General features: G+C 36.3%; 2 protein-coding genes and 1 pseudogene across 5 annotated transcripts; 1 reads left to right on the top strand and 2 right to left on the bottom strand.

Annotated features, from left to right (window-relative positions):
* Positions 1 to 68,613: 68,613 nt before the first annotated feature.
* LOC149540718 (pyruvate kinase, cytosolic isozyme pseudogene) lies at positions 68,614 to 69,363 on the bottom strand (annotated as a pseudogene).
* Positions 69,364 to 81,837: 12,474 nt separating this feature from the next.
* Positions 81,838 to 253,391, top strand: LOC149540716 (S-adenosyl-L-methionine-dependent methyltransferases superfamily protein). Of its 4 annotated transcripts, none has more exons than XR_016356431.1 (13): positions 81,838 to 82,496; positions 107,375 to 107,519; positions 138,759 to 138,856; positions 160,380 to 160,484; positions 182,939 to 183,001; positions 183,262 to 183,335; positions 184,240 to 184,783; positions 185,090 to 185,152; positions 185,376 to 185,534; positions 207,182 to 207,288; positions 231,155 to 231,229; positions 233,612 to 233,780; positions 251,473 to 251,514. XR_016356431.1 is itself a non-coding variant. In XM_089801811.1 (13 exons), the coding sequence occupies exons 1-13, from the start codon at positions 82,298 to 82,300 to the stop codon at positions 252,974 to 252,976; spliced, it is 1,806 nt and encodes a 601-aa protein (XP_089657937.1). In that variant the 5' UTR covers positions 81,838 to 82,297; the 3' UTR covers positions 252,977 to 253,391. The 4 variants fall into 4 exon arrangements, 3 of the variants coding, with proteins under 3 accessions (XP_089657937.1, XP_089657936.1, XP_089657938.1); XM_089801811.1 differs by lacking the exon at positions 233,612 to 233,780 and adding an exon at positions 252,972 to 253,391 and having other exon boundaries at positions 185,385 to 185,534; positions 251,473 to 251,650; XM_089801810.1 differs by lacking the exon at positions 233,612 to 233,780 and adding an exon at positions 252,972 to 253,391 and having other exon boundaries at positions 251,473 to 251,650.
* Positions 215,538 to 218,237, bottom strand: LOC149540717 (uncharacterized). The gene is made up of 6 exons (XM_089801809.1): positions 218,055 to 218,237; positions 217,700 to 217,932; positions 217,430 to 217,582; positions 216,944 to 217,344; positions 216,434 to 216,839; positions 215,538 to 216,298 (listed from the first exon to the last, which is right to left on the bottom strand). Exons 1-6 carry the CDS (start codon positions 218,198 to 218,200, stop codon positions 216,090 to 216,092), a joined length of 1,548 nt encoding a protein of 515 aa, XP_089657935.1. The 5' UTR covers positions 218,201 to 218,237; the 3' UTR covers positions 215,538 to 216,089.
* Positions 253,392 to 288,358: the final 34,967 nt, after the last annotated feature.

Below are 288,358 nucleotides of genomic sequence, written 5' to 3'. Positions count from 1 at the left end.
TTGCTTGGGGTTACAAAGATTTGAATGAATTCATGAATGGAAAATTTAAACATCAGATTCATTTGAAACTTGTTTCAACTCCCTTCTGGAAAAAACAAAGACAATTCAATCTGAAGGTCGCTAATGTTATATTCAATGAAGTTGATAAAATGCTTAAAGCAAAGATTATCTACCCTATCCACCATTTAATGTGGGTAGCCAATATCGTCCAATTAGGAAGAAGAATGGTGAGATAAGAATATGTGTCAACTTCCAAAATTTTAATCAGGCATCACTTAAAGATAATTATAGGCTTCCCATCATGGATCATATTTTGCAACTGGTATCTGGTTCTAAACTCATGTCAATGTTAGATGGTTTCTCTAGTTATAATCAGATTAGTGTTGCACCGAAAGATCAACATAAAAAAAATTTTAACACTCCATGGGGTAGGTTTTCCTATAATCGTCTGCCTTTTGGTTTGATAAATACTGGAGCCACCTTTCAACGAGAAATGGATCATTCATTTGCAGATCTCAAGAATAAGATCATTGTCATGTATCTTGATGATCTTACAATGTTTTCTACACATAGAAGAGATCATGTGCATCATCTAGAATCTATATTGCATTGATGTCGAACCCATGGTATCTCCCTGAATCCTAAGAAGTCTATATTTGGAATTATAGAAGGAAAACTACTTGGACACATCTTTTCCAAGGAGGCTATTTGGATAGACCCTGAGAGGGTGAAAGCTATCCAACAATTATCACTTCCCATGAGTAAACTAGGGGTCAGGTCTTTCTTTGAATAGATAAACTTCATAAGGAGGTTTGTACTAGACTTCTTTGAAATTACAAAGTCATTGTGGATATGATGAAGGGGAATACAAATTTTAAATGGACAAAGGAAGGTAGGGCTTCTTTTGAAGAAATCAAGACTATGATTACTAATGCCCCTACCCTTTCTTACGTAAAATTTTCCAAAATAATTTATTTGTATTGCTATGCATCTAAAAACACTTTATCTACTATACTCACTTAACCTGACAAAGACAATGTTGAGGCCCCGATAGCAATTATGAGTGTCCCTCTTAAGACACATGAATTGAAATATTCATTGATCGAAAAGAATACATATTCTACAGTCAAAGTAGTAAAACAATTTAGGTTTTACATCCTAAACTCTCACTCCAAGGTATTTGTTCTTGATTTGGCAGCGAAGACTATTTTAATACAACATGAGATCGATTTGAACAAAGGAGCTTCTTGGATAGCTAAAGTACAAGAATATGATCTTGATATCAAATCGACAATGCTCGTTAGTAGAAAAGGTTTGTGTGGAGCTATCACAAAAGGATCTCCCAAGAATGAAGAAGAGATAGAAAAAGAAATTCCATTAGTTCTATTCATTAGTAATGTCGATAATTGGTTTTCTAATATTGCCTATTTTCTGACATATGGAGAATGCCCAACTCATCTATCACCCAAAGAGAAGAGGACCCAAAAATTGAAATCCATGAAGTACATTATCTAGGGTGACACTTTGTATAAGAAGGGAATAGATGGTACCTTTCTGAGATGTGTAGATTTTGAGCAAAGCAAGGAGTTGCTTCAATTGTTTCATAATGAAGCATGTGGAGATCATTACTTAGCATCGATAACAACCTATAAAATTTTGAGAAGCTATTTTTATTGGCCCAGAATGTTCAAAGATGCAAAAGAATGGGTCAAGAAGTGTGAATCTTGTCAATATTTCAAAGGAAGAGTCCAATTAGCAACATTACCCTTGAAAGCAGTAGTGATTGAAGAACCCTTTCAACAAAGAGCGAAGAAAGAGAAAATATCCAAGGAGCAACTCAAAGAGAAAGCTCAGATGCTAGTGTCTTACATCAATTTGATTAGTGATTCCTCTAATGTAAAGGTAGTAGTTACTTCACCAGCCTTACCGAACCCTGATGGTATTCTTGATCATGTTGTTGTTGAAAGAGTAAACAAACACAAGTCACATAGTATGATGATCGAAGCTTGGATAAAAAGAATGATAGAAGATGCTTCAAAACTCATAATTGGAGTGAAGGAAATATATGGAAAAGCCATTAAACAGATTCAAGAAATGTCTAAAGAGTTAGAGAGCAACAAAGAGTAGTAAGTCACCTGGCAAAAAGTAGCTAATGAATTACAAGAAATGACCAAGTTAGATACAAACACCCTAGTTCTTGAGAAAATTATTGTTGATCCAAGTGAGAATCAAACATGTACCTAGAGTAAAAGTATTAATTGGAAGATGATAAATATCAGTAAAGGGATCATAGAATTTGAAAAACTAATAGCCTCATGGGAACAGTTGAAAACGAAAGTTTCAGATGAGCTAGTCTTTACTATCACAGGTGGGGTGGCAGTAAATGATATTCAACATATTAATTGCCAATTTATTCTTGATTCCTCCAGTATCCAAATTCATTCATAAATGGAGAATCGAATATCAGATGCCAAAACTATGATGAAGCACAATTTGGTCGCAGTTACTCTGGAAGATTGCAACATTTTAGCCTATCAACAAGAGTCAAAAGAGATCCAGGATAAATAATTTACAACTAAACTCAAGATGGAGAACATGTTCATTCCCAATTATGATTCAATGATGATCATCCTCGATGCTTATAGGGTTTTCTGGGATAAGTCAATCATGTCCACATAGATAGAGTTCATAGCTAGAAGACCAGTGATTGGATATGTATGCATTCTTAGTAATTCTAGCTAAAGTTTTTTTCTTTTGGAGTTTTCTTGCAGAGTTTAATTTTAGTGAGGTTAATTAACCTCTCCAAAATTACATATTTTGGAGGTAGTTATTAACCACAAGAGGGTAGTTCTTACCTTTGTGTCTATATAAGGAGTCATTTTTGGCTTTGTGAGGGACTTTTTGGATTTGAAAATAAGGGGACACTATGTTAAAGTTTTGGTAGCAAGATAATTTTTGGAAAGTGTGTATAGATCTTGTTCTTTTGATCAAAAATTTCTTTTATGTTCTCGATTCAAGGAAATAGAAAGGAAACACATTTTGAGTTCTCTTTCTACATATCTAAAAGTTGAAATGTTGATCCTTTCTTTGTAATGGGTGTTTTCATGGTATTGTGCAAATGCTCATGAATTATTGAATCAATATTGGGCTAATAGTAGCCTTCAAGTGTATATCTTGATTGTTGTAATTAGCCAATTTAAGTTAGTCCAAGAAAGCTGTGAAGTCATGTGATGCATTTGTCATCAATGGCTTTCTATTGATCTTTAAAATTTTTAATTATTTATTTCAAAACCTTTAAAATTACACCACACAAGGGAGTTGCCCCTCTAAATACAAAGGAAGGCCACATACCAAGGGCCTATACAATTGTCATGAATGGTTTGCACATACACTTCATTGGGCCATTTTTACAATGACAAATTTGTTTACCAATAGATTGTATGAATAATGGATCTATCAAATGAGAAAGGAAGGCTTCCTTATATAGTGATCTGGGGCACAAACTTCTAGAGAGGTTGACATTGGAGAATTAAATCCCAATTAACCTTAACCCCTAGAAATGGACCTAGATTAAATGCAATTTAAGAGTTTACCATTCTAAAATCTGAAACAACCGACACAGAAGTGGGAAAATGAAACTTTTTGAAGCTTGATATCTTGAAACCTCCAGAACTTGAAATTTGGACCTGGGGTCAAGGTCGAGGTTGACTCTACCCTAGGTCAAAGTTGAGATCATCTTTGACTTAGGTCAAGGTCAAGGTTGACCTTGACCCATCAGGTTGTCATTGACCCAGAAAGTCAAAGTCTTTAGTTTCTCAAAGAGTTGTCAGAAAGAGGCTAGAAATAGGGGGGAGAAGAAGAACAGGGGGGAGACAACAATATCCATACAAAGACCAATTCAAGGTGCTTGACATGACCCCAAAGTACTTACTCAAAGGGCTAAATGCTCTTATCATGGAAGTGCTTCCATTTTAAGATGATACATTATGCCCCCACTTTAGCAAGAGTATGGACTCAATGTAAACTCAATCATAATGCAAATATAATCTTATTAAAATCAAAGGGACAAATGGATCCCCAAGCCCCCAGGGACTCAAGTCTTTATCAACTCTGAGATCACAATAAGAGATACATCTCTAGAAAAAAAAAAAAAAAGAGAGAAATAGTGTGATTATCTTGCCCATGAGAACTTATGTCCTATTGTGAACCATACAAGGAAATGATGCAATTGGAAAGATGGAATTGAACCACCTAGTGAAAGTGGCTACTCACTAGTCAACCCATCCAGGATTCACCTTCAAGAATATTCTATTCCATAAGAGTAAAACCAAAAACAAAAGAGATCTGATCTTAAGGACACCTTTGACCTTAAGGGATCAAAAATTTTGAAGATAGAGGGATCAAGAGATCCTAGAATATAAATCCATGCTTTAAGGATTAGTCACTAATCCAAAAAGGGAGAAAAGGTATCTTGAAAAAATAATATATGTGTATCAAAAAGTGTGTGTACAATAGGTGAGAAGAGTGTATGCCCCCACGTTAAAGTCATTGCTAACACTTTAACATGAGCAATGACTTTAGTGGAAACATAAAAAACTCATTGATTATATTTCCACTATGAAATGCCCCCAAATGAAGACAAATGAAGGGAATTACTTTCTTTGGGGAATTTTGTTGTTCAATTTCACTGGTAAAATGTGAATATCTCTTTTTTGTATAGTTTGTACTAACTTCTAAGGTTATAAACATCATCATAAACATGTATACAATCTCCATCTAACTTTTCTAATCATAATATGATGTTAGTAAAAAGTTACATACAAAATAATACGCTGTTGTAAACCATTTTCATACTTAGACAATTTTTAGAGCACCAAAAGCTAAAAATCTTTATTTTCAAGGTTTCCTACAAGCATGTACATCATGTGTTGCCATAAATGACAACAATAACATATCTTCATTAGCCAATTGTCAACAATCTCCCCCTTTGGCATTGATGGCAACAAAATAGGGAAAATTGGCTTAGTATCAAAAACTTGTCCTAAATAGTAATACATCTTTTACAACTTATCTATCTTACATATGCTCCCTCTTTCAATATGATTTCATATTATCTTATCCCCTTTAACTTATTTACAATTTTCTTATGCATCTTCTCCCCCTTTGACATCAATGACAAATGTATGTCAAAAAACTATCCATCTGCTATCAAAAATTGTAATCGTCTATGTTAAACTGATAGTATCTTTATGCAATCATCAAAACTTGTCTTATGACTATTAAATTTTTTTCCATGTATCTTTCATTGTTTCAACAGAGGTGAGAATTACACATAGGGCATATGATGTAATCTCAACTGCATTAAGGTCGGAGTATAAAAGTTTTGAGTAAGTGCCCTTGGCTTTGACACACTCTTCCAACTGTTTCTCAACAATAGATATCCTCAGAGCAATAGAATCTCTGAATTCTGATACTCTCTTCAAAAAAACATTATTTCTAAAGTTCTAGTCTCTTGATATCATTATGAACTTTTGCCACTTGTCCTTCAAAGTCATCAACTTTTTTAGCAGGTTGTTGTATCTGGTTTGATAGAGCTTCTAGCTCACTCAACTTTCCTTTGATCTTTCTATCAAAATCCTTGGTCAACTTGTGAGATAAGGTACACTTAATGTACAATAGCTTTCCATCTTTCTGACATTTCTAAAGTTCCTTGATACAAGTATCAAGACTTAGTAAGTCATTCTTGATGTTCTAACAAATGGTGCTAAATAAATTAGCATCATGTGAAATTTTTTCCTTTGACTCTACAACATTCAACAAATTTGTAAATTCTTTATCAAAATATTTCAACACTACTTGTGCCTTCTATCTAGGATCTACCTCTGTATGCTTGACTTCCAAAGTACTATGTAATATGTCAGTAACCTCCATTAAGGTTCTTTGTAGGCTCTTCACTTTCCTATTTTTCTCAATAATTTTTATGAAAGATGAGATCAATTCAGTTTGATCATCATCATTACTTTTCAGGATAGCAATCGAAAGTGGAGTAGATGAACTAGAAGGTTTAGATTCATCTTCCCTTTGCTTCTTCTCTGCTACCTCTTTGACTCTTCTCTCTTCTTTCTCTTTCTCATTTTTTTCTTTTTTCTTTCTTTCTCTTTCTTTTCTTCCTCCTCTATTCTCTTCTTCCTTTCTTCCTCTATTTTCTTTTCCTTTTCTTCTTCAATTCTTCTTATTTCTACTTTAAGCAATTTCTGCTTGGCTTCTTCTATTTTTCTCTTTTCTTCTTCTAATAGCCTCTTCTCCTCTTTAATTTGTTTTAGTTGATCTTCAATAACATTGGCATTAGATTTGGGTTGTTCAGAACTCTCAAAAGGGCTATTATCATTGATGTTAATAGTAACATTGGTTTGATAAATCTGCATTGTGTCACCACCTACTAACACTTCCAAGGTTCTAGGTGTTGGTAAAGGTGTTGCCTTAGATTCTATCATCATTTCACTTATAGTTGTAGTTGTTTCACTTTTCATTTTGTCCTTCTCACCCACCATTAATAGAAATGGTCTCACCTTGTTTCTTAAGTAAGGTGCCAAACTGCTCAACAAATTCTTTACTTCTTCTTCATCATCAGTCTTGCATATTGTCCTTATCACAGTCTTCTAAAATTCTATGTCTTCTTCTCGAGTTGGTGCCTTCTTCTCTATGAGTCTATCATAGACCTTCTAATTTACTGTGCCTTCAATATCCTTAAGTTTGAGATTGTTAGCTATTATATATCTCATAGTAGAGATATCAATTTGATCTTTCTTGATATCATTATACAAATCATAAAAATTGTTCATCTAAACAAAGTTTCCTTCATTAGAAATGGCTGAATTTATCTTCTCAATCTTTGGCTTCTACAGTTTCCTTGCTTTACCTATTGTCAATTTAGAAATGGTAACTCTCTCTGCCTATTTTTCTTCTTCTTCTTCTTCTTCACTGGATTCAACAATGTCTTTTGTCTCTTTCTTGTTCCAGTAGCTTGTTGTTTGATTCCTTTTGTCTTTGTAGTCACAACTTCTACTAATCTATCTGATTTCCTCTTTGGTTCACTTGGTTGTACATTTGACACTATAGCATGTGGAATGCTCTATTCTGAAGATGTCTCTACAATAGGCACTGATAAAGGTTGCACATTCATTATACCTTGTTTCATGGTTTGCCTAATTGCCTATGACTCGCTTTCTATCATAACGGCCTCTGTTAAAGCTTTCTTCATTATTATCTCAATCTTCTTGTGAGATGCTTTCTCTAAAGATGCTTGATGGGCTAATTGGGTAATCTCTTCATAAGTCCCAAATCTATACTTATCCTGGTCCTTAGAGTTCAACTATAGATTTATATATCCAATTGCTATATCATCACTCAATTCATAACCTAAGGGATCAAGGAATGTTTCTCGAGGTTCTACTGCTTCAATATGAGTAAAATATGCGTCAACCATAACACATATATCTTCTTTGAATCTTTCTATAATTGCAGGTGCAATTCTAAATCTTTGTCTCATCTCATTCTGAAATGTTTTCATTATCAAATTTTTGCTATCCAAAATTTTATCTGTTGGATGTCTTCTACATACATTTGTAATCTTCTCCATGGTACATCTCACACTACTCATAATTTCAGTAACTAATAAATATGGAAATCTCATAAGTACATGAAAGGATATATGATTGATCAATGATTGCAATCTAAACACACCATTCTTAGTCCTCTTGATTTTCTCCAAGTTTTCAAGAAGTTGCATTCTTAGAATTTCACTAAGGTTAACTTGTTCCTTCTTAATAAAAATCTTATAGGTTGCATAGATGAATCTTGTTGACAATTCATCAATCTTTGAACTTGCACATATAGAGTAGGCAATGATTCTACTAAGAAATCTTATATCATATTGTAAATAATGGTGTTGATCACCATGGCCTTCCCATTATAAACTGCTTTTTTGTAGGTCTCAATCTTCTTCTTAACTAGTTTCTCAACTATAGGTACACTGCCTTGTTTGCTAACACTAGTTAAGTCATGATTAAGGTTGGGTAAAATATCAACTACATTGTCTTCCATCCATAGTTTTCCATCATGAATTCTACTTAGTATGGTCTGAGTCCATTCATCGATGTCTAGTTCTTAGTAGAAATGATATTTGAAAAGGTCTAGTTCTTTCAAATGTTCAAATCGAGGCTTTACAATCATTTCATGGTTAAAGACTAATTCCATATCTTTGTTTATATACTCACTCCCAATAGATTCAAACTTGTTGTTAAGATAAATTCCTACATCTTCTAAATACACTACATTGTTTGGAGTAATGGATAATGTTGAAGTAGGGTTTCCTTCTATGGGTTTGATGGAAACAATATTCAATTTTGGTCTCTCTTCATTCTCAACATTATGAATTACTAACATATCCATGATTCTATCAAATATAAACTTTATCAAATAAATTATGTGGATAAATAATAAAATACCTCTTTCCAAAAAATGGTTTACTTTGAAATCACCCAGTCAAGTCGCTTCTAAGTGTTCTATGCTTCTAATGTAATTGCAAATAAATGATAATCAAGTTTGTACTCCATTTTATTCATACAATTCGCACTTGCATTAATTGTGTACTTTGCAAACACAAAAAAGCTATCAATTACATTCTGAAATCAAATGTTTTCTTGATACTATTTGCTCAATCTTCAAATGCTACTAAAGTTTACTATAGCTTCCTAGCATCATAAAAATGCTCCAAGAATCTTTGCTCCACAAAATTCTTTGTAAAAACATAGTTTCCATCTTCTGCTACAGAACTAACTTTCTCGATAATAACAACAACTCTTAATTATTTTGTAACTAGTTATGATAAGCTACAAATTTCAAGTGAGCTTAGATACCATCTAAACTTATCTTGATACACCTTTTCCCAACTTTTCTACCTCTAGTTTGATCTCTAGATGAAGTTACAATTTTTGGTGATGTGAACAAGCTTAATTCAACTTAATTGAATCAAACTCGATTACTAACTTTGATCTTCCTATCTCACCATCTTCTAAATTTTCTTTTGAAATATCTAATTCTTTTACAAATGCCTTATGGAGTTCTTCTCGAAGTTTACTGACTATATTTCTTTGTTCCTCATTGTCTTTCTTACTTTCAGAGTTCCTTTCATGGTTCCTTCTATCATTTCCAACATTTCTCCCATCATTCTTTTTGTTTATGAAGTTTCTTCCATTGTTCCTTCTATCTCCAAAGTTTTTGTCCATTCAACAATACTTTGTTGTATGTCTAAAGTTGTTACATAACTGACATACTAGAGTTTTGCTTCTAGAATTCTGTTGATCAGCTGGTGCATGACAATTCTGAGTTATGTGTCCAAAGTTGTTACACTTATAACACATGATCTATCTTCTTTCTTTATAAGGTCTTCCTTCTCTCGATGTCCTCTTATTAGATCTTCTTTTATTTGCAGGGTTAGTACATTCTATTATTTCTTCTATCATTATCATATTTAGGTTTCCTACAATTAATAGCTTTATGACTCATACCATGATAATAATGACAACAAAAATCCTTAACATGATTAAATGAATTATTTGTACAATCTCTTTTCATATGACCTATTTCATTACATGAAAAACACTTACCTCTAAATTCATACGTGGTTTCCTTAGGAGATTCCAATTGCTTTGGTTCATCCAATTTTGCAATTTTCTTGTCTTGTTCAACTTCTTTAGGTTTATCAGAAGTTTGACTAGATTCAATTTTATCATCAGATTTATCTTTTTCTTTTGGATCTGATATATTTTCAGGTTTCTTTGTAGACATGTTAAATAGATAACCAAGACCAATCTTATCATAAGCATGTCTTTGTATTGAAATTGAATTATCAAACTTTTCTCTACTAGAATAAAGCTTCTCAAGTTGTTGCTTGCACTGAGTTATTTCACCTTTCACAATAGTGTTCTACTTATGAAGTTCTTTATGATCTTCTTTCAATGTTTCAAATTCAAATGTCTTCTTTGCTAGACTTGCTCTAAGATCTGTATTCTTAGTCTTCAAATCATATTCAACTTTGCTAGGATCACTCTTCAAAGTCAAATTTAGATTGGTAATCTTCAATTAATGCTTCAAGGTCTTGTACTTTGTCTTTAACTTTGAATAATCATTATCACTAGTTTTAGATTCAGTAGATCCAAGCTTGGATTTGAGATGTTCAATCTGATCCTTCAATTGTCCAATGTATACTTTGGAGTTTTCATATCTATCCTTCAGCTTATCTCTTTCTTCAGTAAGGAGATCAATTTGGTCAAGTGTCTCTTCAAGGTTCTTCATCAATTGTTCCATACCTATAGGGATCTTACTCAAGTTGTTAAACCTCTTTTGAGTAACTATACTCTGATACCAATTGTTAGAAATAAGAATTACTTAGCGGGGGGTGGGGGGGTGGTTGAATTAGTAATTTACAAATTTAGTCACCAACTAAATATTATTTATTACTTTGAACCATACATAACAAACTAAATAAGTAATGATGAATAGTAACAATAACCATGCACAAAGATAACTAATAACACCATATTTTGTTAACTAGGGAAACCTTGGCCAAGGGAAAATCCTAGTGGGGATAATATACTGATATATATGTTGCTTGTTAGAAGATGGACCCTGTTAGGAGTTAATCGGTAAATTTAGTATAGAAAGTCCTTGTTAGAAGACTTTGAATCTCTATTAGGAGATTCTAATCCTGTTAGGAGTTGTAGTACAATAGATGCAAGATGAGCCCACTACCCAAACATGCACTTCCAATTACAAGAAGAGCTCACTACCCAAACAAGTAATTAGTCTTTTGGTATATAAGTGTTGTAACTTCTTTCTTGATTGATCTCTAATCTATAGCTCAATCTTGGATCATAATAAAAGCTTCTCAAAAATTTGCATATATCGCTTCACAAAAGTTCACATACAATTGTTCGATATAACATATCACAACTTTCACTTATACTTCCACATTTGAATTCACAAGATTTCCTTTGCATAAATACCATGTCTTTTCACAAATTGTTGCTAGGTTAGCTAAGACCATAATATACTTTTCCAACTTAGAGTAAACATCTAGAATGTCGGCCCTAATTGGTCAAGTAATTATTTTGTAAATAAAATAATTCCTTTACCTTTAATTATGTTGTTCTGTTTCACTAGTAAAACGTAAATATCTATTTTTTGTATAGTCCATACTAACTTGCAAGGTTATACACATCATCATAAACATGTATAAAATCTCCATCTAACTTTTCTAATCATTATATGATGTCAGTAACAAGTTACATACAAAATAATACATTGTTGTAAACCAAATTCATACTTAGACAATATTCTGAGTACCAAAAGCTAAGTATCTTTATTTCTGAGGTTTCCTACAAGCATGTACATCATGTGTTGCCATAAATGACTAACAATTACTTATCTTCATTAGGCTATTTTCAACAACAAAATATGGAAGAATAGAAATGCATTTAGAGGAATAGTACAACAAGTTTGATTTTGTTATCACCTTGCACCAATAGAGCAAAAAGGGTTGTATAAAAGAATCTAACAACATTTAGAAAACACATCACGAGAGAATCAATGTACAACATACAAACACACAAAAGGCTACCATAAAGGACAAGCCAATGAAGCATGTTTCCTACTCTCCCTATCTTATTCTATATCATTTAGGGAAGGTGGGTAACTCACAAGAGGGACTATATCCAACACAATAGGAATGATAGTTAGTTCCAAACAAGGATCCTCTTGAGAATCACTGTTGAGATAATGGGTGTTGCACACATTGCATAATATTGTTATTTTATTATTTTATTTTATTATTATGTAATGTTGTGCCTAGATGGACGTGCAACATGTAAAGATTCCTATGGAATATTCTTGATGAGTTGTATTGTAACATTGTGAAATATTTTTTGTAATTATTTAATATTGGGGGAAAAGAATTAAATGCCCAATATTAAATGTGGGGTCAGTAAGTTAGGTAGCACATGGTTTTAGCACATGGTTTATGTAATACCACTTAGTGGTTTTGTGGGACTTGCTACTATATAAGCAGCCACAAGGGTAGTTGTTGTAGAGAGAAAGAGTGACAAGGAGAAGACAAAAGGTAAGAGTCGAGCGGGACAAGGCTTGACAGGTTAGCCAAGGGAGCATTTGTGAGGTTGAAAGCATGGCATGGGATGTGTGGATTCATGCTTGTTCACATAGTTTGCTCGGTTGTGGCTATGGCCATGAAGGCTTCCATGGTTGTATGGCAATGGTATTTTTTGCTGAATAATACATGATGATGGATGCTTTTGGAGGCTGGGTTTTTCTCCTCAATGAGGGTTTCCCAGGGTATATCTTGTGTCACAATTTTGTGGGTATGTTGTCCATTCTCTTGCATGTGGATTTTAATTTCGTGTTTATTTTAGATCTATTATGGGTTATGTGGAAACGGTTATATTCTTTGTTGCCAAGTTTCTTTACAAGTGGTATCAGAGCTATGGTTTTATTATTGTAACCCTAGATTGAATCCATCGGAATGCATGAGAGGATAAAAGAAAGGGCAAGATATATGAATGATTTATTGCAGATTTGAGGGTTTTGGGTTTGCTGTTATGATGGGATGTTAAAAGATTTGGGCATATGAAATTGTTGGACAAAAAGATTTTTTCGGATGTTTCATTTAAATGAGGGTTTTGGGGGGTAGCTTGCAAAAATGACCTCCTGGGTAAAAACATACCTCACCATTGGATCCAGGTCGACATTTTCATAAAATTTGATATATAATATGCCCTAGTTTGGCCATGTTAAGAGGAAATGAAAGAATTTTTTAGTTTCAGCCCATGATGGCCGTCAAATTTAATCCCATCGGAATTTTCGTCACTGAAAAAATTAAAAATGAAAAATCGTACTGAAAATGGTAAAAAGACTGTCTTAGTAAAATGGCCATAACTTTCTCTCAGAATATCGGATTTCAGAGTTCTTACAGGCGTTGGAAAGCTAATTTAGAGCACTACAAGATGGTGTAGGTTTGGTTCTGTGATTTTGAAATTTTGTCAAATTTTAAGAGCCTTAAAGTTAGATGTTATTTATTTTGAGCACGGATTAGGGCATAACTTGGGCATACGGAGTCAAAATTTGGACTTCGAGTAGTCAACAGAAAGCTCTTGGAGGGCTCTACACATTGGTTCAGATTTGGTGCAGGTTTGGAATGATTTATTTCTTGATATATTGATCTAAACAGTTTATATGGTAACATTGTGAGTTTATGGCATTGGAAATTTAAGATTTGATGTCATTGTATACTCAGTTCATATTTTAGATTGGTCTCATGATGATATGGTTATTAGTGTTTGGTTTGGATATGCATGATGACTTGTTGGGTCTACAAGTTGTGCAGTGTTGTAAGCAGTCTATACTTACAGGTTGCATTTATAGCTTGGTTATGGGTTGTCTTTGCCCATTGATCTTTCATTATTGATGCATATTTAGATTGGTGGCTTGGATTTGGGTTGTCTATGCCCTAAGTCACATGATTTTATGATTTTATCTTCATGTAGAAGGGATGAGATGTTGTTACCAGGTATAGTCATGGTGGAGGATTGTGGTTGACTATTTTATGCTGACAGGTTGGACACTTTGAGAGCCAAATGCTCGGTTCATAGATGTGATCATGGTGTCATGGATTTTGGCATGACATGATTGGTTATACAGGTACATCCTTGATGTTCATTAGCTTGGATTCTTCTGATTTGGTTATGGTGGTATATCTTCTTGGTTGAGGATCATAGTTATTTAGTTTCTTTTGAGGAGCTCATCATGTGCACTTTGAGTTTTTTAATGGTTTGATGCCTTGGTTGATTCTCATGGTTAGAGGATGGTTTTTTCATCATGATGTCATGGATAGCTTGGATACATAGTTTAGTGGGAGCTTGTGACAATGATGGGGTGACAGTGCAGGATTAGTTCCTAGCTTGGTTTATATCTTCTTGGTTTGGAGAGGATGGATTTTATGATGCCATAGGTGACTTGGTACCATAGTTGAGTGGGAGTTGTTGGCATTAATATATTTATTGAGTGTTTGCAGATGTTGGAGGTTTGTCTTAGATCTTGTTGCTGCAGAAGCATCTTGACATTTGCATGGTGCACTTGTTATCTTCATGGTGTATGAAGATGGTTAGATCTTGAGGACTCATGGAGTTCTTGGTTATCTTCATGGTATGTGGAGATGGTTCTTCCTGGTATGTGGAGATGGTTTTCTTCATGGTGTGTGGAGATGGTTGCATCTTGAAGACTCACAGGGTTCTTGGCAAAGGTGTGATTTATGCTTTTATTTAGCATGTTATCCTTGGTGTGAGGATGGTTTCATTATTATGTCATGGTATACTCTTGATACACGTTTAGAGTTGTGACATGTTATGGTGTGTTCATATGGAGCATGTTATCTCTTTAGTTGAGATGGTAAGATCATGTTGTCATGTTTATGTTCCTGAGGCCATGGTTGGAACTTTGACATTGATCTTGGTTTAGTTTCTTGGTATTGAGTACACTGATCATAAGCTAGATACTTCATGATATTTCTATGTTGCATTTGGAGTTGGCATGGATTGATTGGTTACAGGTGCTCATGGATACTTAGAGACGGTGGTGATGTTGATTTCTCTTGGATTAGAGAAGTATTTGTTGGGATGGTTGATGGTTTCAACAGGAAGTCTGAGGGGCAGTCACCTGATATGGACTTGAGAGGAGATTATTCTTAGATGAGTCTTGGTTGGAGACTTGGGTATCTTGATAAGCATTCTCATTCCCCACTCTTGGTCTACTCGGTGGTTTGCTACTTGAGAGGTATAGCCCATTGTTTCTCTCAGTTGCATTATATTTATGCTTGTCTTTCATGGATATGGATCTTGAGCTATGGTACATGAGTTAGTTCTGGAGGGTTCATTTGAGAGATGGTTTAGCATTGGTTATCTCCATGTGCATATGTTGTTATGCTGGTTGAGTTTGGGAGATGGTTTTATATTGGGCATTTTCCTTGGATTAGGAATGGTTATTCCTTGGTTTAGGAATGGTTTTATTGAGTTTGATCTTCTTGTGAGAGGCTTACATCCATGATTAGCTATATGGTATGGTTTGGGTGTTGTTGAGGCTTCTTGTTGGGGTTTTATGGAGGAGATCATACTTGCACAGTTTACATCTAGAGGTGTGTGTAGAAGGACATGATACAAGTTATGATTTGCATGGTTTCTCTGGTCTTGGTTATCTTCTTGGATGTTTAGTTTTGCCTACATTGGATTTGAGATTGGTTGAAGATTTTGATCACTGGTTTGTGCTCATGTATGTCATGTGAGAGATGACATGGTTATTCTTTTATCTCTTTCCTTTGTTGGTTGTGGAGAATTTGGGAGACTATTGGAGAATTGTTATGAGAGTTGTTCTTGCAGGATATCAGTTGATGTATTGTGGATGTCCTTGATACTACATGGATTCACTTCTTTGAGATGTGTTGAGTGGATTGGTTATAGATTTGACATTATCTTTTGCAGTGGGAGCTTCTTGGTATATATGTGGCAGGTATTGCTCTTGAGGCTTGTGATTGCAGGTTATAGATTGGATATGTCGGTGATATGAGATTCACTTGTTATACCTTTGAGGTATGGATAGTTGGATGGGTTTGGCACTTGTTGTGGGTGCTATTTCAGCTATGGATATTTTTTGACAACTACGGAGACATGTGATTACCTTTGGATCAGGTTATTTGTGCTTGGAATTTTAGTTGGTACAGAATTTTATGATCTTCTAATGCGACAGGTTGGGTGGCTTTCTCTTTGGATGGCTTCTATGTATGTCCAGTGGGAGTGGCATAATAGGAGGTGAGATCATTCATGTTTGAGATGTTGGATACTTTGATTTTGTTTCGGGTACCAGGATGGAGCACTTGGTGTATTTTGATCCATGATGGTGGATGTGCTGGGAGGGATTGTTTCCTTGTTCATTTATGTGGCTACGGATTGACCCTATGCAATGTATACAACAAGTGGGAGATTGTTGAGATAATGGGTGTTGCACACATTGCATAATATTGTTATTTTATTATTTTATTTTATTATTATGTAATGTTGTGCCTAGATGGACGTGCAACATGTAAAGATTCCCATGGAATATTCTTGATGAGTTGTATTGTAACATTGTGAAAATATTTTATGTAATTATTTAATATTGGGGGAAAAGAATTAAATGCCCAATATTAAATGTGGGGTCAGTGGGTTAGGTAGCACATGGTTTATGTAATACCACTTAGTGGTTTTGTGGGACTTGCTACTATATAAGCAGCCACAAGGGTAGTTGTTGTAGAGAGAAAGAGTGACAAGGAGAAGACAAAAGGCAAGAGTCGAGCGGGACAAGGCTTGACAGGTTAGCCAAGGGAGCATTTATGAAGGTTGAAAGCATGGCATGGGATGTGTGGATTCATGCTTGTTCACATAGTTTGCTCGGTTGTGGCTATGGCCATGAAGACTTCCATGGTTGTATGGCAATGGTATTTTTTGCTGAATAATACATGATGATGGATGCTTTTGGAGGCTGGGTTTTTCCCCTCAATGAGGGTTTCCCAGGGTATATCTTGTGTCACAATTTTGTGGGTATGTTGTCTATTCTCTTGCATGTGGATTTTAATTTCGTGTTTATTTCAGATCTATTATGGGTTATGTGGAAACGGTTATATTCTTTGTTGCCAAATTTCTTTACAATCACAATGTTCGATACTGGGTGTAAGTGTTAATTGTGAGGAAAGCATATCGGGTAAATCAATATCAATGTCAATAGTTTCATATTCATCATTAACATCATCAGTATCATCAAGAGTATCTTCTTCATCTAGATTAATCAAAATAGGATCTAAGATACAAATGGAATCATTATAATCATGCATCTTAACATCATTATTAACAACAACTTCTTCTAAAAAATCATGCATTTTTTTATCCGAAGAATGTAAAGAGTTTTGAAGAACATTATTATGAGATTTAACTTGAGCATAATGCTTCTTAAAATGTTCATTGGAAGATCAATTAAATTTTTTCTTGTTTGAAATGTGTTGAAAACTAGGAGGAGCAATTATTGGATCCTCCACAGGTTCTATAGGAGGATTAATAGGATTACCAACAAATAAACAAGCAATAGTAGGAGCTTGATTAACAAATGTAGAAGCCATAGATAAAGAAGGTATTGAAGGTGTAGGTAAAAGACCATGATTGAGATCCATATGATGTAATCTTAACACAAGAATATTATGATGCTTATAGGCTTGATATGAGCAGAAAAGATGATCAAGTCTAGAAGGACATGAATTAGTTAATAAAGGCCAAAAGAAGTCAAGGGTAGTACAATCTCTGGGCCTAAAAGGTTAATAAAAGCTATGACTAACCATCTTCACTTCTTCATCATGAAAAAATTTAAGAAATTTATGGATAGGTGAAGCAACAACTTGCATGGAATTTAACCATGGCAAACCTTAACTTGAAACTGGTTAAAAGTAGGAACAACAACAAAGGTAGTGTTCACAATTTTACCAGAAAGTTCAACTAGTAAATTAATAGAGCCAAATGATGGATACAAAAAACCATTACAAGTTTGAATTTACACATTAGATGTATCATAAGAATCATGTTGCAAATTTTTCATAAAAATATTTTCTTGAGTAATAACATTTTCTTGAGTAATAACATTGACTAAGGATGTAGGATCAACAAGACAACCATTAGTAGGTATGTGAGAAATCCTAATATAAATATAAAGGAGACCATCCTGAGCTTTAATAGTCTTAGAATCATCAAAGGTAATTAAAATTTCTTGAGGTATTTTATTATTAGGTTTTTCTCGATGTTTAGGTTGAGTCTTCAACTTAGGCTTAGGTTTTAGTTGAGGTTGAGATGGAACTAGAGATTGAAGTTGAGGTTGAGGCTGAAGTGGAGATACAGATTAAACAACATGCTCTACTTGGTTAACAATGTGATTAATATCATCCCTATTTGAATCATACACAATATCCATAGAAGATAATTGAGCAATGGTATTAGTATCATGTTGAGATAAAGGATTCATATAGATCTGAAGATTTTGATTAAGAGGAGAAACTAATTTATTCCCACTACCATCAAGATTATTGACTGATAAGGCATTAGAGTCAATTAATTCTTGAACTTTAGGTTTTAAAGAATAACATTTCTCAGTATCATGACCATCCTGACGATGATATTGAAAAAAAGCTTTAGGATAAACGTATTTAGATGCAATCATAGCAGGCAAACGAGGTCAAATCGGAGGTAAATTATTCATATTAGTATTTAACAACCTATTCATAATAGAATGTAAAGATTCAAAAAGAGGAGTAAACATATGATTTATTCAAAAAGAAATGGATTCAAAAGTGGCATTGTGAGATGCAACAACAACTTGATCAACAACTACATTTTTTTATTTGTTTATCTTGATATAGTTATTAAATTTTTGAAATTTATTTAGGTTAGAAGCAGCACCACTTTTATCAACAAGAATAGGAGCCATTGGAGTGTTGCTCTCAAATTGACTCACTTGTAATTGATAATGATAAAGCACTGCACAAAGTTGTTGAAAATAGGTAAATTCAGCAAGAAAAATCTTATATCTAATATCCTTTTGCAAATTTAAAATAAACATATTTTGAATATAAATGTCAACAATAAGATAGGAAATCTGTGCATGTAAATGCTTAAATCTACCAATAAATATAGTCATTTTTTCCTTAGCACTTTGTTTAAAATGCATCAAATCAATCAAAAACACTTGTGGGCCAATGTTGTTTTGAAATTGTTGAATAAAAGCATTAGAAAGTTGTGGAAATGAATCAATAGAATAAGGAGGTAAGGAACAAAACCACTGTAAGGCCTTGTCATGAAAGGTTCTAGCAAACAACTTGGATAAAATCTTATGGTCATGAAATCACTACAAAGGATTTGAAATATTTTAACATGATGAACATGGTCTCCCTTACCATTGTAATTCTCAAGATGAGGCATATTAGCTTGTTGAGGAATAAGAGTATGAATGATATCGTGGGAAAAAGGACTTCCTATGTCATACATAGGAATACTAAACTTGTTTTGAGTCAAGGATGCAAATTATTGTAAAGATGACACAGTTTGAGACAAACTGATAATTGTTGGATCATTAGAGGAAATAGGAGGAATAACAACATCATAAACACTAGGTAAAGTGTATGAAGTTGCAGGAATAGAAGGTACAACTGGAGAAATACTTGGAACTACAGTAGGCAGAGGATAAGTAAAAGGAACATTATGATAAGAAGGTTGTGATGTAGGAAGGGGCACATGAGGAACACTTATAGGAATAAAAGGAACTGTCACAGTCACCAAAGAAGGGGTATCCATAGGCATACTAGGTAAACGAACAAAAGAAGGTTCTACACTAGTGATAGGAAGAATCAACCCAAAATCTTGAGCTTCTTGAGCTAAAGGTTTAACATTTGAATGCAAGATTGCAAAAGGACGTGTAGGAGTTGTTGTAAAGGTATGAAGGCATAATAAGTGATGGAAAAGCATCAACCCTACTCCCTAAGAGATTTTTTAGTTGTCAAATTGATTTTATCCCAGGACCTACCCTTCCTAACAAGGAAGCCTATAAGATGACCCCTCAACAAAATGAGGAAATTGCTAAATAAATACAAGAACTCCTAAGACAAGAACTCATTAGGAAAAGCATTAGCCCTTATGTTGTTCCCACTATCTTAGCACCAAAAAAGGGAGGAATTTGGAGGCTATGTACTGAATCAGGAGCTATAAACATGATAGCCATTAGGTATAGGTTCCTTATCCCTACGATAGAAGACCTAATGGACTATCTAGGATAAGCCAAATACTTTACTAAGATTGACCTAAAGAGTGAATACCACCAAATTAGGACCAATGAGGGAAATGAATGGAATACATCATTCAAAACCAAAGAAGGTCTGTATGAATGGCTTGTAATGTCATTTTGTCTATCCAATGCCCCATATACGTTCATAAGACTTATGAATGAAGTCCTAAAAGACTACATAGGCAAATTTGTGGTAGTATATCTAGATGATATACTCATCTTTAGCAAAGCTAAAGAAGAACATCTTAGTCATTTGTAGGTTGTTTTCAAGAAGCTACAAGATGAGAAACTAATGATAAACTTGGAGAAGTGTAAGTTCATGAAGATAGAGCTAGTGTATCTTGGGTTTGTGTTATCCCAAGACAATCTAAAGATGGATCCAAGAAAAGTGGAAGCCATTCTCAACTGGTCTACCTGAAGGACCACAACATATGTAAGAAGCTTTCATGGTTTAGCCTAATATTATAGGAAGTTCATTAATTAGTTTAGTGCTATTTGTGCTCTTATGCTTGATACTATAAAAGGAGGAATGAAGACTAAGTTTGTTTGGAATGAGCAAGCTAACCATGGATTTGATTTCTTGAAGAAGAATATTTTCACTCAACCAATCTTGGTTTTACCAAGCTTTGAGAAGTTTTTTGCAATTGAGTGTGATTCTAGTAATGTGGCCATTGGTGTTGTTTCAAGACAAGAGGGAAGACCAGTGGCTTTTCAGAATGAAAAGTTAAGTGAAGAAGTACTCTTCTTATGACCTAGAGATGTATGCTCTAGTCTAAGCACTAAGTAAATGGAGGCACTACTTGCTTTCAAAGGAATTTGTGGCCTTTTTGGACAATTAAGAACTAAGTTTCTTAAACTCACAAGAGAAGTTCAGTCATAAACATATGAAATGGGTGGAGTATCTTTAGACCTACACTTTCAACATTAAACACAAGAAGGGACTACAAAGCAAGGTACAAGAATTAAAGTTGTAGAGCATGGGTATTGAAAGTTTTAAAGACTTATATGTTGATGATGAAGACTTTGCAAAGATATAAAAGGTATGTAAGGAACACAAGAACCACTTTCATGGTGAGTTTTCTGACTATACTTTGCAAAGTGAACTACTATTTTAAGGAAGTCAGTTGTGTGTCCCTAGAGGGTCAATTAGGGAAAATTTGATACAATAAAAGCATAATGGTGCACTTAGTCAACACCTTGGAGTCAATAAGACCCAAGAGTTAGTGTAGAGGTTCTATTTTTGGCCTAAAATGAATCTAGATGTTAGGAGGTATGTGGAGTTTTGTTTAGTGTGTTAGAAAGAAAAAGGTACATCCTTTAATGCAGGCCTTTACCAACCTCTTCCCATTCCAATTAGACCATGGGAATGTTTGACCATGGACTTTTTTGTAGGGTTGCCAAGGACAAAGCAAGGGTTTGAGAAAATATATGTCATAGCTAATAGATTTAGCAAAATGACCCATTTTGTTCCTTGCAAGACAATTCATGATGCTTGCCACATACCACAATTTTTTTTCAAGGAAGTGGTGAGGATATATGGATTACCTCCAAATATATTCTTGGAAAGAGACATCAAATTCATAAGTCACTTTTGTAAAAACATTATGGCACAAATTGGGAACTAATCGGTCTTTGGGTCTGCATATTTTACATGGTAGAATCGTGTATTCATGAGACCTTAGAGTAGAGTGCAATCATAATAACAATGAACTAATATAGACCCAAGAAATCATTGTTAAATAAAAAATCCATGAAAATCTCATGTTTCCCTAACTAAAACTACTAAAATTGCTCTCAGACTAGCATCTTAGTGATAGTTCTAGAACAAGAGTATGCTATGAATGCAGATCTACAAAAGTCACATGAGATCTATAGGAAATGTCAACTATATGAAGATAATAACACTAAAATGATATGATAAGTACATGCATAAGACTAAAATAATGCTAAGTAGATATCAAAATGATGCTAAAATGAAGCTAACATGACATTAATTCTCAACAAAAATGATGATAAATGATAACTCTAAATGCCTACAAACTTTTGTCCTTTTGCTCTTGACTTTCCTTCCTACATATAGGATTTTAGGAGGGGGTTGGAGTAAGGATCAAGATTTTACTTTTTACTGGAGGGTAATGGTAAAACTGGAAATATCTCATAAGGCACCAAGAGGAAAAGTCCAACAGACTTAGTTTGTGAGGATAAATGAGGATTTTAACTTTTGAAGGATAAATGGTTTTCGTTGATTTATTAAATGTTGCATTTACTTTCAACTTTTGTCTTTACTTTTTTCCTTTCTTATTTATTTTTAATGATTTTATGAATTGTTTTTCCTCTTTTTAAAGTGATTTTGGTCCTTTTAGATTTAATAGGTGATTGATTGATTTAATCGCTCGAATGACTTGATGTTACCATTGATTTGAAAGTCTATTGTTTTCCTCTATTATCTAATTTTGTCCTTAATTTCCATTACTTGATTGAAATTCTCATTATTAAATGGGTCTTTTCCAATTTGAGGGTGTCTACAACTGCCTCTCTTTGAGCTAATATGCGAAGCATATTAGGTCAAAGACTATCTTGATTTTCTATTTTTTTAGCCAGATTTTGGTGTTTGAGTGTCTAATCAATGATTTTTTTTGGTTCTTGGTGATTTGGTGTTTGATTACTAACATTGATACGATGTTTGATTATTGATAATTTGATGTCTAATTGTTGATGTCTAATTCACTATTGCAATGTTTGAAATCCTTTGTTCAAAATAATTTTCTTTAATGCCCTAGTTTATTTGATTGTCGTTGAAATTGGCTAGGGTAGAACATTTTTTTTGTTATGCTTGGAACATTGTGATGCCTTGATTTGATGTAGGTTATAATGCCCCCTTAGAAATTAAATTCAAAAAAAATGATGGGCAATATGGGATATTTCAATTTGATTTCTAAAAAATATTGATGATAAAGTTTAATAGTAGACTAGGGTTGACAAAAATGTTTGAGTTGAAATGCAATAATACCCAGGTCAAAGAAATTGGTCAAAAGGCATTGATTTGGGTGTAGAATGTTGAAAAATGTCATAAAAAATCCCCAAGGGAAGGTTTAATAGGTCAAAAGACCTTTTACCCATTTCATTTTACACTCCTCTTTTTCTTTTTGTGTCTTGGAGCTTTGAGTTATCGTGGATGGTTGTCTCATTGAGAGAGCATAGATTTGAGAGGGGTCGTTGATATGAGCATGCAACCAACTATGGTGCCTCGGTAAATCATTGAGATCCTCTGTAATTTTTTTAATTAAAAAATGTATGAAATTTTAGAGTTTTGTGCAAATTTGCCCCATAAATTCTTAGATCAAACATTGTAGCACATTTGATGTTTCATTTAACGCATTTAAAATCTATTAGTGCAACCATGACTTAGGATAGTGTAACAATGGTGTGGAATAGCGCTATTATAGGAACCTAGGATTGTCAAAACAACACATATTCTATAAAAATAGTGCATCTGATGGCGTAGTGCATTTATGTCTTTTAGTGCATATTAGAGGCATTTTAGCACATATACCTAGTAGAATAGTGCATTTGATAGTTAGGATTTGTTGATTCAAATGATGATAAATGTCAAGTTGGATGTATTTGTTGTAGTGCATATGCTAGTTTTCCTAGCATTTTTGTCTTTTGTAGCACATTCACTTAATTACATAACGCATATGATGAAATATGTAGCACATATACATTCCATAATGCATCTTATTTGTTTACTAGCACATACACCATTTTTAGTAGTGCTTATCACCGTGGTAGCGCATTTGTATTAGGGAATAACACATTTGATTTGAGAAATAGAGCATTTCAATTTTGGAGCACATACGTTTGGTATAGTACCAAAAATCATGAATAAAATAGCACATATAATTCATGTGATGCATCTCTTAACTTGGATAGTGCATATGGCTAGTTTAAGGGTTGCCCAATAGTAGAATGTCCTAATAGATAGAGTCAAATGTGCATAACATTGCTCAGAGTATAGGACAGAATCCTGATGTGGAATTGATGAGTCTAGAGTCATCGTGGGGACCGGTTCACATAATGAGTCAAACAATAGGGAATGTGTGATCACAAAGCAATTTGTCTAATCAATCAGGTAATGTTTGATAGATAGAAAAAGTGCCCCCCTTAGGATAAAAAGTAGGGAAAACTAACATGTCCATCTCCAGATACATAGCGGGGCAAATAAGAGGTTCAAGATAAAACCTTCAGCTTGGATAACTAGATGTTTGTTTTTTTATTGATGTAGGATAATCACCTGTGATAAAAAAAAACTAATGTTAGTGTTTGGTTGTTTGATGAAATAGGTACGTGGGTGAAAGCTCATGGTTTGAGGATTGTATCTATGGCCATTGGAGTCTATAGGAAAATTTCTCAATAGTTGAGAAACATGTGATTGATAGATGTGGGTTTACATACCTTCTACAGATGCCTTAGTTATGAGTGAATAGAGGATTATTGATAGCTATGGTTGAGTGATGGAACTCAGACCACAACACCTTTCACATGGCCCTAGGAGAGATGACGATTACTCTCAAGGATGTGTACAGGATTCTCAGGATCCCTACTGTGGGGGTCTTGTCTATTATGATCAGATTGTCGATGGGACAACATTTAGGGATATATTTGGGGATGACGACATTGGGGATGACAATGTGTCATGGTTCCATATGTTACAATCTAAATAGTTGCCTACAGTGTTAGCCAGATTGATAGGGGAATTTCTATTGCTAGATAGATGAGGGCATGGATGTCCAATTGGATGGGGTCATATTATTCAGGATATGATCAACTAAATGTGGAGATTTTTCATGGAGGAGCTACATATTAGCCCACTTGTATCATGATTTGTATCAAGTGGTGTATTCAAGGGCTACTTCACTATTAGCAGGGGTTGTATTATCAAAGATATGGATGTGGGAACATCTTCCCATTACCCTGTTGATATGTGTGCATTAGTGACCATAAGATATCCATATATTTGTGCTTATTTAGGTGTGATTATGTAACCCCATCTAGGAAAGATAGAGTACTGGGGACATATGTTGGATGACCTCAATGAGGTTATGTGGAGACCATATAGATTTACAGAGCCATGGGCAAAGGATGATGATGAGATGGTCTATTTCTTTGCTCCTTGTTATTTTCTTAGCTAGATCCTAGCAGTGATTGAGTGATTCTTATTTAGGTGGGTAGTCTGACAGTTCGGTCATCAACAGGGGATACCCCAAGTGTGGCACATTATGCTAGAGTTTAGGCAGAGAGGGTCATATGGGTTTCAACATTGGAGTATGAGGTGTGCTGAGAGGCATTTATGTAGATGATAAAGACTCCACATGTATGGGTTTTGAGAGATGGGGAGGTAGATGCAGGGATGAAGGGAGATTATTCTTGGTTATTCAGAGAGCATCCCTTTTTGAGGTACACAAATACGGTGGAGTTGATATCTAAGAAAGAGGAGGAGTATAGTGGAGGAGAGGATGATGATGGTGGTGGACAAGGGAGAGGTAGGGTAAGAGGTTGAGATAGGGAAACAACATTACCACGATAAAAAATTCTTGTATGGGGCCTAGTGTAGATGCTAGGCGATGTCAATGGAGATAGACCCAGAGAGGTCTAAGGGTGAAGCGGGGTGGTGATGAGAGGAAACATAGGTAGTAGTACAAGGCCGAGCAGGAGGATAGTTAATTTGGATACCAATAAGTTAGCTCATACCATGACCATCTTATCAAATGATGTTTAGCTTGTCCAGAGATAAAGGCCATGTGTATAGGTTCCTATAACAAGGGTGTACAGTTCATAGCCACAGGGGCATCCACAGGTGCATCCACAAGGTTTTGTAGCACTAGAGCCACCACCAGTGAGATCGGGTGGGCTAGCAAATATTGAGACTCATATGAGTGCCATGGAGACATAGGTTCAATTGATGGGGACACAAATTACCTAGCTAACTATTACAATGTAGGCATTTATAGCTTTGTCAATGGCACTGAGGCCTCCACCTCCACCACTGCCCAGCATAGATGCTATAGATCCAGTAGATCAGGCTCCATGAGATGGGATGAGTGCCCCCAATTATTAGGTGCCTACTGATCAAACACACACACAGATGATGTAGGTAGTGAGACACAAGGGTGATCTGTGTATCATGTTATTTTCCATATTATTGGCTTATCATGTGTATCATTTATGGTGAGGACCTTTTGATGTATGATGATTTGATCTTTTGATGGACGATTATTCAAGCTTTTTTGATGTTCAAACTTTTTGCACTTTTTGTAACATGGACTTTATATATCTAATGTTATTGATGAATGTATATGGTTTTTGCATTTTATTTATATGATAGTCTTAGATGTTGATGTAATGATTAATGTAGTTATGTGTATGATTAATGTAGTGGATATATGCTTAATGTAATAATATGATATGTGGATAATCAATGTAGAAATGAAGTGTATAAATGAAATGTGATGTAATGAAAGAACATGAGAAATAGCATAATGGAACATATGGTAATGAAAATGTTTTTAATAAAAAGATGACATGGAAATAAGATAAACTTAAAACAATGACCAAAATGAATGAAATGAGTGGATGTAATAAAAATAATATGTGATGAAAAATGATGATGATGTAAAATGAATAAGTGAGGAAGAGTGAATTAGCAAATTAATAATGAACATGAGAATGAAAATGAAAATGAATGACAAGGAAAATGTAATGCAATAAGAAGATATAATGAGGGAAAATGAGATGATAATAATGAAATGAAATGAGGAGAAAATAAATAAGAAAAAAAAGAGTGAAAATGGAAAATGAAATTGAACTAATGAAATGAATATGAAATGGTATATAAAAAGAAAGAAATAAAAATGAAGATGGTATAAAAAGAAATAAAAATGAATATGTTATAAAAAGAAAATAGAAATGAGTATAAAATGCAAATGATTTAGGAAGGAAGATAATGAAATGTAATGATGAAATGAGGATGCAATGAGAAACATCATGGAAAATGATACTAGGAGATGAAATGATATGAAAAGATGTAAATCAACATTTGAGATGTGAAGGCCACAGGGAACTTTGAGGCCTCAATGAGGAGTGTGAAATGGGGAATTCATAGAACATGACTGATAATGCTAGAAAAAGAAGTGTGAGATGGGGAAATAGTGAACACAATTTTTGAGATTTGAAGGTCACATGGTGCAACAAATAATATGAAAGGTACAAGATAATGTGGGAAATAGTGACTAGAAGTTTTGAGATTCAAAGGTGGGATGTATATTATGGGATAATGAAGTGTGATGAATGGTGGTGGTGGTGTTGTAATGAAGAAAAGTCCACAATACTTGAGTTTTAAAAGCTCACGGTGATGTTGATGTTGTTGTCTGCCTTTTAATAGTTGTATCTTAACTGTGTTACTAATTTCTGAGATGATGTTGAGTAAGCATGTCTGTGTATTCCCCATTTGTGTGCAAACCATTTGTTTTGAAGGTACCCAAGATGAAATGCAAACTAGATGGATGCAACTAATTGTCACATTTTATAAAGTGATGCAAATTAAATTTCATCATTGAGCTCCCAATGAAAAAGTGACATAGCACAACCACCACTAGCTCAACTATGGTAATATAAATACTTTATCACACTTAGAATCATAAATAATGTACATGAAGAATATGATAATCATTAAAAATAGAAGTTATATCCATAGTAAATGAAAACAAATATGCAAATAGACACTTGTTAGATAAAGAACCTCACTTGAGATGTTATGCAAAACTGGTTAGGGTACACATGGCCTTCCAAACAAGAGGAGGTACTTACAAGTGGACACCAATAATTTGTAAGATCAGAGGACCACTAGATCAGAATAGTGAAAACCAAAAGCAAATAAAGGATCATGGCTTCATCCTGGTACCTCTAGTCAAATACATCATCGAGGTACTAGAAGCTGATAATAGTAGAAAAACCTCTATTTGTGGACCAGTAGTGCTAACAATTGTGTGCAATATTATCAAGTTTGTTTAGTTCTCTATGGATAAAATTATTATAGGATTATGGTAACAAGTCATAGGATGTGCCAGTGACAAGCGTGTAGCAGAATGCATGGTGATTGTGTTGGAAGATATGTGTCAGTGAAGATCAGGGCACCATAATGTCAAAGCATAGTAATAAGTGTACTTGGTACTGGTGTGGTGGGTTTCCTAGAGTGAATCCGTAGCAAGGCTAGTGAAGTGTAGTGTATGGTGAGTGATGGCCATAAATAGATGAGTAATGTGCATACAAAAGGAAGCACAATGAAGGGATAGGTAGTGCAACTGTTGAGAGATTTAGTTGTTTGAGAGGCCAAGTAAGTGTGTGTTTGAAAGCATGTTGGGCTCACTAGATGAGTCACATCAGGAGGTAGAGATGGGAGATGTTAGCTAGGAAGGATGGGTGAGGTAAAGACAAAGCACGAAGCACCTTTGATGTACATCAAATGAATCGGTGTATCAATCTGAGCTCCAAGCACTAGTTCATGAGTAGGGTGAGTCAAGTCATGTAGGGCTAGTGCAAACATAGCCACGGGGCTCCAGAGTTAGGGTGGAAGAAACTCATTTGTCAACATTGATGATGTTGTTAGGGCGTGCAGTGCAACAAGTGTTGTAGATGATAATTACTCCTTTTGGGGTGACAAAAAGCATGTCAAAAGTTGTAATGGAGGTAGAAGATATGGACTCTTTAGGGAAGATCACGAGAAAATCTTAGAGAGTGACTAAGGATGTCAGTGTGGGTGAGGTGATGAGTGTAGCAAGTTAGCTAATTAGTCTCAGAATATTAGGAAAAAAGCCTCAACAAAAGAGGAGATGGGTGTATTAGGTGCTGTGGAGCCACAACCAGAGGTGGAGGGTAGAGCACAAGCAACAAGAAAAGTGGAGGAGTTACAAAAAATGTTGGTTGTAGAGAGACTCTGGGTAGAAAATACAAAGAAATAAGTCACATTTTTGTTGGGGTTGATGAATAAATCTCATGAGGATGGGGCACAAATAGAAACTAGATGGCTCTAAGTGGTGGTGAATATAGAATGAGCAAGTGCAATCATTAGAAGCTCGATTGTAGGTGGAATGACCATGAGCATAGGGGAATGATGCAGGGATTTGGGTTGAGCAAGTATAGGAATAGAGGTTACAAGAGTCACTGAGGATGATGTAAGCAAGTTTGGAAAGCACACAAAATGAACTGGTGTTATTGCTAGTGCAGTCAAATTTTTGGGATGCAGTGGCAAAAATGAACACCATGTCATTGTAGTTGTGGGAGCAATTAATGGTCAACAAGTCAAAGGTGAGGCAACTGCAACAACATTTGAGTGAGACAAAAGTGGATGTGGAGCACTAGAGAATGGCAACTGAATAGATGTAACAAAAGCAAGACTTGACTCAATGAGCGATCACTGTGCTGGGTAAAAATAAGCTAGTAGATAATGTGTTTGTACATATGCAAAGGATTGCAAAAGTACACTAGGAAATTTCCTATTATATGGGGCTATATTATTAGTTGATCCCCTTGGAGTGGTGACAAGAGTCCCAATTCATGGATAAACAATTTACGTAGTTGTTGAACACACAACTATGTAGTGGTTGGTTCCTGATACCAATGGATGTTGTTTGGTTGCAAGGGGGGGAAACCTATTTGAGATTGTTGTGAGAGAGACAGAGGTGAGAATTCTTTTGTGATCCACACTATGCCAGATTTTCCAAAGTGCTGAGATATGTTTCAAGACATAACAACCTTGCTTCTTAATGTGCTGCTTTATTGTCTTTGTTGGAAGTAATAGGACAAGGAATAAGCCATAAAATATTTAAATATTTTTCAATTTAGGGGGCCTCATTATTTATTTCATATAAAACTGGTCGAGGTACACAAACTTGTCCTGAAGGAGTGAAAATTATAGATGGACACCATCTCGACATGAAATCAATGGATCATCAGATTGAAAAATACAAAATAATTTATGTCAAAGTAAAGACAAGATTTGTTGCATGTTTGTGATCACTTGTTTTATTTTTTTTATGATTTTTTTTGTTGATTTATTTTTGACTGTTTTTGACAATTTTGATAATTTTTTGACTATTTTTTATGATTTCGAAGTTTTTTGACTTTTTTTGAGGATTTTTGATATGGTGGTAGTTAAAGAGGACGAAAGTGAGATTTGTTGGAATATGGAGATCACCGAGGCCATTTTAGAGCACATAAAGAGTTAAAGAGACCAAAAGCGGGTTGTGAAGGCTAAAACAGAGCTTGGAGAGTTATATTTGGAATGATGGTGGTGAAATAGATTTTTGGAACTACAAATAGAATTTATGAAGTTTAAAACTGGGATTGAGAAATTTTGGTAGCGATAGATATTTGAGATGTGCACTAATTTTCCTGTAATTCATGTCTGTGATATCTTAGAACATAATCAAACTCCATGTTTCCACAGAGTTTCTCATCTCCCCTTTGTTTCTCCTTTTACAAGTGTTTCTCAATTGGGTATGTGTAAAATTAACTCAATTGTTCTAGGTAGTGTATAGATATGAAAGGAAATGACCACAAATAAGCAAAAGTTGGCTGAGAGAGCATCATTGTAGCCATGTCTTATCTTATTTTCATATTGAAGGGCTTGTGTTGTTAGGGAAGCCAAACGTGTTATCTCTCACTCCTTTTATACCAAAGGAGGTATCTCTCGATCCTTTTATACCATTTTTTTTTAATGTTTTCTATTTTTTTTGGATATTTTTAGACATGAGGTACTTCTTCAAAGCTTCAAAGATAGAACCATTTGAGATGGATATTGTTAATGGATTCTGCTAGTCCTTCTCCATCACAATCAGAAAGTTTGTAGGTACTTGTCCCAAAAGATTCTATGATGATATAAGGGCCAATCCAATTAGCCTGCCACTTTCCTTTCCTTTGTCTTGCTGCTTGATTCTTAGGGTTCTCATGGAGGACTAAATCTTCATTTTGAAAAACATGGGTGTTTACCTTCTTGTTGTAGTGTCTGGACAATCTATTCTTATACACTTTAAGATATTTGTGTGTTGTGCATTGATGTTCTTCTGGGAATTCCAGTTGTTCTAATCAGGCCACTCTATAGTCATCATCTAACATGACATCAAGAAGGGTGACTCTCAGAGATGAGATTTCAACCTCTAAAGGGAGATTACCTCATTTCCATAGACTAAAGAGAAAGGTGTTGCACCCAGGCATTCAAACAGTTGTTCTATATGCCCACGGGGTAGGATTTAACTATAAATTCCAATCCCTACTAGTGTCATTGATGATTCTTTTAAGGATTTTAATGATGTTTTTATTGGTGGCATTTTCTTGGCCATTCCCTTGTGGATAGTAAATTGACGATGAATGGTGGATGATGTGAAAATTTTCACATAGCTAGTCAACTAATTGGTTATTGAAGTACAAGGCATTATCCATTAAGATGGCATGAGCTATGCCAAAATAACAAATGATATGGTTTAGGATAAATGAGGAGATTTGTTTATCAATGGAGTTGATGAGTGGTGCTACTTTGACCCATTTGGTAAATTATTCAATTGTTGTAATAATCCATTTGTGTCTGTTGGAGGAAGGTGGGTGAATTGTACCAATCAAGTGAAAACCCCACTGATAAAAGGGCCACGATGTGGCTAATGGGTTGAGTTCTTGGGCTGGGGCATGAATGAGTTTTCCATGGATCTCACACTTCTTACAAGTCTTGACATAGTTGATAGAATCCTTTTCCATTGTGGGTTAGAAATAACCCATTCTAAGGAGTTTTTTGGCTAGGGTAAAACCACTAGAATGTGACTCACAAATACCAATGTGAACCTCTTGTAGAGTACAATTTCTGGTGGTGACATAGAGACCACCATTGATGTCATAGAAATTTGATGACATGAATCAATAGCATTTTCTCATTAATATATTTCTTTAATTGCAACGAACATGTCTATCATTCCATCGTGTCACTCAGTTTTATTAATGGCAACGCAAATCCTGACGCTCGTCTTTGAAATCAATTCTATTATGTTTCTTTTGTGGTGGTTGTTATGTCACGTGTGGTAAAAACCTTGTAACTTTTGATTAGGACATGGCAACCATCGTTGATCTTCAAAAGATTCGACGATGTGGGCGATTCACCTTGAAACTATGCTTTATTACTAACTAGGTCCCACAAGTAACAACTTGCTTGGTTGTCATGTTGCATGTGATAAAAAGAACAAAAGTTCTTACAGCAACATGACAACTACTACTGATTTGGAAGAAGATTTGAAGGTAGAGATCATTTTAAAAAAAAATTGAAACAAAATGAATAATCTTTCTTGAAAAAGTTAGTTTATAATGATTTTATTGCCTGAATAAAAAGAAGAAACACATGACCTAAAAGGCTTACTTAGGGAAAAAATTGCAAAATACTAATTAAATTTTTCTTAGGATTAACAAAATTTAAAATAAACCAAACCCTAATGTGCACACAAGGAATTAGGAACATTTACTGAGAAACATACTTTAAAATGCATAAGGTAAAAACATGACCAATAGATCTAAGGTATAGCCTTTGAAATGCCTCTGTATGTGAAGTTGGATTTCAAATTCCTCTAGTAGGAACTTCTCTTTCAACTTGGTAACCATGGCATTCCAATTGGCTATAGGATTCTTGCCCATCTTGATCCTCTCATCTTGTACATACTTCCACCATGTCAAAGTTGAGCCTCTGAGTCTTGACTTGGCCACTTTGACCTTTTGTGCCTCTGATAACCCTTCACACTCAAAATAATTCTCCATGTCATCCAACCTATCCATCACTGCATCTATATCCATCTTTCCACTGAATAGTGGCAAACATTCCAAAGATTTCCCTCCTAGTGCTTTAATATTTTTTAGGAAGGGCTCTTCATTCATGATAGGGTCTGGTTTAGGGACAACATCTTCTTCTACCACCTTGTTACCCTTCTCATTGTCTTCTTTATCCTTCCTTTTAACTGCATCAGCAACTTCATCCAACTTTGTCTTCACCTCTTCCAAGGCTACTTCAAGGATTCAATTCTTTTCCTTTTTCCCATTAACTTCCTTAGATAACTCTGCATTAGTCACCATGCTTGACTCACCCACTAAGTCTCTAGTAGTTGCAAACATACACCTTCTTTCCAAGTCTTTAACTTGCTCTGATACCACTTTGATGTGACAAGTAGCCTTGCTCCTACCCTACCTTCCTCTAGTGTCACCTTAGGTCTTTCTCCAGACCTAATAGGATTTCTTCTGACCCTATCCTCCTTAGGATCTAGACAATGGGGTCCTAAACCTTTCAACTAGTGCACACCATTTAGCAAGAACAATTCCTCTTAGACACCATTCTTTAAGCTTAGCTTAGCCTTCTTGTTTACTTCACAAAAATTCCACAATCAACCCAACCACTCAACTGAAACCTTCAATAAAGGAATGGTCACCTAGAAAGAATTTTGGATCCTCTTCAAGCCCTCAACCATAATCAAATTTGAAACCCTAATCAAGTTCCAAGAAGCATGTAAAATTGTTCAAGAAAGTTTGTAATAGGGCTACAACCAATTAGCCCTCCAAATGAAGAAATTTCCAAATAAATAGAAAAAATCCTCAGTAAGGGGTTAAACAAACTATTGATCCTAATACCCTTTTTAGAGAACTCAAATATTTTGGTTTTCTAAGGTTCTCAAACTTTTTGTACAATACAACCATAAAATGTGCCTAAAAATAAGTGCTTAGGGGGTTTAACAGGTTGTCTACAAGAAAATAAAATTTCCCCACCATGGAACTTCCACCATTTCCTTCCATTGAGGGTGGAGCTTCTTCACACATTCCCCTAACACATTCCAAGCTTTGATTGAAGTATCATGCACATTTAGTCATCCCAACACCTCTGCACTTTAACTGTGATCCCTAGCCATGCATCACTGGCTCACCTAGGGAATAACCAATAAATAACTTGCCTTGCTTTCCAAGGGATCCTTTACTATACAATATGTATAACGAGTCATCTCCCAAATCCCAAGGGGCCATACAAATCCTAAAGTGGGAGAGGAAGTTATAACTCCATTTTGTCTAATTACTTGGTTTAGAACAACAGAAGGTCAAAAACCAAAATAATTTCTTCAAGTAATCAAATCCTCAATCTAAAACTATATAGAAGCACAAAATTAACTCCCCTAACTATTCAAGTAATAATAGATCCAAATCTAATCCATTAAAATGCCAAAAAACTTCAAAAGCATAAAATTATAACTATATCTTGTTGTTTAGTCCATAAACCAAAATTCTTTCCAAGTTCCAACCCTACAACAAGGTTGAGGATGGCCTTATAAAAACATCCCAAAGTCTCTCCCTAACTGATTCAGATAGTTACAAGAATATAACTCCAAAGTTTCTCGAATGCAACAAAAGTTGTCAATGTTGTCATTGACAACATTGACACTTTTTGAGCATTTTTTGTAATTTTGAGTGTTTGACCCTCAAACTTGCTCCAAATGTTGTCAAACCTTTCCAAAGGCCTTAAATGGTGATAAAACATGTAATAAGATCTTTCAAACACTTATTTGACCATTCTACCCCTCAAAACCCAAAAATGCCCTTTATAGCCTAATTGAGCAACTTATCCTAAACAACCTCTCCTTAGGACTAGGCTAGCCCTAATATTCACCTGGTGGTGTGGCTAGTACCACTATAAGAAAAAATACCCTAGGAGCCCTAGGTCTTTCACAAGCCTACCCAGGTGCCCCTGCACCACTGAATTTAGCTCCTAGACAATCTGAAAAGGCAAAAAAAAGATACTTGACTCCAGGGCCTAGAAGAAGACCAGGTAGAGAAATTACTATTAGAATCTAGTAAAATGGCATGGACAAGGAGATGTAGAGGCCACTTGGATCAAGGAGACTAAATTATAGAAGTTGGGATTAGATGCCAACTTGCTCGATCCAACGATAGATTAAAGTCTTGTCGTTTGGGGAGGATGGTGCAGGACCACCTAGGCATAGTCCTCAAACTTGTTACAATTTTAGTGTGTACTTGTTATGGCTTCAAAAACCCTATCTGTCCTAGAAATGGGGACCCCCTAGTAATTTTTTTATCTCCTAGACCCCTAGTTTGAGGCCTATGATCAATTTTGGAACTCCACCCGGAGTTCAGTTCGAGTCTTAGTCACATTAGCACCATCAAACAACACTAAACATTAGTCACCAAAGGTATGCACATGCACACCTATTAAAGGTATGCACATGCACACCTATTAAAGGTGTGCATGTGTGCACCTTTACTCACACCTACAAACCTAAAAAGTTAAAAAGAACTAAGGCAACACTAAGGAATGGTGTGCATGTACACACCTCCCCAAGGTGCGCACATGTGTACCTTTCTAAAAAAACATCATAACATTAGAGATAATAGTGCATAGATGCACACCTTGTCAAGGTACAAATCTATGCACCATTTTTTGTGCTTTTAACACTAAGAGTTTGTGTATGCACATGTGCACCCCATCAAGGTGCTCATATGTGCACTCTTTCATAAAAACAAAGGAAAACTAACTTTGTCCCCCTTTTCGCACTTGCAATGAATGTGCACTGTAGCACACATGCGCATGTGCACACTCCATCAGGGAGCACACCTGTGTAGGTGCGCAGCTGGGCACAAAATGACTATGTAATAGTCACTAAGTACTCCTAGTACACCTATCAAGGTGCACAAGGTGCATTGAATTGCTTTCTAGAGCTATTAAGTGTGATTTTAGCTAGTTTTTTTAGGTTTTGGTGTTCTAGGTGTTATTTTTTACCATTAGGGGTTGTTAAGGTTTAATTTTCACCTCTCTAAACTAATACTTTTTTATTTTGTGCAGATAAAATGGCTTCCTCATCATCCTTGCATGCTACAAAGATTGCTCCAAAACTCGTTGTCTTCATCTTTCAAGGTGCACCAAAGAAATCATGTTTTTAGGATGGACATTCAAAAATTAGAGATACTAAGTTGGGACACATAGACTAGAACACATTCCTTGTACTCTATAATAAGCCTAAAGTGAGGTCTACAATGGTCTCTGCACTTATTTGATCCGGGTTGGTCAATGCAACATCTCATCCTACATCAGTGCAATCTTCTAAGCTCATCACGGCATTGGCATAAAAGTATGTATTGGAAGAAAGAGTTGTTAAAACTGTCATAGGGGAGATAGTCCTAAACCTTAGAATGAAGAATATTCAAAAAGTATTCCATCTCCTTAGAGTTCATTAGTACGTGAAGATAAATTATCATCAAGTAGAAAGATGGTATAGGGATAATGACAAGAAGGCTACACAAATCATACAATCATCATTTTTTATTGATAGAACATCGGTGGGATGCAAAGCTAAAAAGGTAGACATGACTAGCGAATATATGAAAGAAGACATCGAATATGCCATTATACTTTTGAGTAGAATCATGAGTCTACTAGAAGCTGGACATTTTCACATCTGGATGGTCCATTTCATAGAGACCATCAAAACAACCAAAATGCTAATTTATTAGGCCACAATGCTGAGTGAAAACCTAGATGAATAGCTGGTAGGAGTTAAAGCTTACCCTAATTTTTACATGACATCATATTCGGTGTACTCATTGATGGAAGCATGCAAGATGACAATGCTTGGTCCTATGTAGTATATTCTAAGTTGGTAAAGAAGAAGCTCTTAGATTAGAGTAAGGAATTTTGAATAGTGAATGGTGCTTTTATATTTGCAATCATCCAATTTATAGAGGGTGATTATGCTAAATGGATGTTAGTAGAGGCAACAACAAGGATCACTGAGATTGGTGCCTACTACATCTAGTTCAAAATATTCACTTACCTAAGGGTATTTGGAACGGTGGTGAATCCAAAGAAACTCCTAAGATATACATCGGATAGGTTCATCTTATTGGATATTGTAAGACAAGTCACATCTACATATGATAGAGTGAGAAAACAACATAAAAAGACATGGTATGGCTTGTTACTATAGGTGCATTTGAGGTAAAGTAGAAGCAAGATATTATGAATTTTGATTCAGAGTGGGATCAATATCCCTTGGAAGATTACAACTCCCATCACTCTTATTTTGATAATATTAGAGTTTAGCATTTGGCAAGGAAGCAATTTGTGCATGAAGATGCCATAGAAGATCATTGGATGAACATGATAGATGACTATAATATCCAAATAAGGTATTATTTTAGGATGACTATATTTGGCAGGAAGTGCCTTAAAAATAAAGATCCTACTCAAGGTTGTTTAACAAGATTTTCAAGATGTCTTAGATCCCTTTTATAACTACAAAAAGATAAATGATAGGTTGATCATGAATGCAGAGATAGATAGAGATAAGAATGTGGATATAAATAACATGGAAATGCACATTTTGACAAGAGAATGGATCAAGAAGCCTTTTAACCTTGACCAAGTTCTACAACTTGTTACCCTTCAAGACACAACATGCTCAATTAAGGGTAAAGGAGCAAAATTTACTGTACCAACAATCCCTAGTAAATCCTAAGTCAGGCCAAAAATTGTATATCAACATGACAAGGATGTTGGGTGCTCTAGGGTAGATAAAGGAAATAATAAGAGGAAAACAGATTTTCCAAAGCAGCCTGAGCCTAAAACTAAAGAGCCTCAAGATAAGAGGTGACTTGAGCTCAAGATACTAAAAAATATCCCCCACCTGGACAAGAAAAGGAGCTAGAAGAAGAAGCATAGGAAGTGCCACTAGCTAGTCCAGAGGATAAGCCTTCCCTTCAGTTTCCAAGAAGGCTAGGCTTTAGCCTGTAGTGAAAAGAACAAGAAGAGGGAAGTTGTAGAAGAAAGTCATTCCCATCCCTCAAATTCCAAAGACCATCCCTAAGGCAAATGAAGAAGATATTCTCCCTTTGAGTCAAAGGACTTGCCTAGCCAGGGCTACAAAAGAAGAGCGAAAAAGGAGCTCCACTATGACACTGCCATCTTTTCCTAGGCAATCTATTCAGGTTACGACTTTAGAAGATGAGCAACAACAGTGGATCAAAGAATAGGAGGGGAAAGAAATAGATGTCTTTAACATTTTTTATTTCAATTTTATGCCCATGGGTACTGAAATGGTGGGTGATAACATACGAGATATGCCTACAAACCAACCTTTGGGAGAGGATTGGAATCAAATGCCACCTCAACCACAAGTGTCTCTAGGTACATCACCACTACCATTTTAGGACTTGTCTTTCTTGGACAAAGGATAAGCCACTCCTCTCCCTCCTATCACTAATGAATAAGAAAAAGTAGTGTATCAAGAAGAGCTAGAATAGAGGCTAGTCGATAAAGTATTAGAGGAGGGACAAATACCTGAAGAATCTCAACAAACTTCTTAGGATACACAGGCAAGGACTTTGGATACAACAGATATCAGAACTTCCAACATAGATCTCTCTCAGAAGGAGAAGACTCTAGAAAGGAGTAATAAGGGAAAAGGGCCAGTAGTGCAAACCTCCTCTTCAGCCAAATACATGTCTCCCATGGGCACTACACCATCTTGGCTGAAGAGGGAGGTTATGGTCCAGCAAAAGAGGCAGTTAAACTTGAATGCAAAGGAGGGAATGGATGAGCTAGTGGAAGCCATCAAGAATCCTGAGCCACCTATGGGTGATGCACAAATATTGGCCTTTATAATGAAGAACTGAGGTTAGGAGTTGTTTCTCATATTGTCATCCCTCCTTCACATGCTGACATTGAGGATTTGACTCCCGATGATTATCAGATCGAGGAGGTCCTATTAGGAAATTGCACAATAGACACTACTAAAGTTTTAATCACTATAGGCATTAACGAGGGTTTCAAGCATTTGGATAGGTATGAGTCAGAATTAGTAATGTTGAGGAAGCAAAATAAACTCTTAAGAGGCTATTTGCATGGAGTTATGGGCCCTATTGACTTGGATAATCCAGAGATCATTCTTGTTGTAGCATTAGAAAAGAGAGATAAGGGGAGTGTACAGATAGATTCATTTTTGGGCACATGTCAGAAATGGCCTAACAATTTTGAGGATAAAAGTGTACAAATTATATAGGCTAATTTGAACTTGTAACACCATATTTAGTCTAGTACAGATAAACTGGTATCTATATTGAACCAAGATTTTGGGCTTATGGATGAGGTACATACTTGGGGAAAAGACCTTCAAACACTTCAATCAATAAAAGGTCAAAGGTATTGTACACTCATGGTGGTGTACTCAGTAGAGGAGCTTGATAAATTGGAGGATTGAATAGAGAAAATTGTAGCTAGTAATAAAGTAATGGAAACATTACATGAGGGGATACAAAAGCTAAAGAATCAAACATAAGAGTAGATTCTAAAAGCTAAGAAGTATTGCAGTGATGCCTAGCTTGACTTTTTTGAAGATAAGTTGAAGGAAAAACTCATTTTAGTTCAATTAGTTGTCAAATAGTTCCAAAAAAACCTTTAAAGATGCTTCATCTAAAGAAGATATACAAGCATTTAGAACGGAAGAGGTAATTTTGGAGCTGGACACTAAACTTGAGGATTTTGCGGCCACATGTATAGAAGTTAGTACTTACTAGCTTGTAGTAAGGAGAAGTATGAAGCTTTGGATTTTCTGGATGCTACCCAAGTGACGAATATCATAGATAAACTCAAGAGAACATCTAGACATAGCTCTGGCATAAAGGGGAAGAAAAGCCACAGCTAGAATTTCAATTTTGACACTTGCAAAATTTTTGGATTTTTTAAACCTGCCACCAAGGTGTGCAAGGTGCACTATTCTAGAGGTGTGTTGAAAATTTTGAAGAAGTGACAGTGCACTGACAATTAACTGTCAGTTGCTAATTTAGAGCTTTCCATACATCAAAAACACATTTTGACGATAATTTAACTCCTACAAATGCTTAGAGAAGGTTGAGCTTCCATTTTTAGAGCTTCCAATGACTCTCAAATCCTCTTACAGCTTCCTTCTTCTTATCTACTTCTTCTTTCATTTTTTTAAAAAAGTCATGTAAAGGCTCATGCACCCATTTATTGATAAAAACAAGGGTGGAGTCCTATTTAGCACCATTTAGAGAGTCGGTTTGTATATAATTAGATTTGTTTTTTTAATTTAGAAGCATATGTTTGCATTAAGAGATATCTCACTCTCAACACAAATTGAGGAGATTATTTCTTATAAATTTACGAATGTAACATGTATTTTGGGCCATTATTTTGATGCAATAATATATGTTATTGGTGCGCTCATTCCGAGTGTAATTATTCTTGCCAGAGTGTGCTACTTTTTGTGAATTCTTGTTCATTAATAAAAATGAAGCCAATGTTTTTGTTGTGGTGATTTGATTGTGCAATCTTTTAGTTTTTGGTGTTAGCCGCGTGTTGACAAATTCCACTAACATACTAAATTAGAGAAGGGATCACCCTATTGTTGCTACATAGCTTCTTGTCTTGCATGAGTACACTTTTTGTGGCCTTGCAATTCAATGAGAAGTGAAACATTTTTTTATTTTTACGATGTTCTCATCGATGATTGCATCAGTGTATTTGAGGAAGCACTACTCCTATCTTCATTATTTTCCTACCCAATCTTTTCAATGATTTAACTTGTAGACATTTTGTTACTGTGTGGTTCATGTTTGTTAGGAATTTCTCTTTCATGCTATTTGCTTTCATTTCTCATTACCTTATCTTTGTTATTTTCTTTGCTAACACTTGGTTAAATTAGGAATTCATATAGTTGTATTGCTAGATTTCATTTATTATAAAATAGAAAATACCAAAAAATATATCTCTTTTGTGGTTATTTTTGAAACAAAAAGCAGATTGAACATCTTATCTAAAATTGGTCAGAACCAACAAAGGCCTCCTTGTGAACAAACATATTTATCTTCAACTGAGCATATTTCAATAGGTCACAAGATTCCCCAGAACCTTGGAGTTGATCCTAGATTGGCTTTTCAAGAGAGGAATTTGAAAGGATTCCTGTCATTAAGCATCAAGCAAAATGACAACCCAACTGAAGTGGCACTAGAAGCAAGGCCAGGAACCATTTAGAATAGAAAAATAACTTGAAATTTCAAAATTCTGCATTTTTTACAAGTTCAGAAAAAAATTCGTTCGTCACTATCCGAAGGTGCGCAAGGTGCACTATTTTTTTGAGAAAGTGTGTTTCTATAGAGGTGCATTTTTTTCAGAATTGATGCAAGCTAGAAGATCCTGACCCATCATCCCCATTTCAATGAGTTTTAAGATCTTCAGATAGTGATTCAAAGTTCTTAAAACTCAATCATTTTCGTAAGCCTCACAATTACAAAGGATATCCCAGAATTCTATCACTTCCATTCAACATTTATCATCTTCCTCAATTCCACCTCTAAACCAACAACCCATCATTGCACCAAATCCTCCACTGATGGCCTTTTTTGCAAACATTGTAGACTCACCAATCAACTTGACAGGTGCACTCAATGATCTTACTAAGAATCCTGATAAATTTTTCCCAAGGTTCATCTGCTAAGAGATAAGAACAACTAAAGATCACCTCAAGGTATTTAAAGAAATTTGTAACTGAAAGCAAATTGCTAATGAGAATGTGGTTCTTTTCTTATTCCCATACTCATTGGGAGAAGTTGTCTTTAATTGGTATGTCAATTAACTACTAGGATGCATCAGAGACTGGGACACTTTAAAAAAATTGTTCTTGGAACAATTCAAAACTTTCATCAACCCAACTATGATACATCATCAGTTCATATCAATCAAAAGGAACCCAATCAAAATAGTTTCACAATTTAATCATCACTTGCATATGGCATACTGCAAGCTGGAAATGTCATACACTATACCAATTGAAGCCATGATTTAGATTTATCTAAATTCTATGGACCATCTTACGACTATTTTCCTAAGAGGACTTCGTGCTGCAAATACTGATACAATGGAAAAAGTCTTCTCAAAAGCAATTACCTTCACAAAACAAGCCAATCCTAATGGAGGAGGGTTGATGCCCCTAGCTCAAGCTATTGTCACAATACCAACATATCTTGTGGGAGCACTAGTGATGCCTAGCCAATTCATACCAATGAATCCAATTCCACTATAGTAGGTACCCACTCCACAAGTTCCAACTATAACATAGTCAGGATATGAACCTCCAAAAGTTGCTTTCTTTGAGCAAAAGGTAGCAACATCCACTGAAACATAAAATAGCATTGCATCTGAGCTTGGTCAAATAAAGAAGACCATGTCTCAAATTACCAATGAGCTAACCCATTTGAGGTTGTCTCAAGGACAAAATAACAACTTTCAAAAAACAAATGTTGGCCCTTACAACAATAAAAATTACAGTTAGAACTACAATAGGAATTGTAGTGGAAACAACAATGTAGGAAAAAATAGTAATGAAGGAAATAACAATGCAAGAAATAATAATGGAGGAAACAATTTCAATCCTCCTTATCACAATAATCATTTCCAAAGATAGAATCGACAATGGAACACTCGTCCAAACAACAGAAGAATTCCTACAAATAATAACAAAAACAATGCCTAGTATGTGGATATCAATCAGTATGATAGTCATTAAAATGTACCTAATGATGATGGCTCATGTTACAATGGAATTTAAGAAGTGAACTAGAATTCACAAGGCAACAATAATGAGCCCCCTATGCAATTCAATACCATGCTACTAGAATCCTATGATTCTTCACAAAACATAGGAATGGAACAACAAGCCAATGAAGAATTTTCATTTTTATTTAGTCAAGAACCAGATACTCAACCCTAAGAAATGTTTGCTTTATGGAATGATAATTGAAATACTTATAATTTGCAAAGTTGGAAGGAACCCATGATTGATGGGATTCCTCTCGCATTACAAAAAACTCCTCTAGATTTGAGAGCAAGTAATAATCCAATACCTATCAAATCCCCATATGGAGGACAACAAAATTAGAACCAAGGAAATATGCCTACAATCTTGAAGAATCTTGCATGGTCTACTGAAAAGTATAGTGTAGTGGAAGATTTGAAGTGAATGAAGGCCAACATGTCCATGTTTGACATGCTACACTATTGTCATAATCAATGGGAAGAACTGATGAAAACTCTTGATCATATAAAGGAAACCCCTAATGTGAATATTGTCCCTTGAAGATGGTGTTGCAAAAAGTTAATGCTTCGGAGGCCATGCCAACTATGTTTAAAGAAAAGGTTGAGGTACCTCCTTCTTTGCTTAGCATCAGAATCTATGAGAAGAATCTTTACAATTGCCTAATTGATTTAGGATTTTCTTGTAATGTCATGCCACTTTCAATAGCACAAAGGTTGGGAGTCACTCCTTAGCCCTCTAATTGAATAGTGACACAACTTGACAAAATGGAAGTAAAAGTTATTGGTGTGTTGAAAGATGTTTAGATATAGTTGACAGTTGACCCCAGAATTCAAGATATCATAGATATACATGTGGTTGAAACTCTTGAAACATATGGATTCCTACTAAGTAGAGAGTGGGCAAAATGCTTAAGAGAATGGTTTTCAACTAATTTTACCCAATTGTGGTTTCATTGGAAAGGATTGAATAATTAGATCAAGATTGACGTTGAGCCAAAATTGAAAACAATGATTACATAATACAATGCACCAAATGAGGTAGCATTTTTACAATTAGATTTAGGTTCTTACAAAGTGATGGCTTTTGATACAACTTCAACTAAAGCATCAAATGATTGAAATGAAAGGTCCATGATTTCAATCCCAAAAGAAGGGATCCTAATGTAGTTCATAGATAGCATGGTGGAAAACTTACAATGCCTAGGTGAAGAAGCAAACCCAAGTGTTTTTCTCCTTCCTAGATTTTGTAGATTGCATAAAGTTAGTCATTTATAATTTGAATGTTCACATTTCCAAGAAGCAGTTTCTTGGGTATTAACTCAAATAATGGAAATAAAGAGCAACCAGATTCCAAAAGAAGTACCCTCAAAAAATCCAAGTTCCACAGACATATTTGAAGTCACAGGGAAAGAAGGAGAAGAAGTAGAAGATTTCAACATATCATATAGTGATGCATCTTCAGATGGTGGACGTTTGTCTTCTTCTCCACCAGGAATGATTAAAATCCAAAGGAGACATTTCATAAAAGGTCAAGGTTAGACCTTGGTAGTCATTCATCCTAAGCTTAGAGTTGACAAAATTAATGAATTTATTGGGGAAATTCAACATCAACAAGGAAAATGTATGCTTCCCATATAAAAAATAAACAATGAAAAATCTTCAAGTTTTCCACATGAGAGATTAAAATGGATCCCAAAGAAACATTCCTTTAAGGTTTAGGTAAAAGAAAAGCTACAGATGAATAAGCATAATTTTAGGAAGCCCAAAGAAGAACCAATTTGGACACTCAGGTTCGACAACTCTAAATGCATATTAGGAGGCAGTGTAAGTATTGAATTAATCAACCCAAAAGGTAGATCTTTTTATCCAACATATTGATTACAATTTAGATGTACTAACAATTTTGTAAAGTATGAAGACTTGATTCATGGACTTCTCTTTGCATTAAAGAAGGGAGTCAAAGCTCTCATAATTGAAGGAGACTCCCAATGGGTGACTAGACAGGTGAAATCAATTTACTCTTGTAATGATAAGAGATTACTTGCTTACAGAAAAAGAGTATCGAATCTAATGGGTGACTTCGAAGCTTTGAACATAAAACATGGTAGTAGATGCCCTTGCAATTTCAACTAGCGCATTACAACTAGTCAAGAGAATGAAATTGAAAAGATTTTTAGTAGAATTGGTTAGTACCCTATCTATCCCAGACAACATTAAGAACTCCCAAGTTTTCTAGGATGACCAACACATACTTGAGTTTATCATGTGCAATGGCCATTTTAAAGGACAAGAAATCAATGACACTCCTGATGACAAACCTAAGGATGAAGAACTTGAAGATGAAGATGAGATTGTTAACTTAAAAACCGACACTATCCCTAAGGGGATGGTTGAGTTGGAGCACATCTTTGATCATGATTATTCAATTCTTAGCAAGAGAACGGTCAAAGAAAAAAGGATTGAGGAATGCGATTCATACAATCTAGGTACAGATGAAGATCCTAAAATGATAACGGTTGAAAACGCGTGCAATACTCAGGAAAGGGATAATATGCTCCAATTGCTTAGGGAGTAGAAAGATGTCATTGATTGCAGTTATGAAGAACTCAAAAAATATGATCCTAAAATCATCACACATCGCATTCCATTGAAACTAGATGCCAAACCTTTCCATCAAAGGAAAATACCTATTAATCCCATTATTGGACCATTGATAATTAAGGAAATCAAGAAATTACTGTTGAGATAATGGGTGTTGCACACATTGCATAATATTTTTATTTTATTATTTTATTTTATTATGTAATGTTGTGCCTAGATGGACGTGCAACATGTAAAGATTCCCATGGAATATTCTTGATAAGTTGTATTGTAACATTGTGATAATATTTTATGTAATTATTTAATATTGGGGAAAAGAATTAAAAGCCCAATATTAAATGGGGGGTCAGTGGGTTAGGTAGCACATGGTTTTAGCACATGGTTTATGTAATACCACTTGGTGGTTTTGTGGGATTTGCTACTATATAAGCAGCCACAAGGGTAGTTGTTGTAGAGAGAGAGTGACAAGAAAGAAAAAAAAGGCAAGAGTCGAGCAGGACAAGGCTTGACAGGTTAGCCAAGGGAGCATTTGTGAAGGTTGAAAGCATGACATGGGATGTGTGGATTCATGCTTGTTCACATAGTTTGCTCGGTTGTGGCTATGGCCATGAAGGCTTCCATGGTTGTATGACAATGGTATTTTTGCTGAATAATACATGGTGATGGATGCTTTTGGAGGCTAGGTTTTTCCCTCAATGAGGGTTTCCCAGGGTATATCTTGTGTCACATTTTGTGGGTATGTTGTCTATTCTCTTACATGTGGATTTTAATTCCGTGTTTATTTTAGATCTATTATGGGTTATGTGGAAACAATTATATTCTTTGTTGCCAAGTTTCCTTACAATTACTTGATGCTAAGATTATCTTCCCCATTCACCATTGTACATGGGTGGCTAACTTGGTTCCAATGAGGAAAAAGACTGGAGAGGTTTGCCTTTGTGTGGATTTTCACAATTTGAACCTAGCATCTCAAAAGGATAATTGCCCTTTGCCTTCACTTGATGAAGTATTACAAATTGTCAATGGGTCCAAAATGATGTCTTTCTTAGATGGATATTTTGGGTACAACCAGGTGATGGTTGATGAAGAAGATAGGTTGAAGACTGCTTTCACAACAAAATGGGGGACTTTTTCCTACAAAATAATACCCTTTGGGTTGATCAACGTAGGGGCCATATTCCAACAAGCCATGGATGAATCTTTAAAGGGGCTAATAAAAAATGTATAAATCATCTACATTGATGACTTAACTGTCTATTCAAAGGATTGAAGCACTCATATTGCTAATTTAAGATAGGTAATAGATGTTGGAAATATGGCATATCACTTAATCCAAGGAAGCATTTGTTTAGGGTCACTAATGGAAAGCTCCTATCTCACATGAAGTCAGAATCTCCATTGATTCTAAAAGAATTGAAGCCATTATAAAGTTGTCACCTCCACACAATTGTAAAGAACTCAAGTCTTTCTTTAGGAAGATAAATTTTGTGCAAAATTTTATAAGTGGATTTGTCGAGATAGTGTGCCCCCTTAATGATTTGCTCAAGAAAGGAGAAAAGAAATAGAATAGGTTCCAGAAATGAAGAAATCATTTGAAGACATCAACGTGGTTATTTCTACAGCTCTTTTCAGTCTAGATTATGAGCTGCCATTTAAAATATAATCTTTTTCTTTAGAAAATTTGTGTGTTAGGATTGTTTTGCAGAAGAAAGACAAAGAAGATGAAAGGCCCATTGCTTTCATGAGTTGTCCTCTAAAGAATGTTGAGTTGAACTATTCTAATCTTGAAAAATAGTCTTTTTCTTTGATAAAGGAAGTTAAGAAATTTTTCCATTATATACTAAGGAGCAAGGTGTATGCAATTGTGCCTGATCCTACGATTAATTCATTATTGATGCAAAACGAATTGGGTGAAAGAAGAGGAAAATGGATGGCAATATTGCAAGATTTTTATTTAGAGATTCAATCAATGAAGTTGGTGAGAGGACAAGGATTAACAAAGTGATAGTTGATAGTGAGATCAGACATGAGAATAGATTCAAATTTGATGATGAAATCAGCACAGAAGATCAACAAAAGAAGATTATAGTATCTCAAGTTGATATTGATCAAGGTATAATAATAAATGTTTGGTATTAGGATATTGTTTACTATATTTTACAAAATCAATAACCCAAGTGGATGAATAGTGCCCAATGCAGAGGTCTCAAGATGAAGTGTGAATCTTACATGCTGAAAAAGAGGAAACTATTTAAAAGGAACTACAAAGGAATCTACCTAAAGTGTTTGGGATGGGAAGAAGTAAAAGAAGTTTTCGAACAGTTTCATGATAAGTATGGCATAGGACATGGATCAATAGAGGCTATGACCCATATGATTTTAAGATCAGATTATTTTGGTCTATAATCTTCAAGGATACTTTAGAACATGTGCATACTTGCCACATTTGTTAGACTAGTTCTAATAGAGAGAGACATCCAATGATTCTGTTTCATCCAATGTATGAGGTACACCCTTTTGCAAAGTGAGGGGTTGGAATTTATTGCTCTAGTAAACCAACTGTCCTCAATAGGAAATATATTTGTTCTCATAGCTACAGACTATTGCATGCACTAGAAAGAAGCTAAAACCTTTAGAAATTGCATGGAAAGGTGGTTACTGATTTCTTGGAAGAACATATTGTTACTAGATTTAGGATGCCATTCTTCTTTGATTGTGATAATGGATCAACCTTTGCATCAATATTCCTTATCTAGTGGGTATTGGATAATCAATTCATAATCAAGTTCTCTTCAAATTAAAATCCTTAAGGAAATGGTGTGGTTGAGTCCACAAATATGAATTTGATCACAGTGATAAAACATTTGCTGAAGGAAAATCCTAGAGATTACAATACCTAGCTCAAATATGCATTGTGGACAGACTAAGTCAAAATAAAAAATGCTTTGGGGACATCCCTAGATACTTGCTTGTCTTCAGACAAGAGCCATTATTCCCACTTAACCTCAAGGTTCCTATTTTGAAATTCATGAGTGGGTACACTGAAGATGCTAACAGAGTTCAAATCAGATTAATGAATCTCTTGGAAATGGATGAGAAACAGACAACTACTTTAGAGCATATGGAAAAACATCAGGTTGTCATTAAAAGGTGTTTTGACAAGTGGGCCATAATCAAATCTTTTAGAATATCCAACCTTGTTCTTTTGTGGGACAAGGTGAAAGAAAAGCTGGGTAGCCACATTAAGTTTCAATGCTTGTGGATTGGCCCTTACCAAATCATGAAGATTCTAGGAGAAAATACTTTTAGGCTGAGTTCCTTACAAAGGGAATTGGTTCCATTTCTAGTCAATGGGCAGTTCCTGAAACATTACTTTGAGGCCTAAAAGAAAAGAAAAATTAAAAATCCATTTCTGCAAGTATGTTTACTTTTTGCAAGAGTGTTTATTTCTGAAAGTGTTTACTTTCAGTTGTGTGTTTAATTTCAAGTTCATGTGTTTGCTTTAGAAGTTGTTTCAGTTAGAGGGTTAAGTGCAATCAAAGTTCTATCTTGACGCATTTCATAAATCACTCTTTTTGGTTTTGACTTTTGGGAAGAGGTATTTATTTGTCAAAGCATTTAGATGATTTTGTTTCTTGTGCCAACTATAGAATGGATGCTACTTACGATGGTAAAGGACTTTCTGTCTTGAAATCAGAATTGCAGATCAACAGTTCTTAACACTTTGCAAATTTAAAAGATTGACTATCTTGGTGTTTTCAAATCAAGATTGATGGCAGCAAAGGATAGTCTGAAGACTACCGATTCAAACAAAAAAGTCTTTTCAAGGAATTGCTAAGGTCACTGTTTGGTGTGAGAGTTTCCATAAAGTTCTTAAAAGAGGAACCCAAATGTATTCAACTAAAGAAAGAATCTGAGAAACTACACCAATGCCTTGGCCACACAGTATAAGCATGGTCAGGGTACAAAAAGAAAATAAAAAGGGGAAAGGTGTTGTTAAGAATGAAAGGTTCCAAATGGTCTAAGAAAGGTAATCTAACAGTAGGGATATGCACTCCAAAATGGCTATCCAATATCTATTCAAATAGCTTCATGGAAGAATCAAATAGAAAGTACACTCATGCAAGCTCCATGAAGAAAAATTCAAAAGATTACCCAGGACCTCAAATGTGAAAAGTGATCACTCGTAAAGAGCCCTTACAATGGATTCTCTCATTTGGATAGATAAGTGATTGATAAATAAGTTTTGTGAGGATTCCTAATGAATGAACCAATGGGATAAAAGATTTTCTCCAAGTTGTTAGAAGCTCATGATAGACTGCATTTTGAGACATCAAAGGAAATGAATACATTGTACACGTATTGAACTTGAAGATTTGAGATTATGAAGTTTTGACTATGAAGCAACCTAAAATATACTTGAAGTCTTTGGGATTCAATTGGCATTTAACACATGTTAGAAGAATGCTTGCCGATGAAGAAATAACTTTATCATTTCTTCCCTTTTCATTGGGGCTATTTGTTGTGGTTTCACAATGCACGCCCCATTTATCCTAGAAATGGGGACCCCCTAGTAAATTTTTCTCCCAGACCCCTAGTTCGAGGCCTGGGATCATTTTTGGAACTCACCTGGAGTCCGAGTTGAGCCCTAGTCGTGTAATTGAGAAACCCAAGTGCTAGAATTGATAAATGTGAGTGTTAAAAGGTGAATTTTGTGCTAAGTGCACACTACCGCACATGCGCACCTATCATAGGTGTGCAAGTGCACTAGATGCACTTCTATCTCCCTTTGGAGATGCACACTTCCCTAGGCTTATAAAAGTTTGGGACACCCCTCCCCTCTTCTCAATTTTCTTCATGCCCCAAAAGAATGTACATCTACACCCTTCAAGGTGTTTTCCAAACTTGCCCCTACAAGAAACACAAAACATTAGTCACCAAAGGTGCACACATGTGCACCTCTTCAAGGTGTGCACAGCTAAAAACCTAAAAAGTTAAAAGAACAAAGGAAACACTAAGGAAAGGTCCACATGTGTGCACCTCCCCAAAGTGCACACATGTGCACCATTCTACAAAAACATTAAAACATCAGAGATAATGGTGTGCAGATGCGCACCATTTTTTGTGTTTTAAACACTAAGTGTTTGGGTGTGCACATGCACATCCCATCAAGGTGCGCATATGCCCCCACTCTTTCACAAAAATAAAGGAAAACTAAATTTGTCCCCCTTTTCTCTTTTGCAATGAATGTGTGCAATAGTGCACATGCACATGTGCACACTCCATCAAGGAGCACACCTGCATAGGTGCATAACTATGCACAAAATGACTATGTAATAGTGATTAAGCGTACCTATCAAGGATGCAAGGTGTGCTAAATATCTTTCTAGAGCTATCAAGGGGGATTTTAGCTTTTTTTTTAAGGTTTTGGTGCTTTGGGTATTATTTTCTTGACAATTAGGGTTTGTTAGTGTTTAATTTTCACCTCTCTGAACTAATATTTTTCTATTTTGTGCAAATAAAATGGCTTCCTCATCATCCTTTCTTGCTAAAAAGATTGCTCCAAAGAAATCATGTTTTTAGGATGGACATTCATAAATATAAGATACTGAGTTGGGACACATACACTAGAATGCATTCCTTGTACTTTGTAATAGGCCTAAAGAGAGGTCCACAATTGTCTCTTCACTTATCCGATCCAGGTTGGTCAATGTAGCATCTCATCCTACATCAGTGCAGTCTTCTAAGCTCATCATGGCATTAGCATAAAAGTATGTGTTGGAAGAAAGAGTTGTTAAAAGTGTCATAGGGGATATAGTCCTAGACATTAGAACGAGGAATATTGAGAAAGTATTCCATCTCCTTAGAGTTGACCAATATGTGAAGATAACCTATCATCAAGTAGAAAGATGGTATAGGAAGAATAACAAGAAGGCTACATAGATCATACAATCATCAATTTTTATTGATAGAACACCAGTGGAATGCAGAGTCGAAAAGGTAGACATGACTAGGGGATGTATAAAAGATGTCATCAAATATACCATTGTACTTTTGAGTAGAATCATGGGTCTACTGATAGTTGGGCATCTTTACATCTGGATGGTTCATTTCATAGAGACCATTAGTACAACCGAAATTCCAATTGATTAGGCCACAATGCTAAGTGAAAACTGAGATGAATAGATGGTAGGAGTTAAAGGCAACCCCAAGTTTCACATGACATCATATTTGGTGTACTTATTGGTGGCAAGGACAACTAACTACCCAAGAATGTATAAGAAGAAAAGCATGCAAGATGCCAATGCTTGGCCCTATGTGGTATATCCTTAGTTGGTAAAGAATAAGCTCTCAAATCAAAGCAAGGAATTTTGAATAGTGAATGATGATTTTATATTTGCAATCATCTGACTTATAGAGGGTGATTATGCTAAAAGGATGTCAGTAGAGGCAACAGTAAGGATCGCTAGGATTGGTACCTACTACATCTAGTTCAAAACATTCACTTACCTAAGGGTAGTTGGAAAAGTGGTGAATCTGAAGAAACTCCCTAGGTATCCATCAGATAGGCTCATCTTATTGGAGTTTGCAAGATAGCTCACAATTTCATATGCCAAAGAAAGAAAATAACATAAAAAGACATGGGTATGGCCTATTACTATAGGTGCATTTAAGGTAAAGCAGAAGAAATATATTATGACTTTTGATTTAGAGTGAATCAATATCCCTTGGAAGATTACAACTCCCCTCACCCTTATTTTGATAATATTGGCAGAGTTCAACATTTGGCAGGGAAGCAATTTGTGCATGAAGATGCCATAGAAGATCATTGGATGAACGCAATAGATGACTATGATATATAAATAAGGGATTATTGTAGGATGACTCTATATTTGGCAGGAAGAGCCTTAAAAATAAAGGTCCCACTCAAGGTTGTTCAACAATACACTCAAGATGTCTTGGATCTCTTGTAAAATCGTGACAAGATATATGATAGGTCAATCATGAATGCAAACATAGATAGAGAAGATAATGTAGATATAAATCACATGGAAAGGAACATAATTTAGTTCATAAGGGAATGGATCAAGAAGCCTTTTAACCTTGACCCAATTCTACAGGTTCTTACCCTTAAAGCCACAACATGCCCGATTAAGGATAAAGGTGCAAAAGTTACTGTACCAACTTTCCCTGCTCAATCCCAAGTTAGGACATAAATAGTATATCAACATGACCAGGATGTTGGATAGTTTAGGGAAGATAAAGGCAAGAATAAGAGGAAAAGAGATTCCACGAAGAAAGTTGAGCCAAAAACTAAAGAGCCTCAAGATGAAGAGATGGCTTAAGCTCAAGATATTGAACAATTGCCCCCACCTAGACAAGAATAGGACCTAGAAGAAGATGCACCGAAAGCACCACCAACTAGTCTAGAGGAAGAAACCTCTCTTTTAGTTCCCAAGAAGGCTAGTGTTAAACCCACAGTGAAAAGGACAAGAAGAGGGAAGTTTAAGAAGAAAGTCATTCCCATCCCTCAAATTCCAGAGACCATCCCTAAGGTAGATACAAAAGAAAAGGAAGAGGAAAAAGATAATCTCCCTTGGAGTCAAAGGACTCTCTTAGCTAAGGCTATGGAAGAAGAGCGAAGAAGGAGCTCCACTATCACATTGTCATATATTCCTAGGAAACCTATTTAGGTTATGACTTTGGAAGATGAGCAACAACAGTGGATCAAAGAATAGGGGGGGCAAGAAACAAATGTCTTAAATATTTATGATTTCAATATTATGCCTGTGGGCACTAAAATGGTGGGTAATAAGATACGAGATACACCTATTAACCAACATACGGGAGAGGATTGGAATCAAATGCCACCTCAGCTACAATGGTCTCTGGGTACATCAGCACCACCATTTCAAGGCTTGTCTTTCTTGGACAAAGGATTAGCCACTCCTCTCCCTCCTATTACTGAAGAATAAGAACAAGTAGTGTATCAAGAAGAGTAAAAACAAAAGCTAGCCGATGAAGTGTTAGAGGAGGGACACATACCTAAAGAACCTCAAAAAACTTCTCAGGATATAAAGGTTAGGACTTTGGATACAACGGGTATAGGAACTCCCAAAATAGATCTCTCTCACAAGGCTAAGACTCCATAAAGGAGTAATAATGCAAAAGGGCCAGCAATAAAAACCTCATCTTAAGCCAAATACATGTCTCCCATGGGCACTACACTAGCTTGGCAGAAGAGGGAGGTTATGGTTCGAAAAAGAGGCAGCTGAAATTGAATGCAGAGGAGGGAATAGATAAGGTAGTGGAAGCCATCAAGAAGCTTGAGCCACCTAAAAGTGATGCGCAAACATTGGCCTTCATAATGAAGAGCCAACATCAAGACCTATTTGCACATATTTCCATCCCTCCTCCACATGTTGGTGTTGAGGATTTGACTCCTATTGATTACCATATCAAGGGAGCCCTGTTAGGAAAGCCCACAGTAAACACTACTAAAGTTTTAATCACTACAAGCATGAAAGAGGTTTTCAAGCATGTGGATAGGTATGAGTTAGAATTGGTGACCTTGAGGAAGCAAAATGAGCTTTTGAGAGGCTATTTGCAAGGAGTTGTGGGCCCTATTGGCCTGGATAATCCATAGATCACTCTTGTTGCGGTATTAGAAAAGAGAGATAAGGGGAGTGTATGGATAGATCCATTTTTGGGCACATGTCAGAAATGGCATGACAATTTTGAGGATAAAGGTGTGCAAATTATGTAGGCTTTATTTGAACCTATTACACCATATTTAGTCTAGTGTAGATAAACTGGTATCTATATTGAACTAGGATTTTGGGCTTATGGATGAGGTACATACCTGGGGAAAAGACCTTCAAGCGCTTCAATCAATAAAAGGTCAAAGGTACCATACGCTCATGGAGGTGTACTCAACAGAAGAGCTTGATAAGTTAGAGGATTGGATAGAGAAAATTATGGCTATTAATAAAGTAATGGAAACATTACACGAAGGGATACAAAAGCTAAAAGATCAAACACAAGAGTAGATTCTGGAAGCTGTGAAGTATTACAGTAATGCCTACCTTGACATTTTTGAAGATGAATCGATAAAAAAATTGATTTCAGTGTAATCAATTGTCCAATAGTTTTGAAAATCCTTTGAAGATGCTTCGTTAGAAGAAGATATTAGACAAGCATTCATAACGGAAGATGTATTGTTGGACGCCACACGTATAGAAGTTAGTAATTACCGGCTTGTAGTAAAAGAGAAGCATGAAGATTTGGATTTTTTGGATGCTACCTAAGTGATGAAGATTATAGTGGAATTCAAAAGTAAACATCTAGACATAGCTCTGACATAAAGGGGAAGAAAACCCAGAAGCTAAAATTTTAGTTTTAACACTTGGGAAAATTTTGGATTTTTTGAACCAAGGTTCGCAAGGTCTGCAAGGTGTGCTATTCTAGAGGTGCGCTAACAATTTTGAAGAAGTGACAATGCACTAATAGTTAGTTGTCAATTGCTAATTTAGAGCTTTCCATACACCTGAAACACATTTTGACAATAGTTTAACTCCTACAAATGCTTAGAGAATGTCGAGCTTCTAATGTTAGAGCTTCTAGTCAGTTTCAAATCCTCTTACAACTTCCTTCTTCTTGTCTACTTCTTCTTTCATTGTTTTTAAAGTCATGTAAAGGCTATGCACCCATTAATTGATAAAAACAAGGTGGAGTCCTAATTAGCACCATTTAGAGAGCTAGTTTGTATATAGTTAGATTTGTTTTTTTAGTTTAGAAGCATATATTTGTATTAAGAGATCTCTCACTCTCAACACAAATTGAGGAGATGATTTCTTATAAATTCAGGAATGTAACATGAATTCTAGGTTATTATTTTGATGCAATAATATATGCTATTGGTGCTCTCATTTTGAGTGTAATTATTCTTGTCGGAGTGTGTTATTTTTGTGAATTCTTGTTCATTAATAATAATGGAGCCAATGTTTTTGTTGTGTTGATTTGATTGTATGATCTTTTAGTTCTGGTGTTAGCCACGTGTTGATGAATTTCACTGACGTACCGAGTTGGAGAAGAGATCACCTTATTGTTCCTATATAGCTTCTTCTCTTGTATGAGTGCACTTTCTATGGCCTTGTGATTTGATGAGAAGTGAAACATCTTTTGGGTTTTACTAAGTTCCTATCGATGATTGCATTAGTGAATTGGAGGAAGCATTGCTCTTGTCTTCATTGGTTTCCTATCCAATCTTTTTAACAATTTAACTTGTAGACATGTTGTTATTGTGGTTTATGTTTGTTAGGAATTTCCCTTTCATGTTATTTTCTTTCATTTCTCGTACCTTACCTTCATTATTTTCTTTGCTGACACTTGGTTAAATTAGGAATTCATATAGTTACATTATTAGATTGCATTCATTATAAACCAAAAAATACCAAAAAAACTATCTCTTTTGTGGTTATTTTTGAAACAACAAGTAGATTGAACATCTTATCCAAAATTGGTTAGAACCAGTAAAGGCATCCCTATGAACAAACACATTATCTTCAACTGAGTGGATTTCAGTAGGCAAGATCACCTGGAACCTTGGAGTTGATCCTAGATTAGCTTTTCAAGAGAGGAATTCGAAAGGATTCCTATTGTTAAGCATCGTGCAAAACAACAACTCAACAATACTAACCTTAGCCAAGTCAGTGATGTTTTTTTGACTTTAGAAGGCCTTTCTTGTGTGTTCCTAGGTGGATTAGACTAAGATAAATCCAACCTAGTTGATTGTTGCTTTAATAGTTGTTAGTGTTAGATTAGGCCTAAAGTGGGAAAATAAGGTGTTATAGCCTTTAAGTCTTAGGGAAAGGGTTGAAATATGCCTAAAATAGTTCCTAGGATGTTGCTACATCATTCTAAATTTATTAGAGATCCTTAGCATGAATTTAGGAAAAAGATGTAAAACTTGTCACAATGTTGCTTAACAACATACTATAATTTTTTAAAATTACATGACAACAAATTGCAAGATTAGATTCTCGTCGAGGCATCATTATGGGTAGTTTCTGTAATGAACTAAAATTGAGGGTAGGGAATATTTAATCTTCTAGGATCCCATTTCGTGATGTAGTGGAAAATTTGAAAGTCGAATAGAGCACAAAATTTTGTTTTGGAGTGACAGTCATCTTGCATTGAGAGTAGATGTATTTTTATGGATCAATTTGTGTGAGTTGGTGTTGGATTCATATAGAGTAAATATTTTTAAGCATTTTTTGTTTAGTAACTAAGTTTATTTGAGTTCATTAGAGTAGTTTTAGAAATTGTTTGGCAAATAGATGGGTTGTTGGGGCAGAAGTAGACAATTTTTACTTTCATGGCTTCTCAATAGTTTTCTATCGTACAAATCATTACAACTCAAAGGAATATATTAGGGAAGCCATTGGAGGTTGTGTGTGTGAAAGGAGGAGCTCTAGAACATAGGCTAGCTATTTTTTACATCATTCCCTAGGTGAGATCAGCAAGCTTGACTAGGTGCACAACAATGCAAAATTGATGTGCGTGTGCAGGGGAAAGAAAGAAGGAATATAACCAAGTACGATTTTGGAATCCTATTAGTCCTATAGAAACTTAGGAGTGAGATTGGGTATTGGCCAATCCATTGGGTTAGATTTCCTAGTAGAAATTGGTGGACAACACAAAATCAATCCTATTAGCCCTATTAGCCCTACATTTTAAGAATCCACTGCACGGATGACCTAGGGACCTAAGACCAAAAAAACATTCAAGGTCTCTAAAAAGGAAATCTAAATATCAAATTTTTTCTAGGGTTATTTGGAGGTTTTGAGAAAGAATTAGGAAAACCCCACCGACTAGGGCTAACTAACCAATTACACCTATTATGCTAAACCCATAGAAAATCTTGAACTTGATAGGAAAACCATAAATTCCCAGTTAAAATGGAGCTAATTGGAAGCCAATTAAGTGGTTTAGAGATGGATACACCCCTTGTAGCACTGGGGAAGACAATTTGGTGAATTTTTCCTTGGAGACATCCAAGGAAGAGTGAAGACTTGAAACACCATAATGATAGTTATCCTTCAAGGTGAAGCACAAAGGAACTCACTCATAGAGTGGAGTTAGGGAAGTCTTATGTTAGGATATCCAAGACTTGTAAGGCCCTAGAAATGAACTTAGAGTCTACAGAAGACTAGGTCTAGTTTAGCGTAGATAGCAATTGTGCAAGCACACCTTGGAGGAACCTATCAATCTTAGCTTCCTCTTCTAGTGTCTTTGGACACATGTCTTTAGTCAATTTTAAATGACTAGGTAAAGGTGTGTTGATAGCTTTAGCATTCTCCATAGAAAAATGGGGAAACACTGTCTCATTATAATCAACTTGAGATAATGTCAATTTTTTGTAATTCATATCACTACAAATTTCCTACAAAGGAGTTTTGCTGCCCCCAAATCCTTTATAGCAAATGAATGTGCTAAATTTTTTTTTAACCCCTTAATGTGATCCATGTTAAATCCATCTACACGCATTTCATCAACACATAAACACAAAATAATGTAGTTGCCATTATCAAACCTCTTAAAATAGACACAATGGTAACAATGACACCAAGTATAACCATGCTCATTCATAAAATTGTCAAATTTAAGATACCATTTCTAAGGTGCTTGCTACAAGCCATATAAAGTTATATTCATTTTGCACACTAAATTGTCCTTACCTTTGACCTCTAGTCCCTGTGGTTGTGTGACATATATCTCTTTGTCCAAATCACCATGAAGAAAGGTTGTTCTAACATCAAGCTGCAATAAATGCAAATCCTCAGTAGCCACAATACTTAAAATAGTACAAATAGAAGTCATTTTAATAATAGGAGAAAATATCTCATTGAAAGCAATGCCATTTTTCTATGCAAATCCTTTTACCACTAACCTAACCTTAAATCATTTCTTATCTCCATCCTCTTCTTTCAACCTATAAATCCATTTATTTTGTAAAGCCCTTTTACTTGTAGGAAATTTACATAAATATGAAGTCTAATTTTTCAGCAAGGAGTCCATTTCCTCTATCATTATAGACTCCCACTGAATCTTTGTATCTACTTGCACAACTTCATCATCACATTCAGTTTCACTAACATAAATTAATAAAATAGAATACAAAGAGGGAGAAAATATTTCAGGAGGTCTACTTAGCCTTGTTGACCATCTAACATTCACTGGGGTGTGTGGTATGTGTTGTTATGGTTGTTGCAGAGCATGGAACATCATCTTTTGGATTATCATCCAACACTACATAATCATTTTCTTTTTTCTCATGTCATTGCAACAAATCTTTGTACAACATTTTCTCATTGAATATGGCATCCCTACTTCTTACAATTTTACAATTTTCAAAATCCCAAATCCTATAACAAATTCATCAATGCCATATCCAAAAAATACACATTTGTTTGATTTAGCTTCCAGCTTGGTTCTATTTTTAGAATCAATGTGTGTGAATGTTTCAGAACCAAAGGTTCTAAGAAAAATAATAACTCACCTTCTTACCAATCCATGATTTCTCTGGAATACCACCACCCAAAGGAGTAGAGGGACCTCTATTGATCACATATACAAAATCATTGATAGCCTCTTCCCACATGTTTAACAATAACCCAACATTCAACTTCATTCTCCTTGCACACTCCATTATTGTCCTATTCATGCATTCAACCACTCCATTTTCATGTGGACTCCTTAGAACAATTTTTTGTCTATGAATAACTTTAGTTGAACAACGATCTTTTAATTCTTTGCTACAATACTCACCACCATTATCAAATCATATTTCAACTTTTTACCAATCTCATTTTCAACCAAGAATTTCCATTTCTTAAAAAAATACAAATACATAAGATTTATGTCTAAGGAAATAAACCCATACTTTTCTAGTTGTATCTTCAATAAATGTAACATAATAATGAGAGCCACCAAGGAAAGATAGTTGAGCCGGTCCCCATACATCTATATGCACAAGCTCTACTTTCTCTTTTTTCTTCCTTCCCACTCTTCACAAGACTCACTCTCTCTTTTTTTCCCATACACACAACTTTTATAGAAATTTATATTGACACATTTTAGACCTGGTAAACATTTCTTTGAATGAAGTAATTTCATACCTTTCTTACTCATCCACCCAAGTCTTTTATGCCATAATGTTGTTTCATAATACACAACAACTGTTTATTCTCCCTACTCAACTACAACAAGTGTTCTTGAACATTCATTTTTCTCTAAAACAATTAAAGTAGAAGGAACAATATGACTTCTATAAAGATATGAGATGCCTCTGTTCACACCTTTTTCTACTACAATGGAAGCTTTTGAAACATTCAAATTTTTATCATTAAAAGTAACTGTGCAACCCTCATCACATAGTTTCCATGTTGAAATTAAATTTCTACTTAGTCTTGGAACATGTTTACCTCTTGTAGTAACCAATGATTCCCATTTAGCAACCTATTCTTAAGTCTTCCATTTCCAACAATCTGAAAGGGTTCACTATCCCCCAAAAAAAAAATCCCAAAATTCCCTTGGACATAATAAGTAAAATAAAATCTATGGGGTGTAGTATGAAATGAAGCCCCATAATATAAAACCCATGAATCATCAATACTTTCTAGGGAAAGAAGCAAAACATCCTCCTCGAATTTTTTACTGAACACATTTTCATTGTTGTTCCCTTCTTGTTTGTCTCCTTCATTGTTCTTTTGATTCTAACAGTCTTTCTTCTTATGCCTCAGTTTTCCACAGTACCAACAATCTCCTTGTCCCCTAAATTGGGACCTCTTTTTCTTTAATTTTCCTCTTGATTTCCCATGATTTTTAGAATTGTTTCATCTTTCAGTCATTTTGCCTCTTCTTTGTGTGTTCAAAGTATTTCCTAATGTAGATCTACCCAAGGTTTTCCAATGAGTTTACTCACTTAGAATAACACCAATCACATCATCAAAATTTAAGGTATTAGATCTAGAAACAAAATTACTCACAACTATTACCAAGCCATTCCAACTTTCAGACAAAGAACACAAAATCAAGAGAGCCCTAATTTTTCATCAAAATTAACATTTACAGAAGATAATTGATTGGTAACCCTATTAAAATCATTTAAATGATTTGCAACAGATCCACCTTCTACCATATTCATATTAAATAAATGCTTCATGAGAAATACCTTGTTTGAAGCGGAGGGCTTTTCATACAACCTTACTCTGATACCACTTGTTAGGATCAACCATATACATAAATTACAATTACATGCAAATATAACCAATATCAAAAAATAATGGATTGCATAGAAGAGAACACTAGACACAATGATTTAATATGATTCACCCAATCTTGGGGTATGTCCACCAACAACAAGTCCAATATTATTATTATCCTATGATTACAATCCATAATCCCTTATAGCTCAATATCGTCGCAAGAAGCTACAATATCATCATACCTTATGAAATACCTAACCCTACGCTATTTTAAACAATCTTTTTGCTACTTTAAAAATTAGAGCTAGAATAAGTTGAGGGTTAGAATAAGTTGTTCAATAGAAAAATAGCAATTGACACCTATTACAATCATAAAATCATTTGAGGCTTTGGGGGCACTGCCCTTGTAAATCCCCATGAGGGTGTTGCCCCTTGAACCCACCTTGTACTGTGACAAGGACGACACCTAGGGCATTGCCCCTTGACCCCATCTTGGGGGTGTTACCCCAAACCCCTTTGGTAATAATCTGTGGGGAAACCATGCTAAATAAACAAGAAAAAATGAACCTCTGAGTCCAATTAGGCATCACATTACAATAGAAGAGTCAAGGTAAAACCTGATTCAATGAGGGACAAACTATTAACTAATAGTTTTTTGGCGACTCTGTTGGGGATCAAGCTCAAGAAGGTCTCTGTTATACACACACACACACACACACACACACATAGATATATGTACATATATGTATATATACATATTATATATATGTATGATATATTTATTTATTTATTTATTTGAGTTACAACAATTTTTGGGCCATGAGAAAATATTGTGCTTCCCCAGGAATGCGTAATTCTAGTAGTGCAGCCCAACCTATGTTTCAAAGAGGAATAAGAGGATATTATAAACTAGTCAAATACATTCATTTAAAGGAATAAAAGATCTTTGGATAACAATAAAAGAGTGAACCTCATGCTTGAATGTGAAGAAGCCATAGTTGAGAATGAAGAGATGTTGCTTTAGCAACAGAGGTTGAGGCAAGCCTAAGCACCTGATTGATAGGAAGTTGATTTGTTGGACTAACCACCAATGTTCCCCTTTGAGATTCGTGACATTGCTTAACTGCCTCTTGTGTTCTATAAGTCTAGTGGTTGTATGAGGCATTAATAGGTCAATCTTTTGGTGCACTGACAACCCTAGCTTGTAAAAAGTGGTATCAGAGCTTGGTTACAGGTTCAAATCTCTTTGAGTAACATTGAGGGGGGATTGTTGGACTAACCACCAATGTTCCCCTTCGAGATTTGTGACATGGCTTAACTACCTCCTATGTTCTATAAGTCTAGTGGTTGTATCAGGCATTAATAGTTCAATCTTTTGGTGCAATGATAATCCAAGCTTGTAACAAGTGATATCAGAGCTTGGTCACAAGTTTGAATCTCCTCGGGCAACATTGAGGGGGGATTATTGGACTAACCGCCAATGTTCCCCTTTGAGATTCGTGACATGGCTTAATTGCCTCCTGTGTTCTATAATTATAGTGGTTGTATTGGGCATTAATAGGTCGATCTTTTGGTGTAATGATAACCCTAGCTTGTAACATGATTCACCCTAGATCTAAATTATACACGGGGTGTGATGGGATGTGGTGAACTTGATAGGGTGTATGAAGAGCTAAGAAAATCCTACTTTCCTATCTTGGAGGACCCCCTAAGAAGTGGAAGAAATCATTCTAGAGACCCTATGTTTGAGGACGTTCAAAAGGATTTTCTTTGCCCTATTAATCCTACCAGTTAGAGACAAAGCAAGTCCTCTTCTTTACCAATTTTCTAAACTCAAGGTCTATTAGTGTGCAATGCACTAATTCTTCACACAATTGTCGCACCCACAAGGGTAACTTTTTGACACACCATTTGTTCTACCAAGAGAAATGACAGTACCTTTGGGTAATGCAATAAGTCCACTTCACCTGGCATCAAATAATAATTTACCAAGAGCATCTAGAAAGAACTTCTCGAAATTTAATTATGATGGGAAGGTGTCAGTCGATGAACACATTGCTTCATTCTTTGCAACCCCTAGTGTTGTGGTTCCACAACATGAAGATGATGTTGTACACATGTTTATTGAGACCATGGTTGAAGGCATGGTTGACTAGCTCCAACACCTACTAGTCAGATGCATCACTACCTAGGATGATATGTAGACATGATTTGAAGCAAGATTCAAGAGCACAAAGGATGAACATACTACTCTCACAACTCACCCAAATAAAGGAGTTGAGTGTTCTAATGAGGCAATTCATTACTAGATTCAATAAGTTGATCAACCACATACCAAATACTAGAAGACTGACTCCAAATAACCAAAAGACATTTTTCATAAGTTCTATGTCTCCTAATATAAGCTTCCAATTGAGGAGAGTGCACATAACATATTTGCAAGTCACTCAAAACATGGTGATCAAACTTGAGGATGACCTTATAGTAACTAGTAAGTGGAAACATGAAATGCAAATGGGAGCATCTACTAGTGGTACTGGTAGTTGCAACAATTTCGAAGCAATGTTGTAGAAGTTATCTAATGAGGTCTTTACACTGAAAAGATAGATTTCCAAATGTGGTCCCTCATTTTACCAGCCTTACCAAGATACACCTAAAAAGCCACATAATGAGATGGTGTTACAATTTCCACCTGCTCAATAGAGGCTAGCCATAGAAGCCCCTCTTAAGAAGGGGAACATGTGCGTCTTTCATTTGAATACAAAAAAAATGGAAATTCTTGCCCTAAGATAAAAAGATACATACAAATGAGTACCGCAAAAGAGCTATCTATGGAGTTTCTTGAAAGTGAAGATGACTCTACTCCGTATGGTGACTCTAGAAATTTTTATCTTGAGTTTGAGTCTGATTTGGAAAGAGGTGATTTCTTCACCACCCTAGATGGAATTTAGATAACAATGATGATGAGAAGCCAATAGAACAAGAATTTGATTGCTTCTATTCCTATTCAGAATAATGCCCCTACGGTTACTCCAACCAATGCTAGTGACCATGTTCCTTTAATGACACTAAAGGAGAAAAGTGTTCAAGTCCTATGATGCATTTGGTATTATGCAATATTGTAAGGATTCTCAAATTCAAATATATCCTTCGGATTATTTTAAATCAAATCCCTCTCAATTGTAAAAGCTTGTTGATTATTGTAAAGGAGATAGTAAGGATAATGTAAATGCTAATGTCAATGCTAGTATGGGATCACCCCCTGAAGAGAAGCTTGTGTTAGCCAAACTATTAAAGAAAAGGAGTTCTCTATCCTAGCCATCTCCCCTTGCCAAAATCCTGACCCCTTTTATGTCTCCCTATTTATTAATTTCCATAAGTTGAGCAATTGTATAACTAACTCAAGAGCCTTAGATTATGTAATGCCTAATACTATTGCTGGAGATCTAGTTCTACCATTAACCAAGATATTTGGCCACTATTATTCTATTGATGCTAAGCAAGTCCCCCTAGTAGGAAAAATTAAGGATGCACAAGTAGTCCTAGCAACAGACCTTGTAGAGAGGCTAAAACTGACAATCTTGGTAGTAGATATTCCAGCCATCTATGGGATGTTGTTGAGTCAATGCTTTTGTAGAGACATGGGAGGAGAAATTAAGCTTAATTGGTCACATGCCATAATTACAATAAGAAATAAGAAGGTCAAGCTTGAGCTAGAGGAGAAGGCCAAGTTCACAGCAATGAATTCCAATGATACTAAGGCATAGATTCTCTATAAAGAGATGGAATTTGGCAACTGAATGTTATTTTATAGATGCACCTAATATAAAAGAAGAAAAACCTCTTGATGGTGAGAAAATGTGGATTCTGGAATTTGATAGAAGTTGTGCGTCTACCGACTCTGAAGCTAGCATGGTATTGGTGTCACCTAGCAAAAACTTGAGACACCTTGCTTATAACTTGGAGTTCAAAAACACCAACACTGTCACGTATGAAACCCTTCTCCTAGGAATTATTGTAGCTAAACAAAGAGGAGTGAAGATCCTATGAGCTCAAGGTGACACACAACTAATTATCAAATAGGTTATAAATAAGTACATGGTCAAGAACCACAAACTGTAGAACTATCAAAATAGAGCACAGGACAAGATAGATGGTTTTGATGCCTTTTTCATTGAGGTAGTCCTAAGAGAAAAAAACACAAGAGCTAAATTATTAACAGTTTCAACATCCCTGCTCCTACCACACCTCAACCTTGGATCTCATCTTTACAAAGTAGAGGTCCTATTCCAACCCAATGTCCCTAACAATGTGGAGTATTGGAAAGTATTTGGAGATGACAAGAAGATTCAACACTTCTGAGAAGGAGATGATGTGTTTGAAGAAAAATACTTTGAAGGAAGTGTTGACCCCTATCATGACCTAGCACTAGATAGTAAGAAATATTTGGAGTAGGGCATGGTGCAATTAAAAGGTAATAAGATTCCGCCGCATCTTGTTTCACTTGAGAAGCTTTTCAATAGGCATGATATATATATCATAAGAGAAAGAGATAGTAAAGGAGGAACTACTAGAGAGTATGATGGGCTAAATATAGGAATTGAGCTTAGCTCGAAGATGATTTATATTAGAAAGTGTTGTACTGAAGAAGAAAGGGTAGAGATGAAGATGCTACTCATAAACTACTAGGAAGTATTCGCTTGAGGGATATGAGTATTTGAAAAAAATAATGGATGGAAAGTTCAAACACAAAATCCCTCTCAAGCCTGATATTGTACCCTTTTGACAAAAGCAAAGGAACTATACTCCCATTATTGAAGATGTCATCTTCAGAGAGATACATAAGATGCTTAAATCTTAGATTATCCATCTAATCCACCACTCAACATTGATTTCCAACATCATGCACGTTAGGAAGAAAAGTGAAGAGATAAGGATATGTGTAGACTTCATAAATCTCAATCAAGCATCGTTCAATGACAACTACACTCTTCCTAACATGGACCAACTTTTGTAGACTATGACAAGACCTGAGATGATGTCCATGTTGGATGGCTTCTCAAGTTTTAGTCAAATAGAGGTGTACAAAGTTGACCAAAATAAGACGACGTTCACCACTCCATGGGGAACGTTTGCCTATAACATGATGCCTTTTGGGTTGATTAATGTAGGAGCAACCTTCCAACAAGCCATGAACCTATCATTCAAGGACTTAGATGATAAGATGATGGATGTATTTTGGATAATCTCATCATATTCTTTAAGAAGAGAAAGGATCACTTGAAGGACTTAGAGAAGGTGTTGTAAAGGTGTAGGGAGCATGGAATCTCTCTCAACTAAAAGAAGTCAGTCTTCTACATGACAAAAGGAAAATAATTTAGATAAATAGTGTCACAAGAAGGTACTCACATTGATCTAGAAAAAGTTTGAGAACTACAACAAATCAACCTACCATCAAGGAAGGCATGAGTCAAATCATTCTTTGGCTAGGTGAATTTCTCAAGGTGTTTCATCCCCGACTTCTCTGAAGTCACTATTGCATAGTAGACATGATGAAGGCAAGCCAAAGTTTTAGATGGAGTGATTCCAAAGGAAAAAAAATTGAAGAGATAAAGAAGGCCATCACAAAAGCCCTTGTTCTTGTTCATCTTAATTACACCAAAGAATTCATCATCTACTGCTATGCCTCAACACATATGCTATCAACCATCCTCATGCAAAAGAATAAGGAAGGAGTTCAAGAACCCATAACTGTCATGAGTGTGCTAGTTAAGGATCACGAGCTCAAGTACTCTCAAATGGAGAAGCATGCCTATGTAGTGGTAAGAGCCTTGAAGAATTTTCATTTTTATATACTACATTCCTTTTCCATAGTCCATGTGCCAGATTCAACTACAAAAAGTATCCTCACACAAAAATATATAGGATGCAATATCCAAGGAGATTGGGTAGCCAAGGTGCAAGAGTATTATATAGACATCAAGCCTACCAAGCTTTTCTGTTGGAATTCTCTCTATAGAGCAATGGCAGAAAATCAGAAAGGAAGCATGATAGACGAGATCTTGAAAGTGCTCATAGTAAGCATTCAAGATCCCTGGTTCTCTAATATTTCTTACTTCTTAACACATGGAGAGTGTCCAGAGGGTCTAATTGCCAAGCAAAGAAGAGATCTATGTTGGTAAATAGATTTTTTCTTTTTACTTCAACTCTCAAATGCCCAAATCCGAAAGAACAATCAAATATCAACAATTGGATAATCTATCTTCAGGTTGATAGATTTCCTCTAAATTGAAAGGTACAACTCCCTTATTAAATGATGTTTAATGAATTTACTAGTTCTTAGACTAATTGGGTATGTTCTTAACCTAAGAACGAAAGAGGAAAACCAAGCCAACCCTAGACATAACTAACTCAAGCAGATTTTAGTTCCTAAACCTAGCCAATACCAAGAACCCACAATTCTTATGACTTCTCGGCATTGATAATGCAATGATGTTGTCAATTATGCAAATGCAATGACATGAAATGAAAATCGAGATTAAACATACTAATCCCTACAATGGGAACAAATGACAGTGTTGCGATCTATCACCCATTCACTATTTAGCCGAGAATGCAAGAAAGTGCTCAAAACTGATTATAACAATACTCTGATTGAAAGTAATCAAAAAAAGTGATGCTCAAATATTCTGATTCATAACAAAACCTTTCTTATTTTAAACACAACAAACATACCACTTTGATTACATTTGCTCACAATCTCCGCCAAATCTATTACAAAAATTGATTATTAATCTCTAGTACATAACCAAAATACAAAAATTAAAATGCCCTCCTCTCTCTACTCCATCAATCCTACCTTCTCCAGAAAAAAAGACCCCCTACTAGATGAAAGAATTCACAATAAATAATGGCGTTCCATAACCGTTCTGATTCGTCCACAACCATTTGGTTCATCTCTTCTCGTGACTTTCCAGTTTTCATAGTGGCCTTTCAATTTCATAACTGATTCTTTTGCCTTTCCGGTTTTCTATGTAATAGCCGATATTTAAAAAGAAAACTTTTAATGGAGTAAGTTAAAAATCATTCTTTTCCTTAATTTAATGTTTTGTTCCTCTATTTTGCATCAAGACTTCTGCTCACTGAAAGCAATGTGTCGTTATCTAGTGACCCACCTGGAATCTTAACATTATATGAGAGCTGCTGGTTTAGAGAGGAAAATGATAAGGTCTCCAGTTCCACTGTCACATTGATCACAGACCCTTCATGAGAAGTGACATGAAATAGTTGAGCAAAATACAGAAATTCTAAGAGGCTTTCAAGTGAATCAAGGGCTTCATCATTCATAATAAGGCCCTTTCCAATGCCTTGCTAGTTTTCTCTAAGCATCCATTGGGCAGAACATTGTTTATGTCAGTCTCTGCATCTTCTATTATTTCAGTATTAGCATTGTAGTTTCCTGCCTCATTTGCAGATCTATTGTCTTCATCTCGTCTCATCAATTCTCTCTCCCTTTCCGCAAGTTCTTCCTATACAGTAATACTAAATGGTTTCTTCGACTTCTCCAATTCATCATTAAGAGTCAACACACCAACTTTGGACCGGAGAATATCTTCCTGTTTCTTGTTAATAGTTTTTCCCTTCAATCTGTTCTGCTCAATTTCGAGAATACAATTGTGCTTCATCTTAAGATCTCTCAGACATTTGTTGAAGAAACAAAGAATGGAACCCTCTTTGCGAAAGGTTGAAGAATTCACGGAGCCATCAGGAGTTCTAGGGGCAGGTTCCAAACTTGCCATTGGGAATTTATATAGCCGACAAAGCTCTGGCTTATCGGAACATCAATATAATCTTCTTGATAATTGACTTACCAAACTTGAGATACTTTTGAACCAAACAGAACAAAGGCATGAGTACTCAAATGCAACCAAGCTAAAGCCTGCTAAATTTGTCCAAACTTTAAACTTATTCCTCTTCTCCTCTGAGTCTGCTTCCTGGAGCCTATCTCACTAAACAAGCACCATTTATGTCATAGAATCTTCGATCTATCTCAATGCGTGCTGAACATATGTATCATATGCTTCTCTATTGCATATCGGGTTTCCATTTATACTTTGCTACCAATTTAGTAGTCATGCCCCTACGAGTTAGAACCACAACAAGGATTGCCCTAGTTTTGTTTGCTGTCCTCATAACAGATGAAGCAATGCTTTTCAAAAGGCTCATCGATAGAGGAGTAAATCTTGTTAGTTCTTTGAAAATAGAACCATAATCCGATGAAGATTCCGCTTCTGTACAGAGCGGGCCATGATCTTCACTGCCAACTCGGGATGAGCCCCAGCTACATTCTCACCACTAAGCATAACACAGTCAATACCATCAAGAACCGCATTGGCCATATCTGTAGCTTCAGCGTGAGTTGGACAAGGAGGCTTAATCATGGATTCCAACATTTGGGTGGCGGTAACTACATGTTTTCCAAGGAGGTTGTATTCATAGATCATCATCTTCTGCGCCAAAAATATTTTTTTTTACTGGAATCTCCTTACCAAGATCTCCACGGGCAACCATGAAAGCATCTAACTCCTTCAAAATCTCATCAAAATTGACTACACCTTCCTGGTTCCCAACCTTCGACATCAGCATGATAGTCTTTGCATGGTTAATAAGATATAGATACACGAACTTTTTCAACTCCAAATTCTCTGTTTGCATGCGGTTCGCAACATCAGTGAATAATGATGAGACATCTTCACCAACAGTCATGGCAGCTATAACTTTCTTCACTGCATCTTTTTTCTTATCCTTTTGGTCTCGTGTAGCCTGTGTGTTCATGTGAAAAATGGCATTCTTTAACTCATCACTGCACTTAAAATGAAGCCATTGGCGGAGTTTTAACTATATCCTTCTCTTTGGCAGAAAATTAGAAAATAGCTTCTCCTCAGCGGAAATGAACATGGGAGGTCGTTTTTCTGCCAAAGCAAACTCTTCGTGCTCGGGTCAGCTGTAATACTAAAAGCAGATATTAAATTTTGTCCATATGTAAAAAGGCTTCGAAACAACTATGCTTCGGGCTTTATTACTATCTATTAATCGGGCTTTTATGGAACTCGAGTTCTTCACATCTGCTCTGGTTGCACAAATACAGGTATAGGAGCAATATCTACAGCCACCATACATATAGGTGTAGTTCAAGAATGTACTTTCCAGTTGATACTTCTTCATCTCGATTCCAGTTTTGCGCATCACCTCAACATGAGCTGCTTAGCTTACTTCACTGACATATCATAATAGATTCAACTCTAGATCTGACTTGATTACAGGACACTCTGTCAGAATAGGATGCAAAATCTCAAGGTTTGTATTGAAGGTTTTGAGTCCCTCATAAGTAGCGAGTTGTGAGAATTTGTTGCTATCTGTGTGGAGATCGTGCAAGAGATACAAAAGCACATTTGCATTCCCTATGGCAAGAGACCTTAAGATGCTTTCCAAAACTTCATCTACTTCATACCTTTCCTTCAAGTAAGATAATCCTGATATTAACATATTTTTCACTTAATCTTGGATTCAAGAGAAATGCCTTCACAGTTGATATGTCAATGGCTCCAAAGAAACCTGGCTCTCTAACTCTAATTAGATATGCAAAATAACTCTGTTGTCTTCACAAAGCAAATTATACATGATCGCAGCAGGTACTTTCATAGAAGCATCACCAAGAGGAAGATCAAGAATAGCCTATAAATGCCGCTCAAATTGTGATATGTAGTATGCTTCAATTATATGATGACCACTGTTGTGGGCCTTGGTGCGATTTCATTAAGCAAAATCTGACCATTTCCAGTCAGCAATAGTTCAACAGCAAAGACTCCAGTACCTTTGAGGGAGCTAACGTATCATTGATTCCATCGCCAAGGAAACCCACAATGTGATTTCCCATTTTCAGTGACTCAACAACCTGCAGCTTTCTTTTCCTTATCTGTGCATAGTATGTCCATGGCACCCTTATTCTGAATTGTTACTAGCCTTTTAACAATGCACTTATCTCTTGTCATTGCAAGGGCTCCTCTTGCCAGATTGGTGTTTACAATTAGGGGTAGCATCTGAGGTGTGAGCCCAACTGCCACTGATACACCAAACAGAATACTACGACCCAAATCTTTTGTTCTAAAATAATCCACAATTACGATAACAGGGACAATAGCAAGCATAAAGGAAATGAGCACATACGATACACCCCTTACACCTTTCTCAAATGCATGTCGTGGACTTCGTTTTCCCAGAGCAGAGAGTATGTGTTTATATAGGTTTTTGTCAGCAGTGGACACAATAACTCCAGTACCAGAGCCAGAAACTACACTTGTTCCCATAAAGCATATATTTCTCATCTCAAGCAAGGGAGTGGTCGGGTCTTCTATGACATCTGCCAATTTCTCAACAATCCCAGATTCACCTGTTAATGAAGACTGACTCACAACAAGAAACTTAGATGATAACAACTGCACATCACCAGGAAAAAGATCTCCAGCACTAAAAATTATGATATCTCCTGGTACAACATCTTTCTGATCAATCTGAACTTGCAACTCTGTCTAGACCTCCCTCCTTGCACATTGTTGCACTTTTATTGATGCTTTAACTAGCTCGGATAGTTTTAGCGTGGCCACTAAACTTTTGAACTCCTGGTAAAACCGCACAATAACACCTATAATAACCATAGTAACCATAATGCTTCCATTAGCCTTGTCATTTGAGGAATGTTTGGCCTAGCTTCTTTTAGATGCTTTTCTGCTTCCATTTGCTACCTTTGCCTCAAATTGTAATATTTGGTTTAAACCCTACATCTCAACCTTTACCAACTTGCATGTATTCATGATGAGTTACATTTCCTTGTCATAGGGTGCAAATATATCCTCCTTAAATTGATTACTTTTGAGGCTTTACTTATCCCACCTCTTGTTAGGTGGAACAATCTATCAAATACATTAGGATGATCATAATGAAATCGAACCCCTTGTGATATTCTATAGGATCTGGAATCTCTTTACAAACTTGTGTTATGATCAGTACCAATAAGAGATTTAAGACAGTCATCCAATTCTGTATTCGCCATACTCAAAGATGAACACCGAGGAGGCTGTATTTCTTTTGATGAGAGGCAACTTGTAAAAATTTAAAATTGGGGGACTAGAAGTATGCCTACAATCTAGAGACAAAGGCAACCAAGTATGTCATTGTTGATGATGTGCTATACAAGAAGGCCATAGATGGCACCTTCCTAAGGTGTGTAGAAAAAGAATAATAGGTGAAGTTGTTAAGAGCATTTCATGATAAGGTGTGTGGGGCACATTTCTCATCCTCTACATGCCAAGAATGTTTCGAGATGAAATATAAAATGTTTACTAGTAAGCCATAGTTAGCTTCTTTGCCCCTAAGGGCAGTAGTCATAGAAGCACCCTTTCAACAATGAGAATTGGATTTTATAGGGCCCATCAACCCGATGTCTAGTCAAGGTCACACACATATTCTAACTGTGATGGATTATTTCAGTAAATGGGTTGAAGCAAAGCCAACAACAAAGACAACCTCTAAAGTGGTGTGTGAGATTCTGAAGGAGCATATTTTTGTAAGGTTTGGTGTGCCACTAAAGTTGATTATGGATAATGCCTCTTATTTCTCTTCTTCCAAGATTGTTGAATTCTTCTATGAAAACAACATTCACTTGGGTCATTCATTAGACTACTATCCCCGAGGAAATGGGAAAGTCAAGTCAAGCAACAAGAACCTAGTAAGTATCATGAAGAAGTTAGTCTTAGATAACCCGAGAAGTTGGCACAAGAAATTACATGATGCATTATGGGCAAATAGGACCACATCGAAAATAGCAATTAAGATTTCACCATTCAAGTTATTCTACGGCATGGAAGCTAATTTCCCCCTTCCTCTAGAGATCTCTACCTATAAGTTGTGAACTGTTATAGAAGATAGTACCTTTAGTAGTGGATTGTAGAAGTAGATCATGTACCTAACTTGACTACAGGAGGAAAGAGAACATCTCATAGATCAAATCACTCAACATTAGATGCAAGTGAAAGGCATTCAACAAGAAGACAAGGGCAAGGAAGTTCATGGAAGGAGGTATGGTCTTGTTTCCACTGTTCTACAATGGCTAGGATCTGAAGCTCTATCAAGCATGCAAGTGAAAGTAGACAATCCTGCATTATATATAATTAGTTTAGGTTTGCTTTATGTTCAGCTCCCTTCTATTGCATGTGCTTCGTTTAGTTTTATTTTTGTGTGTTTGTTGTTCCTTGCTTGAGCGAAACTAGAGATGCTAGGTCCCTTTCTCAGGCACTTGTGTTCCTAAGTCCCCAGCCAGAGCCAATTGTTGCCAAAATATTGTCTCCCTTTTAAGCTTCTAGCTTAGAGCGTAGTCATGCAATTAATTCTAAGTATCCAAGTCTAGGTTCCCTCTTGGGTGACTTTATTCTCATTGATTATCTTATTTTCCTTCACTATGTAGGATTTCAAGAATTCACTGCTCCATATTCTCCCTCAACCCTTTATGCAGGATTCATACTAATCAAGTGTGTCGAGGTCTCTAGTTGTCCTAGGTTGGGTAGGATTTTTTTAGAGTGTCTTCCCCCTGATGAGAAGAAAGGTGTAAATCATTTGGATCATTCAAAACTTTCCCTAGTATACTCCTTTCATAAATTCACCTGCTTGCTACTCCTCCACTAAAAGCAAATCTCATTTAGTGAGTTTCTGACACAGAAAGACGTATTGCCTTTAGAAGAATAGTTTAAAAAAACATGAAGCACATATGATAAAGTGTAAGAATTAGAAGCATTGGAACTCTTAGAATGCCCAAAATGGAAGAAAGGACCTAGTCTTAGTACTAAGTTGGAGTTCCACCTTTGTGACTACTTCCCTGCTTGGAGGAGTAGTCTAGAAGCCACATTTTTTATAGAGGAAGTTTATCTACATTTTTGGTGAAAAGGAGATTGAATATGTTGATCGGGATTCCATCTAATATTGCTTGAAGAAGATAGATTCTAAAGGCTTCTTGAAGATGAGGGAAAGAAAGGTGATTGAGGTTGTCAAAAAGTAGTTATTTCCAGTGCGCGTCGGCTCCTAGAGTAAGTGTGACTTCCATTTTATGAAAAAGAGGATTTGATCAAGTGCATAAAGTATAGATACTAGGTGTTCACTTCCTGAAAATGCTCAGAAGAGTTTCAAGCCAAAAAGCCTTTAAGATCAGAAGGATTTTGTCGAAGTGTGTGCTTTGTTAGAGTTTCATTATTTCACCTACTCCTCTAGTTGAAAGAGCACTATGAATGCTTCATCTTTGATAAGTGAAGTTTAAGCATTTTTTTCAGTAGCATCTATATTATAAAAGTGAATATTCTTGTAGAGATGCTTGTAAGATGTTACCTGAGGGGAAGCCAAGTTGATAACGTAAAATGACCAAGTACAAGGAATGATTGGGAAAGAGAGAAATGAATTTCTTGAGAGCTAGAGTAGAAGCTCGAATGCCACGATACTGACAAAGGCAAGTTCTCAAATCTTTTAAGTTTGTTGAAAAAGTAATGATTGTGATACTCTCACGACTTAACTAAAAGGGAGTATGTATAAAAAAGTAGAGATAAGATTTCCCTTCTGACTTAATTAAAAGAATTGGTTTTCTCATAAGTCAAATTCTCCCATTACAAACTTCTCCTTAGAAGGTTAAATATAAAGGAGAATTGAAAAAGTGTCTTTCTCGCTACTCTAGTGCTCAAAAGCTAAATCTTATAAAATGTATTGTATGACCTCCCAGTAAAAGTAATTTGATATGAATGACATCAATTGGGGTTGTTAACCTTCCATGTTAATGGTAAATATGATCGTTATGCCATTAAGTGAAATTTTAGAGTTAATGGACCACTCCTCACTCATGTGACACATGAAATTCAAAGCCCAAAGATCAGATTTGAATGGAATAAATATCAGAAAGTAGGTATTTTCACTTCTCCATTCTAAAATGATATTATTTCATCCTAAGTGTGTATTGTTTCTTCCTTTGTGAGTTTATATATAGATTGATGGTTGTAAGAATTAGCATACAAGATTGCCTGCCTAGTTTGGAAAGAAAATTGAAAGATTATACAAATACATCTTTAATATTTTATGATCTACACAATCTACATAGGATATTGAATTCTTAGCCTATTCATCCTAACACCCGTAAGCTTAAGGAAAGTGGGCTAGGAGAGGCTACAAGATTCCTAATGGCGGTTCAAGCACCAAACCTAGTCGAAAAGTACATTGAAAGATATGATGTGAAGATTAAGCAAATCAAGATGCTAGATGAATCTATCCTTCTCACTTTTAATAGAGGTCTCATGTAGAGTGTATTTGGAATCCTGGCCAGAGATGAATACTATGCCATAGACTTTGGATTGTCTTCCTCTTTTTCTAGTGAAAATGATACCTTGCGATATGCAGACATCATGGGAACTTGGTTCTAGACCCCAAGACACATGCCCCTTCACTTTCACACTCCTAGATTGGCACATCCAATCCATTCAACAAACCATCTTGTTGTTGTTCTAAACAAACACCTAGCCAAAATGCCTCTACACTCACTTAGGGCTTGTTATTAAAAATAGCTTCTCTATAACCCGTGACTTCAAAACTTGTATTTACACTATTTACAAAGTCTCCTACTTGATTCCAAGAGGCCATGGAAGTTCAACCATAGGAACTTAAGTAGGAGTCATTTTTACACAACTGGCTCTAAACCAAGTAGTGAATTAGCAAGATACAAGAATTTAACAAAATGATAGCTAACCTAGAAAATGAAAAAAACCAATGCTATAGAAAGTAAGAACACAACAATTACCAAAATCTCAATGCATTAACTTAGTTCTTTCAATCCATTCATCACTGGATTAATGCTTTGTCACGCAATTTCAAAATTTTGTTGCTATTTTCAACTCCACAATCTGTACCACCCATACACTAACTATCAGATTAGGTTTAGAGTGGTCTTATATATCTTACCTTTACATGTCTAGACTCTTAGGTCAAGGTTTGGGCACCATTAAAGCCCTTTCCCATTTTTTAGAAAAAGTTGTCATGAGTAACTTTTTTACATCTTTTACAATTTTGCAAAACCATTCACCTCATTGGTTCAACTTGACTCCAACCATTACATAAGACCTCAAAACAACTAAAAATATATAAAACTCAAAAATCATTCCACTTTGGAGTCTTGGTCAAAGATTGACCCTTTGGTTGATTTTCTAGGATTTAACACCTAGATCCTAGAAGACCACTCAAATCCCTTGACTCCACTCACCCTTAAACTATCAACACACTGACAAATTAACTTGGGACTTCATAGCTTAGTCCTTATTAACTAGTGGTTGGCTAAGCCAACCTACAAGCCAAAATATATTGAAGACGTTAAGGTGTTCATGCACCAATCACATGTACTTATGAGAAATACTGATGAAAATAACAGAGAATCTAGATAGGGCTCAAGAATATCTTTCCGATACTTCTTTTGAATTGGAAAATGGAGCTAAAATGAGCAAGTTACGCCCCTCGAAAGATAGAAAGCATAATCTGACTTCGATAAAAAAAACCAGGTACCAAACTAGAAGAAATTTCAAAAATTACCTACACCATCATCTTCGTCTCTAAATCAACTTTCCTATGCTTCTTTTGGATTAAAAAAATACCCCCGTATGCTCAAGTTAGAGCAAAAAGATTGTCAGGGCTTCTATAAGGCTTGAAAAAACTTATTTAATTTACAAAAAAAAAAGAAAAGAAAAAAAAAGACCTCAGGTGGTGCGGTCGGTGGTGGCGGCTCATGGGTAGTGGGTGCTAGTGGCAATGGTGATGGCAGTGCGACAGTGGCATGGGGCTGGGGCCACTGTGATTAAGCCAGACTATAGGCAGTGACCGCGATGGCTAACCAAACTACAAGTACTTAACCAAATGATTGCAATAAAAAAACACATTTTTAATTATTATTTTGCAATTAATTTTTTTTTTTTTGCAATTTTTTAAAAAAATTGCACCTCAAATTATGTGTCAAAGGTTGTACGACCTTAGTATGCAATTTTTTTTGTCTCCCCAATCAACATTGTCCAAAATTGAGAGATTTTATATGAAAATGGGGGTTTTGACACCGTCTAAATCCAACCATGAGTTTTGTTTGGCCTCAAAGTGCTCCAAAAATTAAAAAACTCCCTTATTTTTATAGAAGATACCTAAAAATTAAAAAAATTGTTCTTTCAAATACTTGTTCTTGTTTTGCTTCAAACAAGAATAGGCAGCCACAAGCAAGGTTCTAATAACATGTAGAATTTTATAATGAACAAATTCACAAATCCTCGGATATGCTACATGCACATAACCTGTTACAAGGAAGTGAGAAAGGCAGAGAGAGAAGGATTTGCTCAATAAACAAGAGGATTGTATTTACTTGTGCAAAATAGAATGAATTAATTTACAACTGATCAATCCTTATGAATGAGATTGAAAATCTAAAAGGGAAACCCTAAGAGGTAAATGACATTTAATAATTACTAATTAATTACTAAATGCAAATGCAAGTGCATAAAGGGAAATATTAAGAACGGAGTAAAGGTAATTTGATAAATTAAATTAAATTAACCTTTTACTCTAACAGTAATCTATAGGTATAGAATGACCACAAGGTCATGGTCAATGAGCAGTGCCTAGTTAAGGGCAAGATTGGAAGCTACTAGGATGAGGTGCTTTGTGATATCATATGTATGGACATATGTCATATATTTTTGGGTAGGCTGTGGTAGTTTGACAAACATGTTGTACATGATGGGCGACAAAATACCTACACTTCGACAAATGATAGAGTGCAACATAAGTTGAAGCCATTGAAGAAGAAATAAGAAAATGTATGTAGTGTTGCTAGAATATGTTTTATTGATGAAAATGAGTTTCTCCAAGGTATGAAGCATGAGTATATGCATTTTTCTATAATCCTAAAAGATGGTAAAGAAGAAGTTGAGGAGGTGCCTACAAAAGTTGCAAATTTGTTGGTAGAGTTTCTTGATATTGTGTCTGATAATGTACTTGATGGATTACCCCAATGAGGAATATTAGTCACTAGATGGATTTGATTCCAAGAGCTTGTTTTCCAAATAAGGCAACACACAGGAATAACACCAATAGAAAGTGAAGAGTTTAACAGATAAGTTCATGAGTTGTTGCAGAAGGGGTTGATTCGAGAGAGTCTAAGTCCATGTGTTGTACTAACATTATTTGCACCAAAGAAGAATGGAGAATGAAGGATGCACACAGATTCACTGGTTATCAACAAGATCACAATCAAGTACATATTTCCATTGTTGTGGATGGAGGAAATCATGGACTACTTGAGCAGAGCTATATATTACACAAATATAGATTTGAAGAGTGGGTACCATTGAATTCGCATCGAAGAAGGAGATGAGCAGAAGATTGCCTTCAAGACAAGGGAAGGATTATATGAGTGGTTAGTCATGCCTTTGGGCTAACCAATGCACTGCGCACTTTCATAAGGCTCATGAATGAGGTATTGAAGGAGTTTCTGGGTAAGTTTGTCATTGCTTGCCTAGATGACAATTTGATCTTTAATAAGATATTGGAGGAGCATTTGAGGCATACTTGTAAGGTGTTTGATAAGTTGAGGGAAGAAAAGTTGATGATAAATCTAAAGAAGTGTATTTTTGTGAAGGAGTTGGCATACTTGGGATTTGTAGTAGTGACACACAATCTGAAAATGGACCTTGAGAAAGTGAAGTTTATCTTTGAATGGCCTACTCCAAGGAGTGCGATTGAGGTAAGATCTTTCCATGAATTGGATAGTTTCTACATAAAGTTTATAAGAGGTTTTAGTAGTATTTGTGGGCCTTTGACTGAAACAATGACTGGAGGAGTAGATAAGAGTTTTAATCTATTGAAATAGAAAGTTACAGAGCAGCATGTTTTAGCACTTCTATATTTTAACAAGGTGTTTCAAGTAGACTGTGATGTTAGTGGTATTGCAATAAGAGCTATTTTGAGCCAAGAAGCTAGACCTGTTGCTTATTTCAGTGAGAAGTTGAATGCTGTCAAAAGAAAACATTTTGTTTACAATCATGAATTTTATGCCATTGTTTAGGCATTAAAGAAGTGGAGACACTATCTTCTTCCTAAGGAGTTTGTTTTATATATTGATCATCAAGCTTTGGAATATTTAAATAGTCAAGGAAAATTGAATCAAAGGCATTTGAAGTGGGTTGAGTTTTTGCAAAGTTATACATTTATTTTGAAACATAGGAGTGGGAAGCCTAATGGAGTTGTAGATGCTTTTAGTAGAAGACACGATTTGCTGAGATAAATGTAGATTGAGGTGGTTGGGTTCAAGGAAATCAAGAATTTGTATCCAAAGGATACTAATTTTGATGAAGCTTGGAAAGCTTGTACAAAATTTGTTACACTTGATAGGACAAAGTGGTTGGATTTCATAATCCAACATGGTATGCTATTTAAAGGAAGTCAATTGTGCATTCCCATAAGTTATATGATGAAGAATCTCATCAATGATAAGCATAGTAGAGGATTGGTTGGACATTTTGTGAGAGGTAAGACCATTGCTTTGGTTGCTGAGAACTATTATTAGCCATAGTTACAGTAGGATGTGAAGAAGTTTGTGCAAAGTTGTAGAGTATGTCAGATGACAAAAGGAGTGAAGCAGAATACTGAGTTGTATAAGCACTTACTTGTACTAGAGAATCTGTGGGAGGATGTTAGCATAGATTTTGTTCTTGGTTTACCAAGGACACAACGAGGGAATGATTCCATATTTGTGGTGGTTGACATATTTTCAAAGATGGCACATTTCATTCCTTAAAAGAAGACTAGTGATGTTATTCATGTGACATAGTTATTTTTTGGAGAAGTAGTGAGGCTACATGGTCTACCAAAGAGTATAGTTTCAGATCGAGACACAAAGTTTGTTCACTATTTGTGGTGTATATTGTGGAAGAAATTGAAGACATATTTGAAGTTGAGTTCATCACATTATCCACAGATTGATGGACAAACCGGAGTTGTGAATCAGAGTTTGGGGAATTTGTTGAGATGCTTGGTTGGAGATAAGCCAAAGGGTTGGGATACGATTTTACCATAGACATAATTTATGTATAATAATTTTGTCAATAGCAGTATTGGTAAATCACCATTCTAGATTGTATATGAGAGTAGTCCCAGAAATGCTTCTAATATTAGATAAAGGAGAAATAAGTAGTGTTGAAGAAGAAAAATTTGGTGAACATTTAAAAAATATGCATGAGAAGGTGAGGAAGCACATTATTAAGATGAATACACAGTACAAAGCTAAGGCCGATGTGAAAAGGAGGTTTAAAGAATTTTAAATTGGAGATGAAGTAATGGTTCATTTGAGAAAAAGAGTGTTATTCAGTGTACATATAATAAGCTGAAAATGAAGAAGTTTGGACCATGTAAGATAGTAAAAATGCATGATTCTGAAAATGCTTATGAAGTGGAGTTGCCTGCTGAACTAAATATTTTACCAGTATTTAATATTTAAGATTTGATAGAGTATTATGAAGGAGGTGATGGAGATGAAGTTGTAGAAGCACAACTAGTTTGGGTACAAAGGAGATTGAGGAGATACTAAACATGCGTGTTGGCGAAAGTATAAGGAACATAACTTATGAAGAGTATCTAGTCAAATGGAAGGGCAGACCTATAGAAGATTCATCATGGCTAGCAAGGGAGGAGGTTAACCACCTTGATTTTCCTCTAAACATCTAAGACATGACAAGGTCACTTCTCAAATTACCTTAGGTGTCTAATGTAGGAGCATCCTAGGTGTAAGAGCAATCTTGCATCACCCAAAATTATTTCTTTTTTGTCTCTTGAATAAGGGTTGTCTTAGTGAAGAGTTGTTGTTTGTAGAGGCTTGTTACTTAGTAAGTTAGACATACAAGCTTGAAATGTCCAATTTTCAGAGGTGGATGTCCATCTTGGATATATCAATCTACCAGTTGAGGCTCAGTGCCATATCATGAGTATTTGTGGATTTATTGTGAATTTTTGGAGTTCAATTTTTGTATAAGAACTTTAGGCTCACTGTTGTAGACCTTAGAGGCCCAAAATGAGCTCTGAAATGGGGTCAATTGGAGCTTGCACAAGTTAGACCGTGTAGATTAGAAGCTGCAAATTTTGAAAAATGGTTATAATAGCCAATTAGAGCAACAATTCGAAAGTTATGGCTTTCCAAAGTTGGGCCGACCAAAATTTCTAAAATAAGTTTCAAAGGTGTACTGAACTGACTCTATATGTAATTTTAGAGTTAGTCAGTTTCAAGGGTTTGGGTTTGATGTCTAGAAACTTCCAGGGTGGTGTAAAAATGTCTATTTAAGGAATGCCCATACATAGTCTAGGACAACTTTGGGTGATAATTCGTAGTTCTGTGTTGCAAATTATTGTAAGGAAGGTGCCCATGTGAATTTGCATATTTGTATTTCAAAATTTTGTAGTTTTGCATTTGCAACGATAATAAGAAGCCCATATTTTGTTCTCGCCAATTGTTGTTGTTTCTTTATTTTTGTTATGTGTTTATGGTATTAAGGGGAGCACACTTCATTAGTAATTTGCTACTTTAGTTGTCCACTCTGCTTCCACAACCACACTCTTCTCAATTTGTTGACTCTAAAGACTATTTCCATAGAACAAAACACTCTTAAAATAATTGGCGATCTCAAGAAAAATAATGGCAACATTAGGTACAATCAGAGAAGTCTCAAATTGGAGGAGCTTATTAGAAGGAGTATCTGCGTCACCTTCCAAAATGAACTGGATTTTCAAAAAAAATTGGACAAAGTCTAGAAAGAAATTTTTAGAATGTTATTAATAAAATTATTACAATTTTATATTGTTATGGTGTTGGACAATTTCTTGATTTTTCTGTGTTTTTTTTGCATTTTCCTCATTGCCTCAACCAATAAGAAATAAGAAAAATCATATTTCTTAACTTTTAAAAATTAATATTTACAAAGAACTATAAAATTTGTGTTTATTAGTAAAATCATATTTATTAATTTTTAAAAATTAATATATACAAAAAACTATAAAGTTCTTGTTTATTAAAATTCAATACTTAATATTGGTTAATCAAATTAGTCAAATAAAAAATTAGAAATGAACGATTCTTGCCTCCAACTGAAACTAATAATGTGAAGAAGACCACTAAAGTCTAAAAGACCAAAGGATGGCAACGAAGACATCACCATCCTTGATGGAAGAGTCTAACCTAGTTTACTTACGGGTTGCACCTTCTTTGAGCCGTTGAGGTTTAAATTGTATAGCGAGGCCTCAAAGCAGCCGAATTATTTTACTGGTTAAATAAAAACGGTGAAATAAAAATAAAAATTATAGACATTCGAACCGTGGGACTTCAAAAAAGACCCCAAAAAGCCAAAAAAAAACAAGCCCCAAGCAACTCCTCGCCGTCGACTCAATGGGACAAACAGAGTCGGTGGACTACTTTGGGCAGAAGCAGACGCGGGCGAGGGTTCATGGATAAATGTGCAATAGAACTCTAGGATGATAATGACGACCTGCTCAGTCGAGCTACGAGCAATGACATTTGTCGTCATGGAATCAATTCCTTCAAAGTTGATGCTGTTGTCATAAACCTAGCAATCTATTTGAATCTATAGATATTAGAGGACTAGAATGTTAGTCTATGACTAAATTGGTCTCGCTCAGTGAAAAATGGCTTTCAAGCTCGAAGACATTTAAAATTATCAAACACACGTTGCAATTATTTACCGAAATAAGAGAGAAGCAGCAGGAAAAGAAAGTAGAAGCAGTAGTGCTGGAGATTAAAAGTTCTATAGATCAGCTCACACGCAGCAGCAGCATCATGAGCTATCCTAATTCCAGTAAGATTCTGAATCATTATTACTCAACTATAAATTTTTTCTAGAGATTTATTATGCTTGAATTAATCAGGCCATTATTAGACTCCCTTCAAAGCTGTTCATAGCATTCAAATGGAGCAAACTCAACGGAATCCAAACCATCAGTAGTACAATATTATCATATTCTGTAACCGCAAATGCCAACTGGGTGAGTGATCCCAATAACAATCAGAATGATCCAGTATCCATAAGCTCTCTTGGCAGGTCACACCCGTTGGAACACAATTTAAGGGCTGGAGCAAATCCCTACAGCCCAGGTTCAAGCCCCAGGAAGGAGCTCATATTCCTAAAACAATATAAAGACTCTGACCTTGGCTTTTACATATTTCACTGGACTGCAAAGTAGAGAATCTACAACAGCAACCGCCAAACATACCAAACTTTTAAATCCTAGGAAGGAGTCCGTCTCTTAACAGTAGAAATACCCTGATCCTTTCCATGACATATTTTGCTGTCTGTAAGGCAGAGAACCTGCAGATAAGTACCAAAGAAACCAATATTAAACCCTAGGAAGGAGCTTATGTTTTCAAACAATAGGAAAACACTGAGCTTGCCTATAACATATCTTACTGGACTACCCAGCAGAGAGCTGGCAGGCACAGACTACCAAATATACCAAATCATGATTGAGAGACAACGGCCTCTGAACAACAGTTTAAGAAGGTGGACCAGTTCATGGGAGAGACCTGCATTGGTAGAGAAGTGCTCTTAAATACCATGATCAATACTTATTGGCAGTACAGTATGTTGGGGCTTGCCATTGCCATTTACATAAAACTGTCACGGGTGACAGGCCGCAAGTGCACTGTGAGAACTCAAAAGACATTCTGTGGACCACTTTCAAATCCTTTCACAATCTGTTGGAACAGAATGTCTTTTGGTTTCTCATCACAGCTAGGGCAATTATGAATTTTGTCACTTAACCATATGCATGCCTAAGTAAATAAATTGAATTGTAAAGTACACAACACCATGAACTCATAACACCATGATTTATCAACTAGGGGAACCTTGAGCCAAGGGAAAGCCCTAGTGGAGATTGTAGCCACAAATAATGCGCTAATCTGAAAACACTGTGTTAGGGGCATTGACTCTGTTAGGAGTCTATTACATACATTTAGTACACAAGTCCTTGTTAGAGACTAGACCTTTTCAGAGGTCTGAACCCTGTTAAGAGTTGTATTACAATGGAGCTCATTGCTCTTACAATGATGTACAATCCATACAAGAGTTATGGATACTATATCGAAACTGACTGTACTGATGATATCTTCAATATCTGATTAGTCCTTTGTATATCTCGCATCTGATCATGCCCATGCAACATCTGATCGCATCTAACCATCACAACATCAATGTACCATCAGACATAAAGCTTGCATATCATAAGCATAGAATGCCATTCTTCACATAACCAAAACATTCTTCATATACACCCTTGTAATTATCCTCTCTAGTCAGCCTTGGAGATAAAACATCTAATCAAAACATATTATCAAAACTTGCTAACTAAGGGTTAACATCTAGTCTGTCATCCCTACATTGCCAAGTAATTGAATTCACAAGGCAACTCAATTCCTTAGGCCAAAATGCCTGATCTCTGCCTTATACTTTGAACTCTGCGATAATGACCTGTCTTCATGTTTTCAATCCAAAACATATGCCAACTATTATCTTAACACCAACAAACATAATTATATCATCTACAAAACCTCATTCTACTGTAGTAAAAAATTGTAGCCATTAATATTAATCCAGTGAAGATTACTGACTAAAACTGTACCTCTGCTGATAGTATTCCTGTATCATACATAGGCAATTCTCTCATCCAACACAAACCAAAACTGTATATAAGTCTATGCGACCTAACTTACATGTAGTGTTACCATAAATGAGAACATCTATACATTCATGTTTGCCAACTTGCCAACACTATGTTCAGTCAGCATATTAAGACAAATTAAACAATGTAGGTTGAGGGCTTCTAAAAAAAATCATGGAGGCAAGAGATTTATTTCTCTACAACTTGTTTGAGATTTGGGGATGGATAATCAAACATATCATCTCTTATTAGCAGATGTGGATTTGAAAATTGCTGAGAATAAGACAACAATCAGAAGAAAACAAAATTAGACTCAGTTGTTGTGCAATTTGTTGGTTAAAAGTTTTGTACCTCATTGACTACAACTTACAAAATTGTGAGTTTAGGCAACATTTCATGAGATTTATCTTTCCTCTCAACAATAGGGGAGACTCCCTTCTTACCACAGGTGGCTGCAATAGAAACTTAATTGAAAATTACAAAAAGGGCGGTCCTCTTCATCAATTTCTCTTTTTCCAAGAATGATTTGTAAGCAACTACTTTAAACTTAACAAAAGAGTCCCATTGCTACAATAATACTGGTGACCCTGGAATTGGCATAAGAATATTATCAGCGGCAGTAGTTTACTTTTTTATATTTTTGTAAAAAAAAAATACAAGAACCTAAAGTCTCCTGCACTTGTCTTGCGAGGATACAAGCAAAATAGCTAGTAAGCCACAAAGTCTTTTTTTTTTGATAGGCAATTGGCCGAAGCCTAGATTATTTATCATTATTGTTAAAATTGATTATTATTATATGTTAAGCTCTAGTAGATTTCAACCCAAGACGTCTTTGATGAGAGGTCAACACTTTATCAATGTGTTGTAGGCTCTTGCCGAAGCCACAAAGTCTCTTATTGGGTACTTTCAAATTTAATAAAAACACTTTCAATTGAAGCCCAAAGTCATCAACTCTAAGTAATTGCAGCCATTACTGTCAATGTGTCCTTCTGCAACACAAAGTCTTCAAAAGTTCAAATTGACTCTGAATGTAACAGGTAACTCAAAATCTACATAATTGAATCCAAATCCATCTTGAGTCAAAGCATTAAAACTCACAGTTAACTCAAGAAACAGACATCACATAACAATTTGAATTGGCGCAAAGTCTCAAATCAACTTGCTTCTTTTATTGAAAGCAATCTGATTTACATCCAAGTACAAAATCTTAGAGTACATAATTCAAACTAGCAAGATTTTCTTGCCTTGCCAAAAGATGATTATTTAATAGGCTCCCTCCTTTATATAGGAAAAGTGTGAAGATAAAGGTGGAGAAAGAAGAGGAAATCCTTTAACTGCCTTGACTTATTCTCTAATAAACTAACTAACTTTAACTTATCCAAAGTTGCATTCCTAATGTAGTTGCAACTTGGCACATGATACTAAAACATGCAATTTTATTTGGTTTTTTCATTACATGTAATGCGGCGATTACAAATTACAAATTCATGATGAAAATATTCAAGTGCTTGACAAGACACAACTTCTTTTACATCATGCTCTATTTGTCTTCATGTTGCCTGATGTTTTATGATTGTTGTGCTTAGGTTTGGTGGAAGCATCTCAAATCGGAATATGAATATGCATCCTCGATTGTTTTGTCGAGTGTTCTTGATAATATGTCTTCAAAGCACTATATGCTTGAAATCTTTATTTCACCTCCTTGTAGGTTCTATTACGTGATCATGCTTGTTTTGTGTCCTCTTTTTGCATGCATAAAACCAACTTTTAAATGCAGGAAAAACTTAAAAATGGAATTTTTTGGGAGTATTGCATATCGAGTACAGATAGAAATTTTTGGGACTTGGAATGGATGTAAATATTTGAGCTCAAAAAGTGTGTGTATATGGTAGGAAAACCCAAAAAAGGGGTTTTAAGAGGGCAATAACATGTGTGGACAACAAACTTATATGTGTGGAAAATGCATGGAAATGAATAAAAAGATATCTAGTTATAATGATATTTTGTGTTTGTCAATGTGTGTGCACATGCAAGCAACCACCATCACGAGTTTTTAAGTCATATGGCAGCGGTATGCAAGGTATGAATAGAGTGCATGAAAGCATGAAAATGGGGGTTTCGGATGCAAAAGCACATGATAAATGAGCTTGCTTTATGGGAGTGTTCTTCACGAATAGGGTTTTTAATCTTGACTGCATGTACCAAAGTTTCAAATATTTGCGATATATCACTTATAATGCGATATATCGCTGCAAGTTCAGCTGGCCGATTTAATTGCTAAAAAACACGCTGCCAAAATTATATTTGTATCGCAGCGATATTAATACCAAAAAAAGCCAGTTTTCGCGAGTTTTTTGGGTATATCTCGGTCAATGCTCAAACTTAACAAGTCTGAAAAATCATTTAAAATTATTGGCATTTGTTGACATAGATAAAAATAGAGCGTGTCTCTAAAATCACGTAAAAATACTGACGCTTTTGTCATTTTTAAGTTTTACGTTTGATTCTCCTTGATTTTGTTATCACTCACATAGCTGCGATCACCTTTCGATTTAAGAATCCTTGATTTCTCCAGTCCAGTTTCATCCGTCTTGGAAGTCTTTTCCCAGCTCTGAAATTCAGTGGCTGCATGATAGGTTTGTTAAACATTAGCTTGAAGTTGAGATCAACGACCACCAACAAAAATCATCTCTTGGTATTTTTTTAAACATGTAAATGTTCGATTCAAAGAGCACTTGTTCTCTGTTCCCAATCAGAGTTCCAGAGTTTGTGAACCACACCCACCTATGTGCTGCCCACACATCTACCTGCACTATTTGAAACTTGCTATGCATGTCGGTTGCTATAAAACTCATTGTAGTTGGTTCAGATTGATAAGCTTTGTCTAGTCAGTTTCCTGGGAGACACATGATGCTCCTTCTAAGAGACGGAGCATTTCTCAAAACAAGAAAAGTGGCCATTGCCCATTCTCAGAGCACGAACGCAATTTGAATGAGAAACAGGACGTCTGGAGCATAACACACCTATTAAATTTTATACATACTCCATTTAATATTTAATAAAAAATTATACTGCGTTAAGGTGTTTAATAATTAATAAATACTAAAATTTATACAATATTTAATTTAATAAAATTTTATACTATGTTTAATATTTATTAATTTAATAAATACATTCAATACAATTTATAATTTTATACTGTTATTAAATAAATACAATTTATAATTTTATACTATTATTAGATTTATACCTTGTAAGTGTATATTAATAATTATTAAATATTTAATAAAGATTATAATTTTAATAATTTTTATTAATAATATTTATTAAATTAATGAATTCAATAAGAATTTTATTAAATTAATGAATTTAATGTATAACTATATTACTAAATAGTTAATATACAATAAATTTCTAATTATAAATTTTATAAATTGTATTTATTCAAAATTTAAATTAATAAATATAGGATGAAATGTTCATGAAAATTAAAATAATGAATACTATTTAACTTAAAATATTGATTAATGTATGGTGAATATGTCAAATTATTATATGCTCTACAAATTTGGTCTAGATGGATTTCAGGCATTTTTCTATTAGAAATATTGGGACATTATTGGTATAGATCTTTGGAAAGCCATTGAAGCATCAGGGAATGGTGGATCTTTGTTATCCGAAATCAATTATTCCTTTCTTACTCTGAATCCCAAAAAGACAGAGCCTGAAAGTCTAGGAGACTTTAGGCCCATTGCGTTGTGTAATACCATTTATAATATATTTTCAAAGATATTGACAAATAGATTAAAAATCATCCTTCCAAAGATTATTTTCGAAGAACAAAACAAGTTTCGTACCGGGCAGATCTATTCTTGATGGCATTCTTACCATTCAAGAAACTATTCACTCTGCCCAAAAGATTAAAGAGGCATGTATGTTCATGAAGCTTGACATCCAAAAAGCCTATGATATGGTGGATTGGTGGTTTCTCTGCAAAACTCTAGAAGCTTTCAGTTTTTCCCATCAATGGATTAAACTTATTTACAAATGCATCTCCTCTACAAAAATGTCTATCCTTATTAATGGGTCCCCCCAAAGGATTTTTTGAAACTTCTAGGGGCATAAGACAAGGAGATCCTCTATCTCCATTTCTGTAAATAATTATGGCTGAAGCCTTTGGGAGATCTCTCACTAAGGCTTATAACATACAGGAGATTAAAGGTGTTACCGTCACAAGGAATATTCCTAACATTACTCATCAACAATATGCAGATGACACGGTTCTGCCAGGTGAAAGCACAATGAAAGAGGCATTTGTTTTAAAATCCATCATAGAGCGATACATGAATGCATCCGGACAGAAAGTGAATGATTCGAAATCTGAGATATATTTTATTAACACAGATCCAAAGGTGGAAAAACAGATCTGCCATATTATGGGATACAAAAAAGGTTTGTTCCCATGCAAGTACCTTGGCATTGAGTTAGAGAAGGGTGTGAAATCCAATAAGGTATGGTATACTACGCTGGAGAAATTGGAGGCTAGGATTGGTTGCTGGAAAGATAAGTGGCTCTCAAAAGCTAGAAAGATTATCAAGATAAGTTCAGTTTTATCGGCGATTCCAACTTATGCGCTTTCTTGCCTCCATCTTCCCAAGCATCTTCATCATAAGTTAGAGTCACAACTTAGAAATTTCCTTTGGAATGATTGCGAGGAATCCAAAAATCTGGCCATCATAAAATGGGATAATATTTGCAAACCTAAGGATATTGGATGATTAGGAATTAAGAACTTACAATGGAAAAATGAAGCATTAGGGGCTAAATTAATATGGCGCCTCTACATGGAAAGAGAGCATAAATGAGCTAAGATTATGTATAATAAGTACTTGAATGCAGAAGACCCTTTATCGATTTTTAGAATGAAGACCCTTCCTAAAGGGTCAGGAAGTTGGAACTTTATGGTTAAGTGTTGTCACCTCGTTAGCAAATACCTAACTTGGGATGTTGGTAAGGGTGATGAAGCCCTTTTTTGGGAAGATCCCTGGGATGGGCACCCACCGATAGACAACAGTCAAATCCTAGGAAATCTCAAAGAAAAACTAATTAATCTGTGGGGTAGTAAAGTTAGTGACTACAAAACATAGATCACTACAGAAGAAAGTTCTAGCTGGATTTGGAAACCTCTGAAAGACATAGAGATGGATTCAGCCGCAATAAAGGCATATGAAAAGATCACACAAGACAGGAAAGTTAACCAACTTGAGAGAAATGACAAGCTCATCTGGGCAGCATCAAATGATGACAAGTACAGTGTGAAAAACGGATACAGAGCTCTGATAAACTCACAAAGATGGGATGAAGTGAAAATTCCACTTAACCTCTATTGGGACCTTGCTTGTCTGCCGAAGGAAGGATTTTTCTTATGGCTGGCATTTCAAAATAGGATTCTAGTGGCAGACAGATTCCGTAAATTAGGTTTAGAAGGCCGCTCAAGGTGTGCTCTTTGTAAGCATGACAGTGAGGATGCTGTTCATCTATTATATAACTGTCCATACTCTCAAGTTTGTTGGGATTGGCTTAGACAGAGGTTAGGATGGCCTTCTCTGTTGCCTAAATCATTAACTGATCTTCTCAAAGGTTGGCCTACCAACCTATGTAAGGGCATCTATAGTAAACTGTGGAACATTTGGCCTTCCATTCTTGTGTGGGAAGTTTGGAAAGAAAGGAATAGAAGAATTTTTTGTGGTATAGAGTTGAAATCAGAAGAGTTAGTCCAAAAAATAGAAGCGAGCATAGTTGAAACAGCTAATTCCCATCTCAAGAATTCCAGAATAGAAGAAGGTTCCTTTTCTATCTAGGATGGCCAAATTAAAAAGATATGGCCTAATTTAGTTAATCCTCCTCTCATCTATTTTAAGAAAAGCAAGGAGGCAAGGGAGAGGTGTAAATGGATTCCCCCTTCGAAGGGATGGGCGAAGCTTAACTTTGATGGGGCAGCTAGAGGTAATCTAGGGATTGCAGGAATTGGATGCATCATCAATGATGACACAGGTCAATGGATTGCTAAAAAAGCCAAGTCTATTAGTCCTGCTTCCAATAACTTGGTAGAGCTCGAGCACTGGAAGAAGGGCTGAAGCTCTGTCAAAATTTAGGATTATCAAATATCTTCATCAAAGGCAATTCTCAAATTGTTTTAAATGCAATAAGGAATAGAGCTACTCCCAACTAGGTCCTTAACTCCAAGTTAGAAGTTATTAATTTGTTGGATCGATTTGCGGAAATCAAGATTTGCCATATCTTTCAGGAAGGTAATCAGAAGGCAGACCTTTTGGCAAATAAAGGAGCTGATGGTGTAAAGCTCTTGGAATACAGAGATGTGATATGAATTGTAAGTTATAATTTTTTCCGTAAGTTTTAAGTCTCATCTATATGTAAGGTGAACCCGGTATTTCGTTATAGATATTTACTTAGGATAGCAAGATTAGGTAATCCATATATAAGGATAGGTTTTATAGGGATATTAGCAACTTATAGTACATCTTCTTTATAAACTTTCCATGGGTTACATAGCAGTTAGGCATATGGGTGGTGGTTAAGGGTTGGTATTTTCTAAGTCATTGTGGCATTTAATTGAACTATCGGGGCTCTTTTAATTTGTTATCGGATATGAAGTAATAGATATTATGATTAGTATTGAACAATATATTTAGGCTTTCGTCATTCCTTTTTATGATGTTTGTGTGTCCCTTAGCTGAAGTTTGTCTGCTTCATAATTCCTAGGTGACATCAAAGCTTCTTAGATAGTGCAGGATGAGTCGAGGTGCTTCTTACCTAGGCCTTTTTAAGGCTTATATTCACCCGGGAGTGGGTTTTGGTAATCTGGACAAGTTGGACTTCTGTACACCCAACATTGAGAAGTCCAGCAGAGAAAGGTCTTCTTTTGAATTTCCTCCCCACTTTCAGTTAGAAAATCCAAATGATATTGTGGAAGTAATCATGGTTTTTTGGAAGAAGTAAGGTGTGTCGAGGATACTTTGGTTTAACTTCTTAGTCTGCTTTGGGCTATGATGTATTGTTTGCTCTGTTCTAATATGTTGGTTGGGCTATGATGTATCGTCTCCCTTAGAGGCTAGGCATTTTTGAGTGGTTTTTGTTATTTTCAAAAGTTCTATAAGCCTATAAGCTTATGTTTCATTTTCCATATTGTCCTAGATAGGTATATGCTAGTCTATATTAGGGTTTTGGTTTGGATGTAAAGTATTTGAATGTCGATATCGGAATGTAGTCAGAGAATGGGTAGATTAGGTGCCTTTGGATAAGGATGTCCTTGCATACTTGTAATTTTTTGTATTCATTATGAACATAGATACTAATGACCAACATGTTTTATTTTCGGTTTGTCTGTCACGATATTTGATGGTTACAATCCTTTGTGAAATATTTATCAAGATTTCCATTCCAATATGATTTATTTGAGTAATGTATCTTGCTTTGATCAATTGGAGTTGTTTTGAAAATTAAGAAGCGACACTCTGTTTCTCAAATGAGTAGATGAATTTATTGCATCCAAGAATTAATTATCATTACTACAAGATGAATTATTTGCACTTAGAAGGGCACTCTCTTTAAATGCCTAATTTGGAGGGTTCGGTGTATTGTAATTCTGCTTTGTTCCATTTCAGTTGTCTGATGATCATGATTGGTGTATTGGTCTGAGGAGATAGATATTTAAGGTATCGATTTATATAGCTCTGTTTGGTCTCTCGAATTCTTTCTGCTTTGCATATAGCTTGAGGTGTTGGTTGTGTTGCTATGGCAGATTGAGATTAATTTTTTGGTTCTCTAGAGGAAGCTGAGGTTTAGTTTTAGTCTTTGGACACAATAGGAATTGAAATGTGGTTAAAGAATTTTAACACATCTCAATATACCAGGAAAGATTTAAGATAGTATTAATTTCAATTATAGTCATAAATGTAATTTTTTCTGGAAGGCATTTACTACTAACATTCTGTTGATAACTTTATGGATCTAGTTAATAAAGAATGAGAAGATAATTATTTTAATGAGCCGATAAGCCTTATTTTAAGTATTGTAGGATGTAGTAATAATAAGTCAAAAAGAAAAGGTATATATTTTATCCTTTCCAAGGGATCTTATTTTATATGTTTAGGTAGATAATTACATTGCTATCACTAACCAATCCGATTGTCAAGACAGTAAAGCAGGGATGAGTTTATCGTTCAGTAATGGAGGTATGTAAATTGCAGTGGCTGGAATGGTTCACTGGCAATAGGCCTCTGCTTCATATAAGAGCCATTTGATCATTTGTACTCATTTTACTACGATCTACTTTATTGTAATAATAGCAATTGTGGTAATTCAATTGGGGTATGCCCCTTTTATGGTGTAATAATAAAGGACCATGGTCTTGGGCTAGACTGGAGGTTTTCTTCCCCCTTCTTTCCTACCAGTGCTCGTTTGAACGGAGGTACTCTGTTGTAGTTCATTTATTTTTATTAATCAATATTATCAAGGATTAGGTTGTTTACCGATAAATTTAAAAAAAAAAACAAAATTATATATTTTCAAATGTTCGATAAAAGTGCTGATTTATTGCCAAATTTTTGCCAATTCCTAATTTTTCAAAAAATTTGGGCTGGCCGAGATATTGCTGATATCAAGTTTTTAAACTATGGCATGTACAAGCAAGAGGAAGTGCTTGCACATGCAACTTAGAGAATTTAGATGGAAAATAGGAGTACAACTTGAAAATATGAAAAATGAAATGAGAAGACTTGCATAGACTAGACAACAAATATATACAACAAAATCCTATGAAAAATGATAAAAAAATTCATACCTTTCTCCTGAAGGAGCAAGAGAAGAAGTCTTTTAAACACTTGCAAAAATTATGACAATGAAGTAAAAAAGATTTGTTGGATTTAGAATGATTGCAAGATGGGAGTATTAAATAGACTTCGAATCTTGACTCAATCCTTGCAACATTTGAGTCAAAATTCGTAGCTTTAGAGATTAAAATTGCACCATTGTAGCAACCATTTTGACTAAGCAATGTGCTAAATGCAAAGCATATTCAAAAGGGCATCCAAAGCATAATAATTAACTTGAAAGAGTTGTATGCAAGCCAAGAAGGATACAAAATGCTTTATCAACTTACCTTGAACCAAATTCTTGCTGATTTGATGAAGATAAATGCTCAAATGTAAGACTTTTTGGGCAAAAATGTGCCATAGATAGGTTGTGAAATGATCAAAAACATCAATAAACTCCATTCTTAAGTAGCTAGATTTGATCCTTGGATGATTCATGCAAAAAAAACTTAGAGATCTCCAAAAACTACCAAGTATTGCTCAACTTATGAATGATTCAATGCTACAAATCCCATTTTTCATGAAAAACACCTTAGAAGGTGGGTTTTTCCAAGCTAAAAACATGTGTTTTTGAGCTAAAAATAGCCACTTTCCCTTAGGCAAACATAAAAGCCTTCAAAAAGAAGTAAATCGCCACCCATCAAAAATGCTTGTAAAATGAGTAAAGAAGTGCTTTTGGGAATGAAAAGTACGTGCTTTCAAGGCAAAATCACCACCCTTGTGCTTTCCGGTTATAAAGTCAGTTAAGACACTTTTTTGGAGATGAAAACATGTGCTTTTGGGTCCAAAATCGCCACCCATGTGCATTTTAACACTAACTCATGTTTATAAACACATTAATAAACTTTAAAAGTGCAATTACATGCTTTTAGGTTCAAACTCTCCACTTATAAGCATTTAAATGATAAAATAACATGATATTGCCTTTAAAAAGTCCAATTATTTGCATTTAGGACTTAATTTATTGGCAGTGGGTTTTTATTAGGTGTTTAGCATGTTGATATATGCTTTGAGTGATAAAAACCTTCACCTTTATGCATCTTCAATGTCCCATGTAATTAAATGTAATTAGAAGACTATAGTATTCAATAAAGTAACATGAAAATAAACTTAAAAAGGTTAATTTTCGTAAAACATTAAAAACTATGGTTAAATCAACTCATAATGAGCTAAAATTTTAAAATGGATGTTAAAATCCACTTCAAATATTGTTTATAATTTTGTTTCATATTATTGCCAATAAAAAGTCCACTTTTGGAGGTGTTTTTTGATTATGACGTGCTGTACGCTGAAAAACCCCACCTTTTCCTTCGTAACTTGAGCTAGGCAACTCCGTTTGAGGCCTAAGTTAGCTCAAAACGAGCTGGATTGCAAGTGCTATTATCATAAGGCAAAAACCTGACTCGAAACCATTTACAACAAAAAGAAAAACACACAAAAGACGTGAAAGTTTGTCAAATATCGAGTCTCTACAATCAGAGGAAAAAACATCTTTCTTACAAACATTTGGGGATTAAACATGACGAAGTCTTCAAAAGAAACACACGAATAAAGTTACATAGAGTACAATTCAGGGATAATGAATTGCCTTAATGACGCTTTAACAATGTATTAAACCAAAGATGCTATACCGACTAATTCATGATAAAACTGTCTAGGGTTGTCTCAGTTTTGTGATGCCAAAATTAAGGCCAACACAATTCCACACAGGGATTGATAGGGCATATATAGTTGGAGTGGGTTAAAAAACCCTCATTTATGTTGCAGTTGTTCTTTGTAAGAACCCCAATTGGTTTTAACTTTATTTTTCAATGTTTGACATTTTGTCAAACACTTTGCATGCAAGCTTTAGTACCACTATAAAAACCCCTTCGAGTTCCACTTCTGCCAAGCCACTAATACTCAATATGTCTTCGAGAAATTTTGTCAAACGGTTGGTCTAAGATTCTGAATTTTTCTAACAGATTTCAATTGAATGTTGGCATTGCCAAAAGCTTAGAGAGCATGAAATCATAGAAATAGTAATGCAAAGCTAAGAGCATCCATAGTATGAACTAAAATCTTTAATTTTACTGCTTAATCAGTCAGGTGAAAGTGATAACAATTCTGATAAATGTTTTCAGACACCAAAATTTCAGAGACATTTTATCAAATGATTATATGTCTAGCTTGACATCGTTATTCATAAACATGGAAGAGTTTACTAACAATTTGGTGCAATAACCATGGATATTCTGACCTGGATGTGGCCTTTTGAACTGCTGAAGTTAAAAACTGCAACTGTAGATGGTAACTACCTTCAAATCTTCAAATGCTGTCCTTGTTTTCATGAAGATTTCAAACCCCATGCCTATAGAAGATTAATCGATTCTCTTCAGCTCTTATTTCTATACACTGCTGTAGCTTCCAATGATCAACCTTTTTCCTTGGTTTCCCAAATGCTGGATCTGCAGCTATTTCAATCTGAGTTTGTGCACCTACAGCCAAGTAACAACCCTTACTTCATAACTATATACTTCTCACTGTAAAGGACTTCACAACTGTTCAATTTATCCTGTTACTTGCTTCAGATTTGCCCCACGATTTGGGTTTGCATACGTCCAGCATGTTCACTCCCAAGTACTCTTCTTTGACAGCCACAAAAATAAGAGAAAACCAGTTCGAGCTGAACAGAATAAATACAAATGAGAACAATTGAAATAACAGTAGAACCCTTCCTGTGACATACCAATTTTCATAACCGTTGTAAAAACAAATATTTATCTATCAGCAAAACCCTTTCACAAGACTATGAACTCAATTAACTAACTATAACTAGAAAGAAGTAACTGATACCTAATCTATTGCATCTTAACATCAACGAACATAAGGAAATAAATAAATGATTACTTTGTTATCATTTGAATCATTCTAACATGCTCAACTGAAAATAAAGTAACAACTACTAATTTTAAACATGCATATATTTCTACGCTACCTATTTAAGCTTTCATAATTCTAAAAGTAAAAATGCAAGGAACATACAGTTATGATAAAGAATTCTTTTTGTCTTGTTGTCCAAGCCTCGGCATTGGTGAGAGGAGAAGCATTGACTTAGGCTTAACCTCCCAACCGCGGACCATTATTTATCCCCACACATCCTAACTTAATAGAATGGCTCTCCCTACCTCGGGATCGGGTTTGGGATGTTCATATGTCTAGCCATCTGAGTAATCAAGTGGTTTGAGTGTCCCAACAGTTGTCTCCAAACAACTAAAGCATTTAGACAAACAAAAGAAGATCACATGATCGACACATTTGCCTATTTCTACCCTGGCCAAGGATTTCAAATTAGGTTTGTAAACCCGATCTACACCACTCGACTTGACAACACATTTCATTACTGGAACATGCATGAGCTATAACATGTATTTGTTATTTAGTTATCTGATCTCATTCTTGTGTTTGCAGGTTTTCAACACCTCCTCACCATTTCTGGCCAACATGCCGTTGATTCCCAGGTGCAAGAGAGATTATATCCATTCTATTTTGATATACAACCTCTTTACCATTTATGGCAATCCTGCCGGTGAATTCCTCGGTGCTTGAACTTTATGAAGTTATTATCATTTCAGCATGATGAGTGTAAGAAAATGATTTGAAAAACATTTGAGCAAAATCAAAGGCTTTCATTATTATTTCATTTTCCATCTGCTTGATTGTGATTTTTTATTTTTAGTGACAACAGGTGACTTGATTGTCAGACCCTATGGATTCCGACTAAAATAAAGCTATGTTAAATTGTCTCTCAACATACTCAAATTGGACTGAGAATAGTTTTGCACATTGTTGACTATTACTTAGGAGGATATCAGAACACCGACTAGCATAACATTATGGATTACAAGAAATAATGAACTCAAACATTTTGAATATCTTAGGTGACTTTGGACTGTGTTCTTCCTCTCCCGGCTGGAAGTATTGATTTGCACTGTCTAGCAAAGGTTCCGTGGTTGGTTATTGAGGTGGAAATGGAAGAAAAACTGATGATAACCTTGGAGGCCAATACCAACTCAGAATCCTCTTCTCAAAAACACATAAGCAATATCGCATAAACAAAAGAAAGGAAGGGTTACGGGTTGCAGAGAGATAAAAAGTCATATGGCCAAATACATTCGATAAGACTATTAAAAAGATTGCTTGACTCTTCGGCTACCTACAGTTACAAAGAAGCCATTCGAATGCCAACCAAATCAAATTTTTAAAAGAAGGAAATAAGAGGGAAGAATAAGAAGTTGAAGAGCTTGAATTTATTTTATTTTATTATTATTGTTCATTCTTATAAATGTTCATGTGCATGTATTGATAAAGTGGCATCATTAGATTATAAACTTATAAGTTATTGGTGTCACCTTATTTTTATATACATATGTTCATATTTGAGGGTGTACAATAATGATTAAATAATAAATTCAATAATAATTCTTCAAAGGTATGATTTATATTTTTAATTTATATTATTTTAAGTTTTTATTATATTGTTTCTCTAATAGCTCATGCGGTTCCACAATGCAACATGTTGTCAAGTCTTTGTATCCTTTCCAAGGTAGTCCCAGGTCATACCTGTCAATTTAGATGATTGGACTAATCTACCATCCCCTTCCGATGATCCTGTTTAGCAATGCTTCCCCTCTCTTCAGTCTTGTTCCTGCAATCATCCAAGCAAAACATTCTCGCCAAGACATTAATTCAAAGATATATTAATCGTTAAAACCGTTGTCGATCATTTAGTGACAGTTATAGATTTCATCAACGTCTATAATAACTAACTCTTTTCACATGATCATGAATGAAATAACTCATTATCATTTGATACAACGTATATAATTAACTAACTCATTTCACATGTTCAAGAAAGAAATAAATTGATACAACGTCCATAATTAACTAACTCACTTCACATGATCAAGAAAGTAATAATAATTCAATTAACCAACGACTATGATCAATTTAAAACTTAGGGCGAAATTTGGGTTGTAACATACCCACTCCCTTAGATTTTTCATCGTCCTCGATGAACATAATAGCAAACTTAAGTAGTACTTAGTTAAATAGAAAGAAAAAGAAATATTTAGTTTTCAATTTCAGAGAAAAGATAGGGATATCTTTGAAAAATATTATGATAATCCTCCTAGGTTGCATTATCCTCAGCATATTGGTCCCACTGGACCTTGCACTATGTTACTTCCCGATTTTATAAGCGTAGCTTACGTACCTCAAGTATTCAGAGTGGTCTTACCTCTACCACCCCTGGTTCTCGTACCTGCAATAATTTCCAATCAATCATATGTTCATGGTGGGTAATATACTTTTTAAGATATGACACATGGAAGATGTCATGCATCCTGGCAAGGGCTGGTGGTAAAGCAATCTTGTAAGGGTCCCACATATCTCAGGGCTAACTTAACATTCTTGCCAAACTTGATAGTACTCTTCTGAGGCTTAACCCTTAGTAACACTTTGTCCCCTATTGAGAATTCTCTAGGTGTTCTTTTGGCATCCGCATAACTCTTTTGTTGGTTGTTTGCTTCCTTTAACCTTTGACGAATCTGAATTACTTGTTCCTCCATCTCCTGAAGCATTTCAGGCCTGATAATGATTCTATCTTCCAACCGATTCCAACTCATTGGAGTTCTACATTTACGACCGTATAGGGCCTCAAAGGGAGCCATTCTAATGGTGGATTAATAGGAGTTATTATATGCTAAGGGTAAGTATGTTTCCCATTGGTACTGTTGGTCCGTACAGTATACTCTTAGGAGATTTTCTAATACTTGATTTACCCGTTCTGTTTGTCCCTCTGTCTCAGGATGATAGGTTGAACTAATGTTCAACTTGGTGCCTAGAGCTGTAAATAATGTCTGCCAAAATTTGGAAGTTATCCTAGCATCCCTATCTAAAATAATTTTCTCCAGAATTCCGTGCAACCTGAAAATCTCTTTTATGAACTTATGGGCAATCTCGAGTGCTCCATCAGATAAATTCCCTGGTATGAAATGAGCAACCTTTGTCAATCTATCAACCACGACGGAAATAGTGTTGTGTCGATTTCGTGTCATAGGTAACCCTTGTACATAATCCATGGATATTACCTACAATTTCGACTCGGGTACTTCATTTGGGTGTATCAGGCCTGTTGGATACCGATGTTCTGCTTTTACTCTCTGGTATTCCAAACATCTTGCTACAAAGTCGATTATCTCCCTTTTCATCCCCTTCCAGAAATATAGAGGTTTTATATCAGCTAACATTTTCATTACTCCTGGATGTCCTGAATATGGGGTTGAGTGAAATTCACCTCAAATCAGTCTTCAGAGTTTAGGGTTGTTGGGCACATAGATTCTATGGTGGTATCTTAATAATCCATCCTCTTCCAAGCTAAACTTTGAATACTTAGGATCTTGCGGGTCTCTGATAAGAGCTAAGCTGATTTCTGTATAAAACTCATCACCCTCTAGGAGTCGTAAAATTTGGTCCCCAAATCTGAAGTTTACAGTAGTTATCGCTGAGATGGGTCTTCTCTGGCTTAGGGCATCTGCCTCCTTGTTTTCCTTACCTTTAATATAACTTATGTCGAACTCATAATCTGCTAAGAATTCCAACCACCTCCTTTGTCTAGCATTAAGATTTGGTTGGGTGAAAATATACTTCAAACTATGATGATTAGATCTAAGCTCAAAAGGTTTTCTGATTAAGTAATGTCTCCACATTTGTAAGGCATGCACAATTGTTGCTAATTCTAGATCACGGGGTGCGTAATTCTATTTATAATTTTTCAGTTTTCTAGATTCATAAGCAATGACTTGTTCATCCTGCATTAACACACCTCCTAATCCTTCTTCAGATGCATCTGTTATAACTACAAACTGCTTTTATGGATTAGGTACCCTCAAAATAGGTGTTGTAGTCAATTTTTCTTTCAGAAACTCGAAGGCTGATTGACACTTCTCTGTCCAAATAAATTTCTTTCCTTTTCTTTGAAGTGAAGTGATTGGATAGGCTATCTTGATAAATTTTTGATGAACTTTCTATAAAAGCTAGCTAACCCCATAAAGCTCTTGACTTCGGATACATTTCTAGGTATGGGCCATTCCTTAATTGCTTTTATCTTTGATGGATCCACTGCTATATCCTGAGCTGATATAATATGCCCTAGATACTAAATTTCTTTTTGGTAAAAAGCGCACTTGGATAATTTCCCATATAGCTTCTGTTCTCTTAATCTTTGCAAAACTATCTCTAAGTGCCTCTGATGTTCTTCGTTCTTAGAATATATTAAAATGTCATCTATAAAGACCAATACAAACTTGTCCAGACAATCCTAAAATATGCTGTTCATTAAATTCATGAAAGCTGCTGGGGCATTGGTTAACTCGAAAGGCAACACTGTAAACTCGTAATGTTCATACCTGGTTCTAAATGCGGTTTTATGTATATCCTCATCTTTTATTCGAAGCTGATGGTATCCTGACCTTAAGTCAATTTTTGAAAATATTGTCATACCCTTCATTTGATCAAAAAGATCATCTATCCTTGGCAATGGGTACCAGTTTTTGATGGTGACTTTATTAAGCATCTTGTAATCTATACATAATCTCATGGTCCCATCCTTCTTCCTTACAAACAACACTGGGGCTCCCCATGGTGAGACACTAGGCTAGATCAACTTCTTATCTAACAAATCCTAAAGTTGAATTTGTAATTCCGTAAATTCTGTAGTTGTCGTTCTATACGGGGCTCGGGATATGGGTTTCGCTCTTGGTATCAAGTCTATGGTGAAATCAAATGCTCGGGAAGGGGGTAGTCCAGGAAGTTCCTCAGGAAACACACCTTGATAATTCTTCAAATAAGGGTATTTTTCTTCGAAGGACTCTTAACTTTTATTTGATTTCCCCATCTTCATAAATGTCGTCATCCCCATATGTGGTGGTTTTAGGTTCCCTTGTATCTTCTATCCTAACTGCGAAAATCTCACAACCTTTCCTCCCATATCTTTTAAGTTGCATTGCAAAAATCTGTTTTGATCTAATTTCATGTTTAATTCCTGAAATGCTTATTGGTCTGCCTTGATCATCCACACAGTTTATAGTTTTGGCAAGACAATTTACTTTGGCCTTATGTTCACTGAGCCAATTAATTCCTATGATAATGTTGTATGACCCTAGGGGTGATACATATAAGTTCAATTCCGTTGAGAAATTCGGGAAGTCAACTTGAGCTTCAAATAGGCATTGCTCTATCTTAGCCCTTGGTTGGTTCACATACTCAACTGTCTATGGTTTTTCCATAAAACTAGATCTTTTTGGGAACCCACTTAACAACCTAGGTGATATAAAACATTCAGATGCTCCAGTATCAATTAATATGGACACAGGGTTCCCGTAAATCTTACTCGGAGTTTCAATGGGGCCAATTTGCTGCTCTGCTTGTCTATTACCTAGGGCTGCGTGAATATTTTGCTGAAAGACTTGTTGCTGTTGTGGTAAAGGTGGTCGCTGTGGCTGGCTGACGTTGGGTTTAATGGGGCGCTGTTTTAAAAAATGATCTCCTCCATAATTAAAACATCCTCTTGATGGTCCCTTCTTTTCATTATTCCTATTGTTTTTATTCATATAATAATTGCTTTTGGCATCCCTTGCCCCATTGCTTTTTAACTCTAGTTTATGTTTTTATAGTCCTTAAATTGCTTTTTCTGAGGTTTGAAATCAGCACCATTTGAATTCGAGATTGTCTTCCTTTTGTTGTCTCAGATGGAGTCATCCTTTTTGATCTTGTGTTCTTGTTGAACAACCTTTTCTAGGGCCTCTTCCATGGTTTGGGGAGCGAGAACATCAACAGCTCCTATCCTATTGTTTAATCCTATGATGAATTTCCTCACCTTCAAATTGGTGTGTTGTTGGTAAGGTGGCATGTATTTAAGCAATCTTGTGAACTTCTCCCAGTACTTATGTACTGACATGTCTCCTTGTTTTAAGCTTTGGAAATGGTCATAAAAGGTTTGTAGCAACCAACGTTTCTGAAATATGTTCACAAATTTCTCCCAGGTGATCTCAGTGGTTCTAATGTTCTGTTCAACTTTGGTATTTTTCCACCAGGTTGCAACTTCTCCGATGAAATGATATATTCCCCAAATTGCCTTTGAGGTCTTAGAGAAATTCCTAATCTTAAAATATTGTTCCATCTCAGTTAACCATGCTTTTGCTTCCTCCTCGGACTCAAAACCGGAAAACTTAGGTGGTTTTATTTTCTTAATGTTTGCTGATAAATCAGCTACTATCTCTTTCTTCTTTTGCTTCTTCGATTGTTTGGGAGAGGGAGTTTTGTTATGCTTTGAGACTCCTATCTTGGCTCTAGGTGGTGGTGAGGTTTGAGTTCTCTTGTGATTTTGCCCTATCAGGGCTGCCGTTTCACTCATTCTTTTTTACATGGTTTCTAACTTTAGTTGTGTTTCTTGCAAGATCTGGAGTAGTAGTTCATTGGAATATTGAGGGTTCTCGCTTACTATATCTTGATTTACATTGTTCTTGTTGCTGTTCATCTTTATGTTTATGGTTCCCACCTGTTAGTTTACAGTTGTGTTAATTATGTGGAAAAAGAAGAGATCTTAAAAGAAAAGCTTTACAACACATGATTTTCAAATAATTTAATTTAATTTATTATTCTGTTGCTTCACCTAAAGCAACCTTATTTACAAATTCTTCCTCTATTGAGGATGTTTACATCAACATAACATTTAATCTTGCTTTGTAGCATTTAGTTTTGGTTTGATTTGGTACGTATCTCGCACCATCTAGGATCTACGAAACTGTAAGAGAGGGTTGCTCTGCTAAGCATTCCAGTTTTGAATCAACTTGTTTCTATATGCTGCTTTGCTAGCAGGAGTCCACCTGACTCTTTCCTTCTTCATCCGTTGAATTGCCTGATTTAGAGATTTGTTATCTCAGGGTATAGAACAACAGGTGTAGTCATATTTAGTCATGTTTCTAATGAGATATGAAAAGGTAGGGTGTTGAGTTTTCTTGCGGGGTGTTTTACGTCCTTGCATCCAATAGTCAACTCAGAATTCTTTCAAGTTTCAAGAAGGTAGGGTGCCCTAGGTTTAGTGTCAAACCCAACGCTCTGATACCATATGTGACTTACCAATTTTCATAACCATTGTAAAAACAAATATTTATCTATTAGCAAAACCCTTTCACAAGACTATGAACTCAATTAACTAACTACAACTAGAAAGAAGTAACTGATACCTAATCTATTGCATCTTAACATCAACGTACATAAGGAAATAAATAAATGATTACTTTGTTATCATTTGAATCATTCTAACATGCTCAATTGAAAATAAAGTAACAACTACTAATTTTAAACATGCATATAATTCTACGCTACCTGTTTTAAGCTTTCATAATTCTAAAAGTAAATATGCAAGGAACATACAGTTATGATGAAGAATTCTCTTTGTTTTGTTGTCCAAGCCCCGACATTGGTGAGAGGAGAAGCATTGACTTAGGCTTAACCTCCCAACTGCGGACCATTACTTATGCCCACACATCCTAACTTAATAGAATGACCCTCCCTACCTCGGGATCGGGCTTGGGATGTTCATAAGTCTAGCCATCTGAGTAGTCAGGTGGTTTGAGTGTCCCAACAATTATCTCCAAACAACTGAAGCATCTGGACAAACAAAAGAAGATCACATGATCGGCACATCTGCCTATTTCTACCCTAGCCAAGGATTTCAAATTGGGTTTGTAAACCCGATCCCCATCACTCAACTTGACAACATATTTCATTATTGGAACATGCATGAGCTATAACATGTATTTATTATTTAGTTATCTTATCTCATTCTTGTGTCTGCAGGTTATCAACACCTCCTCACCGTTTCTGGCCAACATGCCGGTGATTCCCAGGTGCAAGAGAGATTATATTCATTCTTTTTTGATATACATCTCTTCACCATTTATGGCAATCCTGCTGGTAAATTCCTCGGTGCTTGAACTTTATGAAGTTATTATCATTTCAGCATAATGAGTGCAAGAAAAGGATTTGAAAAACATTCAAGTAAAATCAAAGGCTTTCATTATTATTTCATTTTCCATCTACTTGACTGTGATTATTTATTTTTAGTGACAACAGGTGACTCGATTGTGAGACCCTGTGGATTCCGACTAAAATAAAGCTATGTTAAAGTGTCTATCAGCATACTCAAATCGGATTGAGAATATTTTTGCACATTGTTAACCATTACTTAGGAGGATATCAGAACACTGACTAGCATAACATTATGGATTACAAGAAATAATGAACTCAAATGTTTTGAATATCTTACGTGACTTTAGACTGTGTTCTTCCTCTGGCAGCTGGAAGTGTTTGATTCGCACTGTCTGGCAAAGGTTCTGTAGTTGGTTATTGACATGGAAATGGAAGAAAAACTGATGATAACCTTGGAGGCCGATACCAACTCAGAATCCTCTTCTCAAAAACGCATAAGCAATATCGCATAAATAGATGAAAGGAAGGGTTACGGTTTGCAGAGAGATAAAAAGTCATATGGCCGAATACATTCGATGGGACTCTATAAAAAAGATTGCTCAACTCTTCGGCTACCTATAGTTACAAAGAAGCCATTCGAATGCCAACCAAATCGAATTTTTAAAAGAAGGAAATAAGAGGGAAGAATAAGAAGTTGAAGAGTTTGAATTTATTATTATTATTATTATTGTTCATTCTTATAAATGTTCATGTGCATGTATTGATAAAGTGGCATCATTAGATTATAAACTTATAATTTATTGATGTCACCTTATTTTTATATACATATGTTCGTATTTGAGAGTGTACAATAATGATTAAATAATAAATTCAATAATAATTCTTCGAAGGTATGATTTATATTTTTAATTTATATTATTTTAAGTTTTTATTATATTGTTTCTCTAATAGCTCATGCGGTTCCACAATGCAACATGTTGTGAAGTCTCCGTATCCTTTCCAAGGTAGTCCTAGGTCATACCTGTCGATTCAGATGACTAGACTAATCGACCATCTCCTTCCGATGATCCCGTTTAGTAATGCTTCCCCTCTCTTCAGTCTTGTTCCTGCAATCATCCAAACAAAACATTCTCGCCAAGACATTAATTCAAAGATATATTAATCGTTAAAACCATTGTCAATCATTTAGTGATAGTTATAGATTTCATCAACGTTTATAATAACTAACTCTTTTCACATGATCATGAATGAAATAACTCATTATCGTTTGATGCAACGTATATAATTAATTAACTCATTTCACATGTTCAGGAAAGAAATAAATTGATACATCTATAATTAACTAACTCACTTCACATGATCAAGAAAGTAATAATTTGATAAATCAATGACGCCGAGGCAGATTCTTCTGATAACTAGAATCCCCGTCCTTCCCAGCAATAGATAGAACCCTCCCGGCTTCTATACTAGCCCTCCTTGTGCATGAACAGGCAATAGAAGCCGAAGCCCTCCCTGTGCATGCACAGGCAATAGCCATGGGAACCCTTTGCATTCACCGGTGCAGTTTCAATAGAGTTGCCATGGGAACCCTCTGAACCTGTAGGGGGGGCATGTGTAGTGTAGAATCGTTCATTCATAGCAGGCAAAGCTTAGGGCAAAAATTTGGGATGTAACACTCCCAAAATCCACCTTGGAATCCTCAGCTCTTGCCACGAGTATTCACATCTATCGTCATTAAGCTCGATGGTAATTTAGAAGGTAAGATCACCTCAAAAAGAAGATTGGGTTCTCGTCCTTTCCTAATCCAAGGGTTTTTTTCCTTAGAAAATCCTGTCACTAATTTTCAGCAACAATTGGGAAACAGTTTCAATATCCACTTCTCATAACATATCTTATATGAAATGATGGACCTGCTTTATACCTGTTAAGTTGGTGAATGCTTGTACTTATAGCAATGTAGGATAAAACATTCTTTACTTATCAATTGATGATCTTAAGGGGCTTTCTAGTGAATGGTTCATAAGGTGCAACACTTGGTGAACGTTTTGCAAATGGGGTTGCAAGCAGATTTTGTTTAATTATGGAGAAAACTCCGTAGTAAAGTGCGCTCAAGCTGGAGTAGTACTGGGATGGGTGACCTCTCGAGAAGTCCCGGTGCTTCACCCTTGTGAGCATCACCTAGATCCAATAAGTGCTAAGTGTTCCATTTATTCTCACGAGAGGATTTGTGTGAATCACTACTTGTGAAACATGGGTCAATGAGTTTGACTCAAAAACTACACAGTTAAATCATGATAGCAAAATCACAACATTCTTTACTTTTAATTCCTCCTTATTAAGTAGCTTCTTGAACAAGCTGGAATAACTAAAAATGATTTTATATTATAGTTACTTCCTTAATGATATGCACTTAATAATCAATTATTATTAAAGTATAACTTGAGTAATAATTATAATATTATTACTCCATTAATCATCACAAATCAACTCTGACTTTACTAGGAGGTAGCTAATTTCATTCATTGCTAACCAGGGTCATTTGATTGCACTGCAAAAATTCTGCAAGTCTACACTCCAAAAAACCTTGAAATGTGCACTTGAAAGAAACCTACAAATTCATTAAGAAAATAAAAAATCCACAAAAAACCTTCTGAAAATTCTTCGGATATTAAATGTAGACAAACCAAGTTTTATCAAAATAATTCACCAAAAACCATTGTAGAGTAATGCACAGCTCCATGAGATTTGTATACGTTCTTTTGAATTTTTCTTTTGTTCACAATATTCTTAACTATGTGCATTTATTCCTTGGGCATAATACTTGAAGACATAATTCCCCTCACAGAATTTTCTAGGTCTAGGACAAAGTATGAGTTCTTCATTTTAGAAGGTACAGTCTTTGTTACTAGACATAGTTAAAGGTTCTTAATGAATTGGATTTTACTTAAATACAGCTGTTATCTAGTAGGAGCCATGTCCTACATATTTATTTTAATAATGCAACAGATATGTATTGTTTAGATTCTAGAAGGATTTTCTGTTATTTCCTGCTTGCACTCATTTCTCTTGGCATTTCGAGATGGCTACAGTGGTAGATGCAAACTCAGACAAGGAGGATCTGAGCTATGGTAAACATCTTTTGTTAGACAAGTCCAAATTTGATCTGCAGTTACAACTTTTGGCTTTACAGATTCCTCAAGAACTATGTAGTATCACCTCTCGAATTTTGCACGGGTATGAACACTAATCTCTGTCAAGCTTGTGGTTGCCTCATTATTATGCTCATTCTACTTTCCCAGTTTATTTTGAAGATGTTTAAGTTTGCATTAAATATTGAGTGGTCCTGGTTTACTCTATTGGTGAATGTTCACGGATAGCTAGTAAAGATAACATCAATTCAATTGATCATGGAGAGACATATGACATTGTGATGACAACAATAGGAAATACTCATCTTTGTTATGTTTTGAGGATGGACCATTCTAAATTGATTCCCTACATCGGTATTGCTAATAGAATAGATGGACTTGGAGATAAAAATCATGCAACTTATAAAAGTAGGCGGACACAATTTTGACTCAGACTGGGCAAGTTGGCAACTTAAAAAGTATATACTTAATTTTTTCACTTGCTAAAACTCTTAAAGAAATACTAAAAGCTTGGTAAACATTTCTAAAACTCACTTAAAAAGTATATACTTAATTTTTTCACTTGCTAAAACTCTTAAAGAAATACTAAAAGCTTGGTAAACATTGCTAAAACTCCCCTAAATTTTTGCTTGGATTAAATTACTAATTAGTGGGCAGTTTTCTTGTTTCCTTTTTGATTTGTGAGTGTTTGACAAGTTTTTATACTATGGATGGACTAATGACTATTAATATATGAATGCATTCAGTGTTTTGTTGCCATACATGCATGCATAAAAATATTTGTCAATCTCTATATCATTTTAGACTCTTGATCAACACTGAGGAATGTTAAATATCTGTATGTGTCTGCAGGTCATCTGTTATGTGGATTTAGAATTATTCCTCCACTGGCATTCAGGATTGCCAAATGACTTATTGTAGTTTTGTAGACAAATTTGACATTATTGAATGAATTACATGTATATGAATCATTGAAAATTAATTCAATTGATCATGGAGAGACACATGTCATTGTGATGACAACAATAGGAAATGCTCATCTTTGTTATTTTTTGAGACTGGAACATTTCAACTTGATTCCCTTAATGAGTACTGTTAATATAAGAGATGGACTCATAGATAAGAATCTTGCAACTTATAAAAGTAGGCAGACCCAATTTTGACTCGAACTGGGCAAGTTGGCAACAAAAGTATACTTGAATTTGTTAACTTGCCAACACTCTTTAGGAGACACTAAAAGCTTGGTTAAAAATTGCTAAAACTCACCAAAAACTTTTCTTGGAAATTAGTGGGCAGTTTTCTTGTTTCATTTTTTATGTGAGTGTTTGGCAAGTTTTTATGCTATGGATGCACTAATATGCATTAACGTATGAATGCATTCAGTGTTTTGTTGCCATGTATACATGCACTAATAAATATATATGTCAATCTGTATATCAATTTAGACTCTTGATCAACAGTGGGGAATGTTAAATATCAGGTGTCTGCAGGTCATCTGTTATGTGAATTAAGAATTATTTCTCCACTGGATTTCAGGATTGCCAAATGACTTATAGTGGTTTTGAAGACAAACTTGATATTATTGAATTACAAGTTTATGTATCATTGAATATACCAATATATATTCCCACATGCACATATCTACATTGTAATGTCACCTTTTGGGATTGCCCTAAATTACAGTTAAAGCAAGAAATATAATATGGTTAGAGTCATAACTTTATCAATTAGAATGTTCAAGCAAGAAAAATCTTGGTTTATGTCTTGCAATCGGGCTAGGTAGTATTGGAAATATAATTCATAAGATCAATTATTTCTGTAAGGTCAAGGATCAAATAACATATAAATGCATATGTACTAATAATCATCTTAATCCATTTAGATAAATCATGTAATATCTATATTTCAGTTTTAGAATTCAACCATAAGCGCGATTGAATGAGGGGAGTATGATAGGGTGCCCAAAGCATCCACAGTACCCCTCTTGGTACACATGGCAAGGTGCCATCCGCTCAACATGGAGTGGTCTACTTAGTGGGGGAGCTCGTCTGCCCTCCCAAATTGTGTCACCTTATTCAACCTCTTATGATTGTGACTTCTCTTAAATCAATTCCAAGAATCAACCATTACAGAGGTTGTAGAGGAAACTGCAATAGGGAGCTTCAAGTAGTTAGGGGAGCACGATAGGGAAGGAGAAATTTTGGACCAATTAAACCTTAAATTACTTGAGAACAAGCAAATTTAGGAGTGGACTGTAATATCCCGTATATAGATATTTTTTAATAAATAAATAGATTAATTACATAATACATTCTCAATAGCTATTTTGTTTAGAAGTCAATTCAATAATTGAATAAACAAATATTAAATTATAAATAAATGATTAATAATAAATAAATAAATAAATATTTTAATAATTGATTTATTAAATAATAATTTATATAATTGAATTGTAATTATCATTTGTATTGTTCTTAGACCACTGACCTGTCCATGTAAGATACTGCCAATCTACAAGACCTTTGACAAAACATGGATAAGCTATTATCATTAGCGAGATGGAGAAAATCAATTCGACAAACCATAATATATTTGGCAAATGAATGTGCTAAGTAATGTTTTGACTGTCAACAATGTATGTGCCCTCCACGCCAAATTTTAATAAGCATGTAACAGACAAAGGAATTAGGGGACACCGTCAGTTCAACGAGAAGATATGACCTAGGGACACGTCCCTTGATTGGAAGCAAATATAAAACCAGAGTAATTGGGTAAGGTAGGGACATGGAAAGGAATAAGAAAAGAAATAAAAACAGTTGCATATTAATTGATACTTCTGTGAATTAGAAAGGAATTAACAATGAACTTGCTCCAGTATAATAATAAACAAGGCTTTGAGAATTATAAACAGCCGGCAGTGCTGCTAGAATAACAAGGTCCGTCACAGACTGCTAAATACATATAGGTAAGTGCTTAAGTCTGAACTAATCAGTAATTGAATAGGATATATTGGATACCGAATTTATATTTAAATATTAAACATTAAACGTAAAATATATATAAAATAATGGAAGTATGGCTAAGATCTCGCGATTGCTTTAGTGATAGGGAATGACCGTCTAAATCCCAAAAGAATAATTCCAAAGATAGGGTGGGGATTACCAACCCTCAGCACCTTGCAGGCATTGATATTTAACTGTTTGATGTGGGCATCTACCCAAGAAAGACTTAAGAGCATGGATTTCTAGACTTTCAGGGATCTATCAAGTGGTCTCTAAGCACCTTGGATTGTATTCAAATTTCCCGTCTCCTTATGACAAAGTAGTACCAGACCAGACTTAGCAATCAAGAAATTTAGATGGCATTTAAAATTATAGTACTTAATATGAAATTCAAATAAATGATTGTTCCGAATTGTATTATGTATTGATATAAAGCAATGCATTATTTGTCATTTGAAAAATTGAAATTAATTTAAATAATAAATTATTAGGGGACATTACAACCATGGCAATAGTTATATCATGTTTTCATACAACCATTTGATTTAGACTTGGATATACACAGTGTAACACAAGGACTTGCACCCCCCTCTAGAACCTTGAAGTACCCATCCCCAAGATGTCCGCACATTGGGTACTTTAGTACTTGAGTACCCCCACCTCCATTTTGCAACCATGCCGCCACTAGGACAAGTACTTGAATTTCTATTTGAATTTTGATTTTTGAATGTTACTATTGGGTATGTAATATGTTACTATGTTGATTGTTCAATGGTTCTAATTTATGTTGCAATTTTGCTATATTTGAGTATTTAATTTGGTATGTTTAGCTGAAACATCGGTTCATAACTAGTATTTCAAGTTCTATATGTGTACTGTACAACACCCTTACCTACCCCATCCATCATTTGTTGCCGTCCCCTTGCCATCCCAAAAATGAGGCCCATTTTCCCCCCATCCCGGAAACTCGTTTGGTGTCTCCCCGTCCCAATGTACCCCAGTACTGGTGTTACACCAGATATACATGAAATTACTGAAACTTTAGTAATATACCAATTTGTTGGTATTTCTCCTTGATGTCATTGACGTCGTTGTTGGCAGAATTCTTGGTTTAAATTGTTGTATACACTGTAATGTTTTGTGAAAGTTCTAGTTCATTGCAGATCAGTTGATGACCATTCTTAACGAGCGTCTTAGATACCTTCACATGGTGTTAATGGACTGCTATGTTGGCACATGTTTTGTTTGCTGAGTCAGAATTCTGTCTGCTGAGTCAGATGTCATCAACCATATGATCATTGACTACAGAGAATGTTCCGAGGCGTTACTGCAGGAAGTAATGATGAAGAGGAATTTTAATATGCAACTACCCTTGAGACAATAGGATTGGCTGGCAGTCGAATATGTTTTGGTCTACTGTATGTTCAAAGACAAGAAACAATCAGGTCTGCACTAGCCATGTTGTCGGGAAAATCTATATTGTAGCCGACATGTAGAATAGTATCCGAACGGGCACCTGATGGTTGAGTCACCCCTTCGGAATGAGGTATATGTACACCATCCAGAATGGACATTGGATCATCATTGTCGTAATCATTGTAATCAATCATATCGAATATTGTAGTGTCTTCTGCATACATGCAAATAACAAAAGGAATACTTTTGTGTTACATGTTCTTGTCTACTGTTTGAATGTATTAATAAACTGTTTACCCTGTATGGTAAACATTTGGTGCTGTTGCCTATAAGGATCGGGTGCTATGAATGTTGAACACATTGAATAAAGATAGAAATAAGTATCCAGAAGATGATGGCATAAGGGTGGCACGAGAAGTATTAAACCGCACACAACAAAGCGACCGGAGGCACAGACTCCAACAACTCGCCGAAGGGTATGGCAGTGGTGGCCACAGTACCATGAGAGCACTATCGAACGGAGTGCAGTCACCAAGTCGATCAAGGGAAAGGTTGATAGAAGAAGCTTGAGAAAGGCGAAGGGTGATCGAAGGAACAAAGGAAGAATTGGCAAATTGGTATATGCCTAGGGGGAATCCAGATGGAAGGGAAAGGACCAGCGTGGCTCAGAGTGTCGAAGGAACTCAAGCGTGGGGTGAACTCTTCATCCTTGATACACCTGATGAGCAAATACAATTTGGTTGAAACAACCAAGGCCTTGAGGAAGCCTTCACGCCACTTGAGAAGGTAGTTGTCTATAACACAGGTGTTCAAAGCAGTACGGGAGTACAAAACAATGTGGGTGTTCAAAGCGGTACGGGAGTACAGAACAATGCAGGTACCAATAACAACGCACAACAAAAGAAAGAAAGGGTACCGATGGCCGGTCCAAAGGAAAAGTTACCATAGTTTGACGGGGATGGCATGACTGACCCGATCAGACACTACAAAACTTGTGAGATGATTTGGACAGTGAATGAAGAAAACGACCAGGACGAATGGGCAAGGCTATTTCTAGCCACCTTACGAGGTGTAGCAATCGATTGGTTTTGTGACACCGATCCGGCAAAGCTAACGAGGGAAAACATAAAGAAGGAATTTATTACAGAGTTTCAACTGCTATGAGACGACAATGAGATAGTAGCAGAAATCTACACCACAAAACAAGGGAAAAATGAAACTGTCCGTGTATATGCTAGAAAGTTAAAAGAATTAGTAATTAAGATGGAAAGTAAGCCAACAGATAGGCTGAAAAAGAGATGTTTCATAGAAGGTCTACACTAGGAGTTAAAAAGGAAAATGAAGATTGTACCGCCATCGTCGTATACTGAAGCATACAATCGAGTGATGGACTTAGAAAGTGAACAGAAAACAAAAAAGAAGAAAAGCAAATCATCCAACTCAGATGAATCCTCTTCTAGATAGAAGTGGTAATGAAAAGGGTAGTAAGAAGGTCCGTGCTCTCCAGAAGGATATGATCAGGATGATGAAAGAGTTTAAGAATAAGTAGAAAGGGAATAGCTAGACCAAAGAAAACGAGCTATGGTGCACAGAATGCAAGACGAAAGGTCACACTAAGGGATCCTGTCCGAAGAATCAGTTTCATGACATTTGCCAAATCGTAGGACATTCCACAAAGAAATGCCCGTTCAATATGAAAACAAGAGGGCATCAACAAGTGCTTCTGACATAGGAAGCATCCATGTCGGGAGGGAATGAAAATACAAGCAATGACGCTGCCACCTTGGGTGGGTACAAAAACAACAGAAGGGGACAAAACAACAACACCACCAACAATAATAATAACAATAATAACGGGGGCTGCAGACGGGTTCAGTATGATGCGAATGACCGATCGATGGTTTAATGTTGGGCATGCAACTTGTGGGGCCACTTTGCATGAAACTGTACAATGACAAACACACCGCAGTTGTTATGCATATAGTGTGGTCTTGGAGACCATGAAGATGCCAAGTGCTTGAAATCAAAATTAGGAGTGAAGTTGATCAGCATTGAATCGAGAATGGACGAAGAGAAAGTCTTGGCAATTACATGTAAACAGGCAAAGTTGTACCCAGACTCGACAAAAGAAAAGAAGAGATTGGAAGAAGCTCGGGCAGAAATTGAGAAGGGGATGCAGACAGAGAAATCACAAACGGAGAAGGGGGACACTGCGGGTACCTCAACGAGAAAGAAATCAGAACAAAATATCGTAAGGCAGATATTACAAACTGAAGTACCAGTAAAATTAAATGATCTGATCCTCACAATGCCCCAACTATGAACGACACTCACAAACATGGCTCCGATTGCTAAATTACCAGAAGAACCTAGGAAGGAGAAGGAAAGCAGAACAAGTGCAGCAGACCCAATGCTGCTAGCCCTCACATTAGGAAGGCATCCAACGGTCGTAGAAATGGGTATATTGGGAATGATCCTCTCAGATACAATTGTGGACGGAGGTTCAGGGGTAAATGTCCTACTAGAAGATACCTGGAAGAAGTTGGGACAGCCGACGTTGTGGCCACCCACGTTCCAATTGCTAATGGTAGACCAACATGGCATTAAACCTCTTGGGATCCTGATGGCACAACCAGTGACTATTGGAACACATCTGTTCCTGCTTGACTTTGTAGTCATACCGCTAAAAAGAAGGGGATATGATGCCATTCTGGGACGAGGATGACTCGTACAAACAAAGGTTAAACACGATTGGAAGAAGAATACACTATCAATGGAGAGCAGAGGATGGAGATTCATTATTGATTTACACACACAAATGGTGGGAGAAGAAGCTGGATCGTTCGATTCAGAAGGAAAGGACGAAGGGAAGAAGCAGATGGAACCGGATGAGGAAGGAGTCCTACGGTTGGAAGGTGGATCGAAGGATGATGATCTGGATTCGATGAATGGACTCTTTCACTGGCAGATGGAGGATTATGAACTCTTCCAAAGCTGCAACATAGTAACGATAGAGGAAGAACGCAATAGATACAGATTTCCAAAAGAATTTAAGGAAATAAAAGAAGGGAACACACAGCTGGATGAAACAGCTGCACATGTAATCAATAAAGAAAAGCCAATAAAATATGAAGAAGCCACAGTACAAACCATGAATCTAGGAGATGATACCGAACCAAAGAACATATTCGTGGGAGATAATTGGAATTTAGAGCTAAGCAAGTACACTGTGTAGACAAGTGTCAAAAGGAATTCTGGCCATACGGGCACGTGTGGAGGAGAGAAGGGAGTACATTCGCCATAAAACAAGGCTGTATGGCCTATCAAGAACGTAAGCAAGAAAGGAAGGCAGTAAAGAAAAACAAAACGCTGTACGACCTAGGAAGGATGCTGTACGACCAAGCAAAAGACAACAGGAAATTACAGGTGATCCATGGTACGGCCAGACAAATGAAGATATTGTACATGACAAACTGTACGGCTCAAGAGGAGAAGAAGTATCACTGTACGGGTAATAACCAACTAGTGAATTGGACCGTATGGACTCAAGGGGAACACAAGTTAATGCACCATACGGCCTTAAGGAAATCACAAAGACCGTATGGCAATTTGCATGTTCAAGAAAGATTGTACCAAAATCCAGAGAGCTTTGACCCACGCGAAGAAGAGAAGAATACACTGTACGGCTGGAAATTTGCAGGAAGAGACCTAGAGATACATCGTATGACTGAAGAGAGTAACACAATTGCCATACAGAAGTCTGTACAGCTTGGGAAGAGCACTAAAGCAACGATCGTATGACACAGAAGGGAGTCAATACCATACAGAAAGCTGGAGAATGAAACAAAACATTGTATGGCCAAGAAGGAATACCGTACGACCGAGAAGGAACACCGTATGGCTCCCACCTAGAACACCGTATGACCCCCACCAAGATCACGAAGCTGTTAGAAGGCTATATAAATCTACTATACAGCTGGTTGAGGTAACCGTATGGAATATACCGTAGAGACAGTACAATGTGTAGGCGTACACTGTACGATATTGGCAAAAAAGTTGTAACATAACAGAGAGAGATCATCGTACAGACTCTCTTGAAGGGAAGGAGGTTGCAGTACACCGGTAGACACAGAAGAAGGGTGATAGGAGGTTCTAAAAAAAAGAAAAAAAGACAACAAATCAAAACAGTTCAGAATGAGTAATGTATGATATCGAAAGGAAGGGAAAGACATAAAAAGGTAGTAAAACATAAGCCGTGGGCAGAAAGAGTATGGGATCAAAAGAAAATCACAACAAAGGTGTTCCATGGAGTTTTTATGGGTTTGAGAGTGCTAATTTGGTCTTGGTAGCGGGGGCATTGCCCCTCGACCCCGCTGTGGGTGATGTCCCCTAGACCCCCAGTCAGTGTAGTTATCAGTCGTGGGAAGTGTGACTAGTTGATGAGACTTGGAGCCGTTACCAGAGGTGGAGAGAGCACTGGAGCAAGCCTTTTGAGAAGGGTGCTACACTTTGAGGCACTCAGAGTAGGTGTTGGATGGGAGGCTGTCTTGGTGGATGCATAGAGAGCTTGGGAGGAGTTGATCATCCAGTTGAAGGCAGTAGAGTGACACTTGGCTCAGCGTACCCAGGCGTTGGAAGCAGAGAAGGCAGCACGAGTGGCTATCAAGGTCAGATGGGCTAAGGTGGCAGTGTTGTATTAGCAGAGGCTACAAATGCAATGGGTTTTGGAGACCAGCTTGGTGCAGGCACGGGATGAATGTGAAAGTGGTGTGACGAAAACAGATCTATAGTTAGTCAGTTAATGTATTCCATTTTGTTAATTGTCGTCCGGAGACAACTTTTCTTTTGGGGGGGATGATGTTGTCGGGAAAATCTATATTGCAGCCGACAGGTAGAATAGTATCCAAACGGGCGCGTGACGGTTGAGTCACTCCTTCGGAAAGGTATATGTACACCATCCGAAATGGACTTTGGATCATCATTGTTGTAATCATTGTATTCAGATTGTAAGCATTGAGTGCATATTGCATATATGAATAAAGTATCTGTTCTGTGTTGTATTGTGCTATACGACATGCATTACGTATCTTTACCTTGTATGGTAAACAAGTTGTGTGTAGTGGAGTATGGTAGTGGAACATTCTTTTTCTTTCCTTGGCAGGTAGGTCAGGTGTGGAAACAATAGTTGTGAAAAATTCCATCAATGATATTGAAGATGAGAGGATTGCAGCTGTATTTGGGGATTAAAAATAAACAACACAGTGAAAAGCAGGGTATTGATGGCAATGTTAAAGCAATTTTGTCAATGACACATGATAAGCTGAAGCTGAACTTGAAATCATCTGATTACAACAAAAATCATGATGATTGTTTGTAATAAGCATTGTTCTTCCTGTATCAGAGAAACACGTGTGCGGGAGTTTTAGATTTGTTTGATGTGATTTTAATATAGAATCGGATGCTATTTGCGAACTGGCAGGTGTGGCGTACTAGTTTGTTATAGCATATAATCAAAGGCCTATAAAATTTAATCAATATAAAACTGAAAAAGGTGGTATTTTGTAGTATTGTTTTTGAGAATTAGTCTCAGTGATAAGGTTGGTGTGTGTAACCAAAAATTGAGTGTTTGAAATACATTTGATCACACTATCTGAGGAGGTCAACTGGTTACTATATGTTATTTTTTTTTATAAAATTAGCATTTGATTGATGAATGTTGTTAACATTTGGAAAAAGAGGAGACAATCATCTTCAGCAAGCATTGGAGAGAATAGAAGAAACTGTACTGTATGTATTAGAATGTTTATCTTCAGTTTGAGTTGACAATGTCAAAGGTGTTCACAATACATTTTCTGCTGGACTATTTCTTCTGTAATTTTTGGTTGTTACTTTCACAAAATTTTACTTCATCTGCTATAGGAGGAGGGTTAATAGCTCGAGTCTATTATTTGCGTGTTACTTTAAAGAGGAGTTGGAGCTCATAGTAGTAAATATTGAAGCCCAAGTCTGGTTGTTGGTGTTATAAGAATTGTAGCTCTTTCCTTTTTTGGGTTATATGTAATGTCCCCTTTTTCTGGGAAATTATAATTCTGTGTTGCTGACTCACTTCGCCTAGGTTTCGGGGGCAAAAAGGTTCTTTACGGGGTTCAGTGCGAGGTTTCGACTAGACATTTCCAGTTTCAGACCCTTCAAAGCAGTTTTGGTAGGTTGTTTGGATACTTACTATTTTTAGTAAGTAAACAAGGCTCAGTATTCTTGATATCCTAGTGTTAGTTTGGAAGTGACTCACTAAGAGCTTTCCAATGAGCTATTGCACGTGTTTATCTGAATTCGTTTGGTCAGTTATTATCTGTGATACCGATTCCTGGGCATCAGGGGCGGCTTCCGCATCTAAGGCGGACGGATGCGTGATGCGCTGTGGGTGCTAGCCGGAAGCCAGCCACAGGCAGCTGGATGTGCGTGGAAGCTTCCCCGCGCATCCGGCTGCTTGCGGCTGGCTTCCGGCCAGCACCTGCAGGGCATCCGGGCGCATCTGCCGGCCCAGCGCCGGCTAAGCCCAAAAAACAAATAAAAGACAATATTTTTTAACTTATATTTGCATTAAGACATGTGATGGAAAGCATTTTTAAAGTGTTTTTTCACTATGAAACCCTAAAATGACCCTAGAAGTCAATATAGAAGCATTCACAAGAGTCATTTTAGAACTTTGTTTGCACCTATAGCCACTTCTTCATTGTGAAGCTAAGTTCAGCATTTTCGAAGAGGATCGATCGAAGAGGGAGAGATAGCTTTCTGAAAGAAGTTTAAACCATTCAAGGTAAGTGATCAATCCTTTTCTTGAGTATTTAGAGGAATTTTTTTGAGTTTTTGATGATTTTTTTAAGTTCTTGAAGATTTTTTTAAAGTTTTTTTTCAAAGTTTTTTTTTTGAAAGATATGTAGAAGCAACTTTGGGTATCTATTTAAGTATTTTTTCTCACTTTTTTCCACTTCTATGCATGATCATTGATGTTCATAGTTGTTAGGAACTAATTAACATTTATTTATTTTCTTATAAAATAGGTTGCAAAAAACTAGGCAAGAATGGATACCAGTGGTAGTGCTAGTCAAAGTTCAATGGGGGTCCAAGGAGGGGAAGGGACTGATAATTTCAAAATTGATGTAGGTTCTCCTTTGTGGAGACATACAACACGGATATCACAGGTTTCAGGAGGTGGCTCATACTATTGGAAGTGCAATTATTGTCAAATTAACAAAGGAAAACCTTTCAATAGCTCATATTCCCGAGTGAAGATTCATTTTATGGGCCTTGTTGGCAAAGGATTTGGAATGTGCAAAGGCAAAAATGGTACTGGGATGACTAGTGCGAAATACTTTTATTTGTAAGAGAACAAGAAGCTGCTGATGCATTGATCAATAGATTAAAAAAAAGCTACTATCAAGGTCCTTCCTCAAAGAGCAAGCTACAAACACCCATTGAACCAATTGCATCCTCCCAACACCCATTCTTGCAAGTACCTGTGCCAGGAGAGGATGAGGAAGAAGTTGAAATTTCAACCCGCAAAAGAGGCCCATTGCACACCGCATTTAAAATGGAGGCAGAAGACCGCGCTGATGAAGCTATTGCACGTTGCCTCTATGCGAATGGGCTTCCTTTCAACTTGGTGAGATTGCCATATTGGAAGGAAATGGTGGCAGCAATCAAAGAATCACCAGCTGACTACACAAGGCCGGGGTATGAAAAGGTGCGTACAACTTTATTGCAACAAGAGCAGACACATATAGAGAAAGACCTTCAACCAATCAAAAAATCTTGGAAAACTTCGGGTCTAACTATTGTGTCAGATGGTTGGAAGGATACAAGAAACCGACCACTGATTAATGTGATTGTAGTTTCCCCCAAAGGGGCAATGTTTTTGAGGGCTATTGATTGTGAGGGGCAAGTGAAGGATTCCAAATTCATTTCTAGAATTCTCATCGAGGCCATTGAGATGGTGGGTAGTGAGAATGTGGTACAGGTGGTCACATACAATGCCAAAAATTGCAGGGGTGCGGGTGCTTTAGTTGAGAGTCGGTATGAGCATATTTTTTGGACCCCGTTCACTCCCTTAACTTGATCATGCAGAGGATTGGCACTGAAGTAGATTGGGTGAAGAAAATATATGAAGAGGGGGAGGACATACAGATGTTTGTGACCAACCACCACATGTCACAATCCATTTTTAGAACATACTCCAAATTGGAGTTGCTGAAGGTAAATTATTTTTTTTAAATTACTAAGTTTCATGGTTTTGTAATTTAGTTAAAAATTAAAATTTATAATTATATTGTCAATTGACATATTGTTAACTTGCTTAGGTTGCTGAGACTTGTTTTGCATCTCATACAATTGTTATAAGACGACTCCTCAAGGTAAAAGATGCATTGGGCCAAATGGTCATCGGTAATCAATGGGGTGTATGGAAGATCTCAAATTCAGAAAGAGCACAAATGATCAAGGATTTGATCTTGAGTGAGAGTTGGTGGGCTCGTGTGGCATATGTATTGGATTTCACCAAGCCCATCATGACTATGCTCCGTTTTGCTGATACAGATACACCTTGCTTGGGGGATGTGTATGATGGCATGGACACCGTGGTTGAGTAGGTAAAACATTCTATACAAGCACATGAGAGTGACCCCACACAATGTGAAGCCTTATGCACCCAAGTGCAAGCAATTATCCACCATCACTGGAATAAGATGACTACCCCGTTGCACCTTCTTGCATATGCCTTATCTCCTAGGTACTACAGTGAGGAGGTAGTTGGTATGCCGGGTAGAGTTGACCATTTGCGGATGAGGAGGTTGCTCAGGGGTGCCACAAAGCTCTTACAAGACTCTTCCCATTGGAAGAAATGCATGAAAAAGTGAGGGAAGAATTTGGGTTGTTTGCTTCGGGGTTAAGGCATTCTCCATTTGTACTAAAGGACTAAAATAGAATGGGAGCTATCACATGGTGGTACATGTATGGTCAACCTTTCAAGCATCTTCAACCTCTTGCAATCAAGGTCCTATCACAAGTAAGTTTTTTATTTTGTTTTGTAAATTTGTTTTAAACTTTTATGTTTACACTTGCATTTTAGAATTTAGTGTTTCACACATTATTTAAAATTAATTTGCTTTTCATTTGTATGTTTTGTGACAACTATATAGGTTGCTAGTTCTTCTACTGCTGAAAGGAATTGGAGTACATACTCCTTTATCCATTCAGTGAAGCGCAACCGGTTGGGCTCCAAGAAAGCTGAGGACTTGGTCTTTGTCCACACCAACTTGCGTCTTTTGTCACGTAAGAATGATCATTACAAAGAAGGGACAATGAAGCTTTGGGATGTAGCCCCTGAGTGTGCAAATTTGGATGCAACACTTCATGATCTTATTACAGTTGGAGACGGTGATGATGATAGCGTGGCACATGGTGCATCTAGCATAAGTGGAACCATGCTTGGTTCAAATAATATTTCAGCAGTTGGAGATGATGATGAGAATGTGGATTTTCTTGCAAATCCCTATGATTTAGAGGCAGACTCTGATTGATTGAATCTTTAAACTTCAATCATTAACTATGTTTTTATTTTGTTGGAATCTTGAACATGACCTATTTGAACTTATTGTTTAAAAATTAAGACTAAACGTTAATGTTGGACAAGCACATATTGATATTGATATATCATATGAATTTTGAAATATCTTGAATTTTGATAAAGGGTTAAGTATCGTAGATTCATAGTCATATTATCAAATGATTTGTTTTTGTATATTTCTTGCATTTCTTGCATTTCTTTGCATATATAAGTATATTTGATATTTCTTGCATTTTTTTGCATATATTATATATAAATTTATAATATATATATATATATACGTTTCCTCATGCATCTGCATCCAAAAAAAATAAAAAATCCCCACATCTTATATCCGCTTCTGGAATCCACTTCGGAATCCGCATCCGAATCGGTAACTTAGGTTATTATAATACCTGACGATTATATGGTTTATTGGCTAAGTGACTTTTAAAGTTCATTTAAATTGTCACTTTATTTTAAAATGGTACTATGTTCACTTAAGTGACTAAAGGACAAAAAGATACTTTATCCCACATTGCTTAAAAAGAGTGGGCATCACATTGGGAAAAGTGATAAAGGTACAACAGGCTCCACATGGGAGGTTATGAAGATTATAATAATTTAAAACAAATATTAATTTGGAGTTGGAAATAGTTGCTGGTTTATCTCTTTGAGGACACAAAACCCCTGAAGAAGCTTTGGAGGTTGGACGCAGACCTAGCCTTCTTATAGGTTTTATCTACTTTTGCCATTCTGACTGTTTTTACTGTTTGTAAGATTGGATCAATTGGATATTTGCATGTTATTGTATTGCTGTTGTATAATACAGTAACGCATTTGATGGTTATTTGAGTTAACTCTTGGTTTTAATATGTACTTCTAAATATTGGAGGAAATAAATACACTTTTTTCTGGATTTTCTCGTATGCTTATCTGTTGGTTGTGAACGATTAATGTTCTAAAATTTAGATTAAATATTGGTTTATTGTTCGGATTTGAATTTGCTCTTAAATATCAAGAGTTTGGGGAAAATATCTGTAAAGGGACATTACAGTGGTATCAAAGCCAAAGATCCTGCCATCCTGTGGAAGTTTATTCAGAAATCTGTGCTAGAAGGTGGACGAAAAACCAGCCTCTCATCGGAGTGAGATCAGTTCAGGTTTCACTATTGAATTATAATTTGAAGAATTTAATCTTGAAGTTCGAAGTGTTCCTAGTGGAAGTAGCAGGTCGAGCATTATTTTGGAACGTTGATTCTTGGAGGTTTAAATTGGCCAAGGTTAATTCAATTGAAGGCTGGATATCAACCTGCATTACAAACTGGAGATTCAATTTTCATTGCAGTTCATCATACACCATTTGAGAGGCCACATTTTTGTTATATAGTAATCTACAGCTAACTGCTGAAGCTGGGTGTCATTCTGGAAAGAGTGGACGTGATTCCCTCAACACCTGCGATCTGGATTCGAAGGGCTAGTTAATGGCAGCTAGAAATTGTATGCAAATGACCCAGGGGCAATAATGTGGAAGTCACCCACGAAATTCAGTGAGAGAACAAGGGTTGCAGATAGAAAGGTCACCATGCTAGATATTGTTAGAAGCGGCTACTAGACAAGTCATGCTCTACACAGTAGAGTTCAGAGCCAAGGAAGGTAAGCGTTGAATGTCCTAGAACTCACGGGTTGTTTGGAGTGCATACGGGGGAAGCACAACCATCTTCTTAATCCGCCCAGTCTATATTTGCATTGAGAGGCTGCCCAGTCTTTGCTGAGTGTGAAAGACCTTTGCTACAGCAGAACATGAGAAGATTGTATGGTCCCTGACCAATGATCACGAGATTAGAGATTCAAGCTGCGAAGGACTGTCAAGAGTCCGTAGCAAGTGATAGGGTCAGACAGAGTGTCTTCGGCAGCAAGTTAATCGCAGAATAGTAGTCGAGATCAGTTATGTTTTCGGCAGCAGTTGCACCATGGATCGGCCTCACTTTCCACCAGCAGTCAGCACTATCTTCCATGAAGGGGAACTCATATTGGCCTTTCTTTTCTCACATTCCTTGATGTTATCTTGGTGTCATGCCTCAATGTTTCATTTGGTATATCAGACAAAGCTTTGTTCTATGTACATTAGCTCTTGCAGACGCTGTGAATCAATTTAAATTGATGCCTTTTTTGGTGTTGTCTGGGAGGCTATGTCCACCTGGAATCGAGGGTACCCTGCATGCTCTTTTATGTCTATAAATAATTTTGGGAGCACAATAAGTTCATTCTTTGGAGCTGTTCTAGGTTCAGCGCTGCATATTTCATCAGAGAGGTTTCACAATCTTGCTCTTGGAATCTATGTTCAGGCTGTTTGTACTCTTATACCAGTCTGCTTTCTGTTCTTAATTACAAAGAAAGCTACAGGCAACTCATCTCAAGATTGACTTTTGAAAATTGAATGGGAATGCTATTTCCAAAGGCAGATACCTCGCGAATTGTTGGTGCTTTATATTTTGACGTACATTTGATTGTACTGGCATCTTATACAGTGAGCGAACATTCTGGCTAATGCCTTTGGACGGTCTATGTAGCACAACTTGGGGCTCCAAGAATAATACAGTGGTATTAGTTGCAGAATATAGTAGGGGGGGCTGCACTGAAATAGCTGAACTGTTTCCGTGACAGTAACCTTAAGGATGTGTACTGGCGTTAGAATATTATGTGTAGGTGTGTAGGAGTTTTTGGACAGGTTTTTGGGTGCTTGAAATGCTAAGTGACATCTTCTATATACAACCAAAGGAGTTTAGACCATAATTATTGTTGCTTTTGCTAGACATGGGATTACGGTGATCGTAACAAGGACTTCCCAGCCATAGCTTCCTCAAGTCACCATACTCAAAGTCCATTCATTGAGAGCCACTGCAATTCTGAGAAGATTGGTTTATCAAATGATATCATACTTGTAGATGGGGGTCTAGGACTTCCTTTTACAGAACTTCAGTCAGCATCAATCAAGAATGACAGCCTTGTACAATTTTGCTTCTTATTCTTGACATTAGTGAATCATAAATTGATGTCATGGAATGCACAGTTAGAGTCATATAGCCTACATTACAGATTGTGGCAAATAATTGCAGTTGTTCCTTATCATTTAACTCAGAAAGACATTGTTAAATTGCAACAACGGTTAGCCCAAAACTTCCAATCCGATATGAGGACTAAAATAATGAGCATATATGATGAGTACAACAAATTCCCTCCACAGATTAAAAAAGAATTACCCTTAATGGAATATTTAGACTTTTAGCTAGAGCTGTAAAACATGACGGATATGATAAGAAACAAATACTATGAATTGGCTCGAGATCTCCTTGCAGGGGACAGTTACAGAAATCTGCATAAGGAAGATATCAATCAAATTGATAATAGTACTAAAAAGGAAGAGCAACCTTCGCATGATAATATGCAAAATACTAATGAGGGCACAAGTATACTGATGGGTAATTGGGAGACAGAGGTAACTTATGGAGCTGAGCATTTTGATGGCCCAGGTAGAGGAGTTGACCAAACTGCCAACGTTGGTAACTCCCCATCTTGTTTAGATATTGAAAACACCAACATCTTATTTGGTGACATGGAAATTAACTTGGATAAATTTTACGGTGATACAAGGTTGGAACTTATGTCAAATTTTGAGGAGGAACAAATGGACCGCATTGTTGGCAGGATAGATGATCTAGCACATGTTGAGTTAGAGGATATATCTGAAAATGTTGTTCCCTTAAGTGATGAAAAATCAGAAAATTCTATGGAGAACAGCCCACTTGCGTTTGAAGGAGATGGTTAAAAACCATTATCACTCATTAACTTATTGGATATGCGTTTGGTCAAAGAGGACAAGATTGTCCAAGTGTTGATGAGGATGGATGATTTTTCTAATTTGATTGAGGATCTCATATGGAAGGTTGTAATGGAAGAGAGCCATGAAAATGTATGTGGTGTCACAAGTCCTCTTTTACGTACTATTTTTGAAACTTTAAAAATGATAAAATATGAGTACTTGCAACTATTAATGGATAGAGATCTAGCAATAAAATTTGGAAGGGACAAGGAGAGTGAGGTAGATGAGCTATGCCTTCAATTGAGCTTAACACATTACACCATCTACCAAGCTGAAAACCAAATGAGTGGGGCAGCCACTTATGAAGAAGACAACCGTGGTTCAAAGGCACAAGAAATCACAAAAATCATTGAAGAAATTCATAACGTGGGTAGATGTGAAGGCAAAGAATGTAATTTAATCACGTGTTTTCCGTTTGAGACTTTCCATGATGAGAAAAATTCTATGGACCAGCAAATTGATGAGTCTGAAAATTCTGAATTTTATGACAGCAGCTGTACATTTTCACACAAGCACATGGTTAGTGATACCAGAAGTGAGGATAATTCAGAGATTTCAATTAAGGTTGAACCTTCATTTTATGAAGACCTTGACATGAGCGAGGATACTTATGGTAGAGTAGGAAGTTCAGATTTATCCTTGGCTTGTTCTGAAGGGGTGTTCAGCTTACCCAAAGATTTATCACCCAGTTCTTACGAGATGGCCACGGCCTACTTGTTGATTGGTGATTGGTGATTTTTTTTGTTGGTATATTTTAGCTATCAGTGAATTGCCTGTGTATGTTGGTAATATATTCGCTGATTCTATTTGGCCTCTAAGGATCAATGAGTTATTTGTAGATGAGTGGGGAGAACACACATTACCTTACGTACCACATGAGGTGTCTACATTTTTTGTCTAGTAGGGTAGTGAAGACAGTGTTAGCACTCATGATGTTGGTGATTCACCAACCACTTTTTCATTTACCCAGGATCATGTTGATTGGGTAGTCGAGGATCCAGGTGTTAATAGTATCTTACATCTGGTAGATTATGCTGTGTTGCTACACTGACACATGATTATGATCTGTGTGTTTCAGCTTTCTGACATATCAGAGTTCCAGAGATTAGGATTACTCCTTTTCCACTAGAGTGATATGGTGTTGGAGTCGGATTGGCCGGATTTATCATTGACATTGGAACAAATATTATAGGAGTGGTACAATGATATAGTGGTACAAATATTATAGGATCTAGTCAGTGGTACCTCAGACATCGCTCGAGTGCTCACTTGGGATCCAAGTGGAGCATCCCTAGGTATTGCCTTTTATTGGAGGCTAGATGGAGAGTTTGGTTGCTATCTTCTTGGGGTGGATGTGGGTATATTGTTGGGCTCCCATCTTCACTCGACAGTAGAGACTCACAGGGTCACTTATGGAGTGGGATTTTCATCCTGACTGAGGGTATTGGCACTCAGGGCAGCAACACATGACAGTTGGTGTCCCTTTATGGTTAGACGTGGGATCCTGGCATCTAGTTATTTGGCACATCAATTCCTATTATACTGTGTCGCCAATCCGGATTTGGGAAGATGCATGCTTGGTTACATTGACTAAGGAGTAGAATCTCGTTCTCAAGGTGAGTATGGGATTCTAGCATTTGATTTCTGCAGGTACGAGCGGATTGCTTGAGGGCAAGCAATCTTTGAGAAGGGAGGCTTTGTAATGTCCCTTTTTTTGGGACATTATAATTCTGTGTTGCTGGCTTACTTTGCCTAGGTTTTGGGGGCGAAAAGGTTCTTTACGGGGTTCAGTGCGAGGTTTAGCCTAGACATTTCCAGTTTCAGACCCTTCAAAGCAATTTTGGCAAGTTGTTCAGATACTTATTATTTTTAGTAAGTTAATAGGGCTCAGTATTCTTCATATCCTAGTGTTGGTTTGGAAGCGTCTCGTCGAGAGCTTTCCAACGAGCTATTGCATGTGCTTATTCGAGTTCGTTTGGTCAATTATTTTAATACCTAACGATTATATGGTTTATTGGCTAAGTGACTTTTGAAGTTCATTTAACTTGTCACTTTATTTTAAAAAGGTACTATGATCACTTAAGTGACTAAAGGACAAAAAGGTGCTTTATCCCACATTGCTTAAAAAGAGCGGGCATCACATTGGGAAAAGTGATAAAGGTACAATAGGCTCCACATGGGAAGTTATGAAGATTATAAAATTTAAAACATATATTAATCTGGAGCTGGAAACAGTTGCTGGCTATCTCTTCGAGGATGCAAAACCCTTGAAGAAGCTTTGGAGGTTGGACACAAACCTAGCCTTCTTACAGGTTTTATCTACATTTGCCAATCCAACTATTTTTACTGTTTGTAAGATTGGATCAATTGGATATTTGCATGTTATTGTATTGTTGTTGTAAAATATAATAACGCATTTGATGGTGATCTGAGTTAACTCCTGGTTTTAATATGCATTTCTAAATATTAGAGGAAATAAATACACTTTTATTTGGATTTCCTCATATGCTTATCTGCTGGTTATGAACAATTAATGTTTTGGAAGTTAGATTAAATATTGGTTTACTATTCGGATTTGAATTTGCACTTAAATATCAAGGGTTTGGGGAAAATATCCATAAAGGGATATTACATTATAGCCCATTTTTGTTTATTAGTAAACCGTAATTTTTTACCCAAAAGGGTTTTCTGCATGCAAATTTTATTTGTGCCTTTTCTCTGTGTTAAAGTTCTTATGTTATGCTCCATAAATTTTAAAAAGGTAAAATACTGATTCACCGCCTCCACCTCTCAGTATTTTCTAATTTCCTTCACAATTAACATTATTAATTCCATGAATTTCAGTTGCATTACATAAATAAGTTCAATCTAGAATCTAGAATAAAATTCATATTCAAGGAAGGAACCTGGTATATGGTGTAGCTTTGTATTTTAATGCCAAATGGAATGCAGCTTGCACATGATGGAAGAAATCCTCTGGGCAGCTAAGTCTGTGGTCATATTGCTGTCCAAACCCCACACGAGCCTTCTCAAAAATGCTTGGCATCAACCTTTGTGACTCTGGCAGCTTCTCTAACAGAGTTGTGGCTGCCCTTCAACACTCCAAACTCTCGTCTAGAAGGCTACATTTTGACTTCCATCTGTCTCTTATTTTCTCTGCAAGTAATCTGAATTAAATACTATAATAAAACCCACCAAATTCTTCACCATTTAACACAATCATGGTTTTTGAATGAAGCCATAGCTAATTCCAAAATTTCATTGAATCTTCCACCAATTCAGAGTGCTAAAAAAGCAAAAGGATTCACAATTCTCCAGGTAAATGCTGAAACCCTTTGAGAAAACATTGGAGACTTTTGAAAATAAGCAATTTTCATAAATCAACATAATGGATTCATTTTCCCTACTCAGCTTTAATAATTCCTTCGCAACAAATCATTCCATGAGGCTTCATGAACAAGATTCATTAATTACATGAAGGCATTAGCTTTTGATCAGCAAAGATAACTTTATAATAAATTTAATTCCTTCAACTTTTGTGCCAACTCTCATAATACAATCAATAACCATTAATGATAATGTCCTACGTTGACTTAGGGAAATAGTAAAGAAATAGGCTCCCCCTCATTATGACATTCATTTAATGCACTTATAAAGTCAGTTGGCTTCAATTAATAACTTTATAATAATCAATTATACATTAAGAACCCTTTTTTTCATAATTAGTACCTTGAACTTGAGCCAATAAACTTATTCCACTTAATAAGTAGAAGATATTTTCTGCAACAAGGCACATTGTGATATTGCTATCAGGATCAATATTACCTTGGCACAGGGGTGTGGCAGTGCGGGGGGATGTCGGGATGAGTTTCGTGTGCGGGAAAAAAAGAGCCTCAATTTGGGGACGGCGGGGGTGCGGCAGTGGGGGAGTGGAGGGGGGGGGGGGAGCGGGTTGCATAGTATATATATAATATATATGATTGAAAATGCTAATTATGAGATGATACTTCAATATATTATATAACATACCAAATATAGTTGAATAGAGAAAATTGAAATGCGATTCACAAACCATAAGTTCAAACTTGAAACTTCATAACCATTACCAATGACCATTTAACAAATTAACTTAGTTCAAGATGCAAGATTCAAAATTCATTGTTCAAATATGATTCTATGAATATCATATATCATGAAGATGCTCATGATGACAATGAGCCGAATAGCATGAAATAGTGAAATAATAATAATGTATCATAGCCATATCAAAGTGAGGACAATCAACAAAATGACAAAATGTCAATAATGAGAATGGAATCATCTCAAGTGCTCTCTAATCATCCCTATATCGAAGCCCTCATCATTGGAACTACTAGAATCCTTGTGGGTAAGATCCCAATCCTCAAAAGGAACACCAACTAGCCCTACATTGGCTTCTGCTACATTGTCATCCTCATCAATCTGTGTTGGATCCTCTGGCTCTACATCCCATCGTGTTCTTGGGCTCTCCTTGTACTCGCATGTCTTGCGATCTTTGAGCCTCAAGTAACCATGTACAACAATCAACTTCTCCACTCTCTTAGAGGTAAGTCTATTCCTCTTAACAGAGTGAATGAAGCTATAGGTGGACCATTTCCTCTCTGCAGTTGAGGAGCTAGACACCTGAGATAACAAAGTTGAAAGTTACAAGTTACAAACAAATGTTCATACAATTTGTAACAAATGATAAATGGTAAATCAATGATTATTAAATCAATGAATCATAAATTAAAATCAATAATGTAAAACTCTTAAAGTTAAGATTATATTATTATAAATGCTTGGAATTATTGATTACAACTTAGTATTACAAACCTGAGAAAGCAGTCGGATGGCTAGTGGGGTGATCTTTGACTTCTATGACCCATGACATTTCCACTACAAAATGGGATTCTTTTGTGCCATGGTTTTGACTTTTGAGACACACCTTTGCAATATCCGAGTATCCTACAAGTTACAAGTTCACAACATAATATTAAAATAACTTAAATAAAGTTATAACTTACAAGTAATGTAACAATAAATTATTAAAAGAACTTATAATTATAAAGAGTTTAGAGCAATGAATCAAGATTTAAGGGTTACCTGAAAGACTAGCAAATTTGGACCACTCGTTGCAAATCTCACTAGCAGTCTCAATATCATACATCCTGGCAATTCATCTAAAGAACCATTCTTCACCTCATCATCTCGAAGTGGTGTGACTCTACCAAGCCTAGGTATGTACCACTTCGGGTTCACTGAATGGGCAGCCATGTGCAAAGGAGTGTTCAACTTCTCCCACCTGCGGTGAATAATAGGCTCAATGTGATCCGTATAGAATGCTAGAGTGGGGTCTCTCTCATGCACAACAACCCTCATCTGCCCAAGCATGGAATCAATGCACTCATAAACCTCTCCAAGGCTAGGTGAATCTGCATCTCCATATCTGATCACCTAAAACACTAGAGTAATGATGCAGACTATGTATTTTGCGTCACTCCAAAACTGATCACTCTTCACTCTCTCCTTTACCCTCTTCCCCTGCTTTGTTCTGGACTCAGGCCATCGATTCCATTCTTGTGTCATAACCATGAGTTGCAATGCCTATTCCAACTCAATCATTCTCTCCAAGAGAATATAATATGATGCATACCTGGTCTCAAGTGGTTTTAGGAATTGCTTCTTTGTGAAGCTCCTGAAAAGTGCATGTGATGTATGGTGATTGCAGATAAACATCTACACCTCTCTCCCATCATTAACCACCTTTCTAATCCACTCTATTTTCCCCATGTCTTTGAGTGCATTGTTCATGGCATGCACACAATGTGGAGTCCACCAAATATGCCTATAGGTTGCCTCAACAAGCCTCCCTGCAACTTTGCACACATGTGCTGCATTTGTCACAACTTGGATCACATTTTGTGGCCCAACCTCCTCAATGGCTTTCCTAAGAACATGAAACTGAAAATCAGCATCTTTACGATGCCCTGAACAATCAATTGCCTTCAAAAAGTATGCGCTCTCGATGCATGTAACCATAATGTTGATGAGTGGACGATGACTAATGTCCATCCACCCATCCATGATAATGCCGTAGCCTGAATCCATCCAACATGCTTTCATCTCCTCCATCAAGATCCCAACCTTGTCATAGGCTCTATCCAACACTGTGGTCCTCAACTTGTTGTCACTTGGTGGCACATATGATGGGGCTCCCTCGTTCACTGCCATGGACATCATCCTCACAAAATAGGGAGATCGAGCCACATGTGTAGAGACGCCATTGGAAAAGAAGAAATCACCAACAACATCATTTAACCGGTACCTTGCATGCATGTTAAATAAATGAGCAATGGGGTTACTGCCACTATAACTTGTAGTTGCTTTCCGTTTCCCCCTACTGCTATCCCCTGTTGAACTGTTTGTAGGTGAGGAAAATGATGGTGTAGGTGACATAGTCCCTACTCTCTGATGCAAGATACGAGTAGATGTATCTTGCTGCCTCTGTAATTGCTGTATATTCTGTACTTGTTGTCTAGCAGACAAAGATCTAGGCATTGGAACATCACTATCATCAGGAATGCCCCATAGTTTGTTCACTTCAATTCTGTATTTCACATTCTCAAGATTTGACAAGAATATGCATGGGTTCACGCCATAGCCACTCCAAAAAAGGTGTGAATTAACTCTTGTAATGCTGCCAAACCATTTTGCGCCATATATATTACACTTCTATTTACGTGTGCCACCACCTGAAGGTGTAGGGCGTGTAATTTTCGTAGTAAACTATTTTAGAGGGGACTTTGGATCATAAGGACCCCTAGCATACTTTGTCAAAATCTCTAAAGGGCAATCAATAGAAGGCACCCCTATTGCAATATAAGGAGGCTCTTCCTCAGATTGACCATCTACATCAGCCCATGATCACTTCCTTCGGGCTCAGGCTCATAATCAGATGCACTTGCCTCATTAATTTCTCTGTCTTCTGCACTTTGGCCGGATCTAGATGCCATTTATAAAATTGCATTTCACAAAATGAAAATAAAATTATAAAAATGATCATGATACATTTCAGCCCAAGTAAAAATAAGTTATAAAAACTAGTTTCAGCCTACTTAAAACTTTACTATTTAATTTTAGCAATAACTAATTAAAAATATTAAAAAAGGAAGCTAAATGCTAAATACTAAATACATTTCAGCATATGCCATTTTCCCATATTTTTATTTTAAGAACAATGAAAAAATTAATATAGATAATAAAAATCATAGAACTATCAACTATCTACTATCAACAAGATTCGATAATGAAATATTCAAAAATTTAAGTTGAAACTTGAAAGTAAAACTAAATACTAAATACCAAATTAAAAAATTATAAATTGATTTTTAAAACCAAAAAAAGTTGTAAAATTAAAAAAAAAACTACTTTGAACTTGAGGAGACACTTGCCAAATCAATCTTCTTGCTCCTCTTGCTCCTCTTGATCTTGCAATCCCTTGCAAAATCACCCACTAAGCTCTCGCAAACTCCTCCAAACTCTTTTGCTCACTTAGCTCCTTACTGCTCCAAAACAATGAAATGAAATGGTGAAAATGAAAATGGGGTCTATTGGTCTTATTAAACCTTCAAATAGACCACATGGGACCCACACCCAATTAGGGTTAGCATGCCTAAAAAACAAATTAAAAAAAAAAAATGCAAAAAAACTTTTTATTTTTGACCTTTTCGGCCATCTAGCTTGCCGCACCCCACGAGCACCCTGGGAGCACCCCCGCACACACCACGCACCCGAGCACTGCGTCCCACCCAGGTGCTTGATTGGTGTGGTAACATAATTTTTGCCGGTGGGGGTACTTGGGTGCGTTGAGGTTTTGACCCGGGTGCACGCTTCTGGGTTACGCTGATCAGGATTTAATTGTGTGTTTGAGTTAAACTCATTGACCATATTTCATGAGTAGTGGTTTACACAAACCCATTTCTCATGACAACGAATAGAACACTTACCACTCATTGGATCCGGTTGATGCTCATAGAGGTGAAATGCTGGGATTTCCCAGAAGGTCACCTATCCCTATACTACTCTTGCTAGAGCATGCTTAACTATAGAGTTTCCTCTATGGTTAAATCCACTCTACTTGCAACTCCATTTGCAATACCTTCACCAAGTGTCGTACCTTATGAACCATTTATTAGAAAGCCCCTTAAGCTCATCACTTGACAAGTAGGAGATATTCTCCACAAGAAGTCAAATTGTGATATTGCTATCATGATTTAACTATGTAGTTTTTGAGTCAAACTCATTGGCCCATATTTCATGAGTAGTAGTTTACACAAACCCATCTCTCATGATAATGAATAAACACTTAACACTCAATGGATCTAGGTGATGCTCATAGAGGTTAAGGGGCTTTCTAATGAATGGTTCATAAGACACAACACTTGGTGAGGGTTTTGCTTTTATGAAAAACACCCACATTTCTATTTGAAATCATTTACCAACAAAAGATCATACCTGACACCAATGACCAATGTTGTATTAATTGATCTGCACATATTTGCTTGAATAGCCAAAGGATCATTTGCGCTCTCCAAGGTTGTCCTTCTGAAAATGGAGTTCTATGTTTCTTTCTTGTTTTGCAAGCTCTACAAATACCTTGTATCTGCTACTAGATCTTGGGTAAACCTTCAACATAGTTTTTTGATCCAATTGGGTGAAATAAGAAGTTTACGATGCCCATAACTTTGATATCAAAGAGTATTGATAGTAGATGAAATCTTTACAGCCAACGCCTCTGGAAGCTTTCTAGTTTCAACAAGCTAACACAAACCATGATCTTCTATCGCATGTGCTATGGCTTTTTGTAGACTTCTTGTCAACAATATGATACTTGTGTGCATTGAAAATGATGTCCAACTTGCCATAGTGATGCTTAATCTAAGTTATTGATAGCAAATTAAGCTCTATTCTTGGAACATAGTATATATTGAGGAAGATGAGAGATTTTCCTCTAGAGTTTATGTGAATAAAGCATTTGCCGACATTGTGTACTTCTCACCACCAAAGATCAATGAATATGAGCTAGCCATATATTTAGTACCATACGAAAGAGTTTGAGTGATTCGCCAGTTGTTTGGCCATGAAAGCATAGAAGATTGACTCTTGCTTAGAATGCTTTGTGACATGAGCTTTTGGTTGAGGCCTTTCTTGGTTGGATTTTTGATCAACCAATCTCTTTCTGCAATGCTTCCTTTACCACAATAATTACATGTGACATAATAAATTCTTCAAAGTATCTTGATTTTGTCGTTGTCATTTCTTTTGATGCCACTTGCTTCTGCTCTTGTTCTTGGTTGCAAGAGTCTACTCTACATTCAGTGACTCATGGAGATGGTCATATGATTTTTGTAAGCTTTTCAACTTAAAAACCAACATGTCTTTTTCTTCTTCTATTGTGCAACCTATAGTACCAATTGATCATGAATGCCTTTGATCTTCATTAAATAATCCTGCAAAGACATCTTCTCATCCATTGTGATGGAGAACAACAAATTGTGAAGGAAGTAACCTTTTCTCTTTTGACATCTCATGTAGATCTCACAAGTGTTTCTATTTTCTTGAAGGAATTCTTTGAAGCATTTCATTTGATGAGGGATAGTTAACTGAGCATAATGGATTCACAATTACTCTCATTGAACTTGTCTTGTTACATACCTGCCACAGTAGGTCAACTATCACATCGTAAGATGACTTTTTTAAGGTGTTGCAATTTTGCCAATGAATCTTGGCTGCCTTCCAACTTAATGATGTATCCCATGATATTAAAGTGGATCAAATACCATTATTGAAAGGGTAAAGATGAATATACATTTGAGTGTAATCGACAACATCAAATAGAAGGACAACGGTCAGAAAACAAGGAACAATAATGAAAATCAGAAGTGTTTACACTAAAGATGCATAATCAGGATCAAAATCTCTAATCTGATTCAGCCTTGTTATAATCAGCATCTGATAATCTGAATAACAACTCTTGTGGTATCATCATGGCCTAGTATTATTGTCAATTAATTATCTTCATATATGATTTTATATAAATGCTTGTATCAATAATTTTTTTCTGAAATTTCATCACTATTTGAAGCTGTAAGGGGAAGAACCATGAGGGTTGCTATCTAGGTAGGTACCCCAGATGGATGTCCATGTTGCCTGTGATTGGGGCCAAGAGGGCCAAAACTCCACTCTTGGGCTTAGATAGAACAATCAAGAGACCTCCTTTACAACCTCCTCTTCGAATCTATAACGATGGCTACTGAATCTTAGGAGATGAAGCATGGATAGGGAAAGCTGATATGAGCACCCCAATAGGTAGGAACATTGGGCGAATGCCATTGTTGCCTGTCTTTTAGGTCAAGAGGGCCAAAGTTCTTCTCTTGAGCTTAGCGTGTGATGGCTTTGGGCAGACCTATCATACTTCTCTAATGTGTTTGCAATGATGCTATAAATATTGTATGAATATCACACATTAGGGCCAACTCTAATAATGGCTTTATATATTTCACACCACTTCATACTTTTTTTATGTTATGATTGCAAGATTCAAATCTGAGATTGCACTATTTCAAGAGATATTTGATTTTGTTAGATATATCCTAATGGTTGCTTTGTTTCAATTATGATTCTAAGGAAATCTTCTAGGGAAAATTAAGAAGTGGACATGACATTGGACCCTTCAATGATCAATCTTCAGCTCTATTTGTGTGATGACAAGCAAGAATGGATTATTATTTTTTTTCCCTTTTGTATGCAAAATGAGGTAAATAAGTTTTAGTGGTCAAAATGCTTTGAATGACACTTTTAAGGGTTAAGCTCATGATTTGGCAAGACCTTGAATGGCCACGTAGATGAATCTTTTTGTTACTTGGGTCTAGGCCTATATGATAAACCAGCACCATAGGATTTTCTATCGTTGTGGTGACTATTTGTTATGGAAAATTGATGTTGTTGTGTTAAACATTGGAGATGAAAGCTCCTTATGATTTACAAGACGATGCTTCTATTATGAAACAATTGTGAAGAAAATACGAAAATAGTCTAACTGCTGTCTTTTGGTCACAATTTCTTTAGAACATTTTACTACTACTGAGACCCTTCTTGGATTTGCAAAATGTTAATGACTAAGAAGCCACCCAATCCAATCTTGGGTAACAAAGGTATACTCCTTGTAACTAGAGGCACTGATATGAAACTAAAACCACGATTATGGGAAAAATTGCCAATGTTCACTATGCCTCCAAAATAGATTGCAAGATGATTCGCCAAAAACTTTTGTAGATGAGCACTATGACTCAAAACATATTGCAAAAAGCCATGATTCTTTAGGAGAAAAACGGAGAAAACCATACATGATTTTTGAGGTGAAGTCGAACCAAACAACATGATTCAAGATATGGACCAGAGGATACAAAACTTCATTTTAGAGGAAAAACGGTTTAGGAGAATTTATTAATACACAACAAATAATCTTTGAGGGAAAAAAAATTAGACAACGACAAGTAATTTGAGGAAAAATTATTAAAAGCTAACAAATAATTTTTGAGGAATTTTTTAAATTTAAACCCAACATATGATTTTTGAAGAAAAATTTATTAAAACCAACATATGTTTTTTGAGGATTTTTTTTATTAAAACCTAACAAGTAATTTTTGAGGAAAAAATCATTAAAACACAACAGATAGTTTTTGAGGAAAAATTATTACAACCCACAGAGAAATCTTCATGTACCAAAATGTGAGACTTCGTGTGGTAAAACAACTCATGCAAACATCATGCAACTCACAAAAAGCACATGCAGGTACATGCAACTCAAACCAATAAATCACGCAATCAAAACTCTCAACTAGGCTTGGGATTCCACCAAACATCTTTGAAGACTAACCAGAATTTTCATAAAATGCCTCCGACAATTTTTGTTTCAAAAAATTGAAAAACAAATTTTTGGAAAAAAATCCAGATCTGAAGAAATTCAATTCAAATTTTTAAATTTTTTTGCCAAATTTTATGTAAACTTGTCGATCCGCTCTGATACCATGTTATGGTAAATTGATGTTGTTGTATTAAACATAGGAGATGAAAGCTCCTTCCATAGATTTACAAAGATGATGTGTCTATTATGAAATAATCCTGAAAAAAAGATGAAAATAGAAACTACCTGCTAAACTAAAGACTAACTAAGATGAGTATTCAAGAAACATTATAATATTCTAATACTAGTTGCAACTTTGAGTGGGTCTTGCAACTATGTCAAGGCCAAATACTTTCCCATTGAAAAGACCTTGCATGGCCTCATAGATGAATCAATTTATTAATGGGATCCAGGCATATAGTTAAAATTGGTAACATAGGACATTGCACCTAATCACCCCAAAGTCTGTTCAAAGTCCTCATTAGGAACAGCTGTGTTGAAATCCCTAAAGAGACCATTGCAAAAGTCAGAACACACTTCAAATTTATCAAATCTTCAAACTCAGCATTTGACACTTTGACTTTAAAACGTATCATAACTATTTATACAATAGCACGCCAAATCGACGAAGTATCACTTTGCTTCTTACAGACATCTTTTGGAGATGAACCTAGACTAGCAGTGCACTGGGGGGATGATACGTGTTGGCATTATTTTTCCAGCTAAATAGAAACAAGAAAGCGTCATCCCTAGTATGCAAAGCAAGTATTCCTTGATCTGTGTAAATATTATCATGTTTGATAGTTTGATATTAATCATATTCTGCGACATTGTGAGTGACCATTGTGGCTTTGTTTATTAATTGTCTTCAGATGAATAGGAATTGAAGATTGTAACTAGAGTTTGAACCAAATTATTGGTTCTTTTGGAGGAATATAAATTAGTATGTATAAAGTGTTCAGAAGCTTCTGTAGTATCCTTTCACATAATGACTATGCATGTGAGAAAGTGCACCTATGATTTTGATATTATCTAGAAAATGGGTTCATTTAGTTAGCAATTTACCTGCTAGATGAGAAGCTTGATACTGGAATTGGACTTCTATAAAATAGTCAAACTTAGTACTGAGACTAAGGAAAACATCAATCTGTGAGCATATTATTCTTGATTGTGCATCATAAGTAATACTGCTTGAAAGAAGACTAACATCTAATAATACTTTTGTTATCCTGTGCTCACATTATACAATTAGTTGATTTGCTTGACATTTTTTTGATTACGTGGGTTTAAAAAAATAAACTTTAATTTACCAGATGAGATGATGAGTATTATGCGATAGGGTGTTTTGTTTCAAGTGCGATATGTATGCAAATAAGTAACACCCAGTATGATTAGGTTCGTAACAACTATGATTTCTAATGCTTGACATTTATGCAGATATTTGTTAGACAGACCCCGTGTCAAACCTGTTGCGCAAGATCCTTCAAATGAGAGAACTCGACTTCTAATTTTATCAGAAAACATCAAAGATCCAGGTAACAAATTATACACTCTTATTGGAGCATTTGTTTTTCCATTTCTCCAATACAAATAACAGAGATGCAAATACAGAGAAAATGTTCCGAATGATGCTTTTATTTAGTATTGTATGTGATGTATTACTTGTTTTCTTTGATGGGTAAAGGTGTATCTATTTTTGGGGGTCGTCCTCCAAATATTTATATGCACAAAATTAGAGATTTTGAGGAAATGATCTTTGAAAACAGGCTTTCCAAAAATAGGCCAAGAAGTCAAATTAACTGATAAATCTGATTTAGTTTCCAAGGAACATATTTCAAAAAAATAATTTTTAAGCAACACAACAGAAGCACCCATCATTGCAGACTTAATGCAAAATGATTGCTTGAAGCATGCCCATAAATGAATTTAGATGGCTATCTGTCTATCTATCAATTGATTGACGTGTCTGTTGATTGATCTCTGAGACTATCTATGACTGATCTAGCTATAGACAACATAATAGTCTAAAATCCTAAATAGAACCTAAGCAGAGCATCGACAGAAGACTTTGTGGACAGCACAATACAGCACGTTAAACTTTTTCTGGCTGTTATGATGCAAAAATAACAAGCCACTAGAACTATTTCAGACCTGTCACATAAAACTGAAGGCCTTTCAGATGTTTCCAGCTCTTGTGACTGGTTATGACAGCTGCCTACTGTTTCCAAAACTATTCTAATTCCTTAAAGACAAATCTGATGAGAAAATACCATTGCAAGATGGGACAAAATGCATAAATTGTCTATCCTAAGCATCTAGGGGAAGCTCATCCTACTGATGAGTACAGAACATATTTTTCAAATCTCCCCTTTGATGCTTGCTAGCAATTTAATAGAATTTTCTTCCTATGATAAGCAGAAGTGATCTTTCTCTCTCTCCCCTAAATAATGATTTCTGATTTCCATAATATAGACTTGCTCATGAAAAGGTTGCGTCCTTTCATTCTTGAGAATACACATCATTTGTCCGTCATTCTTCTTCATAGAAGATATTGATTAGTTTATAACAGTCATTAATGACTAATCAATTTGACATCTTCATGGCTAATCACCTTTTGATCTGACTGATATCTTATTGACTGATCAGTATCTTATCTACTCAGTGATTTATTTGTCTGATTGATATCTGATTATCGATCTCTTATTGACTAGTTTATTTCTTTAAGTTAATTGATTGCACCGTAGTTCAGCCTTTCTAATTGATTGTGAAGTCAGTAGTATGTTTTTGAGACGAAATATTTGTATCACAATTGCATGCTAGGCTGAAAGGAAAAAAAGTTTTGAAATATCTAGAAGGATTGTGCTTCAAAAATGCTTTAGTTGGTGCTCAGTCCGGAAAGCTAGTGCTTCAGTTAGAGATGGTTTTTTCAAGCGAGGGATTTGGTGATTCCTTAGGGTTGGTGCCCTTAAAGCATTGTACACAATTTATTTCGTGAGACTGGATTATGACAGTAGAACTAGCAGCTTTTCTCACTGTGGTTTTTCATCCATCTTTGGGCTTTCCATGCACATAAGGTGTTGAAGTCTCTTCGTGTGATTGCTTTCTTTTCATTTCACTTTTTGTGCTTATTATTATGAAAGTTTCTAATATTTTAAGGATCTGATTTTATATCTTCTACTGATTCATTCCCCCCAGTAGAAGAATTGTGTTCTAGAAAAAATTAACAGCTTTGTATACAAGAGTTTACATATATAATTCCATTCAAATCTTATGAGCAGATTGCATATAGAGTTGTGTTAGTTGTGAAATAGAGTATTGTGCCACACCATTTTCAATTTATCATAATATTTAATCCATACCCTTTTTAATTTAGCACAATATGTATTCCATGTTTGTAAAACACTTTTTCTTGTAGCTGTGTGTACATTATTATCATGAAAATAAAATGCATAATAATTTTTGAAGTTTTAAAAAGCAACTATGATAACCATCCAAATATAGCTAGCCTTCCTTAGGATGAATGAGAGAGGTCATTGACCTCACTAGCTATTCTCAGACATTCCTGCATTATTGAGTGCTGTTTCTATGCATTCAAGGGATATCATGGACAGTCTCGAACAATTTTGTTTTGTCCCAAAACTTGTGATGGGTATAGGAAAGGTGGAAAAACCCTGGGGGGGTATAAGTTAATGAAACTAAAATATCAGTTAGATGCCTTTGAAAAGCAATTTTTGGAGTTACAAAATATCACTATTGAGCTAATGTGTAGGAAAAGTACACATCTTTGTTTATGGCTATGTGTTTTGACTTTGATTCCTACATACTCTCCTCTACAAAACTTTCCTTGTTGACATTATACATCAAATTATGTGTTCCCTCATATAGCCTACCTGGCCCATGGACCCTAAAGATTGATCATGCTTGAATAAAAAAAATAACAAAAAAAAAAGAGATTGAATCTATGTGAATTTTTATTAGGATGATCATGCTTGAATAAAAAAAAAAATACTAAAAAAAGAGATTGAATCTGTGTGATGTTTTATTAGGATTCAATGCATGGCTTTTAAGTCAATTTGCATAAACCCATATTTCATGGGTAATGGTTCATAAGAACTCATGTCCCATGAGAAGGAACATTCCAATTAACACTCCGCGTCTAGGTGATACTCCTATGGGTGAAATATCCAGACTTCTCTAGAGATACTAATCCAAGTACTACTCCGACTCAAGCAAGCTTGACCATGAAGTTTTGCAATAAGATCAAGCCCACCGAGCTTCCTTCCATATTTGGAAAATCTTCAGCAAGTGTTGTCTCATGAATTATTCATTTTAGAACTCAATAAATATTAAATCAAATCCAATTAAAATGTTGTTGACAAATAGTAGCAAAATGTTATACCATTATTAATAATATGATGAACTTACTGATGTGATCCGGAGAATATATGATATCTTGCAAATTACAGTTTTGGACAAAATTAAAAAATACAACAATCTTTTTTTTTGGTATTTTCTATGTTGTTTTTTTTGGTTTTCTGAAGGCCTTTGAAGTGGAATTGAGTGATTCATCAGTGGAACAAAGCTTATGTTACACTCCGAGATTAATTAGTTTGTAAGTTCTCAAATTCATATGTAAAGTTTGATTTTTAGGTCCGCTAGGACTAATGCTCCCAACCAGTAGGCATATTAAAATAAATTAAAACCTTTTTCATTTTTATCCATTAGTGTGTCCTTCTTAGATGGTCCATTTCAACTTTCAAGGATATGGATTGGTTGATGTGAGTTTTGTGACCACTTGAACATGCAGTATGAAACACTTAGTATTCCAGAATGAAACACTAAATATCAAATCCTCTCTTGAATAATGAACTTGGATGTTAAACAATTTATATGATTTTGTGGTCAATTAACAAAACCCATGATTCCTTTTAATTGTGGGTGTAACTCACTTCAATGATGTGACGTGCTGGGTATTGCAAAGGGACTTACACTATTCATTTAATGGACAAGCTATAACTTTCTAGTGCAAATGACTTGACAATGATGGCTCTTCAACAACTTCTAACAAAAAAAGTAAAAGAATGGGTTTTGGAAAACTCTATTTAAGACAATCTTGTGATTGTTACATCCCAATTTTTGACCTAGCTTGAAATATAGCCGTTTGGGTTCGCATGAAGTCAGTTGGCACTTTAATTTGTTATAATTTGGCGAAATGGTCAGATAGTTAGTCATTATGATTTCAAGTGAAGATGACATGTTAGTTGGTCGTTAATCACGAATTCATGGAATTGAGATGAAGGTTAACTGTTATGATTATTTATGATTAAATAATTTATAATTTAATTACAAAGAAATTCCTTGCAGGAAGCATGTCGAAGGGGTGGAAGCATTGTCAGAAAAGAATTAGGTAGGGCATCACCATCACTGGGCAGATGGATAGAGGACCTAGTGATTTGAAACAGGATACATCTGTGGAACCACATGAGTTATTTAAATAATTAATTTAATTAAAATAATTGAGTTAAAATATAAAACGTATCTTAAAGGATTTTACTTTATCTTTCATCATATTATTTTTAATAATTATTTATATATGTGCATTTACATTAAAAAAAAATGATTTGGCAACTTTATATTTTAATAATTTAATAAAGTGATGTTTATAAGTACATATAAGATTTTAATAATACTTGAGTTATAGTAACATTAGAATTATTATAATATTCGAATTACAACCTTCCAACTTTATTCTTTTTAATTTAATATTCTTTGCTTTTAAATGATAACATTTGGCATGATTAATCGATTAATATATGGCAATTCGAATTGTCTTTCCAACTTCTCTTCAACTCCTTATTCTTTTCCCTCCTTGTTTCTTTTTCATATATTTTTATATTTGTGATGCATTCGAATGGCTTCTTGTAACTGTTGGAAGCCGATGAGCCAAGTTATTCTTTTATATTAGAGTCTTATGATTGTATCGGCTATCTATCTTTTACACCTTTTATTCTCCATCTTTATCTTCCACTATCGGTGATTCTCATGTAACTGAGATTAGACCCGTCTGAGATTAATTCCGTTTGCAAGAGATTCCAATTGAGATTATTGCCTCCGTTTTTCTCCACGTTTTTTGCACGTGGGAAAATCCAAACCAGTATTGGAGTCCGAACTCCTGTTTTCAGAGCATCCCAAACATATTCGAAGTGTCAAGTAAGACTGCTGTTGATTCAGCGTATGATCCTTTTGTGTTTTCTTTGTAATGTTAAACTCGTCTGGTTCATGGAGTATCCGTAAACTAGAAATATATCAGAGACATGTTTTCATTCATTCTTTTCCATATATTGCATTAGCTATATCCTTGTGTCCATATTGCATAAAACCTATAATGTTGATGTCTACTTATTTTCAGACCGAATTCAAGGGATATTAAATAGATTTAAAACATGGAATCTGCCAAAAATGTTGTTGATGTTTCTTAGCCATGATATTGCATCAATCATGCATAAGCAATTATCTCAGCTCAGATTTATTTACATCCATTTATATCTCATAGAGGTGAAAATGAATTTTATTTCCGCCTTTGAATTATTGTAAGACCTTGTCTTTAATATATAATGAGGGGTTATATTGAACCAACATGTCTTTTACAATTTGTACCTCATCCATGTAACTCATCATTTGGTTAACTAACTGTTCTTCTCCTTGGGTGGCAATTATGAAAGGAATGCCATTACCAATGCTGAAGTGTAAGTATTATCTGTTGTATGTGTGTGTTTTAGAATGATGAATTGCTGCCTTCTTCAAGTGTATACATCAGTGCTCTTTAATTGATGTTCATGAAAGTATAAAGCTAATTTTTATTGCCCCATGTCTGTTACATACGAGTGCATCAGTTTTTGTAATTATCATGTTAGGTAGGTTTGTTTAAATGATTTTTAATATCAGGTAAAGTATTGTAATTCTTGATTTGTTTTTCATTGAGTATAAAATCTATTTTCAGTCAGTACATAATGATAGGTCAGAGAATGAATCAAATATGTTCCAACTCATTTCTTTTTTGATTGGATAATCATCCTTAGCCGGCTAGGCATAATAATTGAGAACTATATGCATACATACATACATACATACTAGTTGTTGGTTTCCTGATGAATTCAAATAGTAGTGTTTAAAAACTTGATTGATTAAGTGAATCAACATGCTATCATAATTTTCCAAACAAATTCAGAATACTATTAACACCGAGGAATTCACTAGCATAGAAGCCATGAAATGGTGAAGAGGTGGAGTTAATCTGCAAGAACGCGGAAGAGAAATCAATTATGATTAAATTAATTAATTAAACATTCATTTTGAAATCTTTAAAGAGCATAATTATGTAATCACAGATTGTGAAATGCTGGATGCATGTATAATTTGATAGAACTGGTTGTTCTGAGAATTCCTAACATTTGGGACTCACCTGGCTGTGTAGTCAAGAAAAAGGATGATGAGGTGAAAGAGAGGAATTTGTAATAATATGAAACAATATCAGATATGACATAACAACGTTTATCATTTTTAATATGAATTAATTAATAGCTCATGCATATTCCTGTTATTGTGATTTCCTGCTGCCAAGTCGTATGGTGAGTTAAATACCAGGATACCCGGTGGATGACAAGATGACCCCTGTCTGTTCTAGGTAGGGAGGGCCTTTCTCGTTAGAGATCATGTGGGGATAAGTTGTGGTCCGAGGTTGGGTGGTTAAGCTCTTAGCAATGTTTCACCTCTCCCCAAGATGTCAATCGTGCGTTAGACAGAGATAAGCTATGCATTCAGTTGTTTGTCGAAAACATGTATTATCACTTTCTAATATGCAAGAAGGTAAGATTAATTGAGTTTATTTCATCGTTACACCTAGATGCAATAGATAGATTTATGGGTTGTTTTTCATTTATATGAATATCGGATATAAGCATATTTCTAAACTTGAATTCTTGCAGTAGTTAAGTAATTAGATGGAAAGGAATTGGAAGCCCTAATTGATTGAGTGATAGTTGGAACCCTAAATGATATAGTAGTATCAGAAGCCCTAATTGTATCCATGGAATCAGAAGCCCTACTCGAATCAATGGTACCGGAAGCCCTATTTGAATTAGTGGTATTAGAAGCCCTAATTGAATCCATGGTAGCGGAAGCCCTAAGTGATATAGCAGTATCAGAAGCCCAAAATGAACCGATAGTAAACGGTGCCCTAATTTATACAGTGGTATGTGATGCCCTAATTTTAAATATAGTAGTATTTAATTGTGATCATCATTTGATTTTGAGATAGCGGTTTTTAGATGATAGTCGTCATGTGAAATTGTTATAGTGTATTTGTGGACTAACTTGGGTGGTTGCAAAAGCATCCCTAGTTTGATTTCGATCTGAATTTTCCAAGGCATGTGGTTTTCAATCTCTGTAGTAATTTCATTTGATGGTATTTCAAGTTTTTAGTTAAAAATTTTTGTCTAACTGATTTTAACGGTAAATCTTATTCACATAAACATGAATGATATAACTGTCTTTCTATGAAACGAAGTAATAACTGTATTCTTTGAGTACGGTAGATGTTAATTTAGTCCTGGAAAAACCGGATGTTATAGTGATGGTGGGTTGAGATTAAACCAGTTCTTGTTTTGCTAAATCAACTACACAAAGGAGGTGTTATCTTCCAAGAATTTCATGTTGTTAACACTCAATCAAATACCTATTGATGGCACAATCCATATAAATATCTCCAATTGAAGATAAGTGGTTGCAATAAGTTTAGATCAACCTTACACTTTTACTTGCAGTCAACAAGTACCAAAATATAGGAAAATAAGTGTCACCATAAGTCACCAACAACAATATCTTCCATCTATTTACTTTTACTTCTACTTAACATAAATGAAATCCTATTCAAGTGAGAAAGTGTAGAAACCAGGCAATACTCAAAAACATCAGAAACATTCACCATGGGAACAACCACAGAGAAGGAATAATTTTGGTAGCATTATGACAACAATGTTTACAAATCTCTCTACACTCTACTCTTAACTAATCCTTTTCTAATCCCTTACAAATGAGAAGTCTTTGCCTTTTATAGTTGCTTTAAGAACAATGAATGACCAAGGTTGAGTTGAGATAAATGGAAAAGATTGATCCAACACAAACCTAATTCAACTACCAAAAACTCATATTAAATGCCATCCAATTACAATAGGTCACCAACTTTGGGCCAATGAAAAAATCAAGTTGCTTTTACAAACCAATCAGAAAATAGGTTATGTGAAGACATTGAGCGGACTTCATTTGTACACTTGGAAGAGTTCGATTGGATTTGAAATTTGGAATTGGGATTCTTTGATTGGTCGAAGATCAATGAGCACCACCTCGACATGCTTATCTTGTGAATCAATTCTACTTCTCATCAAGTTAAAGATTTCTCTATATCTGTAGAAATATTTCTTGATACTCAACATTTCCTAGTCTTTGATTGATTGTGATGGCTCATATTCCCAAATTGCTTATCTTTCCATTCAAATGTCTTTAACTTTCTTGTACTAATATCTCACCTTGATCTTGCCTTTGTAGAAGTGATGCTTGGATTGTTCTACTTGAACATGGATTTATAAAGGATATTCAAGTTTGTGATGGTAGACTTGATCATTCTTTGTGCACAACTTGCTCTTTAAACTTCATCTTGATGACTTGAAGATGTTGGGTGGATTTTGCAATCGATAGTTTTGTGAAAATCCAGTTGCAAATAGGTAGATCAGCCACAACATATGAGAAAAAATCTCTCTTACCTTTAAGGGAAGGCTCCCCCTTCTCATCATTACTTAGATCAACTCAAGGTAAGCAAAAAGTTGAGACATTTGAAAGGGTGTGATCAATATTCTTTCCCCTTAGCTTTCAAGAAAGAATCCACTTACCCACGGAGCGAATAATGGGCAAGATGAAATCTCTAACTACACTTCTATCTAATAGTTGGAAACGGTGATGCCGATAAACTCACACCAACTCAAAGGCTCATTCAAAGCGTACCAGTTTGGCTCTAAGTCCTGTTTTAATCTATTCTATAAGAATAACTTCTACCATTAGGGCACAAAGACTTCCAAAAGTAAGGAATTCTAACTATTTTTCATGAATTTGACATTGTAATACAAGCTACAATCAAAGCTCCTATTCTATGTACCACCATAATCGCTCCTAGTCAAAGCTTCGGCTCTAATTGCTTATTAATTCACTATGCTCTATTATTGAACACACTATAATAACCTATGTTTCCCCAAGTTTCCCAGATGGGGATGGCAGGGGACAGCGGAATGGGTTTTTGGGATAGCAATAATTTTTGTCAATTTTGGGGATGGGGAGGGACGGCAAATAGGGACGACAAAAGTGATATTTTTGTTTTTTAAAAATTTTTTTGTGTTAAAAATTGGGAACTGATGTAAGTCTCCAATGAAGTCTTCGGGGAAAGGGACGTCCACATCCCTGAAACATTAGCTTTTTGGGGGGGGGGGGGGGGGGGTACGTGTCCTCGGGGAATATAGATAATAACATTAATTAAAGATAATGGGCACAAATTATAGTCAAAGCTTCTAATTTTCTCTATCACAATTGCTTCCAATCAAAGATTTGAATTCAATTGCTTCTTTTATTCAATTTTCTCCTAAATTTATACTACACAATCAAAGTTATGCTTGCACAAGTTTGGCAGAGCTTTCTTGCATACAACAAAAGATGATTTTTACAATGAGGGGGCACTCCTTTATATAGGCAAAGGAGTTGAGAAAAAAGTGGAGGCAAAAGTGGGAGCAACTCAACCAACTTTGACCCGGTCATGTCATTACATAGGTAACTTGTATTACATGATTTCATGCAATACATCCTCTTTAATCTACAAACATGGAAAAGAAAAGAAAGAAGATGGAAAAGAAGTGAAACAATCTTAGGGATTGTTCTGAAGGGCCTTGTAGTTGGCGATGCTATCCCGAATGATCACAGGATTGGGAGTTCGTGTATTTTGTGCCATTGCATTCACCTTGGTAATCATGGTGTTGTGTCTTTTGATAGCCTTTGACTCTCTTTGATGAATTATCCATTGTCATTTGAAAACTTGATGCGATCAAACATTTTCTCGTTCGAATTGTCATGAGTTCACCTTTGTAGATTGGCACATTATGGAGTCTCTAACACTTTGAAGACCTTGACGGTTCGGATGTAAACTCAGAACAACTTTCCCACCAACATCTGCAACTTTTTTTTTTGAAGAAAAGTGCTTGGCGCATTCCCACATGAACTCAGATTCCAAAGTTACCATTGGGAAAGTGGAGGCCACATGAATAATTGCTTCTTTGGATCTGAAGCATATCTTCTTGATGGGATGTAATTTTCTCTTTGAAGAAGTTCCAACATATCTTGAAGAGTGTGCTGCAACATGAAAGTTTCAATGGGATTGAATCCATGAAAACTTTGAGATTCGAGTTACAATGATGAATCCATGAGGGATGAGTGTTTGAACTTGAAGTATGGATTAGATACTTATCGAGGACGTATGATGGCTGGAAATGAACCGGAAAGCATATGTATTTGGATGGAAAGGGCCAAAGTTGGACTTGGAAGGATGTATTGCATGTGAACAATGATGGGTTTTTGTGGGTATGGCTGAGAATGCAAGTTAGGATGCATATGTATGTGTGTAAATAACGACTTTGGTGTTTAAAAGAGTGGCCTTTATGAAAATTTGGTTCTCAAGATGCAATCGCATATAAAGTGATTTACATGTAATCATGGCTTGATACAAACATGTAATTAGGTTCAAAGGATGAGATTACATGTAAGCGGTTTTGGAAAATAGGTTTTACATGTAAAGGCATATGAAGGATGGAATTATGTGTAAATGTGGATGGAAGATGATATTACATGTAATTGTGGATGGAGAATGAGATTACATGTAATTGCATGTGGGGAATGAGATGCAATGTGCAATGACATGTAATGATGGGTGTGGAATGAAATGATGCATTTGCATGAAATGGTGAAAGGTGTAGTGAAGTGAAATGTGCTCAAGTTCTTGGGAAAGAACTTACAACTTCTTCCGAAATAAGAAAAATGAGAAAGCAAGCAAACAAACAACGAAAAAAGCACAAAGAAAACACATACCTTTGGTCTTAAACTCAAACATGTCAACAAGCAAGTTGCTTTCAAGTGCAAATTCGAGTTTGGCGTTCGGGAAAAATCTAAAAGTGTGAAAATGAGAGTTTTCATCATATTTAAAGCCAAAACGCACTTTTCATGGCATATATATGGACTAGTGTGCAACTTCAAGTTAAAATATGCATGGAAATAGCACGATACGCATGAACTGATGAGCAAGTTTGAAAAACTCCACTTACTTGGAGATCAAAGAACCAAAATAACAAGAATCAAGAATCAAAGTCCACTTACTGATGAGCAAATGGGGTTGCAAGCTTTGGGTTTAACTATGGAGGAAACTCTGTAGTTAAGCGTGCTTAGGCTGGAGTAGTACTGAGATGGGTGACCTCCCGGGAAGTCCCGGTGCTTCACCCCTGTGAGCATCACCTAGATCCAATGAGTGCTAAGTGTTCCATTTATTCTCATGAGAGATGGATTCATGTTGAATCACTACTCATGAAACATGGGTCATCGAGTTTGACTCAAAATCACACAGTTAAATCCTGATATTCATATCACAATTTGACTAGCTGTGGAAATTATCTCCTACTTATCAAGAATCATAGACTTTAAAGACCAATTCTGCAAATCTGGATTCTCAAACAATAATTTGACTTCTTCCACACTTGCATCCAGTGAATATTAATGAGCAATGAAGGGTAGAATTTGACATGAGAATGCCAAAAAACGTGGTTTCCAAAGGCAATAGCATGCATTAAAACTCAAAAACCATCCTCTACTGATCCAAATGTATGGGCTGAAAATTCCATTTTTTGAGGGTTTTTAACAAAAAAGTGCCATTTTCATGCTAAAACCTGGGCCGTTTTTGCAAAAATGTGTCCGAAAAATGCATATAAATTGTTTGTTTTTGACTTGTGAATGCAAAAGCGACTTCTCGAAATGCTAATTCATGAATCCAAATTAAAAAGCGTGGCTCCAAAATGCATAAAAGTGGATAAAAAGCCCAATTTTTGGGACGTTTTTAGCAAAAAACTTGATTCGTATAGGGCATGAAATGAAGTGTTTTTAACCTCTAAAGGCAAAATTGTGTTCTTCAATAGCAAATATATGGATCAAAACTTCAAAACGACTTCAATTTGAGCCAAAACGTGATCTAAATAGCCCCAAATTCGGGAGTTTTCACCAAAATGTAGCTCAAAAATGCAAAATTTTGGGTCATTTTCTTGGATATGCAAAATCATGACCCCCAAATGCATTTGTATACATTAAAATTAACAAAATGCCCCCCTTCTGATGGATTTCAAGCCATTATATGGGTAGATCTAAGCATTTTTGATGAAAAATGTGTTCTTGGAAGATGAAAAACATCATGTTATTTGTCCTTGAATCTTCAATTTCGGGTTCTATGAGGGCATATGCATGTATTAAAGGCAAATCACACTCTTGAGTAGAGATTGCATGTTTTAAAAACATGTAATGGGGTCTTCTCATGCAAATTGCACTCAGGAGTGCATTTACATATTTAAAAACATGTAGCTTAGACTCCATGTACAAATCACACTCTTGGGAGTGCATTACATATTTTAAAAATATGTTAAAAAATGGCCTTTAGTGCAAAATCACGCTCTCTGGGGGTCACTGCATGTTTTAAAAACACTTGAATATGCGAGTCTCACTCTTGGAGAGTCCCTGCACATTTTAAAACACATGTATTTACATGTTTTATGTGCTCTACAATTGCCTTTTTGTTCAAAATCACGGTCTCTAGAGGCAATTACATATTTTAATGTAAATGGGTTTAAAGACATGCTATGCACAACTTAAGTGATGAATTAATCACATGTTAATTTTATTTTTGAAGAAATATTTCTTATTTGGGTCATAAATAATATTTACACTATATATATTAATATATAATATGAAAATATCATTCAAAAAGTAATATTTACTTAGATGTTTTGAATTAAAACTCAAAAATTTAATCAAAGTATATAGTTAATAGAGTCACTTAAGTGAAAAATTTAAAAGCAACTGAACTTAAAAATATAACATAAAGTGCTCTGTAGTTATTTTAAGTGAAAAAATTAAATGATAAACTAACTTAAAAATATAACATAAAATGAATTAATTTTATATTTTTCAAAAAGTGAATGTCAACTTTAAAATATAACATGATATTTTAATTCATGCAGTTCCACTTGGAGAGTCCACTTTTTTAGCACTAAAATAGTCATATCTTTTGATTGCCAACTCCAATTAAGCCCTAAGATAGACCGAGTCGAATGGAAAAACCGAAAGCAATGATTTGAGCAAAATGAAAAGACCGAAAGCTGACAAACACACTCAAAAACAAGAGAAATGACGTTGAAGGCGTCAAAAATCAAGTATAGGCTCGACAAACAGAAAAACTAAAAAGACTTGACGAAAGCCTTTAGTAAAAGGATTCATTATATTAATTGGGGTTGATTGATTGGGCAATGTTATCCAATTAAATAGTTATCTAACTTAGAGAAAAATGAAACTAAGTTGAAAAAGTTTCATACTATTACCTACATTTTGCGGTGACAAAATACAGGGTAACAAAAGAATGACTTGTGAGTTGACCATGTTGTTCTTGGTATAGTAACAACCTTGCTGATGAAATTCTTAACTCCATATCTTGCTTGTCGTCTTCATATAGCAAGTGACTGCTACTTGAACTTCAAGCTTGAGCCCTTTATGCATGTGTTTGAAGTTCCCTCCATAGTCATCTCCATTTCATGTTGAAAACAAGAAAATAATCGCGTTAAATGTTTAGAATAGTAATGTAAACAAAAATAGAATATCTCTATGACTGAACACCCTTATTAATAGTATGATTTTGATCTATCTTTAAAGTTGCACTTAAAGGGATTCTATCTTGCCTATTTGAGTTCTACTTGCGTTGAAGTAGAGGTTTTCACTCTTCATTTCTATCTTGTAATAGGTCATGACCTATTACTAAAGGCTGATTTGATTTATGAGTTTATTAAATATTTGATGACTATATTGATTATATAGCTGACTTCATGTGAAACCTAGTTTTTTCTCCTAAAAGTGCATTCCAATTCACATTCCATCTTATTAAACCCATGTGGTCAACTTGTTTTATTTTTTAATTGCAAATTGAGTTTCTTTTCATGTTTTGTGGATATCATAACCTTATTGGGCTCCAACCTCATACTTTGACAAAAATTGTTATGTCTTGGGGCTCAATGAAATTTTGGATTTTGCATAGCTCTTCCGCTCAAGAGATTTTTGGAAATTGTGCATGTATTGGTCTATCATACATGGAGCTGGGTGGAGAATGTCACTTCATTCGGCAACTTTGCATTGGAGCAAAAATTGTTCACTTTTGGGCCTCGCAAATCGGAAATTGTCATAGACATGGGCTCAGTGCATGGTGAAATTTGCCCTCTCCTTGGGCTTGATGACTCATGGGGCTCGTTCATGAAGAACTTTTGGAATTCCAAGTTTAGTGGGGCTCTAACAACAATTTGTTTACAAAATTTTGCCAAGTTTGGAAAGGCATGCTGCAAAAGATTCTTTTCTTATCTAATTTTCTTTATGACAATTCATGTTTCACATCCATAGCTCTGATTTTGCCACCAACAAGTCAAATTTGGGCATTCACACTTTCTTATTTCACTCCAAGGGTATGCGGAATTTGGGGGTATGTGGGGGCTTAAAACCATCTTGGGTCTAGACTTAAGGGCAAGAGTGGAAATCGACATCTTCTGGGGTTTTCTCTCAAGGCTAGTAGAAATGTGGATGGTCTTTGGCTCCTCCAAGTATGGGGTGATGATCATCAAGTTCTTTGAAATTTTGCAATTGCTTGCGAGAACTAATACTTTCTAGGTTGTGGCCATCCGAGTGAATCCCAAATGTATCTTTCAATGTTGATGCTCGCTTCCCTCGTTTTAACCTTGACTCTCCATCAAGCATAAATCCCACTATTGCCTTGGTAATTTTTCTTCGGTCTCTTCAAGCCCCAAATTTTGTTTAAATCTTCTTGATTGCATTTCTCTACTTAAGATCAGATTTTGATTAAGTATTGAGATTGTCTTGAAATTGAAATCAATTTTCCTTACTTTCTCGAAGTCTCTAACTCATCAACCTCCAAGATTAAAATGCTGCCATGCTACAACTAAACTTGGCCATCCACATACTACCAAAGTAAAAAGGAGAGGTCTCCATTTTCAATGGAGGGATAACATGGAAACCTCACTACAAGATTACTACCAAATGTGGCAATTCTTTGGTTTCCAACTTCTCACCAAGAGCCTCGATTTATTATTACCTAAATTCCCAGATTTCTTAGTTTTAGTGTAGGTTTTGGTATAGGTTCTATCTTTGGCCTATTTCTTCTTGGGTTTTGCTCGGGTCCTTCCTAGACACCTGGGTTCTTCCTAGGCACCCTAGTTATCTGTGGGTTCTGCTCTTGAGAACCCATACAAAACTCAAGGGAGCTGAATACCAAATTTGTTTTACATACTAATAGAAGTCTAGGTTGTGTGCTATCGTCCTCGTCTGTTTTGCAAAGAACACATCAAAATGGAATTTGAAAAGCTTTTCTCACCAATTCATCCAAGTTTATTACGTGGGAAGGGGCTTCCAACCAAGTGAAGGACCCTACATTTGATAGACAATTGTTCGGCCGAATCTCTTTGCCATGCCAATCTAGTCCTTTAGAAGGAGAAAAATGCTTAAAGGCTGCCAAACATTTGTCATTGTTAGAGTATTCTATGAATGGAAATCTGATCAACTTTAGAGAATTTTCCACATCCGCACACCTGATATTTCTTACATGTAAAATATACTTAAATTTGTTTTTGATATGATAGAGAGTTTGAGTAGGAGTGGTTTTTCCCAAGCTGAGAAAGTAAGAATCTTAGCTTGACTTTGGTTTGCAAAGTCCTAAGTTAAGGGCTCGGTGCAATGAATTAACTAATCTTATCAACAATTATGGATTTATGATTATCATGCTTCTAACTTATTGTTATTATATGTTCAAACTTATATAATGAATGAACTATTATGGTAAATCGATGTTGCTTAAGTTGTATTAATCAAAGGAGATGAAAGCTCCTTATATAGATTTACAAAGATGACGTTTCTAAAATAAACAATCATAAACTAAAGACGGAAATAGAAACTACCTAATAAACTAAAGACTAACTAAGATGACCAATAAAGAAACATAATAATATTCTAACACCCTCCCTTAATGGTTATTGTCTAAGACTAACTGATTTGCAAAACATTCTGTTGCCACTAAGACCCTCCCTGGATTTGCAAAATGTTAATGACCAAGGAGCTAAAATCCATTCAAAAAGAATAGAAAAGTGTGCTCCCTTTTTCAAAATGCTTTGCAAAAAGAGACAAGAGCCTGCTACTAACTTTGCCACTAAGATGAGGCTGCCACTAGCCCTCCTAGAATCAAAAAAACATTTGACCAAAAATCATTACAAATTTCCAACCTAATGCTGGAAAATGAAGCTACTCTTCCTTGGAGATAGAGACCAACAATAAAAATAACTTGCACGATTTTGAGGAAAAATCGATAAACCCTCCAAACTTTCATGACGAGCATGATGCCCCAAAATAGATTGCAAAAAACCAATATTTTCTAAGAGAAAAATTGGACAAACCAGACATGAATTTTGAGGTGAAAAATCAATCAAAACTAGACAACAAAATTTGAGACATGGGTTAGAAAACTAAAAATCTTTGTTTTTGAGGAAAAATGATAAAACCCAACATATATTTTTTGAGAAAGAAATTATAGATCCACAAAAGATCCCATGCAACTTTTCATTATAGAATCATAATTTTTTTGAGGGAAAAATTTATGATTACCCATTAGATAATCTTTTAAGAGAAAAAACTATGAAAACCCATCAAAACCTTTTTAAGGTAAAAATTTATGAAAACCTATAAGAGAAACCTTCATGTGACGAAACAGGAGACTTCATGTGGTAAAACAACACATGCAACAACATGGAACTCACAAAAAACACATGCAAGCAACTTGCAAGTAACAAAATGCTCATGCAAGTAACAAAATGCACATGGAAGCAACATGCAAGAACATCAACTCACATGCAATACATGTAACCTTAAAACATTACAGACTTTTGTCCAAACTAATAAATTGCGTAATCAAAATCGTTGACTTGCGATATTCAGCAAAAGTCTTCAGAGACAAACCACAAATTTTTGGATAAAATTTCAAATCAAAAGAGGCTTGGAAAGAAAAATTTGCCAAATTTTATGAAATCCCATGAACTTGCTTTGAAACCATGTTATGGTATATCGATGTTGTTGTAGTTGTTTTAAACAAAGGAGATGCAAGCTCCTTATATGGATGTACAAAGATGATGTTTTTAAATGAAACAATCCTGACTAAAGATGGAAATAAAAACTACCTAATAAACCAAAGACTAACTAAGATGACCATTGAAGAAAGTTTATAGTATTCTAATATGAACATCTATGAGTCTATAATGTATATAAAAATCTATAATCTTATAATATATTAGTCTAAGTTAGCATGGTTCGTCCCTCCTTGGACTAGCAGAGATTCAAATTGGCTCAAAGTTCGGTTTGTTGGAGTTAATGTTCCAACAATAGTCAATAAATAATTGTTGCACATGTGGCAAACCTTGTTGAGTTGCTGGCAACACACGTTTAGTTTAGGTGTGAGTCAAAGAGTTTTAGTTTGAATCAAGTTCTTATTGTAGATGTGTTTGAGTTAGGTTTCCATAAGTTTCTGTTAGCTGTCAAGTTTATGTGTGTGTTGTCAATCATAAAGTAGTTTGTTGTCAATCTAATTAGTAGTCATTTAGGAATGTTGTTGGGTTAAGCTATTGTATAAATTTGCATCTATTATTCAATAAAATCAAGCTGGAAGTTCTTTCTTTCTACATTTTGTTTCTACCGTTCTATTTTTCAATACGGTATCAGAGCCATCTCCATTTCAAAAGAAGTTGCTGCTGTGAGAATTTATGTCTCATGCTACTACAGATTTTGTTGTTGTGCAACATTGGAAGGTATCTTCATATTTTTATTTTAGATATTCTGAAAATGTATATGCCTCTAGAAGAATCTAATGGTGAAAATTTTAATACATGGAAAGTGAAAATGTAGATGCAACTGATGAATAAAAGTTTGTGGGGTATAGTTAATGACACTGAAATAGTACCAACAGATGCTAAAAAGAATATTGATTGGGAAAGTAGAGATGAGAAAGCTAAGTCTATTATTGGTCGTGCTCTTTTAGATTCAGAACTACATCATGTTGATTTAGAGAAATCATCTAAACAAATTTGGAGATGGTTTGTCTAGTGGTGTTTCGAAGTTGGATGATAGCTGCATAACTATGAGAAAGTCTTACTCCTCTATGACCTATTTTCAAAGTATAACTTCTACATAATGTTCCTTTAGTTGTCACATTAAGTGGGGGTGTTGGAGTTAATGTTCCAATAATAGTCAACAAATAATTGTTGCACATGTGGCAAACCTTGTTGAGTTGTTGGCAACACAAGTTCGAACCCATTATGAGCATGCTTAGGCACATTGACATGGATAGGCCTTGCCTTGGAGAGATATATGATGGCATAGATTCAGTGGTCTCAATTAGGATATTAGCAATAAATGATCCATCTTTTACTTGGCCCTCGCAATCCACTGCTTTCAAAAACATTGCCCCTTTAGGGGACACCGCAAGGACATTGATCAAGGGATGGTTTCTGGAATCCTTCCACCCATCTGAAATAATTGTCATCTCTGTCTCAACCCATAAGTCCTTTATGGGCTTCAATTTATCTTCAATCAGTTGGACCTCTTGATCCAACAAGGTGGTGCGTACTTTGTCAAACCTAGGGCCACAATACCCTCTTGGAGCTTCATTGGCACCCATCAACATGTCCTTCCAAAATGGAGAACAAACATTGAAAAATGACTAATTTGCATACATGCATCTTCCCACCTTAATGTCAACAATTTCCTAACTCTTGTTTTGAAAAGGTTTCTAGTGGTTTGTTTCTATTGTGTGCAAGTGGTACAGATTCAGTTTGAGTGCCCGTTGCAGTACTAAAAAAGAGGTGGTCTTGTACAATAACATCTAGGGGTGTTACATTCCTTTTTCTCTTTTCTTACTTCTTTTGCTACTGAGTTTGGTTGCCCTACGCCCTCTCTCTTTTGCTGCCTCATGCTCTCCAATATAATTTAACACGATTTCATTTGGTTTTTTTAATATCTATATACTTCTATAGAGGAGAATCAAAGTAGGGTTTTATTTTTTGTTCAGTATTGCCTACTGATGAAGAAGGAAATACCATTCCGGTTCCTTTTCCTATGGCAAGAAATTAGGTACATGTTCATTTTATAATTTATATGCAAGAAACTAGAAAATTGAAAGATCTTATGAAGAATGAAAGAGAAATGGAAAAATAAAAAAACCAGAACATAAACAAAAGCAATGGAACAAGAACTTAACTTTTCCAGCCATTTTAAGCTTGCAAATGTGTAGGAATGAGGCACAAACACTTGAAGAACACCCACAAATCAATCTCCAAACTCCTTGCACAACTCGATTCTTGCTCAACCATTTATGTGCTCCTCCTTAAGAAAAATAACCTATTTGGAAATATAAAATGACAATGAGAGGCCACCAAAAGCAATTCATAACAACCTTTACGGGTTGTGGACAGCAAAATATTATTAAATTTTGCAAAAAAAATCTGATTTTCACCATCTGCAGGGCCCAACAAACAGGTGGGTTCGAACTTGGTTCAATTTTCCCATCTTGGTCCTCCCGGGTTCAAACTTGTTTTGAACCCACAGTCAAAAAACAACACCCTGCCCAAACTAGAGTTCGAACTGGACCCGTATTGAAAAATAGAACAAAAACACAACGGAGAAAGAAAGAACTTCCAACTTGATTTTATTGAATAATAGATGCAAATTTATACAATAGCTTGACCCAACAACATTCCTAAATGATTGCTAATTAGATTGACAACAAACTACTTCATGATTGACAACACACACATTAACTTAAATTCTAACCGAAACTTATAGACACCTAACTCAAAGACATTTACAATAAGAACTTGATTCAAATTAAAACTCTTTGACTCACCTAAACTAAACTTGTGTTGCCAACAACTCAACAAGGTTTCCCACTCTACTACATTTGCTTGCCTATGCCTTGACGGCCAAATACCATAGCTCTCAATATTGTGATCCACCAGGAAGGGGTTGCTACCCTATAGAGATATAGAAGTGTCTGATGGGTACCAAGCAACATTTATAAGACTCTTTCTTGATGATGATACAAGAGATGTAATCACAGATGAGTTCATAGATTTTGTGAATGCTAGAGGTCTAAGTAACAATGCTCTTCATCATCAATTCAAAATGATGCTTATAGTTGGTGGTACCTCCATGGCCAAAGATTCCAAACATTGCAGCCCCTTGTAATCAAAGTTATATCACAAGTAAGTTTTATTTAAAAAAAAATTAGCTCATCTTCAAAAGAATCATGACTAAAATGTAATTTTAATTTTTCAATAAGATTAAATTAATTCTTTTTAAGTTTTTTACTGTGGGTTGTCTTCATAGGTTGCTAGTTCTTTTGCATCAGAAAGAAATTAGAGCACCTATTCTTTCATCCACTCGGTGAAGCACAATAGGTTGCAATCAAAAAATGTAGAGAGCGTGGTTTTTGTGCATTACAACTTGCATCTTCTTTCACACAAAGGGGAGGCAAAGAAGTGGGATGTAGGTGCAGAGGTTGCAGACTTGGATGCTTCCACTGCTCGGCTTACACTAGATGATTTTGATGACTTTGATGCCAATATCATTGTTGCTGCTGCTGCTGTGGATCCCATTGGCCTTAGCTCAACTAATGCCGGAGAAGAAGAAGAAGAAGAAGACGAAGAAGATGAATATGAGGAAGGAGACGAAGATCGAAGAACTTAGAATATTAATAGATTTTTATTCCATTAGTTGAACAATGAACGTGAAACAATGATACTTGAATTTGATGCTATGAATTATTTTTAATGTTTTGAATCTTTGATGTTGGACTTGTTACTTGAACTATATGATGGTATGATCACTATGATTACAAGTTTATGGTGTTTTTGTTGTTTAAATGTGCTTATGCTAGTAGGCTACATTCTAATTTTAACTCATGCTTCATAGATATATATATAATTTTTACATGTTTGTGTACTAATGAACCCAAATGAACCCAAACCCTTTTCCAAAATTTTGACAAACTTGCGAACTAGTTCTCAAACTTCGAACTTGGAACTGAATTCGAACTGGTAACTTATATATACATACATACATACATACATACATACATACATATATACATGCATGTATATGTATGCACATATATACATACATACACTGTCCCTTGAATTACCAGCTTAATTCCGATCATGATGATGTGACACCTTTGTTTATAAGTATGTACTTTTGACCTAAATGGATTTTAAACTACAACAATTTTATTTCCCGTAACGGTTACATTTACTGTCTCTTGTTTCTTGGGATTGTTCATTCAGTTTACATTTCTCATTTTCAATATTTATTTGGTACTTGTTTTGTCTCTGTAAGTGGTTATGAATTTGCAGTATTTGGAAAAGTAATCTTTTCATTCTACCACCAGTTTCAGTAGAGTTTATCAGGCCAGAATGAAGTAGTTGCATATCTGGTTAGGGTGGCATTCATTTGGAATGCCAAGATTCAATATTTGGTATCTTGTAAACTGTGCTTATTTGAGTTATTTCTAATAAACAATGTTAATAGATTACTGTTGGTACTGCTGATATTTTTTATGTTATGAAACAGGGTTATCTGAAGTGGCAGCTGATAAACTTGAATCTTTGAAGAAAGTGTGTGATATTAGAGTGGTTCCATATTCACTAGTACTTGGATACACATATTGGACAGCTGGTAATGTGATTGGAAGTTTGTTGTGATTTTTTGACTTGTGTCTACACCTTTTGGTTTGCACATATCATCATTAAGATTCCGCACAAACAATAACATGCCAATAGGCTCCGTATTTTCCTTGAGATTTGGCTTTGCCAATTTTGCTGAAGTCAGCAGTTTTTTACACTTCTGTGAAAATTGAAGACATAGGCTGAGCTTTAGAACTGTTAATGTTTTGATTTCTTTAAAATGTGAGATAATCACTTATGTTAGTATCTTTCTGAGAATGCACTTTTGAATGAGGGCTGGTTTGTCAGCCTTTCTAAGAATAAGCTCCATGGGATTAACCACTTGGTCTACCCATTGGTAGTGTTGGTACTGTAGATGTAACCTTCATGTGAATAAAGTTATAAACCCCCTTCAATTCAAGAAATTTTTTGAAAAGGCTATTTATAGGCTATTTATCTTCAATCAAATAGTGTTTTCAAAGCTTTGCAAGTTCATAATTTGCAGTAACAATTGGACGAAGTTTTTATGGAGTGACATGCTGGTATCTCTTGAGGCTTATTCCTCATCCCTTTCTATGGATTTTTCCCTTTACAGACTTTGTTTGTAAATTTATCAATGCCATTGTATCCTTGACTTAAACATTGTTGACATGAACACTTGCTCTAGGAAATTCTTGTTATCACGGTTTCTCAGTCCTCTGTAATGACGTAGAAGTTATGCATTTTCCTAATTTGTCAGTCAGTCATAAGGATAGTGAGCCCACTTTTCCTAAATTGGGTCATATTCCATGCCTTTTTTATTTTCACATTAGTTTTTGTTATTATTTCTACTTTTCTCAGCACCACCATTGGTGGCCCATTTAGAACGTGGTGGTTGGCATATTTCCAAGGAGTTTCAAGGCAAGGGGATATGGGAATCAAGGGCCTAGATTTCAGGATTATGGAGGCAATGATATTGTGAAAGGGTACAATGGATACCCAACCTACACTATTATTATTATCATGGAGCATTAGTATTATTGATAATAAAGTGTATATATAGATAATAGGTATATATATATATATATATAGATTATTATCACATATTTTAATCATGATAATACCTTAAGAAAATATAATTTGTAGTAACTAATGTGAGTTAAAGAGACATCTCTATGGAGACATGTCTCATAATATTATCTACATATTCATTGAGAAGGTAACTTAAAACGTAAAAACCCTAACTGGCTTCTAGTTTGAATGCTGATGCACAACTTTTGTTTTTGCAATTTCCTCAAAGTTTACTAATTATTGTATTTGTTTTTCCTTTGTAAATATAAATCAGTAACTTCAAGAAATTTAAAATGGTAATATGAGAAATCAGACTGTAACTGGAAATTAAAACCACAATGCACCTTATTTGGTATTATCATCAATCAGAATTACATATTATTAAATGGCACCTGAATTGCAATATGTATTTGAAAGACCGTCTCACCAAATTGCCCTCTTATTGTCCATGTTAGCTTCTTATACACTTGTGTCTTCAATGTAGAAGGCTGTGAGTAGAATTGCATGCAAAGTTGGTGCTGAAACGTGGCTCCCAAATATTCCCACACGGCTGCTAGAGTGTAATACAGGCCTAAAATTCTTATTGTAGCCAATGCTGGTAATTATCGCAGCCCACAACAGTCATTTGCTGCCCCCCCGACCTGATTATAGCACCCAGATAAATAATACCAACACTGAATTTTTAATGGCAGTCCTCCTAAGAGGTAACATAAGTCTGTACTACTGTCTACAGGCCCTGTAGGATAGATCACAGGCTACCGGACTGAATTCTTTAGTATTAACCAGCTTCCCAATGCCCAGATATGTAGATAAAATAAACCCTCAAAATCTCACAATAACAGTCCTCCAAGAAACAGTAACACAGTAATGAAAGACACTAAATTATTTCGCAGAACTTATAAATCCAATCTCCCAGTCATAGAATATCACAGATAGGAGATTTAACCAATGAAACCACTATATATCAGCAGTGATTCCAAACAATCTTCAGAAACTCAGAGGCCCTTATACCTCAACAAGGGCTCATAATTCAGAATTCAGGAAAAAGCCACAAAGGCACAAAAGACAAATATATATTCAAGCGTGCTTTTCCTAATGAAATGAGCTCTCATTTATAATCTTTTATTGGGCAAAGTTTCCTAAAAAGCTCAACACTTGAAACTTTCCAACATACTTTTTAGAAACATCACTTAATGTCATTATTATAATAATATAAATATCATTATAATAATGCAACTTAATAATTATTGAATAAATAAGAGCTCATGCAGTTATTAACATGATTTACTGTAGGTGGCGACCAATTGCCAAGTCACCCACTGCACTACCAAAAATAGCAACTGCCAATAATAGACTTACTAAAAATAGCAAGTCCACAACTGAGACCCCCAAAACACCTTGTCAGCTCACAAGGGTCGCTATGATGAGCTAACTCCATCAACTGCATGGACTTGAAAAAAACGGGGACATTACATAAATCACACATACAATAAGTGCTATTACATGTTATAATAGTGAATCTTTAACATGGTATCAGAGCAGTCCAAAATTCTTGACAAATTCACATCTTGAAGCAATGTTGAAAGCCATAAACCATTGCTAACAGTAGTAAAAGAAATTAGTGACGATAATGTGCGAGTGAATAGACATTGTCTGGGTTGAATCCTATTAACAGAGCCAGAGTTACATTGGTGAATAGAGTGTTTGAATTGAATCTTGTAGATTGGTTGAGTCAAAGTTGACCTAATATGACCCTTATGGTCACCTTAAACCATCTATGTCTGTAAGTTTGTTTTCAACCAGTCATTTGCAAGTGTCTCCAATTGTGTTGGAGTCAAATATGCCTAGGAGCGAGTGTGTTGTGTCCACTAACAACAAAAATGTGGTGTAGTGTTCATACTCATCCTCCACACTCTACAATCTGATATCGGAGCATTTAATTCTATCACAACAACAAATGATTGTATTAGAGTGTACATTTAATATCAACCTCCTAGTTATGTCTTACAAGCAGATGGTTATATTTATGCATGATGCCAAGACAAACATCACTATCGTGACTATCAGGACAACCATTCTCATAAAGAAGAAACAACCTTGAAGATGAAATATTTTGTAATCAATTCATATTGCCTCAGATAATGAATGGACTAGTTAAATGATAAACTCTAGTGGCGTTAAATGCTAGAAGTCATGTGTGGTGTACGCTAAATATCACAAGCATGGGAAAGCATGACTTTATTAGGTATATTTTAGTCATAAGTGGATTGACTATCTTCAATCTTGGTGATTATAGTATTAAATGGTGGTTGATTCATCGATTAGCAACAATCATCTACTTTACAAACATAGAATATATAAGTCCAAAGACTCGATGCATATATGCAACAAAATACCTATGGAACAGTGAATATATATGTACAGTGACAAATGGTCTTTATTTGGACAACTTCATAGGAAGACAGTAAATCATGACCCCACGACATCATCAATGATTTGGCTTCTAAAGAAATCAAAGAAGCTATAGAGGAGCTATCACACCAATTAGCAAGAAAATATAAAACACATTAAATGAATAAATGTGAATGACAAGTCAACAAAGAGAAGTGCCACATAACTCAAAGGAAGTGACATGCTATAATGAAAGCGATTCATGGTCAATGATAGACTAGAAAATTAATACAAACGGATGATGATTAGTGATTTTTTGTTTTTTAATGGAGCAACATGTTATCTAATTGGAAGTAGCATATAGGTTGGCAATTTAAAATTCGTGCAAAGGTTGTGATTTTTTTTTGATAGATAATAAGATAAGATAAGATAAATTTATTAATGTCCAACTAGAAACCCTCCAGGGTCTAAGGGACTAGAAACAATGCAAAAGGGCAAAATGCCAGTAGGGGGGAAGCACCAAATAGTGTCTGCAAAAAAAGGAAGAAAGAAAAAGAACATAGAAGACAAGTGCTAAGTATTCCTCACAGACAAGAAGTAATCCAAGACTGAAGGGTACAGTCTAGAGTGAAGATGTGCCCTAGGTCGCCATCCATGAAGACTACTGGAGGGAGGGTAACATTGTTTAATGTGACCTTTATGGGGTCTCAAATATCTGGTGTGACTCGAATTAGTGCAAAGAGACTGCTTTGTCCCTCGGGCGGGGACAAAGGGAGTAAAGAATGAGGTGATAAGCTACTCAAGAGTCTGTCTTGATGGGAATTGAAGTAAAGAATAGAGTCTCAAAGCTGCAAGGTCTCCTGAAGATAAAGCACCAGACACCGTTGGTTGATGTAAGTGAAGAATGAGGAAACGAAACCACATTCCCTGAATAGGCACAAAAATCTACTCAACAAAAAATAAAATGTGTCTCAGTCTCCACCTCACAAAGGGGGCAAAGGCCGAAGATCTTATCGTCTCTGTTGATATGGTGGTCTGTCTGTGTGCATAGCCGGTGAGAGCCCACTTAAAGGACCCCAAGGAAATGCGAAAGGCATGATTGCACCGATGGGTAAGATACCAAGAGCGTCTAGTGATCCCATCTCGAATATCAAGGGAGTGCTCGACATAGAAGGTCATCCTCAGGTAGAGCCCCCTTGGAGGATTGCTCCAAGTCGTCAAGATATACTATCTGTAAATGTTGAGTCTAACATGCCCATTCAGCTCTTGCTAAGATGGAAGTAGGTGAGAAGGAGCATCCAACGAGAACTGGAAGGGGGACACGATCCATCGTAATAGTGATCGAGCCAAGGAGGGCTGAGACTTGAGTGAAACAGCAACAGGACCTGCCACCGGAACCGAACACTGCAATCCCCTTTGATGAGCAATAAGCTAAGTAAGGATATTTGTGGTGACCTTCATCTGAGTCAGCAAAGCTTCAAAGGTAGTGAAGAAACCAAACCAAATAAAAATAATCCCTAGCCTGAAAGGGTGAGCTCTGAAGTCTGCCAAGATGATGCTATGGGTTGTGGACCAATGACATCTGAGAATGTGCTAAAGAAAGAAAGTCTGAACCCTCTCAACAGAAGCCCAGTTAGACTCCAAAAGGGAGGGACCTCACACAATAGAGCCATAGAGGACAGTTGACTTGATTAGAGAGTCCATAAGGGACATCTTGGTCATGGTGTCTTGGAAGTGGTGGCGGAAACACTATCTCTTGGCATAGCAAGGGAGCGGAGCCCTTTACTAACCCGTGGCTGCATAGCTGGTCTCAAACTAAAGCGAGGCCCAGAGAACTTGACCCCCAAATAAGTATATGAAGATGTGATCTCAATCTCACTAACTTGGAACTGAAAATGGAGATGCGAGGGCTTTAAACAATTGAAGACCATAACCCGAGTCTTCCCCAGTTTAACCACTAATTGTCGTGAGTCATAGAAGGAGGCAAACCTATCTAGAAGTCTTTGAAGCCCTTCTGGGGAAGAAACTAGAAGAACCATATTGTTGGCAAATAAAAGAAACGAGATCAAGACTTGACGGAGATAACAACCATTGCTAGGGAGCGAGAAATCACGGAGGAAGGGCTCAAGCTCATCAATGTAGATGCCAAAGAGAATGGGGGAGAGAGGGAAGCCTTGCTTCACCTCGATGGTACTCTAGATAGGATCCGAAAATCCCTTAGGGGTTTTGAATTTGCCAGTAGCACTCTCATATAATCTCATAATAGCCATCAAGAGAATCTTCGAAATCTCGATGGTCCTAAGCATTTGAAAGAGGGCTACCCGAGGAATAGAGTCAAAGGCTTTGTAAAATTCTACAAAGTAGCAATAGACTTTCATGGAGTGGTGATTGGCCTCCTCAATAATGGCTCGTAAAGCCAAAATGTGATCGATAGTCTGATGGTCTGTGCAAAAGCCAACCTGCCTCCTAGCTCGAGAAGTTTTTGGTCAAGCTCTCTGGATAAGATACTGTTCAACATAGTAGCATAGAGTTTGGCAAATGTGTGCCCAACCATAATGGTCTTGTAATAGCTGGGGTTTGAGACTGACCCTTACTTGTGGATCGGGTAGATAATGTGTTGTGACCACGAGTCTGGAAAGCCAGTGCAAACCACCTTGTTGCAAAGCGCTGTGATGGAAGAGCCCAAAACTGAAATGCCAAGCTATAAAACTTGTCCTAAGACCCTTCCTCGTTTGACATCCTGCTGCTGTTCATGAATCGAAATAGCTAATTGATGGTGGATTAAGAGAAGAGGTGGCAACGGGGAGGGGAAGTGAGATGAAGAGGGTGTTGGTCGGGGATGTTGTAGAGAGTGGAGGTGTGGGAAGCGAGGGAGCTATGGTTGAGAGTGGAGGGCAGAGGGGGATGATGAGGGAACATGGTGCGCCAAAATAAGTTTGGGGACAACAAAAGAGAGTCATAGAGGGATTGACATAATAGAAGGGAAAAATTCCACTTCTTGTGACGAAGAAAGTGACGATAAGCAAGCCTCAGATGAGTGGAAGAGGGAGAAGGGTTGGAGAGAGCTGAGTGATGAAAGGACTTGCAGTCCTCATCGAACCACTGGTTCATGAGGTAGGAGCAAGAAGACTGCAAGAATTTAAATAAATTATTTCATATAAATTAAAGAAATATTAATGTTTTATAAAAGGTTGCAATCAGATTTAAGAGAAGAGATTACACAATGAGATTTGGTTGTTAAGTGTTGTGACTTATGTGAAGAGGTTCTACTTCAGTGAAAGACATTTCATATATAAAGGATGCTTTCATTCGAGAAGATGAATGAATTTGAGTTTTCAAAGAAAGAACAGGAATGAATTCCTCAACCCTAAACTTGATCGATGACATAGATAGTTTCTGTGTGGTGGGGATGTTTCTCTATTTTTTCTCCATATGTCGTTTAGGTGTTTAATGTTGATTCCCTCACCTGCCAAGAAATATGCATGTGGGGTTCGACATTTAACCATTGTCAACTTAAAGCACAAAGATGGCTTAAGTAAATACAACTATGATTCATATGACAAAGCGGGTTAGAAGGTCTTTTGTGTATATTTTGGTAGTGGATAGATGGATATTTGTTGGTTTGAGGAGCATTTGACATAGGAGATTGATGCATCTTGTGTGAAAGCCACGTGTGATGAAAAAATGAAGACACAACTTATTCGTTTGGTGGCACATATCTAGATCAGCTCTTCAAAGAGGAAGAATTAATAATAAGAGGGAGTCTAACAGTTAATGAGAGGCAACCTTGGATGATATCAGATTCAAGGGGGGTTTGACAACTTACTAGAGACAACCTTGGATGAGGAGGTCAGAATGTTAATAGTAGATTCAGAGGGAGTTTGACATTTCATTAGAAGAAACATTGAACAGGGAGGTCAAAAGGTTGACATTTGTTTTAGAGGGAGTCTAACATTTTCTATCAATTAGATAAGTACCTTTTTCTAATCCTCGAGTATTACATTCATCTACTCAATGTAGTCTCTTATTTGTATATGTACTATAAGAGCAATTTTCCTTGATCTTTTCCTTTGTCTCTAGGGATGTTCTTGCAAGAAATGAAGAATGATACATTAGGCATGCTTTTAAATATTGTGCAATACTCAATCTCATGACAGTAGCTCCAAAGTGGTTTTGGATCTAATATTCATTAGTTATCTGAAGATCATACTAGATAAAGTGAGGTCATTAGAGCAAGATATATTCTATGATTGGAAATATAAGTACCCTTCTATAACAAGGAGTTTGACATTTCACTAAAGGAAACCTTGGACGAAGAAGTCAGAAGGTTGATGCATAAGCTTCAGAAAAGAAACCAGGTTATCTTTAATGTCTGATGTTGCTAAGCCTGAAGATAAATCCACAGTTTAGTACATTCACTCATGTTACAATGAATCAAATTATTCCTCAATTGACCTTTGAGATCTTGGTCATATTTATTTAGAGGGAGTAGACCATGTTGGGATGGATTCTCTAGTGCTCAGGAAACTATTGCAGTCAGAGGACTGTGATATATGTGTTTAGACTGAAAGGCCTATATGCGAATGCCTAAAACCGTAGATGAATGCCTAGAATGCTATTTATTCATAGTACATTATCAGTTAAGATTTGACTATTGATATTTTCTCCAAAGCCTTCAGCCAAAGTGAAGTTTGCACATTGTTGAAGTGGAGTTATGGACCAAACCCCTTATTGAGAGGGAAACTTAACATAGTGATTTCTTGGGATGTCTCTTAAATGCATCCTTGTGAGAGAAAAGTTTGAGGTGAAAACCCTTGTTCCACCATCTGGGAATTTTCAGGGTGGATCGACCCTCATATGATTCATGGCGGACCCACCCTCTAATGTGGTTAATAGTGGATCTCATGTGAGTTATTACACAATCTCGTGAAAACTTTTTGAGAGGTGACGATCTTTCAATAAGTTTACTTGTGGTCACTAGTGTAAGGTAATGAGCTTAACAATAGTTTAACCTGTTATCATGCTAGATATCATTTGGTGGATGTCCTTGGAGATCATGATAGTGCATATCTGATGTAATATAGTTAGTAGTTATAGAGATATAGCATGGTGTATACTATGAGGCTTAGTATATGGAGACACCATGTGCAAATATTTTTTTGTTGGTAGGCATCACGGGACATACCAAGGAAGATATAAGTTTGGTGAATATCTTATGGTTGATATTCATGGCTGGACCATACTTTTGATGATATCATAAGATATAGCATGGTGTATACTATAAGGCTTAGTATATGGAGACACTATGCGCAAATATTTTTGTTGGTAGGCATCACGAGACATGATGCCAGTGCACATACCAAGGAAGATATTAAGTTTGGTGAATATCGTATGGTTGATATTCATGGCTGGATCATTCTTTTGATGATATCATAAGGTAATTTCTAAGCAATGGGTCTACCTTCTTTGGTAGACATTATGTGACTTGACGTCAATGCGCATACCAAGAAAAGATATGAGTATGGTGAATATCACATGGTTAATATTCTTGGGTATATCATACGCCTGGTGTTACCATGAGGTAACAGTTATACACCATGTTGTTTTATTTGGATAGAAATCATCCTCCCTAGGTAAGAGGGAGTGTTAATGATTGCAGCCTTGATTGGATGATTCCAATTGATGAAATCAAATGTTTGAATGGCATATCGTCCTTAAACTTTTGATATCTGTTGTACACTATTATTATCACAGAGCGTTAGTATTATTGATAATAAACTCTGTGTGTGTGTACACACACACACACACACACACACACACACACTATTAGTATCACAGACTATTAGTATTATTGATAATAAAGTGTGTGTGTATATAGATATCAATTATTATCACATATTTTAATCATAAAGAAAATATTATTTGTAATAACTAATGAGAGTTAAAGAGACATGTCTCTAATATTATATACATATTCATTGAGAAGGTAACTTAAAACACATAAATTAAAATAAGTACTATTACATGTTACAGCAGTGAATATTTAGCAGCTTATATATCTTTTATCTCATAAATCAGCATGCCCATGTGAAACATATTCTTTTGACTCCTGATAATTGAAGCATCCTCACCTCGGCCATAGTCCTTTTTTACTGCAGCCTAAATTCCCTTGATTACCTCTCTATCCTCATGTGGAGCTCTCTTATTTTTATCTTGCATGGTATACCATTTAAGGCACATGCATCATGATGAAGGGGTGCATTATGTTTGTTTGATCTTCCTTGTAATTTTTTTTCTATAAAAGGATATTGAAAAATATATTTTGTATTTGTTACTTTCGTGACTCTTTCACACATGAATTCCTCCTAAATTTCTCCTAAATATAAACTGTTTAAATATGCAAATTTGATTACCTCACATATGGGCCTAGTAAAGTCTGCACCAATTCTAAAATCAGCCCAAAAATGGTCATAACGGACCACATCTCTTACCTCAGCTGCAGTAATTGATGTAGATTGTCTTCAAGCTACACATACATCACTAACTACTGTGGAACACAAAACTCCTTTGACCTGGCAAAGATGGTCAAGAAGAATAAAAAAAGATGCAAACTGTTTATCAGCGTGTTTGAGAAGTTCCATCCCTCTAAATTTTTGATGATTGTCTTGTGGATGGTGATGGTTACATATACATATCAGTATTTCTGTTCTTCTCTTTGAGATCTGAAATCCACTAGAACTTGCCACTATCTTTGAGTAGACTTTTTAACAACTGCATACAACATGGTGTCCAAAATATAAGCTATTTTTTTCACCAACATGTCTTTTGCCTTAAAAATATGGGGCAACATTTGTAAAACCTCCTCAATAGTGTCACATGGCTGGCTGTGATTAAACATAGTTTTTGTCCTTGAACAATCTACTAGCTTAAAGAAGAAAGGAATTTTGTTGCATGTTTGGATGATATTAAGCAGCGGACAATTTCTAGCATCCATCCAACCTTCCATCATAATATTGTATCCTTCTATAGCCCACACTCTTTTCATTGGTGTAGTTAGCTTCTCTAATTAAAGTATTTTTTATCAGTTTAAGAGTAGTGCAAAGCATTTCATACTTAGGTGTTGTTGATGTCAGTTTAGTACCATTACATAACATATAGCAATTGAATACTTGATATAGAATACCAAACATTCAACCCTCTCTTCAAAGGTAAATACTCATGAAGAACATGAGAAAAACTCTAACGTTCCTTACACCTGTGAATACTAACTCAGTTATATTAATGTGATTTGTTGGTTAATCATGTAGGCGGGCTTACGTTGTTCTTTCAAGGATGTCAAACTTTTGCTGTGATGATGATGAAATCTAGCTTTGCAATGTATACTAGCATCAAATGATGTTGATGGTGATGATGGAGAGTACGTCCACCAATAATGCTCTAATTTTCTAACTTGTTTCAAGAATGAATTCCAACTGCTACACTACTTGCTGCTTTCTACTCCTTTGAATGGAAAGATTAGCAAATGGACGGGGATCAAATTTGATGAAAGCTTACCAGTGGCTCTACCTCCATAGATGTGATGATTCAAGGGAAAAAGACTAGATTACCATGCAAGGCTTCCTAACAAGCCACTACGACGCTAGTGGCCTAGTTTATAGATCCCTATCAAACATCCACTAATATCACCATGCAACTATCCATCTATTCTTACTCTTGCTTAACAACTTTCTTGAAATAAAATCTACTTTAACAACTTCAATGGAATTTAACTCTAACTATTGGAAGTAGAAACCATGCAATAACATCAAGTGTTCTTAATCACCATGCAAGACACAACAATGATAAAGAAGCAATTTTGGTATTATTTTAAGCAACAACTTTCTTCAACCATTGGAAGTAGAAACCATGCAATAACACCAAGTGTTCTTAATCACCATGCAAGACACAACAATGATAAAGAAGCAATTTTGGTATCATATAAGCAACAATTTTCTTCAACCCTTTACAAATGAGAGCAAGTGGCCTTATATAGGGGCCAAAATTACGACCAACGGTAGAGATTAAGAGGCAAAATCAACGATCCATATCAAATTCCAGAATCCCTATCTAGGGTTGCCAACCCATCGGCCAATGAGAAGATGCCAACTTATCAATGGACCAATGAAAAAAAGAAAAAGTGGCAAACAACAAGAAGGCACCAAAATGCTATCCAGTCAGAATCAGACACCTATCCTACCCAAGAAGAAAGGAGAATTTTCCACTTGAGCTTACGTCAAATGATCTTCTAATAGAATTCTACCCTTTTCTTTTATCTTCTTAGCCAAGGCAATGAACTTGGCTAGCCTGCCGTTGACTTCCTTCATGGGAGGGCAAGGCGTGTGCTTCATCTTGAGCTTAGCTGAATTCATCATGTTACTTGCTGCTTGCAGTGTCTTCTCATGATCCTTCTCATATTCTTTCGCATATTCGATAAAGGCACTGAGGGAGGCAAGGGTGGCCAAACGCTTCTTCCTAATGGAAACCTTCCCCAACTCATCCAATCTCGACCTAAACTTTGTCTCACTGACGCTCTCCTCTTTGATATCTTCAAAATCAAGTATAACCCCAACATCGCCCATCATGGTTGAAATGGAAGTGTCGATGCCTGGGCTGTGTTGTGCAATCTCATTCCATATCTCTTCAAGTGTCTTCAATTTGATGGTCAGGGCAACATACCAAGACTCCACTGTACTGATTTCTCCTTCATCCACCAACTTGGTTCTCTCTAAATATCTCTTCGGTAGCCCAATAACTGCCCATAGCCTGGGAATGGCTAAGTCCTTGACTGGAAGGGAATCCTTCCACACTCTTTCAAATGTTTTGAATTTGTCTCTAATAGCCACCAATGACCTGAATGTCGAGATAAATGAATGCAAGAAATTTTGCCCATCTTGAATTATATCATTGATCCACTTTGATTTCGTGTAGCTGAGCTGATATCTCTTCTATGTTTCTCCCATTGTTTTGTGGGAGGGATGCCTAATGCAATTGTTGGATAGGTTGGCAATCTCTCCAATACTTGTTTTTGGCCTCCAACTTTACGATCCTCTCATTTGCCTTCCCCAACCTTTCTCTAATTGAAACCATGCCTTCTTGGATCTCCTCACATTCCATGTCATCCGTAATTCTTTCCAAGTTATGCTCTACTATCTCATACTCCTGGGCTACAATCTCATCCACTGCCTTGCTAACCTTTAGTATAGCAATTTGAACTTTTCGGTGGCCCTCATCATCTCTCTTGATTACCTTTGCCACCGTTTTGCAATTTGTCCTTGTTTCTTGCTATTTTCCTTTTCCACTAACCCTTGAAAATCTTCAACTGTTCGGACAGTCACCAACTCGCCTCTTGGCATAAGCATTTGCCTTAACCATAGTGGTGTAGTGCATCTCCCCAAATTTGGATTCGGTTCGACTAGCAAAGCATCACCAACACCCTTAGGCGCATGGCTTACTTCCTCAATATCAACTAGCCTATCCTCTTCTTTGCTAGTGACTGTCATATCATCTCCATGTTGGTTCTCCGAGAGAGGAGAGTATTCGGTACTATCGCTGTAACCACTTGATTCCAAATCAGAGCTCACCTCTACCGAGACCCTTTGTCCACTTGTATTAACCCTTTGGCTCCTGGCCTCAATTATGTTCTCCCTTGACGGTGCTTCACTCTGTCTTTTTGCTGGAGGCTCCTAATGTTCTTTACTTTTCTCAACCTCCAAATTTCTCTTTTTGCTCTTAACTGCTCTTTGTTGTTGGCTACTGCCCCGACCTTTCTGTTCGACTGACTCTGTTGGATCCTCTTTCTTCGATTTCATCTTCTCATAAGGCGTACCTTTCAACTTTATAATTGCCTTAACTTCTCATTGTACCATGACTCAGTGTGTAGATCAACTGTCCTTGTAACTGCCTCTAGGGAAGGATCCTGATGATCATCCCAATCCACTGGACCCAATTCAGTTCCATCCACTGTATCATAATCTTCCCTTAGCACATTTTCATCATCTTCTAGCTAATTGGGAATATTAAGACCTCTCCATTTGATTGCCCTCATTATGCCCACTAAAAACCTTGAGAAAGCTAGCTTTGTCACATGAAAGTCATCCTGTGCATTGTCCCAAAAATCTTCTATAATAGAAGTATGTTTGAATGTGTTTGCCTGAGATGCCTTGTTAAGACCATTAGGACCAAATCTTTGTTTTGCTCTATAGCATCCTAGATGATACCGCTCTAACTCCTCCGCAACTGCAAAGGCAACATGATTGGGGCAAGTATCATTGCCTATTGCAAATGAGAAGGTAATCCTTGTCTCACCTTTAAGTTTCATCATCTTGTCGTAATGCTTAAGTTGCCTAGTCAACTCCATCAAAAGTATCTTGTCGGGTGGGTACCTTGGAAGTCTCTTGGGACAAACTGTACTTCCTCCCACTCTAATATATGTGAATTGTAAAAATTTGATGAACCAACTCCCATACTTCTTAACTTTTGCTTCCGCTTCTGATGAGAGCCTCCTAGCGGGTGTCCCTTGTAATATCCTTATCGTTTCAAGACAAAGGCATCTTAAAACATTTTATAATCTTTGGTGTTGTGCAAATGAAGTTGTGGATAGCACTCATGCACCAAACATTGTCCCGGCCCATTGGCAATCACTCCTAAGGGCTTAAGTCTAGGCTTTTCATATAGTCTTGCAATCAAATAGAAAAGGTAGGATCCCATGTAGAATTGCTTTTGATTTTGCACCGTCCTAAGTTGCAACTCTAAATTTTCACTTCTAATTCTAGCCCAATCAAATTTTCTCTTTCCATTTTCAATTTCATCAATAAAATAGTACATGCAATTCTCGAATTGCATTCCTTGAGCCATGCCCATGATTCGGCTAAGAAGCACAATAAGGTTGCTGTTTACCGCATAGGTTAATTAAGAATTGCACACAGATAATGAACATGAACACGAACAACAGAACTCTTCTTATTATATTCGCATATGGCAGACATTACATTATGCTTCCATGATCTGATGAATACAATGCTTCCCGAAAGGGTTATAAATACTTTCCGAAGAACTTCCCGAAGGAGTCCGTCGGCCACATACAACATGTCGCTACATAACAAAAATCTTTCCGAAGGGACCCATCGGCTACATAACAAGAACCTTTCCGAAGGGACCCGTTGGCTGATACACAATTTCCTTTCCAAAGGGACCCGTCGGCTAATACACAATTTCCTTCCTGAAGGGACTCGTCGGCTGATATGCAATTTCTACCAACGACATCATCCCCCTCAAAAAGAAAAGTCGTCTCTTGACGACTACAGAACAAAACTCAAACAACTAATACAACAATATTGATCTGTCACATCACTTTCACATTCATCCCGTTGCATCTATAGCCTTTGCTAACACAATACTGACTCCTCAAGCTGACCTTGTTAGCCACCTGTGCTGCTTTCTCTGCTTCCAACTCTTCGGTACCCTGAGCCAAGTGTCGCTGTACTGCCTCCAACTAGATGATCAGCTCCTCCCGAGCTCTCTACTCATCCACCAAGACAGCCTCACGGCCAACACCTACTCTCAGTGCCTCTGGTAGACAGACACTCCATGCCTGCAGCAACTCCAGGTCTTCTCCACTGGTCCGACTCCCACGACTGATATCCGCAACGACTGGGGGTCCAGGGGGCAACGCCCCCGGAGGGGTCGAGGGGCAGCGCCCCTGCGGGGTCTTGGGGTAGCGCCCCTGCGGGGTCCGATGGACACATAGCTCTGGTGGTACTCCTTTTAAGTCCTTATACGTCCAAGCAAAAACATCCTTGTACTCCATAAATATTCTGAATGCTGCTGCCTTTAATACTGGGTTCCAATCGTCTCCTAAAAAAATGTTCTTCGGATTTTCCTCATCACCCAAGTTCATTGCTTTCACTGTCGGCTCTTCATACTTTATTGGTTTATCTTTACTGAATGTATGGGCAGGTGTTTCATCCACCTGCGCTTCTCCCTCCTTCAGTTCACTGTACTCCTTCGGAAACTCATGGCCTTCTTTTCCTTCCTCGATACTCAAAATATTGCAGCTTGGAAAGACCTCATAATCCTCCATTTGCCAATGTAGCAATCCGTTTACTGAGTCTAGGTCGTCATCAGTTGACCCTCCTACTCTCAGCACCCCTTCATCATCTGGTTCCATCCTCTTTTTCCCTTCGTCATCACTCTCGCCACCACCTTCTGAGTCCGACGACGCGGCTTCTTCTCCTACCATCTGTGTATGCAAATCGATTATAAATCTCCTACCTCCCTTCTCCATTGACAGGGTGTTCCTTTTCCAATCATGCTTTACCTTAGCTTGCACCAGCCACCCCCGTCCTAGGATGGCATCGTACCCTCTTCTCTTTAATGGAATAACTACAAAATCCAATAAAAATGGTTGTGTCCCAATTGTTACCGGCTGCGCCATTAGAGTGCCCAAGGGTTTTATCCCATGTTGATTTGCTGTAAGTAACTGAAAGGTGGGTGGCCATAGTGTTGGTTGTCCAAGTTGTTTCCAAATATCTTCCAGCATCACATTCACTCCCAATCCTCCGTCTACTATTGTATCTGTTAGCACTATACCCAGAATGCCCATCTCCACCACTGCTGGATGTCTACCTGTCGTAAGTGCTAGTAACATCGGATCTGTTGCTGATGCCGTGGCTGTTTCCTTACTATCCTTTACTTCCTTTGTCACTCTCGGGGACGGTGTCATATTTATGATAGCCGTACGTAACTGTGGCATGGTGAGAAGAAGATCATTTAATTTAATTGACACTTCCGTTTGGATTATCTGTTTCACCATGCTTTGTTTCACCAAGTTTCTTTTCGGAGTTACAGTAGTGTCTTTTACTTGTGACTTTTCTGCTATCATCTGCTTTTCTATCTCTACTCAGGCTTTCTGTAACCTCTCCTTTTCTTCTTCCGCATTCGGATATTTTGCCTTCCTCGCCTGCTCCTGCTTGATCGCCAATACTTTCTCATTACTTGTTTCAATACTTAATAAATTTACACTTTGTTTCGAACATTTTGAATCTTCATGGTCCCCTGGACCACACCATCTGCACAGTAGTTGCGACGCCTCCTTTGTAGAAGAGTTCCTCGTGAAGTGACCCCAAAGATTACATGCTCGACACTGTATCATCGGCCGTCCACTCACATCATATTGTATTCTATTTCGGCTTCCATTGTTATTGTTATTGTTTCCACCCATTCCACATCTATTATTTCGATATCCACTTGAAGTTGCATCATTGCCCGTGTTGTTGCTATTGTTCGACGCTTCCTGCGTTAGTAACACCTGCTGGTGTCCTTTTGTTTTCAAGTTAAACAGGCACTCTTTCAGGGAATGCCCCGCCACTTGGCAGATGTCACAAAACTGCTTCTTCGAGCATGAACCCTTCGTATGGCCGTCCTCCTTGCAATTTGTGCACCATAGTTCTCCTTTTATTGTATCCGGATTCTTTTTCAAAATTTTGATTTCTTTCATCATCCAAAGCATGTCTTTCTTTAGTGCTTTTACCTTCTTGTTTGATTCCTCATCGCTACTGCTGCTCTCCGAGGATGAATCATTCGAATCAGAGGACTTATGCTTTTTCTTCTTACTCATCTTCTGTTCACTTTCCAAATCCATAGCACGAGTATGCGAATTGGTGTACGATGACGGTGGTACAATCTTCATTTTCTTTTTAAGAGCCGACCGTAGCCCCTCCACGAAACACCGTTTTTTCAACCCATCCGCTGGTTGACTCTCCATCTTTCTGATCAATTCTTTCAGTCGCCTGGCATAGGTTCGGACTGTCTCATTCTTTCCTTGTTTGGTGCTGTAGATTTCTACCACTATTTCATTATCATCTCAGAGTAATCTGAATTCTGCTATAAATTCTTTTTTAACATTCTCCCATGTATTAAGTTTCTGAGGACTAGTGTCAGAAATCCAGTCTATCGCCACACGTTGTAGGGCCGCTGGAAATTGTCTTACCCAATCATCCTCATCCATCACACCATTTGCCGTCCATATGGTTTCACGTGTTTTACAATGTCTGATAGGGTCTGCTGAACCATCACCGTGAAACTTGGGTAACTTTTCTTTAGGGCTAGCCATCGTTACTTGTCTTCGATTCTGAGGTACTTGTGTACCCGCGCTGTTCTGAGCTCCCGCACTATTCTGGACTCCTGCACTGTTCTGAACTCCCGCACTGTTCTGGTCTTCCGCGCTGTTTTGTATAACAATCTTGTTCCCGACAATTGCGTTGTCTGGTGAAAAGTCTTCAAGTGATGTTCTATTTTCCGCCTGTATCCGTTCGTCTAGTGTATCGGGAACGAAGAGATCCCTCCACGCTCATGCTCCCTCGGCACTCTGAGCCGTGTGAGTTGCTTCCTTTCCGTTCGGACACTCTCCCCTCGGCGTATACAGGTTAAGGAATTCTTCCCTTGTTTCTTCCACCAAATTCAAGCGTTGTCGAGTTTCTTCCAGCAATTCCTCGGCACTCCTCAGCCTACTAGGTGAGTGCACTCCCTCCGTCTGTGCCTCTTCACCCCTTCGGTGCCCCTTGGCAATCTGCTGAAGTCTCTGTTTGCACTCTGCTTGCTGTGTTAAAATTAAAATTTCTTTTGCTGTACTTAGTTCATTTTTTTCTTTTACCTTGTTCCTATCCTTGTTTGGCAAATTTGGCATCAATCTTCATATCATTTCTTTGTTCTAGGTTCGTCTGGCAATGGCGCCAAATGTTTACTGCATAGGTTAATTAAGAATTGCACACAGATAATGAACATGAACACGAACAACAGAACTCTTCTTATTATATTCGCATATGGCAGACATTACATTATGCTTCCATGATCTGATGAATACAATGCTTCTCGAAGGGGTTATAAATACTTTCCGATGAACTTCCCGAAGGAGTCCGTCGGCCACATACAACATGTCACTACATAACAAGAACCTTTCCGAAGGGACCCGTCGGCTGATACACAATTTTCTTTCCGAAGGGACCCGTCGGCTGATACACAATTTCCTTCCCGAAGGGACCCGTCGGCTGATACACAATTTCTACCGACGACAGTTGCCATACTCTGATTTGAAATTTGACTTGGTGAGCTTTGATGACTTGGTAACTCCCTTCTTGCCTTTGTCCAACCAATTTTGCTTTAGAATGAAGTAAACATCCTGATTATCTTGAAATAACTTGGTGCCTGATCCATCATTACCACTGTCATGCCTTTATGCTAGGAAATACTAAACACTTCTTCGACCACTTGCCCGCTGATGTTAACCAACACTCTCTTTCCTTCATCAAAAATGATGGACTTGGTAACAATATCAAACCAGGATGCACACTCCATTGCCAATTCTGGACAAGACAAAGTAGGAGGGAAAATCGTTGCGTGTACAATTCCGCTCTTCTAGATCTTCTTCACCATGGGGGATTGTCCTTCCTTCAATCTATCCTTAAACTGTATCATGTTCATCGTGCCGATATTGGTATCACTTATTTGCCTCACTTTTGAGAAGGTGTCTTAGGTATCATGTCTTCCTTGTCTTTTTTGGTATTCATTCCCTTTGGGTTCTTGCTTGTACTAACATCCACCATCCTAAACACTTATTTTTGTCCCTTCGTTCTAAATGATATGAACTACACTTATCATCTCCAAACTTCTTTCTATCAATGGAATCTATTTTATTTCTCCCTTTCCAAATTTTATCTACACTAATCAATTTCCAAACTACAATCCTAGGGGTGGAACTACCACTTATTTCTGCATCTACATTACCTTAGAATGGACTACACTTATATCTACCAACTTCAATCTTTGGGTGGTCTAGCTTATTTCTGTCTCTCCAAATATCCTATCATGAAATCTACACTTATATCTCCCAACTTCAGCCTATCAATGAAAATGATGAAGTGGTGGATGAGCAATGCAAGAAGAAGATAAGGGAAACGAACCAAGCAAGAACAAAGAATAAAATCCGCCTTTAAAACCAATCTTCACCTCTAAAAATGAGCTAAAATCTTACCTTAAGTCTACCTTTTACCAATAATCAGGCCCCTTCAAATTCATATCTGATCTTAGAAAATTCAATCCTCCAAAATGTGATACCCTAGGAAATGAATTGTTTGAAAAATTCTGCTCCTTTCTTCAAATTTTGACCTTCTTGCCAAAATCGCCCAACTTGAAGGAAAATTGCTGCCCTAGGGCAAAAAAGTTTGCTCCAAATCAGAATTTTGACCTTCTAAATTCGCCCACAATTGCAAAAAATCAGACCTCAAATCACCTTGCCTCTTCACTAAATAAAATCGCGATAGCTAGAGGAAAAAAATCTCTGCCCTAGGAGAAGAATTAGACCCCAAAATTGCTGCCAATCTTGCAATAAAATCAGACCTCCTCCAAAATCGCCTTAGGGCAGCAATCGCTCAACTCAAAGGAAGAAACCGCTGCTAAAAAATGGAAAATCAGACCTTTGAAAATCACTGCCAAGGACAAAATCTCCCCCTTAGAAGAAAATCGCTCAACCAAGCAAGAGGAGGTGGTTATGAATGAGGTAATAAGAGGGGGAAGCCCCTTCTTATATCCTCTTGTTGATCTCCAGAGTGGGCCAACCTGCCTGGAGGGAAACAAAATTTAAGCTAAACCTCCAAAGATGGCCTAGATTTAAGTGAAACATTAAAATAACTAAGCCCTATAGTGAAATTGGCCCATTTAATTGCTAGTTTGATCCAAAATTGCAAAATAGAAACAAGCTAAGCCTAGGAGATGTCAATTTTTTTTATTTAACAACATTTTGACAATTAAAATATTATTAAAATCAAATCTAGCAAGCCAAAATCAATTTTCAATTCCAAGTTACTAATTTCCTTTGACATTTTCAAAATCCTCTAGGCAAAATTTCAACCAAATTATTGAGATTTTGCAATTTAATCCAATTTCAATTTTGCAATACACTTTCAATTTTTTAACAAAATAATTCTTTTCCTGGCACTCAAAATTCAAACTCTAAATCCAATTTCACCATCAAAATTTCTTTTCACCGAAAAATTTCAAGATTTTCCAAAACGACTAAATCTAAAATTCATTTTGAAAATGCTCAAGCTTATACAATTATATCAAATTTTTCAAAAATCTGTCTAAGTCCAAAATTTACAATTTTATCCTACCAGATATTATTTTAACCATTGAAAAAATGTTGTTGTGGAATCTTGCTTGGCCTAAGGACAAAATTACATGTTCCGGAAAATCAAATTTTGCACTGGGTGAAAACAAATCAAATCCCTTTCTTGGCCTGAAGGTGTCCAAGGTGTACAATCGTTAATTCAAAAAAACCTCTGGAGAACTCCAAATTTTGCCAAGGCAACCGAAAAATTCCCAACACCCACAAAATTGCCAAGGCTTGCCCATAAAAGGGCGTCCCCAAAATTTTTGGGGCGATGGTGCGAAAACCTCACAAAGGTGTTTTATGCCCAGCTAGTCAATTATTGATGTCTTGGAGCATTTCTCCATATAAAGGTGAGTGAGCAACATTAAATGGTAGTCCATTTGCATAAAAGAAGCATTCAATTGTTGCATCAACCACATATTGACCTTGTACATTAAATAGTCTTCCCATCGGGTTTGACTGCTTGAGGTTCCAATGTGTGGTCCCTTGTGAGGGTATTCTATTAGTAAATGTCTAGAAAACATGTCTACCTCTGAGTCTGTATTTTGATTTGAGTTCCAGCAAGTGCCCTAATTGTTGATGCATGAGAGCTCAAATTAGAATCTTACCATCAGCCCTTGCTTGATCCTTCATACCATCATTTCCTTATACCTTATTTGGACAAGGGTCGATACTTTTCTTGGTATGTGAAGGAAATGTGCCCCTACCCTCGTGTAAGTACCTTGCCATGATGTTTGATTTTTTTTACATGTGATTGTGGCTGTTGCATTTGTACCCTTTGTCTCCGAAACATGATCAGAATACTTCCACATTGGGTACAAACCTTGTTCCCCCCCACTTGACATTCTACATGAAAGATAAAAAGTTATTAATAACAAGTTTGCTAATCCTATTCTCAATGCTCATGCTCATGCTTCTTTAGCATGTACTTCATAGGGCATAAAAATATATTGTAATATGTAACAAAAATATAGAAAACTAAAGAAAATGTTTCCTTGGGTGAGCTAGCATGTCAAAAACAATAAAATTTTAGAGCAAAGAAGTTTTTAATGATAGCATTCAATGAGGAAGTTCATGAAGTTGACACAAGAATTGCAAATGCTAACCTTTTCCAAGCATAGTCACCACTACACCATGCTCGCTATTATTAAATATTTTCAATAAAAATTATGGATAAAATTTCTTGAAGGAGAAACAAATGTTTAGACTGTACATTAGCTTGTTTTGTGTTTTTCTTGCATAGATGAATTAACTCACTGAACTTTCCAAACAGTTTATGCTTGATTGCAGTATTATGAGTTTATTGTTTACAGGCCTTGAGGATTGTCTAATTATAATGGTTACACCACTTGAATGCCATCTCTTTTGCTTGAGTTTTCTGTTGCCAATTTTTTTCCTCCTCTTCATTGAAATGATTTTTCTACCAACAATCATCTCTGATACCCTGCCTGATTTATAGTGACACTTTTAACTTACAAATATTCAATTGGTCCCAGCTGTGAACAAATTTAACAAAATTCTGGCGTCAGAAGACACAGCAACTGTGGAATCTGTGTTATCTAGTTAGAGCAAAATGACTTATTGAAAATTAAACTGAGGGGTAAAAGTTTATAATATGTGGATGGTGGTTTCTGTGGCTAGAAAATATCAGGGGTCAAATAGAGAAGATATTCTAATTCCTAGTACAAAGTCATCACTATTGGAATGTACAACAATAATGTTTTTATGGTGTGGAAATTCCCTTTTGGCACTTTATAGGATTTGATCTTTGAATGTACTTATATTGAAACTAACTGAGATTTATACACCTTTATTACATGCAGATCATATTCTGAAGGAAATCTTACCCCCTGGAATGGAAATTCCTTCGTCATTTGAAACTATAGGTACCGAATATAATTATTCTCTTAATGATGGTTTTAACTTTTTTTATCCAGAATGGCCAAAATGTTGTGCTGAGTATTTGTCACAGTTTATATTGCGTCTGTGCATATTTCATTTCTTACATTACTATTGAAGTTATATTTGAATGTCATTTCTCAATGATAAATACTACTATTTAGAGCATCCTTATTATCATCTTTAAATGTCTTCTCTTTAAGTTGATAGGACATATACTGAGTGGACATTTTTATGCTCCGTGCAGGACATATTGCTCATTTGAATATATGTGAGAACCTGCTTCCATATAAAGATGCCATTGCAAAAGTAATTTTCGATGTATGTGTTGCCCTTGTGCTCTAATTATTTAGAGTTCTTTTTTCCTTTTTTCCTAGAATGCAAAGCACTAGAAAATGAGACTTTGCAGGGTTACCCTGTTTTCTAAATTCCAACTAGATGGTATAAAAATATATGATTTTGAAAATGGTAAATCCTATTTAGATATTATGAAAGAGCTTAAAGGCAGGGTAAAAAGTAGATGGTTGGAGTTTGCTCCTTTCTCCAACATTGTAAATGTATGTGCTAAACACTATTTTATCATAGTTTGCAGACTGGAGTACTCTCTAAGCTGCCGAGAACTGTTTTTTTATTTTTTTGGCTGGGTGAGTTCACAAAATTAACTCGTGATTTTACAGACACAAGAAAAAGGGTAAAAATATCAAAGCAGATAAAATACTGGTTAAACTGTAAACTGTGGAGTGAATTCTTGATGAATAATGTTTGACCTATGGAATATTTCTTAATATTCTTTACTCAATAAGAGATGCTTATTATTCAATGATAAGCTTTATTTCTGGAATGCAGATGTGTCATCTCCCTTTGCTAAAATAATAGGAAGTATCCAAAGTGGATCATATGCATGTTTTGAAAGAGCTAATACCACTATGCTGAAAAAGGGTATATTAATCTCCAGAGGATCTTACTAAAACTTTATCCTGGATATCTGCAACAGTAGTGGAGGCTTATACAAAATCTTTCATCATTTCATACTGTCAATAATGCTTCCTTTTTGTGTTTCTTTACAGTTGATTTCAAGCATATTTGATGAGGGGATAATATCCTTTTTGGATATTTGTTTCATTAGTTTCCTATATATGTGTGAATCAAATGGCTTATAGTTATTGTATCACCTTAGATTGCTGATCTACAATATAACAATTTAAATCTCTTTCTGTGACTGTAGAAAAACCAGCCAAGGATCAAAACTGTTGTAAACAAGGTTGGAACCATTTGTAATGAGTTTCGCGTTCCTACCTTTGAAATTTTGGCAGGTGAAGGAAATTTGATCACAGAGGTTAAGCAATATGGAGCCACGTTTCGGATGGATTATGGGCTGGTATACTGGAACTCAAGATTAGAACATGAACACAAGAGGTTGGTAACACAATTCCAGCCCAGGCAGATCATCTGCGACATGTTTGCTGGTATAGGGCCCTTTGCTATCCCTGCAGCACAGAGAGGTTGCATTGTATATGCAAATGATTTGAATCCAAATAGTGCGAACTATTTACGCATCAATGCAGAACAAAACAAGGTGAAGGAAAGAGTTTCTGTATTCAATAAGGATGCAAGGGATTTTATACGTGATTTGACAGTGAAGACAGATAGTGAGCCTGATGCAGAAGGGCATATCAAAGATTGCAGAACTGTAAATCTACAGTGTTTGGAAGACAGTGCGTTGGAAGAATTATGTGATAATACCAATACCAGACAAGAAATTTTAGCAGGTCATCTTTCTCAAATTTTCGTTGAATACTGTTGTATCTGAAATAATAATAATAGTTATGGGTGACAGGCGCAATCCAAAAGGATTGGGTTGTTGTGGCTGTGGAGTTGAAGAGTAGGAATATTGGCCTCTGTGCTGAAAATGGTCCTCAGAATATTCCAGCTTTAGTTGGAAATATGAGTGTAGAGCCTAGTAAATTTTTAAAAGGACTCCAGAACATTGCTATGTTTCTTGAAATTGAAGTTGATTGCTTGAACTCTGATCTCTATAAACACTAATTGAAAAATTTGTTTGTTCTGTTATACAGGTCTGGGAATGGAAGAGTTGAGTCATAAAAATCCATTGAGCTCTGAACAAAAAAAATGTTCAGGTGTGAACATAAATTTAGAGCACTCAACATTTATATAGTAATATTTCTGTGATATTAACCCATACAGTTTGGAAATTTATATAGTAGTTTCTGCACCTTCCGTTTTAATGAGATTTTGCCTATTTCTCACTTTCCTACATCTATTAAACCATTAGATAAACTATTCTATAATGTACTGTTACAATTTGTTTATTATATTAAAATAATGTTGCATATGCTCAAGTTAATACAGACATTGTGAAAAATGAATCTACAAAAAGAAACAAAAGAAAGGAGAAGGAACAGATGGAAACCACCGGCTTTGATATCTTAGAAGGCAAGCCTTGGGAGCATATTGATCACATTATCATGAACTTACCTGCTTCTGCACTGGAATTTCTTGGTAAGAACTTATTATGATTTGAAGCTTTTGAAAGTGGATTATGCATTTTTTTTTCATTAATTATTTTTTCTTGTTCATAATACATATGATATTACTGCTTTAACAAGGCAATGCAAAATTATTATCATATTCATTCTGTTTATTGGCTTGGTTTTTTTCACATATAATACTGTATCATTGGTTACATCATATATTTGATTTAGAAATCCTTAGGTGATACCTCGGGATGCTTTTGCACACTATTATGAGTACATTGGGTATGAATATGCTTGATGTTGTTAGTTTTCGGAGAACTGCTGCAAATGTACTAAGCATTGCCTCTATTTGGTATGTGTTTTCCAACTGCAGCCTCCCCTTATATTTATAAGAGAGTGAGAGAATAGACACGTCTACTCATTATCATAAATAAAATCTTATATATATATATATACGGGACTTAGACTCGCCTCTAACTCGAAAAGTCAAAATCGGGCTCAGACTCGGATTTAGCGACGGGACTTGACAAGGACTTGGAAAATTGAAAAACCCATGAAATTCAAAGATGTTAAAGGATTTAAAGATGTTTTCATGCATCTTTTAGTCAGTTAACATCAAATACACAATAATTTAGATAAATAGAAGCTACTTAACACATACACAATTTTGCATAGACCACATAAGTATAAAAGCGAAATTTTGAAAGAAAAAAACTAAATAACATAATATAAAATTAAGCATAGTGTCACTATCAAATGTCTACAATATCCATGGATTATGAAATCCATGGAATCAAAAGTTCAAAACATATATCAAAATAACATCTAGAGTATAGAAGTCTAAAGTTCATAGTATCCTGTCCTACAAATATGCCTAAGTCATGGAAGACTCTAGAACCATCCTCTCTCCCTATGTTTGAGGCTGAACCTTAGGGGCATCCTCATCCTCATCGTCATCCCCATCCTCACCCACATAATCTTCATCGTCAGACTCAGATCCATCACTCCTAGCCTCAAGGTCTTGCACTCGGTCTCCTTGTGTTGTAGCCTCCTCAACTGCCATCACTACTGCCTCTTCCTCCTTATCCACCTGATCAACCCACTCCACGTCTTCATCGTTGAGGATAGCATCAACAATCTTTGTGTTCCACTCTGCATGTGGATCAACAGTCTCTAATACAATCGGGGCCCTAGATCTGTCTATGGCGAAGGCAAAGGAAGTAGTGAACTGTAAGAACCCCAAATAGGCTCTATGCTGATCACTGTTTGTTTCCCTGAGTGTAATGATTGTTTTTTGTTGGTTCTTGAATGTTTCAAGCTGCTTCTGGTTTTTTTTGAGTTTATAAAAGAGAATACAAATATTGAAACTAATTTACCCAAAATTATAACTCAAATCTAATTATAATGCTGATCGAACTCATTTATTCAGATGGCTCATACAATTTATACAATGTTTATTGTTGGAAGAATACAAAAAAAAACATCAGCATTAATAGTTGAAAAACCTGATTTTTGACTCCAAAATGCAAACACGCTGCTGATTGCTCCCTCTCTAGGCAGCGCCTATCAAAATCTGCAATATTAAATCTTTGATTTTGAATTTACTGTAGCGCGGTACTGTTCACGGCACTGTTCACGTCACTGTTCACGGGCACTGTTCACGGTACTGTTCACGGCACTGTTCACGTGTACTGTAGCGCACTGTTCACGACACTGTAGCGCACTGTTCACGGTACTGTAGCTGCTGTTATAAATCTGCAAACAGATCCATCCAATTTTCTCCTACTGAAACACAATATTGACTTCTGGGTGAAGCCAACTCACAGGCAAAATTCGGGTGATATTTCACACCTTCAAATTGCATCAACTCTGAAGAAACTACGTCCTCCACAGTCTGAATTCTTCTCGAATTTGTAGAAACCCTGGTTTTAAATAACTCTCATAACATGCTCTTGAAGGAAGACAAGGTTTGTTTATAAAGACTCCTCAACTCCAGAATGAGGCTCTACGCTCAATGTGGGATAAAAGAATATAATAATAACATAAAAAATGTTATTACATTAAAACTTAGAAAACCCCTTTTAATTTTCCCATAAGCTTGGACCCACAATTAATTGAAATATGGCCCCCTTTTATGATATCATGACCCTCACTTAAGTTATAATATAAAAACATATTATAACTTAATAATATAAGCTCAAAACCAATAATGTTTATTCTAACTAAATAAACATTAATATCTCCATTATTACTCAACATTTTTGAATGTCGTCTGAACCGGGAGCTAACATGATAGAGCTGCATATGACCATACCCCTTTTCTAAAAATAGCAGGGGTCCACCTTTATAACTCCAAAATTGCTAAAAATAGCCTGACCAAGCCAAACTCATAATAAACAAACTCTGGCAACCCAGAAGTGTACTCTTCTCAGATCCTTGGAAGATCTCCACACCAAGGTGACCCTCTAACCAATCCTACTAGCCTACGAGGGTCTCTGATAGGCTAATCACAAGCTAAAGTGATGTCTCTAGCTAGAAGGGGACATCACAGTCCACCCTCCCTGAAATTGCTTGTCCTCAAGCAATATCAACTCTGGATGCTGTAAAATCTCCTCGCTCTCCCAAGTAGCATCCTCTACCGGCAAATCCTTCCACTTCACCAAATATTCCCGGATGGTACGTCTCCTCAAGTTCCTTTCTCTGAAATCAATGATAGCCTCCGGAATCAAAACAAGTTTTCCCTCATCATCCAGGGGCGGTAATACTGTAGAAGGCACAATATGATGCCCCAATGCCTTCTTGAGACGTGACACATGAAAAACATTGTGCACCTTGCTCTCTGCCGGTAAGTCTAACTCATAAGCCACCTCTCCCACTTTCCTGATAATCCTAAATGGACCATAGTATCGTGGCTTAAGTTTTTCGGCACCATTCTTCTTGAGAGTGGATTGACGGTATGGCTGCAACATAAGATACACCATATCTCCAACCTCAAAAGTCCGCTCAGTCCTCTTTTGATCTGCGTATTGCTTCTGCTGATTTTGTGCCTTAGTTATATTATCCTTGAGAGTCTTAACAATGTCTTGACTCTCCTGTAACAAATCACCTGCACTGGGCACTCTACTGTCACTCAAAAGCAGATCCATAAAATTGGGTGCCTCATACCCATACAGGGCCATAAAGGGTGACATCTGAATAGACATGTGATAAGTGGTGTTGTAACAATACTCACAGAGATAAATCCACTTTACCCATGCCTTCTGTTGCCCTGCTATATAATTTCTGAGATATCCCTCCACCCATTTGTTCACTATCTCTGTCTGACCATCTGTCTGTGGGTGGTAGCTAGTACTCGGAGTGAGCTCTGTCGCACACAACCTGAATAACTCCTGCCAAAAGTGACTCATAAACCTGCTATCTCTGTCACTCACAATGCTCCGAGGTAAGCCATGTAATCTGAATATCTCTTTGAAGAACAACTCTGCCACTTGTGTAGCAGTGTATGTAGCAGTGATCGGAAAGAAGTGTGCAAACTTCGTAAGGCGATCCACAACCACATATATACAGTCCCTGCCTTGGGCTCTAGGTAGTCCTGTGATAAAGTCCATAGACAAACACTCCCACTTCCTATCAGGAATCGGAAGTGGCTGCAGTAAACCGGCTGGATAGGAGTGTTCCTGCTTATTCTGCTGGCAAGTGAGACACTCCCTAACATACTGAAGTACTTCTGTTTTGAGCCCCTTCCATGTGAAGCGCTCTCTAATCTGCCGGTAAGTCTTGTAGAAACCAGGATGTCCTGCCATAGGTGAATCATGAAAAGATTTCAGAACCATCCTTCTCACCGCTGATCTTGGGACCAAAAATATTCGCCCTTTGTAAATGATGAGCTCATTCACAAGGGTGTATCTGTTGTCCTGAATAGTCCCATCTATGAATCCAGTTGCCCAAGTATCCTTCGCATACTCTGCAAGGATCAAGTGTCTCCAATCCTCCGATATGTCTGTCAATAAGCTCAAATGGGGCCTACGTGATAAGGCATCAGCAACTACATTCTGCGTCCCCTTAAAATATGTAATATCAAAGTCATAGGACTGTGACTTGCTCACCCACTTTTGTTGCCTATCATTGAGATCTCGCTGCCCTAGAAAATGCTATAGGCTATTATGGTCGGTTTTGATACAAAATTTGCTACCTACCAAATATTGCCTGAATTTAGCCAAAGCATGCATAATGGCTAACATCTCCTTATCATATATACTGAAGCTCCGCTCTGGCCCTCTCAATTTCCTGCTCTCATAAGCAATAGGGTGCTTCTCCTGCATAAGCACCGCTCCAATGCCCTCTCCGGAAGCATCACAGTGTAGCTCAAAAGGTTTGTTGAAATCTGGTAATGCTAACACTGGACAAGAAGTCATCAACTCCTTAAATTTCTCGAAACACTCCTGTGCCTCAGGAGTCCACAAAAAAGCTCCCTTTCTCATCAAATCTGTTAAGGGTGCTGCATGCCTGGAATATCCATCCACAAACCTCCTGTAGAAACCACATAGTCCCAGAAAGCCCCTCAACTGTGTAAGGTTCACCGGTGAAGGCCACTCCACAATGGCACGAATCTTTTCAGGATCCATGCGTACGCCCTCTGCACTGATGATGTGACCCAAGTACAACAACTCTGTCATGCCCAAATCACACTTCGACTCCTTTGCATACAAGGATTCTCTGCCCAATATATCCAACACCGTGTCAAGGTGAACTAAGTGCTCCTCCCAAGATCTACTATATACCAAGATATCATCGAAGAAGACAAGTACAAATCTCCTCAACTGAAGATGGAAAACCCTATTCATTGTTGCCTGAAAAGTAGCGGGTGCGTTAGTTAGCCCAAATGGCATAACTACAAACTCAAAATGGCCACAATGACATCTGAAGGCTGTCTTCTCAATATCCTGCTCTCTAACTCTGATCTGGTGATAACCTGATCTCAAATCTATCTTTGAGAAGAAGCAAGCTCCATGAAGCTCATCTATCAACTCATCGATCCTGGGAATGGGGTACCTGTTTTTAATTGTCTTCCTATTAAGCACCCTGTAATCAATGCACATCCTCAATGTCCCATCCTTCTTCTTTACTAACACCACTGAAGAAGCAAAAGGAGACTTACTTGGTCTAATGTGGCCCATAGCAAGTAACTCCTTTATGGTTTTCTCAATTTCATCCTTCAACCTCTTCGGATGCCTATAAGGTGTAATCATGATGGGCTTAGCCCCCTCCTCTAACTCAATGATGTGCTCAATACCCCTGTCTGGTGGTCTACCTGGTGGAATGTCACTAAACACCTTAGAGTGTTTAACTCTAAGCTCCTGAATATCAGGAGGATATTCAATCTTCTGCTGTCCCTCCTGTGATGGCATTAACATGCACTCTGCTGCCCATTCTACCTGATTATGTCGAATCAATCTAGCCATCCTCCGAAAAGAGACCATCCTGAGATCACTATCCCTAATTGCCTTAAGGATATGTGTCTTCCCATTCACTTTAAACCTCATCTCCATCTCCTTGAGGTTAAGAGTGAACTCACCAATATCGTGCAACCAACTCATCCCAAGAACTATATCTGTATCTCCCATAGGCACAACATAGAAATCTGCCTTAAAGTCATAATTATTAACTTTCAATGGGAGTCTAGTGATCTTACGATCACAATTGAGAACATAGCCATCCGCTACCCTCACTCTAATTCCCCCAAACTCCTCTGTTTGTATGCCACGCTTCTCCACCATCCTAGCATCGATGAAATTATGAGTGGCACCTGTATCAACCAAAGTTATAACTCGCTGTCCAGCAAGTACTCCTCTCATCCGGAATGATCCTTCTTGCTTAATACTAGTGAGACGAGCTTCCCTAAGTTGCCCATCTCCTTCCCCATCCTTGGACTCCATTTCAAACAAGTTTTCAGCCTTGTCTTCCTCTTTTCCACCATCCATTTCCTCTATATCAGACTGCTGATCTGAATTATCTGATTCTGATTCCTCATAGTATGCCCACATAACTCTGTTAGCTTTTCCCTTTGGCCTAAGAGGACAATCATGGTTTGCATCATAGGGTCCCTTACAGTAGAAACATAATTTTTTCTTCCTCAAATCATTTAATGTTTCCCTGTCAAAAGGTGCTGGAGTTTTATCTTTAGAATCATTTTTAAAATCAGTCCTCTCTGGTTTTTTATAAAATGGTTTGTTATCCTTACTAGAAGATGCTCCTTTGGACTGAAATTTGTTTGTTGGGACTGCATGTTCCATACTTCTTGCCTTTTTCATCGCTTCCTGTAAAGAAATAGGATCAAATGCCTTTATCCACCCTCTCAGGGGTTCGGATAGGCCCTCAATGAAAAGAACTATCAATCTACGCTCTGAAATGTTTGGCACCATCACTGCCAACCGCTGAAATTCACCAATGAAATACTCCAAGTTGCCTGTCTGTTTCAACTGTGCTAAGTCCCGGAAGTAAATCTCTGGATCTTTCTTATCAAATCTTTCAACCAACTTATCCACGAAGTCCTGGTACTCTGTCACCTGGTTATGCTGAAGTGTTACCATACCATGGTACCACCAATCATGTGCTACTCCCTCCAAATGCAAGGTGGCATATTTGATAGCTTCAATCTCTGTCATTGGCCTCAGTGCCAAAAATGTGTCAAGCTTATGAATCCAAGCTTGAGCTGTCATCTTACCACTCCCATCAAATGTAGGCATAGTAAGCTTGCCTGTAGCCCTCTTCAGCTCACTATTTTGACCTCTAGGCCTCCTATCCTGTCTGAGTGACTTGTAATGCTCTCTCCTTTGATTAACAAAGCGTTCAAAGGTCATCCTCTCCCGAACCTGTGGAGCTAATAATTCCCATTCATCATTTGCAGCCATGAGTGCATCTGCAAATATGGGGTCTCCTGCCGCCTCCTCTGTTGGAGCTTCTTCTGGCTCCTCCGGAACAAATGTAGGGCGTGTAGGCCTATCAGCTGTTCTAGAATGGGTCCGTTGTGGTCTCTGATTACTTGTAGCACTCCTGTTATCTCCCTGTACTCCCTGTTCTCCATTCTGTCTAACAGGTGGGTTCATCCTTTCTACCATAGTAGTGAGTGCCTGTAATGCCTGTGTCATCTGCTGCTGCCCTGTAACCATTGCACGAAAGAATTCTCTGGTATCCTGATCATCATTATTCCTCCTGTTTCTAGGTGGACTACCATCATACCTCTCTTCCATATTTCCTGTTTCCTGTAGCTGTTCTCTGTCAATCAAAGCTCTCCTGCGGGTATAGTACCTGTGTGGTCCAATTTCCAGTGGCTGCATATGACTCCCAAACCCTCAGGATGGCAGGAACTAGGCTCTGATACCACTGTAAGAACCCCAAATAGGCTCTATGCTGATCACTGTTTGTTTCCCTGAGTGTAATGATTGTTTTTTGTTGGTTCTTGAATGTTTCAAGCTGCTTCTGGTTTTTTTTGAGTTTATAAAAGAGAATACAAATATTGAAACTAATTTACCCAAAATTATAACTCAAATCTAATTATAATGCTGATCGAACTCATTTATTCAGATGGCTCATACAATTTATACAATGTTTATTGTTGGAAGAATACAAAAAAAAACATCAGCATTAATAGTTGAAAAAACCTGATTTTTGACTCCAAAATGCAAACACGCTGCTGATTGCTCCCTCTCTAGGCAGCGCCTATCAAAATCTGCAATATTAAATCTTTGATTTTGAATTTACTGTAGCGCGGTACTGTTCACGGCACTGTTCACGTCACTGTTCACGGGCACTGTTCACGGTACTGTTCACGACACTGTTTACGTGTACTGTAGCGCACTGTTCACGACACTGTAGCGCACTGTTCACGGTACTGTAGCTGCTGTTATAAATCTGCAAACAGATCCATCCAATTTTCTCCTACTGAAACACAATATTGACTTCTGGGTGAAGCCAACTCACAGGCAAAATTCGGGTGATATTTCACACCTTCAAATTGCATCAACTCTGAAGAAACTACGTCCTCCACAGTCTGAATTCTTCTCGAATTTGTAGAAACCCTGGTTTTAAATAACTCTCATAACATGCTCTTGAAGGAAGACAAGGTTTGTTTATAAAGACTCCTCAACTCCAGAATGAGGCTCTACGCTCAATGTGGGATAAAAGAATATAATAATAACATAAAAAATGTTATTACATTAAAACTTAGAAAACCCCTTTTAATTTTCCCATAAGCTTGGACCCACAATTAATTGAAATATGGCCCCCTTTTATGATATCATGACCCTCACTTAAGTTATAATATAAAAACATATTATAACTTAATAATATAAGCTCAAAACCAATAATGTTTATTCTAACTAAATAAACATTAATATCTCCATTATTACTCAACATTTTTGAATGTCGTCTGAACCGGGAGCTAACATGATAGAGCTGCATATGACCATACCCCTTTTCTAAAAATAGCAGGGGTCCACCTTTATAACTCCAAAATTGCTAAAAATAGCCTGACCAAGCCAAACTCATAATAAACAAACTCTGGCAACCCAGAAGTGTACTCTTCTCAGGTCTTTGGAAGATCTCCACACCAAGGTGACCCTCTAACCAATCCTACTAGCCTACGAGGGTCTCTGATAGGCTAATCACAAGCTAAAGTGATGTCTCTAGCTAGAAGGGGACATCACATGAACAAAGACAAGATCATTCAATTTTTGCACAAACAATGGAAATGCAAGTAAGTTTGTAGAAGCCTCCTCCAAATGCTTCCTTTAGCTCCTCTATGCTTAAGTGCAAACTACAAAGTTGCACAAACAATCAACAATCAATATGGGAGAGCCAACCCGTTCGCTAATTTCTCTCTCAAAACTCCAATACTCCTCTCTAACACTTTTCTCTCTATCACAAGCATTAGCAAAGGGTGGAATAACCTGTTTAGGTCAAATAGATGTTATACAAAGCACAAACAATTCACTTGACCATTTTATTTTATTATTTTTTGCACTTTATGAGTCCTGCTGCTGGAGAGAGTCTAGAGCTCGCAGCTCTACGAGTCAGGAGAGTCCTTGGACTCGACGAGTCCATGGTGACTCTGCCAGGACTTTGCTGAGTCCAAGGCCATAGGCAATCTGCCTTGTTTTGATGGACTCTGGCTCGAACTCGGTGAGTCCTACTCTGGCTCATAGAGTCCTGGAATTAAGATGTAATTCTGAATTCCAAATGGTGAGCAAGTTTTGTCATGTTTTTTATTTTACAGCTTGATGTGTTGGTATATTCTTGTGCTACTTGGTATTGCATATATACACTAGGTGCCAGTGCAGCCCTAAGTTCACAGAGGGTACCTCTTGGGCGCCAAACCCAAGTGCTTAGGTCATACCCTAGGTGGATTTCGAACAAACACCCACGAACTGAAGTGTACCCATGGCAGCCACAACTCCTAAAAGTGATCTATCAACCAAAAATATTTATTTTCTTTCATTTCCTCTAGTGAAGATTTTGCCTTAGCTACCTCTATTTGGTGTTTACAATCTATTTCACAGACACAAAACACCAAGAGCACCATTTTTTCTCCAAGTTGCCATTGTTGTTTATTGAAGGTTACTTCATTTTTCTTAAAGGTGAAGGCTATAATGGAGTAAGACATACAAACAAAGATTAGTTATTATTTGACAAGGAAGATTTAGAAATCAATGTTGAGTAAGTCTTTTATTTGTTTTCAAGCATTGAATAGTTTTTTCAAGATTTTTCAAGTTTTTAGAAGATTTTTAAAGTAAATTTTGAATTTTTTTTAACTACTTTGTATGCATAATAAGGGATATACTATTTTTTTATTTCAAAAATTTCAGTAGTGGTTTTCATTTAAGGTTTAGATAGAGTGGTTGGAATTGGAAATTCTAGTTTGGTTGCTTGGGGTCAAAATGAAGAGAGTAACTTAAAAAAATTATTTTGCATCATCTCTTTGGCAATTATGAAACTTACCAAGGGCAAAAAAAAAACTCTGTGAAAATTAAGTGAAAGCTTGCCAACTTAAAAATTTGCTTAAATTTAATTAGAAATGCATTCTTTGCAAAATTCAATGAGGAGAAGCAACCAATGAGTTAGTCAATGAGGAAACAAAAGAGAAACAATTTGAATCTAGATATGTCTAATCCATAGTGGGTATAAAATGACATTCTCATGTAGAATGCTGATGTTTGGTAGCTAGATAATTTGAATCAAAACTAAAATAGCAACTTGCCTTCGTAATATTATAAATAAATACAATAGGAAAACAATAGGGGAGAGGTAGAGGGTCTAGTCCTAGGATTTCATTGTCTATGTGTGTCCTTACTTGGTAAGAGTCGTCGTTGGCACAACCTCCATCTCGGGGAAAAATGGTTTTAAATCTTGTTCGTTAGAATCTAAAGCAATCTAGGGTACTTTGGAAATGCCATTAATGAGTTTCTATAAACCTAGATGCAACAAAAAGGAAATAAAATAGTTTCTCGAGATAGAGGACAAAGAGCCTAAGCTTGGGGATGAAAGAAGGACAATGATAGGCGGGTGGGTAGTGATGTATATACAATCTGCTATACATTTAGTGCTTGAAATGATAGTTATGAAAAGATGTATAAGAAGTAAAATCACAAAATTGCAAATACTAAATACTTCAACATTGAAAATTGATTATTGAATATCAATAAAATATTAGGGTAGTAATAAAATTTTGATTTGATAAATGAAACTGTTGAATTAAAGAATGGAATATTTCTATTATATCAAAAATTTCATAAAGATGATTACACAAGTAGCACGATATTAAAACAAGAGCAAATTGTCAAAATGTAGTGAGGGGAGGCCTCTAATCATCCCTCAATTGGGGGTCTAGGGGCAGAAACCCCCGGTGGTTCATAAGGAAGCATCCCTTGCGGAGTCCTAGAGCCTTTAGTTTCTTCATTTTTAGAGCATTTTTCTCCCAAAATCGATGTATTTGAACTCCCTTCAAATGTTCAAAATGTAGTGAAGGGAGGCCTTTGATCATCTCTAAGGAAAACTCTTCATCATTGGAACTCAAGAAAGTGGGTATAAAAACATCAACTTCATTCGACCTCAATTTCCCCATCAACTTCTTTTGTATTTAAATTTGAAAGTAGGGGTCTTGGGGTGGCAACCCCCAGTACAATCAAGGGGCATCAAGGGCCAATGCCCCTTGTAAGGTCTAGGGGCTTTTGGATTGTTCTTTTTATTCTAGCATTTTTCTTTCAAATTTGTTGTATTTGAATTCTTTTAAAATATGCTTCACATCCACTTCAAACTAACTAAATTCCTGCAAATAACCTTGCATAAGCTTTAGAGGCGGTTTTTTTCATGTTGTTTGGTGTCTTATACAACTGCCATTAAGCTTATAATTCAGACTAGTAGAGATTCTTTTAAAAATTCATGCCATTTTTATAAAATCTCTACTAATGAAGAAAACACAGTTTTTTATGAGTACAAGTCCTAAATAAGTGTTGAGCAAAATAAATTGTGAGTTTTTGACTTATTCGTGCCTTTTGCATCTATCAATTACACAAATTTCTAGTGGTGGAAGTTTTCTTTGGTAGTGTAAGCATTGTAACCTAGATGATACAAGCCCATTTTTGAGTTAAAGCTCACCCATGCACGGTCAAGGGCAAAACAAAAAAGGGCTGCCACAAGATCAAACAATGGCTTATATTAAAGAAAATGAGGATGCTGACTTGAGATGTTACAAATCAGAGGGTATTGCAAATCCTCTTGCCAAGAATGTTAGTTTGTGGTCACTGATAAGGGAAGTACTATATAGTCGCCATAATTGCTTGATAGGGTTCAGGCCAAGCCGAACCTCGAGAGGGATTGGGTGTGACAGCCCCCAATACAGCTGCGAGAATTTTTTTTGTGGGCTATATTTCCGAGGGCCGATATGTTGTAATTATTCTAACCCTAAATTTGTAATTGGTAAAAAGCTTGTATAAAATGGCTTAGGGTTAGGGATTTCATAGTGTGTGATGAGATAGTAGCTTCTTGCGGTGTTATTGACCTATAAGGATTACAGATTGTAATTAGGTTGTAATCACAGGATAATAAGAATATTGAACTTGCTGTTTGGTGGATGTAGCCTAGGGATTGGGTGAACCACGTTAAATCTGTGTCTTGTGTTCTCTTTTGTGTGCTTTATTATATTTTGATATTGGATATATTTGCATGTAATTGTTATTTTTGTCTCATAATCCTAACAAAGAAAAGCTCAAAGAATCCTCCCTATGGCTTAATATAATCAGTTGGTCCACATCTTTTCTTGCCATTGTCAACATCTTTTAAAGAAGGAATATTTAGGTTTCTTGGAAAAGAGGCTGGGCAACACCTTCAAAAATGAAGTCAAAGATGACGTAGATCAAGAGATTGTTTGTATTTATGGCATTGAGTTTCCTTTCAACACTACCAAATCACCTTATTGGCAAGAGATGGTGTATACCCCTTGTAATATTCTTATTATTATCGATTATGTTAGGGGTGTAGAAAGCTTCAATAGAGACATCATTGAGAATGATCAAGAATCTATGACTTGAAGTAGGTATGCTCATCATTTTAATGGATGGAAAGATTGTAAAATTAGATCATTTACCAATATTATAGCAATGTTTTTTGAAGGAGTGATGTTTTTGAAGCCAATGGATTGTGAATGACATGTAAAAGATGTAAGTTTCATTGCCAATATCCTCATAGAACCTATTAAGATGTGTTGAGTGCTTGGTTATATTGAGAAGAGGGGAATTGGTGAATCAGTGTGTCAACTTTTACCAATTTGAATTTTAACAATCACAATTGCATCAAATATTGAGTTGCAAAGATCACACATGCAAAGAACACAATATGTATGTGGAAACCCTTACAGGAGAAAACCACGGGAAATTACTATCTTTATATAATAATTTCTTTACAAATGAAGAGGTACCAACCCCTTATTATATTTGTGAGAACTTTCCCACTAGAGGCACCAACCCCTCATTCAATTAGAGGCATCGGACCATAATTCAAATTTCCACGTCTTAATGTTGCTAACTCAATGGATGATGAACCCACAATATTACTATAAACCTTTGAAACATATTTGTTTTAATTTCTATCTCAACCTGCTATGAATTCTTCCTCAAATCCGCTATACGTTTGTCATAATACTTTCTAAACTAATTTTCTATAATGAAGCTCTTTTATGCCATCTTCAAATCGGTTATAAATAAGACCACAATTGTGACACAATATTGTCACCAATCTTTAATTCTCTTATATGTTATATACATGATTGTTCTCTTGCATCTAGACCACGACTAGTATTTCGATGCAATTTTACTTTGCAACTCCACAGGAACATCAATGGACTCCGTCTCTAGCTTCGTGGTCTGCTGGCTCTTTCCCTTCATGTGTGGTCTATTTTCTTGTTTGGGCAACCTTGGTTTGCTTACGCTCCATCGCTTCTGTCTCCTTCATTCGTTCTTTCTTCCATTCGTTTGTCAGGCCTTGTTTTGCCATGCCGTAGGGGTTGAACTTGTCTAGCGCTCACACTCCTACTCTTGTTTTCTCTTGTTCATGTGCTTCATGTGTTCTTGCTTGTGCACTTTGGCTCGCACCTACACATTATTCTTGTCAGGTCTACTTTCAACGGTAGTTCTCGGCATTAGTTTGCTGTCTCCTACATCCAACCTTGCCAAGCGCGTGTTTTCCCGGGTCCACCTGAACTTTTCTTGTTGCCTTCTTCATGAGGTTTTCTTGTTTTGGTCTCTAGTGCTGGGTTCCGTCCAGCTTGTTCTCTGCTTTTCACCTCTCTTTTCCTATAGTTGGGGAGCATCTTTCCTTTGTTCCTCTGTCCATTTCTTGTTGACTCTTGCAAATTTTTGGGATTCAGATTTTTTGTTGCTTGGCTGATGGTTCGACCAAATGATGAGATGTTACTGTAGACACTGTCAACCCCTGTGACTTACTAGAGGATGGTTGAAAGGTTCATAGAAGTTGAAAATGATAATTTCATCCTGTGAGAGACTTTCAGTCTCTTTGAGAAACTTTGACTAGTTTGAAGAAACAGTTGGGCTGCCTTAGACAACAAAACTTGGATAGAAAACTCCAAATTGCCATTTTAGATATTGAGGACCTTAGAACACAAGTGGAGGACAACAATTTGCAACTGTTTGATATACACAAACTGAAGGAGAAACAATCTTCTCTAAAGACTAAAACTGAATAACAGTTGAAAACTTGGGCACCTGTTTGCAACAACCCCAATTCCGCCTCTCTCTGGGTTAGAAAAGTTGGTCCAAACCAAGCTAGGAGATGAAAGGGTCAGACGTGCTCATGAGTTGAACTTGAGGGCATGTGGTGTCCCTCTTCCCTTATTTGAGCCTTTGATAGCGAGATACTCCTTTCTTACGGACCAGCTAGATATCATTGACATCACACTAGAGGGTGCTTGGATCGGGCATGATAGCACACTCTTCATCCGGTTCCTCTCATCGGCTGATCGTTTTCGAGTTCTCAAGGAATAAAGGAAGTTGTTCCCTCGCTCCATCAAAATTTATCTTGATGAGGACCTTACTAGATCACAGTTGACAAAACTTAAGTAGGCTTAGGCTCTTGTTGTGGCTGCCCGACATGAGGTAAATAGGCAGTGATAAAAAACCTTAAGGTTGTGGTTTGTGACACTTTTCCTGCAGGTTGGGATCCAAGATTGGCTTCTAAGGCCAAATGAAGGGCACATAGGCAGTTCGACATAGGCGAGGCTCCTATTGGCTCTGTGTTCCTCCACTGTTGGAATGACAACGATACCTAGTGGTCCTTGCCTGACTTACTTAGTGATGCTATTGAATTGGCAAATCTTCTTTTGGTTACAGAGACACACGAGAGGCCCATGTGTCCTCCGCTAAGTGTTATTGGCTATCAGTGGCTATCTTCTATCAGAGATGAGGTCAGCTGCTTTGGTGGCATCGCCTATTTAGTTAGAGATTGCCTTTTGAACACTATTTCTATAGTCCACTTTGAGAGTTCCGCTAGGTTCATGTAGATTCGTATTGATTTGACGATTTCACTTTGTAGAGACATGTACATTTCTGTTTGTTTTTTTTTGGCGACATCTTCCTATTATGTGGTCCATGGTACGAAGGGAGGAGACCCCTACGAGGATCTTCTTGAGCACATCATCAGATTCTCAGCTATGGGTGACATTATCATTTTGTGATATTTTAATGCACAGACTAGAGATCTTTAGACTCCCCTCCATGACCCTAGATTTGATCCCATGTGTACGATCGCTTTTGATTTGAGCATCGTGGATTTACAATGCTTCTCCGAGGATAGTCAGGGATCCTTCACTCGGTATGACCGCCATCTTCTGTAGTTATGTGACTCCATTGACTTGGTGATCTTGAATGAGCTTTCCTGCTTTCGTGGCTTTGGCCTATTCACTTGTTGGCCTCATTGTGGCTTCTTTTTGGTGCCTTCTTCATCTCCTCAATCCGTCGCTTCACTATCTCTTGCCTTCCCCTGGCCATTCATGCCCTCCTTAGCCTCACCCTTTGTGCCACTCTTTTGCCTTCCCCTTCTCGTGACCCCCCTCACCCCCTCTTGCCCCCTCATTTGGCAGTCTCTTTCCTCTCACCACACCTCCTTTTGCTTCACAGACATTGATTGTGACCTCTTTGTCCATCACCTTAGACTACTACCCCAGGATCCCTTCATTGGTTTTGGGGATGTTAACTCCATGTTTGGGTTTATTGCGTCTACTTTGTGGGCATCCTCCCTACTCTCTATTCCACATCGCACCTCCTCTCTTACCTGCTACCCCAAGCGCAAGAGCTCTTGCCCCATGAATGAGTGGTTTGACAAGGACTACAAGTCCTTCATTGAACCAGATCTCTCCACTACTTCTTCCTCTTTCACCTAGTTGAGACTCGCCTACCATCACTTTCTTCATCACAAGAAGCGAAAGTTATCCTTGTTACAGTGTAGATCCCTTTGCGCCTCTCTCGTACAGTCTCCAAAGCTATTTTGGCACACCATGTTCCCTCACCACCCCCTCCTTCCTCCACTCTGGATCACTACTCCCTCACTTCTCACACTTCCACTCTCTACGATATCTCCGACCAACCCTCTCTTCACCTCACTCCCACTCCTTGCTGTCACCTCTTCTCTTACTCCATCATTAGTGAGGTAGTTAGCCTCATGAACAGTAGCAAGAGATCGGATGATGAAGGGTTCCAAGCGGAGCTCTTCAAGATTGGTATTTCAGTTCTAGGCTCCTTCCTTATAGTGCTCTTTGATTTTGCACTCGCTTCCTGGACTCATGTTCATTGTATATTATCTATTTGATTCATAAGTGTGAGTCAACCTCAGATCCTAATAACTACAGGACTATCATACTTGGGCACAATTTTGCCAAACTCTATGCCACTATGTTGAACACTATCTTAATGAGAGAGCTTGATGAGTGACAATGTCGGGCTAGGGGTCAGGCTGATTTTTGTATAGATTTTCAGACGATGAACCACATTTTGACTCTATTGACCATTATCGAGGAGTCTCGACACCGCTTTGCAAAAGTCTACTGTTGTTTTGTAGACTTTCAAAAAGCCTTTGATTCTGTTCCTCAAGTGGCTCTCTTCTAGAGACTTAGGGCCATCAAGATTTCAGAGATTCTCTTGACGACTGTTATGAGATTATACGAGAGTGTTATTGGTAGATTTAGACTCCTTAGGGATTTTTGGATCCTATCTAGAGCACCATAAGGGTGAAGTAGGGCTATCCTCTCTCCTCCACTCTTTTCGGTATCTACGTGACAAGATTGAGCCCTTCGTTTGGGATTTCTTGCAAACTAGCGATGGTTGCTATCTGCACTAGGTTTTGATCTCCATTCTATTATTTGTTGACGATGTGGTTCTCCTAGCTTCTTCTCTTGAGGGGCTTTAGAGGTTTCTAGATGGTTAGCCTTCTTTAGTAACTCATAATAGTTAGTGGTAAATCTGGGCAAAACCTGGGTTATGGTTTTCAATTGTTTGAAGACCTCGAAGACCTCGCATATTTTCAGTTTCAAGGTAGTGAGATCAAGATCGCATCATCAACACTTACCTGGGGGTCAAGTTCTCCAGACCTCGTTTTAGCTTGAGACTTGACATGCAACCTCGAGTTAGTAAGCGCTCGACTCCCTTGCTATGCTCGAGAGACAATGTTTCCTTCATCATTTCTGGGATACTATGACCAAGATGTCCCTTGTGGACTCTCTAGTCAAGTTGATTGTCCTCTCTGGCTCTATTGTGTGGGGTCCCTACCTCTTGGAGTCTAACTGGTCTTTTGTTGAGAGAGTCTAAACTCTTTTGCTTCAGCGCATTATCAGATGTCATCGGTCCACACCCCATAGTATTGCTTTGGTGGAGTTTGGGACTCACCCTTTCAGATTGGGGATTATTTTTGATTTGATTTGGTTTCTTCACTGGCTTCAGAGCTTTGTCGAGTCTGCTGAGGGTCACAATAGATATTATTACTTGGCCTACTATTCGTCCGAGGGGATTGCAAGATTTGATCTTGATGGTAGGTCTTGGTGTTGGTTTACCCAGGCTTTTGCCCTTCTTGATTTGATTGATATTGCGATGGATTGCCTTTCCCCCTTAGAGTTCTCTCTAGACGCCCACACTCACCTACTTTTGTCTCAGTACGAGCTGAATGGTTGACATCTACAGACAGTATACTCTCACGACTTGGAATAACCCTCGAAGGAGGCTCCACTTAAGGATGGCGTTCTATGCTGAGAACTTCCTTGATATCCAAGACAGGGTCATTATGTGCCCTTGGTACCTTACCCGTCCTTGGAATCATGCCCTTTGCATCTCCTTGAGATCGTTTAGAGTGGGCTCTCACTGGCTACGTATACAAATTGACCACCAGATCGATAGAGAGGACAAGATCTACCGCCTTTGCTCCCTTGGGGAGGTGGAGATTGGGACTCATTTTATTTTCTGTTGCCCCATCTGTTGTGAGGTCAAGGGGGGTTTCTATTGCTTGTTTAGGGAGTGCATATCTCTTTCTTCATTCTTTAGGTACATTGACCATCGGTGTCTTGCATTTTGTCTTCAGGAGACCTTGCAACTTCGTGATTATTCTCTTCAGCTTTAGATCCAATCGAGACAGACTCCTAAGTAGCTTGTCACCTTATTCTTCACACTTGTGGCCCTGGGCCTATTCGGGGGACGAAGTGGTCTCTTTGCCCTATTTTGAGCCACACCAGATCTATGAGATCCCGAAGAGGATGCATTCAACATCAACAATCTTCTCCTAGTAGTCTTCAATGGCAGCGATCTGGGGCACCTTCTCGTCCTAGATCGTACCCTTCTGTTCTAGACTACTTGTTTGTGAGGAGTATTTAGTTATTTCCCTTTTCTGTTCTTTTGGTTTCTTGCTCTTTCTACAAACACTGTTTGGTGCTCCCCTTGCTGGCATTTTGCCCTTTTGTATTGTTCGCAGTCTCTTAGACCCTTGTTGGTGTCTAGTTGGACATTGATAAAATTATCTTATGTTACCTTATCTTCACACACAATACACAGACCTCACAATATTCCTGATTTCTCTCGATAAATCTACCTTTATGTCAAATAACATTTTCTTATTTAATTGCAACTTTTGAATGCATTACTAACTAGAAATCAATCAAACTATTTAATTGGAGCTCTTGAGAGCATTACTTATTGGAAACCTGCCCCTTTATTTAGAGAAATTTCTTTTTAACCAATCACATGATAATCGTTTACTTCACGAACTTTATTACTCCCAAACAAACTTCGCTATTTGATACACTAATTTCTTTAATGTCTCTTCGCCAATCGCAGCATGCCAAATTTTGATATGAATCACTTTCCTTTGACAAGCTAGTCAGTAATAGGATTGTTGAATATAATCTTTCCTTAATTAACCTACTTTTTGATAATCTGTACTTATAATTGTGTATTTCGAGATCTCTGTTTATGAATATAACTTCTCTGTGGTTTTTCTTTAGTTATTTAATTGTATGTTGGATGATTTTTTGTTACTGCGGTCTAATCATGTTCACAGTCTTTATTTTTCAGGCTCTTCTTTTAATTGCGCCTTATACTATTAACTCTTCAATAGATCATGATGAAATCACATCATATTAGAAACTTATTTTATGGTGCATCATATATTATTTTGTTCAGTAAACCTTTACATGATATCTTTAGATAAAGTCAACCTCTCTTCTTCATGGCAATCACTTTGCACTAACTTACCATATCATCATCGATGTCTGATCATTGTATTATTCATTTATTAGGCTTTTCTCTTAAAGGTGGCCAGCATTCCAAACTCGGCTATTAGTAATATTGCCGACCTTGCATTAATTACTCAGGTCAACAATATATTATGTCTCTTCTACTGTGGTCTCCTCTATATTTCTGGAAACATACTGTGGTCTCCTCTATATTTCTGGAAACATACTTGAATATCTCATCAAAATCTGAAGCATACATTTTAATGAAGTTGGCAGTAGTGTAATAAACTTGCACAACATTTGAAGTGTACTGGTATTGTTAATTATTGCAATAACGTTGTATGTTTAACTTTATAACCAATGCTTGAACAAATGGGATCCTTCATCTTTGACATCTAAAACAATTTCATCTTTATTTCCGTTCTATATTAACTCTCAATCTGCTTATTTCCTCGATAAAGATTTAATTTGACGACTAATATCAGCTCTTGACATCAATGACAATATGTTATCATGGTTTGCCTGAAAATGTTGTCCAAGTCTAAATGAAAATGCTAAAATTTGTAGGGCAGCTGGGTCTGTAGTGGATGCTACATATTGTCACATTTTTTCTACATTACCAGATGCTCTCGGCCACACCCTGGATGCAGATGCAGAGACGTTGTGGTGCTAATGGGGAGGCAGGTGCTCTCTTGTTGCACACAACACATCCACAGAGCATCCATAGAATGCTGCAGCACTTCTTGTGGGCATCCTTGGGCATTCCTGAGCATCCATATGCATCCAAGGGTCAGGGTGTCAAAAAAAATGCCCAAAAGCAAATTTATTTCCATTTTTCTCCTAAAGCATGTGCTAAAAGCACTTTTTAGATGTTATTTTTTCCTTTAAACCCTAAAATGAGCTGAGAAGAGGCCATTCAATGTTTTATCATATCAATTTGTTTGCTATTTTGCTCTCTTCTCATTTGGTCTCCTTATGATTCTGATTAGGGAATCTTGATTGATGAACATTAAATCATGAACTACATTTTGATTTATAATTGTAATGCTTTTCTGAATTGCATTAGCATCCCAAACATAGATGTATATGATAGGGCTTATTAGTTATTTCAATTTGAATATTTGTGAACAATCAATTGACATTTAATATTTATTGTGATCAATGATGAGGTATCACCTGGTTAACATCTGACGTTTTCTTTTCATGAAATAAGAAAGCACCCTTTCATTTGTTTAAGTTCAAAATAATTCTTCTGTTTAAGAATACTCCATTTTCTTTATTCTTTGTCTTAATCTAGCAGCTCACCTCCATTTATCCTTCAAAATCTTTGTCAATCTTTTTGAACTCACCTCTGCTAGTTACAACTGGCTTCTTTTCCCATGAAATAAGAGAACGCCCTTTCATTTGTAGATGTCCAAAAATAATTCTTTTGTGCTTCACTAACGATATTTATGCTAAAAGAAATCCCCCATTTACTCTATTCTTTTATCCAGCAACTCATCTTCATTTGTTCTTCAAATTCTTTATTTCCACTTATGTTCCAACCTTGAAAGAAAATGCTTATATATTACCTTAGATGTTGGAGGCTACTTCTCTTCATCACAAATCCTTCTTTCATATCTTAATGGCCCATTCATCTATGCCCAGTTCTTTGGATAGCGCATGAACTGCCATATCCTATTTGTGAGCTCGTTTTGCTAGATAATGATATTTTGGGTTTTCATCACTCTATTTCATGCTGCTTTCTAATGCAGATGTAACATGATTATAATCACCATCTCTCTTACCAGTTGATTCTACGGCTTTGTAGAAATATACAGTTCTGAAGGTGGCAATTCTTCTTCATTATTTGATCTTGATGCTGTCATACAAATAAACTGACTTTGAGATGAGATACCTTGAAGAACTGCTGTACTGCTTAAACACTTTTGATGATTGCTGTTATTACATAAAGGGGATAATGTTCATTTTATTTAAAAAAGTTTACATACAACAAGAAAGATATACTTCCAAATTCCAATGTTTTCTGCTTTCATATGAGCCAAGATCCTTATGATTTGACCAGGTCATTCGACTCATCTTCAGGAGTTATGTTTTAATAACAACTGATTATGTTTGTATACAAAGAAATTTGAGTTCAGTTCCACTAGGGTAGCCTTTTGTCTAATGCACCTGGGAACAGGGTACTCTTTTGTCACCCAATGGATGTGAGATCTGCCAGAAAAGGCATTTTTTCTGAGCAGTGAGCTGAATGATATGCCAAGGGTCTATTTGCTTACTTATTATTTCTTGGAGATTCAACGTGCCTTTTAATTCAGTATTTTTTGGTTCATCTTTAAATTAAAAGGAAAAAGGAAAATAAAAATTTGATTGTGGTGTTTGGAATTTTGGCTCAGATGTATTTAACGGGCTTCTTTCAAAGAAGTATTGGAAAGGGAGTATGCCCTGGATTCATTGTTATTGTTTCATGCGTTCAAATGAGACAGAAGAAATGATTATTCAGGTAGTCCTGCTTTTTCTCATTCATTGTTTGTGTGTGCCTTGATTGTGTTTTTAAACAAGAAGAATTTTTCATCTTCTAATTTCTTGTTGTTGGTCTTATAGTCAGATTTGGTTGTAAAACATTGAAGTGCAATTTCTTTTTTTGCATGCAGGAAAATTTTTGTGTACATATGAAATAAAATTTGAACGGTTTACCAACGTTTGAAGTTTGTCAGAAGTTGTTTTTTATGTATAATTTAATTTATGATTTGAAGGACCTTTGGGATTTGGATATTGTTACTGTAATGTGCATGGACTAGAAATGGTTTCTTATAACAGAAAATTTCTATAGTTACAAGGTTCAAATTGAAGAAAGCAAAAGAAACTAGTGCTAAACCTTCTAGGGCATATTAAATGTAATTGTTAGTTTATTTAATGCTTGTTTATTTAAACATGTTGGTACTGAATTCCTGTACACATTATAAGTTGAAGAAAAGTATGTACTAAATTCCCATCTATATTTTTTGGAAAGGTTACTTTGATGAGGGGAATTTCTATACACATTATCTCTTTAAGTATACGTTAAAGAAAACTGATGAGGGCTACATTCTTGCAAATTTTCAAGTCATTATGATTCCTTTTTTGATCATGAAATAATGTTTTGATGTTAAGCGACACATACACATACTATGTCATATACAATAATCATATGAAAGATCCCAAGTAGGAATTCTAGTGCAATTTCTGAAGTTTGTTTGTTGTGTTATCTTTGGCCAGCAAGTGCAAGAGAAAATTCTAACTTTTTTGTGATTTTTTTGGGATATATGGTTTTTTGGTTTTCTGATCTTCTTTGATATTTTTTGATTTTCAAATACAATGCTTGTAAGAAATGAAAGAAAAATGCCACTAACAAATTGACTTCAACGAACAACTTGAATGGACATGAAAAATCTTATTTTCTCTTTATTCAATCAAATAACTTCAATCAGACCATATCAGTGCTGTATGGCTCAGTGTGAGAGGAGTCAGCAACAAGTGGAATGGTCACAGGCAATCATCTGGTCTGCAAACCTATGTAATCTGATCAGCAATCTTACAATGAAGTTTTGATTATTATTTTTGTTCCCAGCCTGCTGTTACCGAGTCCCATTCCCCATAGGAGGTAGTAGAAGACCTCAAAAGGGTTTGGAGCCTTGATAATGACCTGTAGAATTGCCTTTTTCTTGTGGATTTTCCAAATGGCTTGATCATTCCTCAACCCGTTCTCTCACGCTGATTGGAACCCAAGATGCTGCCAACTCTTTGTCACAGAGATCTGATATGAACTTGATATGGCCTACGAACACCTCCTTTTGTACTTTGCAAGATAATACCTCGGTTTGGACATCATATGTGGCCTTCAATCTGCATTATAATTCTATTTTTGAATCCAAAAGCTCTATATGTAAACTCAGTGTTGAACGTTGAATGGATCCACTCTTTGGGTAGAGTTGGGTCTCTGTCCAGTCTACAAGTTCGCAAGGGTTTTCATCCTCGCAAATGCCTGTCACCGTCACCAACAACTACAGAGAGATAGTTAAACACAAATAATCACATAACATAACATTGGAAAAAGTCAAGGCTCTTTTATTAAGACTTCTCAAAGTGAAAGTGAACCACCGCATTCAATGTTATATTCACCTTATAAAGTCACTTCACTTTAATAATGTTAATTTTTAAGATAAAGTAACTTTAATAATATGGAACCCCAAAAATTAATATTCCATTTTCTTTATTTATCCAGCAATATAAATGATATGACCAACACATCATCGCTTATGTCTTCTAATTGGCCTATCAGGATGTACGGAACTAGGCTAATCAACTTTTGTGTGATCGTTGAACAGAAGGGGACATTATAGTCCCCCTTCCCCGGATTGCTTGCCCTCCAGCAATTGCAAGGCCGGAGAGCTCTGAGGATATCTTGGTGATCCTAAATCAATCTCTAGCTCGAGGTGCTTTGCTGACATCAAAAGCTAAGTCTATGAAAGACCATGCGTCATAACCATATAAAGCTGAAACGGTGACATACCAATAGATATACATGTGGTATTATAGGAATGCTCTCCTAAATACGACCACTTGACCCATGCTCCCCGCTGACCCGCAAAAAATACTAAGATAACCTTCCACCCACCTTTACAAGTTCATTCATTCAGTCAGTCAGTCTGAGTGGTAACTAATGCTCAAGGTCAACCATGTATTAGCTAATTTGAATTGCTCCTGCCAAAATATGTTGAGAAAATTAGACTCAATTGTTGACAGTGGTCTCCAGAAGCCCATGTAGTCTAAACACCTCTTGAAATAACATTTCTGCCACCTAAAATGTCATATAATCGATTGTTATGGCAAAGAAGTTTGCAAATTTTGTGAACTGATCAACCACTACAAATATGCAATCCTTAGTACTTACCTTGGACTATGTGAAGACTTGTAAAGTCCAAGAAATACTCTTCCACTTCTGCCCTGGAATTGGTAAAGGTCTTAATAAACTTGGGAAGAAAGAATATTCAGACTTGTTTCACCGACCAGTCAAACACTTTGTACATGCCTAAGGACATCATTCTTGAGGCCTCTCCTTTGAAAATCTCTCTGTAATCTGCTTGTAAGTTTTGAAATATCTCGACCATAGTTCAAAATATCTCTGATATATCTGCGACAAGTCTACTTATCGTGATAGTTTTAGCTCAAAATATCTCTGATATACCTGTGACAAGTCTATTTATTGCAGTATTTTTTGGCTTCCAAAAACTAATGTGAACTCATCTCGGACAAGTCAGTGCAATGAAGTTTCAAAATATTGCAGAGAACTTGGTAAAATATCTGTGATATTTCTTTATTTTATTGCGATAAATAGCAAACTTATCGCTCGATGGCTTAGAAAAGGAAAAAAAATATCATTTTGATTGGAAAAACAGATTTGGAGAGAGAGAGGGAAAAGAAGAGAAAGAAGGTTCCATCAGGATTGAAAAAACAGATATTTGAGTGGAAAAACAAATTTTAAGTTACTGATTCTTTCCCAAGAAGTTTTTGACTTATCTCCAATATTTTTGGGTATCTTCTTTTTCGCTCTCAATGAGAAGTTACCCATAACAATATTTTGAACTATGATTTTGACTATCCCGCTAATGGGGTGCAATGAACAATTCTCATAATTTTATCCTTAAGTTTAGACTTAGGTACCCAAAATATCCTATCCTTATAATTAATAAAATCATCATTCACCTTATATCTCTCATTCTGGATCTCGTCTTCCTTGAGCTTGCATGCATAGAGATTCTTGGAATACTCAACTAAAATCAGCTGAAGTCTCAGATAAAGAGCAAAGTGTAGAAATAGTAGGTCTCTTGAAAAGTGCATTGACCACAATATTCCATTTTCCCTTTATATGCTTAATGTCAAAATCATATGTTTGTATTTTATTGACCCATTTTTATTGTTGTTCATTTAAATCCTCTAAGAAGTACCTTACGCTGTTGTGATTTGTTCTCACCACAATTTTTTTACCTACCAAATACTGTCTAAACTTTGCCAACGCATGCATGATGACTAACATATCCTTATCATAGGTGGAATATAACTTCTCATTATCTCTAAGCTTCTTGCTCTTGTAGGCATTGGGATGTTTGTGCCATAGTTTGCAAACTCTCCAAGTACTTATAATACCCCTAAATGGATATTTTATCAATTTCTCTATCCTAGTGATTTACAGAATACAAGCAGATTGTTTTGCAATAATTTCCAGATTTGACCAGCATATAAACAACAATTTGCTCATATAGAAATCTCAGAAAACTTTAATTGTATCTTAATATTCAGCAATACAATAAAATGCATAAAGTCCAATCTAACAAATAACAATAACAGTCAGATTGGAAACGTATAAAAAGAACCTGTAAACTCAGCGTGAACTCTGATTTGAATCTACTGCAGTGATGAACCTGGGCTATGTCCAATCCACCAATAATGGTCCAAAGGTTTGCATTCTCATATCTGAAATGGAAGATGTAAACTCTCCCGATGTTTCTCTAAGAGAAACCCAAATTCTCCAAACAAACAATAATCCAAGCATACCCAAATGAATGAAGGTTTCCTTATTTATGCTAAAAACGGTGACCCTTCAATTCCTGTTTCCTTCTTTTTCACCTTTAACTCCCTTAATAATATTAATTTGACCCATTTTATAACTTTTTCATTAAGCTCCCTTAAGTCGAAATTAATATTTTATGAACTTGACTTTAGAATTCATAATGTCACAAAAAGGGGACATTACAAGTCCTCCCTCCTCGAGATTGCTTTCCCTCAAGCAATCATGGGTCCTCAAGCTAATACCAGGGTCTCATGTTCTTCTGGTAACTCTAAAGTTATGACTGATCATGCTGTAGTACCCAAAGTGGGAATGCAATCCGTCTATCACTAGGATCGCTGGATCCCAAGTCAATCTATAGAGTACCGTTGCATCTGTAGGATGTGCAACTCCGATCATGAATCTCAAACTCTTTAATATCACAATATAACCCACAAAATGAAAATGACGCAACCTGCTATCACCTAGGTCCCAAAACAACTTGTCAGCACGAGCTCGGGTGTAGAAATTGGTGATCGGTGAGTCACCAACCTTCAGAATCAGCCAATCCAATATACTGCCCATATGTAAGGGAACCAAATCATCATGCCTTAGGATGTCACTGCTATAACTTGAATCATCATCAAGAATGTCTATATTGTCACCAATATACCACTAAGATGTAAGGGAAAACATCTCATAAGGAATATATCACAATATGTAAAGTTCCCACTCAGCTGCATGCAACTCACTATTCCTTGTAGGCCAAGCCAAATCTGAAAATAAAGTAATAGTTTGAGCAGGGCAGCCGTTAACAACCAAGAAGATAAAATCATGAATCAATAAGTAGGAAGCTACCATATCATAAGAATTTGGTGATAAATCTCTAGGTAAGCTGTAAGAATCCTCACAGCACACTAAGGACAAATATGAGCTCCCTGCTTCACCATAAATGTCATCACTAAAATCATCATCTCCATCTCCATCAATAAAGAGATCATCGTCAATTGAAAATTCTGAATTATTTTCATGTTGTTCATAACTATCAAGATGACATTGTGAAGATCTACCACTGCTGTCATAAAAATCTGATTTCTCATGGTTTACTACTTGCTGGTACATAAAGTTTTCAGCAACATAATGAGCCTCATATGGATGAGATGAAGTGTGGAAACCAAGTTCACCCCCATTCTCAACAAGGGTATTGATTCCTTCTACAATGTGCAAGATATCCTTGGTTCTATGATCTTCGTCCATGGGAGTAGCTGTCATAGAAATCTGACTTTCAGCTTGGAATAAAGAATGACGTGTCATACTTAGTTGGAGACATAACTGATCTATCTCCTTCTCTTTATCTTCAACATGATTGGTAGCCATGTCCCTGTCTTTCAGTAACTTCATGTAATCTGATTTGATCATTTCCAATGCCTCTTTGATTGTATGCAAAAATCCACTATTAACTCTATTAATTGTTCCTTTTCCCCTTTCCACCTTTTGAACTTCCCACATCACCTCTTCAATGCTCTTATGGGTGTTATCAAGGTGCAATAAGGCTGCAACAATTATATCATTTGATACTTTCAGCTTATCCTCCAAATTATATGCTCGGAAATCATCAACTAGAAACGAAATTTCTGATTGGTTCCTTAAATCGGCCCCTAAATTGACATCATCATTTTCAACTGTGCACTTGTTATGCTTTTCCTCCATCTGAAAATGTTTTGCCTCTAAGCCACTTAAGTGACTAAAGGACAAAAAAAAAAGTGTTTTATCCCACATTGCTTACAAGAGCGTGCATCACATTGGGAAAAGTGATAAAAGATGCAACAAGCTCCACATGAGAGGATATATATGAAGATTATAATATTCAAGCAAATATTAATCTGGGAACTGGAAACAGTTGCTGGTTTCTTCTTCTAGGACGCAAACCCTTGGAGAAGCGTTTGAAGGTTGGACGCAAACCTAGCCTTCTTACAGGTTTATTTATATTTCCAATCTGACTATATTTCTGTGTATAAGATTGGATTACTTGGATTAATGCATGTTATCGTATTGCTGTTATATAATACAGAAACATATTTGGCGGATTGTTGTGTTAACTCCTAATTTATATATGTACTTTTCTGAATATTGGAGGAATAAACAAGTTTTCTGAGTTTTATTGTATGAAATCTGCTGTTTAGAAAACGTTTAAAATTCTGAAATTTATGTTGGATATTAGTTCATTGTTTGGGTTTAAATCTGCAAGTACATATATTTTGGGTTTTTGGGTATAATATTCGGAAAGGGATAATACAGTGGTATTAGAGCCAAGAATCCTGCCATCCTGTGGAAATACAAAGAAGAAATTTATGAAAACAAATATACCATAGTGCTGGTTGCTTTGATGTGACTGGTCTAAGGCTTGAGGATGGAAACCCTCTAGTCTAAAACACTAAGGAGCTGGACAATACCCCAGGCTTCCTTTAATTTGCAGCTGATTGATTGTGGGCAAAAAAATCGGCAATAGTGGATTCCAATTCAGACATTAAGTTTGTTTCATTATCATTATCATTTTTACGTTGGCAGTAAATACATCCGTATTACCTTCAGGCAATCGATATTGGTTTGCAAGCTCATGGTTAATGGTTTGAGAGTGAAATACAGTAGTTAGGAACAGATTCAAATTACTTAGCAGGGAGCTTGTATTGTATACCATTTTGGGCTTTATCATGTCTGGAAAGAACTACACACAGGTGGCTCCATCACAAGTTGTTTGGTTTGTTAAACTGGTAGCAAGAAAGTATTCACGTGATTGGGTTTAACCCAACTAGCGGCACTTATCTTCCAGCATACTAGTCGAGTTTTCCCTTAGACGGGTTTCTATCATTTTGTGGGTGCATTGACAAGATTTTAGTAAGGTCTTTGTTCAAGAATCTGGGCCACGACACAGTGTAAATACCCAATCTTAGCATAGGGTTAGTTCATCAAAACGTCCGACTGAATGGTGATTATCGGGGTTGAGAAGAAGTTACGACAATGGCATATATCCTCAGTTAAGATGTACATGAGTCGTTTTCCATACCTTATGCTGTATAACCAACTATGAACGTGTCATAAGAAAGTATTATCACGACCTGTAGCAGCATTTGATGAATATTGGAAAGACCCGTATGCAGATGACTACACCCCATATTTGAGCAAGGTGATTTTGTAGGTGGTTTGTTCAGTTTATGGTCGGGCTGGAAATTATTTTCATATCATGTGAAGGTTATTCTCAGTTCTCGGAAGGCAGTCGTAAGGTGTATTAAAACATCTACTTTGTACCTTATGGTAAATTAGAGCTGGTATTGCAGCCTCAACGTCACCCAGTTTGGCGTGTAATCACGTTCTTGTATGGTCGGCTACAACAGCCGGAATAAAGATCATTCATAACACTCGGGTGGAATGTGAGCAAAGACTTTAAATCACAACGGGTAACATTGTTTGCTGGGCAGTGTTATTACGTTTTTCTAACAAGACATTTCTGCTGAGCAAACAAGGGAGTCCTCAGTCGACGTGAGTACAGGTTTGACGGCAGGAGGAGTTTGAGAAAATGGGTGTTTGAATCCGCGAGTAGCAGGTATTCGGCATAGTAGGAGGTCAACAGCAAAATGGAAATCTTAACCATGTATCATTGGATACCGGCAGTTGTTAAACGTGGGTAAGGTTGTGACAGCATTAAGCCCGTGAATCACCCACGGTAACAGGTGGAAGTAGCACGAAAGTTGAAGACTCCATTTCTGATGGGAGTGTATATATTTAGTTTGATGGCAACAACAAATGAACCATCTTCGGCTGTCGTAAATAGGGTTACAACCCCCACACTCCAGGTGCTAATCTCCTTGTTTGGGTTTAAAACAAAGTAACAAGAATCGAAATCGGATCGGAATCGGCAAGGCCGAATTGAATCGTGAATCGGCAATGAATCGGCGATGAATCGGCAAATTTGAAAAAACCCTTTAAATTTAAAGATTTTAACAATTTAAAACTTATTTCATGCACCCTTTATTGAATATAACTTAAACACACTATAACATCATCAAATAGAAGTTAAAACTTAACATACATAAACATGGAACATAAAATCCATCACATATGTAACTATGTTATCTAAAATGTAAATTGTAGGCTAGCTGAAGTAAATAGAAATCAAATGATCACAATGATTTAAATCATAGAATGTATGTAAGATGATCCATAAGACATCAAATCATAAATGTATGTAAGAATCTAAGATGAAGATCCATGAAAGTTTGAAACATATGTCTATCAATGATTCAGTATCAATATCTGTAAACAAAATATAAAAACAAGGCTCCAGCTCAAGCCTCAGACTCATAGTCATCATCATCATCCTCAACATCATCCTGAAGCTTGGCTGCAGCCTCAGCCTCAGCCTCTGAGTATCCAGTCTGCCTAGTAGCAAGGCGTCTAATGTAGGTCCTAGAGGACTGTCGAGCCATATCTCCCGCATGTAAGATGGGCTCATGAACATCGCTAGGGCCTGTGCCTGTGCGTGCACGTGTGCGTCTACCAATGCCTGAAGAACGTGCTCTAGCTGCCTCAGCCTCTATATCCACCTGGTCAACCCACACACGGTCTTCCTCAGTGAAGACTGGATCCACAACCTCTGTGAGCCACTCTGATTCTGGATCAATCTCCTCTAGAATGATCGGAGAGGAGTCAGTGCCCAAAATCTATCTGATCCTAAGACGGAGGTTGTAATGAACAAAGACAATATCATTCAACTTCTGCACTGTCAACCTGTTTCTCCTCTTCGAATGGATGTGCTCGAACATGGACCAACTGCGCTCACATCCAGAAGTGCTGCTTGGCTGACTCAGAATACGAATGGCAATTTTTTGAAGTTTTGGGGTTGTGGCCCCAAACATTTGCCACCATCTATCTGCAATAAGGGAAAAATTGAAAATAGAAACAATTAGTCTCATTTACAAATTACAAGTTAACTCTAAAATTACATAATCAACTTTAAGATTAGAATCTAGATTCATGAACATTGAATATATTATTTAATTTTTACCTGGCTGTAGTGTTGTCTGAGCATTTATGGCCATCCTGCTAGAGAAAAGTGGCCCCTCTTTATTGTTGAACTGGTCTAGCTCAACAATCGCAGCAGTGCTATCTTCATCGCTACTCAACCTCTGAATCACTGTGTATAAGCCAGTGAGAACCTCCGCATCCGCCTTGAACTCAGGACGGAAACGATATGCCGGATTCAGAAAGTAAGCTGCTGCATGGATGGGTCGATGGAGCTGATTCTGCCATCTCCTATCGATGATGTCCCAAATAGGGCCATACCTCTCCTGCACTCCTGCATATTGGGCTCTGATGGCCTCCTTGGCCCTATCCATGCCCTCATAAATGTAGCCCATAGAGGGCTTCTCCCCATCAGCAGTTCGTAGCAAAGCTACAAGGGGCTCAGTGACCTACATATAAAGTAAAACAAAAAACTTGAGTCAAAACTTAAATATAAAATAATATAACTTAAAGTAAAAGTAAAATACTAAATGTTAAATTGCAATAAATTTACCTGCAGGATTTCTCTAGAGGGTTTCCAAAAACCATCCTCATCAAATATGCAATCCGCCACATCTATCCCTACAGTGGTCGTAGCATAGGAAGAGGAAATCCACTCCCGCCCAACAAACATGCTCCTCAATTCATCCCTTGATGTCAACAAGGACTGCAAGGTGATGAAATTCGAGGCAAACCTCGTGATACCTGGGCGAGCTAACTCTTTGCCTTCTGTGTACTTCCTCATTGTGCTAAGGACAAATGAATGATTAGAAATGAATTTGCATATGTTTTTTGCCCTTTCCACACATGACTTGACAAACTCAAGTTTGCCAATTTCCTCCAACATGAGGTCAATGCAATGTGCCGCACAAGGGGACCAAAATATGGTGGGGTGCCTCTCCATCAAAAGTTTACCTACAACAATTTTAAGTCAATTAGAAATTCAAATTTCAAAATTCAAATAAATTTATTTTCAAAACTTGAAAAGTTAAAAGTTTACCTGCAGCAACATAACTTGCTGCATTATCCGTCACCACCTGGATCACATTTTGTTCTCCCACCTCTGCTATGACTTCCTCAATAGCCTCACATAAGTATGTGGCATTTTTTACATGTGCGGAAGCATCAATGGATTTGATGAACATGGTATATCCTACAAGTAACAAAACAACGAATTAGAATATTAAAATTAAATGGATCATCAACAAATTAGCATTCAACAAATCAAAATTTACAATTATGTATGTAGGAAAGTAGAATAATCAATTACCTCCATAGGATACAAGAAAATTGAGGAGTGTTCTATTCCTCCTATCTGTCCAACCATCAGTCATGATGGTGCAACCCTTTGCAATCCACTCCTTTCGGTTCTCCTCGAGCTCAGCCCTCATGTCCTCTACCATCTCATCCAAGAGGTATCCGCTCAACTCAGCCTCAGTTGGGGCTTTAAACCCCGGACCACAAATAGCAACCGCGTCTATCATGTTCTGCCAATAAGGAGCCCTGTCACAAATAAAAATTTAGATGTCAAAGACTCAAATTATAAAACAAGTAAATATAATTAAAGTTTTACTTTTACTTTTAATTTTAACTTTAAAGAAAACAACGAAAAAAGAATCAATTACCTGGCTGCAATAAATGGAATGTTGCAAAAGTACCAAAATTTGCATATCTCCTTTCTGGCAGCATCATGAATTTCCTTGTTCAAACCCATGCCCTCAAGCGTGGGTTGGGAACCAGGAGTAGTGCGGGGCACAAAGTAACTATCCATTCTGTTTTTCCGCACTCTAGGCTGCAATAGGTTGGTGTGGGACCCTGTCTCAGTATGTGACCGACTAGCACTAGCACGAGCAGAAGAACTAGGATAAAAAGGAGGCCTAGAAGAACCCTCTCCAACACAACCTACAGATGTAGAAGCTGATGCAGATGCAGATGTGGATGCGGCTGCAGATGCGGATGCGGGAACATGGGAGCCAATACCCCTTAACCCTTCAAGTTGCATTTTCCTATTGGCTTTGTCTTTTTCAATTTTTTCTAATGCCATTAAGCAAGTGCGTTTTGCCTCAGGAGTTTGGTGAGTGCAAATTGTAACATCGTGTCCAGGTATAGCAGCAATGTGGTATTTCAATCTATAAATACCCCCAGAAGTTATTTTTTCTTTACAAAAAATACATTTTGTTTGATATTTGGTTCTTCCAGGAAACTCTTCGTTATATTTCCAACATTCATCTTTTCTACCCATTGCGAATTTGCAAAAAATGAAAGCAAAGGCTGCTGCAATAAAAATTTATATGTAAAATATCAAAGTTTGAAGCTAATAAAAGCTACAAAACAACAAACCCTAGTTTGCAACTTAGTAAAAATAAAGAACATTCAAGATCTAAACTAAAAATCTTGAAAACTATAAAAATTTAACAAAAAATGCATAATACACTAACATGCAAAAAAAAAAAGAGCACTTACCTCTTGCAAATGAGTTGAGGAGTGTTGAGATTGGCTCACTAATGCTCCCAATGCAATTGATGGCCTCCCCAAATGGATTGCTGATCTCTTTTGTGCTCTCTCTTCTTGCCGGTTAGAAACCTATGGCTTTTCTTTTCTCTTCTTCTCTCTCACTTTTCCTCTCTTCTACTCATGTTAAATAAATAGAAGGCCCTTTAGGGTTATAACAAAGAGAAATGGTCAAAAACAAAGTAAAAAAACCAAGCAATTTTTTAAAAATTTACAACTCTATACTTTATTGGCCGCGGGCGATTCTTGCCGATTTTTCCAGGCGATTCATGCGATTTTTTGCCTGAATCGCTTGAATCGGCGATTCAAGCGATTCACTTGAAGAAATCGGCAATGGCGATTTCCGACTCCAAAAAAATCGCCATTGCTGAATCTAATCGCCGAATCGCCGATTCAGGCGATTTTATGGCGATTCTCGTTACTCTGGTTTAAACTGTAATCGCAAGTTCTGTGATTTTCATTTTGGATGTATTCGAAACTGTAATAGTGTGTGGGCATGATATTAAACCTTCAAAGTGAATGCGACCTATACGGGGTATTGGGTAATATGTGTTTCTTTTGCATTTGCATGTGAACTATTTGATCAAATGTCCTGTAACCGTAGCTTGACTAATCTACAATAAACATTAGAGGTATTTGCTTAACGGAATCACAGTTTGCGGTTAACTTTGTTAATTGTCTTTGGACATAATTTAGCATGTACAAAATTAAACAGTACTATGCTAGCCTCATGCAGTAAGGTCTAAACCAGTTACACATAATCCGTTTGACAAAATACCTTCTGTGCACATTTGGAGTTTCTCCTTGACAGACTTAGGAAGGAATATCAGTGGTAGTTGGCACGGGTTTATTAGAATCAGATTCACATGTTGTTCTTAATGTAGTTCAGAGTCTGTAGCCATAAAACTCAGTACTGACCAGACCAGGAGAAGCATCCAGTTAAGGTGGATTAAATAGAGTAAGCAAGGATTGTTACGTCACTAAGAAGGTTCTGAAAGATTTTCTTCACATGGCTGAAGCAGATGTGAGTTCACTCACCCCATTATATTTAGAAGTGTGGCGAAATGTTGACTCTCTTGCCCAGTATTTTGGTGAGGATCCTGTACACTGTCCATTTGAGCAAGTTATATCTACACTGCTGAATTTGTAAATATGTTCAAAAAGGCTCGTGAGGAGAATATCAAGCTAGCTGAAGCTGAGATTTAAAAGCAGAGTGAATACTATGCCTATTCAGATATAAGTCTTGTTGGCAGGGAGTTTTATATGCAAAATATCAATCAAGAAATCCTATCGGGTCTCATTTTGGAGAGCGGGTGTGAAAGAACCAACTTTAACAGTGGTATTGATTCATATTTTGTTGAGAAGAAATAGTGACAAAAATTGTTTTCGAAACACTGATTTGTTGCAGAGACTTGAGATTGTTTGGCAAGTGTTTGCTAAAATGCTCTAGTTTCAAAACTGAATCCTGGTCCAGTTTAATAAATTTATTAGCAGCGACATCTGATCATATCCAGGTTGCTTGTGGATTATTTGACAAATTTCCTCTCATACTTTACATTCAGCATTCTGATTACAGAATTTAAGCTCAGTTTATTACAGTAAACTGGACATTGAATCAATCAGTTAATCATGTCTACTCCAAATACCCAGAAACAGTGGGACAAGAATATGGAGAAGCTTAAACAAAGTTTGAAAAGATTGGATGAAAGTCGGAAAAGAGTGAATGATCTAATTTCAGAGCCTGCAAAACTAGACAAAGTGGCACGATGTATGGTTTCCATTGTTAAGAGGTCTATATCACAGAACGAAGAGAAAGAGGAACAAGAGGTCTCTATAGTATCTAGAAGCCTCTATGATGAATTCCCAGCAGTTAGTGACCATTATACAGTTGACCTTATGGAGAGCAAAAATCAGATCTTAGAAAACGAATCAGAAAATTCATTTGATGACAATGAATCCCAAGATCATGATGTGGATGGATACGCGGTCACCTTGGAAATGGAAGTGCGTCAAGATACTGTTATATCAGCAACTTCTACCCCACCAGTTGAGCCATCCTATGAGGTGCATAGCAACAAAACCCTAGATATTGAGGTGTGTCTAGATGATAGCATACACGATGCTGCGTATCATATGGTGAGTGACATTGATTCAACCTCGTATCACAGTGCAGATGACAAATTGGAAGATTTACGTGGAATTATTTCGTCATAAGGGGATCATCATTTAGCAAGTCAATTGAAGGTTAATGACAGGATGGTTGCCACTGCCATTAAGCATTTTCATGTTGCTTATCAAATGTTGGCCACCTATGGTTGGGGTACTCCTTTGATAGATGAGCATGGTGATAGTGTGTTTTCCCTTGCAGAGATACATGCACTCCAAGAAGCGATTGGATTGATGAAACAAAATTACCTACAACTACTTGCAAATAGAGATTTTCTTCTTGAGTGGGATCGCATTTGTTATGTTGCATTACAGGGAAACGAGGAGAAGGTTGATAAGCTCACTCATGAGCTTGAGGTGACTATGGACTCCTTGCAGAGTGCCCATTTGGCCCTTCAAGGTTCACAATTACAGATTGAGAAGCTTATAGAGGAGTTGAGTTTGGCATAGTCTCCATCAATTGCAGATATAGTATAGTTACATATAGAGGCAGTTAATAAGACTTTTATATCCATGGGTTGTAGTAGGGATGTGGTTACATCTATCATAGATATTCCAGTAGGGATGAGTACCTTGGTGGAGAACAGTAGAAAACCACTAGTTGTATCGAGTTTTCTTGAGGTTAGTGTCGTGACAGTTCATACAGGGCAATTTACTAGCAGCTCTTGTGTCACAATGGTGGGTTCTCTTGAGAGTTGTGTGGTAGTACATGATGCTACTCCGTCATCCACACAGGGCATTCACAGAGTATCATCCAGTTGGGAGTATAGCTCTCATGTTGATTTGTTTCCATCTCCTGGAAGCAAATCTATCACTTCATTCCATGCAGCTGATTTTGGATGCCGGCTTGTTGGTTTTCAGAGTTAGAGGGATCAGCTGTTTGATTCAAGTGTTTTTAGTGATGAGCCATTGACAAAGGTTGGAGCATTTCACTGCGCATACACAGTGAGGAGTGCTCATCATTTATCTTTTGACCCACGCACGAAGGACTTGATGATGCATCGGTGTGGGTTGGTTCCAGGATTATATCATCCTTTGTGGGATGGGTATTCACCATCTTCAGAAGGTGGGATTAGCAGATGCAAGCATCCAACTCAGTTGTTTGTGGGGGATTACTTGCAGGGAAAGCTATCAGTTATACATCATGCTGATATGTATCCAACATGGTTTGCTACTTCTATGTCACAAAGTTCTCTTATGGGTACATGGTTATAGGACGACTATGGTGTCATCGGTAGAAATTGTGTATCAGCCGATGGGTCCCTTCGGAAAGGTTCTTGTTATGTAGCGACATGTTGTATGTGGCCGACGGACTCCTTCGGGAAAGTTCTTCGGAAAGTATTTATACACCCTCTTGGGTCATTGTAAAGCATCTAATCATCAGATATCAGCGAGCATAATGTACTGTTTTGGCATATGCGAATAATAATAAGAAGCTTTGCTATTCATATCTATTGTCTGTGCGTTGATTTTTTTACCTAGTACGGTAAACATTTGGCACCGTTGCTCGATGGACCTGGTACACAAACAGACGGATGAAGACTAAATGCCGAATCAGTTGAACAAGAATAAGAATAAGTTGAAGGAAAAGGAGGACATATGCACCGCGCAGGAAAATTTAATTTTGGCACAATAGGCTGAACGCAGACGGAGATTTCAGCAAGTTACTGATAGACACAGAAGCACTGAAAAATTGTTGGAAGAGACTCGACAGCGGCTCGATTTGGTGGAAGAAGCAAGGGAGGAGTTTCTAAACCTGCATACACTGAGGGAAGAGAATCTAGACAAAAGGGGATCGACTCGCATAGCTCGGAGTGCTGAGAGAGCATGAGCGTGGAGTAAACTCTTCGTCCGAGATATACTTCCGGAACAGATAACTTCAGTTGACGAAAACCCTTCTTCACCAAAAAGCGCGGGTGTCGAAAACAGCGCGGGTATCGAAAATAGTGCGGGTATCGAAAACAATGCTGGTGTCGAAAACAATGCGGGTGTGCAGAACAATGCAGGTGTGCAGAACAACACAGGTGTGCAAAACAACGCAGGTTTGCAGAACAGCGCAAGAGTGCAAAACAACGCAAGTACACAACAAAACTCACAACATCTAGTAATAATGGCAGAACCAAAAGAAAAGTTGCCTAAATTTGATGGTGAAGGAACTGCCGATCCGATCCGACATTATAAAACATGTGAAACGATCTGGAGGGCAAATGGCATAACAGATACAAATGAATGGAGCCGACAATTTCCCGCTACCCTACGGGGTGTTGCGATTGATTGGTTTACTGAGACAGATCCACAAAAGTTAAACAGTTGGGATAATATTAAGAAAGAATTTATTGCGGAATTTCAAATATTGCGAGACGATAATGAGATTGTAGTGGAGATATTCAATACTAAGCAAGGGAAGAATGAAACAGTCCGAGTCTTTGCTAGGAAGTTAAAGGACCTGATCAATAAAATGGAGAATAAGCCGACTGATGGGCTACAAAAGAGATGGTTCATTGAACGCCTTCGCCCGAAGCTGCGAAAGAAGATGAAGATCGTGCCACCATCGACATACATTGAAGCGTACAATCGGGCAATGAACCTCGAAAGTGACCAAAAGACAAAGAAGAACAACTCGTTCGATTCAGATGACAATGCATCTTCAGGAGAAGATAGCAACGATGATGAGGGTAGCAACAAGAAGGTCCGTGCCCTCCAGAAGGACATGATTCGGATGATGGAGTTCAAGAACACGAACAAGGAGACTAAGGCAATGAGCTATGGTGCATGGAGTGCAAGAAAGAAGGCCATACGAAGGGATCCTACCCGAAAGAGCAATTTTGTGAGATCTGCCAGATTCTAGGACACTTGGTAAAGGAATGCCCTTTCGACCTGAAATCAAGAGCACCACAGCAATGTTCCTCACGCAGGAAGCGTACGTGTCAGGAGGGAGCGGGAACACCAGTACGGAAAGTGCCACATCGGGCGGATACAAAAACAACTGGCGCGGTCAAAACAACAATAGTAGCAGCAACAACAATAGCGGCAACAAGAATAATGGCCGGAGGAGTCAAATCCAGTATGATGTGAATGGCCGACCGATAGTCCAATGCTGCGCATGCAATTTGTGGGGTCACTTTGCCTGAGAGTGCACAACGGCGAACACACCGAAGTTGCTATGCCGATGGTGTGGACCTGGTGATCATGAGGATGCTAAGTGCCCGAAGTCCGGAGTAAACTTGATTATTGTCGGGATGGATGAGGAAGAAGTCCTGGCAATCACTCGGAAGCAGGCGAAGCTCTACCCTGATCCGACGAAGGAAAAGAAGAGACTGGAGGAAGCTCGTGCTGAGATCCAGAAATCAATGCACAGACAATAGATATGAATAGCAGAGCTTCTTATTATTATTTGCATATGCCAAAACAGTACATTATGCTCGCTGATATCTGATGATTAGATGCTTTACAATGACCCAAGAGGGTGTATAAATACTTTCCGAAGGAGTCCGTGGGCCACATACATGTCGCTACATAACAAGAACCTTTCCGAAGGGACCCGTCGGCTACATAACAATAACCTTTCTGAAGGGACCCGTCAGCTGATATACAATTTCTACCAACGACATATGGTGTCAATTGGCATAATGGTTTGGTTAGCTATCACATCCATGGGAGTTTAGCGGGAGCTATAGAGAGATGTGTTATAGATGCTACTAGGTATTTTTACCTCTATATGGCAAATGGATGTGGGGTTCGATTGTTTTGGGATCCAGGTGGCAATAGGGTTGACACGATGTATTGGTTGATTGGGAATCCAAGTGTTCTAGTGGATTATGCTGTGACTATGATCTGTGTGTTTCAACCTTCTGACACATCAGAGCTCCAGAGATTAGGATTACTCTGTTTCCACCGAGGTGATATAGTGGAGGTGTCAGATTGGCTGGATCTACCATTGGCATCGGTATGGATATTGCCGAAGTGGTACAGTGGTACAATGGTGCAGATACTACAGGAGATGGTCAGTGGTATCTCAGTCAACGCATGAGTTCTCATTTGGGACCTAGGGGGAGCATCCCTATGCACATTATCATCTTGGGGTAGATATTGGTATATTGCCGAGCTCCCATCATCACTTGACAGTAGAGACTCGCAGGGGCACTCATGGAGTGAGGCATTCATTCTGATTGAGGGTAGTGGCACACGGGGCAGTAGCACTTGGTTGTTGGTGTCCCTTTATGGTGAGACTTGGGATCCTGGCATTCCGTTATCAAGCACATTGATTCCTATTGTACTATTTCACCATTCTGAGTTCAGGAAGATGCATGCTGGGGTACATCGGCTGAGGAGTAAAATCGCATTCTTGAGGCGAGTATGGGATCTTGGCATTTGGTTTCTACAAGTATGAGCGGATTGCTTGAGGGCAAGCAATCTTTGAGAGGGGAGGCTTTGTAATGTCCTCTTTTTCTGGGACATTATTTTTCTGTGGCCAACTCACTTCGCCTAGGTTTCGGGGGCGAAAAGGTTCTTTACGAGGTTCGGTTCGAGATTTGGCCTAGACATTTCCAGTTCCAAACCCATCAGAGCAGTTTTGGCAGGTTGTCCAGATGCTTACTATTTTTAGTAAGTAAACAGAGCTCAGTATTCTTGATATCCCAGTGTTGATTTGGAAGTGTCTCACCGAGAGCTTTCCAACAAGCTATTGCACGTGCTTATCCGAGTTCGTTTGATCAATTATTTTAATGCCTGAGGATTATGTGGGTTTTGACTAAGTGACTAATAAAGTTCATTTAATGTGTCACTTTATTTTAAAAAGGTACTATGTCACTTAAGTGACTAAAGGACAAAAAAAAAGTGTTTTATCCCACATTGCTTACAAGAGCGTGCATCACATTGGGAAAAGTGATAAAAGATACAAGAAGCTCCACATGAGAGGATATATATGAAGATTATAATATTCAAGCAAATATTAATCTGGGAACTAGAAATAGTTGTTGGTTTCTTCTTCTAGGATGCAAACCCTTGGAGAAGCGTTTGAAGGTTGGACGCAAACCTAGCCTTCTTACAGGTTTATTTATACTTCCAATCCGACTGTATTTCTGTGTATAAGATTGGATTACTTGGATTAATGAATGTTATCGTATTGCTGTTATATAATACAGTAACATATTTGGCGGATTGTTGTGTTAACTCCTAATTTATATATGTACTTTTCTGAATATTGGAGGAATAAACAAGTTTTCTGAGTTTTATTGTATGAAATCTGCTGTTTAGAAAATGTTTAAAATTCTGGAATTTATGTTGGATATTGGTTCATTGTTTGGGTTTAAATTTGTAAGTACATATATTTTGGGTTTTTGGGTATAATATCCGGAAGGGGATAATACATATAGAGACCTCAGGAAACTTTTATTGTATCATAATATTCAGCATACTATAAATTGCATAAATTCCAATCTTACAAACAACAATAACAGTCAGATTGGAAACATATAAAAAGAACATGTAAACTCAGCTTGAACTCTGACTTGAATCCATAGCAGTGATGAATTGGGCTACGTCCAATCCACCAATGATGGCATGAAGGTTTGTGTTCTCAGATTTGAAATGGAAGGTGTAAATTCTGCCAATATTTCTCCAAGACAAACCCAAATTCTCCAAACAAACAATAATCCAAGCATACCCAAATGAATGAAGCTTTCCTGTTTTATGCTCAAAACGGCACCCATTTAGTTCCCTTTTCCCTTACCTTCATCTTTTCCCTCTTTTTCATCTTTAACTCCCTTAATAATATTAATTTGACCCATTCTATAACTTTTTTGTTAAACTCCCTTAAGTCAAAATTAATATTTTATGAACTTGACTTTAAAACTCTTAATGTCCTAAAAAGGGGACACTGCAGTACTCCCCGAGTTACTCTATTTTTTGCTGGGTTAATACTCACAAGTTTAACTCTAATGCTTTTATAGATACAAAAAACCATGGGTAGAAATGTCGATGGGTTTAAAACACTTGTTAAAATGTGTTTTTCACTTGCTATTTCTCCTATAAAACCATGCGTTTTCTCTTTCAAGATGTCAATTTCTAATTTAATACATTTTGTAATTGAATTTTCAAAAAAAATTATATTTCTTTAAGAGATTTTAATTTCTATTTCTTTCTAAGTTATCGAGTTTTCCTCGAGTTGGAAATATTGAGCTTGTTGAGTACTCTCCAAGATTGAGTCTGCAAACTATGGTTTGTGCTATATGAGAACCACATCAATTCTCTCACTTTTTGCATCACACTCTAACACAAATTGCCGAGAGATGTTTAAGAAGAGCTAATACAGGTCAAGTGATCATAACCTCCTTAAGCCCCTCAAAGGTGCCCTATGCATCATCTGAGCAACCGAATGTCCCCTTATGTGTAAGGTTTGCAAGTGGATTTGCAAGCTGTGAGAATCCCTTGATGGATCTCTTGTATAGGAACAAAGTCCAAGGAATCCCATCAAGTTTGAAACATTCCTAGGTGATGGGCAATCAATAATTGCTTGTATCTTTTCCTGATGCACCTTAACACCATTAGCCCCTATCATGTGCTAACAATATAAGATCTCTTTTAATCCAAACCCACATTTGGATGCCTTAGCGATCAACATATGTGCCTCTAGGATGCTAAAAACTTGTCAAGATTTTGAAGATGTTCCTCCGATGATTTGTTGTATATCAAAATGTCATTGAAGAACACTGTACAAATTTCCACAACTGCCTATTTAAATTATGATTTATACATGACAAAAATGTAGTAGGTGCATTAGTTAGATCAAAAGACATCGCTAAAAGCTCATAGTGTCTGTAGTGGCATCTAAATGATATTTTGTGTATATCCTCCTCATTGGTAGGGATTTGGATATCCTAATTTAAGATCAATTTTTGAAAAGTAGATGGCTCCATGTAACTCATCGAGTAAACTCATCAATGCGGGGGATATGATACCTATTCTTGATGGTCTTTTTGATCAATGTGTGATAATCAATACACGTTTGTAATGTACCATCCTTCTCATTGGGACCACTGAAGAAGCAAATGAGTTGGAGCTTGCCTTCATATGTCCCATGGCAAGAGATTCCTTAATTGTCTTTTCAGTCTGTTCCTTACAATGCCTTGGATGATGGTATGATGTTGTAATGATGGGCTTGGTACTCTCTTCCAACTCTATAACATGCTCAAAGTTATGGTCAGGTAGGCTACCTACAGGCATGTCTCCAAAAAATGAGTTGTGCTTATGAAGCATTGACTGAATGTCTACTTGATGTTGCTGACCTCCTCCTGATCCCAATTTGGAAGACACAAAACACTAGGCAGCCCATGCTATATCATCACGTCTAAGAATGGCCTCCATCTTATGTGCTGATAGTATTCTAGACCTACCATCTGATAAGACCCTCAACTCTATCTTCTGCTTGTCGTCTATGAATTCTAACTGCATCTTCCAGTGGTCTAGTGTGTACTTGCCAATAGAGTGTAATCACTTTATGCCTAGGATCATATCAAGCCCTTCTAGATGGCCTCCATCTTATGTGCTGATAGTATTCCAGACCTACCATCTGATAAGACCCTCAACTCTATCTTCTGCTTGTCGTCTATGAACTCTAACTGCATTTTCCAGTGGTCTAGTGTGTACTTGCCAATAGAGTGTAACCACTTTACGCCTAGGATCACATCAAGCCCTTCTAGCTTGATCACTTAGACTTTATTATTCAAAGTTTAATTGCCCATCTGAATGCTATGCCAAGGAACTCTCCTTGTGCAGCTCAATGTATCACAATCTGCAATCTCACACCAAAACCCGAGAACTCTACCTGTAATCCATGCTTCATAAGTAATTACTCATCAATAAATTTATGTGTGGTATAAGTATCTAGGAAACATACCGCTTGCTGTCCCTTAAGTACACCTTTTAATAGGAATGGATGAAATGTAGACACTCCTGAAAATGTAGCAATAGCAACATTAAACTGATCAGCTGACACATCCTTCTTTTCTACTTTGGCTGTTCATGACACTCATCATTCTCGCTGTCTTCTGATTTTCTGTCATCAATCCACTCATTAATATCTGAAGTGATTTGTATGAGTCCTTTTTTCACTTTCCAAGACATCTATGCATGGGAGTCCAAAGCTCTTTGCATGTGAACATAATTTTGTCCTCCTCTTCCCATTCCTTGTCACAAAATCCATCTTCGGTTGCATGTTCTTGGTCTGATAATAAGACCTCAGATTTGGTTTTGAACTTTCGAAGTTCCTTTTTGGTGGTTCATGTGAATTTGATGAGGTATTAAGATCCAGCGCTGTTTTGATGGCATCTTGTAGCATGCTAGGCTTGACAATTTTAACCATTCTCTTTATTTTATCATTCAACCCTTCAATGAACAGCATAATCGTCCCTTTCGGAGTCATATCCAGAAGCATAACAATGAATTCCAAGGATCCACCATGCTCAATTTCTGCCATCTCTCTAAAGTACTAAATGTGCAATCAGCTTGGTACTAAACTCTCCATTAGAATGTATCAATCCATGACCATGTGTTTCCGAACTATGGTGCTACCAATCATGTGCTACACTTTCTAAATGCATGGTTGCAAACTTGATTGCATCTTCCTCCTTCATTGGTTTGAGAGTTAGAAAGGTGTCTAATTAATGAATACATGCCCTTGCACTTGTTTTTCTACTTCCATCAAAGGTTGGAAGAGTTAATACATTGGTAGTTTGTTTGAGATCTTTGTTTTGTTGTTTTGCTCTCCTATATTGCTTTGTTTCCACACTTTCTTGTTGCTGCTCCATATATTGAGTGAAGGACAAATGTGCCTGAACATTTTGTGGAAGGGCTCTTCACTCATCATTCATGGTTATGACATTATCCAGGAATGTTGCTCCTTCAGCATTATCTACCTCTATTGCTCTTGATTTCTTTATCGAAATTCAAGAAAAACTTGAAGTTGTTTCTTTTTAAAAATTCAAGTTCATATAAACATATAATATATTTATAATTAATATCCCATCATAAAATAGGTTTTTTAATCATTGTGTGACCGTGTTGATATAATAAATAATTCATTGTGTTAGCATACATCTTGTAATGCTTTGTTGCTCTCCAATTCTCATTCCTACATTCAGTTCTATTTTCACACAAAAGGACACGGGTCTTAAGAGTTGGGAGGGGATTGATGAAGTGGTTCGAGCCTATTTGTACAGTCTTTGGTCACTTTCACTTTGCTATATCTTTCTAATATTTGAATTGGTTGACATAAAAAATGCTTGAAATGCTTATGGGATGTAGATTTGGGTAGATCATTCTATTCAAATGAAATTTTAAGAGTTGGGAGGGGATTGATGAAGTAGTTTGAGCCTATTTGTCCAGTCTTTGGTCACTTTCACTTTGCTATATCTTTCTAATATTTGAATAGGTTGACATATAAAATGCTTGAAATGCTTATGGGATGTAGATTTGGGTAGATCATTCTATGTAAATGAAATTTTAGGTTGATATTTTTGAACCATTCTATTTTCATTTTGATATATTTCATCAATTTGTGTGTTTTAGCAACTGATAAATTGGTGAGCTGGGAATGAATATGATTGTGTGCGTACCTGGTTATGAGGGAAATGAAAGATGAAATAAATTGTTGATTCCCATGACATGTGTGGAGAAAGCCAAACAAAATAGTCATGTTAATGCCCACAGATTTCCAAAAGAAGATCAAGGTTTAGGCATCATAGTTTTAGAGTCTACACTACCACAATTATCTGAATGCAATGCTCAATACAACCTCTTAGAAAGGGCAGTGGTTAACACCCCTAAAAACATTCTCTAACAAAATATTGTAAGTGAATACCTTTGGTAAGTTTGATGTTTGACTGGTACAGTCGTTTATCAATCTCTGGTATCTGATAAGCATTCATGATGTGTAGATTGTTGCCATAATTTCTTAATCTTTTACTTCTCAATTTTGACTAGAGGATAGTATTGCTTGCATGACGCTAATGCTACCCTATCTCTGACTTCATGTTTGACATATGCTTAGCGTGCAGAAGCAACCTTGACGAGCAAAATAAAGGCTCCAATTGTCCATAAAGTTCGGGATGTGGCTCCAAATAAGGTAACCATCAATAATAAAGTTGAAACATGCAATAATTCTATTCTCCATAAGAAGGAAAAACATATATGAGCAGAAAGTAAATATTATTTGAGAACACATTTAACATTAAGTATTTTAGCTCATCTTTGCATTCACCTTTAAATGTTCTAGAGGTCAAGTAGATAATATTTTCATTTGTAAATTGAATGATCTTTATTATTTTTCCTTGGTAGGGATTGTTGGCACAAATCAATATTGAAGTGATTATTGATGCTTCGTTACAAAAATGCATCACTAATGTATGCTTAAATGTTCATCACTAATATATGATTAAATTTTAGTGTAAAAATATTTGTAAATGCAGGAATAAGAATAACACTACATATCTAAAGGTAATGAAAGAAACTAAGAATAGAAGTCATATAGATAGATAAATGGATAGACAGAGACACACATCTATATATAGATGTGTGTGTGTCTTTGGATATATGTGTGTGTATCTATAGATATGTATATAAATGAATTTGAATTTTATTTGTATATTTCTTTGATGGAGAGTCCATCTGCTCCTTAGTTGGCCAATTCATCTGCCATTTTATTCTTTTCCCATTTTATGAGTTTAATTTAAGTTTCGTCGAATACATCTAATTGCTCAATGGTTCTTTCTAATATAGAGTTCTAATTTCCAATGTGGGGTTCCATGAGATCTGATTGCATTAATAATCATTTGTCTGTCCTATTTCTGGCTGTTTTATCCCTAATTCTTTTCCTAATAATAATCCTGCAGTCAATTCTTCAATTTGTGCCATGTTCTTGGTGGTTTTGTGAAGAGGTCTTAGTAATTTAGCCTAAGCTGCTCTTTCCCAAAAGTGGATAATACAACCAATTCCTGCTTCTCCAAGATTTCCTCGAGAAGCTCCATCAAATTTTAATTTTTACCAGCCATGCTTAGGATTTCCCTTTTTACATGCAAATCTAGCTGCTCTACTTTGTGATCCTCCTTTTCCATAGTGCGGGGGATAATTAACCTATACTTGTTCTTTCTTTTTATGCCATCCTACTGTGAGTAATTATCTTCTATATGATTCAAATTTCTTAGTTTTTTCTTCAAGATTTCAAGTATGCTTGCTTCTTTCTTATCATTCAAGGAGCAGGTGTCCATTTTCTTGTCTTGACATATACTTAATAATTTTATTTTAATAAAAGTCAAATATTTACATTAATTTTCAAATTTAACATAATTTATTTTATTTTAGTAAATAATCAATTTGATTATTTTATTACAAATCTATTTAATAATGTTAAATACATTTAGAACATTGTGTGATATATTATAAATTATTAATAATAAGCATATAATATTTTAAGATCATTATAATATAGATTGATAATAAAAAAATAATATTGGCATCTCCAAGTACCCTCGTCTTCTATTCTGAAAAAATAGTTGTACTGGTAATAGGTACATACCCTCGTCTCCATGTGACCTTGGCTAAACTTTTTAGTTCACAGAATACAGAAGTATAGGCCACAAATGACTTAAGATTTAAGGGAACTCTTAAAGTTTGAGATTAGGCATTTTTCAAATAAGGAGATTTTGGCAAGGAGTGGAAGATCTCATCTCTTGTACATAACATGCATTTCTAGATTAGGAGTAAAAGAAACCCTAATATGGTTTCTGATTACTCGAGTGATTGATGTATGTAGACAATCACCATGCCATCAATACTTTATGTGGCTAGCACAATCATGATGCAATTTATTTGTGACCTATATGGTCACTTATGAATGGTGCCATGTCATACTGATTACATGAAGCATCAATGACATCATGGTCAACAGAGTCACCCACAGTCATGTAACTACATTTCATGTTGCATTTCAAAAAATTGCATAAATATCTCCCACCCATCCACTACATTGCCATACTCTACAATGCACTATTTCATACATCCATTACTCTGTCATAATTCATAATTCATAATTACATATCGCCATATTCCATACCTATTTATTGCATTTCATAATTGCATTCAATTCTCATTTGTTTCGTAACAACATTTACAATGCATTGTTTACATCACCCCATAATGCACTTGCATCTTGTTTATGAAAACATATTATTATAGTAATTGGCTATAGTAAAGATATATATCCTTCAGATATGAAGAATGATTCAACAGTAACAAATAAGAAGTATGATTTAAATCAAACAACTGAATAAGATGTTAAGTAATCCAATTGTGAATCGGTTTGAGACATGTCTAAGCATTGTGTCCTTCCATTCATGAATCACAAGTATATTAATTGGCTTATCCTTTCAAGGCATTGAAGTCATCTTATTTTATATTATACATAGTGGATCTGCTCATATTGAGCGCCAACCATCTTGGCTATTCTCAGGTTGCAAGCATCAATTGTTTAGTCAGAGGTGACACCATCTTCAAGCATTAAAGTTTAAGAGTATATATCAGAGACAACAAATCAGAGATTAACGTGGAAAGACTATATCAGAAACAGCAATTCGATCACTGAAGCAATCTTCATACTTACTGCATAAAATTCAATCACTGTAAGTGATTCTAATGATCATCTTATATATTCAGATAGTTATATCAGATAGCACAAACAATTAGATTGCAAGCACAACCAGCATAATTGCATATTGATATTGTCTTACCAGACACAAAAAGGATTGCATTATTTCAGTTATTGCATATACCATTGGCTATATCAGATACACCAAATATTTGTATATTCAAAGTATTGTATAAATCATCTCCTGCACATATATAGACATTTGTATATTTTTTTCACCATAGAGTTTATTAAATGTCCAAAATTCACATAATAGCAGTAATCTTAAATATACGATCATAAGGATTCTGTCATATTTTCCCATAATCCTAAATAACCAAAAGGGGACATTACAATTGATATCAGAGCCACTTTTCCTGCCTAAAAAGTTAACGACTGACAGAGAACTCAAAAGATACAACAGATTGAAAGCAAGAGAAAAAGGCAACAAACAAATGGGCGAGGAAGGAAACATTAACAACAAAATGAACCAGTTCTTAACTAAACAAAGGAAAATATAAAAGAAGCGTACCAAATTGATTGATGTATTAACACATTTTAATTTAAATCAAATCCCCAAAAGCAATAACAATGGAGTAAGAACCAATCAAGGGGCAATCACAAACTGGGAACCCAAAAAGCAAGACTTCTTGGCCTGGAATTCTCAATTTTACACCACAAATATAATAACCTAGGAGTGTAGAGCCTTCATTTGCTTGACTACAAGAACAATTAAGCAAGATTGGGAGGACACTGTCAAAGATGGCTTTGCCCAGACCCAACAATAGAGTTATGCTATGTGACGAGGGTCAGTTGGAAGGGTGGCTCCCTAGCTCTTGTGAAGGTGTCGTTATTCCTTCTAAGGTGGTTATCATAAAACAAACTTCCTGTAGGACTTTTGTGTCTTGCTCAATGCTATGCATACTAGGTCCCCTACCTCTCACTGGTCTGCTAAGTTGGACAAGTATGTTAATGTTAGTCCTAGTAGCTTTGGATGGGGGCCTCTTTGGTGATATGGGTGTTTCGTCTTCTATTGATCTATGCAAAGCAACCATATATTTAAGTTGGCAAATTGTGTGGATTGGGCTGTGTGAAGGGTTCTTATTTGCTAGTGCTGCTTGAACCTTGAGAAAATTGAATCTAGATTCAAAGCCTTGAAGGTATATTGCAACCTGTAAGATGGTATCCGAAAACAATTCTAAGCTAAAAATGAAAGACTAATAGAAAGGATTGCTAAAATAGATGGTTAGGTCAATGCTGATTCCATGGGGGCGAAATGTGATGGCGAGACCAAGACTACTAGTATTTTGTATGCTAAAAATAAAAATAGACGATCTTAAGACCATATTTGTGAAGTCCGAGAACAAATAGGATTTTTTGATGTCATCCTCAAATAATTATTATCATTGATAATGAGGTTTTGGAAGGCCATTTAGGTTTTCTAAAAAATCTTTTGCAATGTAATTTGCTTCATTTTTCGTTTGTGTTTTGTGCTCTTTTGGTAGTTTTCTTTTGGTCTATCATTACTTGTTTCCTTAATTTTTTTTGGTGCTTGTGGCCTTCACCTCTTGTAGAGTCTTGTTTCTTGTTATTTTGTGCATTATAGACTGTCGTAAAAAGGTTTGGGTCTTTCAAAAATCCAATTTTGCCCTTAATAACAAAATAAGATAATATATTATAAAAATAGTTTATATAAGCATTAAATATTAATATAATATTAACTATTTAAATAAACTAAACATTTAATAAAATTGAAAATGAAGTTGACATATCATTAATTATAAATAAGTTAAAGGAAAATGTTTTCTAATTAGAATATGATAAAATAATGGAGGGTAACAAATCATTGTGTTTTGGGAAGTCGGAGCAACTATGGAAAGGAAAGGAATTGTTTTGGCATACTTTGGCTTAGCTGAATCAGGATAGGTGATTATTTCTGAACTGAAGTCCATCCCAGTCCCTTGTATATATAATTTCTTGGGTAAGATTAGGGGCTGAGATGGAAAGGAATATGGAAGTGTTTAGGTATATTCCTCCCGCTTGACTGAATTGGGATAGGTGTCTGGTTTTGAACTGAAGCTATCCTCGTCCCCTATGTAATTAAGTGCAAGGATATAGGATGGGTGAAACTCATTTTGGTTGGATATAGAGACGGGAACCATTTTCTGGGCCTACCTCGGAACAAAGTTTCCTTGAACTGCCTTGTACTTGGCTCAGAGCAACTAAACTATGATAGATTTATAGGATGTAGAAATTCTTGCATAATACTGGAAATAATTAAAAGGAAATAAACAATAAAGAAAATTGGAGTCAAGGAAAGTGCAGTTTCTGTTTTGGCACTACTGAATTAGCCCAAGTCTTGCTTGGGATGAACCTAGGTAAGCATGCAATCATATATTTGGACCTTGGTAGGATCATAGAATGCATTGGCTCAGAATCTGGATCCAGTGGTTGTTGGAAATGTAATGAAAAACTAGTGAATGAGGGGGGTGGGGGGTTTGAATCAAGAACCACTTAAACTTTTCACACTTAGATTACTTCTGCTTTACTTCTTTACATTATATAATCTACTTTTATGTATGAACATAAAGCAATAATGAAATCAACACCATTAACACTTTTACACAATATTTGGTAACCGCGAAACTCTCCAAGGAGAAGATAAAACTTGGGTGGGGATGACACCCACAATGCTTCACTACTGCAGTAATAAAGTTGGCCTGTTAGGGCTCACAGTTGATCACTTCTGGTGCTCTACTCTATTAGGAGTATAAAGGATTGTAAGGTCCACCTTGTGAAAGGATTTCACAATACAGCGAAGTATGTACTCTGTTAAGAGATTCAATAAAGGGCTGTTAGGTTCACCTGGTTAGACTGATGCCCCTATTAGGATGAATCAGCAGGTTGATCTCTGCTTAGCAACTCTATTTGCTGATGTAGATCCTTTGAATAATATGATCACTTGATTGTGATAAGTTTCTACTTTTCCCTTTATACTGCTTTGTAGCCTTCTTTACTCAATCTGCTCCATATTCGCTTCTTGCCTTCAAATATTCATATATATCACATTTTACACTTACTACACTACTTAGACAAATGAATTTGTCTTCCTTTTATACCTATCAATCAATAACTTCATACCAAGTTGGCTCACACAAGAGATGTCTTCATAATAATCAAGTTATACCTTCAAGTTGGCCAAAAGTTGATGCTCGGGCAACACTGTGCATTTTGGTGTTTTGTTGATGCTCGGGCAGTGCTATGCATTTTGGTGTTTTTTTGATGCTCAGGCAAAACTATGCATTTTGGTGTTCTGTTGATGTTTGTGCAACACTGTGCATTTTGGTGTTTTGTTGATGCTCAGGCAATGCAGTGAGCTCGGGTGATACTAAGACTCTCGGGTAGCACTGGATGCTCGGGTAATACTTTATCACTCTAGTGACATTGGAGCAATCCGACTAAACTGGTTAGCTCGCTTTATACAGATAGCTCGGCTAACACTGTGAACTTGGTTCACACTAGGAACTTCTTGCATCCATTGCTAACATCAATCTTTGAATAAAAAGGAAAATAGCTTAATAAGGCACATCAACTATCCAATTTGAGATGATATATACTAAGAATTAAAACACGTCTTTAATTCCTAGTATTTGCAGCCACCCTTAAACTAAAACAATATTGTTTCCTAAAGCTCAAAGTCTTCCGAACAAAATCAAATGCTCAAATGCTTCACAAATATAAAAGGAACAAAGATGAATTGATTAATGCAACATAAGAAAATAAAGATTGATTCCAAGTCTCACAACACAAAGTTTGGGAAAACTTGCTTCTTTATCCCTTTCAAAAATTTGCAACAAGAAATACAAAGTTTTCAAGTTACAAGCTTAGCCTTCTTGATAAAGCAAAAGATGATTATTTACAATGAGCTCTCTCCTTTATATAGGAGAATAAGAGAGAGAAAGGTGGAGGGAAAAGGGGAAATCCTCAACCACCTTGACTTATTATCTAACAATCTCATAACTAACTATTTTGACTTATTCAAAGTTGCATGCCTAATGCGCTTGCAACTTGACTACATGAGCTGATTGTATAGGGACATGTTATCCTGTACTAACAACATAATCTCTCTTTACATGTAATCTTTATCATTCTACTTTAAAGCATATGAAAATTTTGAAATATTCACAGTCTTAACTAGTTTCTCAAACTTTTGCAATGAATCACGCACAACTTTAGCATCTTGTTCACTAGTGTATTTTGCAACCATGATGATCATTCAGTATGTACTTGTTGCTTCCGAAATTTCTTTGCTAGAAACTTCCTTTTTGCTTTGTAGATCATCTAGTGAACACTTTCAGCTTGCAAATATATTCATCACACTAATGTTGAATCATCCTCTTTAAGCTGTAAGTGAATTGCTTTAGTGAGCATTATTATGATATCTTCCTTTTTCTCGAGTTTATTGTTTTTAGTGATAACTCCACATGACATCTTTTTGTAACATTCATCAATCATGTCTTCTTGGTTATTTATCTTGATTATTGGTACCTTTGCATCTTTTACGAGTTGTTGCAAGACTTGTTCTATGTTAGTCATTAGGCACGTGTAATCATGATACATCTCAATAAATGAGATGACTTCATACTCACACGGGACATCCAAATCAATCTCCATCATGTTGTTCTAGGCATGAATGTCTTCATCCAACAACTCTATTTGACGTTTAAGTGATTCTTGAATATCACTTAATTTGGCAACAATTTCCTTCCCTTGTCTAGCATCTTGTAAAGATCTCGAATGAACTGAACACCTTGTGATTCAATACTGACGACACATTTATCTACAATTTGGGCCTTTCTCTTTATTCTGTTTGTGTACTCAGAAGAAATAGGTTCAACATTTGAAGAAGATTTCTTTATCTTTTCAATTGTTTCTAGAAGATGCGCATTCTCTCTCTTCAGCCAATTGTTGTTTTCCGATAACTTGTCATTTTTTCGGGCTAATGAGTCAAGTGCATCTTGGGCATCTTGTTGACAATCCCAAGCTCGATTATGGAGAACTTGTATTCAGCATCCTGCATTTTTTCCGCTGGTTTTTCAACAAGAAGTCCAGTGACTTCAGCGTACTTGATGATATCATCAACTACAACTCGAGAAACTGTTTTAACTTTCTTGCTCTTTGAAGTCTTTGGTCTGACAACTTGCTTGTCAAAATCTTTTGGTTGGATTTCTTCCTTCTTCCTCTTTTGTGTGATAGTGCTAGCCATGAAGGAAGGCTAAAAGAAGATGTGCCAACTGTGGTAGTAGTCACCATGGTTTGTACTAGGTTATCTTGCATAACAGTAGTGACTATGGCAGGAGTCTTAGTTTGAATGACCATAGGTGCATGACTACTATGTGTAACCTTAGTCATGAATTGCTCAAAGAAAGCTGAGGTTACATTAATCGATCCCATGGACTGAGTTGAACTAGAGGGGATTGACATAGAAAATACATAAAACACATTCTTACGATTATATTGAACACCTTCTGTTTCTAGTGCTGGTGCAACCGAAGACAGGGTTGTGCTAGAGTCACCATTAATGTGTCTTCAAGAAGTGGATGTTCAGTGGAGAATGCATCCACTACCATGCTCAAAGGTGAATCAGGGCATTCATTTGATACAGGTGCTCAGTTCGAAAGAGTTGTAGTTGTGTGAAACTCTATGGAAGGTAGAACTGAGACTGTGAGTTCCTTTGCTTGAATTGTATCATCATCACTAGAATCAATCTGGATTGCTCGAGATTTAGTTTATTTTACCTTGAGTTTCCTACCAATGGTCTTTCCTCCTTTGATTGTGAGCTATGGTAAACATTGAGCAAGAGGCTCAGCTGCCGAAGATGAAGTTCCATTCTTTCTTTTAACCCTTATCTCTGTCATCATACCAATCAGATCAACATAATCAAAATCTTCTTTGGGTTTGATTTTAATGCACTCGAGGCTTCTCTTCTTCAACCAAATATTGGTATCAATAAGGATAGGCTGAAAACAATCCCAGAGAGAGCTATTCTCCTTGACCATGTAGGAGGAGGGATAGGCAACTTTTCTATCCGATGCTGAATATAGTCAAGATCTAGAATATGATCATCATCTTCAACCCCATTAGGGATTGATGCAAGGTTGAAGTCTACTATTTTCTTCAATGTCCACCTTGATACGCACATTGGTCCAAAAGTCTTCAAGGCGGTATACATATACAAACTACTTCCTCATCTTATCATTTAGTCTTCTCCAATCAAAACAACTCCTTGCCATGAACTTCTTTAGAGTGATTCTTTGAAGTTCAAGCTCTATGTTCTTGGCTTTTGTTATAGTGTCTATAGAATATACACCAATCTTCAGAGGATTTCTTGAATAAATTCCTACTCCTAGCCTGTGCAAGTTTGATTGATATGCTTCCATGAACCTAGCTACATGAGTACAATCTTGTTTATAGGGTATCGAGGTAGAGTGTAAGGCTCTCCTTTGAAACATCCAACTCGTAGATATGTGAAGATAGGAAACTGCAGGAACATGTAACCATACTCGTTGACTTTATTCCATGCCTCATCAAAAATGCGCTTGTTTGGGAGTTCTTTGTCAAACAAGCACATGTAGTGCCTAGAGAAGGCATCTTGTATTCTGCAATAGTGTATTTGGCTTTGCTTGAGAGGCAATTTATCATAATACTCCCAAACATGCACCAATGATTTGTCACGTTTGGTGGATAGACCTGAAAAAGAACCCATGGCAGCAACAATATACACCATACAAGAAATCATATTGGATACTCCGGTGTCCTTCACATTCACCAATTATTTGCAAATTGAATCACTAATAGTTCTGTTCGAGTATATTCTTTTTTTCCCTTATGGTGAGGTGAATGTATTTGTACATCCAAAGTTTGAAAATATTTGAGTTGTTGAGTTCAGCTAGGTGGCTAAGTAACGTGGTAAGATCATTAATTTCCTCCTTGAAATCATAGCGGTGCACACCCTTTGGCCATCTAATAAGATTCAACCTCTTAGTGATCAACCAATTGACATGAACATACTTGCAGTATTTCAGTCATGTCACTATTCCATCTTTCCAATGCTTTCTGTTTGGTAATGTTCTTTACTACCGAAGTATGAGGAACATGAAAGATGTGGTCAATAGTCTTTGGATCAAGACTAATGATCGTGTTACCATCTTGATCTCTGATAGTTTTCGAAGTCACATGAAAATGTCTAGTGCAAGCAAGAATTAACTGAGGTTCGTGAGTTGCCAAGGGAAAAGTAGACAACAAGTGTATATGACTTCTCTTGATCCAAGTCATTCTCGGTGGCTTTAGCATTTAACCCTTGTGAGGAAATCATCAATGTTCATATGTGATATATCAGTATTTGAACCTCTTCAGTGTAAGAAGTCACTTGAGAAGGCGGGAGGGAGTTGTGGTACAGATTGTATTGGTACGTCATCTTCTTGTTGTCTTTTCTTTTTGCTGGTGCAATGTCCTTTGACATCTCAGAATGTTGTGCTTGTGTAACTGTTACATGAGAATCCCATAATGTAAGAATATCATCATGTGAGGTGTCCATATCAAACTTTATTGTGTAAAAACACAGATTCTTGGCAAGATATGGATAAGAAGAATGGATGAAATGATTGCAGATAGCAAATGAACAAATGGGTCAAGCTGACAATGGCTCAAATATGATTAGAAAGCGAAAAACTGCGAACAACGAGCTTTATAATGTGCAAATGAGGATTAAAGTATAGTGAAAAGGAAGCATATCATGCTTTAATAGGTGCAAGTCATGCTATCTATCTAGCAAGCATGTGGGAAATTCTTTTTCAACCATGGGGCAGCCATATGGAGGTTCATGGAATGCATATTGGTGGGAATTACGCTTGCACTTATGAGGGGAAATGAAGAACTTGTCTTTCTTTAGAATGAGAGTTTATTGTGATTACATATGCAAGTAAATGAAACCTTGCACATGCAACTTAGAGAAGTAGACGAAAGAAAAAGGAGCAACATATATACAAAAACTATGCAAATCTGAAAATGGAAATTGAAATATTTGCAACAAGACTTTCAACAAGAACAAAATGCCTTGAGAAAAATAAGGGCAACACATACCTCTCTTCACCAACCACAAAAGAACAAGTCTTTTTCAAATCTTTGAGGAATCTGAATATAAATCCAAGAGATTTTGGATTAAGATTTGTTTATCATCACAAGACTTATATAGATTTCAAAATTCAAATGTTGGAGATAGTCAAGGTTTGAATTTGGACGAGTGCAGATAACTAGAGACAAACAATGCCCAAAATTTGCAGAAAACTTTGCTTAGCAATACCATGTGCAATGGCTTGGTAAAATGGTGTCTAGGGCAAATTTCTTAGCTCGAAAATGATGAAAAACAAGCTGGAAATAAAATACATACCCTAAACTCCTTGGACTGGTTGAAAACCAAGAATCACCAAGAAATGCAACATTTTTTATAGAAATCGTGTCTTAGATGGGCTGCTTTTGGCCAAATGCATGTATTGAAGAACATGCTTTCACTCCCAAATTCACCACTTCTCAAAAATACCCAAAAATGGTTTGTATTTTGATTAAAATAATATGATTTTTTGAAGGAAAACACTTGCCAATGTGTTACCAATACATGGACGCAGCTTTGGATAGCATTAACAAATGAAAATAATGCTAAAAACTCTCTCAAAACAATGCTGGAAATTAAAATGTATTTCTTAATATGCAAAACATGTGTTAATATGATATGCTTCTCCTCCAAAAATCACCACTTTACCTTGAAAGAGCTTTTGTTGTTTGTAAATGTGTTTTTAGAAGGCAAACAAATATGTTTGAAAGCATGCAAGAGCAAGTAAAATCGCCATTTTACTAAGACCTATTCAAATGCTGCCTTTGTATGTGTTTTAAGAAGGCCTATGCATATGATTTAAGCATGCTTTAACTCATAAAATCACCACTATGGCTTGAATGGAGGAAAACACATTTTAAAAGAGCAAATGTATGTATAAATAAGACATGCATTTGGACATAAAATCGCCACTTATGGTTTTTGGTTAATGACTTAGTGCATAACGCACTTTTGAAGTTCATTTACATGTTAAGATGATATGTATTTGAGCCAAAAATTGCTAGTTTTCCTTAGTGGACTTTTAAGTCATCAAAAACACATTTTTCAAAATCATTTACATGTTAGAAATACATGTAATTGGACTCAAAATCACCACTTTGCCTTAGTGCAGGTAGAAATGGATTTGTTAATATCACATACACATGCAATTGGGTCCAAAATCGACACTTATGTCTAAGTTAAGTGAAAACTCACTTTAGACATGCTTTTACATGTTATAAAAACATGCAACTTAATTTAAAAAGTCCATAAGTGACAATTTTAAAAATGTATATGCAATGGGTTAGGAAAACTCCATTTAAATGTAGTAATATATCAAAATAAACTTATACAAGCAATAACATATCTAAATGGGTTAGAATTTGCCACTTACATTGATTTAATAAGTTTTAAATATGCAAGTACATATTAAAAACCCACTTAACACATTAAAATGTGTTATTGCTTTGAAAGAGTCCATTTAAATTAATGTTGGGATTTATATTTAATGGAAGTGGGGTTTCACATAGTAATTTGCATGTTGATATAGGCAATGAGTAATAAAAACCCCACTTTAAGTGCATTTAAGTGTCTTATGTAATTAAATTTAATATATAATTATAGTTTTTAATAAAGTATGTGAGAATAGTCTTGAAAGAGGCTATGTTTGTAAAACATAAAAAACAATGGTCAAATCAACTTAGAATGAGTTGAAATTTGAAAATGGACAACAAAATCCACTTTAGATATTAAAAATAATTTTATATCATGCTTTTAGCAATAAAAAAACCACTTTTATGAAGTTTTTAAATAAAGATATGCAGTCGTCCTGAAAAACCCCACATTAACCTTTATAATTCGAGGTAGACAACTCTGATTTCGATCTAAGTTAGTTCGAAACGAGGGGCTTTCCAAGGGCTGTTCACTTAAGGTAAAAACAAGACTAAAAACTATTTGCAACACAAAGAAATTCAAAGAAAAGACATGAAGGTTTGCCAACAATTGAGCATTTGCTTGTCAAAGAAGAGAAACTCTTACCAGCAAACAAATGAGATTCAACTTGACGAAAAACCTTAAAAAGAAATGCAAGCTAGAGAAACATTGAGTACAATTTAGTTATAACGAATTGTCTTTATGATACTTTATCAATACATTAAAACTAAGAGGATGCATCTACAAATCCATAAGAAAATTGTGTAGGGTTGCCCTAGTTTTGTGAAGCCAAAATTGAGCACAACATCAATGCTAAATGGTAGGAGTAGCAAATGTTACATTTGTTAATTGAGTACTCACTTGAATCTTTACATTTCAATTTCACATTTTGGTTGTTTCCAACATTCCACCAAGTTTCCTAATAGGAAGACGTGTGGATGAGTTTTAGGATGGGGGAACCATGGGCCTATGTTTGGTGACTAAATATGAAAAATAAAAAATGAAAAGTTAGTTATAAAAAGATGTGTAAGGAAGAAGTATATGAACTTTGAATGAAACATTGCCACACTATGTAAAGTTTACACTAATAAACATAAAAGAATGAAACTATTGTGTTGAAATTTGAACATTAACAATGGTGGGTACAGTTTTGGAACTCGGGAGCAAAGTGCAAATGAAGAGTAAGTATAAGAATAGCAGCGAAACTTTGGCACAATAAGAAAGTTTAAATTTCTAAAATGGAAATGATTGCATAAATAGTGAGAATGTGCAATAGTCTACAGGTAGAGCTTCTAGTGGGGTTAGGGGGCAGCCCCACATGTAGGGGTTTGGGTGTAGAGCACAAATAAGGCCTCTAAAACCTCACAAGCTTTCATTAATGGCATTTTCACAAAATTTTCACCATTTTTTCTTAAGGACTGAGTGGGAGCTATGGGAGTCCCAAGCATCCTTTGGATGGTAAGGAGACTCGTGGGAGTCCCAACAACCCGATGATTGTGGGGGTTTGGTGGCCATAATCACCTTATCTTCGTATCCTAGAGACATCCCCATCCCCAAAACGTCATGAAAATCGGGGGGGGGGGGGGGGACAAGTCCCTGTGTTTCAATGGTTGTTTCTTAGATTAATTATTTGTTGGGCATAGGTTTATGAAATCTTGGTTGCAAGTCAGTAGACTTTTTCGAAGCTGTATGGAAATAAAATAATCAAATATCTATTGGATTCCTTGAACTTTATGCCCCTGCCAACAGAGCTTATGTTTGTAAATATATTCATTTGTGCAATGAAATTATGCTACATTGATGGATGTTTGTGCATAAGTTTTGAAAAAAGGCGTGCTCTGCTTTGTCTAATGCTTTTAAGTGATTTGTGTGTGAGGCACAATGGCAGATGACGTTTCAATAGACACCATAGAAATGAAAGATTGTTTGATATTCCATGAATAAGTGCTTAGGAAGTTGTTTCAATAGACGTGTAGTTTTACAATAAAATTTCTGAGCCTTGGATTGGTTATTTTAATTTAGTGTTCTGAGATTTTGATTCCAACATGCAAATTGACATGTGTCAAGTATGCTAGACCCACTACTTGTAACCGAAGCATGTTTTTCATTTTAAATTTGTATACCATCATGTCTATACACACTCTTTTAAGTTCCTACTTCCATTGCTCTGGTATCTACATGAAAACATGAATATGAATTTTGGTGCTATGGCCCAGAGATATTTGTAAGTTGTAGTTGCAAATATCAGCACAAGTGCTTGTAGTCTCATTATGTAGGGAACAAGTAATAAGAGAATGACTATTGCATCAACTTCACATGGCTTACAAATAATTTTTTGGCTAGGCATTTTTGGGAGTATTCATCTACCTATTTTGCTATGTTGTTGTAATGTCCCCTTTTTTGGGACATTATAATTCTGTGTGCTGGCTCACTTCGCCTATGTTTAGGGGCAAAAAGGTTATTTATAGGGTTCAATTCGAAGTTTGTCCTAGGCATTTCTAGTTTCAAATCCATCAGAGTAGTTTTGGCAGGTTGTCCGGATACTTACTATTTTTAGTAAGTACACAGAGCATAGTATTTTTGATACCTCAATGTTGGTTTGGAAGCGTCTCGCCGAGAGCTTTCCAACAAGCTATTGCACGGGATTATTTGAGTTCATTTGGTTAGTTATTTTAATGCCTGATGATTATATGGTTTATTGACTAAGTGACCATTAAAGTTCATTTACCTTGTCCCTTTATTTTTTAAAAAGGTACTATGTTCACTTAAGTGACTAAAGGACAAAAAGGTGCTTTATCCCACATTGCTTAAAAGAGTGTGCATCACATTGGGAAAAGTGATAAAGGTACAACAAGCTCCACATGGGAATATATGAAGAATATAATATTCAAAACAAATACTAATTTGGAAGCTAGAAACAGTTGCTGGTTATTTACACTGCCAATCTGACTATCATTTCTGTTTATAAGATTGAATTACTTGAATTGTTGCACGTTATTGTATTGCTGTTGTATAATACAGTAACACATTTGTGGTTATTTGTGTGAATTCCTGTTTTATATATGTACTTTCTGAATATTGATGAAATAAAACAAAGTTTTCTGAGTTTCTTTGTATGCAAATCTGCGATCTGGAATTTCTATAAAATATTGGTTTTCTAGTCGGATTTAAATCTGCAAATATATATCACGGTTTTTGGTAAAATCTCTGGAAAGGGATATTACGGTGGTATCAGAGCCAAGAATCCAGCCATCTTGTGGAATCACGCAACATAAGAATTTATGAACTTAATATTCAAAATACTGGTTGCTTAATTGTGATTGAGTTTTCTCAAGGACGAAATCTCTTAGGAGTTAGAAGCTGGACGTAGCCCCAGTCTTCTTGTGTGAAATCTTAGCATTGGGAGTGAAGCAAATATACTAGGAAATATTACAGTTGGCAATCTTGGCATTGGGCCTGAGAAACAATGCATTTGTTTGTTATTGACTTCGAAGTTGGATGGCCACGGCAGTAATAGGTAGTCAGTGGCATAGGAGAGACTCCCAATGGGGTCAAGGAGCAACACAGTCGGGTTTAAGTGGATTGAGTGCAACCGTTCCACTTGGGGTTGCCTGGCAGAACTCGGGCTTCTTCTTTTCATGTTCGAACTAGTTACTTGCATGTGGAAGGGCAGGGTAGCAGGTTGTCCGACTTATGATGAGCAGTAACATCAATGCTGGGAGTTGTCAATGAATGCTGAGAACAACACGGGTGAAGAGATGACCACGTTGTTGGGATTAGCAAGGCCTCAACTTGGCATCCGTTCAGACATAAGAAGGATTTCCAATTAGTCAGGTCTGTTACTCTTTTTCTCTTGCATTTATATGGTTGTTTATTCAGCAATAAATACTATCATATTTAGGATCCAACAAGGTGCATTGTTCATTGTTATTTGTTGTTCATTGATTAAAAGTTTTGATTATCTAAACTCGGCCTGGGCCTTCATATTGGAATTATACAATGATTATTGCTCAGTCTCAGATGTCTAGTGCATAAATTTCAACAGTGGATTTATTCTATATAAAACATTGGTGAAAGAGGCGTTAATGATTGTAAGACAACTATTTGATGAAAATTTCCTAGACCAGTTCAGTATTCTACTATAGAGTATTAACCAAGATTATTACAGTGGTATCGTATACTTTTGTTGAGGATGAAGTGTATTCAATGATGTTAATCTGCAGCAGTGTGTTATTTTGATGGTTGTTTTAGTGCACAAGGAAAATATTAATTGTTTATACCTGGCACCAATTAGGAGTACGAAAAAAGCAGGAGCCCATTCTTCTACAATTTAGACCAAAGTCTTAGGCATTTGCATACAACAAACTTGATTCCTAGGTGTTATGCACTATAGTAAGAGAACTGTTGGTGACAAAGAACCATAGTTAGAAATATCTTTTAAAGACTGTGTAGCCCCCCTTAATGGTTAACTGTTTTAACACAACAATAGAGAACGTGGCCATGGGACTAGCAGGGACGGTGGATTTGGTTTAGCAGAGATAGCTTGCGAAGGAGATTGAAACAGGTAGTAATACCCAGGTTGAATGTGCATGAGAAGGGACATCTTTAGAACTCATGCCTTGAATTGGTTGTAGGCTCAATAGAGATAACAGAAAAAGAGCTTGGAAGTTGTTATGGAATTGCACCAGTCACACATTTGAAACGGATTACAGCTAAGAGGGACTATATGTTAATTCAAAACTCATCCTTAAATCATTCGCTATTACATGCACATATTAGTAAGTGACTTATTCAAGGATTGGGTTTCCTGTCAATTGTTTAATGAAATTACTATAAGTCCAAAACTAGTATTTCTATTATATTTCAGCAGAGAATTATTATAGCTCATTCTAGACTTTGGGCAATTGTTCACGACTATTCTTGAAGGTACACTAGCAATACGGGTCTATTCTGGTGTTCTATTATTATTTTCATTCCAATAGAGAATATTGCAATATCAATAAAAAACATAGCACATTCCAGAAAATACAGTATACACAGTAGGGACGTACACCAAGTATTTGAACAAATTCCTACGACAAATATTTAAGCTTCCTGTTTAGGTTAGACAGAACTGGGAAGTTTATTACAGGCATTGAATCAGTTAGTTAATCTTGTTTACTTCAACTACCCAGAAGCAGTGGGACAAGAATATGGAGAAGCTTAAACAAAGTTTGAAAAGGTAGGATGAAAATCAGAAAAGGATGAATGATTTGATGTCGGACCTTGCAAAACTAGACAAAGTGGCATGATGTATGGTTTCCATTGTTAAGAGGACTACATCACAGAGCGAAGAGAAAGAGGAACAAGAGGTCTCTATGGTATCTAGAAGCCTCTATGATGAATTCCTAGCAGTTAATGACCATCATACAATTGACCTTATGGAGAGTAGAAATCAGACCTTAGAAAACAAATCAGAAAATTCATTTGATGACAATGAATCCCAAGATCATGATGTGGATGGACACGCAATCACCTTGGAAGTGGAAGTGCATGAAGATATTGTTATATCAGCAGCTTTTACCTCGCCAGTTGAGCCATCCTATGAGGTGCATGGCAATAGAACCTTAGATATTGAGGAGTGCCTAGATGATAGCATACACGATGTTGCTTATCATATGGTGAGTGACATTGATTCAGCCTCATATCACAGTGCGGATGACAAATCGGAAGATTTGTGTGGAAATGTTTCGTCACAAGGGAATCATCATTTAGCAAGCCAATTGAAGGTTAATGACAAGATGGTTTCCACAACCGTTAAGCATTTTGATGTTGCTCGTCAAATGTTGGCCACCTATGGTTGGAGTACTCCTTTGACAGATGAGCATGGTGATAGTGTTTTTTTCCTTGTAGAAATACATGCACTCCGAGAAGCGATTGGAATGATGAAACAAAATTACCTACGACTACTTGCAGATAGAGATTTTCTTCTCAAGTGGGACTGCATTTGTTATGTTGCATTGCAGGGAAACGAGAAGGTTGATAAGCTCACTCATGAGCTTGAGGTGACTATGGACTCTTTGTAGAGTGTCCAGTTGGCCCTTCAAGAGTCACAATTACAGATTGAGAAGCTTACAGAGGAATTGAGTTTGGCACAGTCTCCACCAACTGTAGATATAGTACAGTTACATACAGAGGCAGTTGATAAGGATTTTATAGCCATGGGTTGTAGTAGGGATGTGGTTACATCTATCACAGATATAGTTACAAAGGTTTTCGCTGGGATGAGTACCTTGGTGGAGAACAATAGAGAACCCCTAATTGTATCGAGTTCTCCTGAGGTTAGTGCCGTGACAGTTGATACAGGACAATTTACTAGTAGCTCTTGTGTCACAATGGTGGATTCTCCTGAGAGTTGTGTGGTAGTACACGACACTACTCTGTCATCCACACAGGGCATTTGCAGAGTGTCATCCGGTTGGGAGTATAGCTCTCATGTTGATTTGTTTCCATCTCCTGGAAGCAAATCTATCACTTCATTCCATGCAGCTGATTTTGGATGCCGACTTGTTGATTTTCAGAGTTAGAGGGATCAGTTGCTTGATTCAAGTGTTTTTAATGATGAGCCATTGACAGAGGTTGGAGCATTTGACTGCGAATACACAGTGAGGAGTGCTCATGATTTTTCTTTTGACCCACGCATGGAGGACTTGATGATGCATCGGTGTGGATTGGTTCTAGAATTATACCATCCTTTGTGGGATGGGTATTCACCATCTTCGGAAGATGGGATTAGCAGCTGCAAGCATCCAACTCAACTATTTGTGGGGGATTACTTGCAGGGGAAGCTGTCAATTATACATCATGCTGATAAATATCCAACATGGTTTGCTACTTCTATGTCACAAAGTTTTCTTATGGGTACATGGTTATAGGATGACTATGGCGTCAATTGGCATGATGGTTTGGTTAGTTATCACATCCATGGGAGTTTAGCGGGAGCTGTAGAGAGATGTTGTGTTATAGATGCTACCAAGTATTTTTATCTCTATATGGCAAATGGATGTGGGGTTCGATTGTTTTGGAATTCAGGTGGCGACAAGTTTGACACGATGTATTGGGTGATCATTAAAGTTCATTTATCTTGTCACTTTATTTTTACAATGGTACTATGTTCACTTAAGTGACTAAAGGACAAAAAGGTGCTTTATCCCACATTGCTTAAAAGAGTGTGCATCACATTAGGAAAAGTGATAAAGGTACAACAAGCGCCACATTGGAATATATAAAGAATATAATATTCAAAACAAATTTTAATCTAGAAGCTGGAAACAGTTGCTGGTTATTTCTTCTAGGACGCAAACCCTTGAAGAAGCATTTGAAGGTTAGACGCAAACCTAGCCTTCTTACAGATTTCATCTACATTGCCAATCTGACTGTCATTTTTGTTTATAAGATTGGATTAGTTGAATTGTTGCATGTTATTGTATTGCTGTTGTATAATACAGTAATGCATTTGTGGTTATTTGTGTGAATTCCTGGTTTATATATGTACTTTTTGAATATTGGTGAAATAAAACAAAGTTTTCTGAGTTTCCTTGTATGCAAATCTGCGGGTTACAAGTCGGATTAAGGTTCTGAAATTTCTATCAAATATTGGTTTTCTGTTTGGATTTAAATCTGCAAATATATATCACGGTTTTTGGTAAAATATCCTGAAAGGGATATTACAGTTGTTCATAATAGTTAATTCTTGGTTTGCTAGCAGAGACTATAGTTAGAAATACCTGCCTAAATGCTTCTAATCTCATTCTGTTGGGGACAAGTATTAAGAAAATGATGTCTGTCTTCTGTTGTATTGAATTTACGTAGCTTACAAATAATTTTTTGCATAGACATTTTTGGGAGTGTTTTACCACTTGTTTTGCTCTGTAGTTCGTATGAGTTAATTCTTAGTTTTGTTAGCAGAACTTTCTTTCTAAATCTTGCAACCTTATATGAATTGGACAAATATCCTAGTTTTGGAATTGATGATCTACTTATAATGATATATTTTTAAAATTTTCATATGATCATCCTTTCAAAGATTTTCAGATACTTCATCTTCTGTTGCATCTTAATTTTGCAGGCAATGCTATGTTTGAGTTTTATACTACCAGAGAATATTGCATTTAGAAATGAAAATATGTCTACATTCTTTGAAGGCCAAGAGAATGAAGTTGAACCTATTAATTCAGAAGGATTTTTAAAACGGGCACGGACAGATCTAGGTTTGGATTGCCTACCTATATATCCAGATATAACTGGTACTATTTTGCCTACCCACTCTGGATTGTTATGTTTATTTTTATTTTTTGTTTATATGGTATAAGGTTTGTCTGATTCTGATTCTTTTTAGGTTGTGTTGTTCTTTTTTGTTAGAGATTAAGAAAATGGTTTCAGTTTTGCCAATTCTTCTAGCAATGAATTTCTGATGTATGGATCTGAACCCTGCTTTTGTGCTAGCTAGTTTGCTTGTGAATTGAATTTCCTGATATCACTTTCAATTGTTTCCATTGCTAGGATGGAAGATATGAATAATGTTTATGATATATGCTCCTATGAAAATTTCATGGCCTTTTAAAAATTCAGCGAGTAGTTGGCCTTCACACTTTTATAGAGATGATTCCTTGTTTATCATCGAAATTGTGAAAATTGAAGTGTGTATTAGCCAGTCTATAATATAATGTGTGAAATGGTCCAATATGTCGAGGCAAAACAAATCGAGGCATATTGACAGTAACACTAAGCAACAGTACAAAAATGCATTGCCAGTGGGGTCAATTGAAATTAAATGTACCACAACTCTATAATGGTTTTGTCTAAATGCCCGAAGCACTTGAAATAATCAGTTTGCATATATTGCTGGGCTTCAAATTTTTGTTAATGCAAGAAGGAGGTTTATGATCCTGCTTGTGTGATAAGGCCTCATACGTATCATTGTAAAGGTTATGTGACATGTATAGTTCAGTATCTTAATGACTTCAACCCTATTTTTGGGTTTTTCTTAAGTTAATAAGAAAACATAAAATTGTAACCATGTTCGATAACACACTTAAAATTGGTATAGAAAAGAGGATTGTGATAGTTGTAATAATCAGTAATTTAATCTTGTCACCATGCTTTTTATTCTCAACTTGTTTTAAGTCAACCTTCAAATTCATTGGACTAGAACTTTGGGGTTATTTTCACATCCCTTAAAAAATCTGGAAGATGTAATTTGAAGTAATCAGTCTCCTGCTTCCTTAGTACTCGGTTTGTTGAATTTTTTTTGAACTAGAACTCTTGGGTTACCTTTGCATGCTTTTTAACTGTACGTTGCTAGTAATATGCTTATCTCAATCAAGTAGATGTAATTTGAAGCGGTCAGACATGTTTCTGCATTGGAACTCGATGCTTAACTAAATCATTTATTTTCATGAGAATGAAGGTTGCCCCTATTATGAGTAAGATGTGGCGTGCGATTTGCTTATGTAAATGAAATTTGTTTGGTGTTGGTTCAGAGGTATTGTTTTGGGAGTCAACTTGAATATGTTTGAAATAAAGAAAATTTAAAATCGACTTAGCATGTTTGAGATGTGATGACAGGCTGAGGAGGAGCATTGGTAAGCTCTGTGGGTGGAGAACTCCAAAAAGTTTATGGGGGAATTTTGACCTTTGAGAGGTTCATTGCTACCATAAAAAAGCCAATTAGAAAGGAAGAAGGCAGATGTTCAAAGCATTTTGGGATCCTATTTTTGACAGAGGTGGGAAATAAATTAGTTAATCTTGTTAATGCGACATAATATACTATAGGGCATTCTAGATTTGAGGCACTGTAAAATTTATGGTTTTTCAAAGTTTTGTTTTTGGGACTAATAAAACTAGTGGTGTAAAATGCAGGTACTTTGCATTTAATTAATGGTAGTATTATAACTATCCCAAATAAATTAATGGTAGTATTATCACTATCCCAAATAAATGATTTGATGAAGTTAAATTTAAAAATCATATACATTTAGCATCTAATTTTATACAAGTTATGTGATATCTAAATAAATGATTTGATGAAGTTAAAATTAAAAATCATATCCATTTAACATCCAATTTTATACAAGTTATGTGATACCATAAGCCCTCATGCATGACCACATTGTGACAAAGTATCATTGGTGTAAACTAACTAGGAGTCTATAACCCTCTTTGAACATTTAAAATAAAATAAATCTATTAATTTCATTAGAAATTAATTCAATTAGGAAAAAATAAAATATTCATGTATAATGTAAATATAAAATATAAAGAAATGAATATATATTCTATTTTGGTGGAAGTTTTTATAAAAAAATTCTAAATAAACATATTTTTTAGGAAGACTAATCTACTTAGTTTAATATTTTGTCACAGAAGGGAGTTAGAAAGCATGTCTTGTTATAAATATATTAGAAATGAACATATGTTCAATGACTAATGTGAGTTGTAAATTATGTTTATGGTATATTTTATATATTTTAATTTTGAAATAAGATCTTGTGTTCGATTCCCAAAATAGGAGGTTAAATAAGCTTAATATATAAAGATAATTTGTCCATAAAAGATATTATCTAATCTAAGTCAAATTTCTTTTGAAAAATAATAAATATAAATATATATTCAATGACTAATGTGAGTGTTGTAAATTATATTTATGATATATTTTATAAAAATTAGTTTTGAAAGATAATTTCTATGTAAAAGATATTATTTAATCTAAGTCAAATTTCTTTTGAAAAATAATTTAGAAAACAATATAAAAATCATTGTGATTAAAATATAATATTTGAGTTAAAAGAAGAAAATGATATATTAAATAAATGAAATTTGAAATAACATTGAATCTTAGAAATTAACAAACGAAGTCTTAACTTTGTTTTTTAATAAATATATAACTCATAAACTAAATATTTAAGTTTTCTATTTTGATTTTTTAAGCTTATTTTACTTTTTTTTAAAAAATAAATAAATAAATTATAAACTAAGTATTTAAGTAGAGGTTTTCTATTTTGATTTTTTAAAGGTTTATCTCAAAAATTATTTATTGGTAGAATGACATTTATTTTACAATATTTAGAATTAGATAACTTAATTAGAACTAGTCAAAATGAAGAATCTTAAATTAGTTCAAGAATGCATATTTTTAAAATTAGAAAAGTAATTAATTTTATTTTTCAAATTCATAGTGCTAAATAAATTTATACTACAAATGGAGTATAATTTTCAAAGGATATAATATCAACTTATTTTCTTTAAAATTGTAAATCTAATTAGTTTTTATTCTTTAAATAATTTGAAATAAATAGTAATAAAACTAATGTATTTTTATTTTCTTTAAAATTGTAAATCTAATTAGTTTTTATTCTTTAAATAATTTGAAATAAATAGTAATAAAACTAATGTATTTTGTAAATATAGTATTATTTTTATAATGTTTAGTATAATATTATTTTAAATGTTGTTTCACATAAAATAATTTTCAAATTAGTTAGTATTACTTTGTTTCAATAAGGATGATTTGATTTTAATAGATAAATTATTTTGAAAGATAAAATTAAAATTAGTTAGTTCTTACATCAAATTTTTTAGTAAAAAAAATTATCCTACAAAACTAGAAAGCATATAGTTTCCAAAACTTAAAAATTAGTTTCCAAAACTTAAAAATTAGTTGATCTTCAAAGTATATATTATTAATAAAAGTAATCAGTAAATAATAATTCATTAATTAGAGTTTGATTAATTTATTTTCAAAGACAAGTTAAACTAATTAAATCATCTTCATTGAAAAAAATCACTATGAAATTGTTACAAACAAAAATGTAAAGATAAAGACACTAATGGTAGTTTTTGTTAGAACTTCTTGTTCAATGATATTTTCAATTTTGAAGTTGGCTATGAAAGGGGCTTCAAGTCTAATGACCATTTCTCTGTAGGCTGATGATATTGGGTTTTTAGGTGCCCAACACTATGATTAACATTTTCCACAGTATTTAGACAAATGCTTACCTTGAAAGTAGCCTTGAATATCTTTCGATGTGGATTTCAAGTCCCTCCAAAACCTGCTTGGTATAGGGTTTTAGGTCCCTTCAAAACCCATTTTTTACTTTAAAAAAACAAAAAATTGAAGATTTAATTTTGGCCCTTATAGATAAAAGTAGTGACACAAAATCAAATGAAAATTAGGGGAAATAAAGCCTCATTACATTAGATTACAAACTTAAAGACTTGTCGCTCTCACACTTTCCATCCCATTTTCTTTGCCAACCAAAAGGGGATTAATGTGGCCTTACACATGCAAAACAAACCCAACTTGATATACAACGAGTGACATTTATTAGTCTTGGTGGGGGAGTAGGAGACAACTTGGTATGTGTCAAGTATGCTAGATTCACTACCTATAATCAAGACACATGCTTTTCATTTTCAATTTGGATATAACCATGTCTCCACACTCTCCAAGTGCCTACTTCCATTGATATGGTATCTACATAAAAACAAGAACGTAAAGTTCAGTGCTATGGTTTGTAGCTTTTAAAAATTATTTGTACATTAAACTTAACTTGATCCTTTAAAGATTTACATGCAACCCAATGAAAGGAGGGTTAGCAACCATTTTTTTTTTTGGCATGTATTAACTTGATACCTCCTTCCATATGAATAATTTTTTTCTTAGTAATTTAAAGAGTTGTGAACATTAGAATTCAATAGTTTTATAGAAGGTCCTTGAAGAGAATTTATCAATAACATGATGAAGTTATTGCATAGCGCCCGCCTCCCTTACTCTCTCTCCATTTACTTCAAGAAACACATAAAAAATAACTTTCTCTATATTTATCCATGTTTGTGCCCCTAAAATTTCTCTGGGTCTTGTCTTGATGGAAAAAAAATGTCGAGTCTAGGCAATGAAGTTATGGGCTCATCTTTAGGGACAAAAAGTGTGTGCCTGCACGTGTGTGTGTGTGTGTGTGTGAGAGAGAGAGAGAGAGAGAGAGAGAGAGAGAGATGTGAGTATCTATATGTATGTATAAATACACACACACATAACTGTGTATGTATTTGTATGTATATGGATACATACATACATATACACATCTCTCCTACATATGTATGCATGTATGTACACACACACATATAAACACATACATACATACATATACATATACATGTTGGAATTATCGTTACACCAAAAACTTGAGCTATCAATGATCGTCATTATACCAGAGACAAGGATCTAGGGGAGATAGTTAAGCACATGTAACAAATCCATCGTTCTATGTTGATCGTTACCTTTGTCTAGAGGGGATAGAGGAACCAACCTCCCAACAATCCCACTTTCAACATGACCCAAGGGATTTGAACTCGTAACCCAACACTTAGATACAACTTTTTGGAATCTCCTTTGTTGTTACACCAAAAGATCGAGGAGTTAATGAATGTCACAACAACCAGAGACAAGAATTGATAGGAGGTGGTTAAGCACACGTCACAAATCCATTGGCCTATGTTGAAGGGTACATTCACCTAGACGGGGCAAAGGCACCAACTTACTTATAGACACACACACACACACACACACACACACACACACACACACACACACACCCAACCATATCCATATGCATGTAAATACATAAATATATACTTGTATGACTTTTTCACATAAATGTGTACGTGTTAAACTCTTATTGCTATTTTAATGTTCAAAAACTTAATTATATTTTTTGAATTGAAAGTACATACAAACTTTATCACATACATTTATACACTTATAATTAGGGTTGGATATAAAACCTTTGTCTTGGGAGCTTTATTTCCCTCCTTTTGGCATATTTTTTCCTTCCATTTTTTTGTCAGCTTCATGTTTATTTAGGTTTATACATTATGATGAAGGGTGCTCCCCTTAATACCATAAACTCATAACAGAAACAAAGAAACAACAACAAATGCGAGAACAAAATATGGACTTCTTATTATTGCTGCAAATGCGAAATTACATAATTCACAAATACAATATGCTAACCCACATGGACGATTTTATTACAGTAATATGCAAGATTAAGCTGCAAACTACTGCCTAGAGCTGTCATAGAGAATGTTCGAGGCTTTCTTAAATAGGTAATTTAATGCTGCCCAGGAAGGTTCTAGACATTCAAACTTAATACCTAGGGTTGACAGACCCTAACAATACATATAGAGTTGGTTAAACACATCTTTGACTATTATTTTAGAAATTTCAGGTAGCCCAACTTTGGAAGGCCATAACTCTCGAACCGTTGTTCCAATTGGTTATTATAACCACTTTTCAGAAATGCCAGCTTCTAATCTACATGGTTAGAACATCGCAAGCACCCTTCCTTCGAGTTTTCAGACTTCATCCGGGGACTCTAAGGCCTCCAATGGTTAGCTTTAATATTTTTGTCCTAAATTTTTCATCGAAAATCCGCAACAACTTTGTTGATACTTAAGTTGGAGCAATGAGATTTTAATGGTAGGCTTATAACTCTAAAATGTACCTTCATGTAGAAAATCAGAACATTCTAAACTTGTATGAGAAATTTACTAAAAATAGCAAGTTCCTAGAAATAGTAACCACCCTGTCTACTAGTCCTTATTAAAATGGAAAAGACTGAAAATAAAATATTTTTGGGTGATGCAAGATTGCTCTTACACCCAACATGCTCTTACATCACATTATCGGTTGGGTATTTGTAAATTTATCATCATAATCTCATACACCTCCTAAGTTCTCTAACTATATTTTTTCTAGATTTGAACAACAATATCATTTAAACCTTTAATTTCTTTTAACAATTTCTCTAGACTTCTCATAGACATATGTGTACCTTTTTTTAATAACTATTTTCTTGTCAAAATTTGAAATGGATTATATATTATTGTCCAATATTCTTTACAATTAAAATAAAAGAGATTAAATTTTAAATTTGTTCGGTGCAATATATTGAAGCACGTGAACATGCACATGGTTTTTAGGATTTGTCTGCTTAAAAATTCATTAAAAACAAAAGATTACATAACTTCTAGTATTCACTCTTAACTAACTTCTAGTATTCACTCTTAACTATCTTTCTGCCAAGGTCTTTTTAAGTACTAAATGCAACTATATCTTTATTGAAGTGCACTTTAAACACTATGCTATTTCTTATTGAAAAAAAAAAAAAACAATTTTTAGTGCTCATGATTTGAATTACAAACTAGATTCGATGCACTATATTTCATGTTCTTTTATTATATTCAAATTTTGACTACAAAAGCCTCTAATTGATCCTCCAATTTCAAGTATACTCGATTTCAAGAAGGAAAAAGATGGCCATATTTTGTTTACTATCTTTGGTGCACCTTGTAAGACTTTGCCTAAGGCAAACACTGAAAATGTCAAGATCTAGAAGCTCAATTGATAACAAAAGAGATATAGACAAAATGATATGATCAATTTGATTGATTCAACAATGATCAAGAAATACATGAGTAAAATTTCTATTGATTTACAATGTAGATGTGTTTGATTATATAAGCAATGGATGATAAGGAGTTATGTATGAGATAACCTATCACCTACACAAGGTGGAATCATATGTCTGCCTATGGTGGATCATACTCCATAGTACAACAAAGTATGTTCAACATGTGCAACAATGAGATGACATTAATGTAATAGGAACACTAATGATGGATCTCACACATAAATAGGTATGATATAACAAGCTACTCCACCTCAGGTGGATTTCTCTTACACTATGTGCTAAATTGAAATGCAAACTCCCATGTGTCTAAATGAAAACTAATATGCAAATACACTACCCTAAGTAAACTTAGCAAAACATAATTCCTAATATTCAATTAAACCAACACCCATCCTTAAGTGTAACGTAGGGGAATGCAGTTAAGCTCACAATGCTAGATGACAATACATGATGGGTCCCAACTGCTAGGCAATGTTGGGTATCCATGTTGATGAGGGCACAACCCAAGACACAAATCAACACAATAGAAAAGGAAATTTATACAATATGAAATAAGAAGCTATTACCTTCATTGCAATCCAAATAAACCCAACTATATGCCTTATGGGCTACAATATTATCATATTTTGGAGAAAGACCCTTCTCACAATACCTACTCCCAAAGCTACCTTTTCACCACAATGATGGGCCTTAAATAGTGTCATTTAGGTTTAGGAATAAGAATAAATTTATGTTTTGAAATTTGGTGATTCAATGCAAAATAGAGGATTTGAAATTCAATTAGAAGGTGGTGCAATAACTAGAAAGTTCTATAAAGTGGTTTGACTTTTGGGAAGCATAAATTTTTACTCGAGACTTTGACTAATGAATCGTTTACACCGTCAAAAATCTCTTTGAGTTCTCTATGATGCTAAGGAATGCCTACTTATGTTTTACACTTTTAAGGGTTATATGAGACTGTTTAGTTCCTTGAATGTGACTCTTATGTAATTTTTTAGGTCTTCAAAAACTTAAAATTGCAATAAGTTTCAAAAAGTGAATTATTTTTGTTAGTGTTTTAGCGTTAGTAGAAGTAAAACATGGATTATTTGATATACTAATCTAAGCTTATGGATGAATTAAATTACTGCTGATTTTATATATATATATATATATATATATATATATATGCTTATGTACATGTAGTATTGTATGCATTGAATTTGATTATGGACAACCTTTTAATATATTGTGATTGAGCTCCTTACTGTTATCGGCAGATATATATTATCGTGCCTTATTATACGACTTATGATTGTCGGGCTTGTGATTAAGTTCATAATTTTGTTTTGTTATGAGGTGACACGTGGCCTTTGGGCCACATAGAGACATGACTCTTTTGATTCATGTACTCTTGCCCACATATTAATATGCCCTTTGATCATAGTGAAGATCATCAATCCATGACAATTTCAGTACCTGCAATCAAAGCATGGACATTGTTTAACATTTACTTTGTAGATTAAAACCACATCGAATATATATTACCTTCATTCATTTTAGTATGCAATCGAAGGAAGGCAAATTATAATCACTAGCAAAGCTATAAAGGAGAACATACTTTCAACATTGAAACCATTCAAGTAAGGATATTCTTTGCAGTTATTATTGTTGTAATTGTTTTGTCTATTAGAGATCCACAAACTTAACATGGTATCAAAGCTATATACTTATAGGAAAACTATTACAAAGTATCTATTCAATCTGAAATTTCAAAAGCTAAAAGAAAGACTTAAAAAAAAAAAAAAACATATTATTAAAATGGTGAATCATGTAAGGATAGAAGATAGGCTAGATGGGGCATCAAATTTCTCATCCTAGAAAACTAGATTATTAATAGTATTAAGAGAAATGGAATTAGAGAAATATATTAAATCAAATTTAACCATGCTTGAAAATGAATCTGAAAAGGTAAATTGGAATAGGCATAATAATAAAGCAATGAAGATCATTATAGATTTAGTAAACTATCATATTCTTCCATCTATAGCTAATATTCATACTGCATTTGAAATGTTTTCCTCTATTCAAAATGTATTTGAAATCAACAACACTAGTAGATTATTAACTTTAAAACAAGATCTACTATATGTAAAGATGAAAAATAGAGAATCTATAACTTCATATTTCTTAAGGATTACTGAATTAAAGGATCAACTCGCAACTATGAATAATCAAATTGATGATAAGGAGCTAAGCATGATTGCTCTTAGAGGTCTTCCTTTTTCATGGGAAACTTTCATTCGAGGTTTAAGTTCACAACCTGAACTTTTGGAATTTGATCAATTAAAGAATGAATGTACTCAAGAAGAATCCATACTAGCTTCAAGAGGACTAAGTACAAACCAAGAGGGAGACATCTAAGCACTTTATACTAAATCAAACAAGAAAAGAAAGTTTAAACATAACAAGAAGGAATTTAACAAAAATCACAAATCTCACAAACAACGTGACTAGTCCAAAGTTAGATGCTTTAAATGTGACAAGATTGGTCACTCTTATTATGTATGTCCAGAGAAGCAAAAAATTCAAGCAACATTAGCGAAAGTTAAAGATGAAAATGTTGAGAAAGTAGAAAAAGAAAATTATGCATTCTACTTAGCTCTCTCAAGTGAATTAAACACTAACCACAATACTTGGATCATAGACAGTGGAGCTTCTCATCACATCACTGGATTTAAGAATAAGTTTTAAACTTTTACTAATCATGCATCAAAAGAAGTAACCATTGGAGATAACTCCTCTCATCCTATTAAAGGAATTGGGTCCCTGTTCTATACAACTGAATTTTGGAATTACACTTCAACTCAAGAATGTTTTATATGTACCAGGAATCAAGAGAAACCTCGTCTCTATGTCCGAACTTGCTGATCAAGGATACAAAATTGCATTTCAAGAAGATAGAGTTCTATCTTGGCCCAAGAACTCAAATATTAAGAAAGCCAGCTCCATTGGAGTCAGAGATTGGAGTCTTTATAAGCTTTGCAATAATCAAAATCCTAACCTAAACTTAACTCTTAGTTATGATCATTCAAATTCCCTTGAAATTTGGCATAGGAGACTAGGTCGTCTTAACTATCGGGCGTTATCATCTATAGGGAAAATTGTAAAAGGTCTACCCAATCTGAAAGTTGATCATTTAAGTATTTGTAAGGGATGTGCATTAGGTAAAAAAACTAAACATTCCTTCCCTAAAAGTGATCATAAATCCAAATCCATTCTTGAACTTATTCACACAGATCTTTGTGGCCCTATGTCAGTCCCCTCTGTTAATGGGTGTCTTTTCTATATAATTTTTATTGATGATTACTCTAAGAGAACTTGGATCTATTCTCTAAAACAAAAGGAGTCATCTAAGGTCTTATCCAAATTCAGAGAATTCAAAGCCTTAGTTGAAAACCAATTAGGTCAAAAGATCAAAACCCTAAGTTCAGACAATGGGGGTGAATACATATTTAATATCTATAAGAACTTCTACATTTCTGTTGGGATTAAGAGGGAGTTTTCTGTATCTTATAATCCTCAAAAAAATGGAATAGTTGAAAGAAAAAATAGATCTATAGTTGAATCATCCAGAGCTATGTTGCATGATCAAAATCTTCATTATTCATTTTGGGCTAAAGCATCTAATACAACAGTCTAATTCAAAATCGATGCCCTCACTTTGTATTAGAGAATACCACCCCAGAGGAAGTATTCACAGGCATTAAACCTAACTAAGTCACCTGAGGATATTTGGATGTCCAGTTTATATTCACATACCAAAAGAGAAAAGAACAAAATTAGAGCCTTCCAGAAATAAGGGAGTATTCATTGGATATAGTGAAACTACAAAAGAATACATGGTCTACATTCCTGGGCAAAGAACAATTGAAATTAGTAGAGATGTAATATTTGAAGAAGACACAACCTTTAAATTTTTTAGTAATAGTGATGAATCCATTTCTGAAGAAGATCAACCTATAGAAATTGAGAGGGACGATGATTCTGATCCCTCTTCCATGTCTAATCATAGAGAGTTTGAAAACATCAATTATAATTAAAAGAGACCTCTTTGGGCTAGGAAAATGTTAGAAGAAAATCAAGTTGAACCAGATGAATTAATTTACGAAAGCAAAAGGACCAGAAATCAATCATGTTATGTTGCATTGCTATCTGAACTCATAAAAACAAAACCTACTAATGTTGAAGAAGCACTATCACATCAGTCATGGAAGGAAACAATGATTGAGGAATATAACTCTATATTAAAGAATGATGCATGGGATGTTGTACCAAGACCTAAGAACAAATTAGTTGTCTCATCCAAATGGTTATTCAAAATTAAACATGCATCAGATGGTAGTATTGAAAAATACAAGGCTAGATTTGTAGCTCGAGGGTTCTCTCAGAAAGAGGGCATTAAGTATGAAGAAACATTTGCTCCAGTTGCCAGGTACACTTCAGTCAAAACCATCTTAGCAATTGCAACATCCAAAGGATGGAAGGTACATCAGATGGATGCCAAAACAATATTTCTCAATAACAAGATTGAAGAAGAAGTCTATATTGAACAATTAGAAGGGTTCAATACTTATGACAAAAAAACTCATGTTTGTAAATTAAAGAAAGCACTTTATGGACTTAAACAGGCTCCCAGAGCTTGGTATGAAAGAATTCATAACCACATATTGAAGTTAGGATATTCCAAAAATGAAGCTGACCCAAATCTATATTTCAAAACTGATGGTAAAGATATGATTATCCTTGTATTGTATGTTGATGATTTGCTAATAACATGTGAGGAACATCTCATAAATAAATGCAAACAAGAACTCACAACAGAATTTGAAATGAAAGACTTAGGACTACTTCACTACTTTCTAGGATTAGAAGTCTGGCAACAAGATAACTGTATTATTCTGAATCAGGGAAAATATACAATTGATATTTTAACCAAATTTGGGATGATGGAATGTAAACCAACTGCTACTCCTATGGAAATAAATCTACACAAATTGAAAGATGATATGAAAAAATATGATCTTGCAGATCCTACTTACTATAGATAGATTATTGGATCCCTAATGTATTTGGTAAATACTCATCTTGACATATGCTATGCTACTCATGCCTTGAGTCAATTTATGTGTGCACCTAAGAAGATACATCTACATGTAGCTAAATATATATTGAGATATCTAAAGGGCACTATTAGAATGGGAATCAAATATGATAAAGTCAACATTGAACTTCTTGGATATTCAAATTTTGATTAGGCTGGAAGCTCTATTGAACGAAAGAGTACTTCAGGATATTATTTCAGTCTTGGATTTGGTATGGTTTCTTGGTCTAGTCGAAAAGAAACTTTAGTAGCATTAAGTTCCATCGAAGTTGAATACATTGCATCCTCCTTGGGTGCTAGAGAAGCAGTATGGCTATGAAAGTTGTTATCAGATTTATTCAAAATACATTTGAAGCCCATTGTGATTTATTGTGATAATCAAAGTTGCATTAAACTTTCATCAAATTCAATATTTCACAATCACTCCAAACATATTGAAATTTCATTTCATTATATTAGAGACATGATGAATCAAGGAGTTATTTAACTAGAATATATATGTAAAAATGAGCAAACAACTGATATCTTTACCAAGCCTCTTGCTAAAGTGAAGTTGAAATACTTCAGAGAAAAACTTGGTATGATTAATTGTAATAATGAAATTTGAAATAAAATGGTTATTTCATTTGAGTTAATGCTTCTATTTGGTTACTTAGTAGCATTTGATATATAATGAAAGGTGACGATCTTTCATGGACATATTCATTAGAAGGAAATTATTTACAAGGTGATGATCTTGTAAATAATAGACTTTAGTGTATTATGGGCATCTCTAGACATTGCTTAAGTGCAAGTAGAGATTATATGTGTATCATGAACATCTTTAGACATTGCTTAAGTGCAAATAGAGATCATGAGTATATTATGGGCATCTCTAGACATTGCTTCAGTGCAAGTAGAGATTATATGAGTATCATGGACATCTCTAGACATTACTTAAGTGCAAGTAGAGATCATGAATGTGTTATGGACATCTCTAGACATTGCTTAAGTGCAAGTAGAGATCATGGATGTGTCATGGACATCTCTAGAAATTGCTTAAGTGCAAGTAGAGATCATAAAAAATTAATCACTATGGACTTTAAGTTTTTAAGAGATTTTAATATACATTTTGCTGATTACATAACGATTTTGATTCTAATCTAATAATGTTTTACTTCTCCCTTGCTAAAGAGGGAGTGTTAATGTTTTAGCGTCAGTAGAAGTAAAACATAGATTATTTGATATACTGATCTAAGCTTATGGATGAATTAAATTACTGTTGATTATATTAACTACATATATGTAAGCATACACACACACACACATACACACACACACACACACACACACACACACACACACACATATACATACATACATATATACATATATATGTATGTATATATATGTATGTATATATGTGTGTATGTATATATGTATATGTGTGTGTGTGTGTGTGTGTGTGTGTGTGTGTGTGTGTGTGTGTGTGTGTGTGTGTACGTGTAGTATTGTATGCATTGAATTTGATTATTGACAGCCTTTTAATATATTGTGATAAGGTTCCTTACTATTATTGGCAAATATATATTATTGTGCCTCATTATATGACTTATGATTGTCGGGCTTGTAATCAAGTTTGTAATTTTGTTTTTTTATGAGGTGACATGCCTCCAAAGAGGCATGCCTCTACATGGCCTTTGGGCCATGTAGAGACATGACTCTTCAGAGTCATGTACTCTTGCCCACATATTAATATGCCCTTTGATCGCAACGAAGATCATCAATCCACGAAAATTTCAGTACCTGCAATCAGAGCATAGAGATTGTTTAACATTTACTTTGTAGATTAAAATCACATTGATTATATATTACCTCCATTCATTTCAGTATACAATTGAAGGAAGGCATATTATAATCGCTGGAAAAGCTATAAAAGAGAACACATTTTCAGCATTGAAACCATTCAAGTAAGGATATTCTCTGCAGTTATTATTGTTGTAATTGTTTTGTTTATTAGAGATCCACAAACTTAACAATTTTGACTTGATTCTTTTTCAAGAGTGCTCAAAATTTCAATTACATCCTTTCCTTGAGCTAACATGTTTCATTGCCTTATACTTATGGCCCTCATCCAAGATAGCTCATTTTCCTACACTTTTTATGCATAGCTTAAATTATTATGTGTTTTTGAAACCTGATCCAAAAAAGTGGTGGTAGAAATATGAGAGTTGGAATCTCTAATTTTCCTAAATGTATATCTACAAATGCAAAAACATCAAACATTAACTATCACTAGACATAATTTTGGGTGATACAAGATTTCCCTAACACTGTTGGATGCTCCTGCATCAGAGACCCATGGTAATTTGACAAATGACTCTATTATATCTAAACTGGTTGGGGAAAACCCAAATCGTAACCTCCACCTTGGATAACCAAATCAAGTCTTCTATAGGTCATCCTTCCCATTTCACTAGGCACTCCTCATATTGCCTATTTCTAGTACTTGTTCCTATGTGATTGTCCAAGATCTCTCCAATCTTCTTCTTAGAGATTGGAATTAGACATTGCTCAAGTACGAATTCATCTTGTATTCTATCATCTTAGTACTCTGTTAAATCTAGAATGTTGAAAACTATTGAAATGAGGACCCCATCTAGCAATTATGCCTCATATGCATTCCCTGATTCATGCTTTTTCAAAATCTTGCAGGGACCAAATTTCATAATCCTTAGCTTGTTTTAGGTGCCCACTAGAAAGAATTCTTGTCTCAAGTACATCATAACTTGATCCCCAACTTGGAACTGCTTATACCTTCTCTTATGTTCTTCCTTAATATTATACTACATGTTCATTCTTGTGATAAGCTCTCACACTTCCTCATGTAGGTTCTTGACAAGTTCAACAAAGTGCTCTACCTCAACACTAGTCCTGCTTCCTTGAACCATCTTTCTCATTCTGATGCGGTACTTGAAATACACCCATATCTAATCTAGAATAGTGACCTACTAGTTCTATTGCTCATAGAATTATTGTAATCGAATTACGTTTGTGGTAGAATCAGGTCCCATCCCTTGAGCTTATTTCAAACAAAGATCCTTACTAGGTTACCTAGAATCTTGTTCACTACTTCAGTCTACCCATCAATTTGTGGGTGATGTACATAACTAAACTTTAATTGTGTCTTCAATTTCTTCCACAAGGTTCTCCAAAAATACCCAACAAATTTGGTTCCATAGTTTGAAATTATACTCTTTGGAAGGCCATATAGCTTGACTACTTCTTTGAAGAATAAATCAACAATGCAAACAACATCATGGGTCTTGTGGAAATGAATGAAATGAGTCATACTTGGAAACTTCTCAAACAACATAAATATTGGAGCATTGCCCCATCATGTCCTCAGACAGCTAGGACCAAAATCCATACTTATATCTTCCCAAGGCCTTGATGAAACACACAATGGATAATGTCTTGTATTATGATTGACTCCTTTAGCTATCTAACACACTTGACAACTTTTCTCAAATTTATTCACATCTTTTGACAATTAAGGCCAAAAATATATAATGCTCACTGGTAGTGGCAGTGGTCTTGTCTTGACTAAAGTGTTCTACCATTCCTCCACTATTTTTCTCTTTGATCAAATATTACCTCATGAAACTTCTCAAAATGCACATCTGGTTCTCTTTGAATATTATACATCTAAGATCATTTAGTCTATCCACCATGTCTTATCTAGATAAGATAAGACAAGATAATTTATTAATGTCCAAAAGGAGACCACAAGTGGGTCTAAGGAACTGAGAATACAAACAAGGGAAAGAAAGCAACCAGACCACCAAATGATGTCCAAGTACAACAAAACAAAATGGAAACAAGAAGAACAAGAAGAAAATAAAAAGGGGGGTTACAAAATTGCAAAACTAGCAGTTCGTAACCATGGAAAAGTAGCTCAAAATAGAAGGATAACTAGATGCGTGTAGGTTCATTGCAAGGCTTTCATGCCTCTACAAAATCAAGATCCCTAGGGTATGAGTCTTGAGTTCACTAAACCCGACCACCTCAATCAACATTTTTGTCAATAATATTTGCCTCCTAATTAAGAGATTTTCAACCCTACTAGATTGTCCACTTTGCTTGTTTATTACAAATGTATAGCTCTACAAGAATTGTACCTATTTCAAATGCCTTTGATTTAATTTACCTTGGCTATTTAGGTATAGTAATTTTTGATGATCAATATACAAAAAAGACCTTTTGGCAATAGATAATGCCTCTATTTATTTTATACATGAACTATACCATATAATTCTTGGTCATAAAAATAATACTTCTTTACATCATTTAGTTTTTCACTAAAATATGCAATAGGCTTACCTTCTTGGCTCACTATACCTCCAATGATAGTACCACTAATCACAATCCACTCAAAACAACTTGTTGAAATCAAGGAGTGCTAACAAGTTGTCACCTTATTCTTCAACAATTCAAAACTCCTTGTAGTTCATGTAGTCCATTTGAACTCTTTTCTATCCCCTCTCATTGCCTCAATTAGGGGTGTTCATATACTACTAAAGCTTCTAATGAGCTTCTAGTAAGAACTATCCAAACTATGGAAATACCTTACCTTAGTAACAAAACTTGGGGTGGGCTATTGTACGATGACCTTTCCCTTCTATGGGTCCTTTTTGAGACCAATAGGTGAGGCAACAAAACCAAAGCAAGCTAATTTCCTTTTTGCAAAGCTACCCTTCGTCAAATTAATCAAAAGTTTCTCATCCTTTAGCTTCTCAAATACCCTACTGATATGCATTAAATGCACATGTAGTGCCTTATTGAAAATAAAAAAATCATCTAAATATACGCTAACACAATTTTGCACAAATTTCTTTAGTACCTCATTCATGAGCCACATGAAGGTTCTTAATGCATTGGTTAGTTCAAAGGGTATTATATGCTATGAAATGTATTGTTAAAAAACAAAAAGTAAACTAAGCATTCAACTAACCAAAAGAAAGGAACATAAGAGATAAGACAAAGAAAGCCTGCAAGGGGAACGAAAATCAAACAGGATTTCTTCAAAGCCCTCTTGATGTTTGGATATGTCCAAGATTGAGGATGTGTGCTCAATCGTTCTTCAAGCTCCAAGTGTTTGAATTGTGATAAAATATGAGGGTGAGTGAAGGATTCAACGATGAAAGGATGGATGGATTTTGTCATTATAACGATATTTTGGTAGTTTATGAACTCTCAAAATAGCATTATAAATTTGCATATGAAGGTGGATGGATTATGAGAGAGGAAAGGTCAAATTTATAGGCCAAGGGATAGTGAGATGGATGACCAAGATGCAAAGATGATGGTTTGATGAGGAAGGGCTAGGATGTCCTAAAAGGAAAGCACATGGATTGTGCTTGTTTGGAGCCAATCAGGGAGTGACAATTGTCACAAGGAGGGTGAGTATGAGAGGATGGAATACTTTGAGGGAATGTGAGGGGACAAGGTGGAGTTATGAGGGCTATGGGCTTGTATGAGACATTTAATGCATTTGGGTGAGGATGTGAGGGATGTGACATGAAGGGTGACTTTGGTTTGGGTTAGGAAGTCTTATTTTGTGTTTAAAGTTGTGCAAATGATTAGGAAGGGTTTTAGGATTAGTTTAGGAAATGGATTAGGAGGCAAGTGACATGTTATAGGAAGGTAAGTGGAATGATTTAATTAATTGGGATTAATTAGACAAATGGAGAACTAGTATAGGCGAAGGGGGTGGATTATGATTAAGCTCTTGGGCTGGTTTGGCTAAGGGCTAGGTTCATGGTTTTTTGGGTTTTATTTGATTTAAATATTTTATTAAATTATAAAGGGGAGAGATGAGATTAAATTAGATAGGATAATTCTTTTATTTAATTTAATAGAGGAATGGTGATTAAATTGATAATTTAGACTTATGGGTTGTCATTTGATTTTATCAATTTGGGCTATAGTTAATTAAAATGAATTAATTAACTAGGGGATGAAGATTAATTAATTAAATATTAAATACTTAATCATTAATGTCCTAGAAGATGACTAAATAAGATTACATTAATGTTGTAATCAAATTTAGGTGTCTATGTTTTTCCCTTTTAACACAGTATTGAGACAACATTATTTCGAAGAAATTCAAACATAAATGACATGAAGAAGATGTTTAAAGCAACAATGTTTCCCTAGTCTCAAGAAGAGCATAAAGAGATTGTATTGTGTGATGCCCCCTAAAGAAGGTAGTGAGGAGAGAAGACGAGCTAGGCTTGATGACTTTTTGAAAAGGTACAACAAGTTAGGGTGAGCAGAAAGATGTTGACAGGCTAACCAAGGGTTTAAAATTTGCAATGGAATTACAAAAATAATAGGGCCAAGGTGAAAGGGGTCACTATGGGGGATGATAGTGAAGGGGGGCACCATATGGGGCCTATAAGAGGCTTTAGGAGGGCCAAAGGATTAATTTCTCTCATTTTGTTACTAAGATATTGTTATTTTTGAGCTCTTGGTGAGAGGATGCAATGACTTCATAGGGATGACTAGCGCATCAGGTGGACGTGGTATGACATGTGTGGACATGATGGACACTAGACCGATCGATAGGTTCAAAACTTTGGTCTTATGATTTTTCATTTTTATCTTATAACATACCTAGAGCTAGAAAAATGTGTTCTTGTGGCCACGAGTTGAGCAAGAACACTGAAGGGATTAGAGGAATGCGATCCCACAAAAGGGTTGAGGGTTATGGTCAACTGAGGTGTTTGAGGAAGATTTCATGAGAAAGAGAACTCGGGATTAAGATTTTGTGGGATAACATATCCTTTCAAGGGAAATTGAACTCGAGATTAAGAATGTAGTCCCATTGGGTAAGAGTTAGTAGGGGAGGAGAGTCAATGTGGGCTACAATTGTAGGAAAGTAGGGTTTGGGAGGTCAACACGAGAGCGTGTGGGAGGGATGACCAGAGGGGAAAAAAGGTTGGGCATGTTCCTACTATGGTCTATAGTTGTGGGAATGTTGGGTTGGGTATGTGTCACAAGAACACAATCCCTAATGCTAGAATTCGTAAAAAGGATAAAGGGTAATTGGGTGGGCAAGCATATGAGGGGTTAATGGTTAAAGGGGTTTGGTCAATATAAAATTGACATGCATTTTGTTTTTGTGGATGTGATGGTCATTAGATACGTTGGTGTCATGGGAGCGATGCACTGCAGTACTATGGGTAGGATAGCAATTTGGTCTAGTAGAGTGGGTGAGGATTGATGCGATGGAGTTGGGATACTTGGTGAGGTTTCCACACACATGGACCTATATGGTATTGGCGATGACACTGTGCGAGTGATGGCGTAGCAAGACAACTACATTATATCTTCCGATAAGAGAGATGACCATTATTTTGGAGGATGTCTACAAGATATTCAGGCTACTAGTGTGAGGGATGCTAGTGATGACAATGAAAAGAGTGTCGGGAGAGAGAGCAGTGAGGAGATTGGTGGGGCCTAGAGTCCAGTTCAGGATCCAGAGGAGGCAGTTTGCACTTGATGAGAATCTGGATTAGGTGGTGCCAGAGGCAAATTTATTTCTATGTTTGCGAATTAGTATTAAGGTATATTGCCCCAGGCACAGGTGGGACCGGAGTGCCTTTGGCACTGATCTCAACCATTATCTAAATTGTGGACGAGGTTTCCCCAACAACATGGGGATCATTGATGTTGGTTGAGTTATGTAGGGACATTTTTGAAATTATTTATGAGGGCGTGGAGTGCCACTAGGGGAGGAGTGTGGGCTTTTCGACCCTTATGCAGGTTTGGGCATGGGAGCACGGTGTAGTGTTCTGACTAGTTGAGCGACGAGAGAGGCAACCCAAGGAGCCTATTGTGTATACCTAAGGAGACACTTTGACCTACCACCATATAGAGGAGGTAGATTATTGGAGGGTGCAGATGGATGAGATTAGAGTGGTGACCTAGATACCATTCCTAGGTCTCGAGTCATGGGTAGAGTAGAGGCAATAGTTGCCATATACAATCTTGCCATGCTTTATGTTTAGTTGATGGAATTATATTGCAAAGTAGTATCAACCTAATAGGGTGTTGTGACAATTTGAATGGCCACAAGATTTCCCTGAGGAGTTGGTATAGTATTAGAGGGTGATGAGGGAGTCAGTGACCCTATTCAAGTCACTGTTACAATGGGAGGGATTATTCATGGAGTGATAGGAGTTGCCACCACAAGATTGGGATTGGTTTGGGGGGCTTGAAGATGTTGGGTCCACACATGCATATAGGGATCAGTTCCAAAGGCTAAGGCCTATGGGAAGGGAACATGTGACGAGGTTGTTAGTGGTGGTAGGGGAGATTGCCCAAGCAATGAGGAGGGGGAGGTATGAGGTGAGGGGTTTGAGATAGTGGGCGGAGGTGGTGGTGTAGGGGAGGCACCACAATTAAGGAGATAGAGGGAGGGAGGGGAAGAGGAGAGGGGAGAGGGGAAGGAGAGGCCAGCGATAGGAGCAAGAGAGAGGAGAAAGAGTACAACTGCTATCGGGAGGAGGGACAAGAGGACGCTCATCATTAGGGGGAGGGGAAGACACATTGACAAAGAGGTATTCCTCTATGTAACAAACACATAAGGTGATAAGCTAGTTGCTCTAGGATACATAGGTTGAGAGGGACCAACTTAGGGATGAGAGAAATTAGTTCCAAAGGGAGTGAGATGCTACCTAGGGACAATTGGACATTGCATAAATTGAGTTGGGGTGCTATGATTGGATGTTGGGTAGTTGGAGGAGAGGTTAGAGGTGATGGGGGTAGAGAGAGACAAGATTTAGGGGAGAGTGGATGGATTGCAGGTGGAGAGGGATAGGATGATGGTAGAGGTGTCAAACCTCCAAGAATAGATGACAGTGGGAGGGGGGATGGTGGAGCTGAGATGGTTGAGGGGAGAGGTGGAGGATTTGTGGCAATGGGCAAGTTTTTACAAAGGGAGAAACCATGCGATTGTGCCAATAGAGCATATAGAGCCTTATAGGCATCTAACGCAATTAGGGACAATCGACACGCACACAGGGATGCACAATGGTGGGGAGAGTGGGTGGAGGATATGGGGATCTCAAAGAATAGGAGGGACATAGTGGACAAGATAGAGCCACAAATTAGGGCAGAGCCAGAGGTGGGAGAGACAGATGGCAGGGAGGAGAGATGAGGGGGAGAGCTCTGGGATTAGAGGAGGGGGACAAGTAGATATGAGGCCACCATAGGCACCAGGTGCAACAAAGAGGCTAAAGGATGAGCCCTATGTGGCCTATGGAGAGGATTTTATGTATGAGGGTACATATGAGAAGTGATATGTTGCATTTTGATTCTATGGTATGGGTGTGTACAGATATTCATTGTGTAGGCATAGACCCATGTGTGCTAGTATTGGTACATGTACCATATGGAATTTGTATTTGTATTGGATGTGGACTGTGATGGACATTTTAGTATTCTTTCAGTGGTGAGTGATGTTTTCTTTGATTTATTACAAGATATGATATATATGATGAGTATTATTTAGGGTGGGAGATATATGTTATGAATACTGTGCCCATGGGATTTGCTTTAAATGTTTTGATGAGATGCATATGATAGGTTTATGATGCATACTGACATGTGTGATGCATGATGTGATGCTTTATATATGATTTTTATGATGTGTACTAATGTGTGTGATGCATTATGTATGCTTTAATTTTTTTGTACAGATGTGTGTGATGCATGATGTGATGCTATATGTATATGGATGTAATGAGTTTGGTTTTGTTGTAATAATGCATGCAGTTATGAGATGTAACTAAGGATTATCATGTGAAAGATGTAATGATAAAAGGAGAATGCATGTGAAATGTAAATGATAATGGAAAATGGACCTAAAAATGCAAAGGACAATTAAAATGTACTTAAGGAGATAATGAACATGTTCAAGAACAACTAAAGGAACTGAAGAAGATAATGAAAATGCAAAAGGACAATTAAAGGAACCTAATAAGATAATGAAAATACAAAAGGACAACTAAAGGAACCTAAGAAAATAATAAAATGCACATGATAACTAAATGAACCTAAGGAGATAATGAAAATGCTAATGATAACTAAATAAACCTGAGGAGATAATCAGACACACATAATAACCAAATGAACCTAAGGAGATAATGAAATGCACATGATAACTAAATGAACCTAAGGAGATAATGAAATGCACATGATAACTAAATGAACCTAAGAAGATAATGAGAATGACTTTAAAGTGCAGTGATAATGAATGGATGAAGATAGTGAAAGGGAAATGATAAGGAGACTGGGACAATAAGGAAATGTGTGTAATGTAAATGTAATCATAATGAAGTGAGAATGTTAAAAAAATGGGTTTAGGATTAAGGGGGATGAATAGGATGGATGTGTAGCATGTCACTGATCGATTGTAACCTCTTGTGGTGGGGAGGAAAAATCATTTGCATAGCTTTGAACACAATTCATGTAGGGTACCAAGGGGGTTTGTGGGTGAGGGGATCGGGTAGGGTGGGGAAGTAGACATTTGAAGTTGGAACCTTGTGGTGGGGCAGAATAGAGGGAATAAGGAACAAGAACTTTGGATTTTTCAGGGGAAGGATCCACAAGATTGGTAGGACTGTTGTGTAAGATAAGATAGGATCTATAGAATTGGTAGGACTATGTGTAGGATAAGATAGGATTGGTAGGATTGATTTGGTAAGGTGAAATTGGATAGCTCTCTTCCCTGAAATAAAGGTAATGGGGGGGGGGACAAAATTTTGCTTGAAGCTTGAGTGTGGGGTGCTTTGTAGAGAAGGACCACCATGTATTTTTGAACACTTAGGTTGATATAGGAATACTAGGGATATGCCAAGGTTACCTAGAACATCGAGGTCTTGTCGCCAGTTTTACATAAGACTGACTTAGCACAAACACACAAGGGTTATGCTAGTGTCACACATGAATCCCAAAGGAATCAAGGTGGAAATGACACTAGGTAATCCACAGGAAAACAATATTTCCCAATTCCATCATGTGATCATAGGTGATCATATGTTTGGAACATGCAAGGGTCATATCTGACTGACCTACAAGTAGAATGGAAAATAGATGAAAAGGCTTGATCAAGGCCTTGCATCTTAAATTTCTCCATTCGTAGTGCACCATGATATGAGAGATTGTGGTGAGTATGAGGAGGGAACAACCAAGTTTCTTTGAAAAGATATCTATAAGAACCAAAATTTGAAATTCCTAAAATAAAAAGAAATTGAAAGAAACAGTAAATCCATAAAAAAAGTAACCTTTTTCCAAAGAGATTAGTAGGACTAGATACTAATGGACCAAGATTAGAAATGAGGGAGGATGTATCCTATAAGTACCTATTGGTAGTATCTTGGGCTATCACGAAATTTTCAAACATAATCTTTTTAGGATAATTCTTTGATGACAAGAAGTCTTGCCGGAGGGTTCTAAAAAAGAGCTTTTTAAGAGAACCATGGTCTATGTCCAGACACAAGCTTCCTTGAAAGGGAAACTAGGATATGTACAAGGGGACTAAGCGAAGGATGGAAAGAGAGGATTTACAGTTGATAGACCAAGGTATTTACAAGGATCAATGTACAAAAGTTTAGTGTGATAGGACATTTAGCATGAGAGGTTGTTGGTTTATTTACAACGAAAAAAGCTCAGGATGAGGAGATAACAAAGTGAGATATATTATACTATGTTTATAATACTAGGGTCGAGGAGGGGGGGGATGTATGATACATGGATATGATACATATATACGTACATACACATACACATACACATACACATACACATACACATACACATACACATACACATACACATACACATACACATACACACATACACACACACACACACACACACACACACACACACACACACACACACATATATATATATATGATTTATGGATATGATACAAGGATATTCCACATAGATATGTTTCCATGGTAGATAGTGATGGTATAATAAAGTTTGTTGATTTAGATTTCCAATCTTAGGGATTGGAATAATGATACTAACAGTGTTGTGATGTGATGTTGGGGTTTGCTGATAGATAATGAGAAGGCCAAGTACACATGGTGCCTATTGCTAGGTTTTCACCAAGGTACCTATCCAAGGCACTTGAATTGCCATGTTTTCACATTGGACGATTATTTTTCTTTACTATTTTCTTTTCCTTTTTTGGATATTTTGATATTTTTAGTCTCTTTTTAGGATTAGCATAATACACTAATGGGCTTAGGCATAGAACTTCTTGAGGTGAATGAAGTTGGTGGGATCATTCTTGATAGTTGATATGCTCCTGAGCCAAAAAATGTTGTGACAACATATGTACCAAGTCAGTTGGGCTCAAACTTGCCCGTCTTTTATCGATCTACCTAGACTTTCACATTTTCTTTGAGGATCATGTCACCTACTTAAAATTGTTGTGGATGAACCTTTTTGTTCTAGTTGTGCTTGAGCCAATTTTGATAGACCGTGAGGTGGTCATAGGCCTGTTGCCATCTTTCATCCAGTAGATCTAGCTCTATGAGTTTGGGGATTTTGTAGTCCTCATTTGATATTTTTCCTCATAAAGATATGTGCAAGGATGGAAATTCAACTTCAATAGGAAGGATTGCATTGGCACCATAGACCAGGGAGTATGGAGTTGTGTTGGTGGATGTGCAAAATGAGGTGTTGTAGGCCCATAAGGCTAGGTTGATTTGTAGATGTCACTCATGACTAAAGTCATTGAGAACTTTCTTAAAGATTTTGAGTAGGGTTTTGTTAGTTTCCTCAACCTGACTATTACCTTGTGGAAAGTATGGGCCAGAGAAATGGTGATGAATGTGGAGGGAGCTACACAACTCTTCCATATGAAGGTTTTCAAATTTACCTCCATGGTTTGTGAAAATGATAGCAGGGATATTGAAACAAAATATAATATGATAGAGGATGAATTTAGATACCAGAACTCCTATGGTAATGATAAGTGGAACTACCTCAACCCACTTGGTGAAATAGTTTATAGCAGTGATGATCCATTTGTGGCCTTCTGAAGTAGGGGTGCAATAACACCAACAGGGTCAAAACCTTAGCATGCAAATGACCATGGTGGTACAATAGGTTGGAGATCATATCAAATTGGCATGTTGTTAACAAGGTATACATCTTTTGACAAATTCACAAGCATCATGTTCAATAGTAGGCCAATAGTAACCTTCTTTGAGGAGTTGTCTAGCTTGGACTATACCTCTCATGTGAGCACCAAGAAGTCTAGCATGCACCTATTTTAGGGCTATTGCAGCCTCATTTTGGTCTAAACACCTAGAGAGAGTATCATGACAACCTTGATGATATAGGGTGTTGGTTATGATAATGTAGTGGGATGCTCTATGAATGAGAGGATATGATCCCATTTTTTAGGTAAGCATGATTTTTCTGGTACCACAGGGATTGGGGACCAACCAAGACTCATACTCATGTTGATTCGTCATTCTTGTATGGAGGCTCATGTAGCTGCTCAACTAAGAACTCATATTGTGTAGCTTCCTATGGTATTCCCAAGAGTTAATCAATAGTGGTCATTGCATTTGTAGCCTTGTTTTGCAACCTTGGTACTTGCTTGAATTGGATTTGGGTGAAATGTTTCTTTAATTGATCAATCAATTCTTTGTAAGGTAATATCTTATCATCCTTTTTTTGATATTCATCAAGTACCTATTTCATAATTTGTTGCGAGTCTCTAAAGGCCTGTAGCTCTTTTATGTTCCATTTGACTGTATTTTGAGGCCTGCAATAAGAGTCTCATACTTTGATATGTTGTTTGTGCATTGGAACCACATTTTGAAAGATTTGGGAATATAGTCACCTTGAGGGGTGACCCACAATATTCCTACTCTGGACCATGTGAGGTATATGATCCATCAAAGTATAACTTCCATGATGGTTGTTCTTCTATCATGTAGAGATGTTCATATGGAAACTCCATAACTAGAGGATATGCATCGACCAATAGTGCATTAGCCAAGTGATCTGCTATAGCTTGTCCCTTGATTGCTTTTCTATCAGCATATTGGATGTCAAATTCATTGAGGAGCATGACCCATTTTTCTAGGCATCTAATGAGTGTTTTGCAGGATAACACGTATTTTAAAGGATCAATCTTGGAGATGAGTTGCACAGTATGAATCAACATGTAACGGTAGAGCTTTTGAGTGGAGAAAACTATAGCTAAACAATATTTTTCCATAGGAGTGTAATTAAGCTCATAGTTAACTAGAGTGTAGCTGATGTAGTAGGTGATTCTTTTTTCCCTTTATCATCAAGTTGTACTAGAAGTGTGCCTAATCCTATTGGAGTAGTTGTTATGTGAGTATTAAGGGTCTCCCAACAATTGGTAGAACTATGATAGGTGGATTGGCCCGGTATTGCTTAATTTTCTTGAAGCTGTGTAGACTTATAGGATCCCATCTAAAATTCTAATAATTCTTGATCAAATATGTAAATGGTTGACACTTATCTACTAGCTGTGAGATGAACTGTCTTATTGATTGCAATTTTCCCTAGAGAAAAAAAAGTCATCACAATGTCTTTGGAGGAGGCATGTCCACAATGGCTTTGACCTTTTGGTAGTTGATCTCAATGCCACACCATGATACAATAAATCTTAGGAGCTTGCCAAATCTGATGCCAAAAATACATTTCTTGGGGTTAAGCATGAGGCAGTGCATTGCTAGCTGATCAAACACTTCTTCAAGGTGAGATAGTTGATGCAGGGCATTAATAGATTTGGCCAAGATGTCATCTACATAATCTTCAAGGGTTTCATGGATGAGGTCATGGTAGATGACTGCCATAACTTGTTGACATGTTGCACTTACATTTCGTAAATCACAAGACATTGTGTTGTAGAAAAGGTTCTCTAAGGGGTGGTGAATGTTGTCTTATGTTGATCCTCTTCTACTATTTGTATATGATTATACCTAAAAAATGCATCCATGAGGGATAAAACTCCATGGCTAGTTGTGAGAACAATCATGTCAATGTTTGGCAAAGGGAAATCATCTTTGGGACAAGCCTTATTGTGGTCTCTAAAATATACACAAATCCTGATATCACATAGGCTCCTGAGATGAGTTCGTCAAGGAAAATATCATCAAAGGATTTCTTTTCAACTTCCTCAAGGATGTCTTTTACTTCTACGAGGTTGCTCTTGATGTTTGCGAAGGTATGGTCATTCTTAGTAGTGCCCTAGTTTTGGGGAGTCCATAACCAAGACCCTTCTTCTTCTCTTCTTTGTATGCTTCTACATGTTGTCTGATGCTTGACTCCTCACATTGTAGGCCACCTCCATGATAATCCCATTGTTAAGTAGCAAGTCAATGTGAGTGCAAATATTTTTGTCTAAAGTAGTCAAGGAGTTATTCACCTTTGGGAGGTGGGTCTTTGTATAACCATGTGTTGATGTTAGGGGTCACTTCTTCTCCATTGAGGATCTCGTTGGAAAAAAATGTGGTGGGCCCAAGTTGTTTGAGATGAGTACTTGTGTCTTGTTGGGGTCCTTGATAGATTGGGCACTGTTGGGTATTTGGATCAAGAGGTAAAGAACCCACAACAAAGGTATCTGAGAGAATGTATTCACCACAACCTTGGTAGTTGATCTTAACAATGGAGAGTGTGGAGGCTAAGATGGTGTTATGATCATGGTAAGTAATGGAAGAGATGGCAATGGTGATGCCTATCTCAATTCTTTGGCAATGGTTATCCTAGGATGCCTTTAACACATTGCAATATGCAAAGGGTTTAGGATCAAAATGGATGGTTATCTCAGTGCCATGATGCATAAATTTGATGCAATAATGATAGGTGGATGGGGAAACCTTCATAGCATGAATCCATGGTCAACTGAGGAGGATGTTGAAGGGTAGGTTAAGATCAACTATATGAAAAATTGTTTCTTGAGTAGCAATTCCAACTCTAATAGGTAATGAAATGACTCCTTAGGTGGTTCACTAAGTTGTCATAGGCTTTGATGGTGATGACTTCATTTATGATGTCTGCCTCAGTGTACACTACTTGTTTGATGAACTTAAATGTACATGGGTTTAAGGTTGATCTATTATCTATCATTACTATCTTGATGATGAAGTCAAAAACCATGATGGCTATGTAGAGTGGAAGGATGTGATCTGGCTCAATGGCTGGGATACCAAAAGGTTTGAAGGATAATGCACATGATATGGAGAGATGGCCCACCAAATTTCAAAATTTTGTAGCATTGATATTAGTAGGGATGTGAGATTCATGAAGTGCGTCATGAAGGATTTCTCTATAAAGTGGGATAGTGCATAGGAGATATAGGATAAAAATTTACGATGGCATGTTCCCAAGGTGTTCCAAAATATTGTATTGTAGTTTTAACAGGGTAAGCAGAGATGGCACTACAATGTTGAGTCCAGTTCTTCGTGTAGTGACTGTACATTGATTATTAGGGCCTTGGATATTGATTACATTAACGTAAGGTTCTACGTGGGATATGCAACCAATCAAACAATCGTAGTCTAGGTACACATAAGTATAGTTCTTTCATTTGTAGCAATTATCACCCTGCTTGGGTTAGATAGTATTTTTTTTGTCGGTAGTGTTTTTGTACATAGGGGCCTTGCCTGTGTTTTTGATGTTGTGTGATTGAAATGCATTTTGATAGATCAATAATCTTGCATTTGGAGAGACTTGTACTCCCATTATGATCTTTTTTTGGTCAATGAGATCTTGTACATAATCCTAGAGTTACATGCATTTTAGGGTGAGGTGCCCTTTGACATGATGAAGTTTGCAGAACTATTTTTCTTTGTACCATGATGCCTTAGATTGGCTTTGATCTAGCGGCTATGTTTGTGTGTGGTAGATAAGATTATCTTAGGCCAATTTTTTGAAGATAAAATTGAGTGCTTCCCCCAAAGGGTGTATACTCAGGGTTGTGTTTAGACCCGTGATTTTGGTCTAGGTGTGATAGTGATAGCATTGGTTTGATTTATCAGTACTTGGTGACCAGGTGTTTGAGTAGTGTGTTGATATTGTTATGATGGAGGTTGTTGGTAGCTTTATTAATAGTATGTTAACGGTGGGTATGATGAATATTATTGTTGTTGCATTGGTTGGTAAGGAGTGTTTTATATGCTAGGCATTGTACCAACCACTTGGACATGTTGAGTGCCAGTGGCACCATCTATGACAATATTCTTGTTTTTGTTCTAGTATCATGGTTTGTCATTATATCACCCTATCTCTTAGGTGCTTTTCTTGTACATTTTGAGGACTCCATCTTTAATGAGTCCTTTCTCAAGGCACATGCCCTTTTCCTTGATATCATTTTATGTTCGTAAGCAATTCACAATCATGTGGTGTGCAAGGATGGGGTGTGCATTGTTAATGAATATCTTGACAAGGTGGCACTCAGGTATAGTGCATGAAATTTGGGTTGTGAGAGTTTTCCATCGTTGTAAGTAATCAATGAGGCTTTCCTCTCCTTTTTGTTCAGTGTGGACTAAATCTACTTTAGATAACTCAGTCTCAATTGGGTGAGCATATTGGGCCACAAAAGCTTTTGAAAGATCAACAAAGGTGTTAACCAGGCCTTGAGGTATTTGACAAAACCATTTGAGAGTGGGGCCTCCTATACTTTTAGGAAAGAGGTGCATGAGGAATATGTCATTGTGGACCACTTCTTGGTAGTGCATATAAAATTCCTTGACACATGTGATTGGATCTCTTTTCCCTCTAAATTTATCAAACTTGGGGATTTCATAGTGTTTGGGAAAATGTGTCATTGATATAGCTCCATCAAATGGATATGGGTAGCCACTTTCAAACTTGAAGATCTTGGATTTAGTTCCATCTTTGAGTTCTTTGAAGGCATTTTTTATTTCTTCCCACTCAAGGTTGATGGGTGTTATTGTTGGTGCCCCCAATCCTGGTGCCCTCGACAGAGGGTATGTATCAGATTGAGTAGGTGAGTATGGATTATTTTGGTTGATGTATTGTGGTGGGTGAAACATATATTGTGCTATTTCTAGGATAAGGTTGATTGGTTATTGAGAGGGTGGTTGGATGTATTGTTGTGCTGGTAGGATTTGGTTAAGATATTGTGTTTGTTGTGGTGGAGGATAATTGTTGGACCATGTCCTGGATGGGTGATTCTACATGGGTGTTTGAGCATACTACTACTATAGTATTTGTTTTTGGGGAGGTGACAATAGATATACTAGAGGTATGCTTTGGAATTGCACCCTTTTGTGAGGTTGTATTTGGGTATTGTGGGAAGCCAAATAGTTGATGTAAGAAGGTTCTCCTATTGTTGGTAATTGTTTAGGTGGTATAGGTTGACCACTTCCCAAGGGTGGCATGGTAAAATAGTTCATGATAGTAGGTGCAGGATTGACCATGGGCAGTGGTGGTGGTGGTTGAAAATTGGTTATGAATGGATTATTGTCTGAAAGACTCGTGGTTGGTCCTTGAGACTATGCAAAACCCAAAGGGTGAAGTGGGAATGTGGAGGGAATGTTTTGGGTGGAATCAAACATATTGATAATGACATTTGGCATGATAAGTGGTTGGTTGCTAGGTCTCAACAAGAGCATTCTTGTGGTGTATTGGGGTGCTGATGGGATACTTTGTTGGAAGGGATTAGTTGTAGTGCTTGTGGCCATATATGAGGTAGAAAAGGAAACTTGGGGAAGGGAAGTTGTAATACTACAAAATTGGAGTAGTGATGGTGGCAGTGTTTGTAGATGTGAGTGGTGTGATAGTGGTATGTTGGGAGGTTGTGTGGACCAATTATTGCACCATGGTCGGTTGGTTATTTTGTGGGATGGCAACACCAAGTTGGATGGATGGTATATTTGGATTCATGAGTTATGGTTGCACTATTTGATGTCCTCTTCTAGGTATGAAAAAGGGCTCATTAGGATCAGAGGGACTAATGGGGGGTGGTAGTCTTCCAAATAATGGATGGGCACAATCTGATATGTCCAAAGGTGGTGGTCTCCCAAAGCCAAAGGCACCAACATTGTCTCTATGGAAGTTTTCCATGATGCTTTGTTTATTTCTATCTATGATATCAATGACAAGGGTTTCATTCCCTAGTTGATTCATAAAGGCATCTCTGTCTTGTAGTGAGGGGCCCAAGTCTTCTTGATTTTTGTGTGGATCAGGTGGTAGTATAGTGACTATTGGGACTAGTTGTGTGCTAGCCAAGGTACCACTAAGACTAGGATCCACATCTTTTTTCTTTCTTTTGCTGAGATGTGTGGTATGTGGCATGAAATGAAAATGTTTCCTAAGATGCAAGATGTCTTGGATGATGTGTGCAATGTGCAAAGGGAATCTATGATGTGAAGATTTTCCTAAGATAAATAGGTATGATGGTGCAAGGGATTACTAAGGATATGATGCTTAAGTTTCCTAAAAGGATTAATGAGGTCATACCAAGTGCAAAAGGATATGTTTTCCTAATGTGTAAGCTCAAGGTGAATTGGATGTTTCAACTTTAGGATAGACTTAAGAGCCTGTAGAAGACATGTGATAATCAAATGTGAGTCTCAACCTTTAGACTAAGATGATGAGGAGTGCTAGTGAGAAATAGATAGACCAATTTTAGACAATGAGTGCGATGGGATGATGGATGTAGGATGTAGGATAGACAACTCTAACAATGTGACACCAATTGCTTTTACGGATGATGAGAAGGATGGAGGATTTTAATCTATGATAGGGTTTGAATGAGGATGGATTTCTCAAGAATGATCTAAGGATGCCTAAGGGTATGATGATCTATATGATAACCCTAAGGGAGAAACCTATGATGTGGTAAGTAAAAAGTGTGTGTGGAAGAAGAGGGACCTAATCAAAGTGGGTGTAGCTAGTGTAGTTGATGGAGCTTTGATTGACTTTTTATCTTGAGGTCATGTTTTGAATCTTTTGATCACACTTGGATTGTAGGGAAACCTCAATACCTTCTTTCTCAATTTTATTTATTTTGGCAAGTCTTGGATTAGGTGTGTGTTTCTTGCATTCAACTTCAATCTCTCTCTAGACTGCTGGTTGTTTAAGTTTGACCTTTTTAAAGTTGGGTTTTGGTTGGTATGACATGAGGTTTCCACTAATTGGCCCTAGGTTTATCTCAACTTTGGTTTGAGGCAGTGACTATGCTAAATATGCCTTTTACTTAGGTTGAAAAACATGAATTTTTTGATAGCAAATGAGTCTAAGTGGGTGACAAATATTTTCCCAATGGATGATAAAAGAGATAAAGTGGAGCAAACTAAACCTAGGGTTGTTGCAAATGGACTTGCTAATAAATATTTTGAAACAAAAAGGATAAGACTCTTTTGATAAATGGATATGGTGTATTGTGAACAAACAAGCTCTCAAAGGACAAAGAAACTTTGAGAGAGATAGACAAGTGATCTCTTTAGCAAAATGATTTGATAGAACCAATGTGTATGTTTTACAAATGTTTTTCATGAGGTAATTTCACAAATAAGACAATTCAAGCACAAATTTGTTAGAGAAAAAGGTTAATTTAATTTCATTCATTAAATTACCCTTTCTCCCTTCTTAAGATTTCACTTTATGCACCTTGCATTTTCATTTAATAATTAATTAGTAATTATTAAATGTCATTTACCTTTTAGGGTTTTGATCTCCTTCGTAAGGATTGATTAGTTGTAAATTCATTAATTCTATTTTGCACAAGTAAATTCAATCTTCTTGTTTTTCAAGAAAACCCTTCTCTTTGTTTGCCTTTCTTTCTTCCTTGTAAAAAGTTATTTTCATGCTGGATATCCAAGGATCTATGAATTTTTTCATTATCAAATTTTACATGGTATCAAAGCCTTGCTTATGACTACCTGTTCTTGTTTGAAGAAAAAGAAGAGTGAGGATTTGTTAGAACAAATCTAGTATTTTTTTGTGAAAAAAGAGGGGTCTCTAATTTTTGGAGCACTTTGGGGCCAAATAGGCCTTACGGTTGGATTTAGAAGGTGTAAAAACCCCCATTTTCATAGAAAGTTCGTCAATTTTGGACATCATTGATTTGAGAGGCAATTTTTTTGTATAATAGGGTTGTACAACCTCTATACATAATCCAAGAAAAAAAAGTGACAATTTTTTGTATTTTTTGCCTGTAGAAGGTAAAAAAATTGCCAATTCTCAGCAAAACTGCTAGTAGTCCTGGCAATAGCTAGTGGTGATCCAGACCGTTGCAACTATCTTCCAACCTACAATTCTCACTCTGCCCACCCACCATTGCTTAGCCACTAGGTTACCATCCATGCTCAACCACTAGTCTGTCGCTCCTCCTAGCTCCACACCGTCTACCCATGGTCACATGGAGGCCAAGGGCTATTTGGTTTAGCCCACAAATAATTTTTTAAGGGCTTTGCATTTTTTTGCCATTATAGAGGCCCTATCTATTTTTTTGCGATATCTTGAGCATAGGGGGTTCCTTTTTCAATTCGAAAGAAGTGCTAGAAATTTGATTAAGAGATGGAGACAATGGAGCAAGTATTTCTTGGATTTTTTTCCAGTTTTGTACCTATTTTTCACTTGAAGTTCGTTGATGTCTTCTATCCTTCAAGGGGTGTAACTTGTTTGTTATAGCTTTGTTTTTCAATCTAGAAAAACACCGAAAGGACTTTTCAATAAATTTCTAGATTCTCTATCATTTCACAAGTATTTTATACTAGGTATTTGTGATTCAAATTTGAAGCTTTTTTGTCTTCTCATGTTTATGCATTCCTAGTAGTAGCTGAGGTTTGGTTTTTTTTCTTGTGGGGGGTATTTTATATTATTGTTTCTATTATTTACATAGGTAAACTAGAACTTTAAAAAATAAAATCTAACACCTTCTAAAACAATGGCTGAGACCTCTTCTTGTCTAGAACTTCTGACCCCTCATAACTATCACAAATGAAAGACCTTGATGACATTACTTCTCTGGTCAAAAGGGTTGTGGTCTTGTTTATATACAATGCAACCAATATTTCAGAGTTAATATCAAACTTTGGAACACAGGAACAAGATGGATGAGTGAAATGGGATTTATTTCTTTGCAAGTATCCGATAGTCTATAGTTTCATCTTGATGGATGCAATACACCTCTAGCTATGTGGACCGAGCTTGAAGGCTTGTTTGGTATAGTGAATGAGTCCAGGGAACTTTAGATTGAGGTAGAACTTACCTCTCTTGTACTAGATTCTTTTCCTTCCATCGAGGACTTCTTGATGAAGTTCAATCAACATAGATCTTTATTCTGGGGTTGTTGGAAAACCAAGATAGACATTGAGTGCATCTATCTAATTCATTCTAAGCTTCATGGAAACTTTCAAATTTTTGTTTCTACCTTCTATTCCACCAAAGATGCTTTGGGCAATATATTTACCATGCCATCCTTTGAGGTTTTTTGTGATCATTTGACTTGAGAGAATGCTAAGCTCTCTTAGTTGGATTCTCTCATAGGCTCATAGACTTATGCATTGGTAGGTTAGCCATCTTTGGGGATGAAGGAGAAGCCACAAAAATCTCATTCTATAGAGTCTCAGATTGATTCTAGCACTCATAGTTCATTAGAGCCACCTCCTCCTAAGTTGGGTAAACCAAAACCACAAAGACCAAAGTTTGGTTATTGTAATAACCCTAATCATGACGAGTCTCATTTCTATGAGAAGAAGTTAGATGGCTATGCCAAATAGGTTTTAGATTTGAGAGCAATGTTGATATTCCTTCTAGTTCTCACAAATCTTCTTCTTCATCATCATTTTAGTTAGATGGTAAAGATATAAGAAAGGGTCATGCACTATGTGTAACTACTACTCCACCCTCTTTTAGATGGTTTTTGGATTCAAGTGCTTCACACTATTTGACCTCTTCTTATGATTTGTTCTCTTCTTTTGAGGCTTCTCCTACTTCACACATTTTGATGAGGAACAACACTATTATGACTGTATGTGGAAAAGGTTCTATTGGTATTGGTGATGTTACATTTCATGATGTACTTTTTGTTCCATGTTTGTCTTGTAACCTTCTCTCTATTTATCAGATTACACATAGTGGGATAGGGAAGATAGTTGAGTTACCACAAGATTCAGTGCACATCAAAGATAGTGAGACATGTAATATTATTGCTATAGGGATTGTTGATCATGCTTCCTGCCTATATTCCTTCTCACATTTTGGTCCACCATCTCCACTGTCGGATACTCACTCTTCTTCTTCATGAGAGACTATTGAGGTGAAGTCAAGTGGCTTGAACTTATGTGTTGTTCCTTAGACCATTGTTCTAATTTCTACATGTCCACCTCCTATTTTTATTCCATCTCTTGCACAAGATTACTCTTTAGCATTGACTACTATTTCAGCTCCAATCATTGAGCCACCTATTGTAATTGTTGAGGATATATCAAAGGAAACACATCTCCTCTTAGATGATAGATTCAACATACCTATTATCCCACCTCCATTGGAGATTTTATTTTAGGATTCTCATGCATTCTCCTTTGAGCATCAACTAGGATTTCTAACTGCACCTTACATACATGGGTTTTATCATCCTTTTCCACTACCTTTGCTTCCTTTAGATTGGACACACATTGATATGTTCATTGACACATGAGTTATGCCATTTTAGGGGGGCTATGGAGTCTCAAGCTTCTATCATGGGGGCTTTCATTGTATTTATGGTCTCGAGAGATTCTCTTGAGATATTTTATTTGTGCATCCTTTTTTATCTCTTTTTGGAGTACTATTTTTCCAATTGGTTTTGTCTATTTCTCCTCTTTACAGAGATTCGGTTGTATTTGGGTACCTCAGCAAGCATTGTTGTTGAGACCCAAATTTTCTTTCGACATTGTAGTTTTCTTGGATTGCTTGTACCTGCATTATTGCTCATCATAAGGGGGTGTTAGAGAAAAAGGTTAATTTAATTTCATTTATTAAATTATCATTTCTCCATTCTTAAGATTTCACTTTATGCACCTTGCATTTCCATTTAATAATTAATTAGTAATTATTAAATATTATTTACTTCTTAGGGTTTCAATCTCCTTCATAAGGATTGATTGGTTGTAAATTCATTAATTCAGTTTGCACAAGTAAATTTAATCTTCTTGTTTTTCAAGAAAAACCTTCTCTCTGTGCACCTTTCTTTCTTCCTTGTAATAAGTTATTTGCATATAGGATATCTAGGGATCTATGAATTTTTTCATCATCAAATTTTATAGCTTTAT

This window comes from Cupressus sempervirens, chromosome 9, assembly GCF_028749045.1.
Source record: "Cupressus sempervirens isolate cs-2001-9-10 chromosome 9, ASM2874904v1, whole genome shotgun sequence".
Lineage (NCBI taxonomy): Eukaryota > Viridiplantae > Streptophyta > Pinopsida > Cupressales > Cupressaceae > Cupressus > Cupressus sempervirens.
This window is presented reverse-complemented; position numbering and strand designations above follow the sequence as displayed.

Bases quoted from the DNA above. Each gene is read 5' to 3' on its own strand.
- LOC149540716 (XM_089801810.1), top strand. From the start codon at position 82,298: ATGACTAAATTGGTCTCGCTCAGTGAAAAATGGCTTTCAAGCTCGAAG. The intron at 82,497-107,374 runs GTAAGATTCTGA...AGATGGCTACAG, and splicing joins CATGAGCTATCCTAATTCCA to TGGTAGATGCAAACTCAGAC. The intron at 160,485-182,938 runs GTAATGTGATTG...TATTACATGCAG, and splicing joins ATACACATATTGGACAGCTG to ATCATATTCTGAAGGAAATC.
- LOC149540717 (XM_089801809.1), bottom strand. From the start codon at position 218,200: ATGGATAGTTACTTTGTGCCCCGCACTACTCCTGGTTCCCAACCCACG. The intron at 217,933-218,054 runs GTAATTGATTCT...TATTTGTGACAG, and splicing joins ATTCCATTTATTGCAGCCAG to GGCTCCTTATTGGCAGAACA. The intron at 216,840-216,943 runs GTAAATTTATTG...CTTTATATGTAG, and splicing joins CCTCTAGAGAAATCCTGCAG to GTCACTGAGCCCCTTGTAGC.